We start from the raw sequence: 288,358 nt of genomic DNA, 5'->3' as shown, positions 1-288,358 counted from the left end.
GTATCGAATTGCCTACATGTATATATATATATATATATATATATATATATATATATATATATCAAAAACGATACCCTTCTGTGGCGAAATGCTTTTATTTGTGCGAGCTTTCGAGATACACTGATCTCTTCTTCAGGCACTGTTACAATGGATAAAGCATGAAAGGTTTTACTTTAAACAGCCTGGAATGTTATCTGTGGATGAAACCTATCCCTCCCCCCTGTGCAGTATGCAATTTATGACTTTAGGTGTTTTAGTCACTGTCTCGGTGAGTGGATCCTGCTGTCCCAGAAAGTATCTGCAGGCTGAAATCCCATCTTCCTGGGGGATGTTTGTGTAAAGTGATTCTACATCCATGGTTGCTAGTAGTATTCCTGTTGGGAGGGGGCCAATGGTATTAAGTTTGTTTAGCAGGTCGGTGGTGTCCTTGATATATCTTGGTGTGTTCCTGACAAGTGGTTTTAGAATGCCTTCCACCCAGCCAGAAATATTCTCAGTCAGTGTGACAGATCCAGAGATTATAGGGCACCCAGGGTTACCCTCTTTGTGATTTTAGGGAGCTTGTGGAACGTGCTAGGTACTAGGTGAGCTGGTATCAGGTCCAGAATTTGTTCTTTTGTGTGAATCGGGAGTGTTTTAATGATCATGTTGAGTTCTCTCGTGTATTTTTTTGTTGGATCCTCCTGCAGTTTGGTGTAATACTTTGCATCAGAGAGTTGTCTGTGCGCTTCCCGCAGGTAGTCTGTGGTGTTCATTATGACCACTGCTCCTCCCTTGTTCGCAGGATTGATTTTTATGTTGTGGTTGGCCTTTAGAGATTCTATGGCTCGCCTCTCGATCGGTGTCACATTATACGTTTGTTTCTTTTCTTTGTCCAGGGTAGTGGATTTGGCTCTGTGACTAAAACTTTCGATGTATTGGTCCAGTTTGTGGTTGTGCCCAGTCTGTGGGATCCAGTTGGACTTTTGACTCTTCCTGCTCATGTGCAGTGACCCTCCTTCTGCAGTGCTGGCGCACTCTTGGTCGTGTCTGTCATGAAAGAACTCCTTAAGACGCAATCTTCTGAAGAACTCTTTCAGGTCACTGCACAGCTCAATCTTGTCCATGGGCTTGGTAGGGCAGAATAGAGGCAAAAGTCAAAGTGGATCCCACAGACTGGGTGCAACCCCAAAATGGACCGATACATCAAAAGTTTTAGATAAGCACCAAAACGGGGGATGCCTGGCTTCGCCGGGTAGCAGCGGGTGATAGCATGTATTCGCTTCCTCGTGGACCCACAGACACACTCGGGTGACGTCAGCACGTCCAACGTAACGTCCCGATGCGATTCGTAATGTGATCTGACTTCATCACATATATAATGTGTGCAACCCTGTTCGTCTAATGTACCCGTGTATCTGTCATCATAACTCTGTGCCCAGGACATATTGAAAACGAGAGGCAACTCTCAATGTATTACTTCCTGGTAAAACATTTTATAAATAAATAACCAGGTGAAAATGTGGTCTGCTTTCCGCCGTACGGTAGCAGGTCTACCCCTGTGGACTCAAGGCTGCCTCCCGGGAGGACCCGTTCAAGTTCAATGTGCTGGACAGGATTAGCTGCAGACATCCGGAGACAAGTGAATAATTCAGACACACAAGGTATCGTTCTCACTCACTGGTCTGATTTAATAGGCATATACATCAGTTCTTATAGCCCTTTCGAGGTGTTGTCACATATTTACAATTCATTCAGGTTGCCGAGATGTCATGTACACTTAACGAAAGCCAGTTATCCTTAGCAATGCCATTTCCTGTCAACTCCCCCCACAACTGTCGTTGCTATAGTTATCCTTAACAAATAAATACCAAAGAGATGTTAATTACATAAATTCTATTGCAATCGGGGTTAAATTGACAGCAGTATTCAACGCAGACAAACATACCTGTGTGAAGAAAGGAGTCAGAATGTTAGTCCACATATTCAGTATGCATCCATGTTTAAAGCTATAGAAAACATCCAGAGATGATAACTCCAATATGCTTTTGAATGAGCTTTGCCAATAAATCAGCAATCCGCATTATGTCCTCTTCCATCAAACACACTGTTTGCAGAGACTCTCTAGCGAGAACGCTTTCCACTGCGTCTGGTCAATATTCACTTGAAAAGATGCACATTCTTGACCTTCTGATATTCCCATTTAACACGCATACGGTATGTGAAGGAGTTATTGATGTTCTTCCATTATTTTATTTAAACCTAATATTCCTTAAACCATAATCAATTTGTCTAACAATAACAGACAGAAACATTGCCAGGCCCAAAGTATACTTTATTATCTCCCTAAGTGCCCTTTTACTAATATACCCAAAGCTCTTTGAACCACAAATGGTTCAACGTTTGTTTTGTATTTAAGCTTTGGGAACAAAAGTGCAGGGTTATGTTACAGCAAATCCATTGTTAGTTTAAAAGAAAATTTAAATGTACATTTGTTGATTTAAAAAGTAGTTATACTCCATATCCCCAGATAGTATCATACTTCAATCATAGATAATCCTTGTTATATTTAGATTTGAGGTGGCTGCGGTAATAATGGTACAGAGAACAGATGGGTCTTTTAACATTTAATGATAGCCACATTGAATCATGTGATGTTAATATTTAATGGCTTCTTTTCAGTCTGACTATTTGAGTAACCTACATCTTCAGTAACTCTTAGTTTCCATGAATAGATGATGATGTACATATTGTGGTTTCCTCTACCCAGTTCTTTCAAAACTCAGATTTCCATTGTAAAAACCACACCTAAATTTAGAGCATTTCTGACGATTTACAAACCTCACGGAACCTTTGGGCAAGAATGCTGCAATTAGCATTAATATCCCTTCTACAGTACAACACTTCTCAAAAGTCCTAAGAGGTTGAGTGTAAAGACACAAATAACACCCTGTTTTACAGTGTTGCAGAGATAGCTTTTTGCGGGTCCCGGGTGATTATATTTTGGGGACCCTTTTGCTACCTCATCCCCTTTTAACAACAAACTCGCCTATTACACCCATCCCCAAGTATACAACAAAGCCATTTGCAAGTAATTTAATGCTGTGCATGTGCTGTTGCCATTTTGCTACTTGCTGCGGGTACATTTGGTTTGCCAGGGGAGCGGTCCCTCATGTAACCGGGCTGCACATCTAAGCGTTGATGTGAAAGTGGCGTTTTCTACGTACTTGCCTCATCCAGGTCAGAATAGGAAATTGTATCCACCTCCTGTATACATTTAGCCCCTTCATTAGTACCTTAGATATCTCCAAAACCTGACTTGTTGGGGGGGTGGGGGAGGGGGGGGGGGCGTAAGTACTGAGTTGAGCACCCCTGCCCTAGAGGAGTCATGGACTTTGCCAGAGCTGAGCTGCTGTTCATGGAACCTTCGGAAGAGCCGCATGGGCTGGGTTCTAGGGAGGACAGCTGGGATTCGAATGGAAAGGGAGTCTGTAAAACTAGCCAGTTTCTCTCAGTTAGAGAGAAATGTATACATTGACATGTAAGGAGATGTAAATAAATTGTTTCATGTACCAAGTGGTGCTAAGTTTTCCTCCTGCCTCTCCTTGGAATTTTGGTGACGGAGTCCTGCCTGTTATCTGGTGACATGTGTATGTGAGGATGTGTGACCTCCTGGCCTACATCGGTGAAGCCCCACTGATGATGAGCAGAAGGTCGGAAAATGTGTGGGGTATCCTGGGGCAGAGTCATTACTCTACATCAGGATATCCCTCTTTGAAAAATACAGTAATGGGAACATTCAAATGTGAGAATAAAAAATGCTCCGTTGGTTGCACTCAAAAATTAGATATGGTCACAAGGACGTTTCCCAAACTTCTCTTTTTATTTTTTTTGCAGAGAAAACAACATTTTGGGGGTCATAGCCCCTTGCTCGGGCGCCGTGATGGCTGCACCACATTTAAATGTGGGCATTGCAAGGCATGCCAATATGTACAAAGAACAATCACTTTTACCAAGTCAGATGAGAATAAGGAATTTAAAATGTTTCATTACATAAATTGTCGCAGTTATTTACCTGCTAACGTGTTTTTCTGGGAAAAAATATGTGGGAAAGGCAGGACGAGAATTTAGAGTGAGAGTGCTGTAACACATAAGGGACATTCAGAAAAATCATACTGCCCCAATTTCTACACATAGATTTCATCAAAGGAATTCTATGGGGCTTATTCACCAAACTTCGATAAGTGCATTCATGCATTATAAGTGCCCTGTCAGAGCGATATTGCATGTGTAGCTATTCATAAAGCATCGATAAGAGTGCAATATTGCACTAAAACAACTTTTTACCGAGCTATAACACTCTGGCTGTAACAAATAGTGCGGTAGGTGAAAAAAAGTGCCCAAACACGCATTTTTTTGCCAGCAACTGCTATTTACTAAACTCCGATATGCAGATCGTACTATAAAAACTTGCATTCTTTTCTCACTACCCAAAGGGTGGCGAGATCAGAATTGCGATATGCATAACAAGGAGTTTGTTTTATTTTTACTGCACAGGATTGATACCGGGGGTCACCGGAGCTGACCCGCATATTTATTTCAGCTCTGGAGACCCCCGGATTCAATCCCATGCAGTAAAAATGAACTTGCAGCCAGTTTCATTACCTTAGCGGCTAACCGCTAAGGTAATTAAAGGGTTAAATAGCAGGACCTGCTTTGTTGTTGGTACAGGGGTGGGTTAAGGTGGTAGTTGCCCCAGGGTGGGTGTTTAGCCCTTGCGGGAGGGTGGCAGTAGAAGTTAACTTCTTCATTCCCCTCTCGCTACCCTCCCGCAAGGGCTAAACACCCTCCTGGGGCAACTACCACCTTCACCCACCCCCTATACCAACAACACCACACCGGAATGAATAAAAGTGTTATTAGCCAAAGATGGCTAATAGCGCTTTTCCCCATTCAAAAAAACATTACAGCGCAATACAATAACAATCAATACAACCGCCACCCATTACTGCAGAAAGAATAATAAATGAAAATTACAGAAAAAGGAATGGTCAAATAAATATATATTTTTTAAAATGTTAAAAGTTTAAACGAATTGAGATCAATATCAATGTTTAAGCCTAGCGTTTGCAAAGTACGTCGTTTGTATATCAAAAAGGATTCTTGTTATGACATGTGTTTTATCTTCTTTCCACCTCTCCAATTCATTTTCTATCCTTATACTGTATACAACAAGAATCCTTTTGGATATACAAACTTCGTACTCTGCTACCTCTAGGCTTATACATTGATATAGATCTCAATTCATTTCTAAAGTGTGTTTCCTTTTTATATTAGCCTTTCAATTGAGGACTGGCAACATGTGTTACCACTTTAACTTTTTTTTAAATGTTAATATATTTATTTGAACGTTCCTTTTTTTCTGTAATGTTTCAGGTATTATTCTTTCTGCATCATTACAGTTAGTTTTTCATTGTTCATTTAATGTCTCCATATAATCTTTCATTAATCCCCTATGGAATAGGGTGTAATTTCACTTAGTGGAATTTAGTCCTTTAATTCTCCCATCTGATATGTATGAAATACTGCAATCCCTGTGATTGTTGTTTGACTAACAAATGTTTGTCTCTTTTAGAGAATGTGCTCATATATGTGCAATTGAAATGAATGTCAATAGCTGAATTGCTTGCACCTCTATGTAAATTGTTTAGTAACTGAGTTTGTAATTGATTTTTTAATTGGTAATGCCACTGTGATGACACTATGGACAGTATATAATGTATTCCCCTTCTTGGAGGGACTATTGAACCCCTGAGGAATCTCATGTTTGAGTGAAACGCGTAGGGAGAAGTTCAAGGCGAACCAGACTAGTGTGATACCTCTGCTTCTCTGCTTTCTTCACTGCACTGCTACGAGAACGCAACCCGCCCCGCCTCCATCGGTGACATCATCGGCCAGCTGTGCATGCAGATGGAACTCTGGGAGATTAGTGCTGAGGTGTCTCAGGTCTGTGAACCCTTAGAGCCAGAGTGGTCAAATTGCTTTTTTTTGTTTGGGAGCAGGTGAGTGTGTTCTTTCACTGCTCTGTGTACAACATGTGAGTTGAATATCCTCAGTTTTAATCAACATCTCGTGCAATTTTTGTAGCTGTATTGCACTGTTTTTAACTGTTTAATTCACATATACCTTGAGTCAAGATTGCAGTTTGATTGTGCTGCTAGGGATCGACTACTACCTGGCTCTATCTGTTGGTAACAGGCTTGCCTCTGTACAGCACCCCTTAAACCCTAAAAACCTTTAATCTCCTACCCTAAAACCCCTAACCGTAACTCCTTACCCTAACCAGTTAACCCCTTACCCTAAAACCCCTAATCTTAACCCCTTGCTCTAACCCTCTAATCGGAACCCTTATCCTAAAACCCTTAACCTTAACACCTTACTCTAACCCCGTAATCAGACCCATTACCATAAAACCCCTTTTAGCCCATTACCCTAACCCGTTAACCCTTTACCCTTAAACTCCTAACTCCTTACCCTAAAACGCCTAAGGTAAACCCCAAATACTAACACTAATCCCTGTAACCACTTACCTTCGCGGTAAAACGGCCGGCGGCTAGCTGTCCCCTGTGGCTGATCGTCGGCTAAATGCCTGTGGCTGATCAGGTGCGGCGAGATGGCTGCGGCGACACGTCCCATTCAGTGACTCAGTATGCAGAAGACAAAATAGATAGCCAAGGCAGTAGTGACGGCATCAGCGGCTTTGAAGTTACCTGTGAACCTACCAAGTGGATTGCAGAGCCGACCAACACCTCACCTAAAAAGGAAAAGATACCATTACTTTTTTTTCTGAATTTTTTCCCCCTCTTCATCTTTTCTCCACATTTGATGGACAAGTACTTGAAAGAGGGTAATTGCTACCATAACCTCTAACTGACCACCATACTATCATGTGGGTAAAATATAGGTGTTATTTGAGGTAAAAAGGTATTATGATGGCAGTAAGTGCTGCCTAACCTAAAGGATAATTAAGACCTATAAGGGATAAATGACACACTATGGATAACAAAAACATGTATATATTTTCTATTTGACTGTTAAAAAAAAGAGACCCTTTAAAGGTTTGCAAACCTTGATATAATGGAAAAGAAATATGTATCTAAAGGCGCCTGAATGACAATAAGTATATAAAAGGATATATAAAAACCAAGCCTGTTGGATGGTCGAACGTAGCTCCTCAAGGTGTGCTTAAAAAGAAGAAAGCACAACACATAGCATAATACTGTTGGTAAAAAGACAAACAACACTTAAGACCTTTTTGTCTTTGTCTTTGTCTTTTTACCAACAGTATTATGCTATGTGTTGTGCTTTCTTCTTTTTAAGCACACCTTGAGGAGCTACGTTCGACCATCCAACAGGCTTGGTTTTTATATATCCTTTTATATACTTATTGTCATTCCAGGCGCCTTTAGATACATATTTCTTTTCCATGCACTTGTTCTGACCAGGGGGTCAGTTTTTTGTATCACCAGGCAGTCCCCTATGTGTGATTGATTGTCAATACATAGGGTGTTATATATTGTGTTATTATTATCACATATTGGTTAGCGCTACCTTTTGCTGTTGTTTTTAAACCTTGATATAATGCATTACAACCATAGTATAACCATTGAACGTATTAATAACCCAGGACTCTTTAGCATAATAATAGAGCACTTTAGCACTTACTGGGCGTAGCTGTAGACGGCATCAGATTTATATGTGACTGATGCAAATTGCGCCTGAAAGTTGTCTTTTTTTTCTGCGTGGAATCAGTTTCATCTGCATATTTGTTTTAAAGTGATAAACAGTTTTAAGAATACATTTTGATAAAGAATAAATGGTAAATTACGAGTCCATACGTGTTAAGATTTTTTAATTTTTCTCTCTGTTTATTTGACGTTTCTCATGATGAAATCCTTGTTATTGCACCGCCTAAATGATTGTATATTTCAGCTTCTATATATACTGATATTATTATATATCATTATATTCTGTGAGCTTGACATACTCAGGCGTTTGTTAATATTGATGAATCGCCTGACCGCGAGCTGTTTCAGATTGTTGCCTGACAGATACAAAGATCCTAATCTAATAGAGAGAGGTGTATGTTAATAACGGACCAAATGTTTCAAGTGGAAAGTAAAGAAGCAGGAAACCAGTTTTAGAAAGTAGGGAGTGTTTATCGAGTGCTATGGTGTACTGTAGGTTGTTTTAATTTATATTTCAGAAACAATGAATATGTTTTATAAATGGGGCCTAAGGACTTGGGCCGTTTGATTTAACAAAATGAAAGTCCCTTGAAATCAGATATAGTGTTGCTACTTTTCGGAATGCATTTCAACCAGTTTGGTGAACTACCTATGAAATACAAGCGGTCCTCGGTTATCCAACCCAATGCGTTATTGAAAATAGCGATGGATAGTGAAACATTGGAAAGCGAAACCCATTTTCCCTAAGGATCAGTGTTATACATTGAGGTTCAGTTCCTGAAGGCCGTTTCAACACACAATGACCCCGAATATTTCAATAATATATTCAGTACAGTAATTATGATGTATAAAGATTATATTGATTGAATACAGTATTGTATAAGCAATACCAATTTTTGGAGATAGGAAGAAGGTGATTGGGGGGTATCTTGAGGGGATTTGGAAGGGCTTCTTGGAGGGGTTTGGGAAGGGCTTCTTGAAGGGGATTGGGAAGGGCTTCTTGGAGGGGTTTGGGAAGGACTTCTTGGAGAGGATTGGGAAGGGGTTCTTGGAGGTGATTGGGAAGGGCTTCTTGGAGGGTTTTTTGGGAAGGACTTCTTGGAGGGGTTTGGGAAGGACTTCTTGGAGGGGTTTGGGAAGGACTTCTTGGAGGGGTTTGGGAAGGACTTCTTGGAGGGGTGTCTTGGAGGGGGTTGGGAAGGGCTTCTTGGAGGGGTTTGGGAAGTGCTTCTTGGACGGATTTGGGAAGTGCTTCTTGGAGGGGATTGAGAAGGGGTTCTTGGAGGGAGTTGGGAAGGGCTTCTTGGGGGGGGCTTGGGAAGTGCTTCTTGGAGGGGATTGGGAAGGGCTTCTTGGAGGGGATTGGGAAGGGCTTCTTGGAGGGGATTGGGAAGGGCTTCTTGGAGAGGATTGGGAAGGGCTTCTTGGAGGGGATTGGGAAGGGGTTCTTGGAGGTGATTGGGAAGGGCTTCTTGGAGGTGATTTGGAATCCCTCGACTGATTGAAGAGCTGCGTCCAATGTTGGGGTTATTTTTCACAAATATGACCACGGCGCTATCAATGCACTTAAATGCCTCACTCAACAGTTTTGTTGTTAAGGATTTATGAAAAGGAATCACTTCCACAGATTGTTTTGCCTCTTCCTCTGCAATTTTTTGTTCTAATTTACAGCAGGTCTTCATTACTTAACTCCTAAGAATGTGATGCCAGCAACTCACAAATACCTTGTTTCCACCTCTAAGTTCAGATCTTTACCCATTTGCACAATACTCTGAGTAACCTCTGCAACTGTTTCTGTAAAGCCCTGGATATCAGAGACAAAATCGGGGCACAATTTACACCCAACACCATTTAAATTGGATTATTTCACCTCATTCCCTGTCTCGCTGAATGTTGAAACCCTTCCAAAAGTCTTTTAAGGTTGGACTTCCTTCCTCATCAGTTGCCCTGATGGCCTGAGCAAATGTTCGCCTAAGATAGTAGGCCTTGGAGGAAGCAATAATCCCCTGGTTCATGGGCTGGATCAATGAGGTGGGTTTGGGGGGCATTAACACAACCATAATGTTTGGATGCAAGTCGCCCAGGAGTAGCAATACTTTAAAAGCAAGATTATTCATCTTGCAAAATACTTCCACAGCAGGAACAAAATGGTGCTGCAACCAGTCCTCAAAAAGACTCCATGTTACCTATGCCTTAGAGTTGGACTTCCAAACCACTGGAAGCGTGGTCTTTGCATAGCCCTTAAATGCCCTAGGGTTTTAAGTTTGTTCTGTCTTTAAGACACATAAACCAGCCTTTGCTTGCAGTGAACCAACCAATCGGAGGAAGGAGGAGCGTTTTTGTGTGTTCACCGGCAGAGGCGGCTAGGAACGCAGAACGCCGGTGAGACACAGATCGGGAGTTCCTGCATGGAGAAGAAGGCAGCCAGAAAGCATCTTGGAGGTTCAAGTCGCAGAGTACTGCGGACTTCCTATCCAGGCCACCGGGTACATCTAAGTAACCATCAGTCAACACCTCGAGGCTCAGCATTATAAGTGATTTTATAAGATATACTGTATCTGTGTGAAGGTTTCTGACTTGCTGCGAATAACAATTGGATTTTTATACAGTTTACACTAGTGTTTTACTTTTTTCTCTTTTTGTCATTTGTGTTATTTGTTGGGTGCGTTTGTCTGTTTTGTTTGTCTTGGACAATGCTCATTAGTTACATTTTTTTGCCTGACAGCCATTGCCAACCTGGCATTAACAGCATTAAAATGATTATTACTTATTGAATTAACATTAGATTAAAAGGGCCAAATAAGTGTCTTCACTTCCCCCTCTGGCAACATAAGGGTTAATGCGGAAAAGAGTAACCTATCACAGGAACGCTGCTGTTTAACCTGCCAGAGTAAATAACAAAGTATATAATATAATACGTGCACCATGGAAATACGAATTAAAAATATGAATTAAATCATGGTACATGTACATATACAGTAGTACATTCTGAACCGCATGCATTTAAATGATATTGTGAATTCCTCTGCTAATCATGAGATGCCTTAATGTGGTCAGAGCACAGAGACAGCAGCTGTGTTCCCAATACAAATTAACAAAAGGGTTTTGTAGAAAGTGCATGGTGTCGGTTTCCAAACACTTGTTTTCTATAGTCCAGTAAATGGACATCAGCTGCTCCTGTGTTTAACATGAGCTGCTGGAATCAGTGGAAGTTTTAACAATGGAATAGCTTTTGAAGAAACTTCTTAAAATATCTGTTATTTTGGTGAACGCTGATTTTTATTTAAAAAAAGACAAAATCATAATTTCTAATGAGTAACTGCAGCACACAATGAGTTAATTCAATACAGTGTGCCAGTGCTGATCAGGCACTAACTCACGGGAACCCCCGTTCACTTGATTGGCGCCTTTGCACTTTAATGGATTACTCCCAAACAATGTAAAGCTGGGCGGTTACAATTAGCTTTTACTGGTAACACTCCAGTTGGGATATCAATGTACTGTATCATAACATATCCCAATTACTGCAACCAAGGTAATTATTCAGTATTTAGTATAATGTATGTGTGGCATACAGTACATTTCAGCACATGATGTTAAACAATTAGCAACTCCATACATCCCCACACCTACAAATTAGTTACAGTCTGGATCCATATAGCTGCTGGTTACCATATTACAAAATCCATAAATCACCTGTCCCCTTTCTACAGCACTTTAATTTCTGTAAGGCGGTTTCCATATATCAACCCACTTCCTACTGTAACCCCCTGTGTGATGCAAGCAATACACTCACACTGCCCCCTGGCAGGTTTCTCTCCGGTGTGCTAAGGACATCTAGCCGGCAGGAAGCACGCACACACCGGGAACCATCCACAAGGACTTCCAATTCGTGCGTGTTACTTTATACAGTACACCTATTTCATGCGCTGTGCCAGTGGGATATTGCTATTTGCAGTGGGACCCTCGAGGTTGATCTCAGCATGGTTGGATCCCGGAGAGCACACTCAATTGGCGTGTTCTCCCATACATGTATCTCCCCTTTTCTCTCCCAGTTGCGGGTCAGATATCACCCTATATCACATACATGGGCATTACAGTGGCAGCTGTACTATTTACTGTTTCATGGTTCCTGTATATCTCTCTTCACTCTACACACCTGTTACGTACATATTGTACATCAAGTTTATTGATACACCAGATTTAGGATTGGTTCCTCCATACTCTTGCTAGGAACGTGTGACTGATGATGGACATAAGAGCAGCCAGTACCAAAGGTTGTGGAAGAGCTGGGTCTAATAGGGAGAGGAGCCTTTAAGGGGTGCGAGTGTGACACGTGTGAGTCAGATCTGCACAAGACCGAATGACTTCAGGCTTGATCGAGAGTGACCCGGGCCAGTTTGAGTTCTGTTGAGAGTAAGGGATGTAAATTGTGGCAAGAGGCCAAGCACATCCATGCTGGAAAGCTGCACGGAGCATCGAGCGCTGTCGGAGGGGACCCGCAATGGCTGCAGTCAAAGTGGTACCAAAGCACCTTTGTGAAGTACAGGCCTGTAACACTCTAGTGCATTAAGAGCCCCCATGGTGTGCTGGCACCATTATATAGGACCATGTAAGCACTCAATACATATATAATAAATCAATAAATGGAACTGTAATAGTCCCTCCTAGTAAAATGGACTTTAGGCAGTCCATTGACTCGTGTAAATAGCAGTTGCTTCAATACCTAGATACCCTCCTAATAGTAACTAGGGCACATGCTCCCAGACCCATAACAGTGATACCCCTTGGATCTCTATTATGGCATGTAGAGAAGTGTCTGTTTACGCCATGGTTCTGGGGTCCATTCATATCATCTCTCTTGTGTTCAAGAAACCTTCAGTTAAATTGACATGTTGCATGACCAATGTATTGGAAGCCACACCCACAGGTGATCATGTATACCACATAAGTGGTTTTACAGTCAATGGAGAGCCCGAACCTTGAATTGGTCTCCATCAGTATATGGCATTTTGAGGAGGAATGTATAAAGTCACGGATTAGAATTAGATTTTAAATGACTCTGGGTACGACATTCTTGATCCTTCTTGCTTTACTATAAACCACTGAGGGTGCCTGAGGTCTATCATGTTTCAGAACCAGTGATTGTTGAGGATTCAACTCCCCAGAGTTTCTGTCAAATCTTTTTAATTTAAAATGCTGACTGGTTAAAATTAGTGATAAATAATGTTGGCTTGTCTTGATTATCTTTTATAGTTTATTTATATGTGAATTATGCATTTGTCTTTTCTTTTTGTAGTCTGCCAAAATGTTAGTTCTATACAAAGATGTAGCTCCCATATAAGAATCATCCACTAATTTATCATTCTAGCCCTTCTCTTTGATTTTGTATTTCAATATAAGCAATATAATTTATGTATATATATATATATATATATATATATATATATATATATATATATATATATAAATTATATGCACATATCTCAATCCCTATCAATTTTGTTAGGTGATATTTTCACTCTTAACACCATTTCACAGCTTTTAGTTGAATTATCCTTTGATTTATACATGCACCGACACACTTTATTCGAGCAAATACCCAGTATGTACCTGGCAGATACCTGGAATGCGCCGCTCCTCACCTCTGACAAGCCCCGTTGCGTTTGCCTTCCCAGCCTGGGTTCATGCCTGGCTGACGGGCGGCTGATCTGTTAAATGATAATGATTAGGATTTAATAGGCTGCAATGCTTCGCGTGTCTACCAGATGGCATAAATTCATGAATTGTAATGCAGTATATATATATATACTGTGCAGTATTGCAGCAAGCGGGAATAAAATGCTTCAATCCCTGCATGGAAAATACCTCAATGCACTCGGGCAGAAAACAGTCACAAACCTCAATACACCCGGGTATACCCGAATTCGTGGGACTAGCCGAGCTCGAATAAAGTGTGTCGCCAGTGTACTATTGAAAAGTTAGCTCTATTGTGTGCGTGCGTGTGTGTGTGTGTCTGTGTGCATGTGCGTGTGTGTGTGTAGATCATATATTGTAATTTAAGAATTCTAACTAAGGTTTACATAACAATGTTTCTCTATAATGAGGGGAATTGTGCAGTCTGCAATATTCCTGTCATCTTCTTTGTAGATAGCATCAGTATCCTTTGCAAACCAGACTCTTCTATAAAGAGTTTTTATTCTCGTTCACCAGAACTTCCAGCAAATGGTGACCCCAATCTGAAACACAATATCAGATCCCAGTATTTTGTGTTAAATATAAACAATGTCTCTTAGTCCAATAGGTTATTACTTTTTAAAGCAAATAGGCCTCTCCATCTGTTCCATGTTTACCAGAAGTCAATATGCCATTGACAAAACCTCCCCCTTCTGGCTGAGGGTCAACTTATTTTACTGGACCATCAGGAGAGTTCATCATAGATCAAATTATAGCTTTCACAATCTCACAGGTCACATAAAGGAATAGCAGTCTACAACCAACGATCAAATTTTGATAATCTGATTGAAAGTTGTGCTATAACCAATGAAGGGTAATAGAGCAACATTATTTTATTGCACGCAATAATGTAATTTCGTTTACAACCTCAATAATGTGTGCCATGATATCACAATGCTTGCAACAGTGAATACACACTGTAGGATTGAAAAGGAACCCTTATGGGAAGAAATATAGTCTTCTATTGTACCGGTAGATGCAAATCCCATACAAATGAGATCATGCATCAATATTAAACATAATGTGGCAATATGGACTAAAGGACGCTATCCATAATGTAATTACAAAGTTACATAGTTACATGGTTGATGAGGTTGAAAAAAGACATATGTCCATCGAGTGCAACCTATGTTAATGTAGACGACAGATACTTTATCCTATATTAAATTTGTAGTTAAATTATTTTGATCCAGAGAAAAGCAAACAAAAAACCCCCAGTGAAACATTATCTAACGATGTCTCATAAATCAAAATAAATTATTTCCTGGATGCAGTAACAGCAATCAGATGACTCTGTGGATCAACATCCTTCCCATGTTTACTTATTTGGTATATCCCTGTATACCTTTACTTTCTAAAAAGATGTCCAACTTTTTTTTGGAGATATTTATTGTATCTGCCATCACAGTCTCCATGGGTAATGAATTTCACACTGTAACTGCCCCTACTGTAAAGAACCCTTTCCTTTGTTGCTGGTGAAATCTTCTTTCCTCCAACCTTATGGGATGACCCTGAGTCCTTTGTTCTGCCCTTGGGATGAATAGTTCTTTTGAGAGCTCCTTGTACTGTCCCCGAATATATTTGTATATAGTTATCATATCCCCTCTTAGACGCCTCTTTTCTAATGTAAACAAATCTAATTTAGCTAGCCTCTCCTAATAAATCCGATTTTCCATCCCCTTTATTAATTTAGTGGCTCTTCTCAGCACTTTTGCTAGCTTAATAATGTATTTTTTAGGAGTGGTGCCCAAAACTGAACTCCATATTCAAGGTGTCCTCTTACTAATGCTTTATACAGAAGCATAGGTATGCTTACTTCCCTTCTATCTATACCCCGTTTAAAACAAGATCGTATCTTATTTTCCTTTGCAGCTACTGCCTGACATTGGACTCTATTGCTAAAACTGCTGTCTATAAGCACTCCTAAATCCTTCTCCATCAAGCATTGACCTAATTTGGCCCCATTTAATTTCAAACCTGCCTGTTTATTCTTGTTTCCCAAATACATAACCTTACATGTATCTGTATTAAACCTCATCTGCCAATTAGTTGACCACATTTTCAGTCCATTCAAGTCCTTCTGGAGAACAATTACATCTTGTTCTTGTTATACTACCTTACACAATGTAGTGTCATCAACAAAGAGGGAGACTTTGCTCTTGATGCCAACCCCAAGGTCATTAATAAACAAGTTAAAAGACAGTGGTCCCAGTACCGAACTTTTTCATCTTTAGCCCAACCTGAAAGGTTTCAATTTATGACAATTCTCTGTTGTCAATCCAGGTGCAAATATTTTTACTGAGACCGATTTCCTTTATTTTGGACTACAAAATGGCTCAGAATAGAAGAAAACACTGATACAATAAAAGAGTGGTAGAAAAGAAACAATATTACATTAAAAAGCTATAAAATAGCTATAGTCCTATTTGTAAATATCTCAATTGGTTATTAATTAAGGAGCAGCCCTTTTTGTGGTTTCCCTGGTGACTCTTGGGTATTTAAGGGCATCTAACCACTGCTATACTAACCCCTGATGAAGTTGCTTTGTTTTTGTCGAAACGCGTAGGGACACTCATTTATGCCATCGTGCCGACAGAGGAACACTGGGAGGATGTGAGCTCCTTGTCGGACTGTCACGTTGGACTTCTGGAGCAGGTAGGACTTCAGTGGCCGGAACAGCAGGGGAGGCAAGGATTGTTGGGGTCACAGGCTGAGGTCTGAGTCAGGCGGCAGGTAGCGTGGTGGGGGTTACAAGCAGGGTTCAGCAACAGGAAGGCAGGAGCAGGACAGGGAGCAGGAACTGAGACTAGGGAGCAGGTACTTAGACTATGGAACAGGGACTGAGAACAGGGAGCAGGGAACAAACAGGGACAAGACAGATTACCAGCAAGGGCCTTTAATAATGTTCTCCAACACGGAACAGGAACAGAAGCAGAGGCAGAAGCATGGGCATAGGCATAAGGAGTCTGACAATAAAACAAAGGCAAGGAGAAACAGGAAACTATAAGGACAGAGGACAAGAGCAACAAGGAGACAGACAGACAGAGGAACCCCAGAACAGACAGAAAACAGCAGCACACCCGGTGGACAGAGAAAGGAACTATGGCTAGGAACAAGATGTCTGGGAGACCCTAACACGGACACTTACAAGAATTCGTCAAGTCCACTGATCCGGCCGGGCGCCGGACGGGAACCGATCCCTACATACATCCGTCTATGGTGCACTGGCTTGTGACTATGCGAGTAATGCGCTTTAACACTCTCTCTTTTATCTTTTGTTTTGATTAACAATATTTGTAATGGCATTACAGTATACAGTGTGCACTTTTCTTATCTGTTTTTTAGATTTTTACCTTTGCAGGTGGTTTGCCCCATAAAAGCAGCCTTTTGTCGCCTACAATTCTGCATATTTGTTCCGTTTTTTTTCCTACGCTATTTTATTCTGGGGACATTGGTCTATAGTGAACTATTTGATCTACATAATTTTAATTTGTATTGATTTTTTGTTTTTCACTTTTTTAGACACTTGAATTCACTTTCTGTATTTTTCAATCAATATATTTTTTCTTTATCACGTGATTGTTACTGTGTGTGTGTGTTATCAATAATTACTGTAGTGTATTAATTAACACTTATAACTACTTACTTATACCATATTAGAGTTAGATTTTCACATTTGGTAACGCTCCATACTTGGGACATTATTTAGGTCTTAAATGACTCATTACTCAATCACAAATTATATATAGCAAAAAAAAGATCACTTGTGAGCACATTCACATGTGTTAGACAGGTCTGTAACCCTGCCTTTCACCATTATCACCTAGCATACAGTGCTTCAAATGCGGCACAGGATTCTGGCAAATGACATGCAAATAAGCACACCGTGTCACCTTTTGCCTGAAATCCATTTTTACATGGAACCCTTATAAGCTAATGCTCACTGTTCACACAGCTTTTAAGCACACTCGCAGACAGCTGTTTCGACCTTTTGGGTCTCATCAATGTGAGGCTGGTTGTACTGGCTCTGCAATTTTCAAGGCTGGGTACAGTAGGTCTACCATACTTTATATAAGTTATGGTGGGTGAAAAAAGGCGACAAAAAACCTCCGTATGCTATAAGGTGGATATATATATATAATAAGGATGGATGGGCAGAATTTTTTTTTTAACCAAAACCAAAAGATAAGGGAAAGTGGGGATGATTTGCTAATCGAAATCCATGAAGCAAGTGGAACTTTAAGTCAGTAAATAAAAAAAATAGTGGTAGTACTTTGCTAGTGAACATAAAGAGTAGTTACTCATAGCTGCTATTGGACCACATATAGACCACTGGATGGACCATGCTATGGACAGGACTACTCACCTTGATGAAAGTATCTTGGATGACCAACCAAAATGTTGAATTGAGGCAAATAATTTAATTTGATTAAGCCTATTTGTACCCTACAATTCATGTTTGCATTATGGGGAGTTACCATTTCATAAATGGCAAAGTTTCTTGATATACAGTAGGGCTACTATTTTAAAGTATTTTTTGCATGTGAGATCTATTTTTGGTCCAGTTTTTTTTCAGTGACATTTATTCCTTATTCTCATTTTTTTTCTTAAAATTAAATTGTGCAGCTCTCTGAATCAGGAATTTCTTTCTCCCAGTATTTTCTTTTATCTTGGTTCCTTTTATCCTTTCCTTGTACTGTATCACAATTCCCAGTTTTTATGTCACCTGTACATACGATAATTCTGTACAACATACTGTAGCTGTTGGATGTCACAGAAATAAAATCTAGAATTGCGATATATATATATATATAAATTGTCATCACACTGCTAGATCAAAATATTTTGTTGTTATATATTTAACAGGCTGTTTTTATTTGAGGTTTCTTTTTATATTTACATATCCAGACTAATGTGGTTTGTGAAGCCATTAACAGATTGTTCCATCAATTCCTGGAATATATTCGCGTCACCATCACACACCATCTGATTGCCTTCATTGTATGGATGATGGACCAAGTCCATTAACGCTTAGTCATGTTTAATGAGTACAGACAAGTGCAGTTGTAACGGACTCATAAGAATTAAGTGTTCCTTTATGGATTGCATCTATCTTAGTTGGTTCCACCAAAGGATTTCCTGGTTGCAGTAATTAGTGAAGCTATGGAGTGTAATGAGTTGGTCTGCACGCTGGTTTGAAAATGTCAACCTTATCACTAGCATATCCAATTATGGCCCATTATCGCTTTAAAGGAGAGGTCAGCAATACCAGCAAGGTGAACCAATGACAGTGACAATTTGTACCAAGGTGAACCAATGACAGTGACAATTAGCACCAAAGTGAACCAATGACAGTGACTATTTGATAAGTTAAATCATCATAATCATATAAGCCACTTCTTTAACTCAGACATGTAGAAGCGTTTCACATAGTTATTTTGTAATGGTATTGTATGCTGGATTGTGTTTTTATTGAAGGTACAGTATTAAGGAGAGGGAAGTTTAGAGAGATACATCGTTGAGTGACCGGGAGGAAATTTTAGTATTTGGGGCAATTAGATTTGTCCCACAGAGGACATCATCCTTGTAGTGTTATGGAGTGAGTTAATAATTGTCTAATAAGCTTACACTCTGACTCGAAACGCGAGTCTTAGGCAGAAAAGAAGACTTTCAAGAAGTGAATTACAGGAAGCCAGACACGCGGGAACAGCAACATGACACAACAATCCGTTCTATAGGAAACATAGAAAGAGGTAACAGTACGAGAAAAAACATATATGCACATTTAAAACAAACAATTGTCAGATTCATTATTTATTTACTTTATTGGACTAAGAAAGGGGAGTGGCCGTGCATCAGATCCCTGATGAAGGAGCTTGCGCTGAAACGTTGGATCTTTGTGACTGTCTCAGTCATTAAATGACTTTTTTGCATTAATCTGTTTGCATTGCTTTTTGGTGCACGGCCACCCCTCCCACACCCCCTTTCTTATTACGCTGTTGCCCTGACTAGGTTCCCTGCCTGTAGCACCCATGCCTTTATCTCTTGTTCTTGTCCCCCCTGCTAGGGTCATCCCAAGTTGCATTGGTCCTGATTCCTTCTTCTTTGAGCTTGACTTTACTAATTTATCGGAAACACGGTCAATTATATGATACAAAATAGCATTTAATTATACACCATTTGGGTTTTCTCAAGACACAAAATTCAGGATTTTTGTTTGCACGCTGGGCTCTTTCTCAAGGGTCAACATTGTGACTTTTACATTTTAAGGCTTGAGAAACTTCCAATAGCACAAAACATTTGAGGTGTTTTACCCCATTCTGAGTTATTATCCGCTGCCACAGCCGCGGTGTAGGCAATGATTCCAGGATCTGCAGAGTGTGCACAGGCCTTCTTTCCTGTTTTAGTCCCAAGACTTGATGATGTTGCACCTCAGTGGTGACGGATACAGCCTGGCTTGTGCAAAAAAGGGGAAGATGTGGTCTGTATTGTACTAAGTGACAAAACATAATAACAGAAGCAAAAACGGGCCAAAATGCTGTGGTGGACATATGAATATGACGTATGAATATTTGGCATAGTCACCATTACATCCAGAACTGTCCCTAGGGTATGTGATGCCTGCCCCTCCTCCCAAAGGAAAGCAAATTGCCCCCAGGTAGGGAGCAGGGTGTCTCCGGAGCTAAACCCCATTCAGTTCAGCTCTGGGTACCCCCTGCTTCATGAAATCCTTAGCTCCTTAGGGGGTACTGGGATCTCCTGCTCATGTTTAGCTGTTCCATCACATGAGCCAATAGGAAGCCGTGATGTCATATGCAGCTTCCTATTGGCCCATGTGACCGGGGGCTTTAAACCTGAGTAGGAGATACCGCCATCCCCTAAGGAGGTAAGTATCTCAGGAAACAGGGGGTCCCCGGAGCTGCAATTAACGGGGTTCACCTCCGGAGACCTTCTGCTTCAATACTGCATGTATTTAAAAAAAAAAAAAAAAAAAAAAAAAGGAAAGCAGAAGGGCCGTTACTCTCTCCCTCTTGCCACCCTGATACCTGCCACCCCTCTGTGGTGCCTTACCTGCTTACCACAATGGGACGGGCCTGTGGATTGCACACTCAGGGGTTGTGCAAGAATTTGGGACTGTTACAATCCCTGTAACAATATCTGCCTCTTTGTTTACACAAGCTTGGCAATGGATACTAAGTAGTCTTACAGGATTGCATGTTCTTAAAATCTAATGTTTCTTAGAAAGGGGGTATTTCATGAATTTAAAGAAACACTGTCATACATATGACAACCTATTCCTTATTAGTTAACTTCTAGTTGGACTGGAAGACCACAACCCAACTTTGTGTAGAAGATCATAGGTTTGTACACACAACTGAAGTAGCTCATGGTGTAAATTGAAGGGGAAATTATAGTGGTCCCAAAACGCCACTTTGGCCCTGTTTTGCCGCTCAAAACTGTCATGTTCTGCAAGTTTTCAACGATAAAAACATAAGCCGCAAAGTGTGTTGCACCCATTTCTGACAAGCAAACCTATATAACTGATGACACTAAAATACTTTAAGGGCCCCTGACAGCCTTACACAGTTACATTATATCGCTCTATCATAGTCCTAGTGTACATTACACGGCCAGCTGCTGCTTCTCTGACTAGTTCTGGCTTAGGGAAAAAGGGATCTGCTCTACAGAAAGAATAGCAACATTTGTCACTGAAAACATCAATATATTGACCTGAAAGCGAGTTGTGTCGAGGTAATGAGACAGTGTATTCATCGGGGAAGATTTATGTGTTTTCCTGGAGTTTTTGCACAAGGTGAATCTAAACACAGAAAAGACGTGGTTGTTTTTTTCCTTTTTTTTTCTACGCTGTCATGTTACAAGCGCTGTTTGGCAGTCTGTATCGACCATTTTAATGATGTGTAATGATGCATAAACCTACATGCATTTGACTATGCTGCTTGAGCCTACAAACAAATGGCCTAATATGTTTTTACTCTAGCGCAGCGCAAACTTTCCCCGCTGCGCACCCTGCCTGCACTCCCCACCTGCTCGCGCCCCTCCCTTGCCTTGCCTTCAGCTTTGGGGGGCGCTCACCAGCTCTATGGGATGGTTTATATATCTGAGAATCATATTAATTATTTTAGGATTTCTTGTTTAAATGCAGAATGGCCTACATAGTTACATAATTACATACAGTAGCTACATAGTTACATACAGTAGTTACATAGTTACATACTTAGTTACATACTTACATATACGTAGTAGATAAGGTTGAAAAAAGACATTTGTCTATCAAATTCAACTTATGTTAAATTTAGACGACAAATTTACAGTATTTTGATCCGGTGGGTGGCAAATAAAAACGACGGTAAAACATCATCAAATGATGTCTTATAACAGGAAAAAATAATTTCCTTCCCGACTCCAATATTGGCAATCAGATTTCTCCCCGGATTAACATCCTTCCCATGTTTACTTATTTGGTATATCCCTGTATAGCTTGCTGCTCTAACAAGATATCCAACTTTTTTAAAATTTATCTGCCAGCACAGTTTCCATGGGTAGTGAATCCCACATTGTAACTGCCCTTACTGTAAAAATAAACCCTTCCTTTGTTGCTGGTGAAATCTCCTTTCCTCCAACCTGAAGGGATGCCCCTGAGTCCTTTGTACTGCCCTTGGGATGAATAGTTCTTTTGAAAGCGCCTTGTATTGTCCCACAATATATTTGTGTAACCCCCTTAGTGGGATTACTATTGCCCATAGCAAGGGTTAATAGGGAGTTAACAAATGAATGTTTAAGGAAGGCCCCAGATAACTGTAACCCATTCCTTGTAGCTAATTTTATGTTGCCAGAGCACTCCCTGTCAGGTGAACCCACCCCTCCTTCTTTCCAGAACTTCCTGAAACTGGCACCTGCTGACAGAAGATCCTATTGGCTAGTGATGTCTGTATCTTGCCCATTAACAGGGGCAAGATGGTGACATCACTTAGGGGTATAAAAGGAGCTGTAGAAGCTTCCAGACCCCAGACTCCTGGATAATACTAGAGGAGAGGAGTCTCCATGAGTTAAGTGCATGGTGTTACTAGTATGTCCTCTATGTGTAACTTTGAATGAAGAATGCCCCTTTCGCCTTTTGTTATTTTGCAGTTAGGAAAAAATGTCCCCAGCTAGAGAGGGCCCCTAATATCTTCTGAAGATGCCACAACTGTTAGCTATTTCTTTTTTTTAATAGTTTTTTTTATTGGGTTCATTAACAACATTACAACAATACAATACAGAAAAAAAACAGTAAGAAACGCAGAAAAATATACTTTTACACACAATTGTTTTTAGTATTGCTCATCATACTTATGATTTAAAAATTCAACACATTAACACAAATAATAATAATAAAAAGAAGGAAAAAAAAAAGATAATAGCATTTTCAAAGATTAACATCAAAGCTCTCACCACACATCCTCCTAACAAAATCTGCCATAAGATTCCCTATGCACTAACTCCTCCACCAACAATATACTATCATACAATATTTCCTCAAGGCCGAAATTATCTGTGTCCCATCGCAATCAGTCTGAGGAGACCCCACGAGGTATGCTCAAATGTCTGTGTGATTGAATCCCTATCTTGTTGCAATATATCTACTATATATTTGTGAAATCACTGTATGTCTGCGTCCCAAGGGTCAATCGCATTGGACCTTGGGCCTGTCACTCCTGCTCAGGCCATGCCCGCCCCCGCACACCTCTCATTGGCCTACGTCCAACACCAATGCCACACTGTCCCACCCCTCACTGACTCTCATTGGCCTGCGTCCAATGCCCGCCCCCGCACACCTCTCATTGGCCTGCGTCCCACCCCTCACTGACTCTCATTGGCCTGCGTCCAATGCCCGCCCCCGCACACCTCTCATTGGCCTGCGTCCCACCCCTCACTGACTCTCATTGGCCTGCGTCCAATGCCCGCCCCCGCACACCTCTCATTGGCCTGCGTCCAACACCAATGCCCTAATACTTCCACACTGTCCCACCCCTCACTGAGTTTTGGGAACGCTTTGGGGCCACGCTTCACAGCTATCAAAACCTTCACGTCTGCTACCACAGACTGCCGAATCAGGTACAGCAGTGTTTCCCAAACTGTGCGCCGCCGTGGCTTGGCTAGAGGGGCGCCGCGATCAGGGCCGCCAGCAGCGGGAAACAAGGGCTGCTAGCTCATTTAAAAAAAAAAAAAAAACCTCTGAGGGGAAGCAGAGGAGCGGTCACGTGACCGCTCCCATCCAATGGGGCTGCAGCCTGCCCGGCATTGCAACTGCAGAGCCACCAGACAGCACCAAGGTGTGTGTGTGTGTGTGTGTGTGTGTGTGTGTGTGTGTGTGTGTGTGTGTGTGTGTGTGTGTGTGTGTGTGTGTGTGTGTGTGTGTGTGTGTGTGTGTAAAACGGGCTGCAGGGTGTGTGTGAAAAACGGGCTGCAGGGTGTGTGTGTGTTGTGTGTGTGTGTGTAATGTGTGGTGTGTATATATGTGTATATGGTGTGTATATATGTATGTGTGGTGTGTATATATGTATGTGTGGTGTGTATATATGTAACCAGGTCACCTGTTTTCCCCTTCGCCCTCCTAGGGCGCCTCCGTGGCCAGGAGAGATGCCGGGTGCTGCCGGAGGCCAGCGGCAGACCCGACGGCCATCCGAAGGGTGGGGGCCGTTGCAGGGAGCGGTGCGCTGTCTCCACGATCGGGCCGGTTGCCGGGGACGCGATCGGGCCGTTGCTAAGGCCGCGATCGCGTCTCTAAGGTCCCGGCGGCCGGCGAAGAGAGCGCCGCCATTACTCCACCACTCGCGCATGCGCAGGAGTCGCGCGAGAGTAGGGACAGTGAGAGGGATGTTGCGGCGGCCATTAGGGGTTAGTGTAGGCAGAGGGGAGGAGCGCACGCTGCCCCAATGTTATTGTAAGGGCCTCGGGACTACAATTCCCATGAGGCATAGCGTGGCAGGCACCAGGTGCCTGATAGGAGCCAATAGGGCTGCAGGACTGCCCTGGACAGATATAGATACATTTGGCGGGCTGGAGCTGCGTGTCAGTCAGGAAGAAGCAGGGCAAGGAGACAGAGGAAGGAGGTAGGGTGCAGGAGCCGGAGACTCCCTGCACTAAGGCCCTAGTTAGCCCTGAGTCCCCAGTAGTGTGAGTGTTGCCAGGGACAGCCCTCAGGATAAGGAACCTGTCACTTACTTTAGTTGGCACTGGGGAACAGCAGGGAAGATAAGGACAACTGGGGGGGGTTTCATAGCGGTAACCAATCCGGGGAGCCATAGCCCAGGGTCCTGTTGTGAATTAGTGGCACGAGACAGCTGGGGGGTTCATAGCGGTAACCAGTCCAGGGAGCCATAGCCCAGGGTCCGTGTTGCGAGTGGCGAGGCGAGGGGGGGGTTCATAGCGGTAACCAATCCGGGGAGCCATTGCCCAGGCCGGCGTTGCGCGTAGTACGAGGCAACTGGGGGGGGTTCATAGCGGTAACCAGTCCGGGGATCCATGGCCCAGGGCCCGTATTATGAGTAGGGTGGGTACAAGACCTACCTATATAGGATAGGCAACCCCGAAGGCCCTAGGAGATTGACCCTTAAGCCACTTAAGGATGCTGTGTTATAGGGACGCCTATAGTGTAGTATGTGTCATGTTGCTATTGTGTTAGTGAGGGACTCAGCGGATGCTGCGGTTCCAGTGAAGGAGTTCGGACCCACGTTGGGGTCACAGAGAATATCGCCAGGATAGGATCAGACGGATTCATCACGCGTCTGACCCTTTGTGAAGCGTTGCTGATCCGAGCACTGGAGTGCTCGGCAGGTATCTACAGTTCTAAGTGCACCACCGGGCCCTTAGCTTGGTGGTGACTGCGCAGTCGCCCATTGACTCTCTGCAAGAGTGCGGGACATTGGGTGGGGTTCTTTGGACACTGGGTGGGATCACCTAGTGTTGGGGAATCGTCCTGCGAGACGTCATGGTTAGTGTCTCCTCCTGATAGGGACACAGGTTATGTTATGAATGTGATGTGTCGTATTACATGTTAGTAAAGTCCTTAGTTATTATACCCCATTGTGTATGTGATCATTGTGTTTGTCCTGCGAGGATTCACTTTCCCCTCTGGTGGGAGCCATCGCAGGTGGAGGCGCTGCACCTATTGAGTAAGTGGTTACCCCTAGTATAATTGCCCCAGGTTCCCCGTGGCGGAAGCTCAGCCCTCCTGCGAGCCAACAGGTAATGCACCACACCGGTAACACTGCATGTTCTACTCACCCACACTATATATGCGATTGGGTGGGGTGGAATACCCGTTACATTTGGAGGCGCTGCTGAGATCAGACCTGGGGTGCCCTGTTTTCATTTTTTCAAATTGTCCCATTCATATTTTTCATCATGGCGGTGCCGTCACCGCAAGACGTCGATGACTGGGCCTTAGCGCGGCAATTATCCCCAAGGCGCGTGTTTGTAGTGGCCGGAGTATCCCATGATACGGAATTGTCCACTATGCGCGCCCAAGTAAGAACTTGTCCGGAATTGGCCACTGCCCGGGTGACAGACTTAAGGCTGGATACTGACGGCCGGGGGATTACCTATCTCCTGTTCACCACGCATGACATATGCCTAGAGACTGTTCCCCATGTATTAACACTCCCCGAGTCTTCCGCAGGGGACTGTCTCATGATCTATGCAAAAAGCTGCAGTGTAGTTGACAGGACTGTAGTTAAAATGGAGGCTCCTGCAGCAGGGGAGGCTAACAGTGAGTCCCACCTAAAATGGCGGCTCCCGCCAACTCAAGATGACACACGTGCTTCTGACTGCCAGGCTGCTCAGAAAAAGGTTACAGAAAACCATCCGGGACTGGCGGGAAAACCAGAGCCCCGCCCCCGTAATGTGAGTGACTCAGTGCAGAGCCAGAGCCATCCAGTGATAGAGCACACCCCTCCTTTAAACTCCACCAGGGGGAGTGAGCACAGTGAACAGCCATTAGACCCTTCTATTCACCAGGAGGAGGAGGAGGAGGAAGGCATTGTCGTAGACATGGAATTTTTTTCTTTCTGAGCACGAAACCGAGATAGACTGTCAAGGGATACACCCTAGTATGTATGTGGCCTGGCGTGCGCCCGGAGTAGATTCTCTTCTCTTCATATGCTCCTGCCTGCAAGAAGCCCACGCTCAGGGAGCCAAAGTGTCTCGGTTATCCCTCGACTACAGGACCATCGAGGTGGAAGGAGAAATGGGCATACAGTGTTTTAGCCCCACTTGTGACTGTTCTAGAGAGACATTGACATGGTGGTCCTACTGTGAGTGTTGCGGTGTGCGGTTACTGAAGTCTATTGTACCCCAGCATGCAGAAGTTTCCAGTGAAGAGGTTGAAGTCCCCTCGGTGGCGATGCGCCTACCGGCGAACCACCCCAACGATGATGCAGAGGATACAGAGCCTGCTGTGGGCCCGTGTGCCCTACAATGGTCAGTCCGACCTACTACAGAGGTACCATCGGTCCTAGGCGTGGGACCAGTACCTACAGACGACCAGGGTGAGTCGACTGCTCCAGGGGTGTCGGGGGTGAGCCTCCAGGTGACCGCGGAGCGCGATGGCTCCTTAAGTCTGGTCGCCCGGGCGAAGGGCTCCCCTCTGCATCGCGTCCTGGTGGAGGTGTCCTCATTAGAAGGTAGCTGTCCAGAGATGAGAGTGGACCAGTGTCTACCGTTGATCCTCCCGGAAGAAGGGAAGCCCATCGTCAGCCAGCAGAGTGGTAAGGAACTCCCTTGTTCCCCACCGACTCCGATGGAGGTGGCCGTGAAGCAGGTCAGAGTTACGGTTCCTGATCTGAGTGAGAGCCCGTGCGCTCCAACCCAAATGGTCCAAGGACTGGGATCCAACGCTCCCGAGTTTAAGGACAGCAAGTGGACTGCCCCAGAAGTACAGGAGGCAGGTCCCGAGACAGCCGAGGTGGGAACTGACAGCGTCCCCGAGGACCTGTTGGCCACCGAGAATCACCGCAGGGGTAAGGTGTCTACTCTTTACCCCCTGCCAGGTGAAGCAGAGACTTTGAGTAAAGAGACAGTGTCCAGTTCTCGCTTCTCAGTGGAAGCTGAGCACGTATGTAGGGACAAGGACTATGTGGCAAAGGAGCTGGTAGAAGTTGCCTCCTTTGCGCCCAAGAAGAAGCGGCCCATTCGTCACGTAGTGGACCGAGGGAAAGGTCCTGGCCGCCTGGCCTGCTGCTTCCAGGCCATGGATGATCAAGTAAAGGTTGGTGTGAAGGACACTGCGCTATTCCTTCCACCAGGGGGAGGAAGTAGCACTGAAGCAGTGACTGTTACGCCAGAGTGTGCTTTCCGAGAGATTCACCCCGGGGAGGCTCACGGACGCAAAAGTGAGGTACCCCCATCTGATCAGTTAGGGGCACCCCACAAATGGTCTCAGCAAGCAGCTGATACTCAGCTGGCCTCGGGTAATAGTGGGTGTGATATGCCATGTAATTTTGCATTGTGTGAAAATGTGCCATGTTTTGAGGATGTTGCAGTCGATCTGTTAAGTGTACGGGGTATGCCATGCCATTTTTCAGTGTGTAAAATTGTACCATGTTATGTCGTTCCCCAAGCGAGGGCGTTGGGTGTTTCACCAGGGGGAGAGTGTAACCATGTCACCTGTTTTCCCCTTCGCCCTCCTAGGGCGCCTCCGTGGCCAGGAGAGATGCCGGGTGCTGCCGGAGGCCAGCGGCAGACCCGACGGCCATCCGAAGGGTGGGGGCCGTTGCAGGGAGCGGTGCGCTGTCTCCACGATCGGGCCGGTTGCCGGGGACGCGATCGGGCCGTTGCTAAGGCCGCGATCGCGTCTCTAAGGTCCCGGCGGCCGGCGAAGAGAGCGCCGCCATTACTCCACCACTCGCGCATGCGCAGGAGTCGCGCGAGAGTAGGGACAGTGAGAGGGATGTTGCGGCGGCCATTAGGGGTTAGTGTAGGCAGAGGGGAGGAGCGCACGCTGCCCCAATGTTATTGTAAGGGCCTCGGGACTACAATTCCCATGAGGCATAGCGTGGCAGGCACCAGGTGCCTGATAGGAGCCAATAGGGCTGCAGGACTGCCCTGGACAGATATAGATACATTTGGCGGGCTGGAGCTGCGTGTCAGTCAGGAAGAAGCAGGGCAAGGAGACAGACAGAGGAAGGAGGTAGGGTGCAGGAGCCGGAGACTCCCTGCACTAAGGCCCTAGTTAGCCCTGAGTCCCCAGTAGTGTGAGTGTTGCCAGGGACAGCCCTCAGGATAGGGAACCTGTCACTTACTTTAGTTGGCACTGGGGAACAGCAGGGAAGATAAGGACAACTGGGGGGGGTTTCATAGCGGTAACCAATCCGGGGAGCCATAGCCCAGGGTCCTGTTGTGAATTAGTGGCACGAGACAGCTGGGGGTTCATAGCGGTAACCAGTCCGGGGAGCCATAGCCCAGGGTCCGTGTTGCGAGTGGCGAGGCGAGGGGGGGGTTCATAGCGGTAACCAATCCGGGGAGCCATTGCCCAGGCCGGCGTTGCGCGTAGTACGAGGCAACTGGGGGGGGTTCATAGCGGTAACCAGTCCGGGGATCCATGGCCCAGGGCCCGTATTATGAGTAGGGTGGGTACAAGACCTACCTATATAGGATAGGCAACCCCGAAGGCCCTAGGAGATTGACCCTTAAGCCACTTAAGGATGCTGTGTTATAGGGACGCCTATAGTGTAGTATGTGTCATGTTGCTATTGTGTTAGTGAGGGACTCAGCGGATGCTGCGGTTCCAGTGAAGGAGTTCGGACCCACGTTGGGGTCACAGAGAATATCGCCAGGATAGGATCAGACGGATTCATCACGCGTCTGACCCTTTGTGAAGCGTTGCTGATCCGAGCACTGGAGTGCTCGGCAGGTATCTACAGTTCTAAGTGCACCACCGGGCCCTTAGCTTGGTGGTGACTGCGCAGTCGCCCATTGACTCTCTGCAAGAGTGCGGGACATTGGGTGGGGTTCTTTGGACACTGGGTGGGATCACCTAGTGTTGGGGAATCGTCCTGCGAGACGTCATGGTTAGTGTCTCCTCCTGATAGGGACACAGGTTATGTTATGAATGTGATGTGTCGTATTACATGTTAGTAAAGTCCTTAGTTATTATACCCCATTGTGTATGTGATCATTGTGTTTGTCCTGCGAGGATTCACTTCCCCCTCTGGTGGGAGCCATCGCAGGTGGAGGCGCTGCACCTATTGAGTAAGTGGTTACCCCTAGTATAATTGCCCCAGGTTCCCCGTGGCGGAAGCTCAGCCCTCCTGCGAGCCAACAGGTAATGCACCACACCGGTAACACTGCATGTTCTACTCACCCACACTATATATGCGATTGGGTGGGGTGGAATACCCGTTACATATATATATATATATATATATATATATATATATATATATATATATATATATATATATATATATATATATATATATATAATGTGTATGTGTGGTGTATATATATGTGTGGTGTGTGTGTGTGTATGTATGTATATAAAGATATATATATATATATATATATATATATATATATATATATATATATATATATATATATATATATGTGTGTGTGTGTGTGTGTGTATATATGTATGTGTGGTGTATATGGATGTGTGTGATGTGTGTGTGATGTGTGCGTGTGAATATATTTATCAAAGTTGCACAATGTTAATAAATAATTTATTCTCACATGTCTTTTTTTTTTTCATTTTTAAATATTATATAATGTACACACACACACACACACACACACACACACACACACACACACACACACACACACACACACACACTGACAGCTACCAAGTGACAAACACACACAGTGATACCCGCCTACCAAGCGCGCTTGCTGTCTCCTCTGCCAGGACAGCGAAAAGCTCCTGGTAGAGCGAGCGGCAGCAAGCAAGAGCGAGCAGCAGCACCTAAGCGCTTACTATGTCCCAGGCCAGAGGAACTATAGCAGCGCTGATTACAGATGCAGGGGCTTTGTGCATCTGTTCAGCCCGGCTCAGCGACGCTGAGAGAGGGAGGCCCGGCGCGCACGCTGGAGGAGCAGCACCGGGAGACTGAGAGAGAGAGTGAGGTCAGAGAGAGAGTGATGTCAGAGAGAGAGAGAGAGTGAGGTCAGAGAGAGAGAGAGTGAGGTCAGAGAGAGAGAGAGTGAGGTCAGAGAGAGAGAGAGTGAGGTCAGAGAGAGAGAGAGTGAGGTCAGAGAGAGAGAGTGAGGTCAGAGAGAGAGAGTGAGGTCAGAGAGAGAGAGTGAGGTCAGAGAGAGAGAGAGGGAGGTCAGAGAGAGTGTGAGGTCAGAGAGAGAGAGAGAGGTCTGAGAGAGAGAGAGTGAGAGAGAGTGAAAGAGAGAGTGAGGTCAGAGAGAGAGAGAGTGAGGTCAGAGAGAGAGTGAGGTCAGAGAGAGTGAGGTCAGAGAGAGAGAGTGAGGTCAGAGAGAGTGAGAGTGTGTGAGAGAGACACCAACTGCGCACTGCAACTGTTAGGTATGTATATACACCTTTGTTTTTACTTTGGGCGCCGCGTAAAAATCCTGATCGCCTTGGGGAGCCTTGAAAAAATTCTGATTGCCTTGGGGAGCCTTGAACCGAAAAAGTTTGGGAACCACTGAGGTACAGAATCTACACACAACGCACAAACACAGCACACACACACATTCACACAACACCAAACACTGCAGACTGCCTCTTCAAACCCCCCCTCCCCTCCACGCCACACATCTCCCTCCCGCAACCGGACCGCGAGGCCGCGGCCTCCACTCACACACCATGGCAACGATGTCCCTCCCCCTATCCCACTACCTCACACAGTGTAGCTCCCGCGAACCGCACAGCACGCCACATCTCCTGCACCTCACACAGCTCCCTACCGCAACCGGACCGCGAGGCCCCCTACCCCGCTACACCATGCCACCAATGTCCCTCCCCCTATCCCGCTACCTCACACAGTGTAGCTCCCGCGGACCGCACAGCACGCCTCACATCTCCTGCACCTCACACATCTCCCTCCGCAACCGGACCGCGAGGCCCCCTACCCCGCTACACCATGCCACCAATGTCCCTCCCCCTATCCCGCTACCTCACACAGTGTAGCTCCCGCGAACCGCACAGCACGCCTCACATCTCCTGCACCTCACACATCTCCCTACCGCAACCGAACAGCGAGGCCCCCTATCCCGCTACACCATGCCACCAATGTCCCTCCCCCTATCCCGCTACCTCACACAGTGTAGCTCCCGCGGACCGCACAGCACGCCTCACATCTCCTGCACCTCACACATCTCCCTCCGCAACCGGACCGCGAGGCCCCTTACCCCGCTACACCATGCCACCAATGTCCCTCCCCCTATCCCGCTACCTCACACAGTGTAGCTCCCGCGGACCGCACAGCACGCCTAACATCTCCTGCACCTCACACATCTCCCTACCGCAACCGGACCGCGAGGCCCCCTACCCCGCTACACCATGCCACCAATGTCCCTCCCCCTATCCCGCTAGCTCACACAGTGTAGCTCCCGCGGACCGCACAGCACGCCTCACATCTCCTGCACCTCACACATCTCCCTCCGCAACCGGACCGCGAGGCCCCCTACCCCGCTACACCATGCCACCAATGTCCCTCCCCCTATCCCGCTACCTCACACAGTGTAGCTCCCGCGGACCGCACAGCACGCCTCACATCTAATGCACCTCACACATCTCCCTACCGCAACCGGACCGCGAGGCCCCCTACCCCGCTACACTATGCCACCAATGTCCCTCCCCCTATCCCGCTACCTCACACAGTGTAGCTCCCGCGGACCACACAGCACGCCTTACATCTCCTGCACCTCACACATCTCCCTCCGCAACCGGACCGCGAGGCCCCCTACCCCGCTACACCATGCCACCAATGTCCCTCCCCTATCCCGCTACCTCACACAGTGTAGCTCCCGCGGACCGCACAGCACGCCTCACATCTCCTGCACCTCACACATTTCCCTACCGCAACCGGACCGCGAGGCCCCCTACCCCGCTACACCATGCCACCAATGTCCCTCCCCCTATCCCGCTACCTCACACAGTGTAGCTCCCGCGGACCGCACAGCACGCCTCACATCTCCTGCACCTCACACATCTCCCTCCGCAACCGGACCGCGAGGCCCCCTACCCCGCTACACCATGCCACCAATGTCCCTCCCCCTATCCCGCTACCTCACACAGTGTAGCTCCCGCGAACCGCACAGCACGCCTCACATCTCCTGCACCTCACACATCTCCCTACCGCAACCGGACCGCGAGGCCCCCTACCCCGCTACACCATGCCACCAATGTCCCTCCCCCTATCCCGCTACCTCACACAGTGTAGCTCCCGCGGACCGCACAGCACGCCTCACATCTCATGCACCTCACACATCTCCCTCCGCAACCGGACCGCGAGGCCCCCTACCCCGCTACACCATGCCACCAATGTCCCTCCCCCTATCCCGCTACCTCACACAGTGTAGCTCCCGCGAACCGCACAGCACGCCTCATCTCCTGCACCTCACACAGCTCCCTACCGCAACCAGACCGCGAGGCCCCCTACCCCGCTACACCATGCCACAAATGTCCCTCCCCCTATCCCGCTAGCGCACACAGTGTAGCTCCCGCGAACCGCACAGCACGCCTCACATCTCCTGCACCTCACACATCTCCCTACCGCAACCGGACCGCGAGGCCCCCTACCCCGCTACACCATGCCACCAATGTCCCTCCCCCTATCCCGCTACCTCACACAGTGTAGCTCCCGCAGACCGCACAGCACGCCTCACATCTCCTGCACCTCACACATCTCCCTACCGCAACCGGACCACGAGGCCGCGGCCTACACTCACACACCATGGCAACGATGTCCCTCCCCCTATCCCGCTACCTCACACAGTGTAGCTCCCGCGGACCGCACAGCACGCCTCACATCTCCTGCACCTCACACATCTCCCTACCGCAACCGGACCGCGAGGCCGCGGCCTACACTCACACACCATGGCAACGATGTCCCTCCCCCTATCCCGCTACCTCACACAGTGTAGCTCCCGCGGACCGCACAGCACGCCACATCTCCTGCACCTCACACAGCTCCCTACCGCAACCGGACCGCGAGGCCGCGGCCTACACTCACACACCATGGCAACGATGTCCCTCCCCCTATCCCGCTACCTCACACAGTGTAGCTCCCGCGGACCGCACAGCACGCCTCATCTCCTGCACCTCACACAGCTCCCTACCGCAACCGGACCGCGAGGCCGCGGCCTACACTCACACACCATGGCAACGATGTCCCTCCCCCTATCCCGCTACCTCACACAGTGTATGACAACACCTACCACTGGAAATCAGATGTTCGTTGAAATAAAATATGTTTTCCTAACTATTTTACTGTCTGTATAATGTACACAACACTCACCCACACAAAACCCCCTCATACACACACACACACACACGCAAACATCCTGTCATTCTATGCCACACACTACACTCAAAAACATGCCATTTTTAACGTGTATGACCAACAACACGCACTCACACACGTCACACACACAACATGCCTCATACACACACACACGCCATCACACACCAGCAACACACACACATGCTCTTACACACACCACACACCATGCCACCGATGTCACTCCCGCTATCCCGCTACCTCACACACTCTACCTCCCGCGGAACAACCAGCACGCCTGACATCTCCTGCACCTCACACATCTCCCTCCGCAACCGGACCGCGACGCCGCGGACTACAGTCAAACAGCATGCCACCAATGTCACTCCCGCTACCTCACACACTGTATGACAACACCTACCACTGAAACTCAGCTGTTCCTTACAATAAAATATGTTTTCCTAACAATTTCACTGTCTGTATAATTTATTCTAAAACACTTCTCACACCACCACTCACACACAACACTCACCCACACAAAACCCCCTCATACACACACACACACACACGCAAACATCCTGTCATTCTATGCCACACATAACAACAAATCACACCTCACCTTCACCCTCATAATACACACACTACACTCAAAAACATGCAATTTACAACATGTCTATGACCAACAACACGCACTCACACACGTCACACAAACAACATGCGTCATACACACACACATGCCATCACACACGCCACATACACACATGCTCTCACACACACCACACACCATCACACACAACACACACACAAATACACAAACACACGCACTCAGCAACGCCACACGCCCTCAACCACGCAACACACGTACTCACACACACACACCAACCTCCTCTGCTGATACAACACACAAAACAACACTTCAACATAACCTTAACTACCACACACAACACAACCACCACTAAACAAACACACACACCCAACCCACTGTTCCAATTACCTACCCTTCACCATACACACTACACTGAATACAATGCACATTTACACGTCTCACCACCCACTCCCATTGCACATCAACATCCCACCACACACAAACATATACAACAACACAACACCTCCGCTACTAACACACCTAGCACAATAAATCACCTCTTCCTTTCAATAACATATTTTACACAAAACATTACTATTTACACATCTGTCTAATTTATTGCACACAAACACTCAACTAACCAACACTGACACACACACTCACACACCACACACTCACTATCACATCACACACTCACTCATCCACACACACACCCCACACAATCAACAATCACACACAATAATTACATACACACACTATTCTGCCACACACACAGCCAACATTAACACAAAACAAAAACACACACAACATTTCAACACCTACACAAACGCACACCAAACACAAATAAATACCCCTCACCTCACACAGTGTAGCTCCCGCGAACCGCACAGCACGCCTCACATCTCCTGCACCTCACACATCTCCCTACCGCAACCGGACCGCGAGGCCCCCTACCCCGCTACACCATGCCACCAATGTCCCTCCCCCTATCCCGCTACCTCACATGAGTGAAGATATACTTCACAAAGCACAGAGACACAACCCATCACTCAATGTTACCTTTTCACCTGACATTTTCAACGAGGTACTCATATTGTTACAAGATACATGTCTCTCTATCAATAACAAAACACTACTTCAATTAGGTCTAGAAGCTCCCCAACGTCATCATCACGATGTACTCAATACAGACCTTATGCGAGAGAAACAATACAATATTTCCATACTACAAGAATATGTTGCCACAAGAAAACCAATGTTAATTCCACAACAACTTAACACCTATGACAACATCATGCAGCACATAAACAACGAACAAGGTGCAATCCTGTTTCTTGATGCTCCAGGTGGAACAGGCAAAACATTTCTCATAAATTTACTCCTTGCAGAAATAAGAATGCACAATCATGTTGCACTTGCACTTGCATCATCTGGCATTGCAGCCACTCTTATGGATGGAGGAAGAACTGTGCACTCAGCTCTTAAATTACCACTAAACATTGCTCATGAAGAAAACCCAACATGTAATATTACCAAGACATCTGGCCAAGCCCGTGTTCTTCAAATTTGCAAACTTATTGTTTGGGATGAGTGTACCATGGCGCATAAAAAAGCACTTGAAGCCCTTAATAGAACCTTGCAAGACTTGCGTAACAATAAACAAATAATGGGTGGTGCTGTCATTCTTTTAGCTGGTGATTTCAGACAAACACTTCCAGTCATACCACGATCCACACCAGCAGACGAACTTCATGCATGCCTTAAATCCTCTATTTTATGGCGACATGTCAAACATTTTCCATTAACAACCAATATGCGAGTCCAACTTCTCGGCCACTCAAATGAACAACTTTTTGCACACACACTTCTTCAAATAGGTGAAGGCACTTTACCTAATGACTTAACATCAGGTGAAATTGCTTTTCCCACACATTTTTGTCACATGATGACATCACTTGAAGATCTCATACATCACGTCTATCCAAATCTCTTACACAATTACACAAACCACCAGTGGCTCTGTGAAAGAGCCATCCTTGCTGCCAAAAATACTTCTGTCAATGACATCAATCATCAAATTCAAGACATTATTCCAAACACAATTACTCAATACTACTCAATTGATACAGTTGTGGATTGCGATGAAGCCGTTAACTATCCACCTGAATTCCTACACTCCCTCGAACCATCAGGGATGCCACCACATCATCTTCGCCTCAAAGTTGGAGCACCCATCATGCTACTTCGCAACCTACACACACCTAACCTTTGTAATGGAACCAGACTGTGCATAAAAACATTGATGCCCAACCTAATTGAAGCTACTATCTTAACTGGCAACGCCAAAGGCCAAGATGTCTTCATCCCCGCATTCCACTCATTCCTACAGACATGCCTTTTACTTTCAAACGGCTACAGTTCCCCATCAAACTAGCTTTTGCTATCACCATTAACAAAGCACAAGGACAATCTATAAAGTGCACTGGTATCAACTTAGAATCACCATGTTTCTCCCACGGCCAGTTATATGTTGCGTGCTCTAGAGTTGGATCCCCCCAACAATTGTACATCTTTGCTCCAACTGGAACTACCAAAAATGTCGTTTACAAACAAGCATTACAATGAACATTGACTTTCCTCAATTTCCATGAACTCTACATATTGCCATAAGAAATTACAAAAAAATGAAAGACACTCAATACACTACTGTCATCTTTTATTACTACATTATTTTACAACACACACTTTAACATTACATCAAATACACTCCTCTCAACAATGGACATTCACATCTTTCAAGAAGCATTTCCAACAATAACATTTTCAAAAATAACTACCGTAACAACTAACTTCAAACATTTGCCCTCATATACATGTGCTTTCTACTACTGTTGATTTACAAACACAATTCTAACTAATATTACATAACATTGGCATCACATTACAACTTTCACATACAACATTTACACATACTTATTCACACTTCACATCCCGGGCAACGCCGGGTTTCTCAGCTAGTTATCAATAAACTTTTCCCATTTTTAAACAAAAATCTCGGTTCTTAATTCTTTATTCGTCTCGGCTTCTAATTTGTCCATCATCCTCATCAATTTATTCAGATCATTGTTTAAAATATCTAAAGTGGGGGGTTCAGGCTTTATCCATTTCACCATCACTGTTTTCCTTGCTGCAAGCAAGACGATCTCTGCTAGCCTTGGGACATTGTTCCTTACATTTACCTCTGTCCAACTTTCCATATTTCCAAACAGCAAGGCTAAGGGCTCTTCTATTGTAGTTACCCCAATAACTTCTTGTATACACTGCAGAACTTTATCCCAATAATCTGAAATAACCAGACAAACCCACAGTGATTTAAATCTGCTTTTCCTGGGAGCACTTCGGGCACTTATTCTTAGATTTTTCAATCTCCTTATAATTGATATCGAAAGCAGTATCTTATATTGCATCTCTCTCCACTACTCAGAAATTATAATTTTCCTAACTCGAGTGAACCCTTCGAGTAACAAATCAACTCCTTCAATTCCTGGGAAATCTTTTTCCCACCTAGTGAACATTTTTCTTAGATCCTTCCCATAGTTCTTGTCCCTAATCCAATCATATAAATCTGAGATAGATTATTTGGTACTATAAACATCCTTTAAAAACGCATCAAAAAAAATCTATTCCCGATAGATTTGATTTATAGCTTTCCAGACTCTTACAATAATGCATTACTTGTACATAAGGGAAGTGATGTTTCCGAGGCAGTCCCATTTGTTCTTTCAGTTCTTGGAACGTCAAGAACCTACCATTGTTCACATCCACCAACTGGCCCAAAGTTATAATCCCCTTGCCTCTCCATATCTGAAAAGAAGCCTGCATCTTTCCCGGGGGAAACCTTAATTCCCTTGTATAGTTAAGAATTTTGAGCAGGTATATGAAAGCCGAAATTGTTTTCTCAATATTCTCTAAGAAGCCCATGTATCCTTAATTAGTGCCTTTCCTTTGACTTCCATTGGAATTTCTCCCCATTTTATATGCAAAATCTCTGGGAAACTCTCTGTGGATACCAACTGCTCCTCTAATTCTGTTATGAGCAGTAGCTGTTTCCAGTTATCCAATCTCCTACGTCTTGCTACACAGGTCAGTATATATTTTCTGATATTAGACAAATTAATCCCCCCCCCCCACACCCTACACCCTTTCTTCAGACATAATTTATTTATAGCGATTCTTATTTCTCCCTTTCCTCCATATAAACCTAGAAATTGCTTTATTTAGAAGTTTAACATCGGAGTGTTTCAATAATATTGGTAACATCTGTAGAGAATAAATTAATCTTGCGAAACTGATCATTTTAACCATCTGACATCTACATCTACCATCTGACAGCTTCACTGCAGACCCGCTTTTTTATGTGCCCATTTAAATGTGACACTATTGAAAACATCCCACATCTACTGTACGTTAGAGAAGATTGATAGTATCCCCTTCATCAATTGTTGCCACCGTTTTGGATACGCTTATTAACACTGGGAAAATGTGAGTTCTCACTTCAGAGGTTACTTCATCACAACAACAATCTCACTGTTTAAAAGATTTATTGCACTATGATGTGTTTTTATTCTTTTTCATATATTCTGTAGCACATTGAACTGCGCTCCCCTACACCACACATCGTTCTACAAGAGTGAACTCTGCGGACCGTTACTCAAGCTGTTTTTGAGCAACACTTACACATTTGTTAAAAAAGAAAACAATACAGACCGGCGCCTTAAAGTCCAAATGGGAGATATAAAGTTCAATTGATGATTGGAATGATCAATGAATGTAGATCTGGTCCAGTGGACAGCAGGTTCCTCGGTGTCAGAGGTAATAAGACATGCAGGGGAGACAAGAAGATATGATCATAGTGCAACACTGTATGATAATTACAAAAAACACATAGACTTCAACAAACAGACACACACAACACTGAACAATACTAAACAATAAGCTGACTAATAATAAGGATGGTTTTAATGAACACAATAAAAATGCAGATAACTGGTGACGAGCAGGTCAGGGATCCAGTGTGTAAAAACTGGAATCCTACTTACAGCAGGTCCCTAGGATATGCGCAGGTAAGGGTAGTCTGAGTGTCCGACAGACGATGTTGGTGGACGCGTGCCACGTGTGTGTGCCTGCAGGGGCTGCCTTGGCTAGCTGCCAAAGATGGCGCCGCTTCCTTCTGCTCCACGTGGCGTCCTTCGTCGGCGCCCGGAAGTGCGTCACAGCGGGCGGGACGGGACACCAGGTATCACTCGCCGATACCAACTCCTAAACACTGCGGCTCCAGGGACTGTTTGAATGATCTGCTCCTCTACCAGTGCTGCTATTAAATGATTTCTCAATGGCCCAACGCGTTTCGTGCGCATGAAGAAGTGCGCATGTGCACGAAACGCGTTGGGCCATTGAGAAATCATTTAATAGCAGCACTGGTAGAGGAGCAGATCATTCAAACAGTCCCTGGAGCCGCAGTGTTTAGGAGTTGGTATCGGCGAGTGATACCTGGTGTCCCGTCCCGCCTGCTGTGACGCACTTCCGGGCGCCGACGAAGGATGCCACGTGGAGCAGAAGGAAGCGGCGCCATCTTTGGCAGCTAGCCAAGGCAGCCCCTGCAGGCACTCTCACGTGGCACGCGTCCACCAACATCTTCTGTCGGATACTCAGACTACCCTTACCTGCGCATATCCTAGGGACCTGCTGTAAGTAGGATTCCAGTTTTTACACACTGGATCCCTGACCTGCTCGTCACCAGTTATCTGCATTTTTATTGTGTTCATTAAAACCATCCTTATTATTAGTCAACTTATTGTTTAGAAATTGTTCAGTGTTGTGTGTGTCTGTTTGTTGAAGTCTATGTGTTTTTTGTAATTATCATACAGTGTTGCACTATGATTATATCTTCTTGTCTCCCCTGCATGTCTTATTACCTCTGACACCGAGGAACCTGCTGTCCACTGGACCAGATCTACATTCATTGATCATTCCAATCATCAATTGAACTTTATATCTCCCATTTGGACTTTAAGGCGCCGGTCTGTATTGTTTTCTTTTTTGTCTATCACTAACTGTGTTCGGGTTAGTTTTTCCTGGCAGCCTGGCCACATTGTTCACTATATTTATTTTTCACCACGTTGTTTATAATATTTGAACTGTCCATATCTGCTGTGTATTTGCACACATTTTTATTTATTTTTAGCGCTAAGACACACCATCCTTTTTTTCAGTCACTTACACATTTGTTGTCACTTTTTTTGATGCACAATTGTTGTCACTTGGGTCACTATATACTGTATGTTTTTTATCACTTTATTTCACCAATTAATTTTAATTCACTAATTAGCACATTAATTGTCATCACCTCCGCACAGGAGCGCTTTTCCGTTTTTTCTGTTTCAAGATCTAAGTAGTTGTATAGTGAACCTTGACATTCACAAATCCGGTGCTCAGAGATACATTGGGAAGCTGAACAGCATCACATAGTATGTCATGAAGAGGGGGGAGTAACCGAGTTATGGGCTAGCCTCCAAATATGTCAAGCGTGAGAAAGCAAATGTCTTTTTGGATAATCAGCTTGCATATAAGCAATTGTGCATCACGTCATAAAACTCACGGTTAACAGGAGGGCCCGGCGGTATCCCCACAGAGTCTGGAAACTCATCCGATCTTCCTCACCACGATCCAACTGCGACTGCTCCGTAACAATGGGTGATGGGCACTGGGTGTAGTCTGTGTCCGGCTGTTGTCCCAGCAACCCGGCGTGCTACCGACGGCGTCTAGCGTAGCTATGGTGCTCCTCCCAAGGGAGAAAAGGTCGTTGCACCGCCGGAAGAACTTGTGCAGAGGCTGAGAGATGTGACTGTAAAAACTTTATTACGGCATAGCAGTGGAGCTCTGGCGCATCCTCTGACGCGTTTCAGCCACGGGGGCCTTTGTCAAGATCTAAGTAGACCACATCAACTGCATCACCCTGATCTAAATTCCTACTTAACTCCACAAAGGAACAAATACGGTTAGTTTGGCATTAATCCATGCTGACTATTACTAATAATTTTGTTATCCATTAGGTATTCCTGAATATTATCCGTACTAAACCTTCACTTTTGATGTCAGGCTTACAGGTCTGTAATTCCCTGATTGTGATCTACACTGGCGACACACTTTATTCGAGCTCGGCTAGTCCCACGATTTCGGGTATACCCGGGTGTATTGAGGTTTGTGACTGTTTTCTGCCCGAGTGCATTGGGTTATTTTCCAGGCAGGGATTAAAGCATTTTATTCCCGCTGGCTGCAATACTGCACAGTATATATATATATACTGCATTACAATTCATGAATTTATGCCATCTGGTAGACACGCGAAGCATTGCAGCCTATTAAATCCTAATCATTATCATTTAACAGATCAGCCGCCCGTCAGCCAGGCATGAACCCAGGCTGGGAAGGCAAACGCAACAGGGCTTGTCAGAGGTGAGGAGCGGCGCATTCCAGGTATCTGCCAGGTACATACTGGTTATTTGCTCGAATAAAGTGTGTCGGTGCAGTATTTCCCTTTTTAAATATATGCACCACGTCTGCTTTACACCTATCTTGTGGTACTGAGCCTGGGGAAATGGAGTCCTTGAATATTACATGTAATGGTTTAGCTATCACTGAACGAAGCTCCTTAAGAACCCTTGTTTATATGCCATCGGGGCACCGGCCATGTGCTTTATTTACTGTAATTTTATCTTCTCTTCTTCCTCAGTTAACCAATTGTTTATTAATATAGAGAGTGTGACTTCCTCCTGTTGCAATCATTTTGCAATGGACTTCTCCCTGGTAAAAAACAGATGCAAAGTGGTAAAGAAGATAGGGACTATGCATCAAGGATCACAAACGAGGGGAGATGTTGCAAATTTCTTTCTAGTTAAGGTTATACAAATATATTTCAATATATGCAAAGTCACAAATGTTTTTTTTAATACACTGGCAACCTTTTGCAACATTTTCACACCATCAATAATGTTTCAAAAACCACCAAACATAGAGAAAAAATTACACATTTCACCAAGATCACTGCAAAATCCCTCAAATTCCTCGTATCATATAGGTGAATTTGTAATTACTATACTGCATAGTGACACTCTGCAAGTTTGTTGTAACTCTGTAGTTGTGTAAATTCCAAATGTCCTACAGTACCTCGCGAATGTGCAACCACGTTTTACACATGGCTACAAGAGAGGACGGTAACTCAATGAGTTACATGACCATGCCCATCAGTTCCATCAATAGAACCACTGCCCCAAAGTACTGGTGCAGGGGTTGTGTTCCTAGAGTTGGGATCCCATGCCGTGAGCCTTGTACTATAGTCTAAAGCAGGGGTGGGCAACCTATTTTTCAATTTAGCCACCGGTGTGGCGAATTAGAAGTGAAAATAGCCACACCATGTAAGAATTGAGGTATTATGTTGCGCATGCGAAAATTTAAAACACACATTGTTTGAACAAGTTTATTGAAAACATGAACACTTTGACTACTCCGTTACAACTGCGTCAGACGCAAATGATGAAAACACACACAGCCACACACACACACAGCCAGACACACACACAGTCGGTGGGGTGGTATGTTATTTATATATTCTCAGTCTCCCCCCCCCCCCCATCATCTCATTTCACCACCCCTCATCTCATTCCCTCCAAAATCCATGACCAAGGGCACAGCCAGGACGTGACTGGGTACAAAACAAAGATACAAGCAGCCATTGCCAGCTGCCCGCACGCAGCCACACACACACACACACACAGCCACACACACCCAGCCAGCCACACCAAGCCACACCAAGCCACACACCCAGCCAGTCACACAGACCCAGCCAGTCACACACACCCAGCCAGTCACACACACAGCCAGTCCCACACACCCAGCCAGCCAGCCACACACACCCAGCCAGCCACACACACACACACACACACACAGCCAACCACACACACACCCACCCACCCAGCCACACACACACCCAGCCAGCCACACGCACACACACCCAGCCAGTCACACACCCAGCCAGTCACACCCACACACACACACACCCAGCCAGTCACACACACATCCACCCACACACACACACACACACACACACACCCACACACACACACACACACACACACACACACACACAGTCACACACACACACACACACACATGGTGAGTCAAGCAGGTTATATGTTCATTCATTAGAAAGAGAATTAACACACCTAAATGCAAAAATACAAATCAGTGCACTGTTACAGAACAGTTTAAAATGCACACCTTTGCTGTAAACTTGAAGCAGGGCAACCAGCTATTAGTGAAGCAGGAGGAGGACAGCCAGAGAGGAGTCAGGAATCAGAGGAGCGTGGCGCCGCAGTGGAGGATCAAGTATATCAGTGCAGACAAGGAACACTTCCGGGTTGGGGGTACATGGAGTGCTCAGGCGCGCGCTCACTACATGCTCCACCACAGGTGTCCTCTGACTGCTGCTCGGCCCCTGCTTCATTCACAAACTGCGGCGTGCTCGCGCATACCGGGGGAGTGCTCGCGCATGCTGGGGAGTGCTCGCGCATGCCGGGGGAGAGCTCGTACTTGCCAGAGGAGGGGGGACTCGCTCTTGGGAAAAAACTAAGTTACTCAATTCGCCACAGGTTGACTGCCAATTCGCCACATGTGGCGAATGGCGACAGGGTTGCCCACCCTGGGTCTAAAGGTTCTCTGACCATGTTCTGTTTCGTTATTGTTCTTACCTGTGTCAACTGGGATGTTTTCAATCTACAGGTACACAGAGGATTTAAAAAAACCAAAAATACTTGATCTAAGAAATAAGAACTCAGACAACTTTTCAGGAGAGCTGTTTTTAGAAAGCCATAGTACTCTTGGGCGATCCTCCCATATACTTGTCTTTATTGTTCTTTGTTGCTACAGTTTGTCCACGAGTAGGTAGAATAATTTTGGATGCGTACTAGAGCTGTGTGTGTGAATAGCAGTGGCTGCCAAAAGAAGTTTAATGAAGTTCTTGAATGAGAGCGCCTGCCAACCACTGCAGCATTTTCTAGTGGCACGAAGTATCTTTGTTGGATTGTAACTGTATTTTCAGTTCCAAGGCCCTTCCATTGTTGGAAGGAGATCACAGCAAGGGCTGTTTGCACATCATCCAAAGAGATTCCCTTTCTGTTGTCATTTAAAACATAAATTTGCACAGATTAAAACCATATAACTATCATAATTCATTAGTAGCATTTTTTATTTTAAACAGCACTTACTGCACAGCTCTGGCGTGACAAATGAAAACATGCACGAATATCTGAAGACAATTTGAAATACAGGGAATTACATATGTAATACACGGTTAATGAGAGCAGTACGTAGAAAGGAACTCTGGCTACATATACTGTACTTATATCTTAATGCATGTTCAATCTCTTACTGCAAATTATTTTAGATTAAAGCTACAGTGGGCCTGTTTTATGTATATAACGCTGATTTGAAAAATATCATGTTATCAGCCTTTCTTCACTAAGCTGCTTCAAGCCGCAAACCCCATAATAAAAACATATATTTTTTAAATATATCATTTGAACGGGGTGGGTGTGAAGTCTCAACAATACTGTTGAAACATTCTATAGTCTGCTGCAGCATGGCGGGTCCTGGCAGCCCTAATGTTCTTGGTCAAAATCAAATAACTCAGGAATCGAGGGGTCCCCACTCCTCAGATTATTATAGTGATACACGTGACAATATAATAAGAGACATCATGTGAATAAACATAAAAGTAAACATTAGGGAAAGGAATCCCTGTCCCGAAGAGCTTACGTATATATGGATAAATATGGGACTTATGCAGAACAATATAGACACCAAATGCAGTTCTGCTAACTAGTTCATTGGCAACCTCTGCTCAATGATATATGTAATACATTCACACATCAGGGTATGACAATACCATGCTGTATGCTTGCCAATCTGGACAGTGATTTATTGGAAGGCTGGACACGCATTTGAACACTGTTTAAACTGTTTAAACTATTTAAATAAACAGTAAACAGTCTAATAAATCACTTATGCTCGAGGTTTTTATCTGAGAACAAAAAATGCTGATTACAGAACTAAGCTGTACTGTGCACTTGAGATGTCAGGAGCTGTAAATAAAGCTTGTATCCAGGGTCAGTATATTATACTGTACTGTAGGTCTAAGAAAATCAGCCTTTTCATTCTTTGCACAATAAATTCTTAGTTGTGAAATCTAATAGCCTGTCTTACTGCTTGTATGATTTGCTACTGTTGTAAAATGTGTCAGGGAGGGCTTTTCAATGAAAGGACACCAGCATATAAGGCTGTTAATATTAATTTGCTTGTATGTGATGAGAGTGGAGGTTGGTTTATCAGGCATACTGCATGTATAAAATGAAATTAACACATACAGATGAAGTAAGACTTACTGTTTTCAGCACCGTGACAAGGTGCGAGATTACAATTGTTTCACCGTGGCTCGTCCACGTGCAGTTCGTGGGCAGCCGGCAGAATTATTTGTGGCATATTTATGTAATTGCAATTGAGTTTGTGTCCGGCACATGGCGCACTGAATATCTTTGCCCATGCCCACGCATGCGCTGTCTACAATGACACAGCACGTGTTTATATACAAAATACTGTACAATGTAACAGTGTCACTAGAAGTGTGGTGAGTGGCACAGTGAGTTAAGGGTTGAAATGTCCATACATGGTTAATTTCTGCCGTCACTGCACAAGCTTTACGCGTTGATAAAGGAAATATTTTGTATAAAGAGCAGCGATTGACAGAAAAGTTGAAACTACTGATTTGTTTGCTACAGATAAATTACACCGCAGATGCTGACATTTCCCTCATTATACAAACTTTCCAACTTTAGGGTGTCTGCCTCAAGGCAATTTTGGTCCAAATACGGGGCATTTTCTACCTGCACTAATCACAGTACTTTGCTCCAACTTTGCCCCATCTTCCCCAGCTTGACCCATGGGGAGTGTCAGGGGGAGGAGTTGGGGAGGAGTTACATGGTGCACAAGTTATAGTAAGATGTATCACATTCTGCGTCTCAGAGCACCATTCTTTTTCCATTATATTAACCTAAAATAAATTTACCATATCAAAAGTACCGGAAGTAGAAATAGGCGCAAAATGTTGCGGATTTGGATCTATCTCAGATCGTCCGGTTCCTTTGGTCTGCGGATTTCTGCAGATCAATCTTAAAAAGGGCCAATACGCCTTTTTGGGATTTTTTTTCCCGCATCTCCGACAATCCACGCGGCGACTTAATAGCGCGCACTCAGATTAAATCCGAGGGGAGAGAGTGCAGATTTGTAACTGCGGGTTTTGGAGTCAATATGGAATCCGAGTGCAGATTCTTTCAAATTAACCCAGATTGTATCCAATGGTGGATTCGGATTAATCCGCTCAGATTTTTAGTACCCAATCCGCAGGCTGGTTTTTGGTGGGGGTGGTGGATGGATTTGGTCAAAACAATACGCGGACTTTGTAGGACCGGATTTGGAATGGTTCAGCCATCCCTAGGGGTAAGTCTACAATTCTGCAACAGATGTGAGAAACTGTTCTTACATACAGTATTCTGCAATCCTGCCCAAAACACACTTTTTTCTATGTTGATACATTGACTCTTCCTTCTCATACCGTTGTATGAAATGTATCACTCATCCCTGTAGACTGGACCTCAGCAGAGATCTTGAGATCCAGAGTTCTATCAAAATTGAACAACATTCCTTGGGTGCATTCTCATGTGAGGAAAACATATCTGCATTTTCCGCAGTACCTGGATACTGATGAAGTACTGTAAATACTTAGATGATATACCCGAACATGGACTTCTCGCCTTTCATATTACATTGTTACATAGTAGATGAGGCAAAAAAAAGAAATATGTCCATCGAGTTCAACCTATGTTAAATTTAGCCGAAATAAATAAACATTATATATGTGTATTTATACATTATGAAGCTTTTAATTTTTAAAGCTTAATCATTACAATCAATATTAGATTTTATTTATTTTTTACATCTATTATAAAACATTTTCCCATGTGGAAGTGCTAATTTTCACATATTTTGTTAATGAAAGAGTGAAGTTCAAGCACAAATATACACCTCAGTGAAAGATCAATAAAATAAATATAAAAAATGTGAGTGAAGTGTTGGAGGAATATATTACAAAATACGTAGCCTTAGGGCAAACTGCTGCTGCTGCTGTTCCTTCAAAGGGGATCCTCCTAGATCCCCCACAAAGCAATGGAAATGAACGTCAGAGCGCAAACAGAATCCTCAAGGGTAACATGAAACAAATGAAGAACAACAATAGTGCAATATAGCAGAATGATATAGCACAGATGGAGGGAAGAAGTGGATTTATCACACTCACACTATGGCAGATGGAATCAGATATATGGGATGATTAACAGGAGCATGATTGTCAAATCAGATATACAGTACCTCCATTTATTTATTTATAAAATGTTTTACCAGGAAGTAATACATTGGGAGTTACCTCTCGTTTTTACGTTGGTCCTGGGCACAGAGTTAAGATGACAAATAATACATGGTTACAAATACAGTTACATAAGTGAGCAGGGTATACATTATATACAAGACATTGTGTGCACAGTTAGAGATAATATATATTATAGACGTATGTAGCAGTTACAGACCAGATTAAAATGTGAGACAGCTTTAGTTTTGAAAGAACTTAGACTGGTGGCGGCTGTGAGGGTCTCCGGTAGATTGTTCCAGTTTTGGGGGGCAGGGTAAGAGAAAGAGGAGCGGCCGTATACTTTGCTGAACCTTGGGACCGTGACCAGTCATGACAGAAAGCATTAAAAAGAACAGAAAAACCACATAGTATAATATAGTTTTATAATCAAAAGTAAAGGGAAAACATGTAAAATGTGAACTCACAAAGCTGCGTTATGGATGCACATTAGAACCACAACCTGGGTCCAGCTATGGGAAAATGCTGCAGCGTTCTTCTCCCTGCTTTTTCGTTTCGGAATAGCATCAGTGTGGCCGTGACATCACTTCCGACGTCTTCCACAGGAGGTCACCTCCAGTCTTGCAATTACAGGAACAAAGCCAAAAATAGTCCAAAGCAAGTCCACAGGAGTGATACTGTTAGCCCGATGCGTTTCACTCAGGCGCGCTTCATCAGGGGCAGTGGCCTGAGACAGTACAGAGTACTCTTTAAATGTCATTCTCCCACTTGCTGCACGATGCAAAACGTGAGAAGCGGTACTACAATCTGTACTATGGCACCATAGGATAAACAGGGAACATCCACTTAAATGCTTATGCTAAAGGGAAATAAAAACGTCAACAGAGACAAAAAGAGAACAAGCATTAATAAATACAAATCATAAAAGGATCTACCATATTGCAACAGTTTGCAGAAAGATAATAATGATATACTGCCACTAAAAAGAAATCTCCAAACATGGTATGTTGTTTTTCATTTGTTTCGTGTTACCCTTAAGGATTCTGGTTGCTCTTTGAGGTCCATTTCCATTTTTTGTTAATGCCCATACAAAAAAAACCCACAATCTTTTGATCTCAGGGTATTTTCTTTACACGAAGAACCAAGCCTAAGCAGCTGAGATATAACGTATTTCTGTCCTTGCTAAAAATCTTCCTCGGAGTTAAATAAATCAAGCTGAATTGATTTGGGGATTTGTCTACTGATTATTATGGAACATGCTCCTCCATCAGCCATTACTCAACTAGACTGTTCTAATACTGTATTTCCTGGGTTAATTAAGTAGCTGAATCCTAGCCTCAAAGGTAGGGAAATTCAATCAATTGGGTTTATTTCTGGGGGGGGAAACAAACCTCAACACCCTCTTAATTCAGACACAACTTCCTTACGAGAACTTTCCCTTCCTGAACGTACAGATCCATATACTGTCTTTGCAGATAAAGAAGGAGAATTAGAATGCTGATGAGCAAAACCTTAAAATAGACTCTCTGGCCAACTTGTTTTAATTGAGAGGGGAAAAAATAAGGCGACTTTATTCAGAGTGAGCCAATTTTTAGGAAAATTAAGAAGAAGAAAAAGTTGCTACGAGTTCGCTCTTTCATTTGATATATCCAAAACTTGAAATAGAAACCTCCAGATAAATTAAATCCATGTATTCCCTTATAATAATTAAGAATGATGAATAATGGTTTGGAAATGGACATCCCTATTTCTAGCCCTTCTACCAAGTATTCTCCAAGCACATTTTGCATTTCAAGTCCTTAATTAGTTCCAAACGAAGTCATGATAATTGCATATTATTTTGGTATTTGTTGGGTGTGCTTCTGTTTAGATCTAGCCAAAAATGAAAGGATGATATCAGTACAAAGTGCCCAAGAATAGTCACCTGACCATGATAATAGCAAATCACATGACCCAGGATTGATCCACCCATGAATGCTACAGAACGGCCAAAAACAAATCACACAGGGCCCTTGTATTATTCTCAGAAGGCACTTACATAGTTAAATATGTAAGTCATAAATCAAATATTTCAGACAATAGTGCAGACTTTACATGGCTGGTCGCTAAAGCTTATTTTGCTAACTGGCTGAGCGCATTTAAATGGGAAGTTTTAGTATAGTGTCTGTTCCTTCATTCAACTGCCAAAATAAGTGATACACATTGCAGTAATATTCCTACATATAAAGAGAACACAATTATTGCCAGGGAACACAGTGAAAAAGGAAGTCTGTTAAACTGCAGAGCAGCTGCCATTTGGCTGCCATTTTGCATACGTAGCAAAAACTATGCATGCAAAATGGAAGCCAAAAGGACAATGTGTGAGAAGCTGAGCTCAAAATGTGAACTTTCAGGTGCAAGCTTCCAAGAGGAATAATTGTGTGCACAGCGGAAGTGAGGAATAAACTGGCAGGTACCGTAACTTCAGGAATGCAAGTTTGCAAAATATATACACATTAGCAGGCATACCGTTATTTGGGGTGCACAATGTATTGTTACCTGGCATGCATTTGTAAAATCAGGCGATTTCCTTTTCCACTGCGCATCATCTACAGATGTGGCAACTGACTGATTTAATGTGAGCCTCTAATTTCTGATTTTTAGTCAGTGTCGCTGATTTTGGCATAAGTGGTCTAATGGGCTTCAAAGGAGTCTCACTGATAAACGGCAGGATATTTTTAAATTTGCATTAAAACACAATTTTATGGCCAGTAACCCTCAAATCTCGGCTTGGAGATGACATCTCTGTATCTACTGTAATTTACTATTTTGAGAAAATGGAACAGTCATTCATAAAATGTAAATATAATATGTATACTGTATGGAAACAAAACAAAATGCTTCAATATAAAATAAGTGTGAAAGCTCAGTTGGATGGTCTTCAGTTTCTTCTACTGTGTCAACCCAAAAATACATTATTGTGTTTACAAAAAAATATTATGGCTGCCGCCCCAATCTCTTCCCTCTGACAGCTGCAAACTCACTGTGCAGATTATAACCGGAGCCTGCACTCAAATAGCATCTGGGGCAGATTCCACTGATATGTTTGCTGCGTGGGAGGCAGAAAGGGGGCGGGAAATATGGCGTTTGCGCCAGTGCGTACACTTGCGGCAGTAAACACTCCTATGGACAATGTGGTAAGAACCCCAGCACAAGCTATAAAGATGCTTATCTCACAGTGTACAACCTGTTACGCATGCATTTGCCTTGGCCATAAAGGAAAAAAATATGGAGAGGGGAGTTTGTGCTTTTCTTAATGCTTCTTCCTGACACTGGAAATCAGTTTAACAAGGGTGCCAGGTGGTTGGCTGGAAGGTTTTACAATCCAAAACATTTGGCAACTGACTGCAAGGTTTTACAATCCTTGCGAGCATGATAGGAGAAAAGGATCCTAGCAAATGTTCCTCGCTGTTTAAGTATTTACACACTATCTGGGAAGCATGTCGGGTGTGCGGGTGTTCTTCATGGTGGGCTTATGATAAGAATGTTTAGACACAAGAAGCAGTGCAAACTTATGTACATTGGGGTCACAGGGACATGGAGCTTTGGTTCTCCTAAATGACACCTCCCGCCCATCCACAACCTTTCCCCGGCAGGCTGATGGCCAATACACTGGGGGAGCCTTCCGGAGAGCCTGGTTCAAAAAGCTCTGATCCTAGTGAGTACAGACACAATGCTGCCTTGACTTGCCAGGTACCCCAATATTGCAGCGGGCTGTATGATTTGTAAGGGGTTTAAGTTCAGGTTTCATATTCCACAGGGTGGGAGAGGGTTTCAGTATGCAGCAGGAATTTACGGTGGGTAGTGGACCATAGTCAGGTAGTGCAGCAAAAATACAAAAGGAGATCAGTTTGGGCCATATGACGGGCCCGTTCACATATCCCCCATGGCTTGATCTTTGGGTATCCCCATTATGTGTAGTGCCAAAAACAGAGCTTGGAGTGTTTCATTTAATACAACAGCTTTCCTTTCCTGAGAGTGGTTCCTTTAATGACGGTATCCCAGAGAAAATGATGAAAGGGCGTTACTCCTCTTTTGACGATGCTATCGCGGTGCTCCTGCGCTGCAGTGTGACACCTGCTGGGTTGCTGTTTTGAAGGAAAATGTTATGTGGAGCGATGCCTGCCTTTGGGCTGCTCAATCTGCTGATCGTACTTTGAGCATTTTAGTTATTTTCTTGAAGGAGTTTTAAAATATGTCAAGATTGACTGGAGCGCATGCGCGAGGTCAGACAGCATGGCAGCATAACCCTGATGCTCCGTACCCCGCTCTGACAAATCAATATAAAAAACACGGATCAAATCTAAAAAAGCAGCTAAAATTCCCCCAAACAGCGAGCAGTTATCTCAGGATGTCAAAAAAAACATCAAAGACCCCTAACAAGAAGGGTCTCCCCGAGTACTTTGGAGAGGGGAGACTCCGCAGCACATCGGCGGCGGCGGCCCCCACCTCCTGCGCGGGCTCTGAATCAGAGGGAGATGGAGAGCCAAATGACCAAGGACTCCTACCGGTTCGCCGTTGCGATATTGAACGGCTGTATAATGACCTAAAAGGAGTCCTGCAAGCAGAGATCCGGGCTCTAGCTAAAGAAGTGGGGGGCCTGGGGTCCCGGGTCCAGGACATAGAGGTGCATTTGGACACAAATGTGAGGGCAACGAAAAAAAACACTAAAAAAACGGGGGATCTCCAAGCTCAGATAAATGAGCTCCGTGAGCGGCAGGAGGATGCCGAGAACAGAGACCGCCGCAATAACGTGCGTCTCAGGGGGATCCCTGAGTCTGTGGGGGACTGCGAGGAGTTCGTGACAAGATGGCTACAGCATATATGCCAAGAGTCCCCCGCAGACCTATTGCACATGGACCGCTGCCACCGGGCGCTCAGATCCAGACCGCAGCCCGCGGACCCCCCACGAGATATAATAATTCGCCTGCACTACTACCGCACGAGGGAGGAAATACTGAAATGCTCTCGCAATACCCCTTCCTTGGAATTTGAGGGAGCCAAGATCTTGGTCTTCCAGGACCTCTCCCCCATCACCCTAGCCCGCAGGAGAGACCTATGGCCGATAACAAGGGCCCTGAGAGAGAAAGCGGATCCGCTACAGATGGACATTTCCCTTTGGCCTCATGGTCTTACGTAATGGCCGCCCGATCCATATCAAATCCCCAGAAGAAGGCCCAAGATTCCTACAGCAACTGGGCCTGGGCACAGGACCTGTAGCCATGGAGGGGGAGACGGAGGAGCCCAGCCCGGGTCCCTCGTGGTCCACAGCGGGGAAAACGGCTAAGAAAAGGGCTGCCCAGGACCCAAACCTCACAAGAACTAGCTAAGCTAGTGGATTTTAGCAGACGAACGAAGCTGCTCAGTTAAAACCTAAAGTTACACGTTATAAGTTATAAGTACTGCACAGCCCCAAATAGAACTTTAAAGAACTCCCTTCAACAAATACCCCCGAGCCTATGGACCATCGTCGTGACGCTGACTGGCCGGTATCCACATATCCAGACGCCCTGCAAACAGAAATCACACTCACCTCGTGGTCCCCAAATGACGGCCAAAATGGGGTAGGGAAAGCTTCCAGCATGACACGCAGAACGCGGAAGCAAGGTAGGCGGGAAGCGCTCACTTAGCGGGAAACATACCCAGTCGAAGGGGGCGGCGGCAGCAGCAGTAGCAGACACATCTTCTCCCGAGGACGGCCCATTCCAAGATGGCGGCCAAAGGAAAAACGTCAGCGGAAGGGGCGGGTCTAGGAGACGGCCATCTTGGAGGAGGCGGAAATGGAGTGTGCACACGAACGAGAGGCGGATAGGAGAGACGGAAACGAGGAGATGCCGAGGCTACCACGAGATATTGCGGCGCCACCGGGAGACCGCCAGCAGCCGGGAGGAGGACAAAAGCAGTTGCAGGAACAGCTGATCGGTGTCCCGAGGGCCACACCACCAGGGACACGAGGGGGAGGGGAATTGTCCCGAAGGGCAGGGGGAGGCTCCGCACAGCACACAGCAGGACCAGAAAGAAAGGGAAGTAGGAGAGAGGAGTAGAGGAGGGATCGAAATAGAGGTAGGACAGAAAGAGACTGAAAGAAAGGTAGATGGACGGAGGAAGTGACCATATAAGTAGAGTCAGAGCAGAGAGAGAAGGCAACAGAAAGTGAAGAGGGATAAGCAAGTTTAGATAGGAGTGAAGACGGAATGAGAGGGATGTGTAAGTAGATAGCGGGTGATAGCAAGTAGCAGAAGCAAGAAAGTATTCAAGGAAGAGCGCAGAAGGTGATAGAAAGGAAGGCTAGCAGTCACAGGCTGACATGAAAAGAGAGATATAAGCTAGGTTAGGAAAGTAAATGGGAACGAGGAGGTTGATAGGATTGTAGGGGGAGGTTATAGAGAACAAACAAGGAGAGGATGAGGTTGGTGGAGAAGGGACGCAAGCAATAGCTACACACCCTCTGCCACAAGAGAAACCAGACGCGAACAGATAGGGGCAATAAACCGGTCCGCCCAATAGATGACATAAGGGGGAGATCAGGATACATATGGAAGTCCGCGGCCACAGGAGGGTGGAATACACACAGCTGGGATGAGGGGGGGGAGGGGGAAAAAAAATTGGACCCTAACGACCCCCATACTCTGAAGAGGCAGTGTGTCCAGAGCACAGGAATTCTATGGGGGGAGCGGGGGTTTAGTGCAGCCTCAAGTTGACACGTTAATGTTAACATTTTCCGTTGTTTTCGCAAAGACCTTTTCCAGAGCGGGGACGGGCGGTGGGGTTCAAGCCGGTCCTGTCCTCTGCATGAGCTCCATGTCGGGGTCTCTGTGGACAACATCCGGGGTCCCCGGCAAAGTCCCCTGGGAGGGTTGGGCGGCACGGGAGGGGAGGGGGCGCCAGAGGGGTGCGCGTCAGTTCTCCCCCGCCGGAAGCCCAGGGGCGAGGATCACGAGACCGCGGTACTGTTACCAAGGTCAAGTGACCATTGTTCTAATAAATGTTTTCTCTGTTTGTCTACATGTTACCCTCCCTCCCCCCCTATATGTGTCGCTCCCCCTTGGCCGCGGGCCGCAGTCCCTACAGATCCAGATATGGAACACAGGAGGTCGGACGATGTCAGACACCGAGAAGGAGAGATACCCGAGTGGGACACAGCAGGATAAGCCGAATATCCACATCAATTACTCCAGAACAGCTGATACGCAGACGGTCCAGAATACATCGCCCAGATGAGTAGCGACATTATTATGATTTCACATAATGTGAAGGGGTTCAATAGTCCCATTAAACGAAGAATTGCCTTCAGAGAATATAACCGTAGAAAGGCCGATATTATTTTCCTGCAGGAAACTCACTTTTCCCGTCTAAACCATCCAAAATTTCTAGACAAGGGCTATAGAACGTTTTACTTAGCATCTGCGGATGTCAAAAAAAGAGGTGTAGCAATAGTTATACACAATAGACTTGCCCTGACCATCGACAAACAATATGCAGACCCGCAAGGTAGATTCCTAATTTTAACGGGCATAATACAAAACCAACAGGTAACTCTAGCTGCAATATATGCCCCTTGTGAGCAAAACCCCGTTTTCTTCGAACAATTCTTTGCCAAATTACATAAAATAGCTAAGGGCAGTATTTTTCTCGCGGGTGACCTAAACCGCACAATGGACCCCGACCTGGACAGATGCACTCAAATTAACACAGCCCATAGACAGGACCTATTAACCATACGCAAGGGCCTTCACGACTGTCAGTTGACGGACGTGTGGAGAGAACAACACCCCGTGACCCGAGAATACACTTTTTACTCGCACCCTCATGACAGATACAGCCGAAAAGACTACTTCCTAGTGTCAAGCAGAGTGGTTCCAGTAGTGGGCCATACAGAGATCCATGAGATCTCGTGGTCCAACCACGCACCTATCGAGCTGAGGTGCAGGATAGCAGGCCTAGACAGACCCAGAGCAAACTGGAAGCTAAACGAGCTTCTCCTCAAAGCCCCCGCTACCGAGAGGGCGATAAAGGACCGGATAAAGGATTTCTTTAGAGAAAACAAGGGAAGCGTGCAGTCGCAGGCCACACTCTGGGAAGCCCATAAGGCTACTCTCAGGGGATTCCTTATGAGCATAGCCGGTAAGCGGAAACGAGAAAAAGCCTCTAAAATAAAAGAGCTGCAGGCGAAATTAACACTCCTCACTGCACAACATTCCGCGGACAAAAACCAGAACACGTGGCAAGAATTAATTGATACTAAAGCGGCCCTTAATTTGGTGTTATCCTCCCAGGCCGAGAAGGAGTTAGCATGGTCCAAACGCAGATTTTATGAAAAAGCCAACAGGCCAGATACCTTACTAGACAATAAGCTCCGAAACAAGCTCCCAAATTTCAGGATAGCGACAATTCGAACACAACAAGGCGACCTTACCTCCGATCCAAAACAGATAGTGGAAGCATTCCAGAAATATTATGCTACACTGTATGATGGAGACAAGGTTACCCACAGTCCAAAAACTTCAGCTACCTTAACGAGGTTCCTGTCGGAGGCGCAGCTCCCGACCCTAGGCAGGGTGGAGAAAGAGGCCTTACAAGGTGATTTCACCTTGGAAGAGATAACAGAGGTAATTAAGTCCCTTAAACCATCCAAAGCCCCGGGCCCCGATGGCTACTCCAATTTATACTATAAAAATTTTTGTAAGATCCTAGCCCCCCATCTGTTGAAACTATTTAATGGGATCCTGGAAGGAGAGCCCTTCCCGACCCAGATGCTCCAGGCGTCAATCTCAGTGATCCACAAACCCGGTAAGGACCCGGTAGACTACAAGAGCTACCGGCCAATCTCCCTGATTAATTCGGATATTAAAATCTTCTCCAAACTCATAGCTAACAGGGTGGGTAGCGTCCTTCCGGGTCTGATTCACCCGGATCAAGTAGGCTTCATTGCAGGCAGACAGGCAGCAGATAACACCAGACGGATAATAGATCTGATTGATTTGGCAAAAAAGAAAGACATACCGTCAATGGTGTTGAGCCTGGATGCCGAGAAGGCATTTGATCGTATTGATTGGTCTTACTTACGAGAGACGCTGGGGGTGTTTGGGTTTGGGGGCCGCCTGCTGGAGGCCATAATGGCCCTATACTCAGGACCCACTGCGAGAGTAAGACACCAAGGTTTCCCATCAGAACTGTTTAATATACGGAGCGGGACCCGTCAAGGCTGCCCGCTGTCCCCACTACTCTTTGCCCTTTGCATTGAGCCCCTTGCAGCCCATATAAGATTAAACCCCAATATAACAGGAATTCAGACAGGGGGTCAGTATCATAAAGCTGCATTGTATGCAGACGACGTGATCCTAACGATCTCTAAGCCACTGACAACCCTGCCCAATGTCTTTGAGATCCTGGGCACATTTGGCATGGTCTCAGGGTTTAAAATTAACCAGGCCAAGTCAGAGGCGCTCAATATCAATCTGCCAAAACCAACTGAAAAACTATTAGAACTAAACTTCAATTTCAAATGGCAACCCTCCGCTATCAAATATTTAGGGGTATATATCACCAGGGATTATAATACTTTATATAAGGCAAACTTCCCCAAGATGATGAAGAAGCTCAAAGAGGTTCTCAGGGTTTGGGCGGGTTACGGGATATCGTGGTTTGGCAGGATTAGTAGCATAAAAATGAACTTGCTGCCTAAGCTACTATATCTGTTTCAGACCCTACCAATACCGCTGGTTAAATCTGAGATCCAAGCCCTTCAAGCTCACATCATCCAATTTATTTGGAATAAAAAACGCCCACGAATTGCAAAAAGTCTACTGACTAAACCAGTGGTAAAAGGAGGACTGTCGGTACCTTGCCTGTTGGCGTACTATAAAGCGGCACAATTAAGCCAAATTATTCAATGGCACGCGGACCCAAAAAAAAGAAGATGGACAGAGCTGGAAAGGGAATGTTGCGCGCCAGTGACACTACACGAGCTAATTTGGTTACCAAAACAATGCAAAAAAGACATTGGGTCGCCGCTCTGCGCAATAGCGAACTCCTTAGCGGTTTGGGAGACAGTCAAATTGAAAGCTAACCTAACGTCACCACAATCTCTGATGACCCCCCTCTGGGGCAATCCGGATTTTGCTCCGGGGCTGGCAGGTGATAAATTCATAAGATGGACGCAAGCTGGGTATAATCGACTAATTGACCTGGAGGGTACAAAATCTATCAAGACGTTCGATTGGCTTAAAGAAGAATCAAATTTGCCAAATGCAGAGTTATTTCGATTCCTCCAGGTCAGGGCATTTTATAACAAATTTCCCATTCGACCCGCACGAACTAATTTTGAACAGCTGTGTTCAAATCCAACGGACACAAGGGGACTGACTTCTCGTATGTACAGGGAGGTGGTCTGTCCGGCTGGTAAAGACTCCCCCCGCCTACGATACATGAGACAGTGGGAGACAGAGCTAGGGGAGACTTTAGAGGACGATGACTGGAAATACATATTGCAAACTGCAGCGAAAAGTTCAATATGTGTCACATTAAAGGAGAACGCATATAAAGTCCTCATGCGGTGGTACCACACCCCAGTCAAATTATCTAAATTTGTCAGAGGTTATTCGCCGCTCTGCCCTAAACAGTGCGGAGAATTAGCTGACCTTAAACACATGCTGTGGTTTTGCCCAAGGGTGGTCCCGATTTGGGAAAAAATTCGAGACTGGCTGCAAGGGATGCTCGACTTAGAGATCCCCCTGGACCCGTGGCTGTTCCTTGTGGGCAGGCGGCCCCAGGGCATGTCTAGAACGACGCACAAACTGGTCATGCACTTTGCGACTGCCACCCGTTGTGAGATTGCGGCATTGTGGAAGCAGAATGAGATCCCAATTATCCCCAAAATCAGGAACAGAATTTGGCATGTTTGCCAGATGGAACAGTTGACGAGTTGGATCAACGACTCTGGCACTAAATTTCTAAAAGTATGGAACCCGTGGCTGGAACAAGTTATCATCCCGGGGTTGGACGCCGCCTCAATTTTGCATTAATAACAATAGATGGGTTCTCCTTGGATGTGATAGACTAGAATCAGACGCAGGAACACGCTAGTCAGAGCCACCCAACGCTTATATTGCGCAACAGATCCGGAAAAGCAGACAACTATACATCTCAGGACCGCTCGGACCCTCCTCCAGCAACTTTTGGGACCTTCCCCCGCCCTTTCCCCCCCCACCCCTAGTGTTGCCCTCCCCCCCCCCCCCTAGTACTGTGAGTCAAGTATGTCTTGTCTTTTGTCTCTGCATGTGGTGCGTCTAGTGCTGTTAAAGTTAACAGCTGTTCAACATAAAATTGTGGTGGGCCTATAATGTATGCCTATGGGAGGTGAGTTTCTGTATACAGTATATGCTTTCCACAAATAAAAATGAAAGTTGAAAAAAAAAAAAATATGTCAAGATTGTTCTAGGAAATTGTGCGCCCTATCGGGGTTCTGCTGGTGGCAGGCAAAACGGAGGGCCCCCGTACGGTGATCACTTTTATGGCCATCAAGATAGATTCAGAAGACATGTCTTACCGGCTTCCTACAATGAAGCTTGACATGCTGCAGGCCCTATAACGACAGGGCTTATGTCAAAAAAAAGTTACTCTCCGGATGCTCCAGTCTCTCTTAGGTCATCAGGCCTTCACCTTGCATATTATCTGTAAGGATCGGGGAGTCATGTCGCCCTCTGTGCGCTCCCCGCTTACCTTTCTCCGGTGCCGGGGGTCCCGCTCCTCTCGCGCCATTTACTGCTCGCCATGTGGGCCGTGCGCACCCGTCTCGTAGCTCTATGCTTCCCTCTCCGGTCTGCCTCTGGACTCTGCCAATGCTGCACCGTCAGCGGGGCGAAACGCGTGACCAGCATGTGCAGGAGCCGAGTCCTCAGTAATCCACATGGGCACCTCCCCACACCTGTCCTGCGCAGCGGAGCGGCCAATGGTGATCACCACTGCTGACACACCTCCACTACATCTTCTTCTAATTGGATGCAAGAGGTATAAGACACTAGATATAAAGGCCTTCTCATTGGGGCTGGTGGTTGGCCTGCAAGGCTGGTAGTACCCAAGAGGTGTAAGGGTATTAGATATAATGGCGCCCTCATTGGGGCTGGTGGAATAATTCCGCTACCCCTTATATGGGGAGCAGCAGGAGCCACGAGTCACGGCGATGCCATTGGGCTCTGTACTACGGTCGGGCTGCCTAGCAGGGGGTGGAAAAGTGTTGGTAAATCAATGGTTTAACAAAAAAATAAAGCTGTGGCCTTCTTTTCGCCCATGGAAGGGTCTGTGTTGTTATTTGTGGAGTGGGCGAGGGAGGGAGGGGGTATAAGTGGGCTCTTAGCGCGCCATGGCACTGAACTGCATGAGACTGCCAGAGGGGATAGTGCAAAATGTTCTGGCACTGAGGAGGTTAAATCTGCCCAGTACCTAAGGCTAGATTTACTTGAGGTCGATATATTCTTAGAATTACTGCCGTATTCACTATTATTTATTATTATTTACAGAATTTAGCGTTTATCAGCGCTAGTGACGCAGTTGTGGACGTGTGCGCGATATCATACTTTTCTGCCCCACGGTTATGTCGAGATTTGCGAACTTGGCCAGTTTCGCTCTGCACATTTTTCACCCTCATTTTTTTTTCCAAATTAAATATATAATTCTACTTCAAAATTCTACAAAACTATGACATGTTTGCTATATTTGGCAATTTAAAAAAAATACAAAAGTTATGTTAAAAATACCACTGTCACCTGCATATTAAGTCATGTGACCTTGCAAACATTTTCTGCCAAACCATGCTGGAGTTTTTTGCTAAAACGTTTGCAAAAACAGCTAATTTTTACGTGTTCGTGAACTCTAGAATAATGGAACAGGATTTCTTACAAAACCCTACGGAAAATATCAGTTATCCACTTTGATCTCTAAGACTGCAAATGATATCCGAAGGAAGGAACGCCTTCAGGTTCCACAAGGGTTAACATGCAAAATAAACACCCTGCGAGTAAAACCAAAAAGCATAACATCCCTACAGTAAGTCTAAATATTAACCCCTTAGTAGGTGGCAATCTCTATCTGGCCACTTTCGCTGCTTACGGGTTAATTTATTCATATGATCTACAATGTTAATGTATTACCTATTCTAAGGGCAAGATCCACAGTGCTCCGTTACACAGGTTAACATGAATCAGCAAAGCTAAATATATATATATGCGAAAACAAAAGCAGAAAGTGACCTCATTAGCACTAGCTTAACGCCATGTGAAGTTAGCACTGCCTTGCGTTAGGTGCAAATAACAGGGCGGTAAGCCTGTCTTCCCCACAGGTCACGCCACTCCCATCAAGATGCTGAATAGGTGTTTAATTAAAGTTTAAAAAAAGAGAGGACAGGAGATGAAAGGAAACCTGTAAATAATGATAGGTTATTTAAATCATACCTAATGGTGGTCTTACACTTATCCAGACAAGGTGAAAGACTTATTTAAGGGTCTGGATGTGAATAATGTCACCTTTAACATGCAACTAGTGTAATGTTAACTAGTGTAATGTTAAATCCCTGCGTAACCTGAAAGGGAGCTCTGTGGGTATGCGTTGTTAGAGGAAACGCCTTTTTCGCACATCATTGCAGTTTTTCACAGTGAACCTCACTTGTAATTTAAGGTGATGTAAATGAATACGGTAAAGATGTTATTCCGATTTATTTCTTCAAACAGGTATGTTTCCTTGAGCTGAATTCTCCTACCATAAATTGCAAGAGAAATTAAGATTTTAACAACTATTGGGGTATGTTTTTGTGAGTTGACAGGCAGACCCCTCCCTTAATTGTTATTCAATTGCATGCGATCAGAGTATTTAAGACAGAATATCTTGGCTGTGAGCCATCTGGAGTGTCACATTTAAAGTGTGTGGCAGAGTTAATTTTGGAGGTGAAGATTTGAGGAAGACCGGGACTCTGCACAACAACTTTGCAACTATGAGAACTTAACTTTCGAAAAGCTGTGATTCTTTGCACTCTTTCTATCCTCCAATAACTGTGAAGTCTCTCCTCCTGCATCTCACTATGCCCTCCCTATTGCTTTTTCCATTTACTGTTTTCTCACTCCTTTGTGAATGTCTCTGTTCTCTCCAATTTCCCCACTCCCCACTGCACCATTATTTATACACCTTTCTTCCATCAACATCTTTACCCCTCAATAAAAAAAACACCCACACAAATTCCTTATTCAAACCCTCTATCTACTCCTTCCTGCTGCTGGGGATCCCCCCTAAGCCTAAACACAGACATACACACCTGATTTCAAACATGCCTCCCTGCCATCTCTTCTCCTGTAAATTGTGTTAACCCTCTCATTTTAATACTGACTAACCTTAAAACTCGCCCCACAAATAAAGCATCCCAATAGCCTGCACTCATGGTTACTCTCGAACACTCAGTCACTCCTACCACCCATTGTGACCAAGCACTGCCATCTACAGCACTTATTCCCTCACCTGCTGTATCTGTAAGTTCCCCATCAAACCTCTTAGATTGTAAGCTCTTCGGGGCAGGGATTTCCTTTCCCATTGTCTGATTTTGCTGCATTTATTGTATTATTATAATTCCCTGTACTGTATCCTTTGTGTAGTGTTGAGTACACTTTTGGCGCTATATAAATAAAGACATACAATACAATACCTTCTGTTATGAATTTAGAAATTAAACACCAGTATTTAAGCAGTAAATGGGATATTTCCTAACATTTTGAATCCATTACTGTTGAAAACTCTAAGTCAGGGCTGGGCAACTTCAGCCCTCAAGGTCCACCAACAAGTCAATCAGTAGCTCAGTCAGAACCTGACCGTCGGTGGCCGTTGAGAACTGGAGTTTCCCACCCCTGCTCTAAGTACAATCAAACTACTGAGGATAGACTGAGTAGTTAACTAATCACCAATCTTCCAACTATCCTAGAATTAGCTGCTATATTAAGCTGCTAATAATCCTAACTGCATAATACTAGGCTAATTAATGTAATTAATTCCTAAGCATTAATGCTTTAGCAAAACTGGCAACAAGGCCTATTAATATGGATCAGAAAAAATGTCCCAGATACTTCTCCATTGCCAGATTGGAAATCATATAGTTTGTACATTTATTAAGACAAAATGTTTTCACAGTGAAATATTTTTGCTTAAAAGATACAGGAACTGTTTGTACATCTTCTGGCAAACAGAAATGTAATTAATTAATCACTAGATGACAACAAGAAGAAAACATTTCGGCAAGCGGAGTGGAGACCAATGGAGCAGAGGCAAGGAAGGCCAAAGTCCATTGGCCTAGGAGTCCCTATAGACTCTTTACACACTGTTACTGATACCTGTGCTTACGGCTTTTCTTTGGCATATTGGCAGTTCGCCGGTTGGTCAGTATCAGTGACGCGATCCGGTGACGTCATCAGCCGCCGCTTAATGCATTGGGAGCCTACGGCTTGCATTGAGGGCAATCAGTTCCTCAGCCGACAGTGTGGGAGTTGTAATACCACAACCACGGACCCACCAGACTTCAATGGACTCAACAACAGCTGTCGTCGCCATATCCTCTGATGCCGTCTGGGAGCAAGCTGTTTGAAATAAGGATGCCTACACTCACCGGGCCCTGGAGACAACAACGGTGGTTGTCTATGACGTGTGAGATAGATGTGTGCTGTTGTGGTAAGATGAACCCTTAACATGAAATGCCTAAAAGATCTAATCTGATGTACGTGCAATACTTACCTACCTCACCATAGCGCAATATATTATTTACTACTTTATAAGAGTTGTGCACTGTCTTCTTTTCTTTCCCCTGGGTATATGAACCTATATAAATGGTGCCAGGCACCGTTGGAGCTCTTAATGCACTAACATGTAGCACTTCACAAAGGTGCTTTGGTACTACTTCAACTGCAACTATTGAAGTTTCCCTCTGATAGCAATTGACACTCCGTGCACTCTACGGTGCGGTTCTACTGGGCCAGGTACTGCTCTCCCTCCTGCGGGAACTCCACTGTCCCTCAGCGGGACTCAGACTGATCCAACTGAAGGCATTCAGGCTTGTGCAGCTCTCTGAGCTCTCCTTTGTGTCTATCCTGCTCTGGTCTCCTCATGTTCTCCTCTCCCTACAACTCCTGGTTCACTCCCCTCTGACCCTTTGCACTCATTGCAATGTCATGTAATGTCATGTGTTCCTATTTCAGATTACAACTCCCAGGGGCCCCTGCTGCTGCCCTCAGTCATTGGTTCATTACCAGTAACACACACCAGAGAGAAACACAGCTACAGGGCAGCATGTATACATAGATGTATCCTATCAAGGCGGTGACATAATGTTGCCAATGATATGCATTCATTCAATGTACAGAAAGTTTATTGGCAAAAAAAATAAACATTTTCTTAACATTCATGACCATGCCAGTACAATGTGTCTTTTATGGTGTCAACGAGGGTCATATTTTTGGTCACTGTGGCACAAAGCACAATCCCACCCGTATCTGAATTGATATTTTCTTAGTATAGACCAAGACCACCCTTTGTCTCTGGTGATATTCCGTCTGAGAAATGGGGCATATTTTGTGGGATAAGGAACATTAATTATATTCTGGCAAGGAAAGCAACAACTCCAGTATTGATGGCCTGCTACATAAATGGGACACAGTGGGTTTGTTTTATCATCAATGTTTCATCAGTACTAATAACAATTAAGAATGTCTCTTTTAAGGTTACAATCCAACTGTATGAGGTGTAAATATAGATTTAGCCACGAAATCTCAAAAAGTATTGAGTAAAGAACCCCACTTAACTGCACTCATAACCTCAATAAGGGTGTGTATTACTTAATTGCCAAAAGCTGCACAGAAAATCCCTCTCAGAGTAAGGAACCGACGAAAAATAACAAATTATTTATTACATCAAAATATCACACTCAATAGTTAAAAATAAATGCTAAATATAGATTTCTAATATATTATACCACAAACAACTTTTATTTATTTATTTTATCCTGGTCCCATACTTTATGCAACTTATTTTTCATTCAGTTCTGATCAGTTCAATGAGATATTATTTTCTCAGTTAGAAAACATCTTGGACTGTATGTTCTGTGCTACAGTTGTTGTTCAGAATGATGTTTTAGGCCCAGACAGTAAGTGCTTCATCGAATTGTTCAACAACAATGGGGAAACATGCATCATATGGCTGCTTGACGTCACCGTATTTCTGTATATAAGGTTACCAACCTCCAAATAATGGAAGTCGAGTCTCCTGTGTTTATTAATCCCTTTAACTAATCTAGTGGTGACTAGCGATGTTGTAATTCACAATTTGTTCTCATTTTCAAATATTTTAGAATTCATTGAAGTTTGAAAAAAAAAATCACACTAATTAAAAACAAAATAATGACTCTGCGAACGTTTGAAAAGTAGAGAATATTTTGGGGGGTAGGACGGGGACTGTTGAAACATATTTGCGAATTTTATATACACTGCTACATGAGATGCCACCTAAAGAAGCAGTCCAAATGTTTTGTTGGATTAAATGTAACAATGGAAGCAGCAGCCCAAGCTGCCATTATTTTTTTAATTTTATTTTCTCCTGTAATATGTGCATTAATACAATCCACACCATGATAAGCATTGAAGTGTGGGGTCTCCGGAGCCGAACCCCGCTGATTTCCGCTCCGGGGACCCCCTGCTTCCGGAGATACTTACCCCTGTAGCTGGTATCCGCTCTTCTCGGCTAGCAGGGATCACATAATGGCCGCTGTTCAAAGTTCCAATAGGAAGCTGTGACATCATCAGTGCAGCTTCTGGCCCATGTGACGCGGGAGCTTTAAACTTTAAAGCTCAGCTAGCTCAGGCGGGCTGGCTATTGGCTCCTACTATGGAGGTAAGTAACTCCGGAAGCAGGGGGTCCCCGGAGCTGAAATTAAAAGGATTATCTCCGCAGACCACCTGCTTTCTATTTCTACAAAAAAAAAAACACTTTGCCAAAAAAAAAAATCAGTGGTTTGGATTGCTCCTTTAACCACTTAACTGCCAGGTAGGATATGCTGCAGCAAAGGTTTTATTAGATAAATAGTGGTATTATTCAGTGTTAATGGGTACCGTCACACTTCGACCTCTGGGAGGGTTACATATCAAGTTGCAGCTTCGTAAAAAGCTGCACAGAGCAAAAAGATAATATGTACCCACAGAAAAGATAACAATGCTGAGTGATATCTATGTAACACCCCACTGTAATATCCCTCCATAAGCCCTCCTCTAACCACCCCATATTAAAAGCTGACACACCGACCATAAAGGGGTAAAATACTGTGTGATACACTGGATGCTTAGAGACTCACCTCTGAAGTGGGTTTTTATGTTAGCGACTATGTATCAGGCCTAACATGCTTCATTGTGTGTAAGCTTTCTATTTGAGGAGTATGGACTGGAGGTTATTTAATTAATGCACATATTACGTTGGCCTGTCTATCGTCTTGCCCCTTTGTATCAAAACTCCCTGTCTGAAGTTGTGTAAAAATCCCTGTTAATGAACAAACTTCTTACAGCTGCCAGCAGACGTTGGACTGGAACAAGGGTGCAAAACTCCAGTCCTCAAGCCCCCCTCCCCCCCCCCCCCAACAGGCCAGATTTTCAGCATATCCCTGCTTCAGCACTGGTGGCTCAATCAATTCTTGCTTCAGCACATGTGGCTCAGAGACTGAGCCACTGATTGAGCCCCCTGTGCTGAAGCTGGGATATCCTTAAAACCCGACTGTTGAGGACTGCAGTTGAGCACCCCTGGACTGGAAGACAGAATATACGCTCCTGAGCGCACTTAGTTTAGTGGTTATATTTACAAGACAGAACACTTTCTGTGGTTGATACATTTTGAGTTATTATCAGAGTCTACAAACGGCAAAACTGGGGCAACCCTCAGCGCTATATTTATCACAGGAGAGATCCCCATTTACGGCAATGCACACTATGTTACCCTAATTTTGCAACCCGTTGTCTTTGATAAACAGCAAAACACAAAAGCGCACCAAGATGAGCGCTTTTGTGTTTTTTCTTGTTTTGCGCTTTTGTGTTTTTTCTTGTTTTGCTCTCATCTTGGTGCGCTTTTGTGTTTTTTCTTGTTTTGCTGATATTGGTATCACCATCGGGGTTCCGGTGGAGACCACATTTGGAGGTGGGGGAGACACCTCATAAACACAGAAGCAGCAAGAGAACTGAGAGGGACCAACACTCCAAGTTTAAAGAGCCAGAGCGCGGACTGAACTTTTCATCTTTGATAAACAGCCCTTTGAAGGTGCATTAGGGGGAATTGGTGTCTCTTAATATAAATATCAAGGTCTCCCGGGTGGCAAAACTGGAGCAAAAAAACAACACTGCATTTAAAAAAACCCACATCCAATGGAAAGTAATCAGGTTTTTTCCTATGATAAATCAATTTTACAGCCTGAAGTCTTGCTAAACAGACCCCGGGAGATATTTATTCAAGTTTCATCTTACAAAATTAGTGCAATATTGCTGATGAGAAACTCCCATCCCTTCCCACCCCAAACAAAATGCAATTTTGCTTATAACATATATTATCTTTAATTGTTCATGAAATGTCTTTAAATATAATGTATAACCCTGGTCATTTAATGCAGGTGCGCAAACAGGGGGGAGCAACTTTTTGGGGCGCTGAGAGTGCGAGGCCTCTGTAATTCACTTACCTGGCTTCAGTCCACGTGTCTCCATGGCAACGCAGCATCAAATGATGACGTGACGTCACCTGACCGACCCCGCTGCGTCATTTGACGCTGCAGGGGGGGGCGTGACACAGGGGGAGAGCAGGCAGGGGGATGCAGAGCAGGAAGTTTGCGTACCCCTGATTTAACGTATCCCTGTACTGTTATCATAACTCTGGAAAACGAGAGGTAACTCTCAATGTATTACTTCCCGGCAATACATTCTATAAATAAAGAAATAAATTACATTTCTTCAAATAGTTTTGTTTCGCTGATTGGAATGACTTTAACGGGCACCGTTCCTAACGTATAAAAACTCTTCATTTTGCTGTTGTGGTATTAAAATGTTGGATACAGTAAATGAAAAGTCTTTCTAAAATAAAACAATTATTCCTTAAAAAGTGGAATTGTTAGTGGGCAAATTAAAAAGAAGTGATATTCTGGCCTTGGATTTACAATTGCAAATAGCAAAACAGTGGTAGCCACACTAGCCCAGTGTTTTTCAACCAAGGTTCCTAGGTACCCTTGAGTTCCCTGGGGCTCCCTAAAAGGTTCCCTGCAATTTTCTGGTCATTTCAAAATTGTATCAAATACAGAAGACTTTACAATGCATCTAATCTCAGACGTGTTATTAGACAGGGTTGGGGTTCCTTACAATGCATCTGATCTCAGACGTGTTATTAGACAGGGTTGGGGTTCCTTACAATGCATCAGATCTCAGACGCGCTATTAGAGAGGGTTGGGGTTCCTTACAATACATCAGATCTCAGACGCGCTATTAGAGAGGGTTGGGGTTCCTTACAATGCATCTGATCTCAGATGCGCTATTAGGGGCATATTCACTAATCTCAGACGCGCTATTAGAGAGGTTTGGGGTTCTTTACAATGCATCTGATCACAGACCCGATATTAGCGAGGGTTGGGGGTTCCTCAGAATTTCACTTAGGGCTCCTTAACCAAAACAAAGTTGGAAAGCACTGCACTAGCCCCTATTTAAGCACCATGACATCTCTGCCAAGGTTTTTTATTATTATTATTATTATTTGATTAATTCTGTGCATTTTTCCCCCCACTAGTTTTGCAGCAGGGAGACTTTGATAAATATCCTGCAGCCGGTGTGTATGTGATGAGCAGACACTGCTGGTTCCTTCCATCTCTCTGCTCCAGTCTCCCAGAGCCAGCCCAGGCTACACACGCTGTGCATGTGAGTGGTCCACTGCACAGGGAGGGAGGGGAGTCAGGCTGTACTACAACACCGGGGAGGGAGGAGAGGAGGAGAGGAGAAGAGGAGAAGAGGAGGGAAGGAGAGGAGGAGACGAGGAGGGAAGGGGTGTAACCCAAAGCAACCGAGGATGGCAGCAAAGCAAAAAAGAAGGATCAACGCAATGCAAGATCTATAGAAGGGGCAGGCGTGTGTGTGATTGCCCCTGTGTGCAAGGCAGGAAGACTTAACACGTGGGCACCCATGGGCTCTCTGCATTAATAGGGCACCCGCAGCCTCCTCTTTGATGGATCCCAGCGATATCTGGCAGATGTTTCTCTGATTTCAGGCTGTCTGGTCGCTGCTTTCGTGCAGTAAATGTCTCCTTTGTGCATTCAAGGAAGAGCCAGGGGACTTGGATCAGGTGAGTCTACCCCCCCCCCCCCCCCATCAACCCCCCCCCCCCCCCCCCCATCACCTGCTGTGTAGTACCTGAAGGATTTCCCATATCAAACAGAAGGGGGGGGGGGGGGGGTATATCCGGTGGTCACCTCCAGCCATGAAGGGGTTAAATAATCTGTCACCTCAAGAGATCTGTCATCTCATCAGACTCTGATCAACATGCGAGGGATCCCTTTTTGCACCGAAGGGGTTAAATCATCTCTAACCTCCTAGCATCCTAAAAGGCTCTGATCCATATGCAAGTGATTATAGCAGTGCCATATCCCCCCCTGCTTGCATGTAACGCTGATTTATTTACATGCTGTTTTACTGCAGGGATATTACTGACATTTACAAGGATGGGCTAAAAAAAAAAGGGGGGGTTGATTATTGCAACAACAACTGAGGCATATTAGTAAAAATGATATTTCCAGTTATGCCTGTGGCATTCTTGTGTTAAAGCTGTATTTCATGTATCTTAAGAGATACAGGTTATAGTTTAGATCAAGATTTTTGGATTTTTTTAAATATATTGCTGTATTAATACCGTAACTGTAATTTGCATATTTTTTTAAAATATATCTAATATCTTACAAATACACAGGACCTGCCCTTCAGATTATTATTATTATTATTTTAAGATATCACTAACTTGGGCACATTATCTCTGATATTTATTTCCAGCTGCTGTATTTAGGAGGCAAATAGTTATTTTTACTGTACGTACAGTAGATCCTGATATTCTACACCAGATAGATACTGTTGCTGCAAACCTGATTGGCTACAACATTTCATCAGCGAAACAATGATTGTTACACTAGTTTTAGTAGTATCATGTAGAAGGAGCAGTACTGTATGTAGTGGCAACTATGCTGTCAGTCTGCATTCTTGGGATGTTATTTTCCATTATGACTGTCATTATCTTCATGGGGAATAAAATGTTCCCGGGCTCAGCTGGTACATGTAGATATCAATGGATTTATTAGCACCTGAGGGCATATTTCTAGTGATACAGCTGCTATGGAGGTCTTCCCTGTTACCCTCCAGGGAAATATCCTATGGATTTCTCAAGACTACAATGAAAATGCAGTTGAAGAGTGCTTGCCACTTACCACTAATTGTTTTCCAATTTATTCTCTTAAAGAATTGGTCATAGATCACGTGGGTATGGGATAAAATAAATGAGATCTAATTAGATTGGGGGAACAATTCACCAAAAGTGCCCCCCCCCCCCCCCCTAGTTCCTGATTTATGTTACTCCTGCTTTACTAGTGATTGAAGTGTCATGTTACTGTGTGGCACACATTACACAAAAGTAAAACCCCTGGTAATTGGGATTATGAACTGCTGCATTACAAGCATAATATCACTATTCCTTCCACTACACCAGGCGTGGCTAGCGCCAGTCCTCCAAGGCCACCAACAGGTCAAGTTTTAAGGATATCCCTTGCTTCAGTCAACGACTGAGCCACTGATTATTCAACATATTGTGAAGCTGCCTCCCCATGCTGGAGAAGGTTTTAGTCCCATTCATAAAAATAGAGCCGATCTCTTCCCCTGTAGAAAAAGCAGCTTCACAGCTTATTAAATAAGGAGCATGGATTTATTTACCTACTTGAAAAGCAGTCGGGTGAATATGGACGCTCATTAAGTAATGTCGTTTTCATTTAGGAAAAAAACATCACGTATCATTTTAATACTCAGTATATAAGTGCAAGATGGAATTTAATGTTGAATTATTTTTGAATGAACTCTTTCATGGGCTGCAAACTCTCATAGGTATCTAAAGACGCAAAAAAAAAAAAAAACTCGCCATGAAGTCAAGAGGGAACTTTTAGAAATAATGATGATTGTTCACCAACAGAGTCAGATTGTTTGAACGTTCTTGTGAAATATAAGGACATACAGTAGCAGCTAAAAATAGTCTGATCTCATTTAAAATAATTGCTTAGGATGAAACAAATTGACTTGTGTTTAACTTTCCATTCAGAGGGGGCTCACATCATGCCAATCCCTCTCCCCCTTTCTAGTTGAAGAGGGAACGTGCCACACATTTGTGAATTAGAATACCTTAAATAAGTTATGGTGGGCAAAAAAAGTGACAAAAAAAAACCTCCCCCGTCTGAGATTCAACCGTCTGAGATGTGCTCACAAGTGATATTTTCATTTGCTGTAAGCTATAAAGTGGAACGTTTTTGTAACCTTTTTACCCACTATAACTTATTTAAGGTATGGTTGAAACGTATCCCAGCTTCAAATTTCAAAGCCAGTATAACCAACCTCACATTGATGAGACCCAAATGGGTGTAATAGCTGTCTATGAGTAGGGTTACTGGCTCTGCACTAACCCAGGCTGTGCTGAAAAGCTGTGTATTGTGGCAGGCAGAAGCTTATAGGGGTCCATGTCAAAATGGATTTGAAGCAAAAAGTGACAGTGTGCTCATTTGCATGTTATTACCCAGAATCCCTGGCTGCAGTAAAAGCACTGTATGCTAAGAGATAATGGGGAAAAGCCAGTGTTGCAGACCCGTCTGAGACATGTGAATGTGCTCAGAAGTGATATTTTTATTTGCTGAATTAGAATAGAAAAATTGGTATGTGAAATACCATCTAACCAGGATCCTGATGTCTTCATAATAATCTCCACGTTATGTTTTTTTAGAGACCAGTCAAACACATCACTGTTGTAATCTGGAGAGGCAATGAACTAAATGGCAAATACTGTAGATGTGTTTTCATTTTCACCTGCTTAATAATTTGAGAGTTTGGTTAAATATGACCATGTCGATTTAACCCACGATACCACCATGTAGGTGTCTATAATCTTTTTTTCCCGAGGGATATTTTTGCACATCATTTCAAACTTGATGCCACTTTTATTCTGCATGTGAAAACCTTGAAAAATACTTTAGCAATGTCTTCATTGCTTCTTCTATGTCATATGGCATGGCTTTCTTGATGAGTTGGGCAAATGGGTGTTGCTATAGGACAGGAGTGGTCAACTCCAGTCTTCAAAGGCAACAACAGGGGAGGTTTTAAGGTTATCCCTGCTTCAGCACAGGTGGCTCAGTCAACAATCCTTATAGCAGGGGTGGGCAACTCCAATCCCCAAGAGCCACCAACAGATTTTCAGGATATCCCTGCTTCAGCACAGTCTTTGAGCCACTGATTGAGCCACCTGTGCTGAAGCAGGGATATCCTGAAAACCTAACCTATTGGTGGCCTTTGAGGATTGGAGTTGGCCAATCCTGCTAGAGGATAATTCCCTTTTTTTTGTAGCTATAATGCTATTATTAAGGGGGAGAAAGGGCTTTTTAGTCCCTTAGTGTGTTATTTACATAAAGTTACGGTTGTCATTTTAAAACCTCTGGATTGTAATAAAAAATCACGTGCAGATCCAGCCACACTTGTGCTATCGGTTTCCATAAGCAGAAATGTCACACACACAAGAATCAAAGACCTGCTGCTCTACAAGGAAACCTCTTTCAAATGACCCTTAACTAATTAAAGTTGTTTTTCAGTCCAACTGGTTTAATTTTTTACATGCAAAATGAAAAGCTGCCCTCCCCTGGTAAATCACATGAGATGTGACTGAAATGGGAGTACAGTATTTGCGCTCCGGAGGCTCGCAGTGTTTTACTGTGTGTGCTTTTATGTAACCCCGTGTGTTTCTGGCTGAGATGTCCCACGCATACTTATTACGTGAGCGGTATCAACAGACTCGTGCAACAGTAAATTCCATCTGCATTTGTTGAGATCAAGGGTGGGCAACACCAGCCCTCAAGGGCCACAGCACGTCACGTTTTCAGGATCTCCTTGCATCAGCACAGGTGGCTCAATCAGTCCCTGCATCAGCACGAGGGGCTCAACCAGTGACTCAGTCTTTGACTGAGCCACTGATTGAGCCACCTCTGCTGAAGCAGGGATATTCTGAAGACCTGACCTGTTGGTGGCCCTTCAGGACTGGAGCTGGCCACCCCTGGTTTAGATCAGCCCATCACGTGGCAGCTTTGGCACATAATGGAAAACCAGAATGTTGGGACTAACGAGCACTTGAGGCACCAAATTACGTTTGTGAGGTCTGTAATGCACCGTGTACGTGCCCCCTTCCCATTGAAATTCTTACATAAAAAGCAGGAATTAAATTGAAGTAGCCGTGTTAGTCTTCGACCTGAGGAAGCGAGTGAGACCCCTTGAAAGCTGGTCCTAAAATATCAATTGTTAGTCCACATAAAAAAGGTATCACCTAATACTGAAGTGCTCCTGTATTTTGCACTGGCTAAAAAGCCCATACTTGTAAAAGTAAACATAGAAGCATAGATATTGTTTCCGGATAAAAAATATTTTGGCCTCCAAACCTGCCTATTGTTTAACCCAGGGCCGCCGACAGGCTGGGGACAGCCGGGACAAGTGTCCCAGGCCCGGTGGCTGCGTGGGGCCCGGCGGTCAGACAAAGCGGTTCATCATCCCCGATGAAGTAGATAAGGTCTACGAAACGCGTTGGATTGATTACCGGATATGTTTTATGGACTCCATATTCACTGTTCTTTGCTGCCTGTGACTGCGGTTTATACCGAGACACTGACTAATCACTGGTTGGTCACTGTTCAGTGACGCAGTCTGGTGATGTCAGCTGCCGCCGCGGGAGACACAAGGAGTGCATTCGGCGCGTATCGAGGACATTTGCGCCTCAGCCGATAGTGTGGGAGCCTTTTATGTAACACTAGAGCCACGAAAACACTGAACCGCCACGGACCGGCTGACAGCAGTTGCCGAAACCTAGGAGCGGACAGCCCGAAACGAGGACGCTTACATCCACCAACCTGAGAGCGGGCTGCAGTGACTGCCCTTTGACGTGGGAACCAGCTGTGTGCTTTCGTGGTAACATTTACCTAACATGTAATGGTTGGATTATCTGAATTGATGTACGTGCAATACTTACCTGCTTCACTACATCACATTATATATTAATTACTATACCATGCGAGTTCCATAAGATGCTGAGCAATCTTTACTGACCAGCGGCAGACTCTCTTATTGTGTACTTAAGGTTACAATTAGTATCCTAATAGTTTCACTTCACATGTGTGTATTGACTTTTTTGAAATCCTATATTTCTTTATGGTACACTGTACCTTTCATGGTTTGTGACCAAGTAACTCTGGTATAAATATCTTTTCACTATATGTCTTGCTGTAGCAATGAATCCATTTATATTTCACTTATCCACAATCTGGTGCGCGGAAATATATACCTTTTTAGATTTGTTGTATGTTGCAATACTTGTTCCTTTTGACTGTAGCCCTCAAGAAAAGACCTGCCAGGTTTGCAAAGCACTATACATTTGTTTCATCTACAGAAATCTTATTACTGGGCCAGGAAACGACATAAAATCATCTGCTTTAAAAGAATGATAACTACGCAGTTACAAGTGCATAGTTGTGGTCACCAATACCTTATCTTGTAGGCAGCAAATTTAGTTTTTAGGAGTTGTCCTAAATTCTGCTTCAAACCAGTGACAAATGCGACCAACCAGAATGACAAGATGTAGCTCTCTGGTTTTCAAGTGGAAACTTTCAGAGACTGTGTTAAGGTTCAGCAGTTTTTGAAGCAGTAGTTAAAATGTTTAGTGAGTAACGGATGGTTTACGACGCACCCAGGCACCCAGTACAGGTGAGAGCCACGGTTTCGACAAAAGATAAGGCTAGGGAAAGGAGGAGGTAGAAGAACTCTAGCACCGGGATGTCACTTTGAAACCCTCACTGTGATGACCACCTTGCTCTTAACCATCATTTATTTTAAATGTATAGCACCTGCAATGCTGTGCTCGGCTTGAGATTGCAGGTAGAACAATGCCCTGCCCTAAATAAACGTCAGCAGCTCATACCATATTCCAGGGGTACCCATCTTCAGTCATCAAGACCCTCCAACAGGTCAGGTTTTCAGGATATCCCTGCTTCAGCACAGGTGGCTCAATCAGTGGCTCAGTCGAAGATTGAGCCACCTGTGCTAAAGCAGGGACTGATTGAGCCACCTGTGCTGAAGCAGGGACTGATTGAGCCACCTGTGCTGAAGCAGGGACTCATTGAGCCACCTGTGCTGAAGCAGATATATCCTTAAAACCTGACCTGTTGGGGGTTCTTAAGGACTGAAGTTGACCACCCCTGCCATATTCCAGTACAGCACCAGTCATCCTAAAACAATATTTGACAGTGTCTTCTGGTAATGTGAAGTACTGGAAAATACCAATCCTATATAGTGCAAAAAGTACTTAACATAAAGAAGTAAGTAACCCTCTATTGTCTAAAAGTGTTCCAGTAGTTCTCTGTTTTGGAGAAATGTTGATAGAAAACGGGGCGGGGGGGGGGGGGTTGGAGGGACTGCATGCAACTCTTGCCCTAACACTGTTCTATAAATGCTTCATATCTGCCTCTTGGAAATGCAGTTTATCCTTCATTCTTTCATCAGCAAGTCTCTAAAAGTCTTTAAAAAAAACCACAGCATGAATTGTTCATTTTGTATTATGTGTAACGGCTCAGCTTTACATTTGTAATGTGAAATGTTATGAATTATGAAACGACTGTGATAAATGTACGAGAATTCCTGAATTCCGTCACGTTTGAGTATTTCCTCTGCATGTTGCTACGGTGTACCTCTATTTCACATAAAGAACTTTATAATGTAGGGGGGGGGAGTGTCTGTGGCCATTTGAAATGCATTTGAAACTTTTTTGACCCCTGATGAAGTCAAGGTTTTCATAGAAACTTATTGTGTTTGGAGGCATTTAATCTAAAACAAAATGCCCTTGAAATATTTGCCCTAAAGTCAGAGAGGGGAAAGGGTTAAGGATTCTTGTGTGTGTCACACATTAACCGGGAGTTACTTCAGAAAAACAAAATATTTCCCCTTTCTTCAAGATGTTTTTACGCCTCTACACAAGGGCACTTAATATTATTGATAATATTATTATTTGTTATGTTGTGCAAACTTAAACTGCAACCACATATTACAGCGATGTGAAAGACAAAACGAGCGTGCAGGAAATAATAGGAAATACAGTATTGCAAAGTTAACATTTTTAGTTCTTTATTTGATTTGTGACTGTACCAGCTTCCCAACACAGAATCAGTAACCCAGCTCAAAGTAACGGGTTCTACGGCAGGGGTTGCCTAAATCCAGTCCTCAAGGGCCACCAACAGGTCAGGTTTTCAGGATATCCCTGCTTCAGCACAGGTGGCTCAATCACTGGCTTTGAAACTGACATGCTGTGCGTTAATGGTAAAACAATAATGTTATTTGTAGCGCAGTATTAACTACGTGTTTAGTTAAATGTTTAAATAACGCAGCGATAACTCTCATTTTATTGCAGCGAGAAGTGTGGACTAAATGCAATGCCAGAATGCCCAATTAGCATGCAAATGAATATACTTCGCCCAATTATATACTGTATGCAACAATGTTACATTTAGCAAATGATCACCCAGATGAAGAAATAACAGCGACTGTTTTCACCTACAGTATTCACGTGCTGCTCGCTAAACTCCCGGCTATTATCGGCTACCGCTAAAGAATATCACCTACCCAATAGTTTTAGGCTGATCTTGCCTATTTACATAATGACCACAATAGAAAGAGGCTACATAAGACTAGCCAACCTAGCACGGGTGATAAAAATACATAGAATTATGTGCTGAAGCAGGGATGTCCTGAAAACCTGATCTGTTGGTGGCCCTTGAGGACTGGAGTTGGCCACCCCTGTTATAAGTGTAGCGCACTTTCCCCTGCCCCCTGGGAGATATGGTGGCTATTGTGTGTATGGTGCGTTACCTGTGGCTCACAGGAGGCCTGAACCTCAGCTGCTGGGAGCCTGGGGTGTATACTATATTCCTGTTGTACTATATTCCCTGTTGTACTATATTTCCTGTTGTACTATATTTCCTGTTGTACTATATCCCTGTTGTACTATATTTTCTGTTGTACTATATTTCCTGTTGTACTATATCCCTGTTGTACTATATTCCTGTTGTACTATATTCCCTGTTGTACTATATCCCTGTTGTACTATATTCCTGTTGTACTATATTCCCTGTTGTACTATATTTCCTGTTGTACTATATTCCTGTTGTACTATATTCCCTGTTGTACTATATTTCCTGTTGTACTATATTCCTGTTGTACTATATTCCCTGTTGTACTATATTTCCTGTTGTACTATATCCCTGTTGTACTATATTTTCTGTTGTACTATATTTCCTGTTGTACTATATCCCTGTTGTACTATATTCCTGTTGTACTATATTCCCTCTTGTACTATATCCCTGCTGTACTATATTCCCTGTTGTACTATATTCCCTGTTGTACTATTTTCCCTGTTGTACTATATCCCTGTTGTACTATATTCCTGTTGTACTATATTCCCTGTTGTACTATATTTCCTGTTGTACTATATTCCTGTTGTACTATATTCCCTGTTGTACTATATTTCCTGTTGTACTATATTCCCTGTTGTACAATATTTCCTGTTGTACTATATTCCCTGTTGTACAATATTCCTGTTGTACTATATTCCCTGTTGTACTATATTCCTGTTGTACTATACAGTATTCCCTGTTGTACTATATTCCCTGTTGTACTATATTACCTGTTGTACTATATTACCTGTTGTACTATATTCCCTGTTGTACTATATCCCTGTTGTACTATTTTCCCTGTTGTACTATTTTCCCTGTTGTACTATATTCCCTGTTGTACTATATTCCCTGTTGTACTATTTTCCCGGTTGTACTATATTCCTGTTGTACTATATTTCCTGTTGTACTATATTCCATGTTGTACACTATTCCCTGTTGTACTATATTCCTGTTGTACTATATTCCCTGTTGTACTATATTCCCTGTTGTACTATATTCCCTGTTGTACTATATTTCCTGTTGTACTATATTCCCTGTTGTACTATATTCCTGTTGTACAATATTCCTGTTGTACTATATTCCTGTTGTACTATATTCCCTGTTGTACTATATTCCCTGTTGTACTATATTCCCTGTTGTACTATATTCCCTGTTGTACTATATTCCTGTTGTACTATATCCCTGTTGTACTATACAGGCAGCATGCTCCATCCATTACATTTTCAAACAATTGCCTGCTGATTAGTACACAAAATAATTAGCTCTGATGCAATGAGATCCTCGCATGATTCGAAGGCGTTTTATTCACGATGTTTGGAAGCCGAATTGAACAGAGCTGAGTTGTTCTCGAGCACAGGGAAGGCGGCATCCCATCATATTCAATGAGAGGAATCAATCGCTCAGACACGATTCTTATTATCTTTTCCTGCAGGCGGGGCTGCACCTTTTAGTGAACCAATCAGAGGTGTATCTATAGCCCATGCAAAGCCCGGGGGCCCGCGCTCTTGGGGGGCCCGCTCTCTAGGGTGAAACAATGCATATTTTTGTGGCAGCGTGGAGTGCGCATGCATGATTTAGCGCATGCACGATCGGAGCTTGCCGGTCACTGGTGCGAATGGACGATCGGAGCTTGCCGGTCACTGGTGCGAATGGACGATCGGAGCTTGCCGGTCACTGGTGCGCATGCACGATCGGAGCTTGCCGGTCACTGGTGCGCCTGCACGATCGGAGCTTGCCGGTCACTGGTGCGCATGCACGATCAGAGCTTGCTGGTCACTGGTGCGCATGCACGATCGGAGCTTGCCGGTCACTGGTGCGCATGGACGATCGGAGCTTGCCGGTCATTGGTGCGCATGGACGATCGGAGCTTGCCGGTCACTGGTGCGCATGGACAATCGGAGCTTGCCGGTCACTGGTGCGCATGGACGATCGGAGCTTGCCGGTCACTGGTGTGCATGCACGATCGGAGCTTGCCGGTCACTGGTGTGCATGCACGATCAGAGCTTGCCGGTCACAGGTGCGCATGCACGATCGGAGCTTGCCGGTCACAGGTGCGCATGCACGATCGGAGCTTGTCGGTCACTCGTGCGCCTGCACGATCGGAGCTTGCCGGTCACTGGTGCGCATGCACGATCGGAGCTTGCTGGTAACTGGTGTGCATGCACGATCGGAGCTTGCCGGTCACAGGTGCGCATGCACGATCGGAGCTTGCCGGTCACTCATGCGCATGCACAATCGGAGATTGCCGGTCACTGGTGCGCATGCTCGATCGGAGCTTACCGGTCACTGGTGCGCATGCACGATCGGAGCTTGCCGGTCACTGGTGCGCATGCACGATCAGAGCTTGCCGGTCACTGGTGCGCATGGACGATCGGAGCTTGCCGGTCATTGGTGCGCATGCACGATCGGAGCTTGCCGGTCACAGGTGCGCATGCACGAACGGAGTTTGCCGGTCACTCATGCGCATGCACGATCGGAGCTTGTCGGTCACTGGTGCGCATACACGATCGGAGCTTGCCCATCACTGGTGTGCATGCACGATCAGACCCTGCCGGTCACTCGTGCGCATGGACGATCGGAGCTTGCCGGTCACTGGTGCGCATGCACGATCGGAGCTTGCCGATCACTGGTGCGCATGCACGATCGGAGATTGCCGGTCACTGGTGCGCCTGCACGATTGGAGCTTGCCGGTCACAGGTGCGCATGCACGATCGGAGCTTGTCGGTCACTCGTGCACCTGCACGATCGGAGCTTGCCGGTCACTGGTGCGCATGCACGATCGGAGCTTGCCGGTCACTGGTGCGCATGCACGATCGGAGCTTGCCGGTCACTCATGCGCATGCACGATCGGAGATTGCCGGTCACTGGTGCGCATGCACGATCGGAGCTTGCCGGTCACTGGTGTGCATGCACGATCGGAGCTTGCCGGTCACAGGTGCGCATGCACGATTGGAGCTTACCGGTCACTGGTGAGCATGCATGATCGGAGCTTGCCGGTCACTGGTGCGCATGCACGATCGGAGCTTGCCGGTCACTGGTGCACCTGCATGATCGGAGCTTGCCGGTCACTCATGCGCATGCACGATCGGAGCTTGCCGGTCACTGGTGCGCATGCACGATCGGAGCTTGCCGGTCACAGGTGCGCATGCACGATCGGAGCTTGCCGGTTACTGGTGCGCATGCATGATCGGAGCTTGCCGGTCACTGGTGCGCATGCACGATCGGAGATTGCCGGTCACTGGTGTGCATGCTCGATCAGAGCTTACCGGTCACTGGTGCGCATGCACGATCAGAGCCTTCCGGTCACTCATGCGCATGGACGATCGGACCTTGCCGGTCACTGGTGTGCATGCACGATCGGAGCTTGCCCATCACTGGTGCGCATGCACGATCGGAGATTGCCGGTCACTGGTGCGCATGCACGATCGGAGCTTGCCCATCACTGGTGCGCATGCACGATCAGAGCCTGCCGGTCACTCGTGCGCATGGACGATCGGAGCTTGCCGGTCACTGGTGCGCATGCACGATCGGAGATTGCCGGTCACTGGTGCGCCTGCACGATCGGAGCTTGCCGGTCACTGGTGCGCATGCACGATCGGAGCTTGCCGGTCACTGGTGCGCATGCACGATCGGAGCTAGCCGGTCACTGGTGCGCATGCACGATCGGGGCTTGCCGGTCACTGGTGCGCATGCACGATCGGAGCTTGCCGGTCACTCGTGCGCATGCACGATCGGAGCTTGCCAGTCACTCGTGCACCTGCACGATCGGAGCTTGCCGGTCACTGGTGTGCATGCACGATCGGAGATTGCCGGTCACTGGTGTGCATGCACGATCGGAGATTGCCGGTCACTGGTGTGCATGCACGATCGGAGATTGCCGGTCACTGGTGCGGATGGACGATCAGAGCTTGCCGGTCACTGGTGTGCATGCACGATCGGAGATTGCCGGTCACTGGTGTGCATGCACGATCGGAGCTTGCCGGTCACTGGTGTGCATGCACGATCGGAGATTGCCGGTCACTGGTGTGCATGCACGATCGGAGCTTGCCGGTCACTGGTGCGCATGCACGATCGGAGCTTGCCGATAGTGCATGGGCACGAGCAGCCGGCATGTGCAGATCACAGTCGGCCAGTGCTCTTCACGCATGCGCAGCAGGCAAGTGCCGGTCGTGCATGCGCAGCCAAATGCAATACAACCGTTTTGCAACAAATACAAATATAACATGAGCACATTCACATGTCTCCGACAGGTCCATGAACCTGCCTTTCCCCATTATCTATTAGCATCTTCTCATACAGTGCTCCCACTGTAGCCAGGGATTCTGGGTAATGACATTCAAATGAGCTCACAGTTACTCCTTTAAAAATTTCACTTTTTTTACCCACTGTAACTGTGCTTAGAACATTTAGCAAGTTCTGGGAACTTAGACCAGGGGTGCGCAAACTTTGGGAGCTGCGCCCCCTGCCTTCTCCCCCGCGGTGCTTGCACCCCCTTTACCTTTTTTTGCCGGCGTCAAATGACGCTGCGGGGTCATGTGACATGACATGACCCTGCAGCGTCATTTGATGCCAGCGACGCGTCACACCACGCCTCTGAATCTCGTTAAATTGAGTTGCCTTGGGGAATAGCGCGGGGCCTCTGCAACCGCCGCACACCCTCCCCCCCAGAAAAATCTCGCGCCCCCCAGTTTGCGCACCCCTTTGTTGTGGCAGGATCAGATTAACATTTCTGATTGGTGGGTGGTAACAGAAGGGTTACCGCCTTTCTGACTCCAATAGCATAAAGATAACTATTTCCCGATTTCCCCGACGTTTCCAGCACGTACGAGTATTTCCAGCACCCGCAGTGCTGCCCCAGGCAAGACCATGCAGGAGAGAACAAACCTTCTTGGAAATGGAAACAAGGATTTTTTTTAACATCAATAGATATTGCTCTTCTGAGAAGTGACAGCGACATCTCTTTAGTGGCGAGATAAAATAATTACAGGTTCCAAGTCCCAGTGAATTTCACCGTTAATACAAGTTAGACTTTACTCTGCTGTAAATCTGCGCTGTCAGTACAAACAGGGAAGCAGTTACTAAAGATGTCTTCTCTTATGGCTACGGCCCCAGCGAGCGCATCCACGCGCGCTTCGGAGCGCCCACACGCGTGCTTCGGAGCGCCCGGCGTCGCGTGCACACGTAAAAGCTGCGATCAGTGGACTCACCTACTCACTCACTTCTGCGATGGGACGCGCGGCAATGACATCACATCCTCTCTCATTGGTTGAAATTTACTTCACTCTGATTGGCTTAAAAACACCTTCGCTCTCATTGGTTAACAGGAAACCACGTGATGCTGTCGCCTCATGGAAAGACAAAATTCTTGTCTGTAGTGACTGGGGCCGGCCCCGTAGAGGGCTGTATCTTGTTGACGCCTCGTACGCCATAGCGCGCAGCCGCGAGCAGTCGGGACGAGGCCTATGACTGAAATATAAAGCTACACTCCATCATTTGTAGGAGTGGAGTGCGCGCGATACTCATTGGGAAGTATTTTGCTTTTTTTTTTTACATCTTGAGCATTGTTGCTGCTAAAATAATCCTCTGTCCCTGAAAATGCCCTTTGATCTTGGATATTAGGTTAAAAGGTTATTCGCGTCATGTTAAAACAATTCACGTGTAATAGTGATGTCATCGTGATGTAATCAAGGAAAAAGCAGCAGGAGAATGAGAGGGTTGTGCAATTGTACACAGCATCACTTTTTTTTAATGATATAATGGAAATTAGATAATACCATTTACCTCTAATTTCACCTTTTTTAGCAGGTTCACTACATGGTTTTTAGATCCTGTTCCAACAGTATTAGGCCGAGTCCATAGCTGGGGAGGCCGCGCTGAGCCGTGCGGACGCTCCGCGCTGAGCCCCTGCATCCTCCATGAGGATGTCTTTAGAGGGGGCTCAGGCGAGCATCCGCAGGCGTGCTGAGGCGCTGGATTTTTCAGCCGACAGCCAAGCTGTTTTTCAGAGCGCTGTCGGCTGAAAACATCCAATCAGCGCGGAGCAGCGTCAACGTCGGTGCGTCGCGGGCGATTGGCCCAGCGACGTCACTGCCCCGCCTCCCTCAGTCTCCCCCCGCCTCCCGATCGCGCCTCAGCACGCCTGCATGGGCATGAAATAGCGCAGATTTCAGCAGGCGAGCCTCAGCGTCAGCGCGATCCAGCCCTGCTTCCCCTTCTATGGACTCAGCCTTAAACAGAAAGTTTGTATGCGTGTTAAGCTGCATAGGTTTAGACAGGGGTGGGCAACTCCAGTCCTCAAGCCCCCCCAACAGGTCAGGTTTGAAGGATATCCCAGCTTCAGCACAGGTGGCTCAGTCAAAGACTGAGCCACTGATTGAGCCACCTGTGCTGAAGCAGGGACTGATTGGCCCACCTGTGCGGAATCAGGGACTGATTGGGCCACCTGTGCTGAAGCAGGGTATCTTTAAAACCTGACGTGTTGGGGGCTCTGGAAGATTGGATTTGAGCACCCCGAGTTAGGGGACTTTTATAGGAATTGCTTGCCAGCACCTCAATCCAGCACAAGTAGTGGTACCTATTTTTATGGGCAAATTCTTGGCGGGTCTGTATTAGGTCATCAAAAACTAAGTGTATAAATGATGTATTTGTGGTTATTACTAATACTGCTGATTTGCCGGTATATAGTTATCCTACTGTCTCTGTACGTTCTCCCTACCTACCAATTAGACTGTAAGCTCCTCGGGGCAGGGACTTCTCTTCCTTAATGTTACTTTTATGTCTGAAGCACTTATTCCCATGCTCTCTTATTTATATTATCTGTTATTTATTTGATTACCACATGTATTACTCCTGTGAAGCGCTATGTACATTAATGGCGCTATATAAATAAAGACATACAATACAATACTTTTTCACTTTCTAGTGAAAGTCGGCGAGTATCATAAACGGGTGTGTGTGTTTGTGTTGTTGACAGTAAACACATTTTATTGTATAGTCAACAAAAAGGGCTCCAGAGAGTGAAACAAAAACCGCTCCACGGAATACGCAGCAACGAATCCATTCTTATTTATGTGGCGCGGAGAATAAACTCAGGGAGTGCGAGCCACGGAATGGGGGTTATATAGAGACATAAGCTGTAATGTAATCACACACAACTCATTGGTCGCTGTCCATACAATACACTGGGTTAAGGTATAGTGCAGGGGAGGCCAACTTCAGTCCTCAACGGCCACCACAGGGTCATGTTTTCAGGATATCCCTGCTTCAGCACTGGTGGCTCAATCAGTGGCTCACTCATGACTGAGCCACTGATTGAGCCACCTATGCTGATGCTGAGATATCCTTTACACCTGACCTGTTGGTGGCCCTTGAGGACTGGAGTTGGCCCCGTGGTATAGAGGTATCTCTCCACATGTTTAGATGAGGGTTTGGGGAGGTATAAGTCAATATGTATTCTCCTACGAGTATATAATTATAATGTGCGTGTTCTATATTTTAATAAAGAAAGAGGATATATTGTACCGCTGTGTCCCCGAGAGTCCCAATGTGACTGCCCTCTCAAGTGGCATAATAAGTCCCATATATAATGCAATTGATGCTCCTGTATACTGGGCTACACGTTGGGGTTACAGTACGTTACTTCCAGTGACGGAAGCTGATTGTCTTGTCTAGTAAGTCCCTGAATTGGGTAAGGCGTTAAGGTTTGGATTTTTTGGGTATGGGAGTCAGGTTTTTAGGGTAACGGTTAGGGTAAGGGGTTTGGGTTTTTAGGATAAGATTTGGGGTTTTATAGTAAGAGGTTTAGGGTAAGAGATTATGGGATACATTAACTGCGGCGGTGAACGGTTCTGGTGGTGAAACTGCTGCGGCTGAATGGTTGCGGCAATACGGCCGCGTCTAAATGTCCTAGGTGCGCCATCATAAGCATGCAAGTCAGCAGTACCGCTTAGTAAAATACTGACCCATCATTTAGTTCTCTTCACCAAAGATCTTAGATCCATACCACCAAAAATAAGGGAGATCATACCTAACTCGCCATGTATTTCAACTTTGGGGTACCGCTATGGACCTCAGTAGCTTTGCTCTCACATGCCATATGCAGCTGTTCTGCAATCACTTGCTCATTATTTATTTCAGGGGGGCGTGAGATTTTCTGGGGGGGCGTGGTGCTTACAGAGGACCGCACTGTTCCCCAAAGCATTTAAATGAAATGCCGGGGATCATGCACAAGGCCTCTGTAAGTTCCCTTACCTTGTCTCCGGCGGCTTCTGCCAACGCGTCGCCATGTCAAATGATGCCGCTGGGTCACATGATGTCGCGTTGCCATGCCAACGTTCCGTCACATGACGTCAGAACGCTGGAGATGAGGTAAGGATGGGGGGGTGGACGCAAGCAGGGGGGGAAAGCAGGCGGGGGGGGCACAGGGGCAAAAGATTTTATGCACCCCAATTTATTTTATGGTACAAATCTTCTTTCTGTAGATGGATCAGCATTGCATTGGAAAACAAGTTACTCTCCAGTAACAAAGAGGTTAATGCAATGATAACATAATGTTAACAATAATGTACAGTAAATGTCAGCGTGTGCATGAGTGTGATACACAGTGCAGGAGCGGCCAACTCCAGTCCTCAAGGGCCACCAATAGGTCAAGCCTGGCGTCGGCCGCCCCTGAGTTAGTGGTTGTGATTTATTTCAGTGCGGAACGCAGGCTGTTGCTGGGGATGGAAACTGCTCGGCCTCTGCTTGGGAACCACGCCACTTTTTTTAGTGCACATCTGTCTTGAATGTTTAGACCTCACTCTCCGGAGTGCGCCAAAGAATTGCACCAAATACTCCCGCTGCATTCAGCGTGATTCCGTTTCTATTATAATAATAATGACAACAACTTTATTTCATATGCCGTGAAAGAGTTTAACAATGAACGACTGCCGATTCTCATTTCCTGGGGAGAAGTATTTTACAGTGAAAGATTCAGGTAGCCATGTCTAGAGAAATGTAGATTTACAGTGGGTTGCGATACCTTTTAAAGAATTAACAATAGAGCACTGGATAGTTAATAACAACTTTATTTCATAGTCCCAATGGCACTCAAAGTGCTTCACAATTACAGTGTAGTGCAGGTGTGCGCAAAGTGGGGGGCGGTGAGAATTTCCATGGTGGCGCGGTGGCTACAGATGTCCCGTGCTCTCCTCCAAGACATTTCAATTAAATGCCGGGGGGGGGGGGGACACCGCCTCTGCAGCTTCTCCTACCTTATCTTCGGCGACGCGTCGCCATGGCAACGTGATGTCACATGACCCCGCGCCGCCATTTGACGCCGGAGCCAAGGAGGAGCGCGAGCAAGGAGGTAAGCAGGCACGGGGGGCGCAAGTTAAAAACTTGGCGCACCCCTGGTATAGCGCGTGGTACGCAGCACATAGGAACTTTTACAGACTCAGTCCCTGCCCAGGTGAGCTTACAATCTATGACTTTGGTGATAAAGTGACTTGCCCAAGGTCACAAGCAGCTGAGACCAGGAATTGAACCAAACGCAGGGCCCAGATTCAAACCTGATTCAAACGCAGGGCCCAGAGTCAGTCTTTACTCTCTGAGCCGCTCCACGCGCAGTCTTTCTGGGTCATTTTTTTTTTTACACGTGATTTTAAAACGTTTTTTATGAAGCAGCTGGCGAGTCTGATTGAGTCATCTTGTTTTCAGGTGGGGCACAGCTTAGACATGTCTATATATACACACACAATACTGTCCTTTCACTAATGGTTATTATAGGAAATAAGTCATTCAATCGTTTTCCTGGATAAGTGCAACTTCTGCAAAGTTTATTGGGGGGACAACACAGCAAAATAAGCCTTAGATCAGGGGAAGCCAAATCCAGTCCTCAAGGGACACCAAACAGGTCACGTTTTCAGGATATCCCTGCTTCACCTCAGGTTGCTGAATCAGTGGCTCAGTCGAAGACTGCAGTTTGTAGAGTTTTATTTATTGTGAAATAAAGTATTACATTTCAGTATGTGTCTGGCACTGACATATGGCACAGTGAATAATTTTGACCCTGTTCTGTTATACCATAGCTATTTTTGCACATATCCTTCATGTAGCACCAAACTGAGTGCATATACCTGTAGTAGCTCTCTTCACCTGGCTTCCTTTAAAAGCAGGCCACTTCCACTTCTTGGTTGACAGTTTAATGTTCGTTGTGGAGCACACCTGAGATACCTCTGAGATATGCTAATAGCTGGATTAGCTACATGTGTGAGCAGTGAGCACCGAGCAGCTCAAAAGTAGGATGTCACAATAATACTCTCTATCAGCTGGTTTAGCTCACACTGCAAGAGCTGCGGCCTAGAAAATCAGTGGTTGTTGATTCTGGGCCTGTTAAATCTGATATGATTCCAGTCATTAGGTTGGTGCCTTAGGCGTATTATCAACTCTATATAGTTGGTACAGAAGTGTGGGACGGGACTCATTTAAATATACTTTGCATATCGCCAAGCCAGGTACCCCAGATGTGCTCCTTTTTAAGCACAGGCATGTCTCCCTAATTAATTTGGCAGGAAGCTTGAGGTGATATATACACAGCTGGCGACGGCTATTAAAAGAAGAAATCTCTCTCTTATGCTCAAAAATCCATGTGGATTGTATGTGTAGCCAGGTCCCCCAGACTCACCCATATATCTATGTATGCGGGGAGAATAGGGAAGGTTGCAGCGAGTGCAGGGAGCGCTCCGGTGTACCGGAGGCTCCGCAGTGATCCGAGCGATCAGGGCGCCGCCATATTGGATGTTCGCGCAAGCGCGGCGGGCCGTGGAGGTGGCGATGGAGCAGAGGTCGCGCATGCGCAGTCCGAGGTTGCAAAGCCCGCGAAAGAGGAGCGGGTGGAGCGCACAGGACTACGAGTCCCAGCAGCCATAGCGAGACCAGGTGATGCCAGGGAGCCAATAGGGCAGCCAGGAATCGGTAGGAGGGGGTTAGAAGGTTGCGCAGGGGAGCACGGGGACAGAGCCGAACCGGAGGAGGAAGGAGCTCTATGTGTAGGGAGGCCAACAGCCCTACACTAGGCCACATACCCCGGCCCAGTTAGGCCCTGAGTCCCTGTAGAGTGGAGCAGAAGTAGGGACCGGCCCTCAGATAGGTTACAGTTCCCCTTAGTGTTCACCGGAGAAGTATAGCCCACAGAGACCGTTGCAATATCCAGCTGGAGGTTTGGGCTCAGACCTCAACAGCCGCAGCAGCAGCCAACCGGGTGGGATCGCCCCTGAAGGTAGTCCCGGACTTCATCCGTCGACTGATCCTTTGTGAAGTTCCTTGGCAGGCCCGGGCGCTGGAGCGCTCGGCAGGTAACACCATCAAGTGCACCAACTATACCATATATCTACATCAGGACATAGTGGCTGCGCAGTCACATACACATATTTCACTTGAGGGTGGGGGAACACTGAGTGTGGGTACTGGACCGGTGTGGGAGTACATGGTGAAGGGGTCGCGTCCTGCGAGACGCAGTAGTATAGTGTCTCCTCTAGGGAGGGACACCCGTTGATTATATGGAAGGTTATGTTGCGGTAGTAAAGTCATTTGTTATTTTACATGCTGTGTGTGTGGAGTGATATTTATATATATATATATATATATATATTAGTGTCCTGCGAGGAACAACTCCCACTCTGTTGGGAGCCATCGCAGGTGGAGGCGCTGCACCAAGTAAAGGTTACCAATATTCGTACGAGTTGCCCCAGGCTCTCCGTGGCGGAGGCTTAGGCCCTGCGAGCCTACAGGTACAGCATTGGTAGCGTACTGCATTCACTAGGAAGCAGGGCTGCATGTGCAATAATGAATCTGTCTGGAATTTTACGTATGCAATGCGGATTTTAGTGTGCGGGACAGATTTTGTCAAAATGATTTGCGGAATTCCGGGGAACAGATTTTGACCGTTTCGCCCATCCCTACGCAGTACATTAAAGGAAAAAATCACGATACACAACATTCAAAAATTTGATAAAATAAAAAATGATTTTTATATGTATCACGCATTACCGTTTTCAGCCCCCTTATTGATAGAGAAAGTCACTGTATGTTTCTACGAAACCTCAGGCACCCTCCACAAAAAGCAAAGAAACGCCTTACGGTTTAAATAAAAACGAACTCCTTGATATCTCTCTCACTTTGAGAATTCATTCAGTGTGGTTTAGCTTTTGATTAGGTGCTAAGCGTTGGTTTGGATACATAGTCTTGCGCGTTATATTCTAGTTTTTGTCACTTTCACTATAAATGGCGTTGTGTAAATCGCTTTTATTTCCCTGTATTCTCCGCTTTCCCACATGAAATAGTTTCTCTGAAATGTTATATCTTCCCTTTTTGTCTTTGGAGTCTGCCATGCAAATAATAGGAAGTAGCATGGATTTACACCTCCGCTACATAGAATAATAAAGGCCAAGATGCTTTGGAATTATTGGTGCTAAATAAGTACACCATATATCATTATTACATTTATTGATCACGTGTCTTCTGACCTCCAGCAAAAGTGGTTGAAAGCAATCGGTGACGGTGGTTTCTATTGTAATAGAATTTTTATTTGACATTCTACCTCCATGCTCCGGCAATCACCCCTTACAAACAATGTAACATTAAATTAAGGGGATCTGCCCTTGGAGGGTGAATATATTCTACATTGATCTCAGTTCATCCCTTTTATAAAACATTGCTGTTCTTGCATGCTTTCAGTTTAATCTAACAGTCCTCACGGGCCACCAACAGGTCAGATTTTAAGACTATCCCTGCTTCAGCACAGGTGGCTCAATCAGTGGCTCAGTCGTTGACTGTGCTGAAGCAGGGATATCCTTAAATCCTGTTGGTATCCGTTGAGGACTGAAGGTTGCCACTCCTGATGTAGAGTATTTGTTCAGTAGAGATTGGTATAATATGTAGAAGAGCAACAGGCAATGGGAGATACTTAAAAAAATGTCCCAACTGCAGAGCTAATGCAAAAAAAAAATACCAATTTTAACAAGATCATTTTTTTCTGCAAGTGTAGGGATATCAGATGTGACAATATTTCCCAAATGGGAGGTTCTGCTCCATAAAAGGGAACTCTAAGGAAGCTTCTATTTAGTAGACATGCCGGACCTTTAGGGCTGGATTTTAGTAAATATGCTGGACTTTTAGGGCTGGATTTTAGTAGATATGCTGGACCTTTAGGGCTGGATTTTAGTAGATTGCTGGACCTTTAGGGCTGGATTTTAGTAGATATGCTGGACTTTTAGGGCTGGATTTTAGTAGATATGCTGGACCTTTAGGGCTGGATTTTAGTAGATATGCTGGACCTTTAGGGCTGGATTTTAGTAGATATGCTGGACTTTTAGGGCTGGATTTTAGTAGATATGCTGGACCTTTAGGGCTGGATTTTAGTAGATATGCTGGACCTTTAGGGCTGGATTTTAGTAGATTGCTGGACCTTTAGGGCTGGATTTTAGTAGATATGCTGGACCTTTAGGGCTGGATTTTAGTAGATATGCCGGACCTTTAGGGCTGATATTAGTAGATATGCTGGACCTTTAGGGCTGGATTTTAGTAAATATGCTGGACCTTTAGTAGATATGCTGGACCTTTAGGGCTGGATTTTAGTAGATATGCTGGACCTTTAGGGCTGGATTTTAGTAGATATGCTGGACCTTTAGGGCTGGATTTTAGTAGATATGCTGGACCTTTAGGGCTGGATTTTAGTAGATATGCTGGACTTTTAGGGCTGGATTTTAGTAGATATGCTGGACCTTTAGGGCTGGATTTTAGTAGATACACTGGACCTTTAGGGCTGATATTAGTAGATATGCTGGACTTTTAGGGCTGGATTTTAGTAGATACGCTGGACCTTTAGGGCTGGATTTTAGTAGATATGCTGGACCTTTAGGGCTGGATTTTAGTAAATATGCTGGACCTTTAGGGCTGGATTTTAGTAAATATGCTGGACCTTTAGGGCTGGATTTTAGTAGATATGCTGGACCTTTAGGGCTGGATTTTAGTAGATATGCTGGACCTTTAGGGCTGGATTTTAGTAGATATGCTGGACCTTTAGGGCTGGATTTTAGTAGATATGCCAGACCTTTAGGGCTGGATTTTAGTAGATATGCTGGACCTTTAGGGCTGGATTTTAGTAGATATGCTGGACCTTTAGGGCTGGATTTTAGTAGATATGCTGGACCTTTAGGGCTGGATTTTAGTAGATACGCTGGACCTTTAGGGCTGGATATTAGTAGATATGCTGGACCTTTAGGGCTGGATTTTAGTAGATATGCTGGATTTCAGTGGCAAACTTTTTAGGGGACGACGTCTCAGAACCCGAGTTGGGAATACATTGTTTCAAGTTCATCTAATAAGCAATCTAAGATACAGAACAGCTTCAGAATGATGCTAGTTTGTCTCCTGAGTGGTTGGTAATTTATCCAGAATTTCTTAGTGGACGCGTAAGAAAGCAGCAATCCTGCCTGGGATCTTTTTATTTCTCTTAATCTTATCTGATATGAGGGGTCCCCTGGAGTTCATCACTGGGCCCCCCACGTCCGGAGACCCCCCTGATTTTAGAAATATTTTGTATTTTTTTTGACACAAAATAAGCTACAAATTTGGCACCGAAATACAAACCTTGTGGCAGATTTCCTATTGGCTGCTGGTGCAAGCCCTGACCCGTGCAGCCATATTGTTTCACCATTTTGGACAGTGGACCCTCTGTTGAGCCAGGATTGCTGCTTTAAGAAAGCTGGTTTATTCCAAGTAGATTTAAAACCAGAGACATAACATAAAACACAGACAAAGCTCAGTGCACATCCAGAAAAACTTATATACGGTACAGTGCCTAAATATACATGTATAAATAACTAATAAATAAAATGGTCTTTTAGTTTAACATTTTGGCCAAATTGTTGTAAGCCCTTGAGCCAAACTGCACGTCAGACCACGTTTCAAGGGTCCCTACACTAATATAAATTCTTAATAACCTGTGCATTGCCAGGAAGAATGATTTATAATAAATCTGTCAATATAAGTTGCAAAAGTTCTAAGTCTGATTGAAGCTTTTATTAACCTGTACATTACCAGGAAAAGCACTCTGTAATAGATTTGTCACAATCACACTGCATGCAGGCAAGTTCCCCTGATAGTGGGAGATGCCATGGAGTGAGCTTTTAACCATTTAAATGTGGGAGGGAGTGAGCTTCAATTGGATAGGAGGTTGCCACCCTCCAAAACAGCCAAGACTAGCTGCACAAGAATTATAAATCTATTACAGAGTGCTTTTCCTGGTAATGTACAGGTTAATAAAAGCTTCAATCAGACTTAGAACTTTTGCAACTTATATTGACAGATTTATTATAAATCATTCTTCCTGGCAATGCACAGGTTATTAAGAATTTATATTAGTGTAGGGACCCTTGAAACGTGGTCTGCCGTGAAGTTTGGCTCAAGGGCTTACAACAATTTGGCCAAAATGTTAAACTAAAAGACCATTTTATTTATTAGTTATTTATACATGTATATTTAGGCACTGTACCGTATATAAGTTTTTCTGGATGTGCACTGAGCTTTGTCTGTGTTTTATGTTATGTCTCTGGTTTTAAATATATATTGCCATGCTCAGTAGCACTCCTCTGTGAAACTTATATGCTTATATATATGTTGTGGGTATTTTGGGGGTTCAATTTGAGCTTGTAGGTGTTCTGTATGTTTTATTCCAAGTAGAAATAACCCCTTTGATATTGAAGTATCTGCCTCTGATCTTGCTCCCGGTTCTTTTCCAGTGTTCCAATAGTTAGTTAGTTAGTTACAGGGCTAGTTACAGGGCTGTCTCAAGAGTTCCTGAGTGTAACAGTGGGAGAATGATACAGAACACTCCACTCACAGTGAAAATATGTGGCTATAATCCCCAACATGTAAAGCTCAGTACTCGGTGTCTGTAAGAATCATATGTGCTGCGTACCATGCGCTATACGGTAATTGTGAAGCGCTTTGAGTCCCACTCCCATTGGGAGAAAAGCGCTATATGAAATAAAGTTATTATTATTATTATTATTATTATTATTAACGATCCAGGACTCTATTGCTAATTCATTAAAAGGTATCACAACCCACAACAAATCTACTTTTCTGTAGACGCGGCTACTAGAATGTCTCACTGCAAAATGTAGTCAAATACTTCTCCCCGGGAAATTAGAATCAGCAGTTGTTCATTTGTAAACTCTTTGGAAAAAAAACATTTTCTTTCAGTTATAAATATACTGTACGTGATAAGACACTGTCTCACATTTGCCAGTAGGTGGAGCTGTAAGCGTCAATTTATAGCACAGGTACGGGAGGTATTTCCTGCCTGGGTCTGTTTTGATTAATTTATTTCTTGAACATTTTCTGATGACTGATTTCTGGCTACTGGCCCCTTCAGTGGCGGCAGCTTTCTGTGGGGCGGCAGCCAACATAATGTTGAGGTTCCCCTAACCACAAGACCTAATATTTCAAAATATATATAAATGTAATTTGTGCCTGAACATAAACTCCTTTGTTGCTAGAGGGAGTAGCAAAGCAATAAGTCACCAGTCCTTCTGGCAGGAAAGCGGTTAATATTCTGATAAACAGTGGTGTTATTTCAGTTGTGTCGCTGAAGCCTGCTCCTAATTGACAATATCTATATAACGCTAGTAACTATCAATCTGATCAAAGCCAGAAAGTGTCTGAAAATAGGGTTTTACAATGGAAGTGCTGAATGAGTCATAACTTGTGTATGTGTGACCGCACATACGTAATAAAACTTAATGACTTCTTTATGAGTTATGCATTGATTTCAGGAGCAAAGCCACATAAATTATATCTGATGTTAACATGTTCATACATAAACTGGAGACCAGTTGTGATCCATGTGCTGCCCCAATTCAAGGCCAAACCCATAAACCTTTTGAATCTAAGCTCCTCCCTTTTGGTATTAAAGTCCTTTCCCCTCTGAAGCCCGGCTGTCACCTCTCAGGTTCATTATATCTCTCTCTCTCCCTCTCTCCTCCTTCTCTCTCTCTCTCTCTCTCTACTTCCTTCTCCTTCCCCTTCCTTCTCTCTATCTCCTTCTTTCTCTCTCTCTACTTCTCCTTCTTTCTCTCTCTCCCACTTTCTTTCTCTCTCTCCTTCTCTCTCTCTCGCTCTTCTTCTTTCTCTCTCATTCTCTCTCTCTCCCTTCACAGCAATGTGTATTTAAGCAAGTTGGCTTAGTGATAATGAGAGCTAGGTCCGCTGTTTAATTGTGTGTTAATTAGAGAAATCTGGTGGTGGCCCTTGAGGACTGAGTGTAGATCACCCCTTGCAGCACATCATGGCTGCGTGCCTGCAAAGTCTCCCCAGCGCCACCTTACTCTTCTGCAGCTGTCTAAGACAAGGGATCAATATTACAGCCAAGCTCATCTCTCATTGATTACAACCGCCCGCTGAAATGGGGCAGACGGATTCTGAGGGCAGTGGGGAGGACGCAAGAGACCGTCCTAACAATTAGGACCCCCACGCCCCGCGGTCTGGAGGGCTAGCTCATGTATACAAGTGCCACAGAAATGACACAAGACTGTGCCCCGGGCAGCGTGTAGCAGCGCACGACTTCTATTATTTCCCACGTGTCTTTTTCCTATTATAGAGGAATCGCCAGCGGTTGTAAAGTGCCATGAGGTGCATGAGTTGGTGATTAATTAACCGTTTGCTATCAATGAAGCCAATGCATTGCATTCTCTCTTGGAATGAAAATAATGAGCATTTATTTTGATTTTTTTGTCCTTTTGCAGAGATCTTACGACACACAAAATTGCGTTGTACACTTGGCCTTTACCAGTGTTATCCCGAGGCCTGCGCCGTGCAAAGGCAAGCAGATAAACCGTCCGATTTGCCATCCGGTTTTCTTAGGTGAGTCTATTTAGCAGGATGTTTTATGTATAACACAAGTATCACTGAACATCCACAAAGCACAGTCACTCGGCAAACCCTAAAACAGGGCTTGAGAGAACAGGGAAAAGAAACCGAGATGTACTGTAGATAATGTAGGGTGAGAAAGTGTTTGAAGACATGGAAGGGTAACAAAGCGGTGACAAGGAGCCAAAAGCTTCAAGGCAGAATGAATATGCACAGACACTCTATTCAACACCATGAAGAAGGAAGATACTGCTCACCTGTGGGACATCATTTCTCACTACCAGATCATTCCATAAATTGTATTGTATTGTATGTATTAAAAAATGATATTAAAAAATCTAAATCCTCAATGGAATGTTTAAACGCACCCAGGAACGGAAAACATTTGAACTCAGAATGATAAGACTATTTGACACCAAATCAAGAGGACTTAGGGCCTCATGCAGAGAGCAGCGCTATTAGCAATCTCGCCATTTTCCGGCGAAAATCGCGCTAAAAACAGCCGAAAATGGCGAGGTAGGAAAAAAGCGTCATTTTTTTTTTCTATTTGAAAATCTCGCCGCGCGGCTGGCGAGAAACTACATCTCGCCAGTCTGAAAAATATCCAAATTCAGAAAGGCGCGCTCGCCATCTAGCGGCTGTTTTTGGCGCGATTTTCGTCAATTTTCTCCGCCAACTAAAGTTGGCAAGAAGCAGGAGCTCGCCGGCTATAGGGAAAAAAAAAATGCGCGATTTTTTTTTTCTCCCTTTCAGCTGCGCGCATCTCCTCATTTACAATTCTCCACATGCAGTAATGCTAAAAATAGCGGATTTCGCCCATTTCTGCATATGGAGAATAAAACTCTCCATTAAAGCTACTTTTTTTTAAACTCTCCAATTTATTCTAACGCTGCCCTCTGCATAGGCCCCATAATGCGGGTATGGGGTTTCTCACACCCTATCACACGTGTTTGTAATTATCCTGCCTGCTTCTCTGCCAATGTTCTTATCCACACCTCCCCCCCTCCCCCCACAACATCCCCTTCCCCCCCCATGCTGTTCCTTGTCACCGTTTTATTACCCTTCCTATGTCTTCAAACACTTTCTCACCCTACATTATGTACAGTACTCTCTGTTGTTTTTGATTTGTTGTTTTATTGTCCTGCTCTCCCAAACCTCTGTTTTAGCCATAGATTCCTTTGTTAATCAGTATTGACGACCTGAAGAAGAGAGGGGAACTCTCGAAAGCTTGTCCTATGACATAAATTGTTAGTCCAAATAAAAAAGGTATCACCTAATACTGAAGTACAGCTCAACCCCGTTATAGCGTGATCCGCTACAAGCGGATCTGCTCATAACGCTGTGTGAGCGTGGCTCCCGTTTTAAAAAAAAAAAACATTTTAATTTTTGGGGGCAAACTGCCAGGATTTGCAGAGAGGAATGTCCGGCTACACACACAAACACATATACAGACACACACACACCTATACATATATATATATATATATACGCACACACACACACTGTCCCCTCAGTCTGTCACTGTTACACACACACACACACACACACTGTCCCCTCACAGGGGGACACAGCTGCTGCAGTTGCCGGGTGGTGCTACGTGGGGGGTAGGAGGGGGCTGCTGCTGCGACGACAGGCTCAGGGAGAGCTGGGAGAGTTATCCCAGCTCTCCCACACCGGCGGACGCGGAATCCCTGATCGCGGTGGCCATTTAAAATTTTTTTTTTATTTATTTGAAATCGCGATCCCGGTTATAACGCGGTGTCATTCTGTGGACCCCGAGCACCGCGTTATAACGGGTTTCAGCTGTGAATATATATATATATCACTGACAGTCAATAAAGATTGCAAAAAATGATCAAAATACCAGGCAGCACTAGAAAATCTAAATCATACAGGTTTATTTAGTCCAACATGTAGACGTAGCCTGACATTTCCGACCCAAACACTGTTGATAAGAAGGGCAGACACACACACACACATACTATGTTTGGCTGCACAACAGAGGCTTATTTCAGGTACAGTACATAAAGACTGAGAATAAATAAAACCACTTTCCCTTTCGCTTAGTAAGGGTTAACTCCAGAAACTTTCAAGCTAATTGAAGCAATTGGGGTCAATTAGCCAGGCCCCCTCTGGTATCAAACACGGGCGTGGATTCATACAGCGCCCCAGGGTCGCAGCGTGAGGCTTCACTGGGGGGGGGGGGGGAGGGCATGGTACCCAGGCTAGCTAGTTCCATGGGGGGGTTTAGCTTGTGTAAGCTCTGAGGTCAGTCAGTACCCCAATATGCGTTTGGCCATTTTGTTTTCCTATTTTGCTTATATTTTTATTGAACGTATTCTCTGCTACATCACTGTAACGAGAACCCCCCGCCGCCGCTGTGTGGAACTGTCACTTTAGCTGACATTAGAAAACCAAAGTACAAGATAAATTATTTGCATGGTGATGGTAATAACCCACCAGACACACTTAGGAAGCTGTATTACAGACACAATGAACATAAGACGGCTTCCCCGCTGCATAAAGGCCTATATTTACTAAGCGATGCTAAGCCAGAAGATACCTTGCGACCCATTCAATTGAATGAACTGTGGTGTCCTCCAGGGCTGGACGGTGTCTTATAATAAATATGGGCCTTGTGTTTACATTTAACTTCACATTTGTGGGCAGAATCCACGAATCCACGTTACCACCAGGAAATACGTTACCACCAGGAAATACCATACAGCAAAATAAAATCTGTGTGCCAAGCTCCAAAACCGGTCACGTGGCAAGGTCCACGGTGGCAGGGAAGCAGGAAACCCGCAGTCCGCACTGCTCACATTTTTTAGCTTATCTGAACTGTGGGGGTTCCCCATAGCTGACCCGTGGGGTTCCCCCATAGCTGACCAGTGGGGGTCCCCCATAGCTGACACATGGTCCATCCTCCCCCCATTCGTGATCGAGCTGTCCTCATGGTCACAGAATGGCCACCGGGTCAGGGCTTGTTCCGGTGGTCAATAGAGTTGTCGAAGATGCCAACACTACTCGTGAGCCAGCAGGCCATATTTGTCTGTTCAAGATGGCTAAAATATAATAATCATTTTGGGGTGGAATTCATGCTTATAAGAGAAATTTGGAATATACAGCTTTGACCATTATTGGACATAGCTGACAGTTTTAACGGGCCAATTTTAAGTGAGACTGTATTGAAGTGACAGAGTGAGACTTATTATCATTTGCACCAGGCGTTCTCTATTAGTAGTATTATAATACTGTACCCTGCCCTTTCACAGTCACCATAACTGAGACCAGGAAGAAGGTTGTCAGACTCTCCCAAACATTGTAAATATACTCATTCTTGTCTTTCTAAAAGTAATTAACCAAGCTCTAACTGAGGGGTGAGCAACTCCAGTCCTGAAGGGCCACCGACAGGTTTTCTGGATATCCCTGCTTCAGCACAGGTGGCTCAATCAGTGTCACTGCCATTAGCTCACTCTTAGATTGTAAGCTTCCCGGAGCAGGGACTCCTCTTCCGAAATGTTACTTTTATGTCTGAAGCACTTATTCCCATGATCTGTTATTTCTATTAATTGTTATTTATATGATTGTCACGTGTATTACTACTGTGAAGCGCTATGTACATTAATGGCGCTATACTGTATATAAATAAAGACATACATACATACATACATACATACATACATACATACATACATACATACATACATACATACATACACTGTTCCTGAGTGGGACTGCATCTTTACAAGCTAAAACAAACAAGACTGAAGTATACCTAGGCTGAGTGCTTTCACATTATTGCAGCATCTGGGTTTTCCTTAAGTTGATGCATCCCTTTAACATCTTCTCTGGCACAGAGGGGCCTCTCCGACCCTGCAAGGGGCACCAGCACTGATTCTATTTCCCCTACACATCCCCATTCCCTATTCAGATGCAAATTGTGGGGTGAGATTAGCTGCGATGAGTATGGGGGGACTTTGTATATTGTAGCCAATAGAAATCTCCCTTCCCAAATACCCCCATCCTGCTGTATCCTGATGATCTTCTCTCTCTCTCTCTCTCTCTCTCTTGTTTCCCTGCTTATCTGATGCCTTCAGAGCACACTTTGATTCTGTAAGAAGAAGCAGAGGTCTGTAGCGTTGTAAGTGTTGCAACATCTGGGCTCAGCAGCTCTGGAAACGTGCTTTTTTTTTTTAAAGGTATACTGTAGCTTTTTTTTTCTCTCTCTTTCTCTCTTTTTTTTTTTTTCAACTGAACTTCCGCCATTTCATTTCCCGCACAGCGTGGTAAAAAAAAAAAAAAAACTTTCAAAAGAGTAAGGAACAACATTTTTGATTGAAGATTGAAGCTGACATTGGAACGTTCAAGAATTCTGCACTCTGGGACATACAGTAAAAGCCGTCAGCCCGTTGCCACTACGAGCCAGAAAATGACACTTTTGGGGCAGAATAAAGGTCGTTGTGTAGATCCACATGGAAATGTAGCCTGCAACTGCTTTCTTTAGGACTGGAACAAATATTAACTACTGTACAGTTTTACGACTGCTCAGTTGCCAGTTGATCTGATTAAAGGTTTGTTTTGGTCTTGGCAGAGCTGAGCTGTGTTAAGACCGCTGCCTTTGGCTGGGGTTTTTTTTTTTTTTTTTTCTTCTTCTTCATACAAAACGCAGAGAACTTGCAGGATAGTGTGTCAATAGCAAATGCTCAAACGCGCGTTCACCATGAGGACTCTCCGCAGGTCGAAATTCATGAGTTCGCCCAGCCTCAGTGATCTGGGCAAGAGAGAGCAAGCAGCGTTGGATGAACGAGGGACCCAGCAGAAGCGGGCTGGATCCAACGCCACCTGGAACAGGTAAATTCTGTGCACGTCAAAGAGACAGGGGGGGGGGGGGGGAGGGATCGTCTTTACCTGTTGTAAATGCTTCTCTGCCAGGGAGGACTGCAACACACAGCTTTGCTTCTTTAACTTGGATGTGTACACCAGCGGTAGTCAACTCCAGTCCTCAAGACCCGCAACAGGTCCGGTTTTAAGGATATCCCAGCTTCAGCACAGGTGGCTTAATCAGTGGTTCCGTTTTCACCTGTGCTGAAGCTGGGTGCCACAGATTGAGCCACCTGTGCTGAAGCAGGAATAGGCTGAAAACCTGACCTGTTGGGTCTTGAGCACTGGAGTTGAGAACCCTGGGGTACACAATTCCAATGTACATACACACAGTGATGCGTGTGTGTGTGTGTGTGTGTGCGTGCATGCGTGCGTGCGTGCGTGCGTGCGTGCGTGTGTGTGTGTGTGTGTGTATATGTACACAAAACAATACAAATATCGCTTCTTCTGACGGGTAGTTTTCTGAAAGTAAAATGCAACAATATTTACAAACATACATTCATGGACACCCCAGTATGTAGAATATAATCTCAATTCCCATATAAATATCGATACATTCAGTCCAAAGTACCAAAAGGAGGAATCGACTGCAATAAATGCATAGAATTTCTCCCCTCGCGCATAACTGTTAATCGCTGTTAACGTTCTCAGGTAGTTTTAGTATAAATATATTGGTGAGTGAAAGTCCTGAGCGCTGAGCACAAGGGCGCAACGTTTTTTGAGTTTTTTTAATTTGATCCTGGGGTACGAGGCAATTTACTTGAGGGAGGCAGATTCTCTTGTGTAAACTGACGGAGTGATGTCAGTGCAAGGAAGTGGTGTGCAAGGAGGAAGTGTGTAAAACCAGCAATGCAGTTATTCCAGAAACATCAGGGGTGGGCAACTCCAGTCCTCAAGGTTTTCAGGATATCCCTGCTTCAGCACAGGTGGCTCAATCAGTGACTCAGTCTTTACTGAGTCACTGATTGAGCTACCTGTGCTGAAGCTGCGATATCCTTAAAACCTGACCTGTTGGTGGCCCTTGTGGACTTGCCCACCCCTGCCCTAGATTTAGGAATCCTGTACACTGATTCGCCGGTGCATTAATACCCGCTGTCCCCCTCTGCTTGTCTCTTGTCAGTGTCTGTGTACCATGCACACTCCTTTTTTAGTGCACTTTACTTTCTTTTACAGTGCACTTGTTATTGGTTCCTTCTGATATTTGTGTGACTGGTTTTCCTTTTGCCCTATCTGGTTCCAACTAAATTTATAGCATTTTCTGCTTGAGTGGTGCAGTTTTAAAGAACATACGTAGAAGAACTGGTGGCTACCCTAACACAATCGTCTATAGGAATTCTTTCCTTATGAGGACATTGCCCTCCAGATCTCAGCATATTGGCGTCTATGTATCCAGGCTAAAGTGGTCCAATTCTGGTGCAAAACAAGCTGTAGCAGATGGAAACATTCTGTTGGTTTCAATAACATTTTTGTTATACGGGGTGCCGATCTGTGCACACACTTTTGCCTCGATTCTCACGCTACCCTGACTTTAAATGTGTGCGTTTGTTAGTAGTGTGTAAATAGCACAAGTTTTGTAGTGAAAAAGTTCCTATCATAGTTTAGCGTGTGACATGAACCTACGTTAACTACTCATAATACTACAGTATATGGTCTTGAGGTTTTTAGGGAGTAATTATTTCACTTTGCGCAGGCGCAGAAGGGTTTATGTCATCTGTACATCCGACTCAGGCAACGATTATACAAATCTGATTATAGATTGTAAGCTCTTTGGCCAGGTTTTCCTCCTTTTCCTAAGGTTTGCTTTCTGTTTGAAGGGCGTATTCTTGCTAGGTTTTACATCTCATGTTATTGTGTTGCATCTATTACTGCTACGAAGCGCTTTGCACATGGATGACGCCATACAATAAAGATATATATATATATATATATATATATATATATATATTTACATACAATTATATACAATAAAGATCTGCGCCTGTGTGGAGATGTCAGAGAACGAGGTAGAATCAAAAATAAAAAAATATAAAAAATATATATAAATAATGTATGTATTGATATAAATACCGTATATATGTTATCCAATATATACACTAATATAGCATGACCAATAGATATCTAAACCATAATACATTAATAAATACATATACGGTGCTGTGGAACCTCCTATGAATGCACAATACAAGCTGTCCTTTTGAGTCCAAAAACAATGTCCAATGAAGGGGAATAAAACCAAGCACTATCAGGAAACAGGCAGCTTCTCAACGAGGGTGCAACGACCTCCCTCTCCACCTGCATAGAAAAAAAGAAGAAAAAAAGCGCCGATTCCTAGTGCATTACTGTGCAAAAAAATATTTAATTTCCCAAAAAGGCTCATAAAATGAACTCACAAACATAGATTAATAAAAAGCATGTTATGAGATAATACATACATACATACATACATACAACAAGCTACGTAGGGATTGTCCACGGATGATGTTTTCCATTCCACCGAAACATTTTACACAAGCATTGAGACAATTCAATTTTAAACAAACAGGTTTACTACTTTACTTACTTACTGTAAGTATGTTTCTTTGTATTTACATTTCTGTCACAAACTCCATTGCAGTATCTTAAAGTACTTTAATATTTGCATGGCTGCCAATACAGTGCTTTTTTTAATTGGCTCTATAACTGTGTCAGCTTCACCTGAAAGGCAGATAAAAAAAAATACCAAATTATTATTATGAATATAATTGGCTTTCTTGCAGACATTCAATAACAATTGTACTTGTGTGTCGGGAGAAAGGAATGTTTTTTTTCCAGGGCCCTCTGCAATTCATGCTTATCACATATTTTATTGCCCTTCGCGCTTGTTCAATGTTTTGCTAATAATCTTTATTACCTGTAAAAAAAAAAAAAAGATGATGATAGGATCAACCCTCCACGGTCACAGGTATCACCAGAAAAACATTTAATGAAGATTGCAACAACAAAAAAAACCCGTTGCAAACATTTGGCAGCCAGGGAAAAACATTTAACGTTTGAAAAAGTATTTAAGTGTAATTATATTTGTCTGGTTTATATAAAGGTGCTGATCACCTAATATTAGCCTATTAAACATGCACCTGGCACGTGGTCACTGTGGTCCTGAGGGGAAGCGAGTTTGTAGAGGCGTTATTAATGCCACATTTTAGCCTGGTTTTGTAGTGGGGCTCGGGGAAATACAGTCAGCTTCCTCCGTGTGATTAAAGAGCTGAACTCTCAGGCTTTCTGGTAACCCGCACAGTCCTTTGGTGCAGGGAGGCTGCTTCCTTCAGATTGTGGCAGATGTTGGAGAGTGTAGCTGCAATTTTCCATTCTGTAACAGTATTCACATTACGCTGCACTTTCGTGCAGAACCCACAACGTTGCGAAAGCAATGCGTGATCTTTGTCATTAACCTCAGAAGGAATTAAAGGTGGCTCCATACAAACCAGGGGGAGGCCAAGTGCAGTCCTCAAGGGCTGCCAACAGGTCAGCTTTTCAGGATATCCCTGCTTCAGCACAGGTGGCTCAATCTGTGGCTCAGTCTTGGACTGAGCCACTGATAGAGCCACCTGTGCTGAAGCAGGGATATCCTGAAAAGCTGACCTGTTGGCAGCCCTTGAGGACTTGACTTGTCTACCCCTGATATAAACCCAAGTTGCTGCAACTGCTTGGCTGCTAGGTGGTCCTGCAAGGTATGGAATGGCAGTGTATCTCAGGCCCCTCGGCAACACAGAGGGTGCACAGCAACAATCACCTCCCACCCTCCCCCCCCCTAAAAATAGATGTTGGTTAATATTATGATGCAGCTTTGTTGCTCAATCTGAATCCATTGTTCCCCATTCTAAAAATCCTGAAGAAGGAGTTATTGATCTTTATTTGTCCCTGTTTTGCTTCTGCGGTCTCACACTTTGTATGGCCATGCCGGCTTGCAGCCAAGTTACCCCATGTGTTTTGGGGGCAGGGGAATTGAAAATGACACCAAGATACAAAACGCAGGTTTCAGGAGAGCAAGGCTACCAGCTTCAAAGACTAGCCACTTCTTTTTTTTTTTTGTGGAATCAGGCAGCAAAGATTTCTGCTTTCAATCTTCTCAGCAGAGGCACAGAAATGACCAGGGATCACATATGTTCAGCTTACAGGGGATCACTTTGACATGAGGTCTGAATTAGGGAGCACAAGACCTCCTTTCACATGTGCAGAGCTGTAGCATTTTCTATGAGCTGTCAGCACTTCCAGCTGCCTAGAAATGGTATTAACCCTTTTACTGCTAGCAGGGCTCTCATCCCCACGCAGCGCTCGGAGTAAAGTATTCCTCGCTCTGTTGCAAGTCAGAGGTATAAAACGTTGGGGATATGTGCAGTATTAAGCCGTTTGTTAGCACATTGCAGTAGCCAGGCTGACAATGATGCAGTGTTCCCTCTATAGTTGGGGGCAGATTTATTCAAGGTTTTCACTTTGATTCATTTATGAAGAAAGATTAATGGACAGCCCAGGACTGGCAGTTTCAATGATGCCGGTGGGTAGTAAAATGATTGAGTTCAGTGCGTGCAATTTCCTTAAGTGTGTCACGTAAATCGTCCCTCTCGTACCTCGTACTGTCAAATAAACCCACTGACTTGGCCCTTTATCAATACTGTATGTGTCTGAGCCATTTCCCTGCCACAGGGAAGATTTTAGCCCAGGAGTGGCCAACTCCAGTCTAACAGGTAATTTTTCAGTTGAACCACCTGTGCTGAAGCAGGGACACCCTGAAAGCATGACCTGTTGGTGGCCCTTCTTGAGGACTGGAGTTGGCCACCCTGTTTTAGTCCCATTCATTTGCATGGAGCTGAACTCTCTTCAGCACTGGGAAGCAGTCTAACTTTAGAGCAGGGGTACACAGACCTTTCGCCCTTTGCCCCCCTGCCTGCTCTTGTGCCCCCTCCCTCCCGGCCCGACACCAAGGTAAGGGAAGTTACAGAGGCCTTGCGCGGTCCCCCGGCGTTTCATTTAAATGTCTTAGGGGACGCGAGGGGCATCTGTAACCGTCGTGCCCCCCCAAAAAAATCTCACGCCCCCCACTTTGCGCACCGCTGCTTTAGAGCATACTAAAGCCAGCTGCTGTTGTTTTCTTTTAATATAACTGTAACCCTCCCTGCCCGGCTTGTAGGGAGATAACACACTGATGTAATGTATAACTACTCTGCACGGGTTCCCGTGCCTCAGGGGCTGGATTCAGGCGGCTGGTGGATAAGGTAGCAAGGTTGGAGTATAATCGGCGCCAGGAACTTGTGTCATACAACAGTGTTTTATTCAGGTCCCCAGTCACGGGGGCCGCACACTGTTCTGAGACCCAGGCCCCCCATCCTGCTGAGGATATCCCTCTGTATTATCCATGAAATGCTAGTCCCATTGGGGCTCTCAGCGAGTCCCGTACAAGTGACCTTAAGAAAGGAGAAGTTAGGTGCACTCACTGGATCTATATAAGTGCCTCGGGTGCACTGAGATCAACCCACACTGTGGAGACCTATAATGCACGCAGGAAGGAGGATGCAGGCACACCGTCTTAATCTTCATGTGCCAGTGAAACAAACGTTTCGGCAGAGCTGTGCTGCCTTTTTCAAGGTGAGGGCTACAGACAAATGGTATAATACGTATATTTATACCCCTGGTGTACTCACCCCTCCACGCTCGAAATCTACCTCTCCATGACGCCGACGCCCACGTGATGACGTCAGCGCTACGTTCCGTGATGACGTCAGAGGGGGCGGTCCCCAGGCAGTAAAGACTCGCTGGACTGAGTTGTTTAGACGGTCTCGCCATGGGAACCCTGTAGGGGCAGGGAGGGGTGAGAACCCTCACATACAATCTGAAGTGCGAGAAAACTAATGTAACACCAAACCAATAAAGAGTGTAAAAAATAAAACGCCATAAACAAGTGCATAAAAACATGTACAAAACAAAGGAACAGTACTCTCCTAATAAGACATATAATGCAGGACACATCCTCCACAGACAAGAAGGAACTGGCACTCCAGAGGTCTACATAGAAAAAAAGTTCATCCACAAAGGGTCGAATTCACTGACCTTTGTCAAGATTAGTGACCCTAGTACCTTCTGTCAGTGTGGGAACTGCCACTTCCCTGCTGCCGGAGAGGACTGTTAATGCAGATCTGTGGTTAGAGCCGATCGGCCGGCACTGAGGAGTCCTCGTTACTGAGGTCCTCTGTGACATGCCGTTTGCATACTTCAAAGCTTATATTGGACTCCATTAATCTTCTTATGGGATCCTGACTTAAAGGGTACTTTCCCTATCTACAACATAATAAACATTGGGGCCTGGTCTATGCTATTACTTTATAAACATTACTTATCCACTCTCCCCGAGGCTCCTCTACTCTTGTCCTCCTGGAACCTAACCTTCTCGAACTTTCCCCTCCCCTTATATACTCTCAGTGATGTCATGGTCCCATTGGGGACCCTGACATTTTTAGGGTAAGGGCTTGGGGTAGAGGGTTTTTTGGTACAGGGTTTATAGGGTAAGGGATTGGGGTAGAGGGTTTTAGTGTACAGGGTTTTTAGGGTAAGGGCTTGGGGTAGAGGGTTTAAGGGTAGGAAGTTTTTAGGGTAGGGGCTTGGGGTAGAGGGTTTTAGGGTAGGAGGTTTTTAGGGTAAGGGCTTGGGTTACAGGGTTTTTGGGTGGGTAAGGGCTTGGGGTAGAGGGTTTAAGGGTATGGGGTTTTTAGGGTAAGGGCTTGGGGTAGAGAGTTTTAGGGTAGGAAGTCTTTAGGGTAAGGGCTTGGGGTAGAGGGTTTTAGGGTAGGAAATCTTTAGGGTAAGGGCTTGGGGTAGAGGGTTTTAGGGTACGGGTTTTTAGGGTAAGGGATAAGCTTAGGCATTTACCTTCACGGAGAAGCACTGGCGGTCAGTTGGTCAAGGCAAAATGGCCTCGACCAAATGTCCTAGACCGTGCTCCCCGTGCAGACACATTCATCCACACGTGTGTGTTATATTTGTGTGTGAGTTGTGCATTTTTGTCGCACTGCTAACTAGCCCATTCCGATCCTGTGCCTCCTATATCTGTCTAGGCAAGCAGCACTATCGCTAAGAAATTGATGCTAAGGCTGCTAGCTACTGGACCGGGCTCTTTTCAGCTCTGGGGACTCCCCAGTTCCCAAGATAATGACCTTTTTCGGGGCTGGTGCTCTTCATGTAAAGATCAACATGGGCGCCATTATCATCCAATAGCAAACCCCAACCGATAACTTTGCAGCTTCCTTTTGGCCTGCAGATTCTGAGCGATTTTTTTTCCCCCCGGCCATTTTGTTTCCCCTGGGGGAATGTTAAACCCCGGTACCCCAAGCCTGAACTGCAAAATTCAGCGGGAAAATATTTAACCCAAACAACATACCATATGAGCAGGCACAGGCACTTAATAATGAATATTAATCAGAGGGTTAAAAGAGGAAAAATTCCAAGTCGGGTACCAAAGCGCCCAGAGCTTTACACCAAGTTCACTCGGAATCTAAGCTATTTTAATCCATCTCTTTCAGCTTGGTATAAAATGTCAATTAAAGGCCTACCATGTCATTGTGATTTACTGGATTAATAACTGTAGCCCAGTGACCTTCCACATTCAGGGCAGTGTGTATTAAGCCGGTAGACACACACACACACACACACAGATTCTAGAAAAAGCCACTGTTGTGAATCTCATTAACTCCTTCACTGCCACAGGGGGACGGCAACTCAATTGCTTTGCTATCCCTCGCGGCAGTAAAGGGCTTAATGGCAGTGTATGGACAGTACGTTTGTTTGGTGTATTGTTCTGCGCAGGTATGCCGCTTGTGTGTGCGTGTGTATGAAACCGGCACGTGACAGCCCTTCTGCTGAAGAGATGAACAAGATGTCATGTTTCAAAGCTCGGCCCCAATTATTTGCACTACTCTTCTCTGTGCCGTTGCATCTTGGTCATGTGGCTTTGCACCGTGCTCTATTATTAGGGAAGACAGAGCCCCGCTCGGCCAGAGGTTACCTCGAGGTTTATATTTAGCCAATGTTCAATCACAGGCTTTCCCTGGGACAGGATTTCCCAGCTGCCCGGGCATGTAGTGTGGCGTGTAGCATTCAATGCATCAAACTGCTTTGCATTCACTGCAAGAGACTCCCCGGCTTCTAGAGACTTCTTTGTGCTGGAGAATCTGAACGCTGATTAGCCCTTCAATTAAGACCCATGTGAACTGACTGACGTGATATGTTTTACAGGATCAATAGTGATGATTGATAAGTATAAGTACATCTCATTCTATTAAACTGTCAATCAGGAGTGGGTAACTCCAGTCCTCAGCACAGGAGGTGCAGTCTTCGGTGAGCCACCTGTGCTGAAGCAGGGATATAATTAAAACCTGACCTGTTGGTGGCCCTTGAGGACTGGAGTTGCCCCCCCCTGCTCTAAATGGTAACCAGCACATTCAGAAGATTATTTATTATCTTTAATCTCTTATGTGATAAAAAAAAAATGTGGAAGCAGCTTTTCCAAGGACGAAAGTGTCACCTCCCAGTTTTTAATTATTTTGCTGAATTTTGTATTCGTTGCGCATATGAATTTTTTTTCCTCCCGGCATTTTGAAGTACAAAAAAAAAGCGGTCGCCATTAAAATAAAAAAAATGAATATTTGAAAATTCGCAAAAATAAAAAAAGTTACAAAATGGGAACTATTTGAAAATTCGCAAAGAAATAAAAATGTGGGGGAGAATAGTAAAAAAAAATTATGAAAAATGTAAAGAATATTTTGAAAAAATTGAATATTCAGATGTTCCCAAAAAATAATAATTATTTTCTTATTTTTTACAAAAAGTCGACAAACGCTCACCTCCCTAGAAAAAAGTGTGATGCCATCATTAGCCGAGCGGCCAGTATGGGACATACTTTTCAAAGACCATCTCATGCAAATCTCCATGAATCTAAGAACATTTGACTGGTAATGCGCCATAATAAATTGTGAGGGAATGTCTCCACTTCCCTGGAAATTGGGGCCCTCCGGCAATGAGCCGTGTTATGGAACAAGAGCCACATTTCTGACTCACCCCCCTCTCTCCTTTGCAGTTTCTGCCTGTCAGATTTTATTCCCAGCTGCATGGAGTCTGCAGACACATACTGTGCCTGCGTGGCTTGCAACAATGTTGCACTCCTTGCCTGCGAGCATGACATCAGTGAGCTGCTACAGCAGTCTCTGAGATCCTCACCAGAATGGGCTAGTCTGCCCCCCCTCCTGTTTGTTCAGACATGGTCTGCCCCTAGACTTTTCCTTTGCCCACACCGCACCTCACTTTCTTTTCAACCCTGGAGACAGTGAGTAAAGAACCTTTCTCTGTTTATAACCCTTGGTGAGGCCATCTCTTTTTACCGGTTCCTAACTAACAATCACCACTACACACCATCCACAAGTATCTGTACCCTGCTACCTTTTCCCAATAAAGTGGAGGAAATATTACAGGACTTGGAGTGATTTAAAAGGGAACTGTGTTAATGCTATCGGGAGCCATTCATACCAACGTGACCCTGGCTTCAGAATAGTAAAAAGAGGACCGTGTGCCTTGGGAAATACACACAGAGGAGCTGCTACCCACAGCCTTTATGCTAAAGATACAAGCGAGCAGCTTACGTAGCAAATAAATAAACAGCAGTCTCTCACCACATTGCACAAGCACGTTGCTACACAGAGCCACAAGCCTCTACACAGCAAACTACCACAGCTTTATGCAAAGACAGTGAGCAGCCTTACTTTGCTAATACTACACAAAGGAATCACACAGCAGCTACTACTCAAAGACTCTATGCTATACAGAATAGTCTCTGCACCCCAGGACAAGCAGCAGCTTCACTCTGCCAGACAGGGCAGCAAGCTTTATACAGCAAGCTGCGCAGCAGCCTTGCAACAAGCAGTGCTCCTCTCACAATTACTAACTGCCTTTTTCTCTGTCTGAGTCCACCCGCTGCTCAGCCCCACAGTGAGGAGCCAACGGACATCTGTAAGTACAGCTACCCCAACGCTGCACGCTGCAGGACACCGCTCGGCATCATCTGAGACAGACGCCCATCGCTGACAGGTAAAAGACCGCACGCCACACGCACTGGCAAAGGCCTACACACACCTACAGCATGGCAGAACTCAGAGCCTCACCAGACATCACGCAGGAAAGCGATCTCTCAGACACAGAGACCGCCGCGCAACTACAACAGGCGCAGGCAGGCGCAAGGCCTAAACGGACAGTCACACTGACACAAAAGGCCCGCGAAAAATATGAGACTGACATTGAAGCGCACCGCGCCAAATTAGAGTTGGCCTGGGAAACAACCGCACTTGGGGTATGCAATGTCGCCGGCGCTGGCAACTCTGTACAACAGCTCGAGCAGGCAATAACTCAATTAAAGACTGATCACGCACGCTACCAAAGACTGTCAGAGGCATATGCCACTTACCTGGCCAGGGCTAACACCGGTGAAAGCCTGCAAGAAAGAGACTTACAAAACAACATTGACCTTGCACGTGACAGCCGCGTGCGGGCCGCCATCACAGATGCGCAAAGCGTGAGAAAAGAGCTCCTCCTGGAGACCGCGTCACAGCGCTCCAGCGCATCCAGACACTCATCCAGGTCAGCAAGATCAGCACAATCCAACGCGTCCAGCGCAAGCACTAGCGCTACCAAGGCGCGAGCCACCGCAGAGGCCGCACGCGCCAGGGCCGCATACGCTCAGAAAGAGGCGACCATGAAATTAGAAAGGGCCCGCTTGGAAGAGGAGGAGCAGACAGCCGCCGCTGCAGCCGCTGCCAACGCCGCTGCAGCCGCTGCCACCACCACTGCCAACGCCGCTGCAGCCGCTGCCACCGCCACTGCCAACGCCGCTGCAGCCGCTGCCACCGCTACACGGAAGAAAGCAGAGGTGGACGCCAACCTAGAGGCCCTAAATCAAGAAAGAGAAGCTGCTGCCGCCATAGCCCAAGCCGAAGTCCTAGAAGCAGCCGCGCAACAGGACGGCGGGGAGCAACCGTACAGACGGATAGCCTCAGAGGATCCAGCTCGACGCACTGAAGACTACGTAAGGAGCCTCTTCAGTGTGAACACAAGCGCACCATCTCAACACGGATGGGGCGACTCCACAGATACCGAAGACTCGCCAGGACCACGAGGAGAAGATGCTGCTCCATCAATGGCACGTGCTGCCTGGGATAGCCACAGCCACAATAGTGATCCGCACGCCAGCGCGCACACGGATGCACCACCACAGGCTCGCAATCCAGGTACACCCACGCGGGAGAAAACAGCCCCTCACACTGGCCAGCAGCCATCACGCGTCCACGCCAAGGAAGAGGCGACCGCACAGACCGTCCCAGCAACTACCTCAGAACGGGGCAAACGCGCCGACGTCTCAGGTCTGACAGACATAGCCAAGTACATGATCCGGCGCGACTTGGTGCACGCAGGACTCATCAGCTTCGACGACCGCCCTGAGAACTACCGGACGTGGAAGTTCACGTTCAAAGACGCGATCGACAGCTTGGACTTCTCAGCAAGGGAAGAGCTCAACCTGTTAGTTAAGTTCTTGGGGAACGTATCCAGGGAGCAAGCGCAGAGACTTCGGACGGCAAACGTACATCAACCCCAAGTAGGTCTGGACCTAGTGTGGGAAAGGCTAGAAGAGACCTATGGCAGCCCTGAAGCAGTCGAGGATTCACTCTTCAAAAGAATCGAGAGCTTCCCCAAGATCACGAGTAAAGACTACTCGAAGTTACGAGATCTGGGAGACCTGCTGCAAGAACTGGAGTCCGCAAGGAAAGACCATTCCTTAATAGGTCTCAACGCCCTAGATTCAGCTCGTGGAGTGAGACCCATCCTGGAGAAGCTACCCTTCAACCTCCAAGAAAGGTGGCTTTCACAAGGTTCCAAATACAAAAGGGAGAAGCAGGTTGTCTTCCCCCCATTCTCATTCTTCGTGAGCTTCATCTGCGAAGCGGCAAAGACAAGAAACGACCCCAGCTTCGTCTTAGGGGCGCAAACCACATCCAGCGTTAGCCACCCGAGGAACGAAAGGTCAACAGCAAGGCACAAGGACTCCAGAACACCCATCTCGGTCCACAGGACGGACGTGCCCCCTACGACCCACGCGAGTCCCAGCCAGACGGCCGACAGGGACAAAAAACCAAGGGACCTTAACAAAGAATGCCCTATCCACAAAAAGCCGCATCCACTTAACAAGTGCTTCGGATTCAGGATGAAACCCATAGAGGAGCGAAAGAACCTACTCAGGGAATGGGGAGCCTGTTTCAAATGTTGTGCTTCCACAACTCATTTATTCAAGGACTGCAAAGAAGCTATGAAATGCACAGAGTGCGATAGCGACAGGCACATAGCCGCCCTACACCCGGAAGCTATGAAGCCCAAAGCAAGCAAAGCCCCTAACCCTCCGACAAAGCAGGGCGGGGAGGAAGAAGTGGGAGACACCCCCCCCCCCGACGTCAGTAGCATCCAAATGCACAGAAGTATGCGGAGAAGGAAACGACGGTAGATCTTGCTCTAAAATATGTCTGGTAGCAGTGCACCCTGAGGGACAACCCCAAAGAGCCAAACGGATGTATGCAATCATCGACGACCAGAGCAACCGATCGCTGGTCAGGTCAGAATTCTTCGATATGTTCGGCATACAAGACAGTACTTCTCCTTACACTCTCAGAACGTGCGCAGGGCGAATGGAGACTACAGGGAGAAGAGTGAATGGCTACACCATATGCTCAATAGACGGCAAAGTGAGCATGCCCCTTCCCACACTCATCGAGTGCAATCACATGGCAGAAGATAGGACTGAGATCCCCACGCCAGACGTGGCGCGACACCATCCCCAACTAAAAACCATTGCCGATCATATCCCACCACTAGACGAAGATGCCCAGATCCTGCTGCTACTTGGCAGAGACATCATGAGAGCACACAAGATCCGCGAACAGCGAAATGGGGACCACAACGGCCCAAGCGCTCAAAGGCTCGATCTAGGATGGGTGGTAGTTGGAGAAGTATGCATAGACAGGATACGAGGACCCGACAACGTAGGCGCCCTACATACGAACTTGTTGGAAAACGGTCGTATATCCCACTTCAAACCTTGTCCGAACCACTTTCAGGTCCACGAGAAGCTCGAGACCAAAAGGAACTACGGAGACGCGCCTGTGGCAAGAAAATACCCCAATGACCTAGGGAGTACAGTGTTCCAGACAACAAAGGACGACGACAAACAGGCGCCATCAATGGAAGACAAAGAATTCTTGAGGTTAATGGATAAGGAGCTCTTCAAGGACGAATTGGGCAGTTGGGTGGCCCCACTACCTTTCCGCTCGCCAAGAAGACGCCTCCCAAACAACAGAGACCATGCTATGTCTAGGCTCTCTTCGCTCCGCCGCAACCTACAAAGGAAACCGGAGACCAAGGAACACTTTGTGGCCTTCATGCAAAAAATCTTCCACAGTGGCCATGCAGAGTCGGCGCCCCCACTGAAAGAAGGCGAAGAATGCTGGTACCTCCCGTCGTTTGGCGTCTACCACCCCCAGAAACCTGGCCAAATCCGAGTGGTATTCGACTCCAGCGCCCAGCATCAGGGAGTCTCCCTAAACGATGTTCTCCTCACCGGGCCGGATCTGACAAACAGTCTTCTGGGAGTGCTGATCCGCTTCCGCAAGGAACCTATCGCCGTAACCGCAGACATTCAACAGATGTTCCACTGCTTCCTTGTGCGAGAAGACAACCGTAACTACCTAAGATTCCTGTGGTACCAAGATGACGACATAGAAAAGGAAATCACGGAGTACCGCATGAAAGTACATGTCTTCGGGAACAGCCCATCACCTGCAGTGGCAGCCTACGGCCTCAGAAGAACGGCCCAAGACGGGGAAGCAGAGTTCGGGAAAGACGCCAGGAGCTTCGTCGAAAGAGACTTCTATGTGGACGACGGATTAAAATCAGTTCCCACCGAAGAAGAAGCCGTAGATCTACTCAAGAGGACACAAAAGATGTTAGCAAAGGCCAACCTAAGGTTGCACAAAATAGCTTCCAACAGTGCCACAGTGATGAAGGCGTTCCACGCAGATGATCAAGCACCAGATCTCAAGAATTTGGATCTGGGGACCGACACGCCTCCCATACAGCGGAGCCTGGGGATAAGCTGGAATCTTAAAACAGACACTTTTACGTTCCAGGTAGCCATCGAAGAAAAACCCTTCACACGTCGCGGAGTCCTGTCCACCGTTAACAGTCTCTACGACCCGCTAGGATTCGTGGCTCCTGTCACTATACAAGGGAAGTCCCTCCTCAGAGAAATGTCCTTCGAAAAACAGGAATGGGACACCCCACTACCTCCAGAAAAACGGAAAGAGTGGGAAACGTGGAAACACTCCTTGAAGGCCCTCGAGCAACTTCAAATCCCACGCCCCTATTCACCTATATCTCTCACCGCCGCACACAGCAAAGAGCTTTGCGTGTTCTCAGATGCCTCCACCAAAGCTATAGCAGCGGTGGCCTACCTAAAAACCACGGACGTGGATGGAAGTTGCCACATCAGGTTCATCCTTGGCAAAGCTAAGCTGGCGCCACAACCTGACCATACTATACCCAGACTCGAGCTGTGTGGTGCAGTGCTAGCAGTAGAACTGGCGGAGCTTATCGAGAATGAGATGGACAGCAAACCAGATGCCGTCAAACTCTACACAGATAGCAAGGTGGTACTGGGATACATCTACAATAAGAAAAGGAGATTCTACGTATACGTAGCTAACCGTGTAGAAAGAATCAGGAAGTCAACCCAACCAGAACAATGGCACCACGTGCCCACAGAGCAAAATCCCGCAGATCACGCCACCAGATCAGTACCCGCATCTCAACTGCAGAATACGTCGTGGCTCACAGGACCAATGTTCCTTGCGCAGCCTGCGGAAACGCTACCAACCCCAGTTGACGATTTTGAACTCGTGGATCCCGAAAAGGATACGGAGATAAGGCCCCCACAAGTATCCGTGGTACTCACCAATGTATCGCACAAAAACGCATTCGGATCACATCGATTCCAACGCTTCTCAAAGTGGACGGCTCTTCTGCGAACAGTAGCCCATCTCGGGCATATAGCCTCCTCCTTCCGCCAGACACCAGACGGTAAAACTACCGGTTGCCACGGCTGGCACATCTGCAAAGAGCTGCGCACCGTAGAGGAAATTACAAAGGCTAAGGAAACTGTTCTGAGTCATGTTCAAAGGGAAACATATGCGGAAGAGATCAATTGCATTCGCGGAAAGAAGAGTGTTAACAAAAACAGTCCACTTTGGAAGTTGAATCCCTTCATCGACAACGACGGCCTCATGAGAGTAGGAGGTCGCCTCAATAAGTCCCAACTGAGCAGGGAGGAAAGCAACCCTCTTATCATCCCTGGCCGGCATCACATCGCCACTTTGTTGGTGCGCCACTACCACGAACAAGTCATGCATCAGGGACGACACTTCACCGAAGGCGCCATTAGGGCGGCGGGCATTTGGGTCGTTGGCATGAAAAGGTGCGTGGCCAGTAATCTCCACAAATGTGTTAGGTGCCGAATGCTGAGAGGCAAAAGCCAAGACCAAAGGATGGCGGATCTACCTGTCGACAGACTTAATACAGAACCCCCCTTTACCTATGTAGGACTTGATGTATTTGGGCCCTGGATGGTCATCTCGCGTAGAACTAGGGGCGGACTAGCAAACAGCAAACGTTGGGCGGTACTCTTCACCTGCATGAGTATGCGAGCGATACACATCGAGGTTATAGAATCTATGGATGCTTCAAGCTTCATAAATGCCCTCAGAAGGTTCTTTGCAGTCAGAGGACCAGTTAAACAAATACGCTCCGATTGTGGTACCAATTTCGTTGGAGCATGCAAGGAATTACAAATAAACACTAAGGACAATAGAGACAATAGTATCCAAAGATACCTGCGCGACCAAGAGTGCACGTGGACATTCAACCCTCCTCACTCCTCTCACATGGGCGGAGCATGGGAACGCATGATCGGAGTGGTTAGGCGTATCTTGGATTCTATAATGCTAAAAACCGACCTGACTCGACTCACTCACGAAGTGCTAACCACATTCATGGCCGAAATATCAGCAATAGTCAATGCTAGGCCCTTAATCCCAGTGTCAACAGATCCAGAATCGCCAAGCGTTTTGACACCAGCAATGCTGCTGACCCAGAAAGTAGGGAACGTCCCCACCCCAGTCGAAGGCTTCCACTCTAAGGATATGCACAAACGACAGTGGAGACAGGTGCAGTACTTGGCCAACACATTTTGGGATCGCTGGAGACGTGAGTATCTGGTGACACTCCAAGAACGCCACAAATGGCAAACAGTGAAACCAGATATCCAAGTGGGGGATGTGGTCTTGTTGAAAGATAAACAGGTGACAAGAAATGAGTGGCCCATGGGACTTATAATCAGAACTATCCCAAGCGAAGACGAAAAGGTTCGCAAAGTGGAAGTACGAGTGGCCCAGAATGGGATCGTTAAAACCTTCTTAAGACCCATTACAGAGACTATCCTCCTAATGCCCAAATCGGACTGTGATGGGGAAAAACTGGTTACCAGTGCCGTGGACTTTTAAGAGACATTGTGGTGCGTCAAGCTAACCAAGAGCTGCGCACCCACCTGGCTTCCCTTACTGGAAGGCCTGGCCAAAGGACTTTGATGCCAGTGGTACCAGCCGGTGTCACATTGCTATGGAAATATGGACCTTTGCAGTATATTGTTATGTTGTATGTATTACACATATGTTCCACATAGCTTGCCATATAGTGGTATCTACAGATACCAGACGGGGAGTGTTATGGAACAAGAGCCACATTTCTGACTCACCCCCCTCTCTCCTTTGCAGTTTCTGCCTGTCAGATTTTATTCCCAGCTGCATGGAGTCTGCAGACACATACTGTGCCTGCGTGGCTTGCAACAATGTTGCACTCCTTGCCTGCGAGCATGACATCAGTGAGCTGCTACAGCAGTCTCTGAGATCCTCACCAGAATGGGCTAGTCTGCCCCCCCTCCTGTTTGTTCAGACATGGTCTGCCCCTAGACTTTTCCTTTGCCCACACCGCACCTCACTTTCTTTTCAACCCTGGAGACAGTGAGTAAAGAACCTTTCTCTGTTTATAACCCTTGGTGAGGCCATCTCTTTTTACCGGTTCCTAACTAACAATCACCACTACACACCATCCACAAGTATCTGTACCCTGCTACCTTTTCCCAATAAAGTGGAGGAAATATTACAGGACTTGGAGTGATTTAAAAGGGAACTGTGTTAATGCTATCGGGAGCCATTCATACCAACGTGACCCTGGCTTCAGAATAAGCCGTCTTTAATCCCACAGAAACTATGGGAAAACCAGTGTAATCAGCCTCACAGTGCTGAGACGCAAAAGGTGGAAACAGCTGTCTGTGAGTAGGGTTACTGGCTCTGCGCTTCTTTAACCCAGGCTAAACAGAAATGACCTATCTGTCTATGTTTATTTTGTGTGTAGCTGAACTTCACTATTTAACATACCCCGCGGGGGTCACATGATGTCGCGTTGCCAGGGCAACGTGATGACACCTCTGCGTCATTTGACGCCGGAGCCGAGCAGGGGGGGGGGAAGCAGGCAGTGGGGCGCAGACTGAAAAGTTGGCACACCCCTGCACTATACTACCTGAAAAAGAGGAACCTCTATTTGGCTGGAGGCTCTTCAAATAGAGGGCCATTAACAAATAGAGGGCCATTAACAAATAGAGGGCCATTAACAAGGTGTTACGATGCTGGAAATCCGGTGGGAACAATCCCGAATCGCGACCACTTGCCCGACGCGTGACGCTAATGGAAATAAGGGTCGGGAAGGTTAAATAAAGTTCTGATAAACCGACCTTTCCACTACCAAAGGGGCCGGCAGCGAACACGTTACATTGAAAAAGTTAATTAAATGGCACATCTGGGATAGGGATGGGTTTGCGCAGGAGCAGCCAACACCAGTCCTCAAGGGCCACCAACAGGTCAGGATTTCAGGATATTCCTGCTTCAGCACAGGCAGCTCTTCAAATGGCCCACCTGTGCTGACGCAGGGATATCCTGAAAGCCTGACCTGTTGGTGGCACTTGAGGACTGGTGTTGGCTACCCCTGGGTTAGAGGATATGTGCTGATATAGCAGTAATTTCTGTACTTCAAGTTATCAAGCAGACAGCATTACATGTTGGCAGCCGTAGAGTTTCACGCATCAATGTGTTCCTTATCCTCATTTTAACACTATAGTAATTGTCCCTCCCTCACACCTTCACCCCTGTCCCATATCCCATCTTTGAACTAGTTGGTTTTAAACCCAGGTTGTGTGTGTGTGTATGGAGAAGAGGCGCTGACCTTGAACTCGTAACAATAGGACATACTCCCGATGAGCAAATGATGAAGCTTCGCCTTCAACAGACAGAGAGGCGTTCTTTCCTACGGGCACTCGTTCAAAGCAGAGTGGGACTGTAGGGTGATACATGGAAAAGGGCAGCGCCCCTTCAATATCAACAAAGTGTCGTCACTCTTCAACTATTGTCACTACACAGTTCTCAGGCTACAGAGGGGGACTCGCCGTGGAACTGATCTGGGCTTATATTGTTATATCTTCCATTGCAGTATCCAGAATGGAGTAATTGCAGTGTTTCAGAAAAAGGGACTTCCAGACCATGAACTCTACAATCTCAATGAAGGCGTCCGGTGAGTTTGTGTAACAATGTCAAATTCAGCAGACTTTTTTTGTATTGTTAATCTAGCACAGAGGTGGCAAACTCCAGTCCTCAAGAACTACCAGCAGGTCAGGATATCCCTGCTTCAGCAAAGGTGGCTCAACCAGCGGCTCGGTCGAAGACTGCACCACGTGTGCTGAAGCAGGGATATCCTGAAAACCTGACTGGTTAGTGGCTCTTAAGGATCTACAGCAACTCATACAGAAGATTGGAAGAATGTTATAAGGGACCGCTTTGTGGGATGACAAAATGGCGCTCTCCTGTGGGAACAGAACTGCATGCACACCTGCTTGTCCGCTGTTTTCTAAGGCCTCGGGTATGGTGCCGCAGACCGTGCCGACGCTAGGGAACAGACTGCCTTAAGGCAGTGTTCGCGTCCATGCGGCGTGCGGGCGGAAGCGGGCGCGCGTTGCGTGAGAAATCAGTTAAACTGATCTCACAGCACGACAGACAGGTCACGTGAGTGGTTCGCCCAATGAGGGCGAACCAGCTCCGTGACGTCACTAAGTACGCCCTCCACGGCCCATCTAGCATGGCCAGGGAAAGCACCCGCTTTCCCTCAGCCTCCGCACGGGAGAAGGCACCATGTCCGCAGCCTCAGAGGCAGAGCAAACTGTGCTTTATTACGGAAGGGACCCAGGACACAGCAGGTCGATCTGTCTGAAGATGCAGAAGCAAAAGCAGGTGCATAACCAAAGGTTCAAAGCAAGAAATGATTATTCTTCTAGCGCTTTTTCTTTTTTACTGAGACATTGCTAACTGAAAACATTTAGACAACTACTAGAGATTAAACCTCCTTGACGCTAATGTCCTCAATCCTTTCCGTGCACGGATGGAGAATGCTCTTCTGCATAGAACCGAAATATTTTTAGATTGTGGTTAGAGCAGGGGTACTCAACTCCAGTCCTCAAGCCCCCCCCCCCCCCCCCCCAAAAGGTCAGGTTTTCAGGATATCTGTGCTTCAGCAAAGGTGGCTCAATTAGTCCCTGCTTCAGCACAGGTAGCACAATCAGAGGCTCAGCCTTTGACTGAGCCACTGATTGAGCCCCCTGTGCTGAAGCTGGGATATCCTGAAAACCTGACCTGTTGGGGAAAGTCTCTCTGCTCTAGCAGCTTACTGACTGCCTTTAAACCCATTTGCTATTAGCAGTTAACTGGAACACCCTAGCTGCTTGCCTCTCCAGAGGAGTTTAACCTCCTGCGTGTTGGAAAGTATACATCCTGCAAGCTCTCTCTAGCATACAGACTGTGACTCTGTCACAATATTGTTGCTTCTACAAATTTACTAATTTCATCCTCCCATCTTACTTTTGGTTGTCGTCTTGGTATTTTAATTTCCGATTAAATCCAGTTGAGGATCATCTTTGTTCAATGATGGTCATTTCTTCTTGCGATATGTCCGGCCCACTGCCATTTTAATTTCTTCCCCATTGTGATGATGTCACAGACTTTTGTTTGCATTCAGAACCATTCATTTCCCCCTATCTCTCTGGGTAATACCCAGCATGCATCTCTCCATACTTCTTTAAGTTGTCTGAAGCTTTTGAATAATCTTCGCATCTAGGGTCCAAGTTTCACATCCATACGGGAGCACGGATAGGATACACTGGTCAAAAACTTTCCTCTTGAGGAAATATTTTAAATTTAATATTCTTGAATATTTATATGTATCATTTATATTTTAAATGTAATATAATTGATTATATCTATATTAAATGTAAGGAACCAGTTCATCTTACAGCTGCAGTCCAAGCTGCCGTTGTAATTTTTTTCCCCTTTAATATGCGCATCAATACAATCCACACAATGATACATAATTAGCTAAGTTGCCGATGGATCTGTTCTCCTGTGATCGATCGGCGAAGATTCGGCTCGGGGGTTCATTAAATGGCTGACAGTGCAGCAGAAGAGGACCAAAGATGCAAAGTTCTGTGGGGAGGATCATGTGACCAGGCAGTCACTAGATACAATTGGTGCACTGCTAGAGAGAGGGCAGGGCTCAAAAACGGGTGTGCCAGAGCCTGTTACAGAAGAGGAAGGGGATGTGACTTTGTAAATGGTTGCTATAGAAACACAAAATGCTTGTTACATTATAATACATTAAAAATGTAATTCAGAGTTGGTTAAAAAATGCTACAAGTATTTTCTCACAGTACAGAACTGATTTATTTAAAAAAAAAAAACACACATGTAGGATATTGTTTGGTTTGCATCTTCAAGCTCGTTATTTGTTGCTCCCAGTAAAAGGGTTGAAGTGAAAAGTGGCCGAATTTTTGTAGTTCTTACCAGATAATAATGGAGCAAACACTACCTTACTTTGCTCAGCTATTACAGAAATACTTCGATATTGACATAACTCTCAGAACTACATCTGAGAACAGTTGCCAGCTTGACATCTCGGTGGGAAGTCATCATTCTTGTGTCCTTGTTAAATACCGCCAAATCGGAATCATATTCAAGATGTTGTTTATACGTCTGAACATTGAGGAAGAAATTGAATGAAAAGGGCTTCTGGGAAGGAAACAGGATATCCAGTAACAAGAGATTAACGTGTATTTATAGATGCTTATCTGTATAGCTTCTGGCTGATTGATGGAATCAAGGAAAACGGAGATACATTTCTTCCACAGCTACAGATACTATTATAGGGCCCATCCTGGGTTTCTTCTAGCTTCCATAACAATAGGTGTGTTGTGCTAACAATGAGAAGTTGCTACAGTGTGGCAGTGAGCACCCGATCCTTGATAACACTGGGGCCTGTAGGTCACTCTAGACCTGTACTACCACTCAACAATTAAAGGGTGGATTCAATATATCAGACATGCAAAATATTCATAGTTCTTTCCACCGTGTCCCTATGGTTGTACTGTAGATAAATGATTTAGTAGTAGCTAATTTGGCATTATTGAATTCACCCCGAGGAACGTTCCTAATTCAAAAGGGCAGAGACCACAAAAGAGCCGTGAGAGAGGATAAAGTCTGGGACTAGACGTCTGCACCGTGAATGTGCCGAACAGCTGAGAAGAGGGGACCTGGGCCTGTGGAAGCTTTTCTTTTCATATTCATTGGCATATGAAAACTGCTGTATAGTGCCCTTTATAAGGGGTGCTCAACTCCAGTCCTCAATCCCCATCAACAGGTCAGGTTTTCAGGATATCCCAGCTTCAGCACAGGTGGCTCAATCAGATCTGAGCCACCTGTGCTAAAGCAGGGACTGATTGGGCCACCTGTGCTGAAGATGGGACTGGTTGAGCCACCTGGGCTGAAGTTGGGATATCCTGAAAACCTGACCTGTTGGGGGGTGGAGGGGCGAGCTTGAGGACTGCAGTTGTGCACCCCTGCCCAATAGCAACTAAGAGGCTCATAACCTTCATTGTATTGAAGACATTAGTGGTCCTCCTCCCCCATGTCAGTTTAAGGAGAACATTTTCAAACCAACTACTTCATTTTGTCAAGGAATAAACCCCTCAGAACCCGAGAGTTGCTGAATGATGCTTCCTAGTGTCCACATGAGATGATGAACAGAAACAAGTGAAGCAAGCTGTGCAAGACTCATTCCAGTTTTGTTCTTATTGAACAAAACATCCCTAATCCTTTGCCGATGTGGCATGTGAATGATAAGAGAAGGCCTTTAAAAGCCTTGGCACTGACAATCCGGCTTTTTCATTGCTCGGGATCTATTGTTTTTGGAACGGGGGACTGTTTCAGCCACAGGCCGTATTGAACGTGGGGGAAGTGACGAGGGAAGTGGAGGAGATCATGGGCAGAGTGAAGAGGGCCTGTGGGGGTGAGTATTTGGAGATCAGTTCTGCGATGTATAGAGGGGCTGTGTTGTGGAGAGTGTTGTGTTGGTAGCCAGAGTAGTGCCATGGAAACCCAGGGAATGGATTAGTTCACCAAGGAAGGCTGTATAGAGGGAGCGTAGCAGATATCCAAGTACAGAGCCCTGTGGGATCCCAACAGAAAGTGTCAGGTGAGCGGAGGAGACGGAACCAGCAAATAAAACACGGAAGGAACGGTTAGAGAGCTATCGTAGGGCGTGTACCAAGAGAGAGCTGTATTAGAGACCTGTAGTTTGAGGAGCATGGAGGACGAAGAGATGATCTACAGCAGGGGTGTCCAACTCCAGTCATCAAGGGCAACCAACAAGTCAGGTTTTAAGGATATCCCTGCTTCAGCACAGGTGCACTCAATCGGTGGCTCAGTGAACGACTGGCCTTTGAGGGCTGGAGTCGACTACTGCTCATCTATAGTGTCAAATGCAACGGAGAGTCTGGAAGAATGAGCAATGGGAAGCGCCCATTGGATTTCGTTGCTACAAAGTAATGCTCTATTATTATTACTATTTATGCGGCCATTTATTTCTGTTGCGTCTCCTGTAACTTCTGATTTTCTTTAATAAGTGGAGTTGACTCTTGTTAGCACAGCAGTAAAACAAATAAACACTTTATGGTCGTTGCCAACTGTAATTATTGCTTAATTGCAACCTTTTATTTTTATGAAGCTTTTATGTCATTTTTCTTACTTTGTGTTTATTAACTAGACAATGAAGTGGCCATAAATCTGTGTTTCTCATTATCGCAAGGGCCATTGATTATATTGCTTTGTTTCACCGGTTAATATTATTTGAAGGTTATACACATATACAACTCAAGGGGCTCATTTGGGCCTAAATTACTTTTGCCGCAGCCAAAATTCAATCTGCATTTTCACCTGGCCAATAAAACTTGGCGTAAACTGTAAACTCAATACCGTTATAATGGGTTTGACAGGCTGCCCAAAGAGAGATTTATCTTCTGTTAATGGCTGAGAAACCAATATATAGACAAACATAGGAAGCTTCGTTCTGAAGGGAATCCGGTGCAGAACAATTAGTTGCAGGCCGCTCTGGCAGCAAAAGAGTTAAAACAGGCATAGAGTAACCGTTCCAACCCTCCTGCCCTCCCACCCTTCAAAAAAAAAAAAAAAAGTTTAAAAGTAGAGGTGTTATTCATAAGAACGTAAAATGTGACGATATAAATCAGTTTTACGTCACAATTGGGGCCTTTTTTGCCACCGTCAGGGTAAATCATATACAGGCATACCCCGCATTAACGTACGCAATGGGACCGGAGCATGTATGTAACTATGTAACACAGGCATACCCCGCATTAACGTACGCAATGGGCCCGGAGCATGTATGTAAAGCGAAAATGTACTTAAAGTGAAACACTACCTTTTCCCCACTTATCGATGCATGTACTGTACTGCAAACGTCCCATACGTGCATAACTGATGTAAATAACGCATGTGTAACAGGCTCTATAGTCTCCCCGCTTGCTCACAGCTTTGGTACAGGTAGGGAGCCGGTGTTGCTGTTCAGGATGTGCTGACAGGCGCATGCGTGAGCTGCCGTTTGCCTATTGGGCGATATGTACTTACTCGCGAGTGTACTTAAAGTGAGTGTCCTTAAACCGGGATATGCCTGTACAGTATCTTGCTTTTTATTTAAAGGATCCGTCCATCCTCTAACCTCCCGCTCCCCTTTTTTTTACATGGGTAGGAAGCAGGGGATGAACTACATTAAATAAATCTCCGGGACCCCCTAGTTTCCAAAATACATGCCGGGAAAGGTAGCAGCGGTATTTATCCCCCCCCCCCCCCATGTCACGCGGGCTAATAGCAACGTATGACGTTGCAGCTTCCTATTGGCTGAAGATTTAAACCACCAAAATACATCATCCCCTGGAGGGCATGATACCGGCGCTACCTTTACAGGTATGTATCTCTTGAAACAGAGGGTTTGATGACGCGCTGCCATGGCGACGCGTCCAGAAGCCGGCTGAATCCCGGTAAGTTGAGGTTGTAGAGGTCTCGCGCGGTCCCCCGGCATTTAATTTAAATGCCTCGGGGAAGAGCGTGGGGCCTTTGCAACCGCTGCGTCCCCCCCCAAAAAAAATCCAGTGCCCCCAGTTTGCGCACCCCTGTTCTAGCCCATCTGGCTTGTCACGTGAACGCTCTTTTATTTGATAGTGACATCACAGATGATGCGTATGGAAGAGGAGGAGTCTTCTCCAATCATCTCCCAGTCAGATCCCTTTCACACGTGACTTCCCCTAGCAAAAAGCCCATAATGTCGCTACGACGTCATGGTTAGCCCTGGCGGGCCAAACCCCATAACATGGTAACTACGTTACGAGGTCACCCAAACGGTTAAAGCATTCATTATTTACCACTACCATTGGGTTAGATCAGTGTTTTTCAGCAGTGGTTCCTAGTTACGCTTGGGTTCCCCGAGCTTCCCTAAAGGGTTCCCTGCAATTTTCAGGTCATTTGAAAATTGGACCAAAGGCAGAAGAATTTACAGTGCATCTGATCTCAGACGCGCTATTAGAGAGGGTTGGGGTTCCTTACAATGCATCTGATCTCAGACACGCTATTAGAGAGGGTTGGGGTTCCTTACAATGCATCTGATCTCATCTGCGCTATTAGAGAGGGTTGGGGTTCCTTACAATGCATATGCTCTCATCTGCGCTATTAGAGAGGGTTGTGGCTCCTTACAATGCATCTGCTCTCATCTGCGCTATTAGAGAGGGTTGGGGTTCCTTACAATGCATCTGATCTCAGACGCGCTATTAGAGAGGGTTGGGGTTCTTTACAAAGCATCTAATCTCAGACTCACTATTAGAGAGCGTTGGGGTTCCTTACAATGCATCTGATCTCAGACTCGCTATTAGAGAGAGTTGGGGTTCCTTACAATGCATTTGATCTCAGACACGCTATTAGAGAGGGTTGGGGTTCCTTACAATGCATCTGATCTCAGACTCGCTATTAGAGAGAGTTGGGGTTCCTTACAATGCATCTGATCTCAGACTCGCTATTAGAGAGAGTTGGGGTTCCTTACAATGCATCTGATCTCAGACTCGCTATTAAAGAGGGTTGGGGTTCTTCAGAATTTGAACTAGGGTTCCTTAACCAAAAAAAAAGTTGGAAACTACTGGGTTAGAGGAATTCATGATTTGTCATTTGAAAACCAACCATTTTGAGAGTCTCCGTGAAACCTCCCTCGTGCTTGATCGGTCAATGTAAGAAAAGTTATTTTAAGGCTGATGTAATAGGAAACTATAAGTGACCTTAGTCTTTCCTTTGCGGAAGCTTTCAGTGAGCTACTGCAAAAATATTACATTTTCAGTGATTATTAGGAGTGTTGAATGATAACATGATAGCCATAAAAATAACCTTTAGATAAAAGAAATGTAAGAAATTATTTCTCAGATTTAGGTTTGTTTCTAAACCAAAAGCATAGGATAAATTGAGGTCTCTTAAAGCTGCAGACCAAGCAATATCCTACGTGTGTTTTAAAAAAATAATAATTTCTGTACTGTGAGAAAATACTTGTAGTATTTTATATATTTGTATTATAATTTAACTGCATTTTTTCTTTCTATAGCAACCATTTACAAAGTCACATCCCCTTCCTCTTCTGAAACAGGCTCTGGCACACCCCTTTTTGAGCCCTGCCCTCTCTCTAGCAGTGCACCAATTGTATCTAGTGACTGCCAAGTCAAATGATCTTCACCATAGAACTTTGCATCTTTGGTCCTCTTCTGCTGCACTGACAGCCATTTAGTGAACCCCCGAGGCGAATCTTCACTGATCGATCACAGAGAACGGATCTATCAGCAACTCAGCTAATTACTTATCATTGTGAGGATTATATTGATGCACATATTAAAGGGGGAAAAATGGAATTTAAAAAAAAAACATCTGTATAGACAGCTGCTTTAACTGCCCATGAACAGTTCTCATTTTATTGCGAACACCCGAGGACATTTCCCAGTTTCCAGACTTAAAAACATCAGCCCCCGTAGTCGGTGTAATATCAAGAGATATTTATCAAAATGTACACAACAGCAAGAAGTGTCTACTCACAAGTTTATAGTATCTTGTTGGTGGTGGGCTTAATGTTTTAATGTCACGTTCCACTTTCGCTTTTCCTGCAAGGTCTGACTTTAACAAGCTGTTTGAATCAAGCAATAAAAAATTGCCGCCTTCCTTAATGGAATGCACTAGTTTTTATGAAGCTTTCCGGTAATGCTTTACCAAGTTTATTAACTAATAAAACGGCTATAAATCTTCAGTTGTCACCAAATAACAGGGTTATTTTGTAGCTTTTCCTATCCTCATACTTAGGGAATTCGATTTCATTCAACATCTGGCGTGTAAAATGCTCAGATTAAACACAGAGAACACTCATTTTTTTTCTCTCCCCCTAATCTGTTTTTCTTCCTACTTGTGAACGGGCAGTAACCTCCCCAGTAACCTCCCCATCCCTCTGTCACAGGCGGCTGCTGAAAACTGAGCTGGGATCCTTTTTCACCGAATACCTTCAGGTGCGTGCAAGTAAATCTCCTTATTACTTATTAATAAGAAGAGGATGTGTCACATACAAAAGGTACAGTATGTGGGTAGTCAGTTGGGTAGGGTCACAATTACCCATCTGTTAATATTCTTACTAAAGTAGAAGCTTTTCCTATTGCCGGGGTTCTCAACTCCAGCCCTCAGGACCCCCCCCCAACAGGTCAGGTTTTTAGAATATCCCAGCTTCAGCACAGGTGGCTCAATCAGAGGCGCAGTCAAAGCAGGGACTGATGGAGCCACCTGTGCTGAAGCAGGGACGGATTGAGCCACCTGTGCTGATGCAGGGACTGATTGAGCCCCCTGTGCTGAAGCAGGGACTGATTGGGCCCCCTGTGCTGAAGCAGGGACTGATTGAGCCCCCTGTGCTGAAGCAGGGATAGCCTGAAAACCTGACCTGTTGGGTAGGGTCCTGAGGACTGGAGCACCACTGTTATCCCAATTCCCCATTTCCCTTAATGTAACTATGCAGTCATTGTCCTGTTCCTTTTCTTTTTGACCACGGTTTGCATTTCTTTTCACCTGGAAATATTTATCTTCGGCATTGGCGTAACCGAACGCTCCGTCCTTATAGAAGAAGAAAGAAAAATCAGCGTAGACTTCGGAATAAATATATTTTTCATGTTATATTAACAATAGATTCCCTTTTCTTCTTGCAGAACCAGCTTCTCACGAAGGGGATGGTGATACTGCGGGACAAGATTCGTTTTTACGAAGGTGAGCTGCGCCTGGAGCAATATTGTGGGTGTTTTGTGGAAGGTTTTGAATTGGAACAGGGGCAGTTCCATCACCCCCCGACCTTAATTACTGGAGGTTATCAGCCCCGCCCAGTGGCGGGTTTAAAATCTTGATGCCCATAGGCACATACCCCTCCTCCTTCTGCAGCGTTGCGGTGTCAAATGACGCTGTGACGACGCGTCTCCATGACAACGCATCGCCACGTGATCTCGCAGCGTCACTTGAGGCTGCAGAAAGCGGCGGGCGGCACGAAAGAGAAGGTAAGAGACCTTTACAGAGGCCCCGCGCTCTCCACCAGCAGTCAGTGGGGAAGAGAGCGGGGGCATCGGTATTTCGCCCCCACAAATCTTCTGCCCTGGGCCCTGACCTAATGAGAAATCTACCAATGGCCCTTCTCAAACGTTCCCCAAAACCAGCACATTCGGTGAAGTACAAATGGTGCATACTTTGACACTTAAAAATGTGTGGCAGTATTTGTCTAAGATTTATTGATGTAAAATTATATTTCTGGGGACTCTAAGGGAATCCAATGATTGAAGCAGGGGGTCTCTGGAGCTGAACCCCACTCATTTCAGCTCTGGGGACCCCCTGCTTCCCGAGATACAGATATATGGGGGATCCGGTAGCAGCTCCAGCTCGGGTTTAAAGTTTAAAGCTCCCACGTGACGCAAGCCAATAGGAAGCTGAACCCGATGACGTCACGGCTTCTTATTGGCCCGCAGGGCGCGGGAGTTTGGAATCTCCGCCATGATGTGAACCCTGATAGCCAAGAATAGCAGCTACCAGCACCCCCTACGGAGGTAAGCATCTATGGAAGTAGGGGTCCCCGGAGATGAAATTAGTGGGGTTCAGCCCAGGGAACCCCCTGCTTCAAACCTATGTTAAAAATTAAAATAAATGTGCCAAAAATAAAGCATACCTGTATTGCCTCTTTAATGGGGGGAAAAGGGCAAATGAAAATCCCTAAACATATCCGACCCTATTAGCTGTAATATAAAGCAGCGATGGGCCATGTTATTTCATTCTGTACCAACATAACAAAGTAACAGAACTTCCTGTACCACCAGCTACTTATACATGTGTCAAAGTATCTGTACAGTATGTATACTTATAGTTCTCTTTAACACCCCCACCCCTTAGTTTTAGTTAATTAAAGCACTGCAACTATAGAAATGTCCTATTATCCTCCTGGCCATGCCAGGAGAATGGGAGCAGATAGATGCTAAGGCTTCCAGAGCTGGTGGTCCTTTATAAAGAATAGTACTGATCAGGCAATGCCAGTTGCTTTTTTACAGTATGAGTGCTGTTCCGAATCGCTTGCACCTAACGGACAAAGGTGCCTCCGAATTTTAGTGCAGCTGCGTCCTGCCAGCACAGGAAGCTCAGAGCCCTCGGTATGACAATGAGATTAAACAAGGTCTCGTATGACTAACACGTCTTTTCCTTGCAAACCATGAGGTGTATTTCTGCATTCCTCCGCGTCCCGCTGAGAACATGGTTTGGCAAAAGACAGACACGTGTCAAATTGCTGCAGCTCAATGCTACACTCTAGGCTGCAAACCATACACACATTCACCAGTGAGTTTGTTTGAATCGGTGGATCTCATAACTGTGCTCCACACTCGAGAGTTAACCCCAAAAGACTAGGAGTGATACACAACACCCCTCCAAATTCACATCTACGTATATGCACACAAGCACACATTGGGGCTGGAAGTAGGGGTGCTGCCACCCCCTGAGTTTATACATTTTTACATTATTACAATGTATGTATGTTACTGATTTCGTATGTACAGCACCCGCACCCACAAAATAGTTCATGCACACACATGTACTGTATTTATTGTGGTTCTTATAAGCCCTGGTGTAAAAAATCCTGACAGTGCAAGGAAAGGTGCACCATGGCACCCTCTGTGTTTGGGGGCTTAATGATGTGTGTTTGGCAGGGGACATTGTACCTAGGATGAGATGCACTAGAGAAGGATGCAGCTGTGTTCTCTCTTACTCATACAGTACTTTGTGTTTGAAATTACAGGGCAGAAGCTCCTGGATTCTTTAGCAGAGACTTGGGATTTCTTTTTCAGCGACGTCCTCCCGATGCTCCAGGCAATCTTCTATCCTGTACAGGTGAAGGCTGCATTGGTCATACAGCATAGCACACCTGGACGTGCAAACCTTGTGTCCAGCAGCGCGCTGCATAAGGAAAGGGTTTAACCTGTGTGACTGCCAACTGCAGCATTCCCGGTGCCAGCTCCTTGTGACCATGGACAAGTCACTCTATCTCCCTGTGCCTCGGGCACCAAAAAATAGATTGTAAGCTTTCGGGGAGGGACTCGTGCCTGTAAAAAAATAATTATATGTACAGCACAGCGTACACTGTCAGCGCTATTATATTATTATTATTTATAAATGAGTGTCAATCACTTGTTGGATCCCCTGTGAGGGGGTGAGGACACATTGCCCGTGGCAGTTCCTTCTCAATATACAATGACGTAACACGAAGGGGAGGCACTAAAGCCAGTCCCCCCCAAAACATCAGCGTACAAGCTACCTAAATATACCTGATTTAATAATAACTTTATTTCATGTAGCGCTTTTCTCCCAGCGGGATTCAAAGTGCGTCACAATTACAGTACAGTGCGCGGTACACAGCTCATAGGATTGTTACAGACACAGTCCACAGAGCTTACAATCTATGTTTTTGGTGCCTGAGGCACAGGGAGATAAAGTGACTTGCCCAAGGTCACAAGGAGCTGTCACCGGGAATTGAACCAGGTTCCCCTCGGTCAGCTTCTTGACTCACTGAGCCGCTCCTTCAGCCCTAGTAGCAGAAAATAAGAAGCACCCCACATAACTGGAGCTGCCTTTGCTTCATGTTTGTCAAAGGGGACAGCCTCTTAACCCCTTTGCCACCAAACGGGACAGAAATGCCCCTCCCTCTGGCAGTGACGAGGTTAAGCATGACCTGGTGGGTGTGTGTGGGGCTTGCCGTATGCTCCTGGTGTTTGCTGATGTGTGTTATTCCGCTCATCTGGTTGTAGGGGAAGGAGCCTTCGATCCGCCAGCTGGCCCTGCTGCACTTCAGGAACATCATAGCCCTTAATATTAAACTGGACGACGCCATATGCCGGCCACGGGCGCGCGTCCCCCCCTCCATCATTCAAATGCTGCTGATACTACAGGTGAGGAAATACTTTCAAGGGACCTATAGACTATACTATGTCTAAGCTGCATCCAGATCCATGTACAGTATGTGATGCTCAATAATAAAACTGTAATATATATGTATATAGCCGTGCCCAGATTTAAACGCGTTTACATGGAGTTGGATACAGTATATATACACACGGCTGTGCTCGGGCTCACATACATGGTCAGGGTGCTGGGTGGGTGCAGGCTGGGCGTGGATATGCTGATAGAATAAAGATGGGAGCCAGGAACTTTTATAATACAAACACGAGCTGTATTCATCATGCTCACCATATAAGAGACAGACTTCACTTCAGACATGAACTGCTGTCAAACAGCATGGTTACTCTGTGCTTCTTCCCCTGGTATCTCTCACTCCTACACTGGGACGGTACTTATACTTGTTTCCCTGAGTTAGATTGTCAAACTCCTGCATAGTGTCAGTAGTGCCCCATCTGAAGTGGGCCTATGGTGTGAATACACTGTCCTCAGGATCAGCATCCCATCACTCTGTGTACTGCCGACGTCGTCCACGCATATTGGGTCGGAAGTTTACTTAGGACCTTCTAATGGGGCAGATCTGATCATGCCCCAGAGCTTCTACGCTGAGAACTACTATTAAACACATGCTTACTCCTCTTCCTAGATGTGAACAATCTTGGGCCATTAATATAGGCGCTAACTATATAGTGAAGGTTCTTTAACTGAAAACAATAAATGGTGGCAGTACAGCCTTAATACACATAACTATGCACACAAACCTATTTACAGGACTCACGGTGAGGCTCCAGTCTGAACACTGAGGAATTCTAGGACATTGGGTGGAGGCTGAGCTATATATATCTTTGTATGTATGTATGTATGTATGTATGTATGTAAAGAGAGATGAGAAAATGGCCGCACTCACAACATGTATTGCCTTAAGGTGCATAGACCGTGCATGGTAGAATTGTTAAAGCAATCTACTGGATCACAAAAAGTGGTGAAGATAGTAGCACAGGACAGAGGAATATGATAACAAAGAATGTATTGTTCCATATGACACTGGCTAGACCATCTTCCGGGATATCCTGTCCACTTTTTGTGATCCAGTAGATTGCTGTGTGTATGTAAAATGTCATATCCTCCAGGTCGTGCCAGGAGAATGGGAGTAGAGAGATGCTGAGGCTTCCAGACCTGGTGGTCATTTAAAAATAGTAGTAATGACCACGCAGTGCCAGTTGCCGAATTGTTTGTGTGTGTGTGTGTGTGTGTGTGTGTGTGTGTGTGTATGTGTGTGTATATATATATATCAGCCCAGAAAACCAGGCACTCACATATGTGTAGATACAGGTGGTATACAGGGTGCAGACCATCCAGGTGTCAGCAAGGCTGCACATCAGATAGAAGAAAACAGGACAGGCACTCCAAAATCCAAAGGTGAAATTTATTCCTCAACGTTTCTGCTCCCAATGGAGCCTTTATCAAGATCAAGGTGATCTTGATTAAGGCTCCATTGGGAGCCGAAACGTTGAGGAATACATTTCACCTTTGGATTTTGGAGTGCCTGTCCTGTTTTCTTGTGTGTGTGTGTGTGTGTTTGAATATATATATGTATGTTAGTTAGAACTAGCAGAAACGGCTTCATTGTGAGTGCTCTCTCGTGCTTCTATACATATTTAGATATTTGCTGGTTGTTCTAACCTGATAATAATGTTTATCCCAATTAAAAATGCCAAGGCTGAAGCCGAAGCAATATTTTGGCTACTTGTGCTCAGAACATAAGGTTTGCTTTTCACATGCAGAAACAGAGGGAAAATCCAGTACCGTTTGCACAAATGACTCATCAATATAAGGACAAAGGTAGAAAGGAAGCAGACGCCAGGCCAGGCCGCCCCTTCCCCATACTCCTTCTCTTCCAGGAATGAACACAGTGCACTGTGTCAAAGGTGCCACGAGTCGTGGCCACGCGCACTTACAATGCAGAGAATGCACAAAGCACTCCACATTGTAACAGTTATTTCATCCTGTACCTGGGGGTCCATTGAACGCTTTTGGGGGCCCCTGGATGTAGTCAGTGCGTCGCGGGGCCCGGCACTCCGGGGGCCTAATAACATCATGGCTACCTCATGCCTGCAGAGTGCTTTTTTTAGGGAAAGAGGACTCTTCTTGCGTTGACGGGCTAAGTGCCACCGCGGTCACCTGACCACCGCGCTGTGCCGGAGGGGTCGTGGCATGCTGGCACCGCGGCCCCTGCGGCACTCAAAGGGTTAAACACAAAGGCCTTACTGCGCGGAATATACAAACCGCACTGCTTCTGTTGAGGAGCCGAGTTCAGACCTTTTTAAGGCAGGGTTGGGCAACTCCTCAGGGGCCACCAACAAGCCAGGTTTTAACGATCTCCCTGCTTCAGCACACGTGGCGCAGCTATTGACTGAGCCGCTGATTGAGCCACCTGTGCTGAAGCAGGGCTCTCCTGAAAACTTGACCTGTTGGTGGCCCTTTAGGGCAGGAGGTGGCCAACTCCAGCCCTCAGGAGTCTGTGTACAGTAGCAGCAATAACAACGTCCCCAGCCGCAGTCATCATCAGGGAGCAAAAAGCTCCTTTCTGCAGCACTGGCACGCGGCTTCACAGGCGACTGAATTGCGGTTCCTGGCCCCTATTCAATACACTCTGATAAAGCAGCTTGGGCTGTGCGAGCAGAAATCAGAGTCGTCCCCACCGGGAAAAAAAAATTTTTTTCAAATACTTTGCCTAGTTCAATAAAAATTAGATATGCAGAAAAATCAGCAAAAAAAACATCTCATTTGCATATGCAATTTTAGCGCTAAAACCACTGAACAAAGGCGCGATTCCCAAACAGAAAGAAGAACCCTGATTAAAAGCACCAAGAAAACTCGAGTGAAATACCTGAGATTTAAACAGAAAATCACCGTTTTGCAAGTGTCACGGAGGACTTCAAATGCCACTTATTTTGACCGCTTCTTTGGTTTTTGACTATTTCATCAAAATGTAGACTCTCCTTGTAGGTGTCCTTCCGTTCCATCAATAATGGCGGAGCGATCACATGACACGCTGGCCCGGCGGTGCTCAAAGGGGTAAAAACAGGGATCCGCAGAGCAGCAGCTTTCCTGGCGCAGCCGCATCCTGCGAATCTTACTGTACGTGACTGTACGTGATCACAAATCATTAACTCCCTGGAAGGGGTGGGTGAGTCTACAAAGAGCGCCACTGGGAGATAAAAACACCGGTGTCACCCACTAATACAGGGGCGGCCAGCTCCAGTTCTCAAGGGCCACCAACAGGCCAGGTGTTGGGGATATCCCTGCTTCAGCACAAGTGACTCAATCATTATGACTGAGCCACCTGTGCTGAAGCGGGGATATCCTTAAAAAACCTGACTTGTTGGTGGCCCTTGAGGACTGGAGTTGGTCACCTCCTGCATCTGTTCTCTGGCACTTGCTGAAACCCACCATACAGATCCATGTGAAATAGTTGGTTTTTCTGGGAGAGGCATTAGGAGAATTAGGGTCATAAAGGGACAAGTGATAATATGTGTTCTGGGTGTGATGCAGGAGAGGACGGAGGCAGTGTTCTGAGTGTGATGCAGGAGAGGAGGGAGGCAGTGTTCTGAGTGTGATGCAGGAGAGGAGGGAGGCAGTGTTCTGGGTGTGATGCAGGAGAGGAGGGAAGCAGTGTTCTGAGTGTGATGCAGGAGAGGAGGGAGGCTGTGTTCTGGGTGTGATGCAGGAGAGGAGGGAGGCTGTGTTCTGGGTGTGGTGCATGAGAGGGAGGCTATGTTCTAGGTGTGATGCAGGAGAGGAGGGAGGCTGTGTTCTGGGTATGATGCAGGAGAGGAGGGAGGCAGTGTTCTGGGTGTGATGCAGGAGAGGGGGGAGGCTGTGTTCTGGGTGTGATGCAGAAGAGGAGGGAGGCTGTGTTCTGAGAGTGATGCAGGAGATGAGGGAGGCTGTGTTCTGGGTGTGATGCAGGAGAGGAGGGAGGCTGTGTTCTGGGTGTGATGCAGGAGAGAAGGAAGGCTGTGTTCTGGGTGTGATGCAGAAGAAGAGGGAGGCTGTGTTCTGAGAGTGATGCAGGAGAGGAGGGAGGCTGTGTTCTGGGTGTAATGCAGGAGAGGAGGGAGGCTATGTTCTGGGTGTGATGCATGAGAGGGAGGCTATGTTCTAGGTGTGATGCAGGAGAGGAGGGAGGCTGTTCTAGGTGTGATGCAGGAGAGGACGGAGACTGTGTTCTGGGTGTGATGCAGGAGAGGAGGGAGGCAGTGTTCTGGGTGTGATGCAGGAGAGGGAGGCTGTATTCTGGGTGTGATGCAGGAGAGGACGGAGGCTGTGTTCTGGGTGTGATGCAGGAGAGGAGGGAGGCTGTGTTCTGGGTGTGATGCAGGAGAGGAGGGAGGCTGTATTCTGGGTGTGATGCAGGAGAGGAGGAAGGCTGTGTTCTGGGTGATATCCAGGAAAGTAGGGAGGCTGTGTTCTGAGTGTGATGCAGGAGAGGAGGGAGGTAGTGTTCTGGGTGTGATGCAGGAGAGGAGGGAGGCAGTGTTCTGGGTGTGATGCAGGAGAGGAGGGAGGCTGTGTTCTAGGTGTGATGCAGAAGAGGGAGGCTGTGTTCTGGGTGTGATGCAGAAGAGGAGGGAGGATGTGTTCTGAGAGTGATGCAGAAGAGGAGGGAGCCTGTGTTCTGGGTGTGATGCAGGAGAGGAGGGAGGCTGTGTTATGGGTGTGATGCAGGAGAGAAGGGAGGCTGTGTTCTGGGTGTGATGCAGAAGAGGAGGGAGGCAGTGTTCTGAGAGTGATGCAGGAGAGGAGGGAGGCTGTGTTCTGGGTGTGATGCAGGAGAGGAGGGAGGCTGTGTTCTGGGTGTGATGCATGATAGGGAGGCTATGTTCTAGGTGTGATGCAGGAGAGGAGGGAGGCTGTGTTCTGGGTGTGATGCAGGAGAGAAGGGAGGCTGTGTTCTGGGTGTGATGCAGGAGAGGAGGGAGGCTGTGTTCTGGGTGTGATGCAGGAGAGGGTGGCTGTATTCTGGTTGTGATGCAGGTTAGGGTGGCTGTGTTCTGGATGTGATGCAAGAGAGGAGGGAGGCTGTGTTCTGGGTGTGATGCAGGAGAGGAGGGAGGCTACGTTCTGGGTGTGATGCATTAGAGGAGGGAGGCATTGCTCTGGGTGTGATGCAGGAGAGGAGGGAGGCTGCGTTCTGGGTGTGATGCAGGAGAGGAGGGAGGCTGTGTTCAGGGAGAGATGCAGGAGAGGGAGGCTGTGTTCTGGGTGTGATGCAGGAGAGGAGGGAGGCTGTGTTCTAGGTGTGATGCAGGAGAGGAGGGAGGCAGTGTTCTGGGTGTGATGCAGGAGAGGGGGGAGGCTGTGTTCTGGGTGTGATGCAGAAGAGGAAGGCTGTGTTGTGGTGTGATGCAGAAGAGGAGGGAGGCTGTGTTCTGAGAGTGATGCAGGAGAGGAGGGAGGCTGTGTTCTGGGTGTGATGCATGAGAGGAGGGAGGCAGTGTTCTGGGTGTGATGCAGGAGAGGAGGGAGGCTGTGTTCCGGGTGTGATGCAGGAGAGGGAGGCTGTGTTCTGGATGTGATGCAGAAGAGGGAGGCTGTGTTCTGAGAGTGATGCAGGAGAGGAGGGAGGCTGTGTTCTGGGTGTGATGCATGAGAGGGAGGCTATGTTCTAGGTGTGATGCAGGAGACGAGGGAGGCTGTGTTCTGGGTGTGATGCAGGAGAGAAGGGAGGCTGTGTTCTGGGTGGGTTGCAGAAGAGGAGGGAGGCTGTGTTCTGGGTGTGATGCAGGAGAGGAGGGAGGCTGTGTTCTGGGTGTGAAGCAGGAGAGGAGGCTGTGTTCTTGGTGTGATGCAGGAGAGGAGGGAGGCTGTGTTCTGGGTGTGATGCAGGAGATGAGGGAGGCTGTGTTCTGGGTGTGATGCAGGAGAGGGGGGGCGGTATTCTGGTTGTGATGCAGGAGAGGAGGGAGGCTGTGTTCTGGGTGTGATGCAGGAGAGGGGGAGGCAGTGTTCTTGGTGTGATGCAGGAGAGGAGGGAGGCTGTGTTCTGGGTGTGATGCAGGAGAGGAGGGAGGCAGTGTTCTGGGTGTGAAGCAGGAGAGGAGGCTGTGTTCTGGGTGTGATGCAGGAGAGGAGGGAGGCAGTGTTCTGGGTGTGATGCAGGAGAGGAGGGAGGCAGTGTTCTGGGTGTGATGCAGGAGAGGGAGGCTGTATTCTGGGTGTGATGCAGGAGAGGAGGGAGGCTGTGTTCTGGGTGATATGCAGGAAAGTAGGGAGGCAGTGTTCTGGGTGTGATGCAGGAGAGGGGGGAGGCTGTGTTCTGGGTGTGATGCAGGAGAGGAGGGAGGCTGTGTTCTGGGTGTGATGCAGGAGAGGGAGGCTGTTCTGGGTGTAATGCAGAAGAGGAGGGAGGCTGTGTTCTGGGTGTGATGCAGGAGAGGAGGGAGGCTGTGTTCTGGGTGTGATGCAGGAGAGGAAGGAGGCTGTGTTCTGGGTGTGATGCAAGAGAGGAAGGAGGCTGTGTTCTGGGTGTGATGCAGGAGTGGTGGGAGGCTGTGTTCTGAGAGTGATGCAGGAGAGGAGGGAGGCAGTGTTCTGGGTGTGATGCAGGAGAGGAGGGAGGCTGTGTTCTGGGTGTGATGCAGGAGAGGGGGAGGCTGTGTTCTTGGTGTGATGCAGAAGAGGAGGGAGGCTGTGTTCTGAGAGTGATGCAGGAGAGGAGGGAGGCTGTGTTCTGGGTGTGATGCAGGAGAGGAGGGAGGCTGTGTTCTGGGTGTGATGCATGAGAGGGAGGCTATGTTCTGGGTGTGATGCAGGAGAGGAGGGAGGCTGTGTTCTGGGTGTGATGCAGGAGAGAAGGGAGGCTTTGTTCTGGGTGTGATGCAGGAGAGGAAGGAGGCTGTGTTCTGGGTGTGATGCAGGAAAGGAGGAAGGCTGTGTTATGGGTGTGAAGCAGGAGAGGAGGGAGGCTGTGTTCTGGGTGTGAAGCAGGAGAGGAGGGAGGCTACGTTCTGGGTGTGATGCAGGAGAGGAGGGAGGCTGTGTTCTGGGTGTGATGCAGGAGAGGGAGGCTGTGTTCTGGGTGTGATGCTGGAGAGGAGGGAGGCTGTTCTGGGTGTGATGCAGGAGAGGAGGGAGGCTGTGTTCTGGGTGTGATGCAGGAGAGGGAAGCTGTGTTCTGGGTGTGATGCAGGAGAGGAGGGAGGCTGTTCTGGGTGTGATGCAGGAAAGTAGGGAGGCTGTGTTCTGGGTGTGATGCAGGAGAGGAGGAAGGCTGTGTTATGGGTGTGAAGCAGGAGAGGAGGGAGGCTGTGTTCTGGGTGTGAAGCAGGAGAGGAGGGAGGCTGTGTTCTGGGTGTGATGCAGGAGAGGAGGGAGGCTGTGTTCCGGGTGTGATGCAGGAGAGGGAGGCTGTGTTCCGAGTGTGATGCAGGAGAGGAGGGAGGCTGTGTTCTGGGTGTGATGCAGGAGAGGAGGGAGGCTGTGTTCTGGGTGTGATGCAGGAGAGGAGGGAGGCAGTGTTCTGGGTGTGATGCAGGAGAGGAGGGAGGCAGTGTTCTGGGTGTGAATCAGGAGAGGAGGCTGTGTTCTGGGTGTGATGCAGAAGAGGAGGGAGGCTGTGTTCTGGGTGTGAATCAGGAGAGGAGGCTGTGTTCTGGGTGTGATGCAGGAGAGGAGGGAGGCTGTGTTCCGGGTGTGATGCAGGAGAGGAGGCTGTGTTCCGAGTGTGATGCAGGAGAGGAGGGAGGCTGTGTTCTGGATGTGATGCAGGAGAGGAGGGAGGCTGTGTTCTGGGTGTGATGCAGGAGAGGAGGGAGGCAGTGTTCTGGGTGTGATGCAGGAGAGGAGGGAGGCAGTGTTCTGGGTGTGATGCAGGAGATGTGGGAGGATGTGTTCTGGGTGTGATGCAGGAGAGGAGAGAGGCTGTGTTCTGGGTGTGAATCAGGAGAGGAGGCTGTGTTCTGGGTGTGATGCAGAAGAGGAGGGAGGCTGTGTTCTGGGTATGATGCAGGAGAGGAGGGAGGCTGTGTTCTGGGTGTGATGCAGGAGAGGAGAGAGGCTGTGTTCTGGGTGTGATGCAGGAGAGGAGAGAGGCTGTGTTCTGGGTGTGATGCAGGAGAGGAGAGAGGCTGTGTTCTGGGTGTGATGCATCACAGGCCAAGTCACTAAAAAGACTTTTCATTAATAGAAGACAAAATTATTACAGCCTGTGAAAGAAAACTACTGACGTGTTTATACTCCCTGAAATTAGTCTATATAGTATCATCTTGCTTTAAGGTGCAGTGTCTTATACTCTAAATGCATGTACTGTTTGTATATCTTTATTTATACAGCGCCCACGGTGTACTCCGTGCTTTACAAAAGGGCCAATACAATACAGTGAATTATATTACAAAAAGTCCAACAAACATAAAATCAGGGAAAATAAATGCCTGCCCTAGAGAGCTTACAATCTAAATATATATATATATCTTTTTAAATTGGCAAATACCCATATTACTGCAGGTATTTCCAACACTACCCAGGTCTATAAGGAAAAAAATGGTAGAGCACTTCTGCAAATAGTGCTGGAGGCTGATTGCAAAGGTAAAAAATGCTTTATTAAAGATGCATAGTAGCAACAGCTACAAAGGAGGTCGCCTGATACGTTTCACGCCTAAATGGCGCTTTATCAATGGCTCTTTAGTAAAGCATTTTTTACCTTTGCAATCAGCCTCCAGCCCTATTTGCAGCCGTGCTCTACCATTTTGTTCCTTGTCTTACCTGTACTTACGTACTGACGCGACTTCCAGGAACAGCACAGATGCAGCATTGTGAGTAAAATTACATTTACTCCTACGGATCGATTATTCATGTTTGCTTGTGATTTTAGATGTATTTTGCAGGGCTCCAGCCTATGGATGAGTAGATTACCCCTCTTAAGGGTGTTTATAGGGGTAGTTCTTTTATTTATGGGCTCTTCCCTGCATTCACTTTGAGTGGTGTCTCCTGTATGCTTGTCCTTGTTAGGCTTTTATTGTGAGCTGTATACCCTATCACATCCTCCTCAGTGCATATATATCGTGTCCTGGACTCTTAAGCTACTGTATATTGCTACCACTTAAACCTGGATATTGGAAGCACCATTTAGAGATTCATTTCTCATTCTTTGCTGCTACCCAGGTCTATGCTAAGCGGGACAGAGACCCTCTGCAAATCCCTGCTGTCTGGGATATAGTAAGATGGCAGATAGCATCATTTGAAGCTTTCAGTCCAGGCTGGTAATGTCACTGCCCTCACTTGGGAACGGGAGGTAATAATCAGTGATAGACGAGCAGGGGATTCTGCCATAGCGTTTCTCTGATGTAGCAAACCGCAAAACTAAAATGAACCTCTTCACTGGCAGAGGGGCCCTCTGCATTGCTGTCCCATCATGCAGTGCAAGGCTCATTAGGGTCTAGTTTGAAGATGAGTGGTAAAAGATTTAGCATGGAACCTTTCTTTACATTATGGTGTGGTTAGCTCAATGTTAATTGGGTTTGCATCTTTAAAAATATAAAGAAAGTAAAAACACTTCTGTGGACAGCATAAAATGGCTTGTAAAAAGCTGTCACAACAGAAATAGTTGCATAGTAGATGAGGTTGAAAAAAGACGTACGTCCATCAAGTTCACCCTATGCTAAATTTAGATAACAGATACTTTATCCTATATCCGTACTTACAGTGTTGATTTAACTTAGAAGAAAAAGAAACCATGGAAATGAATGGCTGTTACATTATCATCGTTCTGCTGCCTTCTTATTTACAGGTCTCCAGAGATATCAAAATAAATATGTATTAAATCAATCAAAAACAAATACTCAATACCGAAATGCTTTTATTCGGCCGATGCTACAAATTATTTATATATATATATATATATATATATATATATATATATATATATATATATATATATATATATATATATATATATGTAACCCATAGACCCCCACCCAATCGCAGATCAGGTCCCCTAAGGTGTTCTGTGTTCTGGCTACATGACTTAGTGTGGTGCATACCTGCTGCAACAGGAGGGTCTGAGTCTCCCGTGGTGACATGGGGGAACAACAGGACAGGTTACTAGGGTGGATGCCTTCTTTCTCCTTCAGTGGTGCAGCGCCTCCATCTGTAGTAAGCCCCAGGGATACGGGGTGGAATCCCTACCATAGAATCCCCTCACAGGGATGGGAGATTCCAGTCTCACACAATTATCCTTTTAACAGCAGACTCTTTTATTCAGTCTCCAGCAACAGCAGACAGGTACAGTTGATATACTATGTCCACTAGCTGTTCTCCTTTGTGATGGTCCCTGCCTCCACTCTGGACCCAAGGGCCATCCAGAGTGGGGCTAGCTCTTCCCTTACCCCCTAAGCAGGGTAAGAGTTATTTGGTCCACATCACTATCTCCTATCAGCTCTACTCATGAGCTGATCACTCTCCTCCCCTCACTAGCTAACTCAGACTTTAATCTCACTCTTGACTTGTCACACACTAAATAGGAAGTGCACTGCTCTTTATGATATCAGCAGGCACCGCCCCTGTGTCTCTTGATTGGACACAGGGTCAGGTGACCTACCTCCACCATTCAGGGCAAGTGCTTGAAGTGGGGAAAACCCATGATAACTCCTGGCAACCTGCCCTTAACAGGGATTATGCCAGGAGGAGGAAAGAAATATAGCCCCTAATCTTACCAGGGCTACACCTTTATATATATATATATATATATATATATATATATATATATATATATATATATATATATATATATATATATACAGTTAGGTCCGAACATAATTGGACACTGACACAATTTTCATAATTTGGGCTCTATACGCCACCACAATGGATTTGAAATGAAACAACCGAGATGCTATAGAAGTGCAGACTTTCAGCTTTAATTCAAGGGGTTGATCAAAAATATCGTATGAAATGTTTAGGAATTGCAACCATTTTCATACGCAGTCCCATTATTTCAGGGGCTCAAATGTCATTGGACAAATTAACACAATCATAAATAAAATGTTCATTTTTAATACTTTGTCGAGAATCCTTTGCAGGCAATGACTGCTTGAAGTCTGGAACACATGGACATCACCAAACGCTGGGTTTCCTCCTTTGTGATGCTTTGTCAGGCCTTTACTGCAGCTGTCTTCAGTTGTTGTTTGTTCGTGGGTCTTTCTGCCTTAAGTTTTGTCTTCAGCAAGTGAAATGCATGCTCGATCGGGTTGAGATCAGGTGATTGACTCGGCCATTGCAGAATATTCCACTTCTTTGCCTTAAAAAACTCATGGGTTGCTTTCGCAGTATGTTTTGGGTCATTATCCATCTGTAAAGTGAAGTGCCGTCCAATCAACGTCGCTGAATTTGGCTGAATCAGAGCAGACAATATATCCCTATACACTTCAGAATTAATCCGGCTGCTTCTGTCTTCTGTCACATCATCAACAAACACTAGTGACCTATTGCCATTGTAAGCCATTCATGCCCATGCCATCATACTGCCTCCACCGTGTTTTACAGATGATGTGGTATGCTTCGGATCATGAGCCGTTCCAAGCCTTCTCCATACTTTTTTCTTCCCAACATTCTGGTACAGGTTGATCTTGGTTTCATCTGTCCAAAGAATGATGTTCCAGAACTGGGCTGGCTTTTTTTAGATATTGTTTAGCAAAGTCTAATCTGGCCTTTCTATTCTTGAGGCTTATGAATGGTTTGCACCCTGTGGTGAACCCTCTGTATTTGCTCTCGTGATGTCTTCTCTTTATGGTAGACTTGGATAATGATATGCCTACCTCCTGGAGAGTGTTCTTCACTTGGCTGGATGTTGTGAAGGGGTTTTTCTTTACCATGGAAAGATCCTACGATCATCCACCCCTGTTGTCTTCCATGGATGTCCAGTCCTTTTTGTGTTGCAGAGCTCACCAGTGCGTTCTTTTTTTGTCAGAATGTACCAAACTGTTGATTTGGCCACTCCTAATGTTCCTGCTATCTCTCTGATGGGTTTTCTTTTTTTTTGAAGCCTAAGGATGCCCTGTTTCACTTGCATTGAGAGCTCTTTTGACTGCATGTTGTGGGTTCACAGCAACAGCTTCCAAATGTGAATGCCACACCTGGAATAAACTCCAGACCTTTTACCTGCTTAGTTGATGATGAAATTACGAAGGAATAGCCGACACCTGTCCATGAAACAGCTTTTGAGTCAATTGTCCAATTACCTTTGGTCCCTTGAAAAAGAGGGCGCTACATATTAAAGAGATGTAATTCCTAAACCCTTCCTCCAATTTGGATGTGAAACCCTCAAATTAAAGCTGGTTGACTGCACTTTAAGCCCATATTCATTATTTAACTGTAACTTTAATTTATTTTGGTACACAGCCGAAATAACAAAACTTGTATCAGTGTCAAATTATTTCCGGAGCTAACTGTATATATATATATGTATATATATATATTTATATATATATACTGTATATATATATATTTATATATATACATACTGTATGTGTATATATATATATATATATATATATATATATATATATATATATATATATATATATATATATATATATATATATATATGTGTGTGTGTTTTTAGTCGGACTGCCCCTTTAATCTGTTTAGCAGCTCTGAATGGTAAGGTCTTCCGAACAGAAATTCCTAGTCTGCACTATGTTTGATGTCCTCATTACATTATTAATCCCCGTATTATCAAAATAAACAAACTGACAATACCCTACAACCAACCCAGGAGCTGGTTATACAGGAAGAGAGATGGTTCAGTGAGGTACAGGAAGTTAGAGGCGGATGGAGCCTTTAAATAAAAAGGTGAGGTTTTGTGACGAGCGTGGGTTTCCAGAGACGCCACTTGTGAGCACACTTCACTATTCACAGCAGCGATAGCTGTTTAGCACAAGCGCTGCATAGCATGGGCCTCCCCTGAGAGACGTTGAAATAGCATCCGCCTCCACTTATTGCAGTTCCGTTGTTTATTGTATTGCTGACATCAATGCACTTAAGACATATATTCCTGTGAAGCATTACTCTTCAGTAAACACAATAAGTACTCAGTCACTCTGAAAGCGGCAGAAAGAGTACCTTCCCCCAAGTATTTTTCCGCATAACATTATTTTTATTGCCATTATGAAGAATAAACGGTCCCCTCTATTATTTTTATCCTTTTACTACAAAAATAGCAGGGAAGACAAAAATGTAACATGTTAATGGCTAATTTCTCTGATTCCTGTGCTGACGCAGGGATATCCTGAAAACCTGACCTGTTGGGGGTGACTTGACTGGAGTTGAGCACCCCTGATCTACACAACAACAATGTAACATACTTACAGAGGACTGTGTTCCAAGTTATTACATAATTACCTGAGGTTGTGTACTCCAGAGCACATTTGAAGTGGCTTTGTCTGCATGCATTTATACATGTGAATACAGGGATCAACATTTGTTATGAACCCTGATTTGCCACTTTTTACTATATGGGTTCTCTTTATGAACGCTCATCAAACAGATTTAGGATCATATATAGACGGTTAGTAGACTGCAGACCACAAGGTCCTCGCAGGATTGTATTTTTATCTCGCGTCGCTGCTTTGTTCGCAAGGAATTATCTCCGGAGTGAACGTGGCAGCATTTCCGCGACAGAACATACAATGTTTTTATTTAGGGCAGATGAAACCCTCTTTCTGACAGCGACTTCCAAGTCTCTGCCTTCATATTCCAGGCACGGCTGCTGGAATTTAAAGGAGCAAACGGGGAAGACTGAATTAGTTAGGGATATATCAAAGCTGACTTTAATGTCTAGCTGGAGCTTCCGATCCTTTTTATGTCTTAATGAAAGCCGCGTTCTGGAATCCATCTGTGAAAATTAACCCTTCAGCTTCCGGAAGGGGTCAGCATTAACTACTCAGGGAAGCGTTAAGATAGAAACACATTGCCAAAATAATACTGAAAAATTAAGATTTATGTTAAACCGCTGCAGAAACAAAAACTCAATACTGTATATATTTCGTGTAACAGTGTGTTTTGAATACATCACTTTTGGATTACTCCTTGCTGTATGCTGTCTCCTTTATTAGTTTACGGACTGGTAACTATGCTATATATATATATATATATATATATATATATATATATATATATATATATATATATATATATATATATATAAAATCAGTTCTGTAATATTAGATAATACTGTCTGCATTTCTTCTTTTTTTTTTTTCAACACCTAATGCCATTTTTTTTTTAATGTACTAATCATCCTTTGGTTGCTACAGACACCATTTGGAAAGTCATATCCACTTGCTCTTGAAACAGGGTCTCACACATATCCTTTTGAGTTCTGCCCTTTGACAACAAAGTATCACAAACCGATCTGTTACTTACACAATCAGGATTTGGACAGATTTATAACATGAGCACCAAACGATTACCAGCTTAGGTAAGAATGTAGAATTATACATTGCCACACGCTTTACATACTGTATACACATAAGAAAAAAGGGTGTGTGTAAAATTGCTGCTTTACTATCACTGGTCCAGTGGCTGCTTGTAAAAATGCGTTGTCTCAGGGAGGAGAGGAAGTAAAGATAGATTGTAAAGGGAAGAAGTCAAACTGCACCTGTCTTTAAAGTGGGAGAGATCGGTTCCGTGCACGGTGTCACTGTAGCTTTTGTAAAATGTAGGCAAGTGCCTGTCTTCTCCTTTTCCAATATAGTGAAAATCAGCGTAACGCACGGGGAATAGAAATTCTGGCGTCGCTAACGGCTTTGACCACATATTCTAATAGGGGCTTTTGTTTCAGGAGCCAAGAAATATAATGTGAGTTATTGTGTCTGAAAAATTCACAGCTCTCTGCGTAAACTACAGAAATATGTGAGCTAGCCATGGAGATATGAGATTTTCCCTTTAAAATGATACCGATACAGGGTATAAACGCCAGCTCCAGTCCTCAAGGGCAACCAATAGGCCAGGTGTTAGGGATGTCCCTGCTTCAGCACAGGTGACTGAGCCACTGATTGAGCCACCTGTGCTGAAGCAGGGATACCCCTATTACCTGGCCTGTTGGTGGCCATTTAAGACTGGAGTTGGCCACCCCTAGTATACAGATTGGGAGCGCATATAGAAAGTGCAAACAAAGAATGCAGCCGTAACAAAGTAATGATCCGGTGAAAATGGACTTGCTCTTTAAAATGAGTCTTAGAACGTATCTCTAGAGATGGACGAATCCGCCGAAATCCGTTTCCTGGGTTTTCGCTGATGTCCCCCCCCCCCCCCCCCCAACATCCTTTTTCAAAGTGTGAAATCCGCAAACGGATTTGGGCGGATTCATCAAAATCCGCCATTGGATACAAGCGGTGGACGGATTGCGGAGCGTATTGGTAATAATTTAAAAATCCGCAAAATGCGAAATCGCCCCTTTCTGACATTTGATCCACTGAAATCCGAGGACCGAAGGGACCGGCCAATCCGCTGCGGATCCAAAAAAAAAAAAATCTCCCATCTCTACGGATCTCATCTCTATTCTCACCTAAAAGCAGCAGTACCTGAGTGAAAGGGTTAACTGCTTTTTTTTTTTTAATCTGTTTTTCGTTGCTTTATTTAACCCCTTCCGTGCCGTACCAATGCGTTGCTGGCGTCCGCGGCATTCCGGGGGTTAACATTACTCGGGGGGAAACACGTGAGCATCTTGGGTCCGGAAGGATGTAACAATGTCTTTTACCATCAAAGGAAACCAGGTCAAAACGCAGCAGCAAAATACACTTGACACACGTTACTAGAATTAACCTCTTCATCGCTGGAGGGCCCCAGGACTTAAGGGGTTAAAGAACCCCATTGCAATGAAAGACTGCAGCGGTTCTATCAAATAAAACCCCCTTAATATAAATAAAATGTGGGTTTTTTTTTTTAATTATTATTATTGTAATGGAAGCATTTTAATTTCACAGGGTCAATTCTATAGCTTCACTGATAAGAAATGTATGGAAAGCCAAGAAATATACACAAGCGGCTGTAAAATAATAAGGCTGCAGTAAGAAAAATAGGTCTGACGCCAACATAAATCGGATGCATCAAACAAAGCTTCTAGTAACTGATCAGTACGGTGGCATCAATGTGAGGACCTGTACGTGCTCTACAGATGCATGTGCACTGTACATCTGCTACACACTGCAGAGCACTCACGCCAAACCATGTGAGGCACTAAATCTGTTTGCTGCATTGGAATTTGTGGCAGGGTCTGCGCTATAAGGGAGAAGGAGCGGCTCAGGGAGTAAAGACACTGACTGTAAACCATGACTCCTGTGACCTTGGGCAAGTCACTTTATCTCCCTGTGCCCCAGGCAGCAAAACCATAGATTGTAAGCTCATGTGGGCAGGGACTGCGTGGGTAACAATCCTGTGTGCTGCGTAACGCACGCTATACTTTAATTGTGACAGGCCGCGTCCCATTGGGAGAAAAGCGCTATATGAAATAAAGTTATTGTCAGCCTGTGCTTTTAATAAGAATATATTTCGTTATGTAGCCCTGACCATGTATGCAGCGCTGTGCATACAGATTTAGCACACATTTTTGCGTTGCAGTGGGCTACGCACAGCGCGCCAGCGGACGCCATTTTCAAAGCATTCGCCATGCGTGGAAAAGGGGCGGGTCCACTGCGCAATAGAATAAAGGCTACTACATGTGTATAATTTTGCAGCCATGAGTCCCTGCAGCAAAGAGCTGTCACTTACACTGTCATTCTGGTGCCTAAAATAAAGTGACTCGTCCGATGTCACGAGCAGAGTGCTCTTTGTATGCATAATTATATGTATATAGTGCTACCCATGTACTCAGCGCTTTACAATATTACAAAGGAGGTAAATAATGTACATTACAAACAATGGGAATAAGGGCAACAGGTAAATGACCACTGAGCTACACCATGTTTTATTCATTTACACAGAGGCCGTGTCAAATTGTTATAATCTCTAGTTCTCATGCAGCACCCAGTTATAGTCTCTTAAGGCTGCGGCCCCAGTGTGTTCTATAGCGCACGGCTCGGTGTGCGCTGTGTACAAGTAACGCCCCGCAATGGGGCGGGGCCTAGTACGCACCTTCGCGCGCATTTGGCAGCCGCGCTGTACGACCATTTTTTTAAAAAGACATGCAAATTGAGCTTACAACTTGCGACGGAGGTGTGGCCATGCCCCCGCCGGTGGTTCAGCCAATGAGGGCAAACCAGCCGCGTGAGGTCATGGCCAACGCCCCCGCAAAAACCTCGCCACGCGCCCCTCCCGTCGCAATCTCTCCCTCTCCCCGCAGAACTCAGATCGCAGTGAAGCACTGTGCACGCATCGCCCCCCCCCCCTCCCGCCGGACGCGCGTGCTACAGTGCTGACTGGGACCGCAGCCTTAAGCTGCAGACCCAGAAATATCCTACGTGTTTTTTTTGTTTTTTTTAAATAAATCAGTTCTGTACTGCGAGAAAATACTTGTACTTTATTTTTTTAAACAACTCTGACATTTTGAATGTATTATAATGTAACAAGCATTTTTTGTATCTATAGCAATCATTTACAAAGTCACATCCCCTTCCTCTTCTGAAACAGGCTCTGGCACACTCCTTTTTGAGCCCTGTCCTCTCTCTAGCAGTGTAACAATTGTATCTAGTGACTGCCTGGTCACATGATCTTCCCCACAGAACTTTGCATCTTTGGTCCTCTTCTGCTGCATTGACTTACATTTAGTGAACCCCCGAGCCAAATCTTCGCAGATCGATCTACAACTTAGCTAATTACTTATCATTGAGTGGATTGTATGGATACACATATTAAATGAGGGGGGGAGGGGGAACACTGGGTAGCTTGGACTGCTGCTTTAACTTCTACAGCCTGTTTCCATTACCTTTTTAAATTTTTACCTTACCTATACGTCGCAAAACAACACATCCACATGAAGAAAATGTGCATCTTAAAATCAAGTAGTGAGTAACTTTTTATTTAAAAATATCATCCCATCTTGTTTCCTCCAGGGGGTACACGAATCAAAGGGTGTGTCAGAGGAGTATCTGAAACTGGAGGCTCTCATACAGAAGGTGGTCTCCCCTTACCTTGGCACTTATGGACTATATTCTAATGAAGGACCCTTCACACACGCATCCTGCATATTAGGTATGAGTTCTATATGTTATGTCTTGGGTATTGTTCTATAAGTTGGTAGTATATCGAGAGACGTCAACCTCTAAAGCAAACGTTTGGTGTTGCGCCCCCCTGCCACGGGATCATGTGACGTCACATGACACGACGCCGCGTTGCCATGGCGACGGGTCACCTGAAGCCGGCTGAATCCAGGTAAGTGAGTTACAGAGGCCTCGCACGGTCCCCCGGCATTTAATTTAAATGCCTTGGGGAAGAGCGTGGGGCTTCTGTAACCGCCGCACCCCCCTCCCCCCCCCAAAAAAAAATCTTGCGCCCCCCAGTTTTAAAAGACCCAAATAAGTGAAAGTTGGGGGTTCTGGACAGAGAAATGGCATTTTGTTCACCACTTACCTTTATTGAAGATGTTGCAGGTATACAGGGGAGGGCAAGGATGTTTATTGAACTATTAAACCTGACCAACGTGGGGCAGCCTAGTTAATACCAATCCACTCACTTAAAGGTGCAATCCCGTGTAGCCAATCAAAATATACTTTTGTTAAGACCATAGCAGTTTAATTGGCTTTCCAATACACGTTTGTGGGGGAAATTACAATTTCTTGGGGGGCTCTGAATGGGGGGAGTGTTTATCAGTCAAGAGTTTTCTTTCCCTGTATCCCGCCCTGTCCTTATCAGAGAACCAGTAGAGATAGGGGGTGGGGGGGCTGCCGTGCAAGCTCTTGTTGAACACACGGCAACATCAGACAGAAGGGAGCAGCCGGGGCGTATCAAACCCAAGTCTCTGCTCACCGTGTTTACATATTAACCTTCTGTGTTCTCAATGCTAAGTGTCATATTTGGTTAGAAAGGCATGAATCACCCAGATGTGACCCCTGAAACATGTCACTGCCATTCGTACACTTTGGTCCTGGGAGGGATTGGTCATTTTAAAGTGCAGCTTATCTGTGTCCTTAAAGAGGCAAGTTCTCCTAGTACGAAAGTACTCTGAGCACAGGGGCGTGTTTATTAGGCTAAATGTAGCTGACACTATTTGTTTTTTTTTTAATTAATACAAGAATAAGTATTTTTAAATAATTTGTTCCACTTTTAACTTTTCCATGTGAAACAAAAGCTTTAGAGCCAATCAGCCCCATTTAATGATGAACACGCCCCCGCCTTTAGTTCACTTTCGTTCTCGGAGGGACTGCACCTTTACCAGCATTCATGCAAGATTTGTAACATGGGAGCAACAATAGATCTATTCTTACAAATATGTGATTATTGTTGCTTGATACTGATGGAGGAGAACACTGTCCATGTCAAAAAGGCCCCTTCCATACACAAATAAAACTCTTTCTAGGGGGGTTCATTGGGAAATGATCTCCGCAGATCGGTTTAATTTACATTTCAACACTTCCATTTCACATGACAACATCACACAATCCTCTGCCGCTCTCTTTTGCTTGTCTTCTTGTAGTATATAAATAGGGTTGCCAGGTGTCTAGTATTGAACCGGACTGTCCGGTATTTGGACACGTTGTCCAGTAAAGAATGAGAGGTAATACTGGACATGTATGTGTATAACCGGTATTACCTCTCTGGACTTTAATACTGGACATGTATGTGTATAACCGGTATTACCTCTCTGGACTTTAATACTGGACATGTATGTGTATAACCGGTATTACCTCTCTGGACTTTAATACTGGACATGTATGTGTATAACCGGTATTACCTCTCTGGACTTTAATACTGGACATGTATGTGTATAACCGGTATTACCTCTCTGGACTTAGTGATCTCACTGACTTGTGGGGCCGTGGGATTTCCCCGACCAGGGCTGTTAGGTGGATGGGCAGTTTCCTCCACCCTGATTGGCTGCTGCTGGATAATGTAGCCAATCTGGAGGAGGTGTCAGGAGCCTGGGGCCAAGGAGAGGAGGAAACACCATGGAGTGGAGAAAAGTGAGAGGTGTGTGTGTCTCGAGCATGTCGTAACTTTCACCATTGTTTCCAGTATTTTTGGAGACGCCACCTGGCAACCCTACATATAAATAAGACAGTGGTATAAACGGGGGCTTTAAAAAGTAGCAGTCATATGCCTGATCTAAAAGAAAGTTTACATTTGGCTAAACACTGGTGTGATGCACTTTGCACTTTATTATAACAAGGGTTATATTGTATTTATTCTATGAAGCAAAAAAAAGGGAGCCAAAGATATATATTTTCTCTTCAAAAAGAAAGTTGGTGTAAATGTAAAAAAACAGAAGGGAAAAAGGCCGCAGTAATCCCTGTAGCCGAGGACTATAACACTTTGACCCCTGGTATAAATAAGGAAATAGTGGTGCAGTAAGTATGTGTCATACCACATGAATGAATCAAAACGAATACTATTTACTTTTGCCATGTCTAAAACTAGACAGAGTGTATACAGTGAGTCATGAGGCTTACTCAGACCAAATATACTTACCCATATTACGTACTGCAGTGGGAAGTTTGGGGCAACACCCCCTTTATTTTTTGGCATGCCGATGTTTGGTACCAAACAAAGAAATCCCTTAACCACACAGGGATTTGTAACAATGTTTGCAGACAAGTCTTTTAACTTGGATATGCTGACATCCAGTGGCTTGTAGGCGTAACTGAAAAATATATATACGGACAGTATGATTGATGACTGAGCAGTCTTTTAAATGAAATTCTCTGCAAATGAAGAAATATTTGTGAATGGTTTCATAGACGATATCTTTTTAAAGCTGGCACATTGACAGCATTAAACCGTTCAGCATTCACTCCAAAGAAAGTCAGGCCTGGGCCAATGAGTTAGTCATCGTTTCGGCATGGTCTCTCTGTAGCAGGGGTGCCCAATTCCAGTCCTCAAGGGCCACTAAGAGGTCAGGTATCAGGATATCCCTGCTTCAGCACAGGTGGCTCAATCAGTCCATGCTTCAGCACAGGTGGCTCAATCAGTTGCTCAGTGAGCCACCTGGGCTGAAGCAGGGATATCCTGAAAACCTGACCTGTTTGATGGCCCTTGAGGACTGAAGTTTCCCAGCCGTGCTCTATACAGCTTTTCTTAAAGTTTTTGTAAAATATCATTAATCGAGTGTACGTACACTTTTACATACAACACTAGAAACATTACATATATATGTATATAGTATCCACTGATCTATCAGTAAATAACTTAATTGATGAAGTACAAATGTAAACAGTGTTAGAATGTGCTTTTCAAATTGTGCGTTATTTAAGTTGACGGCAAAAGCTGAAAGCTGCAGTTCAAGCAATATCCTACTTGTGTTTTTTTTTTTTAAATTAATCCATTCTATACTATGAGAAAATACTTATAGTATTTTTAAAAAAAAGCATTTTTTGTTCTTATATCAACCATTTACAAAGTCAATTTTTTGAGTTCTGCCCCCTCTCTAGCAGTGCACCAATTGTATCTATTGACTGCATGGTCACATGATGTTCCCCACAGAACTTTGCATCTTGGGTCCTCTTCTGCTGCCATTTAGTGAACCCCGAGCCGAATCTTCGCCTATTAATCACAGGAGAATGGATCGATCGGCAACTTAATCACTTGTCAGTGTGCAGATTGTATTGATAAACATATTAAATGGGAATTGTTTTTTTAAACGGCAGCTTGAACTGCTGCTTTAATTAACCCTCCTGTGTTGCAAGCCGTCAAGGGGTTACTACTCTCGGCTAAAACTTCAGAGGTTACCGTCAAGCCAGCGAAAAATAAAATATTCATTCTAGGTTTGTGATCATGTGCTTTGTGTTCCAACAGAAAAAAGGATGTTCCGACGTTGTCCAAAGTCTGGGGAGATCATCACGAAGAACCCAGTGGTGCGGTCCAAGAGTTATAACAACCCCTTGCTGACCCCAGTGGCAGAATATGAAATAGAGAACCTGGCGGCCAATGGTACTGGAATTCGAAGGCATTCGGTGTCCGAAATGACCTCACTCCTGGAGATCCAAGGTTACTCCAATCTCACCACCATCCTGGATACCAGCTCCAAACTGTCCATGTCGGCCACCAAAACCCAGCCTCCGGGAGAGCTGGAGAGGTCCAGCGTGGGCAGCGGACAGTTTGCCGGGGTACTTGACATACAGGAATCCCAGCAAGGACTGCTCCTCAGCCCGAGTTCGAGAGACGAGCTGCCCAGGGACTCGGCCTTCCTTCCCGCCCCTTCCTCCAGCCCAGAGACGATAGTCGATCAAATTTTAGAGTCGATAGATTCCGATTCCGAAGGCATCTTCATTGATTTTGGGAGGGGTTGCTCTAAGCCCTCTGGATATGCCCTGGATGTCAGCAGACAGAGCCTTGTATAACCCTTCTCTTCAGCATTTTCATTCTCTTTTATACATTGTCCACGCTTTACGATGGATTTCCTTGTTTGTGTTACAGACTCTTCCAGTGCGGAAGGGGTTATTGGAGCATTTCCAACTGAAACAGAGACAGAAATATGGCAGCCGTGCTGTGATGTCAGAGCTGAGCGCAGATACAATTTCGGAGCGGTTCCGTCCGTTTTTCTCGTTTTCTAGGGGTGCATTTACTCTCGCCAGCGTGGCAAAATCGCGGTATAAGGAAGTATGGTCGTAAATTCTTAACCAGAGTTCCAGGCTCAGCGTGTTTGCACTCACTGAATATGCTGTGAAGCTTTCTTCCCCGTGTTGGAGAAGCATTCAGCTCCATTGAAATGTATGATGGCTGAAGGAGCGGCTCAGTGAGTAAAGACACTGACTCTGAAAGTCACTTTATCTTCCTGTGCTTCAGGCACCAAACAGATTGTAAGCTCTACGGGGCAGGGACTGTATCTATGCTATGAAAAAAGAGAACTCATTCTAATGACATGTCTTAGGGCAGTCTTCGACTGAGCCACCTGTGCTGAAGCAGGGATATCCTGAACTGTCGGTGGCCCTTGAGGACTGGAGTTGGCCGCCCCTGTTTTAGGGGGGCTGATATCTTTTTGTACCTAGCACCTATAAGAATTATTTCTTTATTTCAGACTTGGGAGGGGTTTGGTTTCCTCCGGCTGCTCCCTTTTGTGTGATGTCACTGTGTGATCAGCAAGTCCTTGTATGGCCAGAGGTCCCTAAGAAATTCAACTGGCCAACTGTGGTATTGCACCTTCAAAGCTGCAGACTAAGCAATATCCTACTGTACATGTGTGTTTTTTAATATATCAGTTCCGTACTATGAGAAAATACTTGTAGCATTTTTTTTAAACAACTCTGAATGACATTTTTAATGTATTATGATGTAACAAGCATTTTTTGTTTATATAGCAACCATTTACAAAGTCACATCCCCCTTCCTTTTCTGAAACAGGCCCTGGCACACCCCTTTTTGAGCCCTGCCCTCTCTCTAGCAGTGCACCCATTGTATCTAGTTACTGCCTGGTCACATGATCTTCCCCACAGAACTTTGCATTTTTGGTCCTCTTCTGCTGCACTGACGGCCATTTAGTGAACCCCGAGCGGAATCTTCACCGATAGATCACAGGAGAACAGATCGATCGACAGCTTAGCTAATTACTTACTGTATCACTGTGTGGATTGTATTGATACATTTTTTTTTAAACGGCAGCTTGGACTGCTGCTTTAAGACCCATTGGGAGAAAACATCTAAATAAAGTTGGTGATAACATCTCCAGCTCTGGGAAGACAGCTCACTTGTTGATTAGAGACCCGTTTCGACCTTATTTGTGGCCGCTTCTCCCCTCCTTGGAGGCCTTTTATGTAGGAGTGCTGCAGCCAGCTCGGAAGTACATTCTCCACAATAATCTCTACGCTACCGTTAACATACAAATGTAGCAGGCGTTATCACCCCCGCTAACACTGGTGAACGCCAGAAATAATGCGGAAATACCACAGTCCAAGCTGCCATTCTATATGTGCATCAATACACAGTGTTAAGTAATTAGCTAAGTTGCCGATCGATCCGCTCTCCTATGATCGATTGGAGAAGATTCTGCTCAGGGGTTCACTAAATGGCTGTCAGTGCAGCAGAAGAGTACCCAAGATGCAAAGTTCTGTTGGGAAGATCATGTGACCAGGCAGTCAATAGATACAATTGGTTCACTGCTAGAGAAAGGGCAAAAGGGATGTGCCAGAGCCTGTTTCAGAAGAGGATGTGACGCTGTAAATGGTTGCTATAGAAACAAAAATGCTTGTCACATTAGAATACATTAAAAATAGTTATTTTTTAATATATATTTGAAATGCTACAAGTATTTTCTCATAGTACAGAACCGATTTATTAAAAATCACACACGTAGGATATTGCTTGGTCTGCAGCTTTAGAGAGTAGTTACTTTCGTTTTTAATGGAGACGCGGTATATCTCGCGATGAATATTACGTTACCTCTGCTATATTTGTAGGAATTTAAGCCATAACAGGAACAACCCATGGCTAGTGCGGAAAATGCAGAATATAGTTATTGTATTAGAGCTACGTAGCATGTTTATTTTAACCCTTCTATGACAATGGGCCCTGCGTTTTATTGCTGGCAATATATCGCAAACCCCCTGCGGCAGGAAAAAGAACTATTTCGCCGATTTGTTAAAAAGATGTTTGAGAGTAAATGCACCTTTTTATTGAAGTGGTTAATCTCACCTGAACCCAAGGTCAGATTTCCCTTTGCGCCCGTCAGGCCCGGGCCAGCCAAATTTGGGGGCGAAATATTTCTCCGCCCCCATGTGCTTTTGCCGCGCTCTCCAGCCTATCGGACCTAATGGGACGGTACTTAGCTCTGTCTGCGGCCTCATTGCTGCCGCTCTGCTTCTCCTTTGGAATCCCAATGTCAAATAATGCCACACGACATGACCCACGTGACGTCGTGACGTCGGGTTTCCATGGCAACGCGATGCCGTGCGACGTCACGGTGGTGACGTCAGCGGCGCCATTTGACGCTGGGATTCCAAAGGAGAAGCAGAGCGGCAGCAAGGAGGCGGCAGACAGAGCTAAGTGCCATGGTGCGGCAAATCTGAAAATCCGTGGCTGCCTGAACCATAGGGGGGAGGGGGGTGGAATTCTTCCGACGGGCTGCCTTGATGTTTGTTGTTTTTTGTGTGTGTGCTGGATTTGACGCAAATAAACATGACAACGAGTCACCAATAAAGAGTAGCCACGGTAACCCATCCCTGACCCCGCTGCCGTTTGGTGTCTGGCAGCCATTTATTTTACTCCGTGCCAGAGTGGGGTAACCAGGGGGTGTCACGGTTCAGGTAATATTAAAGGAACGAGTAGCGTGGAATGCTGCCTTAATTTACAGTGCAATAAATGTGTTTTGTTATGAGCGTTCCGGGAGTGTTACTGTAACAGAATATAATGGTCTGTGTTCAGTCTTTTTTTTTATTCCCCACTATGAAATGCTTTGTATGCATTGCAGCCTTGTCACCAGTTTCACATCCTTGACATCTAATAAACAGCTCTCTGCTTCACCAGGCCAGGGCATAAAAACGTCAGGGTTTTATTTTTATTTAAGGCTAACCGCGCCGGAGGCCCCGGAGAAAGGAATACGGCATCGTGGTTATTTGTTATAAACATACATTTGTTTTAATGATCGTTTTCAACCTTCTAAGAACTGTGGAACCCTTTAAGGACGTACGGCGACTCCGTGGAACGCTCTTTAAAAGGTATTTTGAATGTACGGGAACCCGGCCCAATTATCCTATGAAGAAAAAAAATATACGATTGCTGTGAGATATAAACTAACCATTTTCTATATTATACTGTAATATTATGAATTATATATAACATTTAAGCAAAGAAGAGTAGGTGTTGGTCCTTTCTTCCATGTAGTAACAAAGGAGGGATGAAGGACCCTGAGGGGTTTGAAAGCTTGTGACATATCAACTACTTGTTGGTCCAATAAAAGGTATCATACCCGCTACTCCCTCCCTACTTTGCTACAGTGTAACATTTAACCACTTTTGAAGTATTACATTACAAATATGGGAAGAATAAAGTTATTGGGTCTTGAGTATAATATCTTCCATTGCCACATTTTGCACATTAGCCCAGGTAACCGTCCACTCAACACGTGGAACACCCTTGGCTTTCAGAGGAGTCCACAAAGCATTGCTTCCCATTACAGGTAAGATTTCAGCAGCAGAGGGGATGTGTGATGGGATGCTTCTAATCTGTTCAGGTTTTTGGCTACAATTCCCAAGAAGACTCACAATCACACAACAACACTGGTGCAGCCGGTCACCCAGACCTATTCAATGAGCCAAAACGATTCCCCCCCCAGATTTCTTCTGTCAACCTGCCATATCTTAGTGTGGGCTCTTATAAGTTATCAGCCAACTCAGATCTATCCAGTAAAGCAGTTCGTAGGCCAATGTTTGTTTAACCTTTTTTTGTTTTGTTTTTTGTTAAGGAACCCTATAATTATATTGTGAAATTCTGTAGTACCCCAACCCTCTCTAATAGCGCGTCTGAGATCAGATGCATTGTAAAGAACACCAACCCTCTCTAATAGCGCATCTGAGATCAGATGCATTGTAAGGAACCCCAACCCTCTCTAATAGCGTGTCTGAGATCAAATGCATTGTAAAGAACCCCAACCCTCTCTAATAGCGCGTCTGAGATCAGATGCATTGTAAGGAACCCCAACCCTCTCTAATAGCGTGTCTGAGATCAGATGCATTGTAAAGAACACCAACCCTCTCTAATAGCGCGTCTGAGATCAGATGCATTGTAAAGAACCCCAAACCTCTCTAATAGCGCGTCTGAGATCAGATGCATTGTAAGGAACCCCAACCTTCTCTAATAGCGTGTCTGAGATCAGATGCATTGTAAGGAACCCCAACCCTCTCTAATAGCGCGTCTGAGATCAGATGCATTCTGTGGAACACGGATAACTATGGACCAGTTTCTAATATTACATTTTTAGCTAAAATCATTGGAATACTAGCCCTTAAAACAATTAGTGGACCACCTAACACGATTTCATCTGGATTTAGAAAAAAATTTACAGCACTGAGACACCCCTGATCGGCATCACTGACTTCCTGCTCAACACTGAAGACAAAGGGGGTGCCGCACTCTGATCCTTCTCGACCTGAGTGCGACTTTCGACACAATCGATTACACTTTTGCTAATCAGACTTAAATCGGATGTTGGGTTGAGATCCAAAAATCAATAACTCCGCCATCCCAAGGAAAGAGAAGGTGAGAAGCCTCAGAGCTATTATTGACAAAAACATCATTGATCAGCCTCATATTGCAGCTATTGTGAAAAACTGCTACTTCTAAATCCATCAACTGACACAAATGAAAGTGTTTCTCTGGAAGACCAATCTACAGATAGTAGTAGCACCGGCCTTGTCCTCTCCAGACTGGATTTGGCAAATTCTCTGCTGATGGGTCTCCAAAAACAATATCAAAGCCCTGCAGTTGGTGCAAAACGCCACAGCCCGTCTTATAGCCGGCAAGGCGAGGCGAGACCACATCTCGCCGGTAATACGAGATCAGCACCGACTCCCGGTGGAGCAAAGGGCTCGTTTTAAGATCTTGACCCTCACCTGTAAGGCCCCAGTGCTGCAATATTCAGAAGAAATCTTCTGTGGGTTGGTGACTCTGAACAACGGCACCGCCCATATTCACCGTCACAATTGTGAGTGAGATACCATCGAAGTGTCACCGTATTAATCGATTTGTTATACAATATTGCACCATATGTTCTTTTTCTTGTTTTTCACATAATTTTGGGAGTATTTGCGCTCTTGATCCCCTGCTTCAGTGACCTGTTTGGACTTCTGATTGAGTCCATTTTCTGGAGCTGCAATACTTCCGTATGTGATAGATTTCATTATTATCTCACTAGTGTTCACTGTTTTGTTATTTAAACGGTATGTGCGCTTGAACCTCCTCCTTTGAACTATTTTAATGGGCTTAGAATAATCATCAAATGTGTAGTCCCCAGGTTCGAGCAACGGTGGTTGTAAGAATAAAAAATAGAAAAGCAACTGATGAGTCAGGGAGTAGAACGCACATTTTCCCGGAGTCGTGCGCTGGGAACAAAACTTTTTACTCAATAAAAAAACAAGTGTCCCAGTCAGTAATGAGTAGATTTAGGTAGTGGACAAACTTTCTAATGAGCTCACTCGTATATTTTGGCACAACCCCTCCACCGGCTGTATACAAGGGGTCTTAGTTAATTGCTGTTTATAGCCGCCACCTGCTGAAAGACATGTCCTCTCTCCTCTGGGATTTCGTGCTGCTGGGCAGGTAAAAGGATTGTTTGTTTTCATGGGATTCTGTCCAATTTGATGGACGAAAAATAAGGTGACAAAGGCAGAACTCAAAGTCAAATGAATATCTAACCGGAGAGGTAACACTCAGAAGTGTCTTCCCAGGCATAGCACCCACACACAGGCATGCCATGCTTCCTTTGAATGACGTTGAATTTGTTTTACCTTTGTTCTTGGTGAATAAGGAGCAATAGTCGATCCGTTCAACCACTTTCCAATGCATTGCGGGCACCTCTGGTAGGACAGGGGTTAAAAGTTCCCATGGTGTCCTCAGCCTGAGCATGAAGCTCCTGCACACCCCCCCCACCCCCCTCGCCCAACAACCCCGGGCACAGGTCATCACTTTGTCCTGAGCCCCGTACGCACTGTTGGGGGCCCTGGTGTTGTAACATGAATCAAGATACAGATAGCCTCGGGCATGGTGCGCGGGCCGCGCTGATCCGCGCTCCTGCTCTGCCTCGCCTGCTCAAACTGGAGCTTTTTTGTGTCCTGGCAGGTGAGGCAGTGAGCGCGCTTTGGGGGCGGAGGCGGAACGGAGGCGTGGTGGGAGGCGGGACTAGTCCCTCGCTCCCATTGGATGTGAGCGGTCACGTGACCGCTCCTCCACTCTCCTGAGCGGCAAATTTAAAGTTTGCCTGTCTCTTCAAAATACCTGAGCCTCCGCACGCATGCGGAAGCGGCTGCTAAAGCCGCGCTGATGACAGATGCAGGGGGTAAGTGCATCTGCTCAGCGCGGCTCAGCACGGCCTACTGTACTATGTCCCAGGCCTAAGACAGGAAATAGAGGATGTAAAACAGCCATCAGCTCTCAATTTATGGTGTTGATTCATTGTAGGTTGTGATGCCTTTTAGTGGATCAGCGTGAAATGGCCATGGACAGAGCTTTCCAAACCTAGGATTCTCCATCTAGTGTCAAGCAGGGAATGGGCCTAAAGACGAAACCGATATTATACTATATTTCAGAATCCTCGTGTGTGCAAATGTATCACAACCTGCAGCAAATCCACATTTCTCAAGGACCCCACATGGCTGCTACTTAAACGGTATTGATGTGGTTCTAGACAAAGAAATGGTAGCGCTAATCCAGAAAGGTGAAACCCGCAGCCTGTGATATAACTCCGACCCCCCAGGTCGGACCAGAGACTAGAAACCGATGTTATATCTATGGCGCTGGGTATACAACATAAAATAAATAAAAGTTTTATACAACCAGTGGGGTGATGGACTCCGCTGGAACTCTTCCAATGATGACAGTGGGTCATGCAAAAAGAATAAAAACAGACATAGTGTGATACAGTTACTCACAATACATAATACACCACTAGACTAACACAAAACACTAAAAGACAAACATGTGCTGAGACACAAGACTGAAGTAAAAAATCACATTTAATTAAATAGTAAAAACGACTTTTTCTACCCCTGAGGAAGGAAGCGCAGTCTTCCGAAACGCGTAGGGTGGTTTCATCTGCACAGCTGTTGCTCCGTTACCTGCCTCGTTACCTGCTGCATCACCCGGACTCATCCCCAGACCACCCGGCTGCTGCAGTCTCCGGTTGCGGTGGATGGCACACTGATCCGGTGAAACATCTGAGCATCCGGCAGAGAGCACTGACGCGCATCCAGGCAATCCACACGGCGGCTTTTCCAAGCATACACCAGCCGGTGCACGTGGGCAGTGGAGGTCCGTGGTGGAACAGACGGCAGGGGATTCTCACGGAGCCCCAGCCAGACGCCAGCACACGTGGTGCAACTCCAATGAGAGGGGATACTCTCCGATTTATCCACTGCTTGTACCCTATGCATGTCTGGTAAGCGGGCATTGTACACCTGAGGCTGCTGTGCAGACGATACCTTTACTTTTAATGCTATTTAATTAAATGTGATTTTTTACTTCAGTCTTGTGTCTCAGCACATGTTTGTCTTTTAGTGTTTTGTGTTAGTCTAGTGGTGTATTATGTATTGTGAGTAACTGTATCACATTATGTCTGTTTTTATTCTTTTTGCATGACCCACTGTCATCATTGGAAGAGTTCCAGCGGAGTCCATCACCCCACTGGTTGTATAAAACTTTTATTTCTTTTATGTTGTATACCCAGCGCCATAGATATAACATCGGTCTCTAGGTATTGATGTGGTTAACAAACATTTATTGTGGCAAAGTAGCAGCGCAGAGGGAGGTAACCCACCCCCCCCCCCAACCACGGGGAAAGTGATCAGTATGTTGCAGAGCCCCCTTCGCAAGGGATGGGTTAAAACACAGATATAAATATAAATCCTCAGGGAGATTTGGCAGATATGGGTGTTATAGTGCTAACCTGTTAGGTTTACAAGAGGCCTAAGTCTCCGTGCTTGGGGAGCCTGGGGTGGCTGGTGCAGCGCCTCCACCCGTGAGGATCCCTGCGTAGGCGGGATAGCCCCTCACGGGAACCGGTATACCTATATGTTATGCTTCCAATAACCACAATCCACACCACGTATATTCAACCTATTTACTATGGTCCCATAGTCTCAGCAATACAGTATGCACACAAAATCCCAGTAACCGTCCCCCAAAGTACTGAGGGTGCCCGGGGCACCTAAAACCCAATGTCCATCAGAACAGTCCCTCACAGAAATATATGTGAGGGCAGAACTAACCTCCCCGTGTGGTGTTGTTGCACATGGGTACCTTCCTGGGTACTCGGTACACCAGGGTATATTCAGACAGGCCGCATCCGTGATCCCACGATGCATGGCCTCCGACACAATCCCCGTCTCGCCTTACGTCCGGTAGCACCATGCAGCCGTTCTACCATGCCTGGGGAATCCTCAGCTGTGGTTCCGTCTGCTCCACTGAATTGTCCGCACACTAAGGGGCAGGTCCCTTTCTATTGGCCAGCCCTACAACAATCCACTACGGTGTAGGGGAACTAGCTAGGACCTACGGGGTAACGGGTTTGGCCTAGTCCAGGGGGCTTGACTAACTCCCTGGGCACTACCTCTCCCTTCGCCGGCTCCATCAGGACTGAGCACGCCGCCTCCAGTCCACGGAGGAAATCCTGAACAGGACCTCCTCTTCCTGCAGCGCCAACCTCAAGATGGCCACTGCCTTACACACAGTTTCTATGTATGTGGCTGCACCAACCACAACATGACTGACACAGTTCACTAAACCCTCCCAGGCGACGGGATCACTGAAAGGGAGGAGGGAAGGGAGGGTACCCTGCTACATATAAATGATCGCCAAGAGGAGCAGCAGCAACCCTGTATTGCACAAGACTATCCATATACACAGTCAGAAACTTACTGCACCTCCCACTAACAACCTGTCATAAAAAGTTCATTCATGGGCAGATCGTGCTACCAGTAAAAAAAAGCGTTCTAATAAAATTGTATGACACCTATGCCGCGGCAGATTGAAAAAAAATTGCGCCCTTAGTCACTTACCTGATGTCGCCACGTTGCCGGCCGTGCAGACACGATCGGCGCTTGCCAGTCAATTGCACATGCGCACGAGTGACCGGCAAGCGCCGATCACACATGCCGTCTCCAAATTCTGTCGCCCCAAAATGTTGCCGCCTTAGGCCCGGTCTGATTGGGCTTGTAAGAGATGTGTGCACAGGTACAAATAATGGAGACCGATTTGGGTGCAATTATATCTTGGCTTTATTCAGCCCGTTCCTTTATCCAGGCAAAACCAACAAAATAACAAACCCCTATCCCTTTTTAAGGGCTAATTTACTTCCCCAGACCCCTTCTGCAGGACTGGAGGGATATTCCCATTACCAGCCTATCACCCCAAAGTCTCAGGAAGTACCATAAGCAGACGGCCCTCCATGTCAGTCTCTGGCAGGTTCCTGGGTCCTCTGTGTCCAGAGAATATAGGTCTCTAATGTCTGGATCTCAGCACAGCCTTTGTGCTCAAGACAGTGTCCGTGTGCAGGCTTCTCTGCTCTTCTTCTGTCAGCCCAAATGTGAGCTAACGAAAATCTCTCCTGTGTCTCACATGAGGCTTTTTACAGAGCTCTCATTAGTCCAGGTGGAGACTAGTTAATCGAGTGGCTGCAATTAACTATCTCTCTGCTGGGTTCTCAGAGCTCTGAGGCTGATTTATTTAAACAGGGGCAAGTCCCTGTTACAGGGCCTAATGGGAAATCCGCCACTGTCCCTATGAATGGTTCGCGAATCACACACAGACGGATGGGTTATTGATACAGATATGCAAAACTCTGCCAATCTGCTTCACAATGGTTGTTGGGAGAAAATATTAAGGTTTATTTTTTTTTTATCAGCAACATTTGCAGATCGTTCATTGCGTTTGCGCTTGAATTTGCGACGCACTCCGAATGTCGTCAAAATGAACGAGCACATTGGGCCTGCTCCGTGAACGTGCGCGAAAAAGTTCGCATTTCTCTGCTTATCTGATCATTATCTGCTGGAGTTTACAGCAGCTGATTTATTTATAGTGAACTCGTACAGGGTAAGTAAATGCTCGCCTCAAAAACCTTACAGTATAATGCATGGTATATGAGACGCAAAGTCTCCCCAATGTCACCCATTGTGGAGTCTCACTGGTTTAATGTCTTCAATGTCTGCCAGCATGCACCCATAATATCCCATAACATCCTCTCCATATCATTGTAACTAAATACCATCTCTCACTACAACACGGTGCATTTCCCTTTGCGTGTAGTGGCGGGTTTATCCTTTTGCCGCCCATAGGCTCGCGCTGGCAGCGGGGGCCCTCGAATTCACGGCAGCATGTGACACCGTGTTGTCATGGCGACGCGTCATCGTGTGAGGTTGCGGTGTCATTTGACGCTGGGTCGCCATGACAACGCGATGCTGTGGGAGGGGGGTCCACTCCGGAGAAGGTAAGACCCCCCTCTCAACACACACACAAATTGCCGCTGTAGGCTACAGCCCAGCCAGCCGTGTGGGAAATCCACCTGTTTGCGTGCCCCTTCCGCCACTCGTGACCGCTTCGGCGACGCGCGATCACTCCGTCTCTGATGATGGAATGGGCGGTGCGGATGCCTCCCCTTCAGTTACACTGGGAGATCTCACCTGACAAAATGAGCAGGGCCTAAAGGACGTATCTACATCATGGAGCCCCTATAGTGCTACAACCCATGATGTAGTAGCTACATCCATAGGGCCCCCAAAGGGTTAAACCTTATATTTCTTGGCTTCTGCCAAACCTGGTGAAGAACCCGGTGAGGTTGGAAAGCTCATAACTTATCAACTATCTGCTGATCCCCCCAAAAAGAAATCATACTTAGACTGTAAGCTCTTCGGGGCAGGGAATCTTTTTCCTAACGTCTACTTTTATGTATGAAGCGGTTACTCCTATTATGTCACTTGAGTTACTGCTGTAAAGCGCTGTGTACATGGATGACCCTACATAAATAAAGATACTCCTCCCTCACTTGTCACGTTATTACATGGCGACAAGGACATACATGGCTCCCCACTCTTGTTTTGTACACTGCACGTACCCTCCAGCTGCACCTATTTAGCAGGTACCCTACACATGTTAGGCCTCGTATATAATGCATGAACGCGCGTGCGCGACGTCACGCGCTGGAGGTGACAGGTAGGCGTGGCGCAGGCGTGGCCATAACGTCACATGAGCGGTTCGCCCTCATTGGCTGAACCGCTCACGTGATGTGTCCGTCACCCGGAAAAATCCATTTCCGAGATCTGTTTAAAATCTGCGCGCTTAGACACCTGTCTGTCGTGCTCAACAGACAACATTACTTTGTTTTGGCGTCGCGCATATGCACGCCGCCATTATAATCACAGCCTTAGGCTCCTGTAAGATTACCTGTGCCTACTGTCACGGCCCCTTTTATTCTCCAACATCTCCGGTTTGTTTGGGTATTTTTTTTCGAATGCCACGCACTTCACCGCGTTCATGCCGCATTCATGCCGAGACAGCGCCAATAGTACAGTGAAAGTTTGTATACAGCACGCCGCCCATAAAGTTGCATGCACTCCGCCCATAATGTTACAGTAGCTTGCTTGTGTACCTCTAATTAAACCTACAATTAAATACCTTGTGTAAATAGCTTGCTTGTGTACCTACAATTGAATAAGCACAGCGCTAATACTGTACAATGCACGCGGCCGCGGCTTTAAATGCCGGAACATGCCGCATCAAACACTGCATCTGCCCGCGGTTTTACATTTCGCGCTGAAACGGCCGCAGGAGGCTAAAGGCGGCCGCCACTGTATTCCACAGAATGCTATGTGCGTGGGGTAAGATGCATACTGTAGGTCGTGGGACTTCCATAGGGATTGCTTGGCATTACCTCCGTCCAGCACGAGTAGAACACCAGTGATACCTATTTTATACCCACACGCGATGTTGGCGGGTTTGTAGAATAAATTCTTCATTTGAACCCTTTCTATGCACAGGGCAGCTCATCCTTCCACTGTCCTCGGCATCCAGTTTCAGGGATGGAAGGGGAGTGATTTGTCAGTGGGAGGGTTTCACTCTCACCTGGATTAGTTTTAAGGAAGTTCCCCCCAAGGTCTGTTCCGCCTGCTCCACACCCAACAGTTGCAGTTTTCATTGAACAGAAAGAAAAACATCTTACCCAGACTGGAGATCTCAACCTAAGTCAGGTAAGCAGTGTCACCTGTGAATGTGTCCTGTAATAATACTATTATTACTAATGCATGGGGTGAGTGTGATACTTACAGAGAGGACACATGGGTGACAGACTGAATATACAGTGCTGTGTATGTTTGGCTGCTGGGAAAGCAACATACAAATCAGGAAATAGGGAGAGAAAAAAAGTGTGTGTGTGTGTGTGTGTGTGTGTGTGTGTGTGTGTGTGTGTGTGTGTGTGTGCGCGTGCGCGTGCGTGTGCGTGTGCGTTAGGTTTGCTGATAGAGAACTACTGATTCATAAATACAAACAGTTACTGACTCGCTCTATAGCACTACATATATAACGATAGATCGATCTAAAGCATAATTTTTAATCAATCATAATAAAGCCAGAGATTTTATGCAGAACGCCCCTCTCACCAGAGTATTGAAAAGCCACAAAACACATTGTGAGTATTTAGTACAGGGACGTTGCTGCCTGAGGCATTTCGTTTTATTATCCTTTAATAAAATTGAAGTGGTGTATAGTGTTAGGAATATGAATTGATCCCTGCTTGAGTATCTTTGTGCTATTTGTTTATCACTAGTATTCATTTATAATGTTCATTTATATGCAAAACAAAATACTGTTTTTGTGAGCACATGTGCTGTGCTTTGCACCTCCAATGGCAGCAACACCTTGCAAATCACAGCACACGTGCTCAAAATGAAAATGAGTCAATTTGAATACCCAACAATAAATTGTGGATATTCTACTTAATGCTTCGCTGACATATCTCCACCCCATCCCCCCCCCCCTCTTTTTGAGTCAAAAACTGAGCTTGATAAACCTGACATTTTTACTTTCTTGAACTGGACTCTCTCGGGGAAGGAGGGGAGAGGGGGGGGGGGGGGGACAAGCGTGAAACCTGAGCAATGTAATACTATTTAGAGCAGAGGAGCGCAAACTTTTGGAGCTGCGCCCCCCTGCCTGCTCCCCCTTGCCCTTGCATCCCCCTACCTGGTTTGGCGGTGTCAAATGACGTGACCCCGTTGCCATGGAGACGGATGTGTGACATCACTCCGCGTGACACTGCGACGTCATTTGACGCTGCGTTGACATGGCGACGCGTCACACCAACGCGTCTGAACTCCGGGGCCTCTGCAACCGCCCGCGCACCACCCAAAAATATCCCGCGCCCCCCACTTTGCGCATAGCTGATTTCAAGTAAACGTTGATGGTATCTAAAGCCCCCAAGTGCCGGTTAAACCTGTACACCTCGGATATAGTACAGGCGCACGCGAAGGAGCTCATGACTTCATGTGCGCCTGTAGTAAAGAAATCCGTGGCCTGTTGGATTACAAAGGCGTGCCGGGGAGGTGGCGTGCCCATGACGTCACCTGAGCGGTTCGCCCTCATTGGCTGAACCGCGCAAGTGACCCGGCCGTCGCGTGGCAAATTCTAACATTTCTCGCGAAGTACCGGGACACCCCGGCGCTCTCGTGCACGCGCGCTCTGTGCACATGCGCATTAGCTTCACGTGGTTTGCACTTGGCGCGCGCGACGTCTGAGTCACTATGGACGCGGCCGAAGTGGTCGTCCAGAACTACAGAGGGATGAAGCGAGTTACAAAGGAAGATATTAGGAACAGACCATGGGTAATGGCACTGGGAAGGTACACCATACAATCCGGTTTAGTATGGAGAAATCCCAATACCCAGTGATTGATGTAAGCAGCCTCAATTTTGTCCCATTCTTAGTGAAAACGCCCCAAATAACACTATACAGTAGAATAAACTATTATTTAAATGGAAATGGATTTTATTAAAACAAAATCACCACTGGGGTCAGTGATACATTGAGACACCACCAACCACCACCTTCCAACTCACAAGCCGTGCCGCCTAGGCCAAATAAAAGTACACAAACTGGCCCACGGCCACGGGCCCAAGTCAAAGCCTACCACGGCCTTCCCCACAATACAAGCCACCAAGGATGTATCCAGACAAGATGCATTTCCACAAAGCCCAGCCACCATCACAACTGTGACAGAAACATTCAGCCACGCCATACCCTGCTCAACTGTTCTCTCAACTTCATCCTTTCTCCACCTGCCCGGCTACCTTAAGGGGACCTTTGTCCTAAAGTCATACCCCCTCCCCCCCCCCTTTCTCTTATTTGTCCTGGGGGTTCCTGCCCTAACCACAGAGACTGGTGACACTTCACAAAACATTACTGCAGCATTATTGGCCGCCCCCCCAGGTGGGAAGGAAGCCAAAGCATTTATGAAGGTATAATGGAGCTGCAATACTATCACTAAATCATGTGACTCTACCATGTTAACCCTTTTGCTGCCAAAGAAGCTTGCAACACATTGCAGAGCCTCTGTGGCAGTGAAACAGTTAATGGCTATTCCACTAGATCGTTCGTTGTTGTTGTGTTTTTTTTTTTGTTTTTTTTAAATTGGAAAACCAGAAACCTATTTAAAAATGAAAGCAAGTACTGGATTGATACGGGCAGTGGTTCCTGGGCCCCCAAAAAGCAACTGTTGCCTTTGGGAGCCCCCTTCTGTATTAGGAGAGACACAATGACCAATGTTTGGTCCCCCCCCCCCCAAAAAAAAAATCCCATCTAGTAGAATAAAGATTCCACATAGTAGAATAGAAATAATTGGGTTATTGATGCAGGAGATCTGCCATTCTCTCCCCGTCTCTTTGTATAACGTCACTGAGTGCCCTCTTTTTTTTACCACTTTCTGTATCTCCCAGGGTGGTACTTCCTTCCTGTCGCTCTGAGCCCCCCTTGTAAGTCTTCTGGGCCCCACCAGAAAGAGGGAAACCCTGGGTTAGGAGGCTGTTGGGAAACAGTGAGTTGATCAGCTGGAAGGAGAGCTGCTGTGTGTATTTCGTCATTTATTATACGTACGGGTCATAGGCGGAAATTATTATGATTGTATTAAATTATTATAAATACTTATCTGCTACGCTATGATTTTTACTGCCATCATCAATATATTATTTGTAACGATTTGATTAAATAGCATAATAATAACCTGGATAAGATGCGTGTGATCATAATGAATACAAATCTAGGTAGTTGTATATTTGGGGAAAGTGTTGGTGGGACTGGTGTTTTTAACCCCTGTGAAGTGCTTATTTTGTCCTCCTAAAAGAAAAGCAATATATACAGTATACGCCATGCTAATTGGGTGTATGTATGTACAGTATGTCTTCATTTATATAGCGCCATTAATGTACATAGCGCTTCACAGCAGTAATACACATGGCAATCATATAAATAACAAATAATACAAATAACAGATCATGGGAATAAGTGCTTCAGACATAAAAGTAACATTGTAGAAGAGGAGTCTGTAACAGGGTGAATAAAGTTACCAGCCCTATGCCTGGCAGACCTATGTTTAGGTCTGCAGTGCAGCAGTGACCGGGTTAACATTCAGCTGGGAAGGTCTTGTTAATGGGTAGGTCCCAGCTGCCTCGTTAAGGGTCTTTTAAAACCCAGGCTGCTCACACATGCCGGGCTGTCTGAACCATGGAGATACACTGAAACTCTGGAGGGAGAGCAGTTTGATTAAGGTCTGTTTTTCTGTCACATTTTTGTCCCCGCTCAGGACTTATATTGCGTTACTTTATATAAGCTGAAGAAAAGCGCTGTTATTTTTGTTCCATGCTTTTGCTGGCGAAATAAATAAGCCCTTTCAGAAACCCACGTGTGGTTACATGTACCCTGCAACATATGGTGTCAGAAGTGGGATGCTGAGAGGCCCCTAAAAATAAAGGCCACATAAAAATGGAACATTTTTTTTTTTTAAGAATTTCGGTGCGAACAGGTCAAACGGCAGCAGCTGTTCATTTAGGAGCAGGCCAAGGAAAACCAATTACTACTGCAGCAGCAAGCACAGCTCCTATGCCAGCAGCTGGCTGCACAGGAGGAAAACCAGGCCAGGCAAAACCGGGAAATTACCAAACTACTGGTTTGATCCCCTTCTGCTGCCGAACCAGACCTTCCAAATAACCCCCCGGATCTCCTGAGGAAAATTAGTCCGGCCCGAGGACCCAGTGGCTTTTCTATTAACGTTTCAAAGGGTTGCCGAGGCCTAGGGTTGGTCTGTTGATCACTGGGCAACTGCTTTAGCCCCGCTCCTCATACTGCTGCGGCCAAGTTTATTCGAGCATTTGCCCGTTCTTGGCCGCAGCAGTAGCCTGGCGCGCGCCCGAGGGTGACGGACGCGCGCCGAAGCAGCGGAAGAGCGCCCTCCGATCGGGGCGCTCTCTCTACCGCTGCCGGGTCTGCCGGGTCCCCCGGAACCCCCTGCCGCCGTCCCCCACATCGCGGGACACCAGGGCAGGGGGCGCAGGCTCCCGAAGACGCGTGACCGCGCGTCTATGACGCGCGGCACCCCGAGGGGCGGCCACTAGCAAGCCGGGAAATCTCCCGGCTTGCGGATCTGGCCGATGCGCAATAAAGCGTGTCGGTAGTGTAGAAGAAGCCCAGGTATCATATAAGGGCCAACCAGCAGATCAGGCTATGGACTATAAACAAGTAAAAGCCACTATATTGGATCGCTTAGGCCTGACCCCAGAGAGCTACCAACAGCAGTTTGGGCATCTGAAGTACACCTCTAAGATGAGACCCCGGGTCCTAGCTCAGCGCTTTCTAGACTTATGTACTCACTGGATACAACCCGAGCACCTCACTAAGCAGGCGATTCTCGATCAATTTTGTTTTGGAACAATTCCTGCAAGTGATAACCCCTCCCGCACGCTCTTGGGTAAAACGCCATGCTGCTAAAACCCTACGTTTGGCTGTCCAGCTCGTTGAAAACTTCCTCAGGGCTGAGGATCAGGAAAGTGTCCTGGGCCCAACGGATCCGAATCCACCGACGCTGGCGGATGCCCAAAGAGGGAGACTGGACCAGATGGATTGTTCCTTCGGCAGGACAGTCGCCTCGGCCTTCCCCAGAGAATGTTGCAAGCCCTGGCTACTTCCAGTCCAGATTGGATTTAAAACCATCCATGCCCATGTAGATTCAGGCTCGGGGAAACTGATCTTCCAGGAACTGTTACCACCTGATGTTCTTTCCTTTGACTCCCCATGGAGCATAGAGTGTATACACGGCGATGTAAAATTGTATCCGACGGCCAAAATCCTGCTACAGGTAAAAGGTCGGGAGGCCAGGCTCGATGTAGGAGTCGCTCTCTGCCCCGTTTTGCTGGGCCAGGACTGGCCTTTCTTTTCAAACCTAGTGGCTCCCTCTCAGGAGGCGCCTCATTCTCTGGTACAGGAGATTTCTGGAAACTGTTCCCCTTCTCGACGGATCTATTCCCCAGTAGACACCGGATTCTGAAGACTGAAGCAAAGACGCTGTGACAAACAGGACTGGTTGCAGAAATCTGGGACTCAAGGTAGCCATACTAATGGGCATAAATCACAGGTCATGACTGGGGATGGCCAGAAGGAGGGAGAGAGAGGCCCTGGGGATTTACCAGAGCTATGTCTCACTGTTTTTCGGCAGAGGGAAGACCGAGTCCTGGCCAGACAATCTCGACAAATCGATTCCTTACCCAGTCCCAGTGCAAAGGGGCAGAAATTAATTCTAATTATTATTATTAACACTAACTTCCTGATCACATATAATACTATGCGGTTGCTCCGTTACCCGTGTCCAATAAATGACATGTCCCCTCCTGTAGCAAATGTAATGAAGCTCACATAACAGGCAAACCACTGCGAATTGCCCCATATTTAATACTAGTAACACACACGCGCGCGCGCACACACACACACACATTAAACAAAAGGATTTGCACACTGTAGTGCCGTAATGACCCCATCCTGATGAAGGGCACAATGGGTACCAATACGTAGGCTGGTATTTCTGAACCTTGATTACTTACTGCTGTATACGGACTGTGAAATGACTCACGACAAGGGACATTTACCTGGACTCTGGTTGACCCAGGTACCTGAAAATTAGACCTCTAGGGCAGTCATTCAATGATCCTTCACAGGCACGAGCACCGTACATTACTCATTAGCATTAGATAATTGATTGCATTTTATAGCTGATTTATGCACATTCATAATCCCAGGTCAGTGCAAAAATTCCTGCGTCATATTTGTCCTTAGACTAAGCTGCTCATTTAGATCTGGAGCACTTTCACTATTGACACTATTGGGGTTATTCATCAATCGTATCAAAGCACAAATACAATCGCAAAGTGTTTATTTAAACGCAAATCATGCTGACAAATACCTGCGTCCAGCTGCCTCTGTAGTAATCTTAGTTGCACCATTTTTGGGTTTATCTGCGATGAGATGAGAGATTTATGGATCAAGTGGGAGAGGTTAAGGCTGCGCCAATATAACTCCGCCCTATGTATTAATAAATGTGCGTCTTGCGTTACTTTTCTTTACAGTTTTCTGCGTTGATTTATTTTTTTTTCCTGTCGCCTGAAAGGTGAGTGTAGAATACCAGCGCGGCGAGCCGCAAATTCTAATGCCGTATTAATACACTTAATGAAAAAAAAAGAAATGATTATTTCACGCAGATGCGTCAGCGCAGACCACTTTCTTGGTACGTAGATCCCTATGTGTTCTAATAAGATGTGGAGGCCAATGACATTGGCACATTTTCTTTCTGCTAGGTGGGACCGCTGCGTTAGGGATTGCTAGTACAATGTGGAGGATATTTCTCCTGCCTCTCCGTGTCAATGTGTTTTAAGTGTCTCCTCTATTTGCAGGGGTTCTGTCACAAGAGGGCGTTCCAGTGCGTGTGCAGTGCTACATTTCCATAGATGTGTGTATCTGTAAATATTTACCTCTTCTGTTTCTATGCCCAAGGTATCTTTATACATAAAACAGATGGATTCAGCAACACAACAGCATTCTCTAGCAACACAGTATGGTTCCGGTGCATGTACACCTTCTTAAATCTGCAATCCTGCCAACTTCTTTTTTTTATTTTGTTTAAATAGGATTGATGCATGGGGTCTCTGGAGCTAAACTGTGTTTAATTTCAGTTCAGGGACCCCCAGTTTCCCGAGATGCTTACCTCCGTAGGGGATGTCGGTAGCAGCTGCGGACGGGCTGTGTGCGGGGAGTATGATGGCGACGCAAATGTTCCCGGGTCACACGGACCAATAGGAAGCCATGACGTCATCTCTTGCGGCATCCTATTGGCCCATGTGACCAGAACCTTTAAACCTCCGGAGCGGTTACCGGCACAGACTATGGAGGTACAGTAAGTACGTCAGGGTGTCCCCGGAGCGCAGTTCGGCTCCGGAGACCCCCTGCTTTCCACCTGTTCTGCTCCTTTTAAACTCCTGTCTGCCATTCTTCTTCTTATTTCTCTGCTTGTGCTGCTTTTCCGTCGCTCCTTTATTCACTCCCACTATTGTGTTACTGTTATTAAATATTCATGGCTGATATTGTACTCTGCACTACACAATATAAATCGGTGCAACTGGAGGGATTATAAATAGGCTGCTATTCAATATACTGCCATTGAAATCAATGGGAGTATCTGTGCGATGGTGCCCCGATGGGCACTATCGCAGTTTAATGAATAACCCGAATAGTGTACTGTAAATCCAAGTGAAAAGTGCTTCATATCTAAATGAAAAGCTTAGTCTAAGGACAAATATGTGGCAGCATTTTTGCAATGACCTGGGATTATGAATGTGCATAAATCGGCTATAAAATGCAATCAATTATCTGCTGCTAATGAGTAATGTACGGTGCTCCTGCCTGTGAAGGTCTCATTTTCAGGTACCTGGGTCAACCAGAGTCCAGGTAAATGTCCCTTGTCGTGAGTCATTTCACAGTCCGTATACAGCAGTAAGTAATCAAGGTTCAGAAATACCAGCCTACGTATTGGTACCCACTGTGCCCTTCATCAGGATGGGGTCATTATGGCACTACAGTGTGCAAATCCTTTTGTTTAATGTGTGCGTGCGTGCGTGCGTGTGCGCGCGTGTGTGTTACTAGTATTAAATATGGGGAAATGCGCAGTGGTTTGCCTGTTATGTGGTCTTTATTACGTTTGCTACAGGAGGGGACATGTCATTTATTGGACACGGGTAACGGAGCAACCGCATAGTATTATATGTGATCAGGAAGTTTGTGTTAATAATAATAATAATAATAATAATAATTAATTTCTGCCCCCTTGCGCTGGGACTGGGTGAGGAATGGGTTTGTCACACGACGCTCTGCAAGGAGTGCAAGCAATAACGTTTCAAAAATAATACACATATATAATATCTAAATGTTAATCCGCTACATTACACCAGTGGAACACGCCACTATCCACTTGTGTCCTAGGTCAGGTGGATGCAGTATTTCCCTTCGGCCCGTCGCAATTCCGTGACTGCTCCTCAGGGCGATCATGTGATCGCTGAGTCACTGAGGATGCGAAGGGAAGAGAAGGGCGTCCTCTGGCGCTCTACTTGAAAGATTTGCGTTCAGCGGAGAACGCAATCTCTCCTCGCTTCAAAGCTTCTACGTCCTGAGGGGGCAGGGACCTCCAGGTTCACGAGAGGCGAGACTTTGAATGTTTTCTTCTAAACAACCCTACAAACATGGCAGCCATGGTCGCCAATAGGCAGCCGCAGCATCATCTCCCGAGAGCGGCAACTGAACCAGCGGCCATGTTGTGTCTGGGGGGGTTGGAGGCTGCGGGGACTGGGAGTTCCCTAAACGGGGCAGCTCCCCACCCCCCTTTTAGTTTAGGTCAATGGTGCTCAACTCCAATCCTCAAGACCCTCCCAAAATATCAGGTTGTAAGTATATCCCAGCTTCAGCACAGGTGACTCAATCAGTCCCTACTTCAGCACAGGTGGCTCAATCAGAGGCTCAGTCTTTGTCTCTGAGCCACCTGTGCTGAAGCAGGGATATCCTTACAACCTGACCTGTTGGGTGGGGGGAGGGGCCGTGAGGACTGGTGTTGAGCACCTCTGGTTTAGCTAAGTATTTAAAAATATTTTTATTATAATAAAAAAGTCTTGAGCAGGTTGGATTGTTTCTTTAAAAGGCGTGATCTCCTAAATGTTCGGTCATTTCATCGGCGCGGCTTGTGGGAGTGGTGAAATGTGGGTGACTGGTGCCTGTTGAACCCATTTTCTGCATTGCGGGTAAATAACTTCTTTACATTGAAACGATAGATTAAAATACAAATCCAGACATTTAACGCAGTAACACTACTTTCCCCCCCGCCCTTTTCCCCCCGCCCCCTTTCCCCCCCCTCTTATTTGTATATGTCACACGCTTTACAATGTATCATCCTACATTCTTACTTAAGATGGCAATCGTTTGGTGCATGGAAACAAAAGAAAACAGCGCACAACGCCAAATAGTGAAGCAAATTCAACAATATATTATAGAATTAAAAAGGGGGTAATATATCTGCGTACATGAAAAAAGTTGGTAAAAGGCATGTAGTGTGTATCACACTGTTTACCACTCGGCAGCTGTTAACTGTAGAATCGGGTGCTTGCTTCCCTCTGCTGATGCAGCTCAGTTGATTCTGGGGCAGGACGTCAGTCTTTCACTCCCAAGGGGATTTCCCTTCATGCAGCCAGGTTCAGCAGTTTTCTTTTGTTTCCATTCTCTTAGTGTGTGTGGGGTGCTGAGCCACCCCTGCGTTTACAGCTGCAGACGCCATTATCCCCAACACGGTTATGTGGCACTTATTATTTAAAGTATAATTATCTCCCTGTGGGAGTTGTGGTTTAATTTTTTATAAATTTTTTATCACTAAATTGATGGTATAGTCACTGCACTGTATATATTTATACATTTAAACTTTATAGGTAGTTAGGTAGTAGCGCACAGTTTTGTTTTTTGTTTTTACAATCGTTTGGTGCGCCTGTAAATCTGTAAAAATCATCATGATTGTGTGCCTAACATAATGGCTGCCATTTAGTTCCAATCAATCCTTAAGTCAGTGTAACACAGCAGCTACAATGTATTCTTATATTACGAAGGTAACATTACAGTTTGCAGCTCAAACTACTGGGAATACTGGCAACAACTTATTACAAACGGGAAAATGTTGCAAATTTCTTGCACTGCTGGGGAGCCAAAATCTGCTATAGGAATCAAAGGATGCTTTAAAACTCATTTAAAATTGCATTAAAAAAAAGAAATGTTGTAAGTATTATCTAATACTGGGGGGTACGAGACTTTTGGAGGGGGGGGGGCGCGGCTCACTTACCCGGCTTCAGTCCCCGCATCTCCATGGCAACGTGGCGTAGAGCAGGCGGGGGGTGCAGCTCAGGATGTTTACGCACCCCCTGTTCGAATACTACAGACCTGATTTATTTATTTATTTTAAACAACAACATAAGATTTCACATGGTTTGCTGCTTTTTAATTCAGTTTAGGCAATTAAATGCCACTTCAAGGCTTGTAAAGGAAATACCTTGGTTCAAGAACAATTCACAACAACCTTTTGCTCCCACATTCAGCAGCTGTTTGTCGATGGCATTTAATCCTTTATGGTGCACAGAGTGAATAGGTCATTTTAAGATGAAGTGCAAGCATTTATTTAAATGACATTTTAGTTTCTTATCATTATTTTGACCTCGGGGAGAGGAGAAAAATGGTGGAGAAGACCCGTGCAGACAAATCGGTGCATGAATTTCATAAGAAAAAAATGCCCGTATTTGGAATTTTCTGCAAGTTAGATTTAGCCCAATAATAATTATGTTCTTTACAGACCAAAATAATGATAGATGGTTTTTATGCCTAGCACTAATGGGATATACAGACACAATAGTATGTATCCACTAACCCAGGGGTGCTCAACCCCAGTCCTCAAGACCCCCCCCCCCCCCAACAGGTTGTTTTTTTTAGGATACCCCAGCTTCAGCAGAGGTGGCTCAATCAGAAACTCCCTGCTTCAGCACAGGTGGCTCAATTAGAGGCTCCCTGCTTCAGCAAGGGTGGCTTTTTTTGTTTTAAGTTGGCCTGTAGCTTTGCAAATTATTGCTTTGTCAATTTTCTTAAACCATCAGCGGCAGGTTACAAAATCTAGGCGATCATGCACAGCTAACTTTGTATAGGTACCTCAACCCCTGAGATACTAACAAAGTCTTAGCTGAGCCGTCAAGCTCATACAGTACCTGCTATTCCAATCTCTCAATATAGACTTAGTTTTCCACACATTCCACAGTGGAAGCAAAACAAGTCCCTCTGGATAGATGCCTCTCCGTATAATAAGATAATGAGACTCTCAGGTCTCCCAAAAGCATTAGGATTTAAAAAAAAAAAATGGCAGGTGATGGGCTCATTTTTCAGAACGTTATGAATTTGTGGCCTGCAGAGGACAATCTGTCATCTGACACACTGCAATATTGAAGGTCGTCACCTGTGTGATTAAATATAATATTAAGTGTGGTGATTGTTTTTTCTGCTTGCTGCCATGAAAGACCTTTTTTGTGCGTCTCAACTTTTCCCTCTAGTGATGCTGTAAGTCGGTGACAGATCTGAGCGATGTTACTAGAGAACTTTCCGCCGCTACCTCCCATGTACGTTTTCACAGGCCCGTGAGCTTTAGCAGCCAATGTACCTGTGGAGAAAAAGGGGAGGGCCACAGTAAGGAAAACAGCACAAAAAATTATACACACTTCTTCATTAAGATAGGGAGAGGGGAGGGGGGTGGGGGGGGAGAAGAGGGAGGATAGATAATGGAATCACACTTTTTGGGTGGAGACACACTCACATCAAATCTCTAGTATCTTGAGCAGATGTCTCCTCCTCTGTATGTGATTGGGTGGGTTGTAGGTGAGGAAATGCCTCCTGATATCTTCCTTGACAAAAAATAAAAGGGAGAAAAAAATAGTGCAATACAGTTTAATTGAACAGTGGGTGGATGAGATTTAAAACTTACAAGCGACCGATATATTTGGGCATAGGAAGGAGATGCCACCAGACTCCACAACGTGTCCCTCTCTGGGTTGGGGTGTTTTGTCTTGGCTGGTCCCTGCTGGCAGGTTCTTCCTGTCTGTGTTTCGAGGTGTATAAGGCTGCAGTGTGGATAATCAGAGCCCGTGACGTCACTGAGGAAGCATTAGCGAAACGCGTCTGACGTTTTTTGGTTACTCCAAGCCACCGTAGTGAGGAGTTTGTTTCCCCTGTATCCTGGCCCAGCGTCTCGCCGTCTGCGCATGCGCAACGGAGTAAGGAAGCTGAAGACTGTTTGTGCCAGATCTTTCGACTGTGGCCACAGCGCCGCCAGCGGTCGTGGGACTAGGAGTGCCGGGCGGCAAATTGTACAGCGGCGAGCTGCCCAGCGGTGAGTTGTAGTGGTGGCGGACCGCTGGCGGCACTTTTGGCAGAAGCCAATTGGCTGTGACCACGGTCTCATGCCGCTGGAAAGCACAATGTCCTTTATCTCCTGCTGGTGGCACCAAAATCTTTCATGTATCTGTCATATCAATAATAATCTCTACCAGGAGTGTGTCCCACCCCCGTACTGTCCGGTCCTTTATTGCTTTGCTGATAAACCAGGTGTCCGAATAGATGACCGTTTTACTCCTCGTCAGACCGGAAGTTTTACGGTTTGTTGATGCCTAAGGCACAGGTAGACAAAGTGACGTGCACAAGCAGAGCCGGCACTTAGATTCATTCACCGTTCATGCATTCCAAGAGTGACATTTACCATTACGTAGAGAGAGGTCTGAAATTGTCCCATAAATTCACAAACCAGGTGAAATATGGCGTTTTTTTCTCCTCGCGAATAAAATTCACAAAAGAACCATATTCCACCCTCCAAAAAGCAAAGGATTAAATATCAATGTGCAGGTCACATGAGTGTATCAAAAAAGTTAAATACTGTTCCTTAGAACAGGGGTGTGCAAACTGGGGGCGATTTTTTTTTTTGTAGGGGGGGTGCGGCGGTTACAGAAGCCCCACGCTCTTCCCCATGGCATTTAAATAAAATGCCGGGGGGCCGCACGAGGCCTCTGTAGCTCACTTGCCTTGATTCAGCTGGATTCCATGGTGGTGTCAAATGACGCTACTGGGTCACGTGACGTGATGTCACATGACGCAACGGCATCATTTGACGCCAGCACAAAGGTAAGGGGGGGCGCAAGCACTGAGGGAGAGCAGGCAGGCAGGCGCAGCACCAAAAGTTTGCGCATTCCTGCCTTAGATGCGCTCAATCCCAAAAGTTATTTAGAAATCAAATCTAATCTTTACTGTTCTGTACAAATGCACACAGACGAATATAAAACACTGAGAGCAGTGGTACTGTTTGCAAACAATCTCTGCCACTCACGCTCACTCCCGGCATTGGTGATTTCAAAAATAACTTTTAGATCAATGCTGCTAATTAAAAAATAGTTGGTCTAGGACAGGGGTCTCAATCTCAGTCCATAAGGGCCACCATCAGGCCAGCTTTTATGAATATCCCTGCTTCAGCACAGGTGGCTCAGTCAAACACTGAGCCACCTATGCTGAAGCAGGGATATTCATAACACCTGGCCTGTTGGTGGCCCTTGAGGACTGAGCTTGAGACCCCTGGTCTAGGGGAACAAATTCTTAAAAGGGTACCCTCTTCCTCCCCACTTCTCCCTAGAATAATAGGGGGATAGAAAATATAGATATATCTCTTCGACTGAGCCACTGATTGAGCCATGAGCCACCTGTGCTGAAGCAGGGATATCCTGAAAACCTGACCTGTTGGTGGCCCTTGAGGACTGGAGTTGCCAACCCCTGCCTTACACTGTACATTTATTCCATCAGCGTTTCGGTGCAGGAGCACCTTTTTGTCAAGATAAATGAGATTGTGCTTTCCAGCTGAATGAGACCGTGGTCACAGCCAATTGGCTGCTGCAAAAGTGCCGCCAGCGGTCCGCCACCACTACAACTCACCGCCGGGCAGGTCGCCGCTGTACAATTTACCGCCCGATGCTCCAAGTCCCATTACTGGGAGCGCTGGGAGGGACTGGGAGAGCCGGGCGGTCGCGGGACTAGGAGCGCCGGACGGCGAATTGTGAAGCGGTGACAGATTATATTCATTATACTTTTGTTCGTATTATTATTATTATTATTATTATTTAGCACTAAAGACATACAGTAATTGGTACTGTTCAATTATGTGGACAACGTTCGGAATATCGGAAATGACACATTTGCATTCCTACCACTTTACAAATATCTGTATTTTTTCTTTTCTCCCTTTTGTTAGCTGGAAGTACAATATATTCCACTCGGATAACTCCCTGGTGGGTATTATACTGTAATTAAAAACTATGGGCATAATACAGGCACCCTTTGTCCAGCAGCTTGTCAGGTTAATTTAATTAAAACTCTAACCGTCTTAACAAAATGTCTACACAAGTGTAAAGTTCAAAGAGCTTATTCCCCAGAGGGTGAATATCTGCCCGGGTGTTAATTCAGCAGCACATAATTCAACCTCTCATTAATACTTTGTACAGTTTGCACGTTAAACAGAAAATAGATTAGCCAGTCGGTGCCTTTATTATCATTCCAGTGTAATTATTTGCAGTCCGTACTCTTCTGCGGTGAGTTAAAATAGGAGGTGAAAAAAGCCTCAGCAACGCTTCTGTTCTGTTGCATTGAAAACGCGGCTGTAATTGGCGATGTGCGGACGCTGTTACAGTAAATAGAAGAAGAGTTGTCATAGAAACATGATTTTAGAGGAACTCCTAACGGCAGTGAAAATAAAAGCTTTGAACTTTACCAATTGGGTCTGCACTGTTCTCTACGGTGATGTATTCAGTGTGGCCCAGACTCTTTTATTAACACCTTTTTGTTGCCAATGCAGAATTTAAAGCGGCCTCCCCCCCCTGGCCGATATTTTTATTTTTCATTTTTTTTACTTGCCGGGGAGGTGGGGGGGGGGGGGGTGGCGAGGATGTGGGGGGGGGCATGGGCGAGGGGAGATGGGTGAGGTGGGGGGGATGGGTGATGGGGGGGGGGGATGGGCGAGGGGGGATGGGGATGGGGGGGGATGGGCGAGTGGGGATGGGGGGGGGTGATGGGCGAGGGGGGATGGGCGAGGGGGGCAGTGGGGAGGCAGGGAGTCGGGCGAGGGGGGGGGGAAGGGCAGAGACCATCGATCAGGTCCGAAGAAAGGTTAAAAAACAAAATCACTTTGGGGGGTCATTTGGATCTGGTCTTCACAGCATGCTCACATTTAATTCATGCTTTCCCTGGTTTTGCTAACTGGTTATAAATATTGCTGTTGTAACATTCACTTCGGGACAAATAATGAAACTAATATGTAGGGACACGGTGTATATACGCGTAGTGATGATTCAAATGATTTCTTCTCCCTTGAACCATTCGATGTCAGAGGGGCCCCATTATTAAAGGGAGGGACGGGGGGTTAAAGTGGAAGGTTTTGTTGCCTTCCAAATGTAGCATATCCAGTTAGGGGAACATTTCTGGAACCGAGGAGACCAGCAGGGGGGATTGGCTGGCTGGTCCAGAAGTTGGCTCTGATGATGATGAGGATGATGATGATAACGGCGGGGATGCTGGTCAGCAGAGTGTGTGAGTGGAGGCAAATGAAAGGCCACCAAGGACTTAAATAAAGTTCTTTATTGCAGAGACTCCATCAGTGAGAGTTAGACCCGGAAATTTCACATTAAACAGTCTCAAAGCAAACCATAAACTTCGCCCAGCACGATTGTTTCCGGGCTACCATCTGTGGGTGGTTTTAGGAGATAAGAGGGCTTCCAAGAGGAGTCTTCCACCAGAACTTAGACTAGGGTGAGCCTTCTGTAGGTGTAGATAACAGTGACTTATATCCCTTAGGATCCTGTGATTTACTGGTCCCCTATTGTCCTGTCCACCTTTTTAAGGCTAGTCATCTGGCCAACTTACCCGTGACTACCTCGTGGGTACTTCCCTGAGTGCTGCTTTGCCTGGTTCATCTCCCTGGATCTTAGAAATTGGCAGAACAGAAACTCTACAAGGGACTTGACTTTTATACACTGGGACCTAAACCACTCTCTTCACTAGCTACAGTGAGAGGCAATGCCCAAAGTTACTAACATAACCCATTAGTGGCCAATATACCGTAGGTAGCTACACATAAACCACTCATTGTCCACCTGTCTTCACTATCTTCATAATGATGACATAGAGATTACTTTCCAAGAAGACAGAGAATAATACTATAATTGACACTGGGAGAGGAGGTTCCTACAAAAGAGATGACAAGGATTATATTATAGACCATCTAAGGCTACGGCCCCCATTTTGGCTGCTGCAGGTGTGCCTGGCGTTCTGGCGGCACACAGCTTAAAACTGCAGTCTGTAGGGAGCGATGGGAGGTGGGGGGCATGGACAAAATGGACGGGCGGCGTGGCCATGACGTCAGGCACAACACAAAGCCCAGCCCAGCAGCTCAAAAAGCACTGCACCAAGCATATTCATACTTATAATTCAGGGAAAGAGCAACAGCATTTTAACAAGAGCTTACCTGGGGTCTGACATCAATGAAAGTGGGGGATTCGGAAGGGAAGAGAATCATTGAATTATATGAATTTATGATGACTATGCATGTTGGAAAATGCTCCAGAGAGTGATCCTATGCCAACAAACGGCATAAGAGCAGCATTCTAACCCGCTCATTGCTGGGAACGCGTTGTTGAAATGTGAATGTAGCAGCCTCACTCACCCATACTACCGTCCTCACTCACACATACTACCGTCCTCACTCACACATACTACCGTCCTCACTCACACATGCTACCGTCCTCGCTCACACATGCTACCGCCCTCACTCACACATGCTACCGCCCTCACTCAGCTAATCACTTTGGTCTGTGGCTGAGCTGCAGGAGATTGCGACGGGGGAGGGGGGCTGGCGAGGGCGCGACCATGACGTCACCCGCTGGTTCGCCCTCATTTGGCTGAAATGCCGGGGGGGGGCATGGCCAGCACTCAGTCGCCAGTTCTGAAGACAATTTTCTTGTCTTCAGAAAATCTGGTCGTGCATCGCGGTGGCAAATTGTGCGCCACGGCAGCTAGTGGCCCCGGCCCCAGTGAGGGGCGGTTCTTGCCATAGCGCGCACTGCAGCCTGTACTGGGGACCTAGCCTAATGCATCTGGTTAACATGCAGATATGAAATGCTATATTGTCTACCGAAACATGTAAGTATTATACTTATCCATTCATATGCAGGGATAACTTCAACAGAACTCCGACATAGTGTAGACTTGAAAACAAATTAAGAGGAAGTGGCTGTTTTGAGGTGAAAAACCTGAAGAACCTGTTTCTTATTGTTGCAGTGGTAGCTCTGTATGCTAAGAGATAATGGGGAAGGGCAGGGTTGCAGACCTGTATGAGACATGGGAATGCCCTCACACGGGGTATTTCTATTTGCTGTACACCGTGCAGTGAAGGCTTTTTGTCACTTTTTGACCCACCGTAACTTGTATGTGGTTGAAACCTATCCCAGCTTCACATTGCAAAGCCAGTGTAACCAGCCTCGCACTGATGAGACCCAGAAAGTCGAAACGGCTGTCTGTGAGTAGGGTTACTGGCTCTGCACTTCTTTAACCCAGGCTGTGCTGAAAAAGCTGTGTAATGCGGCAGGCGTACGCTTATAGGGGTCAATGCTAAAATGGGTAAGAAGAAAAAGGTGACAGTGTGCTCATTTGCATTTCATTACCCAGAATCCCTAGCTGCAGTGGAAGCTCTGTATGCTAAGAGATAACGGGGAAAGGCAGGTTCGCAGACCTGTCTGATACATGTGAATGTGCTCCCACGTGATTATTTTTATTTAATGTCGAAGCAAATACTAATTAAATAAAATGTCATCGACTCCCAGCTGCTGAAAAATTATTTGTCATAAATGGTCCCCTGTGAGTAACTATATATTCTCTTATTTCCAGGACCAGGAACACCCCGTTCTCCAGACCCCGAGTACTGCTGAACAAGACTAGCACGCCGCTCGCCATGCAAAGCATGCATGCTGTCGACTTTGAACAATTAGCAGAAATCGGTACATACTGTATATTATTGCTCTAATGCTGTAGTCTCGGAATACATCGGTGTTTTTGCAGATTTTGCTTTTACTATTCGTTTCTTATCCTGATCACATACTTCCTAGTGAAATCCCCCAGTAGTTTTCTATTTTGATGTGAAATAATATTTCAAGAGACTCAAAAAAGAATCTGTGACTCATTCTTTTCCCTTTTTCGATTTATGTGCGAGTCTCTATTCTTTATATATCCGGTACACCTGTAATGGCATAAATCTTCTATCTCGTGGGGTCTTCTATTGCACGATCCTCATCATTACTGGGTTGGAGACAACACCGCTATGACTGGCTGTGCGGCAGTATAGGAGTTTACCAGAGGTAAAACCAGAGGGTCATCTACTGGGAGACCCCAGAATCAGATACAATAGTCTCCTTTATCCGACTTTCGGTTAAGCGCCTCTCCGTTTTTATCCGACATCTGCCCCCTTCTCACTTACCAGGCTTACAGGCGGCGGCAGAAGAGGAGGACTGAGGACCACCATATCAGCGGAGCAGGACAGCAGAGGCGTTACACGGCGGGCGGCAGAAACAGCAGTAGCAGGAGAAGCACAGGAGAACAGCCGTGGAGGAGCTGCGCTGTTGCAGCGGTGGACACCGGACGTCGGTAAAGTGCACCACCCCGGCTGTTCTCCTGTGCTGCTCACATGGTGCTAATGCTCTTCTCCTGCTATTGCTGTTTCTGCTGCCACCGCCCGCCATGTAACGCCTCTGCTATCCTGCTCCACTGACTGCTGCCACCACCGCCTGGTAAGTGAGAAGGGAGGGAGAGGGTGCAGATGTCGGATAATACTTTCCGTATTATCCTTAATTTTCGGTTATACGACACGTATCGGTCCCGTTTAGGTCGGATAACCGAGACTCTACTGTACAGTATTATCGTAATCCGGTCTTGTGGGAATAGATGCTCTCTTTGCTTGTATCCCTAGTTTGGCATTGCTCATCCCCACTATGTATATGAGATTTGGTCTGTCATTGGGAAGATCTAGCCGGGGTGATGAAGGTAGTTTCTGTTCAAGACCATAAATGACGCCTACAATCATCATTTAAGTCTTCTGGTTCTACAGCAGGTGCAAAATCAGCAACAGGTTCATATGAAAATGGTGTGTATTGTTTTTTTCTCCTCCGTGGTGCTGTTTTTGCCCCAGTAGGTGTTGATAAATAAACCCACGAGTGATTCCAGGACAGAGGAATGGAGCCGAGTTATGTTTTTATTAATAATGCAAGTAATCCGAGCACCTAGAAAAGATGGCCTGGGATTGGGATGCAAGGGAATCCGTTGCACCAACAGTTGCAGCCTCTCTCTTATTTCCACAATTGCTCTAGAACTTCAGAAGGATGAGGAGGAGCAGACACAACTGGGTCACAACAGGGCGTCTGATGCAGGAGCCAGCGACGTTGCTGATGCTGACATGAGTCACCCATATTATGATATTGCACGGCACGGCATCATACATGTAGCTGGTAAGTCAGTGCGCCATCAACAGAAAATCGAGCTTCTGTGCGGAAAGCGATTTCATTGCATTATAACGTATTTTCGCTTCCAGGGTCCAACTTTCCCGTTCACATTTATATATCATGACAGATTCAAGTTAGTGCGTGTGTGTGTATTGGTGGATGGATTCACTGGCCTTTTGACACACACACACACACACACACACACACGTATTTACTACCTGAACTTTGAGATATATATTATTATTGTTTGTTTCAAAACTGCCAACATATTGTGAGCGTGACAGAAAGGGGGTGCAGAGATTTGATCATTACATAAAACAGAGTTTTATACAAACATGGACACACATGCACAAACCGATACAAAGGTAATGAGGGCGCTGCTCCACAAAGGTAATGAGGGCGCTGCTCCACAAAGGTAATGAGGGCGCTGCTCCACAAAGGTAATGAGGGCGCTGCTCCACAAAGGTAATGAGGGCGCTGCTCCACAAAGGTAATGAGGGCGCTGCTCCACAAAGGGAATGAGGGCGCTGCTCCACAAAGGGAATGAGGGCGCTGCTCCACAAAGGTAATGAGGGCGCTGCTCCACAAAGGGAATGAGGGCGCTGCTCCACAAAGGGAATGAGGGCGCTGCTCCACAAAGGGAATGAGGGCGCTGCTCCACAAAGGGAATGAGGCCGCTGCTCCACAAAGGTAATGAGGGCGCTGCTCCACAAAGGGAATGAGGGCGCTGCTCCACAAAGGGAATGAGGGCGCTGCTCCACAAAGGGAATGAGGGCGCTGCTCCACAAAGGGAATGAGGGCGCTGCTCCACAAAGGGAATGAGGGCGCTGCTCCACAAAGGGAATGAGGGCGCTGCTCCACAAAGGGAAGGAGGGCGCTGCTCCACAAAGGGAAGGAGGGCGCTGCTCCACAAAGGGAATGAGGGCGCTGCTCCACAAAGGTAATGAGGGCGCTGCTCCACAAAGGTAATGAGGGCGCTGCTCCACAAAGGTAATGAGGGCGCTGCTCCACAAAGGTAATGAGGGCGCTGCTCCACAAAGGTAATGAGGGCGCTGCTCCACAAAGGTAATGAGGGCGCTGCTCCACAAAGGTAATGAGGGCGCTGCTCCACAAAGGTAATGAGGGCGCTGCTCCACAAAGGTAATGAGGGCGCTGCTCCACAAAGGTAATGAGGGCGCTGCTCCACAAGGTAATGAGGGTGCTGCTCCACAAAGGTAATGAGGGCGCTGCTCCTGAGAGCTTACAGTCTAGAGGGAATGAGGGACAATGTTGAAACAAAAGATGAAGTGGCTGCTCATTGTGGGACAGAGTATACCTCAGGTTGGGGAATGGTCCAGCATGACGAGTGATCTCATTTAGGTTTGAGGTTGGGAATATTGGGGGGAGATACATAGCATGGAGATTGGTCCAGCTTTCTTGAAATGGTGAACGTTCAGAGGGCTTTTAAATGTCTGATGCTGCGTGGCATTGAAGTCCAGAGAGAGGGGGCAGAACGGGGAGAAGTCTTGTAGGCGGGAGTGAGAGGAGGTAAGGCTGCAGGAGAGGTGGATGTCGTGGGCAGTACGTAGGGGGCATATATGGATATATTTGGGGACAAGGGCTGAGATTTAAAGGGGGCTGGGGCAGCGTCATTGAGAGCTTTGTAAGTCAGAGCTGGGGTTTTTAATTTGATTCTAGAGGATATTGGAAGCCAGTGTAGGGATTTGTGAAGTGGAGCAGCAGAAGTGGAGCGGTGAGTGAGGTAGATGAGTCTGGCAGCAGTATTTTGGCTGGATTGGCGTTATGATAGGCGGGCAAGGGGAATGCAAGAAACAAAAAAAGTGCACGCTGCTCCTAAATTGTGAAAAAATATAACACTGATGACTACTGATATATGCGCTCTAATGTGTATATACAGGCATACCCCGCTTTAAGTACACTCACTTTAAGTACACTCGCGAGTAAGTACATAGCGCCCAATAGGCAAACGGCAGCTCACGCATGCGCCTGTCATCACGTCCTGAACAGCAATACCAGCTCCCTACCTGTACCAAAGCTGTGCGCAACCGGGGAGACTATAGAGCCTGTTACAAATGCGCTATTTACATCAGTTATGCACGTATATAACGATTGCAGTACAGTACATGCATCGATAAGTGGGAAAAGGTAGTGCTTCACTTTAAGTACATTTTCGCTTTACATACATGCTCCGGTCCCATTGCGTACATTAATGCGGGGTATGCCTGTATACAGTACAATGATAAATCCAATCAGCAAATGTGATATTGTGAATAAATTGGGTGATCAAATGCCAATATAAAACATGCAGCTCAAAACACTTTGTTTAGAATTTGTTCCCAAATTCTTTCAGGTGTAGAAATCTTCATGAAACTTGGGGAGCGCAGGTACCAAAAAGGAAGAGTTAAAAGACACTAATAGTGCAATATTGCTTCTCAAACAAGGTATAGTGGGTAACCCAATATGAAGTGCACACTCACATGGTATAATAACCTAACAAGAATAAATCCATCACAGCACTGAAATCTTTGAGTAGTAGTTCCCACTGGATATTAGATATCTTGACATGAATGAGAAAAGGAATGGCGGTAGTGCGGATCAATGTGGGATAAAAGGTATTTATGTAGCAATATCTCAAGAGTGCAAATTCACACTCTAAATGATACAAAACGGCATTGGTGAACAAGGAGATGAATCAAGACTAAGTAGCATATGATCTCACCGCCGCCGCCTCACGCATTGATCTCAGTGTCCTTCATGGTGTCTACACGTCACTTCCGGTAGCGTGCTACCTCAATGAGGTGAACTCCGACGGGTTGGCAACGCTCTGCTCTCAGCTCCTCCACCACAGGCTTGTTCGCCTGGATCTACTCAACACATTTCATCTACAGTTCGGCTTCATCAAGGGGAATGTCAACTAGGAGAAGGTTGCCGTAGGCAAGGCGAGACATGATGAGTGAGTGAAGTAGGATTTTAGTTGCCCCATGAGTGCGAAAAGGGCGTCTGCTGGTGATATTTGGGGAATGGAGATGACAGGACTTTGTGAGGGACTGAATATGAGGAATGAAGGAGAAATCAATCAAAGAGGACTTGTAGACAGTTGGTTTGATGTGTTGATGAGACTGTAGTGTTCTTGACAGTGAGGGAGAGTTTGGGTGTAGGAGTTACAATGGAAGGGGGAAAGAGTATTAGTCCTGTCTTGGACATATTAGGTAATGGTTGGACATCCAGGAGAAGATTGCAGAGAGACAGTTCATGACATGGACAGGAGAGAGGGGTAGAGGAGAGGTAAAGTTGGGTGTCGGCATACAGATAATACTGAAAGGCAAAATATTGTATTAGTTCACCAAGTGGTAAGGGAAAGAACACACTAATTAACAAAGCACAATGGTGAAAATACAATACTAAGTTCTAATAGGGAATGCTGGTCACAGAACACAGGTTCCTATCCAGTGTGCATCAATGAAACAAAACAGAGCGCAAAGAGCCCTATAGGTTAAAATAAGATAGGCAGAAAAAAAACAACAAACAGGTAAATAATACCAACCTCTGTCAGTCTCCGAGTGGACACGGGGACCTCCTCAGTGTTAGTTCACAAAGAGAGGCGTTGTAGAGTGAGAAGAGCAGAGGAACAAAGTCAGAAGCTTATGGGACCCCAACAGAAAGAGTGGGTGAAGAGGAGACACCAGAGAAGGAAACACTGCAGGAGCAGTTGGATAGGTAGGACATGAGCTAAGAGAAGCTGCTTCATGGAGGCCAATGGAGCAGAGAGTGCAGGAAAAGGGGGTGTTCAACATTGATTAAGGCAGCGGAGAGATCCAGGACAATTCAAAGGGAGGCGTGACCCTTAGATTTAGATGTGAGTAGGTCATTGGCCACTTTTGTTAGTGCTGTCTCAGTGGAATGTAGAGGATGGAAACCAGTCAAACTGTTGAGAGAGAGAGAGAGACATTAATTCTTTAGAATGGGCGTGTTGAGTGCATGTTTTAAAGAAGATGGGTGGGAGCGCTTAGGGTGGGGCTTAGTGTGTGAGAGGGGGAGCGGAGGAGATGTGAAGGAATAGGATGAAAGGGGCAGGTTGTAGGATGATGAGTGTGGCGACCTCCAGTTCTGTCACATGAGAAAATGAGCTTGGGATACATAATTGGAGTGCCCGTTACCAAGTTTTCTTGTATTTACATAGAGTATATTTATCTCCTCAATCATGTGACAGAGTTAAGGTAAAGGTAATTTTCTGGCTTATCTGAAATACTACTTTATTTCTGGCGGGGATTCACTATATCCGTGCAGCTGCTTTAAATTCCTTACCGGTTTCTGTTCGGTCTGTTTCTGGAAGCTGGTCCTCCCCTGGATGGTTCTAATGTATCCTGCTGGATTAGTGGCCTCTGAGAAAAATATAATCCAAACAAGCGTTCCCGGCTGGTAATGGGTTTTTGAAGCTAATTAGATTTTTTTTTTAGAACAGATTCGATCAAAGTCTAGCGACCTGTAGTTAAGAACTGTATTAATCAGAACAAACGGTGTTTGATTTTCTTAACCTCTTCATTGCTGGATGTGTTGAACCAGCTGTCTAACCTACTGTACTTAATTGGTAGAAATGTTTTTTTTGTTGCGTTAGCATTTGACTGTTTTTTCTATGCTATTTGCAGCAACTCCTCTTTACTGTCTAAAATGTGGAAATTCTTCTGCATATTTTATTTCCACACGGCTGCCTCTACCTCTTAGAGAATTAATCGATTTATTACATTACTTATTTTGTGACTTAAAAGTAAAGGGGGAAAAAAGATGAAGTCGGGATTTTGAACCTGCGAACATGCCCATCCTTGGTTATTAGTTACAGTATAATACTGTTGCATATCACATGCTGTTATCTGTTATTATAACACTGGTACATAATAGATGCTGAGTTATCAATTAGATCAGGAGTGGCCAACTCCAATCCTCACAGGCTACCAACAGTTCAAGTTTTCAGGATATCCCTGCTTCAGCACAGGATAATGACTGAGCCACCTGTGCTGAAGCAGGGATATCCTGAAAACCTGACATGTTGGTGGCCCAAGAGGACTGGAGTTGCGCCACTACTGAATTAGATGGTATATCACTGTAACAGAAACTGCTTCAGATAATGACCGGGAGTCATGAAACCGATGTGGGACATCACGCCCAATCTGCCCGCAGCTGCTGCTGACATCAATGCCGCCAAATCGGACGGAGCGACTCTCATGGGGGCTTTATGACTCCTGGTCAATGTCTACTGAAAAGTAGATGGCATGCTTATGGGAATTAGCACCTGTACTTATCTGCTGTCCGGATTATTGGTTCTAAATAACACTGTTTTATTTAACAGGCGATGATAACTCTGGAAGAAAAGTAATCACGTTCAGCTGCTGTCGCCTACCCCCCTGCCATGAGATTGATCACACGCGTCTGCTAGAGTACGTTTCTGCATCACATACACATACTATTAGCTGGAAGTAACCCGGCTCTGCCCAGCAATTCTAAGAAGCTAAAAAATACCGAGAGATATAAACAGATCATTTAAATTGTTTTAGTTTCTTAATGCGGAATCCACTGCTAGAGCCGCAACAGCTCCACCCATAATCCTTTCATTGCCTCTGAAGTGTTCCATCGAGGGCCTCTAATGCATGTGTGTGGGACATTGTACTCTCGCCCCAAACAATGATCTCGCCCTCTTGAAGAACTTTGGCTGCTCCTGTTTGATTTTTGTTGCAAATTGGAGTGACCGACATTAAGTGGCAGCTTGAGGGTTGTGTGGTGGGATCACGTCATCAGTGATGTCATCAGTGAATTGTATCCAAATATAGACAAAAACCTGCTCCTTGATCTCAGGAACCATCATGCAAAATGTGGTTACGATATCTTAAGAGGTGTCCAAATGCACAGCGAACAGACAAATAACTGTCCAAAATATATAGTGAAGAAGATACAGTATGTTATTAATGTCTAAGTACATTTTGTGCCCACCTTATATGAACTGCGAATCCAAGAAGCTCTGATTGCCAAGATATATCTTTTTTACTTATTTGTCAGTACTTGCTGGGGAAAAAACAAAAATAGATGTGGGATCACCAAGTTGGAAGCTGCAATCTCGTGTCACTATGATGTCACGGTTTTCCATTTGCTGAGGTTTAGCTACAGTGGTCCTCTTTTTTCAGAGTCGTGTGCAGGGCTGCTGACAGGGGGATGGGTGGGGAGGGCTGTCCTGGGCACTGCGGCTACAGGGGGTCCGGTCGGCGCTGGAATTTGGGAAGGGCCCAAGTTCTGTGCCCGGCTGCTGGTTCTCTGATTGCTGCTGCTTCCTCTCCCATCGGTCCGCGCCGGAAGTTGGGCCTGCTCGAAAGTCGGACCCAAATTCCACGCAGGACCAACGTGGCAAGGAAGGCCTTCAACACAACCAAGGTGTGTGTGTGTGTGTGTGTATAGGGGCTGGGTTTAATTGTGTGTGTGGGGTTGGTGAATCTTGTATGTGTGTGTGGCCAGTGGGGGATTGAATGAGAGAAGGGGGGCATTGAGTGATAGAGGGGGGAGAGAAATACATGGAGGGGGGTGAGAGAGGAGGGCCTTGCAAGGCCGATGAAAGTGGGGCCCCAGTGGAAACTCTTGTCTTGGGCCCTGGTGAAGCTATTGATTGCCCTGTGTGTATGTGTATACAGGCGTACGTACATACATACATACATACATACATACTTAGAGGCATACCCCGGTTTAAGGACACTCACTTTAAGTACACTCGCCATTAAGGACATATCGCCCAATAGGCAAACGGCAGCTCACGCATGCGCCTGTCAGCACATCCTGAACAGTAATACCAGCTACCTACCTGTTCAGAAGCTGTGCACAAGCGGGGAGACTATAGAGCCTGTTACACATGCGTTATTTACATCAGTTATGCACGTCTATGATGATTGCAGTACAGCACATGCATCAATAAGTGGAAAAAAGGTAGTGCTTCACTTTAAGTACATTTTCGTTTTACATACATGCTCTGGACCCATTGCGTACGTTAATGCGGGGTATGCCCATACATACATACATATACACTGTATGGTGAGACCAGACAGGCCACCTTCTTTCAGGATTGGTATGAAAAGGTGAGCAATCTTTTCAACTTCCACTGACTTGCGTTGGGTGGAGGGAGTATTTCCTGGGAGAATGTGGCTGTTTTTTTCAGCGAATAATGTGGTAATTATAAATAAGAAACATTTGACATATGACTGAGACAAAAGTGCGATAAATCAAAGTGTATACAGTACTTCCATTTTTATTTGAAGATTCTTATCTGCACCATGTACAGCATTTAGAAATCCTTTTTATTTTACATCCTCCATGGCAGCCATAACAGCTGGGATATAGCCCCTCCTCCTAGCTGGGATAGGACAAGCATTCTGACGCAGGTATAAAGGAGGTGTGTCCTCATCCCTGGTCCGTTATTCTTGTTCTACCTAAACTCGAGGAAGGATGTCCCCATTCCTCCTGCTACTTTGCACTAAACTTTAGCATTTTAGTTTTTCCTTTAGGTTTATTGAGAAAGATGGATTTCCTTCTGGCATCGTTGTACAGCTGCCTGCTGCTCTCTTGAGGTTTGCCGCTCTTACGCATTCCCCTGAGGGAAGGACCCCCTCACTACCAGGGGTAAGGGTTCCAGTCCGGACCTTTTCTGGAATTTGTCCTTAAGTGGCTATTGCGGCCATCTTGGTTCATGGCAAACCTCTTTTGTAGTTGGTAATTGGCTACCCTGGCTCCAGCTTCTTAAATAGCAGCCAGCTACTCTCAGCCTCCACCTAAGCACATAGTATTCTATTCTGTGTCTTCCTATGCCCTGTTCCTGTCTTGTTCCTGTTTGTCTGCAGCCATGTTACCTGTTCTGTCTGTGGATTACCCGTTGCTGACCCCAGTCTGTGACCCCGACCTTGCATCTTTGCTGCCTGCCTTGACCACTGCCTGCATCCCAACTATGACTACTCTAACAGGACTCTGTCTCCTAGCTCTGGTAGGGGATCATAACCTCTATCTTAGCTATGCGGGTCTGCTTCCTATCGGAGACGAGCATCGTTTTACAGGGTTACAGACCCAATGGTATGTGTGTTTCAAGGTTTTGGAGTCGGGTATAGGGCAGCTTCGCAAGATGGTCAGGGATGCCGGATTCCCCCTCACACAACTTCCACAGTTGTGGTTCCAACGTCCAAAATGGAAGTTACTCCAGGGCCATGAAATTCAGTTCTCTGGAATAAGGATCAACAGAGGCAGACTACCCTGAGTGTTAGATATTTTGTAAAATAAACTGAGTATAAGCTCAAGGAAACAGCATGGTAATATCCAAATAACCTTTTCGGGCTAATGATAATCGGGATAAACGGAGAAACAAATCCACATATAATATAACCATCAAATGGATTAAGGGGCGAGAGAGGAAGACACGTATTTGTGGTAAAGTAAAGACCAACCCAGATTAACTCAAGAGGTGATTGAAGTATCTCCATGAAGTGGCTGGGACTATGGTTCTTACTCGGTGCCTCCGGTATGCCCAGTGTGGAGCTGTTGCTGCTCACTATGAATCACTGTCTCTCCCCCAGCTGGTTGAGCGCTCTGCAATCCGGCGCTTGTGGAGAAATCCGTGACCCCCGTGTGCGTCGCTCCAATCACAGTAGAACCAAGAGAAAAACATATATATTGAATTAGTGGGACGGCTACCCCATAAAAATCGGAACTAGCCAGATATGAAAAAATAAAAAAAGGTTTATTGATAACATGCTAAAAATACAAAACAAAAAATACACAGACTGACAAAAATCTCCTCCCACGCATTTTGCACCTGGTATGACGCTTTTTCAAGGTGAAAAAGCGCCATACCAGGTGCAAAACGCGTGGGAGGAGATTTTTGTCCGTCGGTATTTTTTGTTTTGTATTTTTAGCATGTAATCAATAAACCTTTTTTTATTTTTTTCATATCTGGTTAGTTCTGATTTTTTTATGGGGTAGCCGTCCCACCAATCCAATATATATATATTTTTTTACCCTAAGTGTTAGGCCTGATTATTTCCAGGTTGGGAGACCTCCTGGGAAATACCTTGGCCGGTAAAAATGCGCTTCCGGTCTCTGAAGGGGGACTGCAGAGTCTTTCCACAATCCCTCCGGGAGGCAACAACAGCACTTCCGGTATGTACGGCTCCGTTGACAGTACTTCCGGTTGTGTGTGGCACTGACAAGGCTACTTCAGGTTGCACATGGCGCTGATGACATCACTTCCATTCATGTGGGATGCTGCTAAAGCACGAAAGCAGGTTCAGCCAGGTATGTAAAAGGTAACCCATTATCATTAACAGAAGTATCTAAGCAAATGAACAGTACAGTAACTGTCTCTGCGACTCAACACTACATCCTAGTAGTTTGCTCCCTGCAATGCAGTCAATCTACCCCTCAAGTGGTTTGCTTGTTTCTGCTATGCTATAGTTTGCTTAATAAGTCTGCTCTCAAGCAGCGAAGAGGCATCTGCTCATGCAGCTTGTGTTTCACTGCCATAATCAGAAGCCAATGTACCCCGCAATGTGGTTTGCTTGCTCTACTGTGCTATAGTTTGCCTTGTGAGTCTGCTCTAAAGCAGTTAATCGGCACCTGTTTATGTATTCCACTTTATCTGAAGATTGAGACCTGCCGACCCCTCCAGTGGTTTGCTGGTATCCACTAAATAGACTCTGCCCTGGTTTATCTGCTTCTAGGCAGCTATTGGACTCCTGCTCATTAATCATGTCTGACCCTGCTACACAAGCAGTGGATCACAAATCTGAGCAGTTACAGCTGTATCCCCTGGCTGTTAAGCCTAGAAAGCAGCTGTAAAATCCAGGGATTGTGCTATATGTGATGTCACGTTACCAGTTTCATATACTAAAAGACTGCATGCTGACTATGTTAAAAAGATTACAGAGTTAGATAATCGTTCCCCCATTAAATTAATTTGTGGACTGGTGAAATGCTCTTGTGCAATCCTTTACAGAAGATAGGATCCCAGCCAAATGTATCAGATTTCAAATTTCAGTCGATTGTGAAGACGACAGTACAGTATATTGGACTTCCAGAAGCAATAAAACCTTTCTGTAGATGATGATGATGATGATGATGATGATGAATCCTCCTCTGATGAAATAGAAATTCAGGAAGATCGAGGATCATTTAAACAAGAGACCATTGAAAAGCTAATTAAATCTGTGTATCCCACTAAATATTGAAGAGCATCCAGGGGTCTTGAATCAAGCATTGCTGAGCCCCAGGAAAATGACTATCTTTTCTGGTCCATGGAGCAATTCAAGACATCATTAACCCCAAATGGAGAATGATGGAAAAACATGCCTTGGCATCAAAACATTTTTATAGAATGTACCCATTCCAGGAGGAGGACTGCAGAACATGGACTCATCCTCCTAATGTTGACGCAGCATACGTCCATTCCCTTGGAACTTGGTTCCTCCTTTTTAAAGACCCTATGAAGAAACCTACTGACAGTACATTACAAAGGCAATACTTTACTCTAGAACGGCCATGAAACCAGTAACCGCTATAGTCGGTATATACAGAAAAGTAAGGATCTGGATCTCAGATTTGGAAGACTGAATTGAATCAGGGACTTCCAGTCAGAAGCTATTACGGGACTTTTCTAGCTTAAAAGATGTCATGGATTTCCTGTGCGATGCTTCCATGGACGTCATGCAACTCACAGCAAGATCCTCAGCATTAATAATCACTAGGAAGGAACTGTGGTTAAAACCATGGGCAACAGACACTACTTTCAAAACAAAATTAGTTTACCTGCCTTATACCGGTTCCAACCTCTTCTGAGATCCATCCTTTCTAGGATCTCTACCACCAAGGGTCAGAATTTCAGTATTCACGTCCAAAACCGCTGAGATGTAATTATCAACAGGCCAGAGCCTACAGACCAGGCAGGCTTTTCAATACGAACTGGGATGGGCGACCCCTCGGGGGAAATCCCAAAGCAAACTTCAACCAACGGAGGCCGAAAAAGTGGAACGCCTGAAATTGTATGGAGCTCAGTGGGAAATTTTTACATCAGTTGGGGGCAGACTGGCAAAGTTTCTCAAACAGTGGGTCGAGACTACGGAGTACTCATGGGTTCTCCGAGTCATAAGAGATGGTTATGCCTTTTCTCAGACCCAGGCAGCTTCTTTCAGAAATCTCGCCTACCCAAATGATCCGTTAAGTCAGCAATTTGAATCAGGCTTTTCAAGATCTATGGTTCAATGCAGCCATTCTAGCCGTGCCAAAGGCATGAGGGGTCACAGAGTGGTGTTTAACCTCAAACAGGTCAACCACTTCTTGACGGTCAGTCATTTCAAGATGGAATCCTTCAAGGCAGGTATGATCTATGGTTCAATGCAGCCATTCTAGCGGTGCCAAAGGCATGAGGGGTCAGAGAGTGGTGTTTAACCTCAAACAGGTCAACCACTTCTTGACGGTCAGTCATTTCAAGATGGAATCCTTCAAGGCAGTCATGTCAGCAGTTCAGCTACTCGATTGATTAGCATCAATCGACCTGAGCGACATCTATCTACACACCGCTTTACCACACTCATCACAAATTTCTTAATTTCTGTGGAGGAGACAATCTCTCTCAGTTTAAAACCTTGCCGTTTGGGTCGTGGGCAACAGCACCTCAGACATTTACCAAGGTAATGGTGGTAATTGACACCAAGCTTCTCCAAGATGGAATATTTGTCATGCCGTATCAAGATGATTTGCTGATTTAAAGCTCATTCAGAACACCTGGCACAACTACATGTCCAGAGAGTCCGCAAAGAACTAGAAGACTACGGATGGATCATAAATATGAAACAAGAGCAAGATGATTCCTGCTCCAATGATTCAGTTTCCTGAGAACCTGTTCAATACCCAACAGGGGGTCGTGCCTTTACCTCTATTAAAGGTGGCCAATATCATCGAAAAAGTTAATTCTTTCCTAAAAAATAAATCGTCCTTCCCGACTAAATTATATACACCTTTTTTATAGGGCTTCTAAACGCTGTCATTTATGTAGTGCCATGGGCCAGATTCTATCTGGGATGGCTACAGGTCAACTTTATTCATTTTATTCATCATGGCAGGAATAACTTTCCAATACCACGAGACAAAATTCCTTTGATTGCCTCCACAAGACAAAGTCTTCATTGGTGGATCACACAAAAAAACCCTCGCAAAGGAAAGTCCATGGTTCCATCTACATGGAATATACTTACCACTGATACAAGTTTAAGAGGATGGGGGGTGGGGCTTCTGCCTAGATCGATTTAGTCTAAGGTCAATGGTCCTCAACAGAGACCAAGTTACCCATCAAAATCCAGGGAAATATGTGCAGTATTTTACGCAATTCAAAGACTCCTAAAGAACTTTCCACGTCACAGTAGTGGTTTATATCAACAAACAAGGGGGCACACAAAGTATAAAAACCCTCAGAGAGGCCTCAAAGATCCTGAGATGAGCAGAACACGCAGTTCCCCATCTTTCTGCAACTTGCATTTCAGGAGACCAAAATATAAAGGCAGACTTCTTGAGCAGACAAGCAATCCTATCAGGGGAATGGTCGTTATGTTCACAGATATTCGTGATCCGAGTGCATCGATGGGGGCTTCCATCAATAGACTTGATGGTTTCCAGAGCAAATAAAACAGTTTCTCATTTCAGCTCAGATGGCAGGATCTCGAAGCCACGATTTGGGATGCCATGTCAGTCATACGGACATTCACTCCCATTCCGTTACTCCCGATGGTGATCGCCAAAATCAGGAGACAAAGCAAATTCTATACTAATAGTGCTGCATTGTCCCAGGTGGGCATCGTTCGCAGATCTATCGAACCTTTCCACAGACACTCTATGGAGGCCTCCTCCACTTGCTGTCCTGCTGACACAAGGGCCGATCTTTCATCACAATCCTGGATTCATTCAGTTGATGGAGTAGAGGTTGAGAGGAGACATTTAAGCTTGTTGAACTACTCAAACAAGTAATACCTTACTTCACTCCAGATAGCTGTCACCTCAGCTATATTTTACAGAATATGGAAGATATTAACTGGTGTTATAATGAGGACATTACTCCACAGAGAAACAATTCCTCAGATCCTGCAGTTCCCAAAACTAGGATTTAAAAAAGGACTTAAACTTGCTTCATTAAGAGTCCGGGTGTCAGCCTTGGGCGCCCTCTTTAAAAGACAAATTGCTATCAATCCTATGGTTGCTAGATTCATCAAAGCAACCATCAGAACCAAACGACAGACTCCCATGCCTTCATGGGATCTCAATCTGGTCTTAGATTCATTCACCTCTACAGCTTTTTGAAGGACCTATCTATTAAATCACTCTCTCTCAAGATAGTGTTTCTTACAGCAATCACTACAGCACGCAGAGTTGGAGAATTGCAAGCCTTATGACGCAAAAAACTATATATTAAAGTTCATCAAGTTAAAATTGTGATGAGTACGGTCCCTCACTGCCATGCTAAAGTAGTATCCGAATTCACTACGAATCAGTATATCGTGGTTACTTTTTGCCCTCTTCCTTCTAACCAAAAAGAGAGACGATTACATAACTTAGATGTAGTTCGAGCTCTAATATTATATGTCCAAAAGACAACCAAGTTCAGGAAAACTTCAACTGTTTATGCTCTAGAAAAGGGTAAGCGGCCTCTGCCGTATCCATTTCAAGGTGGATCACAGCTACTATCAGCGTAGCTTATTATTCTGTAAACAAAGTTCCACCACAGACTCTTAAAGCTCATTCAACAAGGGCTATGGCAACCTCTTTGGCGGAAAAGGCTCAGGCCTCCACAAGACATTTGTAAAGCAGCAACATGGTCATCGTTGCACACCTCAAAATATGAGCTACCTTCAGCTACCATGGATGTTCCCACCCAAGCTACATAATTACTTTGGAGTGTCCCAGCTGTTGTTTCTGCCATGGGCAATATAAACAAAAACTAGAAGTATACTTACCGATATTTCCATTTCTTTCAATCCTCAATGGCAGCCTACTTCCCATTATTATTGTTATTGTTTGGAATGTATTTCATGGCTGTGCTTAGTTGTGTTTCTTTTTAGGAGCTTAGCTAAACGATAACTGACCAGGGATGAGGACACACCTCCTTTTATACCTGCGTCATAACCACAGCTAGTAGGAGGGGCTATATCCCAGCTGTTATGGCTGCCATGAAGGATTTAAAGAAATGGGAATATGGGTACATATGTTTCTAGTTTTCTTTGCTGTCCGAATGGCGGGGCACTACAGTGGGGCTTTGTCTCCTCCCCCTTTTGGTACGACAGCTCCTGACCGAGTTTTGTTTGGGCAGATAGAAGGTCTACTTTCGCTCCCTTCCTTGGTGTTCTCTGTCCTACCCCTCAGTAGGTCGTTAGTCAGTCACATATATTTTATTGGAAGTGTCTCTTCAATTGGAGCCATTTTTGGCCATCGGAGATCCTTCCTTTGGGGACTTGCGATCCTCATGCAGGGTTTTTGTTGTGCAGCACATTTCTGGTCTTTCTCTTTCTCCTCACCGCTAGGGTTGCCAAATGTCCAGTATTGATCCGGACTGTCCTGTATTTGGACACTGTCCAGTAAAAAAATTAGAGGTAAAACTGGACATGTATGTGTATACTGGTATTACCTATCTGCTCATAGTGACCTGACCGGCTTGGGGGACCACGGGATATCCCCAAGCAGAGAGAGACCAGGGCTGTTGCTAGGAAGCTGGGCAGCATTACCCAGTAGCAGCCAATGAAGAGTTGGGGCCAAGGAGAGGAGGAAACGGCATGGATCAAAGAGTAGAGAGATGCGTGCGTGCACCACTGTGCCCAGTATTTTGGAGAAGTCACCTTGCAACCCTAGCCACCACTACAAGCCACCAAATTTTGCCGCCCTAAGCCTGGGCCGAACGGGAAATCCGCCACTGACTACAAGCCAAATATTAAAAGAAGTTGTGGAAGGATTGTTAAAATAGAGAACCTCTGAAGATATTCCTGATCAGATGCAAGGGATGCCGAGATGCTCGCTTGTCTCTTCAAAAATAGCTTTCATTGATTTATTCCAGCATCTTGCCGGTAATGACACATACTACTAATAACCAAACCGCACAGCAATGTTTCAGGGTCTCCTGGTCCCTTTGTCAGACTTTAAGTCCCTGGTTGTGACGGCGCCACGCGCCACACACCACAGCACAGCCCTCTATGGGGCATACCCCAGTGGCTGTGTGTTTGTGGGTGCGCAAAGCGCTGTGACGTGTACGCTGGCAGGGAAGACAAGAATTTGTGTCTTCCCGTGCAGTGATGCGGTCACAAGTCGGCACGCAGCCAATGGCCCCATCATGGCCACGCCCTCATCATGCCCCGCTCCCCTACAGACTGACGATCGCGGCTGTAGTCGCCACGTGCCGCCGGGAGGACGGGGGCCAAAGCCTAATATTTGCATCTTTAAAGTATGCATCTGTCGCATTCACATTCAGATCAGTATATTCAATTGCAAGGCTCTAGTAGCCACATTTGTCATGGAGAAATGCAGATTCACTGCGGATGATCATACATTTTACAACGTGAGAGTTCTTCATAGATTCAATTATCTAGTAAAAATGTCTAGTACCTATCTCGTATAATGGATCATTTACAATGTCCGGGACACTTAAGGAAGAGACCGGTGAAGGTTTAACATTTCAGTTTCATTTAGGAAGAACTCTCATGTTGCGGAAAGATGGATGGGGGGGAGGGGGAAGGGAGAGAGGGATGGGGGATGGAGGGAGAGGTTAGAGATGGAGAGGGGGATGGGGACGCAAGGAGAGGAGGACAGAGGGAGGGATTTGGACTTAGGAAGAGGCGAGTGATGGAGGGAGAGAGGGAGGAAGGGAGTGATGGAGGGAGAGAGGGATGAGGGAGAGGGGAGTGTTGGGGGGACAGAGGGAGAAATGAGTGATGGAGGGTGAGAGGGATGGGGGGAGAGGGGGAGGGATGGGGGAGAGGGGAATGATGAGGGGACAGGGGGAGAGCTGAGGGATGGAGGGAGAAAGGAGTGAGGGATGGGGGATAGGGGAGTGATGGAGGGAGAATGGGGGGGCTGAGGGAGAATGGGGGGGACTGAGGGAGAGCGGAGTGATGGAGGATGAGAAGAATGGGGGAGAGGTGCAGTGATGGGGGGGAGAGAGCGATGGGGGAGAGGGGTGTGATGAGGGGACTGGGGGAGAGGGGAGTGATGGAGGGAGAAGGGGGGGAGAGGGGAGTGAGGGAGGGAGAAGGGGGGCAGAGGGATAGGGGATGGAGGGAGAGGTGAGAGATGGAGGGAGGGTCAGATTCCCATTGATTTTGACATCTCCCGAAACACTAATCTATACCTCCCGTGGCGAGATACCTGAAATACCCAGGACATTCTGTCTCTCTTTCTCCTGCAAAGCCCTATCTCGGTTAAACTGCAAATTCTATGTGGAAATCTCTGATTTGGGGCTCATTTTCTTGCAATGCAAATTGTTGCAACTTTGGTGAGAATTTATCGCGACCACCACTTTTGGACACATTGGCGTTTCTCTAATCTGAGCATTAAAATGTATAGATGCCCAGCATTTAGGGCCGGTTTTACATTCATTGTTCTTTTATTTCCTCTTCCTGTAGGTACCTAAAATATACATTAGATCAATACGTGGAGAATGATTACACAGTGATCTATTTTCACTTCGGTCTCAACAGTCGGAACAAGCCGTCCCTCAGCTGGTTACAGAGCGCGTACAAGGCGTTTGACAGAAAGTATGTTCCATGTGCCTTTTACTCGCCTACGCTTACTGCACTTCTCAAACAGTTCTTACATCGACCATTCAGTGTGCTAAGTATTGTTCTCTTTACTGCAAGATACTATCACAAATCCAATCCTGCCTTCCAAGTAAATGCAATAAAAAAGTATAGACTATCAGATCAAATTTAATTAAAAGGTACAGTTCTCTTCCCCCCCCCCCCCCCCCATCCCATCCCATCCCATCCCACCCCACAATACATATTGAATGAGATCTGTGTGGTGCCCTTTAAATAGAAAAAATTCTCCCTATATTTGTATTTTTTTTTACATTAAAAGACCGAAAGCCTGCATGTGAAGTCCTGCTGTTTTTTTTTTTATACTCTTTGTTCAGTGTTTTCAATGCAGATTACAAGCCCTAATTTTAAGTCCCATTTTCAGACAAAGGCTTATTGATGCTAAGAGAGTGGAGAAGAACAGGGGCGCAGGAAATACTTTCCACGGCGTCTCTTCGCTCCTCCCTAACGTTTCATGGGAGGAGGAGGAGCAGCTCCGTGAGTAAAGACACTAAACCATGACACAGAGTGTGAAGCAGGGGGAACTGGTTCAATTCCCGGTGTCGGCTCCTTGTGACCTTCGGCAAGTCACCTTATCTCCCTGTGCCTCAGGCACCAAAAACATAGATTGTAAGCTCATCTGGGCAGGGACTGTGTCTGTAACATTCCTACATGCTGCGTACTGCGCACTATTCTGTAATTGAGAAGCACTTTGCGTCCCATTGGGAGAAAAGCGCTATATGAAATAAAGTTATTACTGTATTATCATCACAAAGTTGATCTAAGGGCCCAGATAAATTGATCGGATGAGATACAGAATGAATAGGCCTCTCAGAATTGTAATAATGATTAAAATGCAGAGTTGTGCCTTGAAATAAAGTGTTGTGAAAAAAACAATTAGCACTGAAGCATCGGTAGTAAAACTATTTGCGAGCTCAGCATGTTTCATATAAGCTATTGATGGCCTGTGCTTGCTTTTATTTTTGGTTCATTTTCTGCAAGCACAATTACATGAACCTTTTAGAAAGCGCAGATCTATTTGCTTTACAGGAATTTGTGATGAAAGGGCTGTGATAATTTCGCTGCTGCCGTGCATGGATCTGTAATGCAGACTCTTCAAAGTGAGGAGAGAGCATAATGGAATCAAATAGGATATTTCGGAGAAACATGGCAAATGGGGTGTTTTTTTTTTTTGTTCTATTATATGCCGGCAGCAGAACTGCACTTTGTCTGTTCACATAATGATAGTTCGATCCTATGATCTCCAGCTCCTTGGAAAAGCACTAATTATTCCCCAGTTCCCATTCTCGACTTCAATTTGAAAGAAAGCCACCTATGAATGACTTTCTCTTAACCGCTTCACTGCCAGGGACTAGCAATGTAGCCGAGAGAAGGCCCGGCCTATGCTAGTAGCGCAACCTTTGATACGTGAGAACCTGGTTCACATTTCCATGCCGGGTCCTTGAGATGTTGGGTGGAAGTCACTTATCCTCCAGGTGCTTCAGCCACCAAAACAAGATTGTAAGCTCATAGGGGTAGAACCCCATCGTACCACCAACAGGTCGGGTTTTCGGGATCTCTCTGCTTCAGCACAGGTATCTCATTCGAAGACTGAGTCAGTGATTGAATCACCTGTGCTGAAGTGGAGATATCCTGAAAACCTGACCTGTTGGTGGCCCTTGAGGGCTGGAGTTGCCCATCCCTGCTCTAGTGCCTGCAAAATTGCTCAATAGATTCAGTTTCTTTGCTAATATTACAGAGATAATCTTTTTATTTCTCCTATTAAGGTACAAGAAGAACCTGAAAGCTCTGTATGTCGTTCATCCAACCAACTTCATCAAAGTGCTGTGGAAAATATTTAAACCCATTATAAGGTGGGTAGTTTTTTTTATTTTTATTAAGGCTGGTGTGCAAAGAAAGGGGCTGGCGCGACCCAACATAGATCCGTGTGTAAGTGTTCATGTTTATAGAATAAGAAAGTATTTTATTTGCTGGGGATTTCTCCGCAGTGGAGCGGTTTGGGCAACCCATAGAGCCTGAAGCATGCTGAAAGGATGTAAGGCGAGAGGCGACATGAACAATTCTACAACCTGGGATGTTACAGTTAATGAATGCAGACAACACTCAGGGACGTGCATGTCTTACATACCATCCATAAGCCTGTCCCAGTGCAAAATGACACAGTGAACTACAGATACAATGTTAAAAGTCTGGGTGTGAGCTTGCTTGTTTAATAGGAATTGTGGTTGTATGTTTGGTTGTTAAGGTGGATAACATTAACATATGTGCAGTAAGTAAACCTTCTCTAACTCCTCCTGTTACTGCACCAATCCCAGTTAAGCATAGAGGCAACATACCTTGTTACCGTATGTTGACCCGAAGAGGCACTTGTACAAAATTACTCTTGACAATGTCCGAGATCTACTGTAGATCCAGAAATCTCCGTTTAAATCAGGGTTCATAATGGACGTTATGTTCCGAGGTTAATGCGCATTAACTACGCTAATTGCATTAAAAAATGTCTGAAATGCATCACGTTGACATAGGCTTACGGTCACTGTAATGAATAAGGCAACAATTTAGTATTTTAATCAATCTGGCACACGAGGGGTTAACGTTGGTTACAGATTTGTCTTAAAAATACAAGAATTGCTTTTATGGCCTGTTAAACCCATGACCAGACCTAGTTTTATAGGAATGTTTATCTAGAGATAAGGACATCTGTTTTTTTTTTTTTTAATGGGAAGATTGAAATATGGCTTCCCTGTCACTAGAATAAACAAGACCCGTTTAAATATACCTTGAAAGGCATTCTTTGGAGGACTCTGCAAAGTATCAGTGGGCGTGGCTAAGAAGGTATTCCAAAAAGAGTACATTTATTAAATATGAAGATATCATGGGTCTGACAGCAATTCGCAAGAACAACAACTAGATATTTGTAACCGTTGCGATTACACGAATCAAATGATGCAAAACACTTGATGATTAGGAGCTGCCAAGGACAGATCTGTTTCTCCATGGATTTTCAACCCAGACCTGCAATCTCTTAAATGTTACATAGTTACACAGTAGATGAGGTTGAAAAAGACATGTGTCCAAGTTCAATCTACGCTAAATTTAGTTAAAATACTTTATCTTATATCTATACTTACTTATTGATCAGAGGAAGGCAAACCAAAAACCCCAGTGACCTATCATCCAATAATATCTCATAAGGGGAAAAATAAATTCCTTCCTGACTCCAAGAATTGGCAATCTGATTACTCCCTGGATCAACATCCTTCCCATGTTTACTTATTTGGTATATCCCTGTATACCTTTCTTTTCTAAAAAGATGTCCAACCTTTTTTTGAACAAATCTATTGTATCTGCCATCACAGTCTCCATGAGTAATGAATTCCCCATTTTAACTGCCCTTACTGTAAAGAGCCCTTTCATTTGTTGCTGGTGAAATCTCCTTTCCTCCAACCTAAAGGGATGCCCCCGAGTCCTTTGTACTGCCCGTGGGATGAATAGTTCTTTTGAAAGCTCCTTGTTCTGTCCCCGAATATATTTGTATATAGTTATCATATCCCCTCTTAGATGCCTCTTTTCTAATGTAAACAAATCTAATTTAGCTAGCCTCTCCTCATAAGTTAGATTGTCCATCCCCTTTATTAATTTGGTGGCTCTTCTCTGCACTCTCTCTAGTTCCATAATGTCTTTTCTAAGGATTGGTGCCCAAAATTGTACTCCATATTCAAGGTGTGGTCTTACTAATACTTTGTAAAGGGGCATAATTATGTTTACTTCCCTTCCATCCATTGCCCGTTTGATGCAAGATAAGATTTTGTTTGCCTTTGCCGCTACTGCATGACATTGGGCACTATTGTTAAGCCTGCGGTCTACAAGCACTCCTAAATCCTTCTACATCAAGGATTCCCCCATGTATCCCCATTTAATCTGTAAGTCGCCTGTTTATTCTTGCTTCCCAAATGCATAACCTTACATGTATCTGTAATCGGTTGCCATTGATACGTTACTCTTGCCTTGTTGTGTCTATAGTTGCTGTTGCAATTTGATTTATTGTTTCCCCTGTGATCATGTTACCAGCATCGGGACTGGTTTACGGGGGCTTCTATCTACTGGGGTGTTTTCACCCCTACTTAGGCCCACCCTCCATCCCTCCCCCTGTTTTTTCAAGTTGGAGTAGGGCCCCGTTCACCCCACTAGGTCTTCACCTCACTATGATGTCATCAGGGTTCAAGGAGTGTTTTTTGCGGGTTTTTCAGGGGTCACACTTTGGTGCTTGGGGTATAAAGATGCTCACTGTTGTTTCACGATTGGTGATCTTCATAAAGCCTCCGTTATGAGCTGAAACATTGAGGAATACAATTTCACTTTTGGAACTTGGAGTGCCTGTCCTGTTTTTCTATATCAGATGTGGTGCTTTGCTGACACCTGGATGGTTGCACCCTGCTATCACCTTTTAACTCTACATGTGAGTTATATATATATATACCACCCACCCCATGGGGACTACTAATTAGTGTAACCCAGGGGTTCTCAACTCCAGTCTTCAAGATCCCCGCCAACAGGTCAGGTTTTCAGGATATCTCCCTCCCTATAGATATACATTCTCCTTGTCTAGAGCTCCGATATTCTTGTTTCCTGCCCAAGCACCCATATTTGCTCCTGCAATTGAAGCCAGGAAAGTTTTATATTAAACAAGTGGTTTTGGGCGTCCATGGATCAAACAGTTTTATGTATTCCTGTCAGCGTGTGATATGGGGAGTGGTTACAATGAGGAATAGGAAGCGTTTGGTATGTGACACTGCGTTCAAGTATCAAGGGAGGTATTAAAGTTCATTAAAGCTCACTGCCGGCTAAAATATATTTATGCAGTGTAAGTCTAGACACAGTTTGCAGGGGATTGGTCGATGAAACCTTAATCTTTGCTTAAAAGTCCCTGTTTGAGATAATAACCAGTGTGTGAAAAACAAACAAGAACATTTGAGTAACTCTGTCCTAGATTTCCTGCTCTTCGCCGAGTCCTTTATTCCGTCTCATGGGTTTGCAAGTCATTAACTTTTTAGTCAAGATAAGCAATTCAAGTGATACAGATCAGTCGCGCTCTGCATGCTTCATTTGCAGCCTAACACCCTCCGCGTACGCTCGGCACGCGCACACCCCTATACTTTCATCTGATTCCCATTTCTGTGAATCATGGAGTGAAAATGATCAAATCTTTAGGTGCTAAAACAAAAATGTGAAGTCCTAATCTTACTGTGCCCAACCACTGATAAATGAGTTATTCTGTTCTGCCACTTTGTGCATACCCACTGATAAACCTGCCATGGATTAACTCCTTGCTAAGCAATGCCTTAATGGTCCCTCAGGCAGCGAAAGAGGTTGTTACAGGACCCGCTCACTGTGATAAGGTTAAAGAATAGCAGCCTGCCCAGTTTGTAGCGCTGGCCAAGTAAGTGCCGCCAGTGGAATATAAAGCGAATGCAGCGATCAGAACTCTGGAACTCGCAGGGATGTATGGATAAAACCTTGTTTTATTGTGTAGGTGCACAGTGCAACATCTGGACTTCTAAGCTTTTCTGACTGATATCTGGGGGAAACCAACATGAAACTTAAAATCAAATCAAAGATCCACATAAATGGGATATACAGTAGAGGGGGAAATACAATGTAGACACGTTTTAGTATAATAATTCAGAAAGGTAACTAGATGTTATATACTGTATTGTTATACATTCTATATACTATAAAGTATTGTATTGTATGTCTTTATTTATATAGCGCCATTAATGTACATGGCGCTTCACAGTAGTAATACACGTGGTAATCAAATAAATAACAGATAATATAAATAACAGATCATGGGAATAAGTGCTTCAGACATAAAAGTAACATTAAGGAAGAGGAGTCCCTGCTCCGAGGAGCTTACAGTCATATTGGTAGGTAGGGAGAACGTACAGAGACAGTAGGAGGGAGTTCTGGTAAGTGCGTCTGCAGGGGGCCAAGCTTTATATCATGTGTCCAGTATTATCCACAGTGCTATTCATATGCTTCTTTAAGCAAGTGTGTCTTAAGGTGGGTCTTAAAGGTTGATAGAGAGGGTGCTAGTCGGGTACTGAGGGGAAGGGCATTCCAGAGGTGTGGGGCAGTCAGTGAAAAAGGTTTAAGGCGGGAGAGGGCTTTAGATACAAAAGGGGTAGAAAGAAGACATCCTTGAGAAGAACGCAAGAGTCTGGATGGTGCATAACGAGAAATTAGGGCTGAGATGTAAGGAGGGGCAGAAGAGTGTAAAGCTTTAAAAGTGTGGAGAAGAATGGAGTGTGAGATGCGGATTTGATCGGAAGCCAGGAGAGGGATTTCAGGAGGGGAGATGCTGAGACTAATCTAGGAAAGAGTAGAGTGATTCTGGCAGCAGCGTTTAGGATAGATTGTAGGGGAGACATGTGAGGGGCAGGAAGGCCGGACAGCAGGAGGTTACAGTAATCAAGACGGGAGAGAATGAGGGCCTGAGTCAGAGTTTTAGCAGTCGAGCATCAGAGGAAAGGGCGTATCTTTGTTATATTGCGGAGGAAAAAGCAACAGGTTTTAGATATGTTTTTAATGTGAGGGGCGAATGTGAGAGAGGAGTCGAGTGTGACCCCTAGGCAACGTGCTTGGGCTACTGGGTGAATGATCGTAGTTCCAACCGTAATGTGGAAGGAGGTAGTAGGGCCAGATTTGGTTGGAAGTGTGAGGAGTTCTGTTTTAGCCATGTTGAGTTTAAGGCAGCGGAGGGCCATCCAGGATGATATAGCAGAGAGACATTCAGAAACTTTGGTTTGTACAGCAGGTGTAAGGTCGGGTGTTGAAAAGTACATTTGTGTGTCGTCAGCATAGAGGTGATATTTAAACCCAAAAGATGTTATTAGGTCACCTAGAGCGAGTGTGTACAGAGAAAAGAGAAGAGGTCCCAGGACAGAGCCCTGGGGTACCCCCACAGAGAGATCAATGGAGGAGGTGTTAGCAGAAGAGACACTGAAAGTACGATGGGAGAAGTAGGATGAGATCCAGGATAGAGCTTTGTTCCGAATACCAAGAGAATGGAGAATGTGAAGGAGAAGAGGGTGGTCCACGGTGTCAAATGCTGCAGAGAGGTTGAGTAATATGAGCAGAGTGTAATGACCTCTGTCTTTGGCAGCATGGAGGTCGTCAGTTATTTTAGTGAGGGCTGTTTCCGTGGAGTGAGCAGTGCAGAAGCCAGATTGTAGAGGGTTTAGGAGAGAATAGGTGTTGAGAAAATGGAGCAATCGAGAGAATACAAGACGTTCAAGGAGTTTAGAGGCAAAAGGCAGGAGGGAGGAGGGAGGAGGTCGATAGTTAGAAAGACAGGTAGGGTAAAGCTTGCTGTTTTTGAGTAATGGTATAACTGTTGAAGGAGGATGGAAAGGTTCCAAAGCAGAGGGAGGAGTTAAAAATGTGTGTGAGTGTAGGAATTAAAGTAGGACCAAGAGGTTTTAGGAGATGGGAGGGAATGGGGTCAAGAGAGCAAGTGGTAGAGGGAGAAGAGGCGATCAACAGCGACACATCCTCCTCTGTGACAGTGGAAAAAGAGTCAAGGAAGGCAGGAGGAGAGTCAGGAAGAGGTGTAGGATGGGAGGAGGCAACAGAGGGGATGTTTTGACGTATGGATTCCACCTTTTCCTTAAAATAGTCAGCAAAGTCCTGAGCGGAGATGGAGGAAGGAGAGGCAGTAAGAGAAAGTAAATAAAAATCCTTTGATAAAGCGCCCTGTGCGCGAAACATGTCAGAGTGTCTCTAGGAACTCTGCCCTATGTTCTTTTAATCAATAAACCGTTATAAAGAAGACCCTCGTGTCCTGTTTTGCACTGGTGGGCTGTGCTCCGGTTTCTCCATCGATCCTAAATAAAAATCCCACTTGTGGGGCATTTGCATGTCTCAGACAGGTCTGCAAGCTTGTCTGTCCCCATTATCGCTTGGCAAACAGTGCTTCCACTGCAGCCAGGGATTCTGGGTAATGACATGCAAATGAGCAGTGTGTCCCATTTCTTAACCATTTTAACATGGATCCCCTATAAGCTTCAGCCTGCCGTATTACGCAGCGTTTCAGCACATCCTGAATTAAAGAAGTGCAGAGACAATAAAAAAAAAAAATATATATATATTATTATTATTAATATTAATATATATATATATATATATATATATATATATATATTATTATTAATATTATTATATAGAAGCTGTAACAATAATATTTTTATATACATAAGATAGGTGAGCAGGGGTTTCATGCACACAATACATGTTTAAGGGGTTTCAGGATGTCAGAATATATTTGTAGAGGGTTCTACAGTTTTCAAAAGGTTTAAAACCACTCGCTTATATTAATCCTACCATTTTCCAGTTCGGTGGAGAAATGGTGCCACTTTTGTTTAAGCTCACCTGGGCTGTCTGTTTGATCACGTAAAGCTATTTCTCAGATTAAGTGGCCTGCTCTTCTAACTAATATTCTAATTGGGTTAAACACCTTCTGTTTTCATATAAAAATCATACTCGTACATTAATTCTAAAAAAAAATTCCCCCTCTCGTTTTTGTTTAGTCACAAGTTCGGCAAAAAGGTTTTGTACATGAATTATTTAAGTGACCTCCGAGAACATCTGAAATGTAGCTGTCTGATCGTCCCGCCAGAGGTTTTACAGTAAGTCTTATAAGTATTCATTATTTAGGGTGGGCAACTCCAGTCCTCAAAGGCCACGGACAGGTTAGGTTTTAAGGTCCTGGTCATTGTTATTCAGCCACTGATTGAGCTACCTCTGCTGAAGAAGGGATATCCGTAAAACCGGACCTGTTAGTGGCCCTTGAGGGGTGGAGTTGGCCGCCCCTGTTCTAAACCATTTCTGCACGTGGTATAGTAAATAATGTTCTCTGAATTATTTACATTTTAGCGCAGACCCAATTTAACGAAATCTATTAACCCCATCGCTGCCAGGGAGGGGTGTTGCAGGACCCCTCTGACAGCGAATGGGTTAAAATTTTAAGTTTAATACCTCCACTGTAGCAGGACTTCTAACATAGAGCACCTGAAAATAGGTCCACTTTAAACCTGCTGAGGAGGCATTTTGACGTGTAACGTGCGTATTACATTAATGTATTTGTATACGCACCTGTAATAGGAGCAGTGATGAGATACCTGTGGGGATATAATCCGTCCGATCTGCTTCCCGGTTTCCATCACGTGTAGGAAGTACATCATCTGCTCCAATTAGCTGAAGGTTCCGAGCGTCACCCAATGAGTGCGGGAGACAGTGCAGCTCTGCCCTCACACACTGGCAGAAACCGTATCTGGTCTTCGTTGGCCCGGGCGATTCCTTGAAGAGCGTCCCTCCTTCTGCAGCGTCATGTGACAACGCGTTGTCATGGCAACGTGTCGTCCGGCGACGTTGGGTTGCCATGACAATCTGACGCTGCAGGAGGAGGGCCACTCTGGAGAAGGTAAGACCCCCCCACCCCTTCCCACTCACTCACTTCAACACCAACACACACTTACCTTGGGATGGGGAGCGGTCCTGCGCTGGTCCTCCGCTCCCTCCCGGCGCCCACTGGAGGATGGAGAGTATTGCAGGCAGTCAGGGAGCTGGAGAGGCGCAGCACCGACCTCCCCGCCACAACCCCGGCCGCCCAATAGGGTAATCCGCCCAACGTGTACAGGATCCAAAGAGGCGCTTTCCCTCCTGGACGCCCTGATATAGAGTCGGAGCTATGTAGCAATGCTGGAATGTAATCTGTTACAATGCATTCGATTTGTAACGTCGCCCTTTGCTCCCAGACACGACCAGAAGCAGCAGAATGTGCAGAAAGGAAGTCAGTCAGCGTCCAGCAAAGCCCGTCCCCCGCGACCCCCGCTACCCACGCAGCAGTTTGGTGTCAACCTGCAATAGTGAGTCATTACTACTTAATGTCCGGGTATTTGACAACTGTTCCGATCTCCTGTGCAGGATTTAATGCTATCTGGTGGTGTTATTATAATTTGTTTTTTACAGTGAATAGAGAACAGTGTTATAAAGAGGCGCTTATACCTAATAGGTGAATTTTAACAATAAAACAGTGTCGTTCTTAATTTGTGATAAATATAATCACTTGTGATATGCAGGTGTAAAGTAATTAGTGCACCTGTGAAGATAAGTAAAATATAACAACCCACTATTGTTATTGAACAATAAAAAAAGTGTGTCTCTTTATACTTTTTATTTATTTTTTATGTTTTCATCAAAATGTAATTTATTTAATTTGTTTGAATAGAGTTTAACTTAATTTAACCAAATACAGAAGTGCGATACCCATCTCAGTATATAGATTCTTTCTTCACCTGATTTGGGGTTTACATCTTCCCATCCTCTCATACCTTTTATTTATTTATTTTTTTACATGGGTTGCGATATTTTTATTTTTTTCAGTATTTTTTTATTATTTTACTTAAATAAATTAACATCTTACTTACATGTACAATTTTGATAAAGGAACAATATTTATACATCTATCTTAGTAAAAACAATTGTCTTCATAACAATTTTTCTTTACTATTTTCTGTATGTTGTATATCAATTTAATTTTTATATATAAATCTCTTTGGATTCTTTTAATTTCAAATTATTCTTATTTTTTAACATAGAAAAGATAAAGAAAAAGGATAGATAAAGATTTATATACTTTTTATACTTTTAATATTAACCTGCGCTCCCCATGACCTGGAAATAGCACTGACGATGAATATATAGTCACTGCTTTTTAATCGCTTACAATGTCATTTTGGTTTCCCAAGGCACATGGCGATAAAAGTTATTTACATAGGGGTCAAAATGCCTTAAAAGTAGTTGTACTGCCTGTGACTAATTTCAAGAAGTTCTCAGTCTGGTAAAGATTGTATATCAGTTACATAGTAACATAGTAACATAGTATAGCCTCCTACTGTCCCTTTAAGTTCTCCCTATTTATCACTTAGATTGTAAGCTCTTTGGGGCAAGGATTGCTTTTCCTGTTTACTTTTATGTCTGTAGTGCTTATTCACATTATGTCGCCTATTACTTTGTCCCGTGTATTACTGCTGTGAAGCGCCATGTATATGGATGGGGCTACACTACAATAGAAATACATAAATATAATTATGCCGTAAAAACGGACGAGAAGACTGTTTTATTTAGGAAAATCCCTAAAAATGGAGCAGAACTGCAGGTTTTAAAATGAGTGGTGAATAAAATAGTAATAGTACTCTGGGTGTTCTAATTAAAGAAAGTATTAGTACTCTTTACACTGCAGTACCTTCACACTTTGACCACTAATGTTGCCTAGGGCTACAAGGAGACGGCGAATCAAACTGGGCTTAGGTGCTTCGCAGGCGGCAGTATCCAATGGTATGTGTCAGACTGGTCTCCCATGTGTACTTAAGGAGTTTGCAATGCACTGAACAGCATTACGTTGTAAGCCCCTCCCTTATTCAAGTGATTTATATCATTGTTCAGGAGAGTGGTGGAAATGTTAACATCTCACATGCCAGTGAAAACTTGAGTACCAGTAAGGCGCAGACTGGATTAAAATACCAGGGTCAAAGCCAGTGGAAAAAACTACATGGAATACAAACAGCGTAAAATCTGTCAATTTTGCTATATTTTAATTTGAGCCCAGCCAGCCATCCTGTGATGTGAATCTCCCCGAGAGGTACATGTAACGTCACTAAGCGGGGGTCAGGAGGGTTTACCACATGGACCTCATGCTTACTTGCAAAAGAGGGAGAATGTTTGTATACAGTACAATAATGAGAAAACACATGGGAAAGAAGTTTACCCGCATGTTACCTGTATCACTGGTAATGTTACCTGTATCATATCATACAGAATGTTACCTGTATCATATCATACAGAATGTTACCTGTATCATATCATACAGAATGTTACCTGTATCATGTTATACAGAATGTTACCTGTATCACTGGTAATGTTACCTGTATCATATCATACAGAATGTTACCTGTATCATATCATACAGAATGTTACCTGTGTCACTGACTACACTAAGGCCCATAATCACTAAAGGGTGCTATGCCAAGTGGTCAACATGGCTCAAAGTAGTGATACCGCAAATATATATATATATATATATATATATATATATATATATATATATACAGGCATACCCCGCATTAACATACGCAATGGGACCAGAGCATGTATGTAAAACGAAAATGTACTTAAAGTGAAGCACTACCTTTTTTCCACTTATCGATGCATGTACTGTACTGCAATCATCATATACGTGCATAACTGATGTAAATAACACATGTGTAACAGGCTCTATAGTCTCCCCGCTTGCGCACAGCTTCAGTACAGGTAGGGAGCCAGTATTGCTGTTCAGGACGTGCTGACAGGCGCATGCGTGAGCTGCCATTTGCCTATTGGGCGACATGTACTTACTCGCGAGTGTACTTAAAGTGAGTGTACTTAAAGCGGGGTATGCCTGTATATAAAAAAAAAAACTACTTTCAATATTGGTGTAAGAGACGTGTGCAGAGGTGCAACCAAGGAGACATATTTGGGAAAATTAAGCCACGGCTTTTATTCAGTCCGTAGCTTCAGTCCGTAGCTTTAAGCAATACAGTTTAAGGAAGGACACAAACAAGCAGCCTATCCCTGTGTAAGGGCAAACTCACTCTCCCAGTCCGTATCTGCAGGGCTGGGAGGATAGGCCTCTTTCCAACCTATAACCCCAATGTCCGAAGAGGTACCTGGAAGCAGCGGGCTTTTTATGTCAGTCTCTGGGTTGTGTCCGGTTGGGGGTGTACCCTCTGGTGAGTTCCAGGTCCTGCTGCGCCCTGGATGTAGAGGGTCTGATTTCGGGGTATCTTGCCGGCCGCACAGTCCTTCTGTGCTCGAGAACTGTTCCCGTGGGTCTCTTTCTGGCAACACCGTCACTCTGTGCTCAACAGATCCCCTGCAGTTCCAGCAGGAGGCTTTTCTACCTGTCTGATGAGCCAGGTAGAGACTGGTTAATTGTCAGTAGCTGCAATTAACCAGCTCCTTGCTGGACTCATCAGACCAATACAGGCTTCCTATTGAAGCCCCTTTTAGGCAGAGGCTCTGCACTGTCACAATTGGTCTATAGCTTTTTGATCTAATTTTGGATAGGCTCTTACACTGCTTGTGACATTAAAAAAGACTTGTTTTTGTTTAAACACAAAGTAAGTTTACAAAAACAAAAAAAGTAGCTGTACCTTAGCTTTGGAAATAATGTAGTAGTGTTACTCCCTATTACAATCACACTGAGCACTGGGTGCGGGTGTGATGTGTACTATCATTTAATACTAGAGGCTTCCATAAGACGGTGATGCTGATATAAATACCATTATACCACCATACAACGTCCTCCTGGACCATACTTACACACTCACAGTAGAGACGTCAACTCCCACTCATCTTCTGTGAGTCTCGCTATCAACTCCCACTCATCTTCTGTGAGTCTCGCTATCAACTCCCACTCATCTTCTGTGAGTCTCGCTGATTTCTCACATACATGTTCTCAAAGTCTTCAGTGGAGTCTCACTGATGCAATTTATTACTATCGTTTATATGGGAAGGGCCAACATATTCCGCAGCGCGGTACAATGGGGTCCAAACAATGGCGGATTTCCCATTAGGGCCGGGCTTTGGGCGGCAAAAATGTCCGCCCCCCTATATATTTGCTGCGCTCTCGGGCCTATCAGGCCTGATGGGAAGGCACTTAGCTGTGGGGCCGCCTCCTTGCTACCGCCCTCCTTCTGAACTGCACCGTCAAATGATGCGCAGACGTCACCCACGTGACATCACACAGCGTCGTGTTGCCATGGTAACATGACGTCAATTGACGCTGCAACGAGACGCCGCGTGATGTCACGTTGACGGCGGTGTCATTTGACGCTGCGGTGGAGAAGGAGGGCGACCGCAAGGAGGCGGCCGCCACATCTAAGTGCCATGGGGCGGCGGGTTTTCATGTCCGCTGCTGGGTATAGAATTATGTAGGTATCTGTGCATGTTTGTCCTCGCTTGTATGGTACATAAACGAACAGCTACAATGAGGTCACGAGGGCCTTTCTCATGAGGGAATGGGGAACAATGTGGAAACAAGAAGGAAAGGTGATTAGTACTTTAACAATAAAAATGTGTTTGTCCAGAACCCCCAAATCTCACTGATCTCAGTCCTTGGAGACTTTCATACTTGATCATTCATTGTTGTGGAACTTTTCGCATGAAGCCTTAAGGCCATAAGAAAGGCTGGTGCATTGGAACCAGCCCAGAAAATGATTTGGGTTTGAAGTATCTCTTCACACAGGGACGCAGATAGATTTCCCGGGGCCCAGGGCTACAGTTCTGACTGCCTCAATCTCCCCCTCCCCCCCCCCCCCCGAGCCCCATTTCACACCTCGCAAGCCCCTCCCTCTTCCCATGAATTTCTCTCACCTCTCACTCTCCATTAATTACCCCACTCACTCAATCCCCCCGCCTCACATGTATTTCTCTCCCCTGCATCTCACTCACACTCCCTCTTTTCCTACCTAACCCTTTCTCTCCTCTCACTCTTTCCCCCCCCGCCCCCCCTCCATCAATTACCCCACACAATCCCCCTCCTCAGGCTCATTCTCTCCCCCATTCCCCGCAGTCCCCGGACAAAATATACCAACAAAAAAAAACACTCCCCAATGCAAAAAACTTCCCACCCCCAAATACATTAAAAAAAAATCCCCTCTCCTCCAAAATATATATAGCCCCCCCACCCAAAATATATACAAGCCCCCCCAAACACATTAAAAAAAACACCTCCCCAATCCCTATAACCGCCCCATACGTATATATAAAAAAACTAATTCATATTAAAAAAAAGCCCCCAATGCTCATATAACCCCTCTCCGACTGAGCCACTGATTGAACCACCTGTGCCGAAGCAGGGATATCCTGAAAACCTGACCTGTTTTTAACACTTGAGGACTGGCGTTGGCTACCCCTGTTCTAAACCATGTAAAACTTGGATTGAACTGATTCACTGTGCATTCAGCTGCCTTTTATTGGGGGTTGGCGATGCATCTCCCATGGACCCTTATTTCAAATAAGTTGCTTCCTGGCGCTAAGGAAGATGTTTGTCCCATTCATGTTAATGCAGCTGAACACCCTTCTTCATATCCAAATCCAATTGTATGCATATTCTTGTTGTACACGCTCTTTAAATCACATTTTCTTGTAAAATCACTGCATTGTTTGTTTTCTAAATAGTTTTAATATTTAAAAAAAAATAGAACCCAAAACACTCAACTCCGTGGTCTTTGAAAATATATTGCCATCCTCCACTCCAAGGGTCTTCTTTGTTAACTGACATTAATCATCAAAGCAGTGGATATTGAAGAAGTGTTGTAAGGGCTGAACCCCATTTATTTACAGTTCAGGCTTGTATTCTGAGATTCTTTTTATACAAACCGCCCATCGATGAGAACACTGAGAATAAGGAATGATGTTATTTTATTTTTTTAATGACCTTGGCGAAGAGTGAATCAACCTTGAATGAAAAAGACTGGCATTCCTGATTTTGCTGCATGTAGGGTTTGGGTACATAAATTCTCAACCCCTTATTATTCATTTCCAACAACTGGTTAAAGGACCTTATTATCCAATCTTGTTATAACAGGAGTGAACATGTCAGGACTTCAGGCAATTCAAGGGAACAGATTCAGCTGATGATAAGAGAAATTCATTGCCACATGAAATTACATTTTTTATGAACTGCGAGGCCTTTGCTCTGAAGAAAAGAATTGTAAATACATTAGATGCATTGGAATGTATATCCAATGTATGCCCAATGCCCCTTTAATTTCTACGACTAAATTGGGGTTGATTTAAAAGTCATTGATGGAAACAGACTTCAAGGAATTTGGAAACTCCGGATTTATCTGTGAATCGCGAATGTCTCCAAGTAACCGCAATCTACATTAGTTCTTAGAAGGTTCCTGGTTTGAAACTGTTCTGCTGTAAAACAGACCGTTCTCTATAGCAAGTCCGAGTACTACGTAGCTGCTGTTTTCATAGTATCTTGTGGCTTTATCGTCTGTTCATCCTTTTAGGACAGGAGTTGAGAAGCCTTGCAGTAGACTGTGTGAATAGTTTTAGAATACAAAATGTGCATCTGAGACCCACATGAATGCAAATCTTCTTGAAATGCAATAAAATATGCTCTGCTAACTAGACTGTTACCCAGAACTCTTCAGACATGACATAACATGGACCTCAATTTCTATTAATCATTATGGAACGAGCCGCTGCCTATTGAACCAGTAGAGTTCACCAGTAATCTGCACGGTTTAGTGGCTGAGCAATGCTAACTAACCGGATCATGGTGCACAACTGTTTATTAATGCAGTAAGGTGGACGGAGGGACGGCATCTTTCCGTTCTGCTTTATGAGACCGCGCATTAATAAATCTTTGCTCACTGAACCGTTTCACCTTTTGAGATGGTTAATAATAGAAGGCGGTACATGAGCCGTGTCTGAAGTGAACCAGATGTGTGCAGCCGTGATCCGAGTGTCCTCAGTTTATTGCAACAAACCACAGGGCTTCTAGGAACGTACGTGTGTGTGTGTGTGTGTGTGTGTGTGTGTGTGTGTGTGTGTGTGTGTGTGTGTGTGTGTGTGTGTGTGTGTGTGTGTGTGTGTGTGTGTGTGTGTGTGTGTGTGTGTGTGTGTAAACCCCGCTCATGCTTGCAAAATTATGCAGGACACCCTGTGCTCATTTCCCTGTGCTTCAGTTTCCCTGAAGAAGTAGTTAGATCTACGAAACATGTTGGATTCCCTGAAGAAGTAGTTAGATCTACGAAACATGTTGGATGTATTAATGCCATAATTTTGCCTATATTCATCCTTTGGATCTGTATCACTATCAGCTTATATTGGCTGCCACCGTGCTAACTGAGCGATTTCTGCGCCGGTAAGAGACTGTAAGGGACTCTCCTTCTTCCTCCCTATTGATTCCTCCATTGCCACGAGAACTGTGACGTCACTCCGCTACACCACGTGACGGAGCGGCATCGTGGCACGCTGTGTAAGCCCCTGCAGTTGCGGAAGTGTTTGCAGAGCAATTCCAACAGCTCTGGACTGCCCCAAGATCATAGCAGCTGGGAAAAGCAGCGAATCTACACAGGAGAGACGGGGGACTGTAGGGGAATTCCCCTGGAGGCAGTATATCGCCGGTTGAGGAGCGGTCCCACTAAGTGTCTGAATCTGCAGTATTACCAGGCTGCTTGAAAGGAATCCCCTTGTGAGCAGCGTCCTGCTGTGTGAGGAGTGCATGAAGGATCCCATGCCCCAGAACCATCATAGAGGCTCCTGCAGAGACAGCTGAGTGCCAGACCGTCCTGTTTTACAGCTACAGAGTGGTAACCAGTGTGTTATGCACTAAATGCACATGTTATTTCTATCTGATGTACGCATGTGGCGTTGTGCGCTGTTTTCTTTTTGTTTCCACCCTGCGCTCATGCTTGGAGAGTTGGTGATGTCACCGCTCTCAGCGGCAGCGTGGACGCAGCCTAATTTTGCAAGAGCGAGCTGTTGAAGTATGTAAGTATTTAGGCTGCGCTTATAGTGCCGGCGACGCAACGTTGCCAGAAAACAAATGCATTGTCGCTGCCGCGTGTGCTTATAGTAAGCGTGACGGGGCGCCGCGATTTTTTTAAGCCGGCAATATTTGATTTTTCAGGGGCTGTCGCCTCATGTGACAGCCCCTGAACCTATCAATGGCCTGGTCGCCCACGCCGCCGCAAAGCGAAATACAACTTTCGCTAGCGTCGCCGCTGTGGGCACGATACGCGCGGCCTTAGACATATTTGTATTTACATTGTAAACCGTTTAATAAAGGTTTTTTTTAATGTGATTTTGATTACATCAGGCAGGGGGGGCCCGAGAAATTTCATGGATAAAAAGGGGGGCTCGGCATAAAAAGTTTGCTCACCCCTGACATAAACAACCACACGTTCCAGCAGTGCACAGCACCATGGTCACTGGGTTCTAGCTTCCTGGATGTGACTTGGCTGGAACGTCTGGTGTGCATAAAGTGGCACATTGATGAGTAAATGTTGTAGACACTAGGGCTTCCCGTCTTGGCACTCTGAGGGAAAAGGGAGAGGACGACCTGATTTCCTTGGTCCACACAAAGTATGGGAATGATTGTCATCCAAAAGGCATGGCTAATCCCTTGAGGCGTATTGCACGAAACCACTATATAGTGCGGCAGCTCACCGCACAATCCTGGCAGCTGTAGAGTGTTGAGATGAAATTGCACTGTGCAGAATCTGACATTTGGTCGCTGCCATTTCGCCGTGACCAAGTCGCCACCGCCAAAGGAACCTTTCACCGCAGCCGCTCCGCCGCCGGACATTCAGCTGCCTGCCATTTTGACAGTAAAGTAAGTTAACTTAATGGGATTTAGCGGTTCGGGTACGGGGTTAAGGGTGGGGGTTTTAGGGTAAGGGTTAAGGTTTTTTTAAGGTAGGGAATTTAGTTTTGGGGGTTAATGTTTTTAGGGTAATGGGTTATGGTTTTTAGGGCAGGGGGTAGCGTTCGCATTATGGGTTCAGATTAGGGTTTTTTTGGTTTTTTTTAGAGTAAGGGGTAAGGTTAGGGGCTTACCTTAGTGGTGAAACAGCCGGTGCTGAGATGTCCCTGCGGCGATGTTAGTGGCGGCTACCTGGTCGCGGCAAAACCGCCATGACCAAATGTCCTACTTCGATGCTATGATGCTATGATGCCAGAAGCGAGCCTAGTGATTTGCATTCTCCTGGTTATATATCTTCAGTCCCGCCGATAAATGAGATGAGTGAGGTCCTACCTGGTCGAGGGGGATCTACAGGTTGGCTCCAGGTGTCTCATGCTGATCTAACTTTTAATTATCCATTAGCCTCAAGGACAAGAACAAGGGAGAGCTGATCCCCCCTGTAATGAAGCAGACCATATCCTATTTGAAGGCGAAAGGTGAGATGAGCACTTTATTTTCACCTCTAACGTATGCAGTGGTAACAGGGCCATGTATGGGCAACTTACCTTCCAACTAATCTCCGAGACATGATGAGGGGTGGTGCGCAGGGGCGTCCCGTGTCATTCACCGGAACGCAGAGGGGACTAAGTGATGGTCAAGTATCAAGCTATTTTTAATTGTGGTCGTTTCTTTAACCCCTTCTGTGCTGACGTGTTTGACGCCAGTCTCTTTGACGGGGAGGTAAAACCCATAATCCTGCCAAATTAACCCATTGTTCGTATTTTACAGTATTGGAAATGGGGGGGTCCGCCAGCAGCTGAACCGCATTATTTTTAGCTATGTACCACCCCCCCCCCCTCCCCACAGACACACACACACACACGCCCAATGGAAGTCATAACCTCTGACATTGTGACTTCATATTGGGCGATGGGACCAGAAACATGTGGTAACCATTTACATATTCCCTTCAGAGATCTTACTAAGATCTCCAAGTACCAAGCAGGGGATCCCCTCACCCCCCTCCCCCTCTGCTCTTCCCTGCTCTTCCCTGCTCTTCCCCCCCCCCCTCCCCCATTTCAGCTCCATTCCCTTGAGTTCATTTGAACTACTTAACACAGGTAAAATGTTAAATAGCCTGGGTGCCCGTTTTACTGCAAAGTGGGAGGTTGCACTTGTAACAGGCAGGAGATCAACCCAAGGATCCCAGAATAAAAGCCCGGAATCAAGTGGGGTCTGAAATCTCCGGATATGCAGATAACGAGCGGAGGAGGAGGAGGAGGAACACACGGTGCTGAGCTGCTGTCACTTTCCCCGTTTCTAAGCACATTTGCATCATGTTTAAGGGATTTGCATTTTAATGTCCTACAATTGCAGCAACAAATGATGAGTTTCGCGTAAATCTTATGCAGATTGCTCCTTTCGTGTCGGTGCCAATTCTTGCCCAATGACCCCCTGTGACTCTTTATTGTATTTTATAAATGTGGCTGTGCCAAAAATCCAGAAACTAATTTGCTGCTGCCCAGAAAACAACCGACTAATAAAAAGATCCACTGCCAGCGTGCAGTCTTCTGCTTGATCAAGACAAGTATGGCCAGCTTAGGTCCTGCGGGGATCTGCATCGTTACAAGGCTGAATAAACCCCTTCAATGCAGCAGTGCAATGTAGACCACACAAGCACTAAATTGGTTAGTCAACAATCCACTTGCATTAATAATAACTGCTGATGACTTTTTCAGGACTTCGGACAGAGGGTCTGTTTAGAAGATCAGTCAGCGTCCACATCATTAAAGATGTCCAGAAACTCTATAATCTTGGTGAGTCTTTGCCACAAGCCATCTGTATCCAACACAGTGTCAAGTCCCATTAATACTGTATCTGTTTGCTGCTGTAGCACTATCTCTCGTTTAATTAGTTAATCATAAAACCATTTGTAACCTAAATGTCATGTTAGCAGCAAGATGTATTAAAGCACCCAGTGAGATAACAGCTGGGATTTACAGCGTGCTGAATAAGGTACTGTTGATTCATTGTGAAAGAAAGCTCATGAGACTGTAAGGGGGAATAAAACATATCTCTCTCTCTTCCAAGTAAGCAGCAGCTTTATTTTCTAGGATTCTAAACCGTTCTGGTTCCTGAAAATGAATATGCAGCATTCCATAGTAGTGATGAGAAACTCTATAGCATGTGAGGGTCACCAGTTCAAATATAATTACTGGATGCTTCTAATAATTGTATGTCTCGGTTCTCTGCACAGAGGAAGCTTTTAAAGCAGCAGCCGTCTTATTTCTCTGGCAACAGTCGTTACCACGGCCCCCTCTGTTGTCTTAATGAGTGTGAATGGCAGCAGCCATTTTAAACTCCCAGAGAGGAACATTTTCAGCAACGGATAATCCCCAGAATTCAACTACAAAATGTAAAACTGGTGGGATGTCTAAAAACTGCCGCAAAGCTGGGGCAAACCTCTTTAGAGTTTATTGTAGGAAGATTTATACGGCAGTTGTGCTATAAGACAAAAAAGGGAGAGGGTCTTTAAAAAGCTCACATTTTCGTAATAAAAGAACTTGGAACTACCTGCAAGTGTGTAATTCAAAGAAGTGACACTGGGTTTGTAAATACAAAAGTATTGTGATGGTACCGCCTAGTTTTGTATGACGGCATGTCACAAAGAATGCCGCATCATTATTGTAACCCATGAAAACACTTTCAGCTTTGACTGCAGCATACGGAGAAAAACACTGCGTTGGTAAAAACAAAAAAAGCACTTTAGCTACTGAGTGAAGAAACAATGATTTAGTATATTGCTATTTAAATATCCGCACTCTCTCCGTGCTGGCGGGACCTGCATGGCTTCTCAGAACTAGCTTTGTCTTGGGAAGTTGAACTCGGTGTAACAGGGGAAAATCTTCCTCCTCGCTACAGGAAAACCGGTGGATTTTGATCAGTATAAAGATGTTCACATTCCCGCTGTGATCCTGAAGACTTTCCTGCGTGAACTCCCAGAACCTTTGCTGACCTTTGACTCATACAGGCAGATCCTGGAGCTCACCAGTGAGTTATATCTATTGGGGATGAATGTTAGACGAGTGTATGTGAGTGCGTGCGAGTATACAAGAATATATGTGCTATATATGTCATTTATTTCCATGGGGCTGATCGTAAATAACCGGGGTCTCATGATTGTGTTTTAATTGAATTTATACTTAATAGTAGAGCGTGGGTTTGAATTCTTTGCCTTCTGCTGGGACATACTGTTTGGCTTAGTTAACCCTTTGTTTAATATTGGATTTAGATGGCAACTCTCGCACTTTGGTTATATTGAACACGCGTTAGGTTTGACATTTTTATTTGTCAAATGGTTTACCAGGAAGTTAGAGTTGAGTTACCGCTCATCTTCAAGTATGTCCTGGGCACAGAGTTATGATACTGTAATACATGGTTACATGAAATGAACAGGGATAGATTCAATTTACCGTCGTTTCATGGACAGTTAGAGATAATATATGATTATGGGCGTATGTAACAGTTACAGACCAGGTTTAACATTGTGTCAGAAGAGGTGGGCTAGGCTTTTTGACATTTGACGCAAGGGAACAAAAGCCTAGTTGATAGCCGCTTAAAGCTGCATTCCCCTGTAGGGCCAAAATGTAAAAAGCACAGGGACGTGATTTGGGGTCTTAAATCTGGCTAATTGAATCAAAGTCCGGGTAGCCGTATTGGCCCGGGGGAAGAGCAGATTTGTTGTAGGTGGCAATACCTTTTGGCAGCCAACATTAGAGTCTTTCTTTTAATATACAGAGCTCTCGAAACCGTACATGTGTTTTCTTCAGCTGTGCACCTATGAAACCCAAGAGTTCCACAAGCTCTGTACATTCTGCGTTCATCTATGAAGAGCTTAAGATACGGCAATAAATGTGTAAGCTGAAGGGCTTGGCTTCCTTTAGCTCCCAACTTTGGTGTGATGTGTGGATCATGACCTCCCCTATCTTTCCCAGGCAAAGTTTCCTGCTTTAAGTGTGCCCCGTGTCAGAGAGCGAGGAGGTTATGGGTAGGGGAGGGTGTAGGGTTATAGGTAGGGGAGGGTGTAGGGTTATGGGTAGGGTGTAGGGTTATGGGTAGGGGAGGGTGTAAGGTTATGGTTAGGGGAGGGTGTAGGGTTGTGGGTAGGGGAGGGTGTAGGGTTATGGGTAGGGGACGGTGTAAGATTATAGGTAGGGGAGGGTATAGGGTTATAGGTAGGGGAGGGTATAGGGTTATAGGTAGGGGAGGGTGTAAGGTTATGGGTACGGGAGGGTGTAAGGTTATGGGTAGGGGAGGGAGTAGGGTTATGAGGAGGGTAGGCGAGGGTGTAGGGGTTATGGGTAGGGGAGGGGTTATGGAGAGGATGTAGGGTTATGGGTAGGGGAGGGAGTAGGGTTATGGGTAGGGGAGGGGGTAGGATTATGGGTAGGGGAGGGAGTAGGGTTATGGGTAGGGGAAGGGGCAGGATTATGGGTAGGGGAGGGAGTAGGGTTATGGGTAGGGGAGGGAGTAGGGTTATGGGGAGGGAGTAGGGTTATGGGGAGGGATTAGGATTATGGGTGGGGGAGGGATTAGGATTATGGGTAGGGGAAACAGGTTGTATAAGGAAGCCAGTTACAATAATTAAGTGGACACAAGATGTGGGGACCTAAGTTGCACTGTACCTTGAAATTAAACTAAAAGGCAGAAATTTTAAAACAGCAATTCACCTGTGCTCTTTTTTTCTTTTCTGTATCCACTACCCCTATTTTTATCTCTGGGGGCCCCCTGGCTCCCAAGATACTTACCAAGTTTAAATCTCCTGGGAGAAACAAAATGGCAGCCTAATCTCAGTCAAATAGGAAGCTGCAATTGGATGCTAATTTAAATTCCCTTTTTAAAAAACAGGAAATAATACTGGGGACTCCAGCGGAGATTATCTTGGGAAGCGGGAGGATCCCTGGAGCTGAAAATAACTCAACTCTGGAGGACTCGGTGGTTCCAATCCTGTAAAAGAGAGGGCTAGTTAGGATGGATTGCTACATTAATGATACAGATCCTTTGTAAACGAGTTACAGCTCCTCATATTTCTGATATTGCTCTAAGTATCTCTGCATACAGTACATATCTATGCATCCAGGACTGATGCAAAGTATTTTAATGTGTTTTTATATATTGATAGTCCATATTTTGTATAATACTTTTAATATTAATCTGTGTACGACATATGGAGGCAAAGTGACTTGTGCAAATTCACCAGTCTTCAAGGGCCACCAACAGGTCATGTTTTAAGGATATCCCTGCTTCAGCACAGGTGGCTCAGTCGTTGACTGGACTTAAGGACTGAAGTTGGCCACCCCTGCACTAGTTGGGTCATTATCTTGCCTTATACAGGGGTATAATATTTACCTATCTTTCTCCATTAAAACACAAGCTCTGTCTACTTTCATTGTATGGATTCCAATTTAAAGCGATATACCAAATAAGTAAACATGGGAATGACGTTGATCCAGAGTGTAATCTGATTGCCAATATATGGTAATGAGGAAGAAATTAATTTTTCCCCTTATGAGATATCATTAGATGATGTGTCACTGGGGTTTTTTGTTTGCCTTCCTCTGTGTCAATATACTGTAAGTACGGCTATTGGATAAAGTATCTGTCTAAATTTAGCAGAGGTTGAACTTGATGGACGTACGTCTTTTTTCAACCTCATCTACTATATAACTATGTAACTACGTAACTCTCATGTTGCAGGTGTGGAAAGCAGTTTACGTGTAACCAGCTGTAAGCAGATTGTACAGACACTCCCAGAGCATAACTATGTCGTGCTGAAGTATCTGATATGTTTTCTAAGCTTGGTGAGTATGCCGGTGAATGTGCTACGCTGACAGCTACGACGGGAGCTGCAGAGGACACCAACAGATTTTTTAAAAATAGCAAAGCTGGAAAGAGAGAAAACGACAAATGAATAGGACAGAGCTGGGAATGTGACAACTACAATACTGTATGTGACTGAAGAAACAGGACTGGAAGCAGTTACTGCGTACGCAGAGCAGTAGTGTCAGAGTGAGGCAGGATGGGTTGTGTCAATGTAACAAATAGGTACGTACATATACTGGATTTGAGAGTAGATCTGAATGAATAATCACTTCTATTAGCGCGTGTCTGTTTACATATAAAACTGGGGAGGAGACCTTTATCCAGCAGTAGATCGACATAGGCTGTAGATGAGAAATGTATAATTGTTGGGATTGGTTTATAGGGCTCGTGCTGTCGCTAAATCAAAGGGTAAGAACCCCCTTGCATCTGGATGCGTAGAGATACTCCCAAGGATCTCCTATATGAGATCACCCGAGGGCAATCGCGCCAATCCCCAAAAATAAGGAGAGTGCCCATAACACAAAGGGGATCGGTACTCTAATACTCCTAATACAGCACTTTTTCTTCTTTTTGGGGATTGGTTGATACTTTGTGTGCGAAATGCACTCATCGCAGAAGCTCATTCCACTCTAGCAGCAGATCATTCCACTCTAGCAGCAGATCATTCCACTCTAGCAGCAGATCATTCCACTCTAGCAGCAGATCATTCCACTCTAGCAGCAGATCATTCCACTCTAGCAGCAGATCATTCCACTCTAGCAGCGGATCATGTTATTGATAGTCCAGCAGAAAATGTGTTTCTGTATTTTTTTTTTTTTTTTCAACTTTCATTTTATTTGTGGAAAGCATATATACAGAAACTCACCTCCCATAGGCATACATTATAGGCTCGCCACAGTTTTATGATGAACAGCTGTTGACTTTAACAGCACTAGACGCACCACATGCAAATACAAAAGACAAGACATACTTGACTCACAGTACTGGGGGGGAGGGGCAACACTAGGGGTGGGGGGGGAAGGGCGGGGGAAGGTCCCATATGTTGCTGGAGGAGGGTCCGAGCGGTCCTGAGATGTATAGTTGTCAGCATTTCCGGATCTGTTGCGCCATATAATTGGTGGGTGGCTCTGACTAGCATGTTCCTGCGTCTGATTCTAGTCTGTCACATCCAAGGAGAACCCATCTATTGTTATTAATGCAAAATTGAGGCGGCGTCCAGCCCCGGGATGATAACTTGTTCCAGCCAGGGGTTCCATATTTTTAAAAATTTAGTGCCAGAGTCGTTGACCCAACTCGTCAACTGTTCCATCTGGCAAACATGCCAAATTCTGTTCCTAATTTTGGGGATAATTGGGATCTCATTCTGCTTCCACAATGCCGCAATCTCACAACGGGTGGCGGTCGCAAAGTGCATGACCAGTTTGTGCGTCGTTCTAGACATGCCCTGGGGCCGCCTGCCCAACAGGAACAGCCACGGGTCCAGGGGGATCTCTAAGTCGAGCATCCCTTGCAGCCAATCTCGAATTTTTTCCCAAATCGGGACCACCCTTGGGCAAGACCACAGCATGTGTTTAAGGTCAGCCAATTCTCCGCACTGTTTAGGGCAGAGCGGAGAATAACCTCTGACAAATTTAGATAATTTGACTGGGGTGTGGTACCACCGCATGAGGACTTTATATGCGTTCTCCTTTAATGTGACACATATTGAACTTTTCGCTGCCGTTTGCAATATGTATTTCCAGTCATCGTCCTCTAAAGTCTCCCCTAGCTCTGTCTCCCACTGTCGCATGTATCGTAGGCGGGGGGAGTCCTTACCAGCCGGACAGACTACCTCCCTATACATCCGAGAAGTCAGTCCCCGTGTGTCCGTTGGTCTGGAACACAGCTGTTCAAAATTAGTTCGTGCCGGACGAACAGGAAATTTGTTATAAAATGCCCTGACCTGGAGGAATCTAAATAATTCTGAATTTGGGATATTTGATGCCTCTTTGAACCAATCGAACGTCTTGATAGATCCCTTACCCCCCAGGTCCTTTAATCGATTATACCCTGCCTGCGTCCATTTTACAAAATTATCACTCGACAGCCCCGGAGCAAAGTCCGGATTGCCCCATAGGGGGGACATTAGTGTGTGGGGGGTGGTTAGGTTAGCTTTGAATTTAGATGTCTCCCAGACCGCCAAGGAGTTCGCCACTGCGCAGAGCGGAGTTCCAATGCCTTTTTTGCATCGTTTTGGCAGTCAGATCAAGTTATGGAGTGCAACTGGCGCACAGCATTCTCCCTCCAATTATGTCCATCTTCTATTTGTGGGGTCCGCGTGCCACAGAATAATTTGGCTTAATTGTGCCGCTTTATAGTACGCCAACAGGCAAGGTACCGACAGTCCTCCTTTTGCTACTGGTTTAGTCAGTAGACTTTTTGCAATTCGTGGGCGTTTTTTATTCCAAATAAATTGGATGATGTGAGCTTGAAGGGCTTGGATCTCAGATTTAACCAGCGGTATTGGTAGGGTCTGAAACAGATATAGTAGCCTAGGCAGCAAGTTCATCTTTACACTACTAATCCTGCCAAACCACGATATCCCGTAACCCGCCCAAACCCTGAGATCCTCTTTGAGCTTCTTCATCATCTTGGGGAAGTTTGCCTTATATAAAGTATTATAATCCTTGGTGATATATACCCCTAAATATTTGATAGCGGAGGGTTGCCATTTGAAATTGAAGTTTAGTTCTAATAATTTTTCCGTTGGTTTTGGCAGATTGATATTGAGCGCCTCTGACTTGGCCTGGTTAATTTTAAACCCTGAGACCATGCCAAATGTGCCCAGGATCTCAAAGACATTGGGCAGGGTTGTCAGTGGCTTAGAGATCGTTAGGATCACGTCGTCTGCGTACAATGCAGCTTTATGATGCTGACCCCCTGTCTGAATTCCTGTTATATTGGGGTTTAATCTTATATGGGCTGCAAGGGGCTCAATGCAAAGGGCAAAGAGTAGTGGGGACAGCGGGCAGCCCTGACGGGTCCCGCTCCGTATATTAAACAGATCCGATGGGAAACCTTGGTGTCTTACTCTCGCAGTGGGACCTGAGTATAGGGCCATTATGGCCTCCAGCAGGCGGCCCCCAAACCCAAACACTCCCAGCGTCTCTCGTAAGTAAGACCAATCAATACGATCAAATGCCTTCTCGGCATCCAGGCTCAACACCATTGACGGAATATCTTTCTTTTTTGCCAAATCAATCAGGTCTATTATCCTTCTGGTGTTATCTGCTGCCTGTCTGCCTGCAACAAAGCCTACTTGATCCGGGTGAATCAGACCCGGAAGGACGCTACCCACCCTGTTAGCTATGAGTTTGGAAAAGATTTTAATATCCGAATTAATCAGGGAGATTGGCCGGTAGCTCTTATAGTCTACCGGGTCCTTACCGGGTTTGTGGATCACTGAGATTGACGCCTGGAGCATCTGGGTCGGGAAGGGCTCTCCCTCCAGGATCCCATTAAATAGTTTCAACAGATGGGGGGCTAGGACCTTACAAAAATTTTTATAGTATAAATTGGAGTAGCCATCGGGGCCCGGGGCTTTGGCTGGTTTAAGGGACTTAATTACCTCCGCTATCTCTTCCAAGGTGAAATCACCTTGTAAGGCCTCTTTCTCCGCCCTGCCCAGGGTCGGGAGCTGCGCCTCCGACAGGAACCTCGTTAAGGTAGCTGAAGTTTTTGGACCGTGGGTAACCTTGTCTCCATCATATAGTGTAGCATAATATTTCTGGAATGCTTCCACTATCTGTGTTGGATCGGAGGTAAGGACGCCCTGTTGTGTTCGAATTGTAGCTATCCGAAAATTTGGGAGCTTGTTTCGGAGCTTATTGGCTAGTAAGGTATCTGGCCTGTTGGCTTTTTCATAGAATCTGCGTTTGGACCATGCTAACTCTTTCTCGGCCTGGGAGGATAACACCAAATTAAGGGCCGCTTTAGTATCAATTAATTCTTGCCACGTGTTCTGGTTTTTGTCCGCGGAATGTTGTGCAGTGAGGAGTGTTAATTTCGCCTGCAGCTCAGTTATTTTAGAGGCTTTTTCTCGTTTCCGCTTACCGGCTATGCTCATAAGGAATCCCCTGAGAGTAGCCTTATGGGCTTCCCAGAGTGTGGCCTGCGACTGCACGCTTCCTTCGTTTTCTCTAAAGAAATCCTTTATCCGGTCCTTTATCGCCCTCTCGGTAGCGGGGGCTTTGAGGAGAAGCTCATTTAGCTTCCAGTTTGCTCTGGGTCTGTCTAGGTCTGCTATCCTGCACCTCAGCTCGATAGGTGCGTGGTCGGACCACGAGATCTCATGGACCTCTGTATGGCCCACCACTGGAACCACTCTGCTTGACACTAGGAAGTAGTCTATTCGGCTGTATCTGTCATGAGGGTGCGAGTAAAAAGTGTATTCTCGGGTCACGGGGTGTTGTTCTCTCCACACGTCCGTCAACTGACAGTCGTGGAGGCCCTTGCGTATGGTTAATAGGTCCTGTCTATGGGCTATGTTAATTTGAGTGCATCTGTCCAGGTCGGGGTCCATTGTGCGGTTTAGGTCACCCGCGAGAAAAATACTGCCCTTGGCTATTTTATGTAATTTGGCAAAGAATTGTTCGAAGAAAACGGGGTTTTGCTCACAAGGGGCATATAGTGAAGCTAGAGTTACCTGTTGGTTTTGTATTGTGCCCGTTAAAATTATGAATCTACCTTGTGGGTCTGCATATTGTTTGGCGATGGTCAGGGCAAGTCTATTGTGTGTAACTATTGCTACACCTCTTTTTTTGACATCCCCAGATGCTAAGTAAAACGTTCTATAGCCCTTATCTAGAAATTTTGGATGGTTTAGGCGGGAAAAGTGAGTTTCCTGCAGGAAAATAATATCGGCCTTTCTACGGTTATATTCTCTGAAGGCAATTCTTCGTTTAATGGGACTATTGAACCCCTTCACATTATGTGAAATCATAATAATGTCACTACTCATCTGGGCGATGTATTCTGGACCGTCTGCTTATCAGCTGAGCTGGGGTAATTGATGTGGATATTCGGCTTATCCTGCTGTGTCCCGCTCGGGCATCTCTCCTTCTTGGTATCTGACATCGTCCGACCTCCTTCGTTCCATATCTGGATCTGTAGGGACTGCGGCCCGCGGCCAGGGGGGGGCGACACATAAAGGGGGGGGGAGGGTAACATGTAGACAAACAGAGAAAACATTTATTAGAACAGTGGTCACTTGACCTCGGTAACAGTACCGTGGTCTCGTGATCCTCGCCCCTGGGCTCCCGGCGGGGGAGAACTGACGCACACCCATCTGGCGCCCCCTCCCCTCCCGTGCCGCCCAACCCTCCCAGGGGACTTTGCCGGGGACCCCGGATGTTGTCAACAGAGGCCCCGACATGGAGCTCATGCAGAGGACAGAACCGGCTTGAACCCCACCGCCCGTCCCCGCCCTGGAAATGGTCTTTGCGAAAACAACGGAAAATATTAACATTAACATGTCAACTTGAGGCTGCACTAAGCCCCCACTCCCTCCATAGAATTTCTGTGTTCTGGACACACTGTCCCCTCAAAGTACGGGGGTCGTTAGGGTCTAATTTCCCCCCCTCTTCCCCCCTCATCCCAGCTGTTTATATTCCACCCTCCCGTGGCCGCGGACTTCTATATGTATCCTGATCTCCTTATGTCAGCTATTAGGCGGATCGGTTTATTGCCCCTATCTGATCACGTCTGGTTGCTCTTGGGGCAGAGGGTGTGTAGCTATTGCTTGCGTCCCTTCTCTATGAACCTCATCCTCTCCTTGTTTGTTCTCTAAAACCTCCCCCTACAATCCTATCAACCTCCCTCTTCCCATCTACTTTCCTAACCTAGCTTATATCTCTCCTTTCGTGACAGCCCGTGACTGCTAGCCTTCCTTTAATACCTTCTTGCTTCCGCTACTTGCTATCTCCCGCTATCTACTTACACATCCCTCTCATTCCGTCTTCACTCCTATCTAAACTTGCTTATCCCTCGTCACTTTCTAATGCTTTCTCTCTCTGCTCTGATTCTACCTGTGTGGTCCCTTCCTCCGTCCATCTTTCTTTCTTTCAGTCTCTTTTTGTCCTACCGCTATTCTGATCCCTCCTCTACTCCTCTCTCCTACTTCCTTTTCCTTCTGGTCCTGCTGTGTGCTGTGCGGAGCCTCCCCCTGCCCCTCGGAACAGTTCCCCTCCCCCTCGTGTCCCTGGTGGAATGGCCCTCTGGACACCGGTTTTCTGTTCCTGCAACTGCTTGTGACCTCCTCTCTGCTGCTGGCGGACTCCAGGTGGCGCTGCAGTATCCCGTGGTAGTCTCGGAATCTCCTCGGTTCCGTCTGTCTGCTCCGCCTCTCGTTAGTGCGCCCACTCCATTTCCGCCTCCTCCAAGATGGCCGTCTCCTAGACCCGCCCCTTCCGCTGACGTTTTTCCTTTGGCCGCCATCTTGGAATGGGCCGTCCTCGGGAGAAGATGTGTCTGCTACTGCTGCTGCTGCCGCCCCCTTCGACTGGGTATGTTTCCCGCTAAGTGAGCGCTTCCCGCCTACCTTGCTTCCGTGGTCTGCGTGTCATGCTGGAAGCTTTCCCTACCCCATTTTGGCCGTCATTTAGGGGCCACGAGGTGAGTGTAATTTCTGTTTGCAGGGTGTCTGGATATGGGGATACCGGCCAGTCAGCGTCACGACGGTGGTCCACAGGCTCAGGGGTATTTGTTGAAGGGAGTTCTTGAAAGTTCTATTTGGGGCTGTGCAGTATTTATAACTTATAACTTATAACGTGTAACTTTAGGTTTTAACTGAGCAGCTTCGTTCGTCTGCTAAAATCCACTAGCTTAGCTAGTTCTTGTGAGGTTTGGGTCCTGGGCAGCTCTTTTCTTAGCCGTTTCCCCCGCTGTGGACCACGAGGGACTCGGGCTGGGCTCCTCCGTCTCCCCCTCCGTGGCTACAGGCCCTGTGCCCAGGCCCAGTTGCTGTAGGAATCTTGGGCCTTCTTCTGGGGATTTGATATGGATCGGGCGGCCATTACGTAAGACCATGAGGCCAAAGGGAAATGTCCATCTGTAGCGGACCGCTTTCTCTCTCAGGGCCCTTGTTATCGGCCATAGGTCTCTCCTGCGGGCTAGGGTGATGGGGGAGAGGTCTTGGAAGACCAAGATCTTGGCTCCCTCAAACTCCAAAGAAGGGGTATTACGGGAGCATTTCAGTATTTCCTCCCTCGTGCGGTAGTAGTGCAGGCGAATTATTATATCTCGTGGGGGGTCCGCGGGCTGCGGTCTGGATCTGAGCGCCCGGTGGCAGCGGTCCATGTGCAATAGGTCTGCGGGGGACTCCGGGCATATATGCTGGAGCCATCTTGTCACGAACTCCTCGCAGTCCCCCACAGACTCAGGGATCCCCCTGAGACGCACGTTATTGCGGCGGTCTCTGTTCTCGGCATCCTCTTGCTGCTCACGGAGCTCATTTATCTGAGCTTGGAGATCCCCCGTTTTTTTTGTGTTTTTTTGCGTTGCCCTCACATTTGTGTCCAGCTGCACCTCTATGTCCTGGACTCGGGATCCCAGGCCCCCCACTTCTTTGGCTAGAGCCCGGATCTCTGCTTGCAGGATTCCTTTTAGGTCGTTATACAGCCGTTCAATATCGCAACGGCGAACCGGTAGGAGTCCTTGGTCACTCGGCTCTCCGTCTCCTTCTGATTCAGAGCCCGCGCAGGAGGTGGGGGCCGCCGCCGCCGATGTGCTGCGGAGTCTCCCCTCTCCAAAGTACTCGGGGAGACCCTTCTTGTTAGGGGTCTTTGATGTTTTTTTTGACATCCTGAGATACTGCTCTCTGTTTGGAGAAATTATAGCTGCTTTTTTAGAGTTGATCCGTGTTTTTTATATTGATTTGTCAGAGCGGGGTACGGAGCATCAGGGTTATGCTTCCATGCCGTCTGACCTCGCGCATGCGCCTCCGTGTTTCTGTATTTTTGAGTTACTTTTAAAAATACAATAAAAAGTCAGGGGGTTATTGAGCAAGAATTGTCGGGCACTAAAAAAGGAAGTGTGTGTGTGTGTTGGGGTATATATAGACACAGAAAGTCACACAGACAATGAAGTAGAAGACTTCTACAATGAAATCAACCAACTTAACAGAAAATTGTCATTTCAAGATCGTTACGGGAGACTTCAATGCAAAGATTGGTGCCCAGCCGAAAAACGAAGCATTAGTTTGTTACTCTCACATTAACAGGAATGAACGTGGAGATAGATTGGCAGAATTTGCAGAAAACGTCTATGTCATGAATTTCTTCTTATACAAGAATACAAATCGAAAATGAACATGGAATGGACCCCATGGAATCAAGAATGAAATTGACTCTATCCTAACTAACAAGAAACACAAGATTGAAGGAGAATTCACTGATTTTGGTTCACTGCAAATTACATCTGAATGTGAAGTTAGAAAGAGGAAAGGTGATTTATTTTATTTTTTTTAATGCGAAAACAATTAACATCAAGAACCTCAAGAATAACCTCAGAGAATTTCAACAAAAACTGAAAAATAACTTCAGCGTGCTCAAAATGCGTAGGGACACTTTAATAAACAATTATGAAGATTGTAGTTGAAAGTGCAGAAAAAAACTGAAGAAATCGCTAACAAAAAACAGGATAAGAAAATATCGGACGAGACAGAACAATTAATGAAAAGACAAGAAATGAAGCAATCTCGGGACATACGAATTTAATATGCAGAGCCGTGCGAAACAATCCACAAACGTATAACTGAAGATGTAACTATGATATGGTTATGAAGACTATTGAAGATAACGTACACTTATCATAAAGAGAGTTGAGGCCTTCTACATGAAATTGTACGCAAACAGATAAAACAGGGCATGATACAGCAGAGGACAAGGGAGAAGAAACCACCAATGATGTACTATGTGTCCTTCCAAAAGCAAATAAAATCCATGAAGAATGGGAAGGCTTCTAGGGAAGATGGAATTACAACTGAAATATTGAAAGATGCAGGGTAAGAAGAAGAAAAAAATCCTTGCAAACCTTTACATGCTGCTTGAAGAACAGGAACATTCCAGAAAAATGGAGTAATGCCATAGTTCTGCTCATCCAGAAGAAAGGAGACAACGAAAATCTCATGAACTATAGACCAATCGGTCTACTTCCAATCTCTTACAAGATATTTATGATGATACTCACTAATCGGCTGCAACAGATCATGGACTTTGCCCAATCTAGAGAACAAGCGGGATTTTCCCCTGGATACAACACAATGGACCACATCCAAGTCGTATAAGAAGTGATTTCCCGAAGTAATGAATACGATCATTACATATCAATACGACCACTCGTTTTAGGATTCATAGATTACGAAAAAACATTTAACTGTCTACACCTCATCGATCATAGATGCATTAGGAAGACAAAGTGTTGAAGGAACATTGATATACTAAAGAACATTCATGAGAATGCCACATCAACCATTAGATTACATGAAGATACTGTACAAGCAAAATAAGGATAGCAGGGGAGTGCGACAGGGAGATACCATGTCACCAAAGCTTTTCACAGCAGCGTTTTAAGAATTGTTCAAGACATTATATTCAGAAGAAGAAGGAATCAAAATCATGGTGAATATTTGTCACCGATTAATTTAACCCAGAAGACCTCCAGCAACAAATTGGAGAATGGAGTAAGTGTGAATGTGGGGCTCTGTATGAATCTCGGCAAGACCAAAGTGATGTTCAACAAATGTGTCAAGTCTGCAAAGATTGTAATACATGGAATAGAACTAGAAGAAGTCGAAGACTGTTTACCCTCGCTGGCAGATAACTATGGATGGGAACTTTTTCAATTAAATCAATAGGAGAAAGAAGATGGGATGGAGGCATTCGGAAGAAACAAGACAATCTTTCGAAGGGACCTCCCACGGTGCCTTAAGAGGATTATTTTTGACCAGTGTATTCAGGCCGCGCTCACGTATGCACGTGAAACTTTGACCCTAAATGCGAAGATAATTAAAAAAAACTTCAGACAAATCAAAGAACTACAGTATAGAGAGATGTTTCCTGGATATTTCCCCGAGAGAGAGGGGAAAGGATGAATGGGTTCGGAACTAAACAAAAGTCTGTAATATCATCAGAAATTCAAATGGCGTTGGGTCGGACATATGACAAGAAGAAATGATCATCGTTGGACAAAGATGGAGCTTGACTGGCTTACATGAGAGATTAAAAGACCAAGCCGATGTCCAAAAGTAAGATGGGAGGATAAAATCAGGAAATGTTAGACCAACGTGAAGAGGCTGTAACTGCAGTACCTGAAAAATCCTCAGGGAGGTTTCATCCAGCAGTGTATCGACAAGGGCTGAAGATGATCTACAGTATATCAAGGGTGTGCAAACTGGGGGGACGTTTACAGAGGCCCCGCACTCTTCCCCAAGGCATTTAAATTAAGTGTCGGGGGAGGCATTTGGCCTCTAACTTCTCTTACCTGCTCTCAGCCGGCTCTTCGGCGACTCGACGCCATGACAACGCCGCAGGGTCAAATGGCAACGCGTTGACATGGTGTCGTGATGTCATATGACACCGCCAAAGCTAGTGAGCAGGTAAGGAGGGGGGGCGCGAGCAGGGGGGGAGAGCAGACGGGGGCGCAAACAGAAAAGTTTGCGCAGCCCTGATCTATATCATATGGCAGGGTGTGTGTGATTGTACATACTGAAATATTTGATCAGATTTCGCTGATCTGATATAGGAAAAAGGGAGAGATTGCAAGATCTGATCGTATATATCCTGCAGTAGGAATTAAAGAAATGACATCAGTATAAAAAAATCCCACAAATAAGTAACCATCAATTCATTTCCTTTATTATGCTTCATTAACGCTTCATTAATGCTAACTGAAGCTCTTAATAAAGCCCTTGTGTCATTTTAAAACTATTTGAAGAACCTTCATTTTTCATCAGCTGATACAACAAGTAAATGACATTTCTGTAACAATAGATGCATCTCCATACTCTTGCTAAGGGCCAGGTACTTGAAGCGGTAATGAGGGGTGCAAAAGCACTACATAATGTTTTCAGTAATTAGCCAACAGCACATACAGTAGCATTATGCAGTGAATATAGCACATGGACAACTGGGAAGCAAAGCTGTATACATGGAATCAATTTCTGAACTGAGACCTATATTTTTGACTAAGGTTCATGTTTTGGTGTGCAGATCTGTACATGTTTATACTGTACGACTACTGAAATTCTTTGATAAATATATTACTTAATGCATACAAAAATCAGATGAATTGATTAGTATGCTATTAAAACTTTGTTTTCATAATATGTGTTCGAAATCCAAACTTCGAAGTTTGTTTAGAAGTTTGAATCGAACTTCAGAATGAACTTTTGCACCTGCGCAAAACACCCAAGAAAAGGGTGAAATTTATTTATCTTTATAAACTGATCGAACGTTATGCAAAAGAAAAATAAAAACAAATCCAAAACTAAAATCAATTGAGTTCCGGCAAAACCAAAGTCCGCAAAAACCCGAGTGACCGTTTCCACCCTCAACATACAATGTATCGGACATCTGGCAAACACGAATATAGCAAACTCCATTTGTGTTATAATAACAGGGATGGATTTGCACCATAACAGTGCAACGTGTATTGTGTCGTACGGGTGAGCACTTGCGCTGGTGTTTTGGCGGAACTCAATTGGCTTTGGAAAGATTTGGAATAATAGGCACAAAACAACCAGGAACGTTTGTGCCCATCCTCACTATAAAAAGTGTGCACACACACACACACACACACACACACACACACACACACGACAGTAGGCACTCTAATACAGCATGTATGGGCAAGTGCACGCTTCGTAAGAAGAATATATTGGGGGTTTACTGTTGCTTTTTTGCTCCATACACTTTGTTGCACTTATTCCCTGCAATGTGCTGTTTCCTTATTTACACTGGGCTACAGTTTTGGGAAATATATTCATAGACTTTTATAGAGATATGTTAGAAACTATATGCTCCTCCCTGATGAAGGGGTACCGAGTTACCCCGAAACGTTGGATTCTATTTTTGCAACCTGCGTAGGGTGACCAGATTTTGAAAATGAAAAACCGGGACATTTTTTTTTTACATAACAGTTTATTTATTGTAGTACACTTATACTTACGACCATTAGTCTTTGTTACATAGTTGTGTGTGTGTGTGTTGACCTCACTAATCGAACAAAAAAAACCCAGATGTGAATGATTCTGAACCCCTTAACCAGTGTCTGGATGCCCCCTCTTCACAATTTCTAAAGCAGCAATCCCGCCTGGGATCTTACCTGATCCGCAGTCCCTCAAGGTACTATACTGGAGGGGAGGTGTTCCCTACCTGTCTTCAGAGGTCTCCCGTGTGAAACTTGAGTCAGATCTGGAAGAAAGAAGGGTAGGTTACTTCGGTGTAGGTATACGGCAGTTAAAATAAGACAGGGAGGGTGAGAGAGACAGAGAGAGAGAGAGGGTGAGAGAGACAGAGAGGGAGAGAGAGGGTGAGAGGGTGAGAGGGTGAGAGAGAGAGAGGGTGAGAGAGAGAGAGAGAGAGAGAGAGAGAGAGAGAGAGAGAGAGAGAGAGAGAGAGAGAGAGAGAGAGAGAGGGTGAGAGAGACAGAGAGAGAGGGTGAGAGAGAGAGAGGGTGAGAGAGACAGAGGGTGAGAGAGACAGAGGGTGAGAGAGAGCGAGAGGTGAGAGAGAGCGAGAGGTGAGAGAGAGCGAGAGGTGAGAGAGAGCGAGAGGTGAGAGAGAGCGAGAGGTGAGAGAGAGCGAGAGGTGAGAGAGAGCGAGAGGTGAGAGAGAGCGAGAGGTGAGAGAGAGCGAGAGGTGAGAGAGAGCGATAGGTGAGAGAGAGCGAGAGGTGAGAGAGAGCGAGAGAGAGAGAGAGGGTGACAGAGAGAGAGAGAGGGTGACAGAGAGAGAGAGGGTGACAGAGAGAGAGAGGGTGACAGAGAGAGAGAGGGTGACAGAGAGAGAGAGGGTGACAGAGAGAGGCAGACAGAGAGAGGGTGAGAGAGAGGCAGACAGAGAGAGGGTGAGAGAGAGGCAGACAGTGAGAGAGACAGAGAGAGGGTGAGAGAGACAGAGAGAGGGTGAGAGAGACAGAGGGTGAGAGAGACAGAGGGTGAGAGACAGAGGGTGAGAGAGACAGAGGGTGAGAGAGACAGAGGGTGAGAGAGACAGAGGGTGAGAGAGACAGAGGGTGACACAGAGACAGAGACAGAGAGAGACAGAGGGTGACACAGAGACAGAGACAGAGAGAGACAGAGGGTGACACAGAGACAGAGACAGAGGGTGACACAGAGAGAGAGAGAGAGAGAGAGAGAGAGAGAGGGTGACACAGAGAGAGAGAGAGAGAGAGAGAGAGGGTGACACAGAGAGAGAGAGAGAGAGAGAGAGAGTGACACAGAGAGAGAGAGAGAGAGAGAGGGTGACACAGAGAGAGAGAGAGAGAGGGTGACACAGAGAGAGAGAGAGGGTGACACAGAGAGAGAGAGAGGGTGACACAGAGAGAGAGAGAGAGGGTGACACAGAGAGAGAGAGAGGGTGACACAGAGAGAGAGAGAGAGGGTGACAGAGAGAGGGAGGGTGACAGAGAGAGAGAGAGATAGAGGGTGACAGAGAGAGAGAGAGATAGAGGGTGACACAGAGAGAGAGAGAGAGAGGGGGGGGGACACAGAGAGAGAGAGAGAGGGTGACACAGAGAGAGAGAGAGGGTGACAGAGAGAGAGAGAGAGGGTGACAGAGAGAGAGAGGGTGACAGAGAGAGAGAGAAGGTGACAGAGAGAGGGTGACAGAGAGAGGGTGACAGAGAGAGGGTGACAGAGAGAGACAGAGGGTGAGAGAGACAGAGGGTGAGAGAGACAGAGGGTGAGAGAGACAGAGGGTGAGAGAGACAGGGGGTGAGAGAGACAGAGGGTGAGAGAGACAGAGACAGAGAGAGACAGAGAGAGAGAGAGAGGGACAGAGAGGGAGGGGGAGGGTGAGAGGGTGAGGGAGAGAGGGGGAGGGAGAGGGACAGGGGGAGACAGACACGGGTACACACACACACACACTGGCACACGCACACACACACACACACACACTGGCGCACACACACACACACACACACTGGCACACACACACACACACACTGGTACACACACACACACACTGGTACACACACACACACACTGGTACACACACACACACACACACACTGGTACACACACACTGGTACACACACACACTGGTACACACACACACACTGGTACACACACACACACACACACACACACACACACACTGGTACACACACACACTGGTACACACACACACACTGGTACACACACACGCACACTGGTACACACACACACACACACACTGGTACACACACACACACTGGTACACACACACACACACACTGGTACACACACACACACACACACACTGGTACACACACACACACACACACACACACACACTGGTACACACACACACACTGGTACACACACACACACAGACACTGGTACACACACACAGACACTGGTACACACACACAGACACACACACACACACACACGTACACACACACACACAGACACTGGTACACACACACACACACACACACACACACACAGACTGGAGTACAGACAGAGGCAGCCACGAGCAGGTGGCTCTCCGCCTCCCCCTGCACCCACCCCCGCGCCCATCTCCCGCACCTATGGGGGGGGGGGGATAGGAGCGCCGGGACACAAAGGTAAACTGCCGCCCCCCCTCCCCCGGAGGGCAGCCACGGGCTCCCGGGGCAGAATGGGGGAACACCGCGCAGCCACCACTGCCAGCCCCCGTGCCCATCTCCCGAACCAAGGGGACAGGGGGGGGGGAAGCGCCAGGACAGGGGGCAAAGGATAAAAAACCCACCTCCTATCCCCCCGGGCGGGCAGAGGGGGGGAGACACCGCGCAGAAGAGCCAGGAGCCGCGGGCAGAGACACACACCACGTGTGCTCTGCCGCAGGAAGCGGAAGCCCCGCCCCCAGGCACCCTTCCTTCCATCCATTCCGCATGCCGGTCCTTGGTGAAGGATGATGCCGGGGGGCGGGGCTTAATGCCGGGACGCTGGGGATTGGCCAACAAGGTAGGAAACTGCCGGGGGGGGGGGAGGCATTAAAAAAAAAAAAATACTTACCAGCCAGGCTGCTGCAGTCTCCTCCTCCGCGCCGCCGTAGACTCGCGCACAGCGCACCGCAGCTAATTACTCGCGCACCGCCGGCGACAAAAAATAAATAAATGGGGACACATTGAGGAAAATCCGGGACATTTCCGGTACACACGGAAAAGCGGTACAGCTCACGAAAAACCGGGACTGTACCGGGAAAAGGGGGACGAGTGGTGCAGTGACTTCCTCCTCGCTTCGTGGAATTTATGGGAGTATATTTTCCTTATGCCTTACAGTCTATGATGCGTGCACCTGCCAATTTTGGCTTTATCTTACACTCTCTGTGTTCTTTCTCTTTAGGCCTAAGACATGCAGATGAGCATTCAGTTGTATTTGCATATTTGCTTTGCTGTGGAGGGTTTTTGTCACTTTTTTTACTCACCATAACTTAACTCAGTATTATGGTAAACCCCATCCCTTAGCTTCTTTGCATACCCAGTTAATCAACCCCACACTGATGAGACCCATTAAGGTCGAAACAGCTGTCTGTGGGTGGTTTTCTGGGTATGCACCTTAACCCTGGCTGTGCTAAAGCTGTGACCATGCAGCAAGCTTAAGCCTATAGTGAACCATGTTAAAAATGTTTTTTGAAGCAAAAAGTGGCACTGTGTGCTCATTTGCATGTCATTTCCCAGAATCCCTTGCTGCAGTGGAAGTGCTGTGTGCTGGGTGATAATGGTGAAAGGCGGGGTTGCAGACCTGCCTAAGACATGCAGATGAGCATTCAGTTGTATTTGCATATATATATATATATATATATATATATATATATATATATATATATATAATCATTATATATATATATAATCATCATATACAGTATAATTGTTAACCCCTTGTGTATTTTTTTTATTTTGCCCCTCCAAACTCCCCCACAATACAACAGTGTTATCCATGTACAGAGGACTGTTGCAGAGATATTATACAAGAATAAAACAAAAAGGTGCACTTAACGTGTAAAAATAAAGATATGGGGATTTTGCAACCCAGTACAGGTTGTTTTTTTTCCTATAATAGTGCTGCAGTGTACACAGCACTGTACGCAGAATTTGTAAGTAGAGAGGAGTGAGAGTCACCTTAGCAACAAAGATGATGACCGCGGCTGCACTGTTATAATATGCTGTGGGCATGGCGTGATTGAATATCAAAAATCAGGTTTATACAGACACTCCAGTGTTTGTTCTCAAATGCTAAAGGCCTGTACAAACATGTATAAACGTTATTATTATAGATTCTTTCAGGCACAACTCTGTGTATTTTGCGGAGCCTCCGTTATAATTATCTGTCCCCAATATTGTTTTGTTTTTTTCCCCTCCCCAGATATCTCAGGAGAGCATTTACAACAAAATGACACCTTCGAACCTGGCCTGCGTTTTCGGATTAAATTTAATCTGGCCGCGGGAAGGAGGCTCCTCCATCAACGCTCTGGTGCCTTTGAATATGTTTACAGAATTGCTGATTGAATTCTTCCCCAAAATCTTCAGCTACAGAACGGTGGCAGGAGAGTGCTTACCCTGAGCTGCAAAGTGACCCTGTGTGCATTCAAAAGTGTCATTTACACCCAAACTTGTGCCCTACACCACCGGGGCTCAACTCCGGGCCACAAGCCCGCCCAACAGGTCAGGTTTTTAGGATATTTCTGTCAAAGACTGAGCCTCTGATTGATCCACCTGTGCTGAAGCAGGGATATCCTGAAAATCGGACCTGTTGGGGTGGCTTGAGGACTGGAGTTGAGCACCCCTGCTCTACACAAACGTTCTTCTCTTTAAAGATTTGTTGGGAAACCGTGCATTCAAAAAGAAGGTCACAAACAACGGGTGTATTTTACTTTCTGTTACAGTTGCTGTTCGCAATGATCATTGGGACTTGTTTGGGTAATTCAGACAGCAATGGCTGGGAACCTTGTTGTCGTCTTGGGAGTTTCCAAAGGAAATAAATAATTGTTTTGTTATTACCCAGTTACAAGTGTCAAATCTGACTGATGGGAGGACGCTATGATTGACCCAAAGTCGCACACACTGTTGATAGCAGAGGAAGGAAATTATACCACAGGTGCATATAGGTATATTCAAGACCAGCACCTCAAACAATACACCTCCATGAAAGGAATACTGCCTACTGTATATAGTTGCAATGTAAATTATGATGATCCATTCACTGCTACTGGGTGGACCTGCCTGCAACACATTGCAAATTCAACCCTGACAAGGCTAATGGTCCCCAGCATACCCAGCCCATGCGGCACATCCGGCACACCCGGCACATCCGGCATGAAGCTGCAATAATATCTGAAGTTATACAAATTCCATTTTTCTTTTACTTTACACAACACTTAACATTTCCAGTCAGGTATTGGGGATATCCCTGCTTCAGCACAGGTGGCTGTCATCCTGACTGAGCTACATGGTGAGCCACCTGTACTGAAGCAGGGGTATCCTTAAAGCCGGACCTGGTGGTGGCCCTTGAGGACTGGAGTTGGCCGCTCCTGATCTAGAGGGTTAAGAAGCAATGATACACAACTTGTGTACATGAGAGAAATTCACTGCATGGCCTGGACAACTCTTATTTGGTCTTCAGCTGCTAGGAAGGGTAATGATAACTCTCTTTATAGCAGCATTGTTACTTGGCTATAGACCAAACTGCTCATAAAAGAATGTTATTAATGTTTTGGGAGTATTAGTCCCTAAACTGTCAGAGGTGATTACAGCATCATGCAGTCAAACAGTTGTGAAAAATAGGTAGTAGCCGCAAAATAGTAACATATCTGCAATGTGTTGTGGCAACACTGGCAGCAGTGTGGCTCGTGCAAACCGCTCACAAAGTCGCATGGCCCGTGCAAACCGCTCACAAACACGCATGGCTCGTGCAAACCGCTCACAAACATGCATGGCTCGTGAAAACCGCTCACAAACATGCATGGCTCGTGCAAACCGCTCACAAACACGCATGGCTCGTGAAAACCGCTCACAAACAAGCATGGCTCGTGCAAACCGCTCACAAACACGCATGGCTCGTGAAAACCGCTCACAAACAAGCATGGCTCGTGCAAACCACTCACAAACACGCATGGCTCGTGAAAACCGCTCACAAACATGCATGGCTCGTGAAAACCGCTCACAAACAAGCATGGCTCGTGCAAACCACTCACAAACACGCATGGCTCGTGAAAACCGCTCACAAACAAGCATGGCTCGTGCAAACCACTCACAAACACGCATGGCTCGTGAAAACCGCTCACAAACATGCATGGCTCGTGAAAACCGCTCACAAACACGCATGGCTCGTGAAAACCGCTCACAAACAAGCATGGCTCGTGCAAACCACTCACAAACACGCATGGCTCGTGAAAACCGCTCACAAACAAGCATGGCTCGTGCAAACCGCTCACAAACACGCATGGCTTGTGCAAACCACTCACAAACACGCATGGCTCGTGAAAACCGCTCACAAACACGCATGGCTCATGAAAACCGCTCACAAACACGCATGGCTCGTGCAAACCACTCACAAACATGCATGGCTCGTGCAAACCGCTCACAAAGTCGCATGGCTCGTGCAAACCGCTCACAAACATGCATGGCTCGTGCAAACCGCTCACAAACACGCATGGCTTGTGCAAACCGCTCACAAACACGCATGGCTCGTGCAAACTGCTCACAAACACGCATGGCTCGTGCAAACCGCTCACAAACATGCATGGCTCGTGCAAACTGCTCACAAACACGCATGGCTCGTGCAAACTGCTCACAAACACGCATGGCTCGTGCAAACTGCTCACAAACACGCATGGCTCGTGCAAACTGCTCACAAACAAGCATGGCTCGTGCAAACCGCTCACAAACATGCATGGCTCGTGCAAACCTCTCACAAACTTGCATGGCTCGTGCAAACCGCTCACAAACACGCATGGCTCGTGCAAACTGTTCACAAACACGCATGGCTCGTGCAAACCGCTCACAAACACGCATGGCTCGTGCAAACCGCTCACAAATACGCATGGCTCGTGCAAACCGCTCACAAACACGCATGGCCCGTGCAAACCGCTCACAAACACGCATGGCTCGTGCAAACCGCTCACAAACCCGCATGGCTCGTGCAAACCGCTCACAAACACGCATGGCTCGTGCAAACCGCTCACAAACACGCATGGCCCGTGCAAACTGCTCACAAACACGCATGGCTCGTGCAAACCGCTCACAAACTCGCATGGCTCGTGCAAACCGCTCACAAACACGCATGGCCCGTGCAAACCGCTCACAAACATGCATGGCTCGTGCAAACCGCTCACAAACCCGCATGGCCCGTGCAAACTGCTCACAAACATGCATGGCTCGTGCAAACCGCTCACAAAGTCGCATGGCTCGTGCAAACCGCTCACAAACACGCATGGCCCGTGCAAACCGCTCACAAACACGCATGGCCCGTGCAAACCGCTCACAAACACGCATGGCCCGTGCAAACCGCTCACAAACACGCATGGCCCGTGCAAACCGCTCACAAACACGCATTGCTCATGCAAACCGCTCACAAACACCCATGGCTCGCGCAAACCCCCCACAAAGTCGCATTGCTCGTGCAAACTGCTCACAATCTCGGGGGCCGTGTTCTACCGCTCATTGGAGCCCAAGATGTGTTTGTGGGTTGGTTAGCTACTTTGTATTTCTTCATTAGTGTAAGTAAAAATGGTATTGTGTTTTTGGAACCATAAAAAGCCCTCATTGTGTGTTCGGTTTCCTTGCCTTCGGGACATGTTATCTGTTCACTTCATGTGTAACTATTCCTGTGTTTATGCTGCCATCTTGACTAAGCTCAAGTATGTTTGCAAGGGGAGATTTATGCAAATATTTAAATATTTTATCCCCATTTAATTTTCTATAAGCCCCTTTCACTTCGGGCTCCTAACCTTTTTTATTTTCTTTTTGAAGAAATCCTCCTTTTGACTGATAAAATAAAGATCTCCCCCGCCTTAGAGCTATTTTATTCTTGTCTCATTGTCCCGAATCCCCCATGCATTGACTTAATTGGCACATAATGCAGGATCGAGCTCCAATAACCTTTATCAGAGCTTGGTCAATCTTCCCCCAATGTGACGCATCCGTTGTTCTTAATGCTGTATTCTTTAATAGTGAGATAAAATGCTTGGCTACTGTATGACACTGTTCTACCCACAGTCAGATTTTCATGTGCAAAAATGGCCATATGTATTCCACTGGTTATTATTGTGTCTCTTCAAGCAGCACCGAAAGCTATAAATACATGTTCTCTGCAGCTCTTGAGTAACAGGGAAACAGTGTCTCTTTGTAACAAATCTCAATCACTGATAAACTGAAGTGTTCCATGGAGAAGTGACATGTTACACCTGGGAATCCTGAGTGAGAACAGAAAGCTGCATAGTTTAACACTATAGATCAGAGGTAGGCATCTCCAGTCGTCAAGGGTCACCAACAGGTCAGGTTTTCAGGTTAGCCCAGCTTCAGCACAGGTGGCTCAGTCAACAACGGATTGAGGGACCTGTGCTGAAGCTGGGTTATCCACTTCTTACAATGGGGAGTGCAGAATCATTGCATGTAAAAAAAGAGAAGGAAAAGTACAAAGTGCAATATTGCAAATAAATCAGGTAATTCACGAGACTCAATCTTTTGATGCCAAAACGCACATGGTCTCGAATCGAACAGGCGCTGGTGTGTAATCACAGGTTCTTGTGCTTGGATGCTGAATATCTCTGACCGGATAGGTAAACTTCGTCTTTCCCACAATGCAAGATAGTACACAGGTGTAGTCAAAAAATATGTTTTATAATACCAGACAAAGTAGAACAGAAATATTCACATCTACAAAGGTAAAAACCAGCACGAGGGGGGAAAGGGTTTCTGCTGCGATGCCGCCGCGTCCCTTGAGATGTCAGCTGTGCGGTACTGGATACGAAGCCGTCTCTCACTCAGCCTCGGCCCCATACCCACCATGTGAGGCGTTCGGCGTCTGATTCCTCTTAACCTCATCACAAATCGAAGCGAATCACTGCTCTACGCGTTTCGCTTCCGCTTTGTCAGGAGCCATGTAATGCAGGTATGGAACGGTCGATTTAAATACCGAAACCCTATGCTGATACCAATTGATAAAATCCAATCAAGAACCAACTTATACCTATTTGTCTGTCACGGTCAATCAGAGAGAGTCCGCATGGGGGGGGGGGGGTAATTACCAAATAAGCATCATAAAATCCTCCGCGATTGTCTGAGACAGACTGCTATTCACACATATTTATAACATCCCAATAATTTCTATCAAACAGGAAAATAATAAAAAAATATATCAACAGCGAGCTATAATAGTTTAACATAAAACACTTCGCATAGCAGGCCCTTGAGGACTGGAGTTGCCCACCTCTCCTCTATCTGTTACTATTTATTTAGACCAGTTGCACCCAATGTGTGTTGTAAAGAAATGCTGGATGGCTATGTGCGTGTTCAGGATTTTGGGAGGGGGGGAAAAAAAGAACAGTATGTGTTTAATTATTTTTTATGGTGACCAATACATGATCCATATTAATTATACTTAATCTAGCACTTTTAATTAAAAACGGAGAGACGCGTAGTCTGGTACACAGACAGGTATCCGATATAGTTATTTGCTGCAGGCAAAGTGAATGCACTTTTTTTCTCCTAGTATACTGGGTATTCCATTTTTTTCCCCATTCTTAGTACCACATTTGTCCAGTAGGTGTCAGGAAGAGCACAGACCTGACCAAAAAATAAAGGCTGACATATTTGTAAACATTATAGGAAATGTATCTGGAATGGAAAAAACAGTCTCTTTGTACAACCATCAGCATGTGCGAGGACAGATTGTATGCATACTGCATGTTCTATTACATGTAGCAGCGCCAGCTTGCAAAATCCGGGGGCCTGCTGCAAACTGCGTGTGGGATCTCTTCCGCTGCACGGAGCCGTACCTGTGGGGTGATTTGGGACTGGAGGGAGCCCACACGGGGGTCCCGACACATAGGTTGGGCCCGGCTTCCGTGAACATTGCTCCAAAGGTCGGATCCCAGGGGAAGTATAGGACCTTTGGTTGCTGCCGATTGGTAATGACCAAAGGTCCCATTCTGCCCCAGGGGAAGAGTGTGGGGCCGCTGCAAGCCGGCCCTGCTCAGGGGGTACACACCTTTAATAATAATAATAATTTAAAAGGAGTGGATAGAACAAATACAATGAAGTAAAACATGGCCTTTAAGCATCTGTGATGAATGGTATACTGCGGAGTTAATGCATATATATTCAGTTAGTTATGCACAAGCTGTACTCTGCAAAGAATGGTTTCAATTATTTTCAACTTTATGGTTTATGCAAATTTAGGTCACTAAAAAAAAAGAACCGTGTAAGTGGTAAACGCTGTATGTGAAATGAGGCTATTTTCCATGTTGTCCCTGTTATTAGGTCGGTCTAATCTGCTCTAGGTCGTTTTTGTCAGCAAATATTTCTTTTAAGCCAAGTAATTGGGAGCAGTTCAGGTGTTTGAATGCAAAACAAGCTCTTCAGACTTCCCACACATGTAGTCTATTAAAGAGACAGTTCCACATGGCTTCTTAACCTGCTTCCCATTACCAGGAGAAACAAGCGGAAGATGGGAAGAGACCAAGAGAGGAAGGCACTTTGCTGGTGCAAGGTCAAGCACAACACACCGTGACATCACACCGTGACATCGCACACGAGCAATATGATGTATAAAATTACAGAAGCTCATGACCAAGTAATTTGAAATAAAAGTTGGTTAGCCGAAAACTAGAAGGGATAGGACTTTCCTTTGCTCCCTTTCCTTTGGAAGCCAAGCCCTGCTGAACACACAGTAACCCACCTGCTATTCCATAAGAGGTTCAGGCACCAGAAGACCTCCATTCAAGTGAAGGGTCGTAAGGTGTCTTCAGAGCTGTATGGTGTTTAAGGCTGCGACTATACAGCCAAACTCCAGGGCGTGCGCGTGCATCTGTGATGTCACAACAGCGACATCGTAGAGCAACGTGCACATGCTACTGCGCGCGCGGCTTGTGGCCGCAATCAAATTGATTGGACTGACGTGACGCGGCACTCGCGACCCAAAAACACATTTTGAAAATGCTCCAACTGTCTACCGCTTTGCAGTAGCAAGCGGGGAGACAGTCGCATTTGGTATAGCCAGTTTTCATGTACGTATCACACTTGTTTTTGCGCTGCTCGGTGTTGCTACGGGCGTTTGTGTAGAATCGCAGCCTAGCACCGCATAGTAAATATGGTCATTGACATCTTCATTGTGGAGGGTGTTTTTAACACATCATCCCATATCAGCTCAAGAAACACTATACAGGCATACCCCGGTTTAAGGACACGCACTTTAAATACACTCGCGAGTTAGGACATATCGCCCAATAGGCAAACGGCAGCTCGCGCATGCGCCTGTCAGCACGTCCTGAACAGCAATACCGGCTCCCTACCTGTACCGAAGCTGTGCACAAGCGGGGAGACTATAGAGCCTGTTACAAATGCGTTATTTACATCAGTTATGCATGTATATGATGATTGCAGTACAGTACATGCATCGATAAGTGGAAAAAAGGGAGTGCTTCATGTTAAGTACATTTTCGCTTTACATACATGCTCGATCCCATTGCGTACGTTAATGCGGGGTATGCCTGTACCGTGTTTGCAAGTACAATATGACGTTCCATTGCAATGTAAGAGGGGAACATTGGGAAAGTCATGTGAAAAAGATTGGAGATGGGCAGGACTGTTGCATTCTTTGATCTCTATAGCAGGTTTATCCCACCTCCCCAGCGGGACAAGATCTTTGCAACACTTTCCTGTTTGTGATCATTTGTTGCTAATGTTCCCAGAAGTTTAAACTGCAAACTGTAACAATAGTCAATGTTGCCTTAGCAATATCTGGATACATTGTAGCTTATGAGTTACACTGACCGAAGGATTGATTGAAACTGAAAAGCGGCCATTTTGTTAGGCACACAATCAGGATTTTCCCAGATTTATAACAGGAGTACCAAACAATTGCCAGCTTAGATAAGAATGGAGAATTATACATTGTCACAGGATTTACATATAAAAATAAGAAGAAGAAAAGAGGGAATGCAGTATTGCCGCTGTAAGGAAGACACGTTTGGAGTTGTTTTGTAAAATTTGGTATTTTTGCAAGAGCCCTTGGATATTTCACACCTCCGTAATCCCAACATATACATGAATTACATAAGTAACAAAAACACGAAGGTTACAAGTGCGCTACCATTATAAAACACAATTCCAAAATGAGTACATCCAAAGTTTTAGTGCTTAATTAAGGTTGAGACACAAAGACATTTTCAGAAAATTCACTACGGTGGCCATTTTAAGGTGTGTACAAAATAATTCACATAGTTATTGAAAACAGTAAAAGGCATCCAAAAAATGAAGTGATTAGGTTTTTAAAAAAAAAAATACATTTTTGTAAAAGAAACCGCTCTTTCAAGAACCAACCCGCGAATATGGTGAAGTATACCAATTGAGGAACAGTTGTTAGCTCAGAACAAAATGTATATGGTCTCCAAAATCAGAGAAGCTGCTTAAACATTTACATAGTTGGAAGTACTGAAGGAAAACCAGGGCTGACCTTGAGCTTCCAAGTGAAAAAAGTGCTTTTTAGAAAGTAGTTTCAAGATAATGGGGATCTTTTTAAGAAGACCCCTCTGGCAATGGCAGGGTCGTCAATGACACAATCAAACCTCATACATTATTCAGAACATTTCTAGAAGATTTATGTTGTAAAAAAACATGTGCTTTGAATTTCATGAGCCCATGAGGAGTCCTGCAGCCCGTCCCCTGCAGTTTCTATGATAACAGTTTCGCTTTACAAATGATAATTGTGCAATTTCAGCTCTTGTGCAGCCGCTCCTTATAAAATCTTCCCTTGCATCAAAAGACAATTTTTCAGATCATCTCTTCAGTTATGGATAAGTTGATTATTGTGGATAGCTTGACAGCGATGTGTTGGTCAGACTTTTGCTTCAATTCTGTCAATAAGGTGGGATTTGTCAGAATTGGGTCTGCCAGTGCTGACTGGTGTATATACACTGTATTCTGAAATGTTATTACCTTTCCTTTGTATTGACCACATGGTAACATTATTATGGAATCCTGCTGACCAATTTCATCACTAGTTAGATGTTGCAACATTGATGCGTTCAAGTAGAAAGCGATAGACCTGTATGTTATGCACTGATACGGTTACTCCCTCCAGAGCGGCAAATATTTAAAATATAGATATTACGGCTCCTCAATCTTCTACCTGTCTTTTGCAAAGATTTAAAAAAAAAAAGGCAATCTATTCTGGTTACACTTCCTGCAATACGGTCACCTGTTGGTGGTGTGCATTGCACTGTGTAATGCATAGGTCCTGTGTTGGCTCATGACGATGTCACTTCCCCTCCACAAATTGCAAAAGAATCTAAACAATTGGTGTTTGACTCAATTTGTAACATACCTTTTGACAATTTGTCATTGATTATGCATATTGTATTTTAAAGCTGCAGACCAAGCAATATTCCAACATGTATTTTTTTTTAATAAATCAGTTACGTAAAGGGAAAATACTTGTAGCATTTTATAAACAACTCTGAATGACATTTTTTATGTATTATAAATGTAACAAGCATTTTTTCTTTCTATAGCAACCATTTACAAAGTCACATCCCCTTCCTCTTCCCTTTTTGAGCCCTGAGCTCTCTCTAGCAGTACACCAATTGTATCTTGTGCCTGCCTTGTCATATGATTTTTCCCACAGAACTTTGCATCTTTGGTCCTCTTTTGTTGCACTGACAGCCATTTAGTGAACCCCCGAGCCGAATCTTTGCCGATCAATCGGCAACTTAGCTATCATTGTTTGGATTATATTAATGCACATATTAAAGGGGAAAAAAATAAAATTTAAAAAAAAACAACAGCTTGGACTGCTGCTTTAAATACACCAATAATAACTCTATATTGATAAATATAATCTACATGCCCCTTCCATCAATAAACTTGTTTTCCTAGGAGTGACGGTCCCATTAAAAGTTGTGTATTAAAATATGTTTGCATGTTGTCCAGGTTTGTTTTGTAACTGATGTACCCAACTAAATAGTTTTTAGAGGCTATCTTGTGTTTTCTTCCACCCATGGCTGGGCCGCACCAAAACAACCACCAAGATTAATTTTATTCCACCAAAACCCCCAGGACCGGATTGGCAGGAGACAACAAATGAAAAGAGTGTTAGCTTTAATTATCTTTCATTTAAAAAAACCCATGTAAACAGCTGGAGATACATTATGAATATAGAGGAAAAGTATATCAGGGTTCGCCAGCTCCCACCCTCAAGGAACAGCAATAGGTCAGGTTTAAGGATATCCATGCTTCTGCACAGGTGGCTCAATCATTATGATTGAGCCACTGTGCTGGAGCAGGGACATCCTGACCTGTTGATGTCCCGTGAGGACTGGAGTTGGCCAACCCTGGTATGTCAGAAAACGCCTACCCTGTTGAATTATGGTTTGAAAAGTGAAGTATTTTTTTTTTAACGGTCTGAATAAATCTCCGAGCCAAAAAATGGAATTTAGATGTGACCATCTGTAGACTTTGTGCTCTTGAAAATGTAAGTAGATTGGACATCGTGTGCTCTTATGGATGAGGTTTCGTGGTCATAAACATGCTATGACTGTTGTCATCTCTGTGTTTTAACAATTGCAAAAGCATTTTCCTCAATTATACCTTGTGTAAAAAAGGCAGGAAACGAATGTAGCACACAGCAGATTCTCTCTATAAATCTTGCTTAGATTGTAAGCTACAGTATTTGGGGCAAGTACTCCCCCTCTCATTCTGTGTTATACATCCAGCCCTTCAGTGCAGGAAGGTTCTGCCTTCTCTGTGGCCACAGGCCCTCTGGCACTAGCGATCTCAAAGATCATTCTGCTGAGCAGTCACGCGATCGCTTCCGCACATGTAAACGCAAGGGGAAGGTTCTCCCCACCCCCGCTTCCATTTAGTTCTCTGGGAGCGCTGATCACAAACACCTCCTACAAAACAAGATAAGCCCCATGACGGAAGGGCGTGCCATCCTGAAAGGTATAAACTGTGATCGTGCTGATACATCGCACCAAAGTTCCAGTCACCGACACGGTCGCTGATTAATGAATAACTCATTATTTCTATTCATGTCAGTAGCACTCACCCTTGTAGGGGATTTGTTCCGTCAACAAGTAACTTATTTGATACAGCGCTGAGTGCTTGTGCATCATTATATGAGAATTAATTTTTTTTTTATAATAATCACTAATATAAACAGTTTAGGTCTTGTGGAACTTAAAGGTAATTTTGTCTGCAGTAATGTAAACGAACGTAATTACATCTCCTCGCCCCCACCCTTCGACTGACCACTGATTGAGACACCTGTGATGAAACAGGGATATCCTGAAAACCTGACCTGTTGGTAGCTCTTGAGGAGTTGGTTACCCCTGTGCTAGACAGTAGCACATTTAAACAGAAGTTATAAGCTTCGATCAATTATTTGGCTTATTATTTTATCTTACACGTGTCTTTCTATATAACAAATCTACCAGATAGAATGTTGCTGTTTTTATTAAACCAATTGATGTCTCACTGGACACACCTTAAGGGAATTAAAGGTGCAGTCCCACTTACTTGCCTAAAATATTAACAATGCATCACCAGCTTCTCTGGAAGCAAAAGTATTAAGAAAACAAAACAACATTAACCGCCTTCTCCCTGCTCTCATATTTTATTGTAAATTACCTCAATATATTTTTCCTGTTGAAGTTTGTCAGTCATTCTCACCTCCCCCCTCCCCACACCCTAAACATTTAGCTCTAGTCACTGTGTTAATAACTAGTCAATCTCACATCGCTTCCTTGATAAATGGCACTGCTACTTTGTTATTCCGTGACAACAGAACATAGAACCCCCCACTATAAATGTCCCAGCTGTCAATGCATTGGTAGAAAATGTTTGTTTCCTGGGTGCAGCCTTCTGTATCATGCAAATAATCAAGGCGACATATGGCACAGATTCAAAATTCAAGCTACTGTGATGAATCTAAACTTTCCTTAGGCTGTTAGATTTGACCAACCTAACAGCAACCTCTGGCAGATGGGCCGGTTTCCCTGCCTTGAGGAACAAGATAAAACCTTTAGGAATTTGTTTTTTATCCAAATGAGGAATTAATATGCATGTTGTAATTTGCACAGTATTTGCTCTACAAAGGAACTATAGACCTTGCCAGAAGGACCTCCTTTCCCTCAATGTCTGATCTCTCAGACCTATTAGGAGGAGCTCCTGTGGTTTGTACAAAACAGCTGATTATCCAGTTCAAAACTTGGGATCGGTCAAGTTTTTATTCCATTTTAGAGTAAAACTGGAAATGCAAAACTATAGACCAATTTAGTACACGTGTAAAGTATGTATGTGTGCATGCACAAAGACCTTCAGTCGCTAAACTACAACATAGGGAGTCCATCTTAAGAAGTCCCAAACTTCATTATTACAATGTCTACAATACAGTTTTGCAGAATAGTTCTCACAATGAGACACAGTTTCAACTACAATTGAGACAAATGTGAATGTCATTACCATAACCAAGAACTACTACACTTAAATGGACTTTGTTTTATTAATTTATTTATTGCCCATGTTTAAGATTTGTCCAGTAAACATTACAACAAGCTTCAGTCTTTACGAGTTTATTAAGTACTTAATGCAGCAATACTAAGTACCCAAGCATGTGACAATGTATAATCCTACATGCTTACCTAAGCTGGCATTCGTTTGGTGCTAGTTATAAATCTGTAAAAAAAAATCCTTATGGTGTCCCTAACATAATGGCTGCTGCAGTCAGTGGGGGACCTCAGCAGCTACAATGTATCCTTATATTACTAAGGTAATATTATCTATTGTAACATCTTGCAGCTCAAACTGCTGGGAATATTGGCAACAAATTATCACAAACAGGAAAGTGTTGAAAATATCTTGCACTGCTGAGGTGTGCTAAACCCTGCTACAGAAATCAAAGGATGCTTTAAAACTCATTAAAAATTTAATTGAGTTGAATAATTTAAAAAAAAATGTAAGCATTATCTAATACTACAGAACTGATTAAAAAACATATATATACAATTTCATTTTTTTTTTTTGCTGTATTTGGTCTACGTCCACAAAAGTGGGATAAGCTGTAGCATGCCTCTACTCCCATGCATATGAATGAGCTGAGGCATGCTAAAGCTTGGCAGCTTTTGTGGATCTGGCCCTTTGTTTGTCAATTGAGTGACAAAGGAAAGCAAAGTTTCAAGCATTTTGCCTGCTTTTCCCTATTACAACCTTTAGACCGGCGGCTTGATAAACAGACCCCACAGTGTTGTAAATTTCCACTTTGATTTCTATTATCTTTGTAGATGATTGCTTTTTTGTATCAAGGAGTATCTCTGTGGTAATCTTACTACCTTTCAAGCAGGTGAACCCATTTTGAATACAACTGTCACCTACTCTGTGACCTTGGACAAGTGGTTTCATCTTCCTGTGCCTCAGGCACCAAAACCAAAAATATTTGTATTGTGCCTGTAGTTTGCACTCATTTCCGGATATTAGCTTCTTTCAATAGATAGCACTTACTAATTACCATTAATTGGCATCAAAGATAGTTTGTCACAAGTCAAAATAAATTCACAAGATTGAATTTGAAACGCAATTTTTAAAACTTTTCCTAATTTTGCCGCGAGGCAAAAGGAGTTACAAAAAGCGCTGCCCAAAGGCGCCGCCTCCGTGAGAAGCATAGAGATAACAGGACCGTGTATCCTACATGTGACTTTGGGCCATCTCCTGTGTCCCTCGGGCAGCATCTATTGAATTATTCTTTAAGAAATATTATGTGTATTGTGGACCTATATATATGCAAAACAAATGACTAGCCATTTAGAGTCATCATGATGTGATTCTATTATGAGCACTCCCAAGATGAAATAAAAAGTGAATAAAACCTGTAGGGTGACATCAGAGCAGAATGTTCCCCGCTGATGTTTATATATTTGCTGAATTAAATCAAAAATATTTTTTTTTTAATATTTGTCACTTTTTTACAGAACATAACTTATATAATGTGTGGTTGAAAACTATTACAGCTTTAGATTGCAGGCATAAGCTTATAGGGTCCATGTTAAAATGGATAAGAAGCAAAAGGTGACAGAGTGCTCATTTGCATGTCATTTCCCAAAAATCCCTGGCTGCAGTGGAAGTATTGTATGCTAGGACATGGGAGTGCCATATTTTTCTCCTGCGTCCCCTGCCAGATGTGCCCCTCTCCGTGCCCCCCCTCCCCCTGGTTCCCTTACCTTGGCTCCAGACGTCATTTGACGCCGTGTTGCCATGGCGACGCGTCTCCAGAAGCCGTCTGAACCAAGGTAAGGCCAGGTCCCAGCTGGCTACTGCATCGCCCGCTGTGGCGGACGCTGCAGGTACAAGAGCCACCCCTCAATGAGGCCGGGCCCGCTGCGAGGGGGTGCCGCCGCACTGCGCAGTGAGATTTTCAAGCATGCAAGAAAATTGTGAGGGGAACTAGCAACGGAGCGCTAAGCCACGCCCCCGACGGTTCAGCCAATGAGGGCGAGCCTGCCGGGTGACATCACAGCCACGCCCCCATCACGTCCCCCATCTTTCCCCCTGCAGTTCTCTGCAGACAGGAGAATTAATCTGCACGCGCCGCCAGCCTCGCAGGCACTAGGACCGTAGCCTAAGTGAAGTCTGCAGAGGCTTTCGCCGCTTCCCCAGCATTTAATTTAAGTGCCTGTGGGAAGCATGCAGGGCCTCTGTAAACCCTGCAACCCCCAGTTTGCGCACCCATGCTAGGACATAATACAGGGTTCAGACCTGTCTGAGACATGTGAATGTGCTCACAGGTGATATTTTTATTTACTAGTTTATATTGGAAATTCTCTTTCTAATCTGCATCATCAGGATATCACCCTATAAATAGCTATGAATTTTAAGGGAGGTGTAGCGTAAAAATAGCGGTCCCTGCATACCATAATCATGTCAATATGGGTAGTTTTCTTGCTTTTAAAAAATTCTGCTGTTTGAGCTTATGTTTTTGAAGGAGGCCTGGCATATATGTGGCCTGTGCTTTCTTGGCTCTGTATTGCATCTACTTTCAGTACTCCTAATATTTGGAGCGCTCATTAAATGTGGCTGACATTTAATGAGCCCCCACCTGAGACGTTCTATTAAACCGGTCTATTTTCTGTTCCTTCCTCATTAATATGCACACTCCAGGCAAAAGCAGTGTAGTTTTATATTCCTTACTATTTTTTGCTATTGTGACATTCACATTATAGCTTTAAGGCATAAACTTGATATGCTACTCAGCATATCTTCAATTATGACATTTGTTAACACCAACAGATTTCTTAGATGTACTTTACAACTATTGCAGTAGTGCTCAACTCTTGTCCTGTCCTCAAGCCCCCCCCCCCTCTTAAAGACCACCCATGCTTTAAATGAAAATGTTATGTAACATCCATGTGTGTCTTTGTTACCCAGCCGTGTTAATCAATAGATGTCCTAGAAATGAAAATATAATTGGTAAGCCTAGAGTTTTACTGCTAATCCTGATGTCCACACCTCTCTTCTCATACGATAAACTCTTACATTTTAGATTAATTTAAGCATTTCAACCCTTACAAGAGCTCTTCTTTTGAAGACATTAATCTCAGGCTTACACTACCATGTTAAAGTTAAGGATAAAAAGGGCAGAAAACTGACCTCTTGAAAAGGCACCTCTTTAGAGAACAAATATAATTAGCATATTGGTAAAAACACAGCTGCAACATTCATGCTTATTTAACGCATGCCTCATTTCCACAGACCTACAATAAATAAAAAAATAATAATTAAAAAAAAAGAAATATATATATATAATACAGAGCCACAAATCTGTAAGCCTTTATCCATCACTGATTTTACTAATAGTATGTGAAAAGGTCCAGCATAGTTAAGGCAATGCATTCAGTGTTACAGTAATGTTTTCTGAGCAAGAAAGGCAGTCAGTCACACAAAAAATGTGAAGTCAAACATTATTGAGGAAAATGGTCTTTTTAAGTAACAATTATAATTTATTTGCAATAACCAGTGTGTTGATCTGAGAATAGTAGAGCAACTGACCCCTCCTGAGCATAGAAAATATAAAAGATTTAAAATATTACTAGAGATTAAAGCCCAGCATAAGTCTACATATTCTTGAATCCACATTAATTATGGAGGCACCCTGCAGTGCAGAGTAATTGGCTCCTGTCTGTTAGCAGAGTGCTGAGTTTTTAGGTTAACATTATGACTGTTTTGATTTTCATTCAAAATGACTCCAGTTTTAAAGAGATTATTTTAATGAACACACATGCAGGGTGCTCAGTTAGGCATCTACGGATTTTACAGCTGTGTTTTTTTTTTGCTTTGGTGTCTGTACCATTCCTGCAGCTAAACAAAGGAAAACAGTGTCTGCGGCTAATGTATCCTGGCTGCAAAAGCCACAGAAAGTGTCCACTTTCCTTAAAAACCAACAACACTATCCTGTGCCAACGCTGATTTCTTGTACTTAACAAGGCTGGAGAGCGCCAGATCTTACATTTACGAGGCTGGAAAATATAAAGTAACTTGACCTTACATATTCTGTCCATCTGTCTACTGTACATATGGAAGAATGAACTAATGAATTGTCAATGTGGGCCATTTTGACCAGGTTCATTTTTGAGCACTTTCACTCCCCCTGGATTGCTTATAGATATTGCTAAGTGGGGATGAAACATCAACCATTGTAAATTATGAAACAAGTGTAGAAAATGGTAGAGGTTACATTGCTGGGTGCTGCCATTAAGTTATATTGCACCACAGCTCACTTCAAATTGGGAGTGCAAATTTAGTATAGACATGTTCCTCTTCTTTTTGCAGCCCAGGGCTACAAATTTGTGACTTGCAATGATCCAACGCACAAAATACTACGACTACATTGACAAAGTTACTGGTCAAGAATCTCTACCACTGGAAGACAAAACATTTTACTGGAGTTAAAAAAAAAAAAAAAAAGAATATAACTTGGACTTGGTTACAAAAGATCACAGTGCAAAATAACAGAAGGTACAGTGTTAAAATACATCGCTGCCATTTCTGGAAATGAATGGGGCTGAAAATGGGGTTAAATTGGTTCCACAGGTTGCCCATTGCAGTTTGGACATGCACATTTTCAATGACTATTCCCATTGACCTAAAATAAATATTTCATCATTTTTAGAGATATATATTAGGATGTGATCAAACAGTTGAACACACACAAACCACCTGAAATTGTCAATCAAGTTTTAATGCATCATAGAGAAGTAAAACGACATTGGCATATTTAGGACAAACACTTTCTATGCACACTATCAAATGAACTGTCCCCTTTACAAATTAAAAAATAAATAAAACTACCTTTAACAGTCCCGATACATTTCATCAGAAATCCCTCACATTTTCTAGCTGCACATTTTTCTTTTATTTAAGAATTAAAAAAAACTTTAAACCTAAAAAAAACCCTACATTGCAAGCCATATTAGAATGCATAATTGGTGTATAGTAACCAATGTATAACAATTGTGTTTTACTCAAGTTTGTTTTGTTCATCAATAAAAGAATATAAAAATCTTGTTCAACCCAGTGTTAAGTGTATTAAAATAGATTTGTATAGTACTGCACAGTTTCTCCCGGAGTTGTGAAAATGGTTGAAGGGACCACCTAATATCATTAGTGATGGGCGATTGTTATAGCCAATCCCTTTTGTAAGACATTCACAACCTTGTGATATGCTAATGTACAGTAGAGCTGCCCTGTGTTGTGTAATTGTTGTAAATGACAATGCACTTTTTCTCAATATGAGATCAATCAATGTGAATTTAAAGCAGCAGGTTATGTTTGAAGCGAGAAATTCAATGTCTACTGAAAAAAATCACGCTGAACTGAGTAATGGAACTGGACATTTATATACAATCCCAGATCACCCAAATCTTATCCCCTTAGAGAAATAAATAATAACCCAAATAAACTTGCCTGGTCTATCAAATGTACCAGTCACATCAATAGCCAAACAGTTTAGCTGATACTATTGGTGTTTGGAGGGCGTTAGTGAAAGGTAATATGGGTTAAGCTACTACAATTATTGTAAGGCGCCATATTGTTTTTGGGGTCTCTAGTCTCTTAAAACGGTCACGTTATAAAAGCAATTACAATACTCTGCACCGGGTAAATTTTTCAGGAAGGACACCAAACATCAACACTGCTTTAAAAATGAATGGGACATGGCATTGGTCATGCACACATTAATATTGAGGGAAACATATTGTTGCCCATCCCTAACTTCCACGATCGCCCATGGGATCATGTGGCCGACTAAGGTGCTAGGCCAAACTGACCCCAGTTGCATCAGGAAGACTAGTAACAAGTAAAAAAAAAAAAGTCAACAAAATAAAGCAGGTGCTTTAGATATTATCAGATGAATGCAGCCCATTTAAAAAAATGTGTGGTTAAAATGAAAAAATCAACAGCAAGCTTTTTTTCACTGTCCCTTCTAGCCAATACAAAAAAAATGATATATCCGATATGAGAAACTCCACTTGAGGCAGTTTTTTTCCTGTACCATATAGAAGATATTTCTGCAAGCAATAAAATAAAAAAACAGCATCTTTTTCCTTTCACATTACATATTTTACATTAAAAATGCAGTACAAAAAGGTAAAGTTTTTTGGCATATTGTCTGTACTGGCAAGAAAAAAAAACAAAACATACCACCCTCCCCCAAATCTAATTAAATTAGCCTGCCAAAGACACTCACTTTGTCATTTTGCTAAATTTTCACAAAAAACTTTGAGAAAAATACATCAATAGCAAAATAAGTAAAAAGGAAGGACCTGCAAAAAGTAAGGAGTTTTACAGTCGTACTTATTTAAATAATTCAGAACGCATATACACAAGCATCAGAATGAAAATACTTCAATATTCCACTAGAAACGCTAAGTTCATACAGGTTTTAAATATCTGCAAATCCCAGCTCTATTAATACTGAAAAATCAACTTTTGTTTGAAGGCTCTGTGAGTATTACTATCATAAACATTTTCAACAGCCCCTTTAACCAATTCACCTGAATAAATGTGGCAGATTTGACTTGAAAGGATTATGAGCAGTCCCAAAAATATGGTTAACATTCCCATTTCCCACCCATATTCTCCCAAAATAGAACTTGAATCCCCCTCCTCACTAAACCTACTCCATTTCCATTCTTTTTACATTTTATCGACAGCAAAATTGAAGCAAGATCCACCATTCAAGACACTACTCAACCGTTCGGCCATTGTTTTACTTAATAGTTTTTTTTTTTTTGTATAATTCAGAAATATTTTAAGGCCAAAGTAAAATGAACTGAAGAAACTCATAAGCACTGTAGGTGTCGGCATAAAGTGCAGTACACACTGCTTTCTTGGATATCGCCACAGTTGGGCCCTACAAATGGTACTGATGTGTTTGCAAGTTTTGTTGTACTCAAATGTATGTATATTAGAAAAGACAGACTGTTCTTTCATTTCCCTTCTTGGCGACATTTGCTTAAAGTTATTGTTTCATCTGGCTCTGTCAGTTGTTGCTCTGTGACTGCTGCAGGCCTTTGTGCATGGCAGCCGTGGCAGATGAGGGTTTGATCCAGGGGACAGTTAGCAAAGAGGAGGTGGTGGTGGTTGTCATGGTGACCTGAATCATCTGTTCGTTCTGTATCAGTCTAATGAGAGTTTTGAGGCGTTCCAAAGATGACTGAGTCCCTTTCTGCTGGGCCAGCAAGCTATTTTTTAGCTCTAAGCATTTCTGTCAAATAGAGAGAGAACAAAACATGATAGTTACAGTTTTACAATGAAATGAGCAAACGCTTTATCATGGCAGAAGGGCGAATTTTCTGTTATGGATTCAACAAGTAACTTAATTTTGATTACAAAACGTTACTGTGGGAGAGATTGTTTATCAGCAACCTTTTAACACCAAAATCCTTTCTCCTTGTATATGAATGTCATAGGAAGCTATCCTCTTCCGTTATAAGCGCTCTCTCAGCTCCTCAAATGTCACTGAAAAGCAGCATTGCGTGGCCTGATCTAAATCACAGCATATTTACAAACACTTTCATAAAGACAACAGTGTGAACTCCTGTGATATTCACCTAAATTTACAGTGCTAAATTATGTGTGCTCCGTATGGTCATATACTGTAAGAAGAAGCACTTCTACTCCATGTAATAATGCAACACCTTCCTGTCTGTCAAAATCTACATGCAGGTTTTGATGTCCGTCAACAGTACTAAAAAGTATTAAAATCAGCACTTGGCAGGATCTGCTAGTTTGTGTGTATGAAGATTTTTTTCCTAAATATTCAGCCATTTATTTAATTATGTATGTCATCATTATATTTATATGAGAAAAAATTATAATCTAGGCATGTTTTGAGGGTGGAAAATATTTGTATGGTTAAAAATGTGCTTACATGCCAAGTTTGTTAAACAACATAGACTGTGATATGATCACATGGTGTAGTAGATGACTGTGACAGCATCACGGTAATTCCCATGACATTCGCTTTCATACCAGGAGCATACTAAGACGGGGCAAGCACACAGATGCATCAGTTATATCATATCAGTTAGTTAATGGAGTCAGATTTTCTTAAATCAGCAGCCCCCCCCCCCAAAAAATAAAATCATAAGATATAATCTGTTGTGTTTTGCTGAGCTTTCACGTTTATTATTTCACTGGAATTAGCTGTTAACTATGCTGCCTAAATGAGTGGCGATTTTAACCTCTGAGGGAGGGCCATTTTTCAGAGTCTGAAATCTCCTGACTACAGTAGGTTTGCTATTGTCTTATACATGGTCCAGTACGATAAGCGATATAAGTCACAGTAAGAATATTTGGCTACATGCTCACTGGAATACTGGAATACATGGTTTATTTGTATTAACCACCCCAAAAAAACAATGAAAACACCAAAAGACTGAGCCCAATGGACCAACAGTAGATACCAATTCAGTCAATGATGTTATTACATAATAACGAGCTCAATCTGCACAGTATGAGCACTCACCTTCATGGCATTATTGAGCAGCCGCTCTTGATCTTCAAGCTGTCTATGCTCATTCTTCAATTCGCTGCCTTTCTTTAATAACTTTCTCTTCTCCTCCTCCTTGACTGTAGAAGCAGAAAATAAGTGAACAGAATCTTAAACATGCACGAACATATGCTGCACAGCAGAAAGTATATAGATTAAACAGCACTCGTGTGCATATATACTGTATGAGTGAAATACGAATGTGGTGCAACGGGAACCTGGAGGGACCCTATACCCTCCTTCAAATATATACCAAAAGAAAGGGGGAGTTCCCAGCATTTCCCTAGTTTTTCCCTTGTCTGCCCCTCCTCCCTTCCCTTCCCTCACCCCGTGTTCTCCCTAAGGCTACGACCCGCTGTCTGCGCTGCCTGCGCGCCTGCCAGGCTGGCGGCGCGTGTAGCGGAGTTCCGCAGTCTGCAGTGAGCTGCAGGGGGAAAGACGGGGGGCGTGACGGGGGATGTGGCCATGATTGCCTGAACCGCCGGTGGCATGGCCCAGCGCTCCGTCGCCAGTATTGAGCACAATTTTCGTGTCTGCAGGAAAAACTGACCCCCGTGCCCCATTGAGGGGCGGCTCTTGTCCCCGCAGCGCCCACCTGGCCTTACTATATGTTTAACCGCCACCATACACTGTTGGGACCTTTTTTGCTTTGATTAATTGTGCTGTTAAGATTGATTATATTTCCAGTATCTACACCCTATGTGAATATTTGTATATTTTCTAGTAAAAGCAATTTGTCTTATTTCATTATTTATCAGTTTGAGTGCTGGCACCTCCCCCTTTCTTTTGGTATATGCTGCATAGCAGTTCTATTAGAAGTATTAAAACAATTGTGAATTTCCAAACTTTTTCCCCTAAACATTTATCCTCTCGGCATATAAATAGACATATTCTTACTGCAAGCGAAATATCCGGAAGACATATGTTAGATCAGGGGTGGGCAACTCCAGTCCCCAAGGGCCACCATCAGGTCAGGTTTTCAGGTTATCTGTGCTTTAGCACAGGTGGCTCAATCAGTGGCTCAGTCTAAACTTTGCTTGATTTGCTAAGTGCACTTGGAGAGACCGACAAGTTGCTGGTAATAAATATACATTATTTACTTGACCTCTAGTGTTAAATTTAAGTTTGGGATTGATTTCTCTAAAGACCCTTTATAACAAACCACGGTACAATATCACAGTGAAAATGTTAATTAGTTTTCATATAACAGGAGTGGCCAACTCCAGTCCTCAAGGGCCACCAACAGGTTCAGTTTTAAAGGATATCCCTATCCCTGTGCTGAAGCAGTGCTATCTTTAAAACCTGATCTGTTTGCCTTGTGGACTGGAGTTACCCACTCCTGCTTTGGATATTTCTCATTAGCTTAGATTTACTTAAGTACTCTATTTCTTTAACAGGTTACATAGGAATTCAAGAGTTTTTTGTTGTTTTTTTTAAATAATTAAAACATGTCCCCAAAACGTGTTCCATCCTTCCATTACATGTCATGCAATTATTAAACTACAGGCAAGGAATCTGGGACATTGAATGTACAAGAGAACATCATGTGTCTCACAGTGTGTGGGCTTCTCCCACCTCAACCAAGTCCTCGTCTGTCTCGTTGTCTATGCTACCACCTGTACTACTACTTTTTGGTGTGCTCTATTGAGTGAGTGAGTGTTGATATATGCAATTACACACATTTCTCTGTTGAATGTAGCCAACATATACAGTTTTGTGAAAAAGAAAGTACACCATCTTTGAATTCTATGGTTTTACATATCAGGACATAACAATCATCTGTTCCTTAGCAGGTCTTAAAATAAAAAAATTGGGTAAATACAACCTCAGATGAACAACACATGACATATGTCATGTGTCATGATTTATTTAACAAAAATAAAGCCTTGAGAAAGACCAGTCATTGGTTGAAACGCATGGGAGGTTTTATACTGTCACTTTTGTATGCTGCAATAAAGATTTTTCACTTTTTTCTACATTGGGACCACAATTTTTAATTTTGTTTGATCAAGCAAGTGATCAGGATCAGTTTGTGAGTGCCCTGGAGCCTGTCTCTTTCTTTGCCTACATCCTATGGACTATGTTAAGGATAGAAATGACCATATTTGGGCATGCCAATTTGGGCTTCCTGGCCCACTTTCAACCCCAGTAATCTTATCAACCGGGGCCGTGTGCAGAGACCAGGACTATTGTTCCAACCCAAACTAGCAGGCATCTCCCTGATTGGGACAGGAATATAAATACTCCTGTCTCCCCAGTCTCAAGAGAGTAATTCTGGCCCCGATAGCCTTTGTGAAGGCTATGTGCTGACAGAGCCGAGAGGGAGTCAAGCAGAAGGAATCGAGGAGTCGCAATGCAGGGGCCTGGAGCATCCAGTGGAGCTGCGGTCTGAGTGCAGCATCAGCCTGAGCTGTTTGGTGTGAAGCAACGGTGGAGAACAAGGCAGCGCTGCCCATACTATAGAGCAGCGGTGCGCAAAGTGGGGAGTGTGACCCCCAGGGGCGGCGGGAGATTGTGCTGGGGGGGCGCGGGCAGTTGCAGAGGCCCCTGACGTCACACGCCCACCCAGCGTCATCTGACGCGGATGAAGGTAGGCAGGGGGGCGCGAGAGACAGGGGGGCGCAGCACAAAAAGTTTGCGCTCCCCTGCTATAGAGGACGGAGGTGAAAGTTGGGAAAGCGTATCGGGGTAAGCCTCCGGACGAAGGTCCCCGCACCTAGGACTTTAGGTTGTTCCCCCAGTTGGGGGTGGGGGGGTGCTGGTTTGTGTGTGTGTGTGTGTGTTTTACATAGTGAACGTTTGTTGAAACTTTTTCCAATAAAATCTGCAGTTTTGTCTAGTGTACTGATCCCTGGTGTAATTGTCCTGGTCTCCGTAACAATATGCATTAAGGACTCCTTTTAACTGTGTGTGCGCGTGCGTAGGGAAATTTTTATAGTATTTACAGCATTTCAGGGATTTCCAAATGAGCATTTGAACACCGGATACACACATCATTGCAATAAAAAACACATGAATTGAAAAACTGACAGAATTCTCATTTTGTTGAAGTTGCTCATACCTGTTTTATGTGTCACATAGGAGTGAACAATAGCAAGGGTCCCAGTCCATGGCACATTATCTTTCTTTAATACCTAATAAGAAAGGATAAGGAATTCAGAGCACTATACATAAGTGTGTGGTCGTTTTTAGAATACAGTATGTAACAAAACATACAGCCTCGTCCCTGAGGAAAAGGAAATAGGTAATTTGCAAAGCTTGATGTAATGTAAAATAGAAGAGGTCTCAGCCTGTCAATTCATAAATCATGCAGAAATGCCATCTGATATTGCAATCTACACGTTAATATTTATGACTAGTGTCAATATTGCAAACAAACATGAGTTTAAATTGCTCTCTTAAATGGCCATAACCAGTAACTGCATATGAGAAAAATGGTTTTCTAGAATCTTGAGAACATACAAGCATACTTCTAAGCCAGAGATGGCTAACCAGCGGCACACGTGCCACGCAGAGGGAAATTCTTTGGCATGTTGCAGTCTCCCTGCATCTCCCCCAACAGCGGTGGTTCGGTCAGTGACATAGGATGCCCCAATATTGATATGCCCATATTATGGCATCCTACGCCACTGACTGGAGCTGGCTTTCTGTTGGGGAGACACGAAGAGAGGCAGGAAGGAGAGGAAGGAGAGAGAGGCAGAGAAGCAGGCTGGGCCCAACTTCCATGCCTGCAACCACCACCAAAGTAGGTGTTTGTGTGCGTTATTGTTTGTATTTGGGGACGAGGGTGGTTATTGTGTGTGTGTGTGTGTGTGTGTGTGTGTGTGTGTGTGTGTGTGTGTGTGTGTGTGTGTGTGTGTGTGTGTGTGTGTCTGGGGGTATTGTCACCCTAATATAAAAAAAAACTGGCATCACAGATTCAGCAGCAAATTTTACATTAATTTAGTAAGAAGGAGCCAAATAAAATAGTAACAAATATTGCAATTTATATGGTGTTCATTTTATGTATGTAAAATGCAATAGAAGCTTTGGGCACTCGAAAAGTTTTCTGTTTTTTGAAATTTTCTTATGTGTTTGGCATTTGGTCCCAAAAGGTTCGCCATCCCTGTTCTAAGCGCTCAGATAACATGGTTGAATACAAAATGAGATACTGACATGGCATACCCATGATAGAAAAGAAACTTGCAATTTAACATGTTATTAAAATGGCAGAAACAAATGGCAAAATAAAAAGCAAAAGAATCTAAATTATTTAACCCTTTGAGTGCTGAGGGTGTTTGAACCAGAGTGCTGAACAGATTTTGGAAATGTTGAGCTAGCAATGTTCAATGATCAAGCCCTTCTGGTATATTATGTATAAAACAAATTCTCAATGTCTCGTGAGGTTTGTTTTAAAGTTATACTGTAAAAGTGTCTTAATTGTAGGCATCTAAGGAACTCCTGGCTTGGGAGTCTTCCTTCCAGGAAAATCGACTCCGGGAGTTTGAATCTACCCTTTTCTCTTAAGTCCCTCAGTCTTGAGTACCTGACGTCCTTCCATTTCTGAATGTCCGTCTCTCCAAGACCAGGACCGTACCTAAGCATACCACTTTTCCTGTGGGTGCTGTGTATAGTGACAAAATTGCTCCTCATGCCAAAAGTGTCTAGGGTGGTTTTCAAAAACTGCCAATTGATCCAGTCACACTTCTTTCACTTTATTATTTTAATTATATATAATTCACATTGCACTAATTGGCGCTACTTTATATGATATATATATATATATAAAACAATCTGTCAGTATACTATTATTCTAGACCGCGTTAAACATTGGTGAATATTCCTTTCAATGCTGTAACTATTAATCTCTATGATTTCTCTCCTCCCTCCGCTCGCTAAGACGGTATGAGTCGAGGGTCCTGAGCCACTCTGGAGCCGCATAAACAACCCTGTACCAACCCGATTGATATGCAGGGTCTCTAATTATCTTCAAGGGTTGATCTGAGGGTTAGCTCTTTATTACTTGATACGACGGTTCAAAGTGACACGATATCCTCCCATCTCTAGAAGAAAAAGCGTGTGATCTTCTTTAGGGGTCATTGGATCTCGTCAGGCACTTCATGGCCATTCTGTCCATGCTTTAGGTCTGGCAATTTGCCTACAAGCCATTGTCGGTGGTCTAAACCCCAAATGGTCTAAGAACTCTGCACCATCATCTGGAGATTTAAGGATGTAGTCAGTTCCCTCTTTGCCAACAATCCGTTTAAAGGGGAATCCCCATCGATATTTGACACCTTTCTCCCTCAAGATCTCTCTGAATGGTCTAAGCTCTCTTCTTCCAGCTAGTGTGGCTGGTTCCAAGTCCTGGAACATCTGCAGTTGCATGTTTTCGGAAGATGGATTATGCGATGTACGTATTACGGACCATATTTCTTCTTTTGTTTTGAAATAATGTAGACTAAGCACTACGTCTCTGGGTTTGTTGATGTTGGGTGTCCTTAGTCCGAGTGCTCTGTGACAGCGAAGGAATTATTGAGGTGTCTTCGGGAGTAGAAATCTGAACTATCTTATTAGGAATTCTTCTGGGGCCGCGATTATTTCTGGGATGCCTCTGATCCTAAGGTTATTACATCGAGATCTATTTTCTGTGTCCTCTTGACGTTTCATTCTCCTCCATCTGAGCTCGCAGTCTTTCATTGTTTTGGGCTGCGGTATCATAGGGCCTCATGCAGAGAGCAGCGCTATTCAGAATTGGAGAGGGGGAAATTTTTTAGCTTTATTGGAGAGTTTTTATCTCCATATGCAGAAAGGGCATAAAACTGCCTTTCTGCATATGGAGAGTTTCAAACAGCGCTATGAGCGCTGTTGAAACTGTTGGGAAAAAAATCGCTTTTTTTTTTTTTCTCCTCCACCGGCCGCGGAGCGCCAGCTGCTTGGTGGAGAGGAAAAAAGTTGAAAATCGCGCCATTTTTTTGCCGCGAACAGCCACTAGATGGCGTTCGCTGCTCTCTGAATACGGCCGGTTTCAACACTGGAGAGAATTCTTTTCTCTCCAGCCGCGCGGCGAGATTCAGAGGGAAAAAAAAAAATGGAGCTTTTTTTAAATCTCGCCATTATCTGCCTTTCTAAAGGCAGATTTCGGCAAAACATGGCGCTTTCCATGTTAGCGCTCCTCTCTGCATGAGGCCCTTAGTCTTTAATTACCTCCTCCACTTTTCTTTCAAGGGTGTCTGTGCGGTCTCCTAGATTTGTGATATCTTGATGAACTTCTAATAGAGCAGAGTGGAGTTTCACCTCCAGCAGACTTTTTATACTCTGCAGCAAGTTTTTGATATCTTTCTTTCTGGAGAATTCATCAATTTTTTCGCTCTCTGACTCTCTGGTTGTTCCCCTCGTGAGAAGTGTGGGCTGCACACTTTTTTTCCCCCCAAGAACTCTCGTTTTTTCCTATAAATTTTCATAGCCATCTTTTATTAACGTCACTCGCTTTGATTTATATTTGAGTTTCTTTAAAAAAAAAAAAAAAAAAAATGAATTTTGATAACATTTCTTTATTGGAATACGCTTTGGGTAATAATGGGCCTCTTCCCTCACGCAGACATGTTGCCTGTGGTGTTATGACTTGCTAGGTCTGTGGCTTCATCATGGGCTTCTTTGCCTGATGTGAATTTATGATGCTTTTTAGTAACCTGTGCCCCTAGGCCGAGTCCATGGTGCAGGCATACGAGTGTGGCCGATGAAGTCACGGAGCTGGTTCGACCTCATTGGGTGAACCGCTCATGTGACCCATCCATGGCGAGACAAAGACAAAAAAAGTTGTCTCGCGAAAAACCAGCCGCACCTTCTCTCCCGTGCGCTCTATGGATGTTTCCATAAACTCAATGTGTTTCATCACGGTCGCAATAAGTTTGGACGTGGCCTTAGAGAGACTGCTCTCTACTATATGTGTTGGTGTTTCTGTTTTTCTCACTGGGGAGGAAGGGAGGGTGAGTCTCCCGGCCTACCTCAGACTCCCACAACGCCCTGGGGGGCTTTATTCCCCTCTTCTCCCCTGGTGGCCTCGCGCTCTTATCGTCGCCCTCTAACTCCTTGCCTTACAAGCTGCAATGCAGCTTTTGTCAGTGCCCTCCCAATCCTCTGGACACTATCTGGGGTCACCGCCCACCCCACTCCCCCTCGAATCTGGATGCCCTCGTCTCCTTCGGTCTCCGCTCCCATGCACTGTCTTTGTGCTGCTCCACGTAGACCTTTCCATGGGGTCGAAAAACACAGATTTTGAACAGAACAAGAGCGCACCTCTCAATATAGATATTAAAAAGGAAGACAACATTGGCTATCTTTATCTTTGATCAGTTTGCCAATCTGGTCAATGGCTCCAGTGGCTGCTCAGTCAATTCTTCTTCCTATCCAATTTATCCTTTTACTTATAAAATTTTTACAGAATTATGCTGTATTGGCATTTTATCTTTTCCATGTTCAAATGTCCTGAAGAAATATCCTGAGATTTAAAACACTCAAAAATGGCCCAAATTTGTGCGTCTATCAGACAGTAGGTTACTAGTTTCTTCAATTTTGTGATAAGCGGTGTTGTACTATTTTTGTGTTTTCTTCCTTTTTTAGATCTGTATTGAGTGCTGCGCACCTAATGTGTCCAAGTTCATGAAGCTTGTAACACTATTCATGGTTTAATGTTATTTCTTCATATTGCAGAAATTTCAGTCCAAATGCTGATAAAACTAATTTTCTAAATTGAATAAAGTCTAGTGATTACGAACGCTTATAAATCTTTCATTCAATGTTATACTTACACAATCTATATATCGTTATGTTCATCATCTTTTACCATACATCTATGAGTATTGCTTGTAAAGAAGTGCTTTAGCGTTAAAGAAGCACTAAAAACCACGACAAACACATCCAACGGTAATATTAAAAATCTGCATAAAAATTTAATGTTATAATCCATATATTTTGTAAAATAAGGATTAACTAGGTTCTTATTGCAGTGAGGTTCATCAATCCCTAAAGTTAAACAACTTTTCAGAACCCTCACATAAGCTCCACTCCCAGTCTCTGCCACATTAAAAGTCTATGTAATGTCCAAAAGCACTATACAGTACTTCCCGGAGAGATTGGGTAGCAAACCAAGACCAAGATTGTAAGAGGGGACCTCCCAATTTCAAATTCAGGTGAGGATCTGTCTCCAAACTACCCATGACCCAAGAAAAGTCTTCACTGTTATCTCCACCCCCCACAACTGTTGCCATAGAGATTTACTGTATAAGCCACCAGAGAAACAGACACCAGGGAATTCTGAGATTTCAGAGTGACTCCCTGACCAAGAATGTAGACTGTACCCAGTACCTTTCAGTTTTAAAAGGAAGGCAAACATTTTAATAGCAGGAATTAAAAATGTGAGTGTAATTCTTATACTGCTACATTCCATCTGCCTATATTGAAGAAGCAATATTGCACTATTGTGTTTTCTTTCCCCTTTCGGTGCCTGCGCTCCCAAGTTTTCTTAAGATGTAGTAGGAGTGCCAGGTTTTACAAATGCTTGTGGTATTTTAAACCAACCTGTTAAATAGGTGAAACAAAGGGTCATTAGTAATACTGCAACATCCTTCTTAGATTTAAAAGACAATATATTTCTACCATCTAGATAGATCAGGGCTAGCCAACTCCAGTCCTCATGGGCCACCAACAGGTCAGGTTTTCAGGATATCCCTGCTTCAGCACATGTAGCTCAATCAGTGGCTCAGTTGAAGACTGTGCCTCTGATTGAACCTCCTGTGCTGAAGCAGGGACTGATTGTGCCACTTGTGCTGAAGCAGGGATATCCTGAAAACCTGACATGTTGGTGGCCCTTGAGGACTGGAGCTGGCAACCCTTGACCTAGAGCAAGGGAAAGTGATCATTTGTAATAAAAGCAAAACATAAGTAATAATTGTTACCTTTTGCTGGCACTTTGGGCACACCCACATTCCTTTGGGAACCATTTTCAGAGGTGGGTCCAAGCAATCCAGATGATAAGATCTTGGACAAGTACCGCAAGGTTGCAAGTTGTTGACACGTTTACATGCTGAGCAGTGTTGTTCATGAGTGATTTCATTCTTTAAAAAAAAAAAAAAATTCTCTCTTGGTGGGTATATTTTTTATTTTACATATAAATTGCATAATTAGAACAAAACAACTCTGAGAAGTGCTCTCCAGTTATACATCTGTGTAGGGACTTTCAGAAAATCGACTTTTTTAGCAGAATATTTAACATGACTAATATACAGCTTTGAGCACACGAGGACTGATAATAAATAATACAAGGGGTATACAATTGTATTTTAAAAATAACAACTAAATGTTTCATATATATTTAATGATCAGTAGAACATTCTTCAATATTACACTCTGACACACGGTCAAAGTCAAATATTGAGGTAGTAAACCTGTTTCTTTTTTTCATGTTGCGTCTTTATTATGAATACTGTATAAGACAATATTGTAGAGTGAGCACACCCCAAAAATATTCCCTAAAGACAGAGAAGTTGCTATTAATATTCAAGGCTTGCAAACATACCTTCCAACAGGGATCCGCATTTGCTTGCAAGTAAAAGAAGGGTAGAGAATAGGTTAGTGGTAAAAAAATAAATAAATCAGGGAATGTGAGGCAACTGTCAGGTATGTAAGTCATTTTAGTAAAGTGGTGAATGAAGTGTGGCTTAAAGATAACTTTGTCCATGCATGATCTGTAAGTTATGAGAATACATTATTAAAATATATTTTCCCATGTAAAGGATTTCATATCCAGTAATTGTAGAATATGTGGAGAGCACGGATAAGACCGTTTTGTGCTACTCCTGAAAATAAGCGAATGGGCATTAAGCAACTGTTTTAAGTATATATTATCGTAATTGTATGAGGCCTATTATAGACATTCAGCTACTAATCTGAATAATCTTACACTACCCATTTTTATTAGTAACGGAAACAGTTGTCATGTCCATTTAAGTAGACAGCAATAAGTAAAACAGTATGTTTGTTGGATGGAGCTATAAACAATATTATAGTACTAATAAAAATGAAACAAAGATTCCTAGTGCTTCCTGATAAGTTTGAGGTAGAAAGTATTATGCTTGCATTACCACTTTACAGGAAACCTACTAAAATATTTACCGTAGTATAAATCAAATTAAAGCAGAGTGATCGTGATAATGAAAAAGGGTTAAAAGATGTTTAAGGACCAATCCCTTCTATGTCCCAAGTAAACTAATGGCATTGGCAAATCAGTTAACTTCTGTGCCCAGGACATACTTGAAATCAAGAGGTAACTCTCAATGTATTACTTCCTGGTAAAACATTTTATAAATAAATAAGTTAAAGTCCATATGATGTTCAGATGTTCGCTGAACACCAAAATGGCCGGTACGCCAATAGATCTTACAACATTCAGAGAAGGTCAACACATGATAGCTAATTTTCTAGGATGGATCGTGTCAGCGGTTAACACGATCTGAATGAAGGAGGAACATCCTTTTCTATTCTCATCATTAGGGTACTCAAGCAATCAAGTGTTTACAAACCCAGAATGCCGAGGTGCCTCCTTGCAGAGAAGGGGTTGAGTGTAAGTTATTGGCACAATATATATATATATACTGTATATATATATATATATATATATATATATATATATATATATATATATATACACACACATACATACACACACACACACACACACACACACACACACACACACACTTTACTTAATGTCTCTATAGTAACCAAAAGTTTGAGCGTTTTTACAATCTTTGCCCAAATGTGTTTTGACAACATTGTTTATAATCTATTGTAAACCAAGTTCATTGTTAATCGAAATTTTGTGCTTTCATTGTTTTGTGTAAATTTATTATGCTGCCATTACTAACCAAAGAATTAAAAGAACACATTCAAAAATTACAATTTCACAAATCCAATGACAATAAAGTAACAAAATGATTCTAAGGATGCCAGACGCTTGTTAAAGAATCAAGTTCCATTCATGCTTTTTTTCTAGGCGTGACCCTGTAATAGGCATTCGCCCCCCAAAAAATTACAGCTTCAGTAGTTAAATACCATTAAAAACTATAAACAATGACCTTCCACTATAAAACAAACACTCAAATGATAGATGCTTACCTTTCCCTATTAGGAATGGGTTATTTAAATAATTGGAGGCAAGACGTTTCCGCTAAAAAGACAATAAGATTTTTGTGAGTTATGGAACTTAATTCATAAAATGCCTTCAAATGCATACTGAGTAAATATATTTGGTTAAAACAGAAAATACATGTTTAAAATGATTTACAGAGTAAAACTAATCTTCTAAATGCATACAAACACTAACACAGTACAAACACAAGCATAAAATGTGTGTCTGAAGCAACCGGTTAGAAAATTTTACCAACCCTGAATGGCACTGGATAGTTCTGAACCTAAGAAACTCATGTCTCGTAGAATTAACATGGTTTTAAATGGTGTGCAAATCTATAAGCATTTGGTATACTACTTTGAAGGCAAAGCAAGCGTTTTACATTGAATAATGAATTTTGATTCTTTACATTCTTTTATTCAGATACTAGCTAAGAGACCCGGCGTTGCCCGGGATTAAAATTTCCCGCTCCCTCCTCATTCCACTCCCCCTGTCTCTTTCTCCGCTCCCCCAGTCTTTCTCTGCTTCCCCTCTCTCCGCTCCCCCCCCCTGCACAGCTCCGGTCTCCCCCCCCCCCCCCCTTACGCAACTCCGGTCTGACGCCCCCCCCCTCTGCGCAGCTCTGGTCCCCCCCTGCGCAGCTCTGCCCCCCCCCCTGCGCAGCACACAGTGTCACATACACAGTGAGACACATACACAGTGTCACACACACAGTGATACACACACACACACACACAGTGACACACACACACACACACACACACAGTAACACACACACACCCACCCCATCCCCACGCGCCCATCTCCCTCCCCACGCGGGCAAGCAAGGGAGCGCCGTGGGGAAGTTGACCAGAGGGAAGGGGAGGAGCAGCCAGGTGGGACGGGTCACGGGACCGGCGCGTCACCCGCTCGCAGGGGAAGCTGGGGGATGTAGTCCGGCGGCGGCTGTCAGTTAGTGTGTGCAGTTCCAGGGGGGAGGTAGCCAATCTGAGACACGCAATCATCCAGCCAGAGACACACAATCAGGGGAGGTGAGCTGCGGGGGGGGGAGCCAGCGGGGAGGTGAGCTGGGGGGGGGTGATGGGTGAGGGGGAGCCGGCGGTCCGGGCCGCTGGGTGAAGAGGACAGTGGACGGGTGCTTGTGCGTGTGGCAGTTGTGTGAGGCCGAGGGGGAAGATGAGCTGCGGGTGAGGAAGAGAACAGAGTGGCAGTTGGGTGACGTCATAGAGCCACGCAGGCCAATGAGAGGCGTGCAGGGCGGGGCAGGGATACGGACCAATCAGATTCACCACATCTAGCAACAACCCCACAAATTTCATTTTTATATATTAAGATTATTCTTAATCAATTTTAACTATCTAATGTATTCTGCTTCAGGGGTCGTCATTTTCTTTTGGAAGGGGAAAAAACACGTATAGTGAATGATCATCTTGTTATAAAATGAGCCATCGTGAAAAAAAAAACATTATAAAACATAGAATATCATAAAACACAAACCAATTAAAAGAATGTTTTCATTTATTTCCTGCACATCGTATAACCCCAGCTTCTGGCTCTGAACATGTGTAAGTACGTGACACTTGACTGCAGCTCTGGTACTTTCAATTCTACAACACTACAGAAATGAGAGCTCGTAGGCAGAAACACTTCAGATCTGTGTGTTTCTAGTTTACGAATGAGAGGGAATGAGAGGGAATGAGAGGGAAATTGAATCAAAATAGCCATATTGACCTAAGAGTAAAGAATTTCTGACCAGTGATGGCAGACATTGAAACTCTTTGCTTTACTGAACACACTTGTGTAGTATAAATAAAATAATAAAACATCTGTAAAATACCTCAGGTTCAAGGAGTCCACTGTAGGCTGGATTGGCTGTGCTTCTTCTCTTTCGTTCATGACGTTTGCTTTGGATTTCTGTAACCATGGAAACAAATGTACATCTCAATTTTTTGCAATATAAAGTCCATGAAAATATAGCAGTGACTTGTTTGGCAATAGCTCCTCTGAGCATTGTATTTATAACCAGGTTCTACAATATTGCAGTTGCATCAGCATTGTTATCAGTTGTAGTTCTGGTACTTAAAATAATAGCTTCTGGGAGAGTCACACGTATGCTTGTACAGTTTCTTGAAATGTGTCGAAAGGAGATACCATTTTAATATACATCATGTTACCATTATATGCTCGGTTAGTACCAGAAAATTACTGATTGTGTTTTTTCAAAATCATCTTTAAAGGAATGTTTCCAGCTTCTATTTACAGAAAATAATCAAGATAAGTGAGCTTACTTATTGTTGATTTTTTATACAGTGCAATACAGACGGTTTAAAAGTATTAAATCTGTTACATTGGTTTTGGGTATGCACGTAAAAGTGGTAAGGACCTTGTAACAGGGACTTATTTATCACTGTTGAGAAAAACTGTCTCTAAATCCAGCAGTGTGCTGGTTAATTGCACAAGCAATCTACCAGACTTCACCTGGCTGATTGGACTGTTAGAAAAAGCCTGATATAAGAAACAGGAAGGAGATTTCCTTAGCCCACAAATGGACTCACCAGAGGAAAAGATGTCTTGATGCACACAGAAGGACTGTATGCTGACAGTAAGACAAGGGGACAAGACCTCAATACTTGGACACTAACATTTCCATAGCACACAAGGGTGCGGGCCCAGGAGAGCAGAGGCCTTCCCCTACTGCTACAAGAACAGATAAGAGACTTTCTTGTTGGACTGTTGTACATCTTATATACATATATATGCAAATGACCATACAGTAATATTTCCATTTGCTATATGCTTTACTGTGAGAGGGTTTTTGTCACTTTTTTTAAACACCATAACTTAACTAAGTGTATGTATGTATATTTATATATATATATATATATATATATATATATATATATACACACACAAATATATATATGTATACACACACACACACACACACACATATATATATACATACACATGTATATTATATACATACACATATATGTATGCTCCTCACCCCTACCACATGCAGCACTTATCACCTGAGATCTGACTCCAAGAGACTGTTCATGGTCCCAAGGCTCAACAAAGTATCCGGCCGCTCCTCCTTCTCTTACCGTGCACCTCAAAACTGGAACCTACCAGAGACTCTCACATCCACCACCAGTCTTTCAAAACTAAGGCTGTCTCCCATTTTAATCTGGTCTGTAACTGTTACATAAGCCTATACAGCAGGGACCCGCTTCTCGGCGATCCGCTGATACAGCGGCACCGAGAAGGGGGCCGACATGTTGGTTCCTAAATCGCGCATGCGCAGAACGGGCGGGTGCGCCCGGCGCGCATGCGCAGACCGCAGTTTTCGCGCGCGCATACCGCAGTTTGCGCGCGCATACCATAGTTTGCGCGCGCATACCATAGTTTGCGCGCGCAGAGCATAGTTTGTGCGCGCATACCATAGTTTGCGCGCGCAGAGCATAGGTCGCACATGCGCCGAACTGCAAAAATGCCGGTTTGCGCATGCGCAGAACTGAAAATCGCCGGATCCGCTTTCCGGCGATTTTCACTATACGGCGGGCCTCTGGAACGGAACCCGCCGTATACCCGGGGCCCTCCTGTAATATATATTTTCTTTAACTGTGCATGCAATGTCTTGTATATCATGTATACCCTGTTCATTTATGTAACTGTATTTGTAACCATGTATTATTGTCTTAACTGTATGCCCAGGACATACTTGAAAGCGAGAGGTAACTCTCAATGTATTACTTCCTGGTAAAACATTTTATAAATAAACACACACACACACACATTTCAGCGCCGGTAGCAGCGCAAAATCATTCTATTCCCCGTATTCCCCGCTGTCGGCCGGATGCACGCACACTGCCATGCGCGCGCATGGCCCTTGTATAGAAGGGATGACTAATCTCAGCCAATTTGAAGTGCCGCGCACGCGGCCACTATATAACAGCCCTTATGGAATAGCACTACTTAGTGAATGTGGCGCTAAATCATCAATGATGCAGATCTATAGAACGCTAGAAAATAAACTACACATCTTCTCTTGAAGCGAGGTAAAGAAATTTGACATTTTAGGATGTACGTTTGTAGAGAAAAAAAAACCTCTCTCCCCAAAAGAGAGGGGGGAAAGGGGGAAATAAAACAAAACAAAAAATAACAATAATCCACTATTTTAAGTTTTAAAAAATGCATTTGTTGCTGAAAAACGAGTTTAGTTCAACGTACCTTCCAAATGTTCTGTTGTAACCAGGCCTAATGCTACCATAAAGGCAATTTTCTGGAAAGGAAATGAAAAGTATTTTAAAGCAGCAATCAAAGCTGTGTTTTTTTTTATTTTCATTCGATTCATTTTCCCTTTATTATGTGCATCAATACATTCCACACAATGATAAGTAATTAGCTAAATTGTCGATCATTGGGTTTGGGCGAAGATTCGGCTCAGGGGTTCACTAAATGGCTGTCAGTGCAGCAGAAGATGCAAAGTTCTGTGGGGAAGATCATGTGACCAGGCAGTCACTAGATACAATTGGTGCACTGCTAGAGGGCGGAGCTCAAAAAGGGGTGTGCCAGAGCCTGTTTCAGAAGAGGAAGGGGATGTGACTTTGTAAATGGTTGCTATAGAAACAAAAAATGCTTCTTAAATTATAATACATTAGAAATGTAATTCAGAGTTGATGTTTTAAATTAAATGTTACAAGTATTTTCTCATAGTACAGAACTGATTAAAAAAAAAAAACACATGAAGGATATTGCTTGGGCTGCAGCTTTAAACCTGAAGTTTGTTTAAAATATGCCACTTCTGATATTAGTATTAATTACTGCTAGAGGTGTTTGCAAACAATCACTCCAGAATAAACAGGTTAAGATGAAAATATAAAATGACGGACATATAAAATGGGTAGTCTTTTATTAAAATTACAATTTGGCATTATATACTGTAGTAGTGCTGAGCTTACCAAGGGCTTGCTAAAATAAGCACTTGGCAGAGATATTACCAAGAAACACATTAGCAGCACAACTGAAACAAGTATTTCAATAAACATTTGACATGGAGAAAGGAAATTTAACAAAGCCAAAGTCCTGGACCTATATAATGTTGACTTACTGGGATCTGCAATTACTCTTATTTAACAGCGTGCGATTTCTCTCGAAGGGTGTTTTAATAATTAAAAACATCACAATGATCTGGGGTGCCTTTAAAGGCAAAGCCCCTCCTAGTATCAAAATGAAATAAGGGCTGTGGCATGTTTAATAGGCTACATTTTCAAACTTTTTAAAGATTTCCATGGTAAACTTTTTTTGGGGAGGGTTATAGGAATCTGTATGTATTCTCTGGCAATTATGGTGATAAGACTTTTTTAGTCCTCAAATCTCAGGTAAATAGTTTTTTCCCCCATTAGTTATTTGTGCGTATAGTAATTATGATGCCATTATTAGTCAAATACAATTAGAAGTACGCAAAGAGATAGAAAACATGATTTTTTTTGTGTGCTCCTTTAATTGTACGCCCTAATCAAACATATTTTACTTTACAATTTTTTACTGAATTTGACATTAATTACTTTCTCATGGCATTTTTAGCCACAACTCAAGTTGTGTCTGATTCGATTTAAGTGAGCCTCATTTATACATGTTTATACAGTACCATGTTCTCTTTCAGTCCCCCATTGGAACCATTAATGGCTGCATCCACTGTGCCACTGACCGCGCTTGGTGCTTTTGATTTAGTAAATTCGAATCTGCACGGCCAAGCTCACGCGGCACGCGCTCGTGCACGTACACTCTTCCAAGCTTGGCGTTTGGGGAGACTAACAAAATTGACTTTGAAGCGCGCTCAGCATCAGTCAATGCACACAGAACACAGCCACACACACACAACACACAGAAATAGCCCCGATCCATGTCCCCCCGCTTGCATTATTATGCAGGACAGCCGGCGTTCATGCTTGGAGAGTTGGTGACATCACCGCTCAAGCATGAGCGTGGTCAGCGGCACAGTGGATGCAGCCTGACATGTATTGTCCAGTATCCATACCTACTATGTTAGTTTTTCCCTAGTGAAAGCAAACTGTTCATTTATATGTTCATCCTATCCTCTGAACAGCTATTTCGTTCTGTAACCTTTCAGCAATATTTTTATTGCCACTTTTTCCAAGCTAAGAGAATTACAATAGATTTGTCTATAACATATCCTATCTATGGCTTCGCTACAGCTTTAACCATATTTATCATTTTTCCTGAAACAGTAAATGTATAAACTAAAAATGTACATTTTGCTTCCAACCTTATTTGTTTATGGCCAACTACAAGCCTCAAGAGCTACCAACAGGTCAGGTTTTCAGGATATCCCTGCTTCAGCACAGGCGGCTCAGGCTTCGACTGAGCCACTGATTGAGCCACCTGTGCTGGAGCAGAGAGATCCCGAAAACCTGACCTGTTGGTGGCCCTTGAGGACTAGAGTTGGCTACCCCTGGTTTATACCTATCAAGATGCACAGCACTTATTTTTTAGGTACTGTGCTGCATCATTAACCTGTTCATCATTAGAAGACTCTTGCTGCATGCACCACCAAATGTAGATGGTTTATCTTTTTCTGCAAAAGTAATTTGCATTAAAACAATTATTTATTGCATTTATATAGTCTTTGTGTAATCGGCGCATACCAGTTTTGAAAAGAAAAAGTGTGAAATGTTCCTACACAGGACATGATTCCAATATATCGGAATATAAAAGGTTACTTTTTACCTCAGGATTATCCTCCTTTTTCTTTTTGGTAGCTGGGGGTCCCTGAGGTGGCTCTTCAGAAGGTTTCCTACTTTCTGTTTTGCTTTCCGGTTGGCTCTGAACTTGGGGCTGTATGATGATAACCTGTAATAAATAAAATACCTTTAAACAGGCCAAATGGAGAAATAAATATGATTTACACATAAACTTGACCTACAAAACGAACAGGTAAAAAAGCAAGACATGTCACTTTGTTTATGACAATGTGTACAATACATTCAACTATTATGTGTTTATTTTCAAAAACATTTGTCAATTTATGGTCCTCTTCTTAGTCAGATGAACCTATCTAAACCAGGCACATTCTAATTTTGGAAATTACAATTTTACACTAATATGTTCAGAGAAATTGGTTTTCAAACAAATGTAACCTATTGCAATACTTTCATGTTGAAACCCTGTGTAGAGGATGTTCTCATGACTGAAACAGTTGAACCACTGGTGGGCAGCAAGTGGAGCAAGGGGCACATAGGGCCACTGAAGCATCAGACCATTACCAATTTGGACAGTGGAAATGTTTATTTTTTGTGAAAGCTCTATTATACTGAACTGGCTACGCTGCTAAACGGTTTCATAGTTCTTTTTAACCGAGATATGGCTTTTTTTTGCTTAAAAAGTCATGTGAGGCATGAAAGGTCTGCACCTAAGGCATTTCTATACATATAGGTTAATGTATATGCTTTCTTTTAAACAAGTTTATAGATCACCATGATGTTTCATATGTAACATTGTAATATTGTTAACACCTTGGTGAGTGTGCTTGCTTAGTTAGTAGATCTGTTGACTAAATGCTTCCTGGGATGGAACATTGGATAAAAAGGTTTCTATTGTACAAGATTTAATCATCTCTATACATCTCAATGTCCTTTGGTACCACACCGTAAACTGCAATAGGTAGATTATTTATGTCGGCGATTCCCCCGAAAAGGGTTTTTGATAACCCCTAGGGGCTGCTGAGGTATCTCCAAGGGATTCGCCCCCTTCACCCCCGATTTTTTTTTATTGAGTTCTTGTGGGGACTGCACACTTACTAAGACCCCAAACTGCACCTTAGCGTGGGTGTATAGCTGTCAATTATAGTAGGAACTTCCAAAGTCGCTCCCCACAAAAGGCTTTGAATCCACCACTCCCGCAGTGAGTGACGGCTATACCATATACCACTAATGCTGTCTGCACACACAAGTTTAGGGCTTTATTAAGTGTGTTTCCCCCACAAGCTCAGGACACTATACTGCCTGGGAGCGGTCACACAATGTCCTTAGCAATAGTTTGATGAGTCAGCAATAACATTTATTAATTAGGGATTTGCAGAGTAAATATTTTCAAGCACTGCGTGCAAAATGCAATGTTAGGAACCACTGCCTTACACTGCTCCCCCTTGCTAAAGATATGTACATTGTCAAAAAAAAAAAAAACCATTTTAACAATTGTATTGAGAAATACAACAAAGTAGCTTAATCCTTCCCTGTGACAACTACAAAATTAATGATTAACCCTTTGTGTCCCTAAGACGTAGCTACTACGTCATGGGGTCTGGCACTCCAGGGATCGCATGAAATAGTAGCTGCGTCAAAGAGATTGCGTTCTGCGCTCCGTATGCGATCTATCAGTGAAAGGAATGGTGATGACTCCTGCCCTCCCGTTCGTTATCAGTGATAGCGCGATCACGTAACCGTGAGTGCCGGAGGGTTCAGTTCCCCCACACAAAATAACTCTACTGAAAGAGAGCTTTGTCTAATACATATTAAAGCATCTTACCAATCTTATAAATATTTTTTTTGGGGGGGGGGGGAGGTGATTGTAACTATTTGCTTTTCCTTCAAAAGGCCCAAAGACTGCAGCAGAGTTTTTATATGGCAATCTCTGCAGTTTATTCTGACTTGCTCTATCAGTTCAGTAAACGTGGAGCTATTTTTCATGCAAACCTCAGACATCAGAGGTTCTATTGTGAGCTTCTCCAATAAGGCTCTTTGAAGTTCAGTGAGGTCACAAGGTGGCAGTTATTGTAAAGTATGTATAGTAATGAAAGCTTTAAAAAAAAAAAAAAAAAAAAGCGCTGGGGGAACTGCACCTTTAAAATCGACATTAACTCTGCCTAGGAATGCTTTTAACAACTGCAGAAATTACTTCACAGACAGAGTTTGGAGTTTAAAGGTCTCAAACATACTTTGCTGTTAGCACTGATGAGGAGTGGCTGCACTTTGATACCATCATTGACCACGGAGACTGTGCTGGTGTTAATGGGATTTGCATTGCTAGATGAAGTGGATATAATGGCATAGGCCACTCCTGCACTGCTAAGAGGTGATGACATTTTAGACTCCGCAGCACTCTGTGACTGGCCATTTGAAGTTTGGATGTGGCCGACTGTATTGTTGGCAGTTGGAAGGGCAGGACAGGGATTTTTAATGCCGACTACTGTGGCCTTTTGAAATGTAGGCGGCTGCTTGGAAGGCTGGTCTCTGCATGGGGTAATAGGGAGGCTTTCTGGAATCAGAGTCTTTGGCCTAACCTGTAAAAAAAGAAAATATGCATGTGAATATTAATCAAGTAATATAGGTTATGCCCTTAAAATAAAAATACATTATAATTATAAATGAATAGGTCAGTTATTCCTTTAAAGAATGAAAGAACATTTCAGATTGAGGCCATTGTCTTTAAAGGAGGGAAAGGGCTCTTCACACTGAACACACTAGTCTTTAGTTTTTGGATCCAACATGCTGAAAAAATTAAGCATTAAACTGGACAAGGTTAAGATAATACAAAAATGACCAATTGTCTAAACTTTTATAAAGCATGTTTTATAGTGTAAGAAAAGTAACCACCAGGTTGGCACGCTCAGACTCCCTCTGCTGTCAAAATTACAGTTAAAAATGTATCTTCAGAGAACCGGACATCATTAAGATTGTTTTTAGCAGATTAAGGGCCTCATGCAGAGAGCAGCGCAAAAAGTGAAAGCGGCATTAATTGGCGGATTCTGCCTTCAGAAAGGCAGAAACCGGCAAGTTTAAAAAAAAGCGCCATTTTTTTTTCCCCTTCAAATTCGCCGCGCGCCTGGAGAGTTTAAATTCTCTCCAGTTTTTTTCTCTGCCGTATGCAGAGAGCCGCGATCGCCATCTAGTGGCTGTTCGCGGCAAAAAAATGGCGCGATTTTCAACATTTTCCCTCTCCACCAAGCAGCTGGCGCTCCGCGGCCGGTGTAGAGGGGAAAAAAAAAAAACGCGATTTTTTCCCCAGTAGTTTCAACAGCGCTAATAGCGCTGGTTGAAACTCTCCATATGCAGAAAGGCAGTTTTCTGCCCTTTCTGCATATGGACATAAAAACTCTCCAAAAAAGGTAAAAATTTTCCCCCTCTCCAATTCTGCATAGCGCTGCTCTCTGCATGAGGCCCTAAGTGCTTAATGAGTCTGCAATGTATAATTTTACATTGTAATATAGACCCTTTAAACCGGCCTATAATTTTAAAAATAACTGCCTGAAATCGTTGTCTGCAGATACAAACCACTGTGCGACAATGGGGTAAATAAAGCAGGTTTATGGACCTGTGGAAGACATACTATCCTTGCTATGGTTTGCTAGACACTGAATGGGAAGAGAAACATTATATATGTAAAATATTACAACATTTAAGAAACAGTTGAAAATTCATAAATTAAATATTTAATAAATGTCGAACTGAGAAATAATTTGAGAGGTCTTGGCTAAGGCCTAAGAATAAACACAGTGTAAATGTGTGCCACCTTGTGGCAGTCTGGCATATTCTACTAATTGGAATGTTCAGTTAATCAGTTCATTTATAAATATGCTTTTTTATCTGCTAAAGCAAAACATTATTTTCTATTGAAAATCTATCAGTACAGATGCTTCATTTAGCAAATACACTGCCTAGATTGTTCTGGCTGTACTGATTCTGCTCATGTTTGTCACAGCAATCAACAACAGTGAGAAAGAATCACACTTCTGAATCAGCTGCCTTTCAAAAGAAGAAACATTGAGGCTCAATTGCTGCTGTGCACGTTTGCCTCAAGGTTAATGGCCACCATTTTCTGCACTTCACTGCAAGCATGCTGTAGTCTAGAAGTCATTAACAAGCATTGTTACCAGACTTGCAGAGAAAGGGCAATACAAATGGGGCCCACAAGCTATTAACAAAAAGCAATAAACAGTTTTACTGACAACAAAATTATTTTTTTGCATCTTAGACCTGTAATGCCAAAAAATGACTTAATTCTGTCAGAACATAAAAAACACCAAATATTGTAACCTTGATAAAACACTAAAATCCTTTTACTGGAACACCTGTGAAGCCTGCACATGCAAAGTTTGATTAGATCCACAAAAGAATAAATGCTTGTCATTTGGCAGAAGAATTCTAGTTTTCTTCACAGCAGGTAACATTTCAATATACACATTAAAATATAAAAAGCACATAAAGGAATCCCTTACATTTTTCTCTCTCAGTACGGACTGGAACACATTTTTGTACAGAAGACCATGAAGAGTATTTTCAGTGTCACTAAAGACTTTATTTATACTTGTATGGAGCATACTTTTTTTTTTTTTTTTAAACAATTATCTAACTATATAAAAATTCCTTTAATAATGATAAGGAATTCTTTTGTGCTGAATAGCATATTTAAAAAAATGGAGATTTAATATGCACCACTTTATATATCACTTTAAGGACTCTTTTCTAAAAAAAAAAAAAAAAAAAAAATGTTACACAAAGTGAGAAGCCAGGCATATAGCTTTACATTTTATAAATGATCACTAATTTATAGTTCTGTAAAGACACATGGTACTATTGATCTATTTGTTTATGGTTGTTGATTCATTATAAAAGTACCTGGTTGGTTTCCGGGGGTTCTGCAGTGTTGGCAAGCATATCAATTATAATGCATACAGCATTTGTCCTTGTGAATTGGATTGTTAAGTACAGTAGTTGATTACTGAAATGAGCAGCTATGAGGAAATCATTTACACACCTAACAATTATGCATGCATCTGCATTTACTTTAAAACACATATTGGAATGAGAATGCTAAATGAAAAATGTCACACCGTTAGAAATGGCAAAGAAATCTCTGGATTAGAGCAAAAGCATTCACAGCTGTCTTATTTCTAACCTTGTCATTTGCAGGACACTTTTCAAAGCATTGCTGGCCTTTTGAGCAGTAAACATGTTGAAAGATTTGTTTTCTTGCCTCTAAAGAAGGACGCCAGAGTTTACAGTCATGCACAATTATTTTAAGAGAGGCAGTTATCATTCACCCTGTCCAAAAACCAGCACATTTATGTAATCTTTTGTGCAATTAAAACAAACTACAGTATAACTTGGATTAGGCTTTTGACAAAATAACTAATCGGTTTACTCAACAGAAAAAATGCTAAATAAAATTATATTGCTACATTTAAATTATGCACAAAAAACAATGTGTGGATTTAAAGCAATTTTAAAGAAATATAGTGACTTTTGCTTTGTGTTTGAAGTACATCTATAATAATAATAATTGTTCTTGTATAGTGTTGCTTGTTTTACGTAGCGCTTTACAGAGAATTTGCAGGCACAAGTCCCTGCCCCGTAGAGCTTACAATCTATGTTTTTGGTGCCTGAGGCAAAGGGAGATGAAGTGACTTACCCAAGGTCACAAGGAGCTGACACCGGGTATTGAACCAGGTTCAAAAGAAACAGTGTAAGCCGTCTGTAGCTCAAGGTCTCACACACAGAGTATGACAATAATGATTTGTAATGGAGCCTGAATGAGGGGTTAATAGCCGATTGGAGACGCTTGTAGCGCGAGGTGTATGCTGTGTGCAGACCCTATACTATGAAGTATGGCTGCAAT

At 44.8% G+C, this 288,358-nt stretch overlaps 3 protein-coding genes across 9 annotated transcripts in view; 2 read left to right on the top strand and 1 right to left on the bottom strand.

Moving 5' to 3' along the window:
• Positions 1–69,105: 69,105 nt before the first annotated feature.
• Positions 69,106–155,457, top strand: PRR5 (proline rich 5). Of its 4 annotated transcripts, none has more exons than XM_075602762.1 (10): positions 69,106–69,444; positions 95,158–95,275; positions 100,022–100,135; positions 118,871–118,951; positions 127,304–127,352; positions 128,037–128,094; positions 130,151–130,242; positions 131,157–131,297; positions 149,355–149,493; positions 153,250–155,457. In XM_075602762.1, exons 1-10 carry the CDS (start codon positions 69,399–69,401, stop codon positions 153,792–153,794), a joined length of 1,383 nt encoding a protein of 460 aa, XP_075458877.1. In that variant the 5' UTR covers positions 69,106–69,398; the 3' UTR covers positions 153,795–155,457. The 4 variants fall into 4 exon arrangements, with proteins under 4 accessions (XP_075458877.1, XP_075458876.1, XP_075458879.1 ...); XM_075602761.1 differs by lacking the exon at positions 69,106–69,444 and adding an exon at positions 94,346–94,364; XM_075602764.1 differs by lacking the exon at positions 69,106–69,444 and having other exon boundaries at positions 99,382–100,135.
• A 10,744-nt stretch (positions 155,458–166,201) lies between these two features.
• Positions 166,202–244,623, top strand: ARHGAP8 (Rho GTPase activating protein 8). Its single transcript, XM_075602765.1, has 13 exons — positions 166,202–166,337; positions 184,207–184,316; positions 185,679–185,816; positions 191,155–191,242; positions 202,475–202,606; positions 204,433–204,519; positions 211,255–211,353; positions 212,482–212,592; positions 221,613–221,686; positions 222,929–223,006; positions 224,112–224,240; positions 226,947–227,050; positions 243,661–244,623. Exons 2-13 carry the CDS (start codon positions 184,271–184,273, stop codon positions 243,856–243,858), a joined length of 1,284 nt encoding a protein of 427 aa, XP_075458880.1. The 5' UTR covers positions 166,202–166,337; positions 184,207–184,270; the 3' UTR covers positions 243,859–244,623.
• Positions 244,624–260,721: 16,098 nt separating this feature from the next.
• Positions 260,722–288,358, bottom strand: part of PHF21B (PHD finger protein 21B) — a 126,756-nt gene continuing 99,119 nt past the window's right edge. For all 4 annotated transcript variants that reach the window (XM_075602757.1, XM_075602758.1, XM_075602759.1 and 1 more), the window contains 10 exons: positions 284,679–285,023; positions 282,473–282,595; positions 279,953–280,004; positions 277,557–277,633; positions 275,707–275,758; positions 274,109–274,131; positions 273,489–273,647; positions 267,617–267,689; positions 264,532–264,635; positions 260,722–263,268 (listed from right to left, as the gene is read on the bottom strand). In XM_075602757.1, the coding sequence (XP_075458872.1) occupies positions 263,044–263,268; positions 264,532–264,635; positions 267,617–267,689; positions 273,489–273,647; positions 274,109–274,131; positions 275,707–275,758; positions 277,557–277,633; positions 279,953–280,004; positions 282,473–282,595; positions 284,679–285,023 (1,233 nt within the window). In that variant the 3' untranslated portion in view covers positions 260,722–263,043. The remainder of the gene's footprint in view (positions 263,269–264,531; positions 264,636–267,616; positions 267,690–273,488; positions 273,648–274,108; positions 274,132–275,706; positions 275,759–277,556; positions 277,634–279,952; positions 280,005–282,472; positions 282,596–284,678; positions 285,024–288,358) is intronic.

Source organism: Ascaphus truei, chromosome 5 (genome assembly GCF_040206685.1).
Source record: "Ascaphus truei isolate aAscTru1 chromosome 5, aAscTru1.hap1, whole genome shotgun sequence".
In the NCBI taxonomy this organism is placed as follows: Eukaryota; Metazoa; Chordata; class Amphibia; order Anura; family Ascaphidae; genus Ascaphus; species Ascaphus truei.
This window is presented reverse-complemented; position numbering and strand designations above follow the sequence as displayed.

What these genes read in the sequence shown, in the direction of transcription:
- PRR5 (XM_075602762.1), top strand. Translation starts at nt 69,399, where the DNA reads ATGTCTCCTTTGTGCATTCAAGGAAGAGCCAGGGGACTTGGATCAG. An exon ending in TCCAACGCCACCTGGAACAG is followed by an intron (nt 100,136 to 118,870) that starts GTAAATTCTGTG and finishes CTTCCATTGCAG; the next exon opens with TATCCAGAATGGAGTAATTG. An exon ending in AATCTCAATGAAGGCGTCCG is followed by an intron (nt 118,952 to 127,303) that starts GTGAGTTTGTGT and finishes CCTCTGTCACAG; the next exon opens with GCGGCTGCTGAAAACTGAGC.
- ARHGAP8 (XM_075602765.1), top strand. Translation starts at nt 184,271, where the DNA reads ATGCAAAGCATGCATGCTGTCGACTTTGAACAATTAGCAGAAATCG. An exon ending in CGGCATCATACATGTAGCTG is followed by an intron (nt 185,817 to 191,154) that starts GTAAGTCAGTGC and finishes TTTATTTAACAG; the next exon opens with GCGATGATAACTCTGGAAGA. An exon ending in TTTGGTGTCAACCTGCAATA is followed by an intron (nt 212,593 to 221,612) that starts GTGAGTCATTAC and finishes ATTATCCATTAG; the next exon opens with CCTCAAGGACAAGAACAAGG.